The sequence below is a fragment of the Gobio gobio genome (genome assembly GCF_949357685.1).
Source record: "Gobio gobio genome assembly, chromosome: 21".
NCBI lineage: Eukaryota > Metazoa > Chordata > Actinopteri > Cypriniformes > Gobionidae > Gobio > Gobio gobio.
The window spans coordinates 37,789,803-38,078,160 of NC_137117.1; the positions used below are offsets into that span (position 1 = coordinate 37,789,803).

Here is a 288,358-nt window from a genome sequence, read left to right on the forward strand (position 1 = left end):
ATAAGCAATTCTCTCATTTAAACTTACAGGCTATTAACAATTTCTTGGCCTATGTAAATGAATCAAGTAATGAAGCCAGAGTATTCCTTTAGCAAAACAAACAGTCCTAGATGTTTACAGTGCATCTTACTGCCAAACTTGTTTTTTCCAGTCACTCCTTTTCATAGCGCCATTTTCTTTCACATATTCATTGCATTTTTCTTACACACTTCCATCTATTCATCCATCACACATGCTCACAGTCCCAATCTCCCTTAACTCTCGACATTCATTCATTCATTCATTTATCCCCATGCTTAATTTCTACTCATCCAGTTCGATCCCTGCTGCTCTACCATTCCCCATCTCCACAGGTTTAAGTGTCTAAACTAAGTGTGTTTTGTGCGAGAGCTTCTATTAGAAAGCGTGTATTGATCCGAGCAGCTGTGTTGATCAGTCAGGGCTCAGGCAGGTGTCTCCCGAGTGCAGTTTACTGAGGGATCAAATCATCTCTGTGGGGGGATTGTACCTGGAATAAACCCTTAAAGGAGAAGTGTGTAATTCAGTGGTAGTATTTTCATTTAGCGTGTTCAGGAAACTCACTGAACCGGGTTTGTTTTTTTGTTGTTGTTTTTTTTTCTTTCGCAAATTATACCTGTTAGATGCTTCACCATTAATACAAGCCATGTATTACACAAAACACACACACAACACACACACACACACACACACACACACACACACACACACACACACACACACACACACACACACACACACACACACACACACACACACACACACACACACACACACACACACACACACACACACACACACACACACAATTAATTCCCTTTCAATTCCTTTTCCCCCACCAATAATCAAATTATAGCCTATATCTAACACCCCAGCTGTAATGTTTAGGTCTGATGAAGAGGACAAAGATGAAAAAGGTTCCAAAACTGAAGTATTTAATAAATAAAACAAGCCAAGGCAATCCACAGAAGAGAGGCAACGTAGCCTAACTATCTACCAGACAATGGAATTGAAATGAGTGCATTTTGATCATTTTGATTATTTTCGTGATTAACAACCAATGCTCATTAGTCGACCATTAACCGTCAAGATTAGAATGTCAAATTAAATAAGCTTTACATGCACAAATAGCAGCATAAACAACAGAATGAGGATTCACACATCGTCACATCACGCACCTGCAGCGCTTCTGTGAATGGAGAAAAACGGAATAAAATTAACTATATAAAGGAATAAAGTAAATAGGACTACACACAATATTTGTGTAGCGTCTGGAGTCGCTCTTGACATGAGATCAAAGTGGTGGGTCGTTCGAGAAACACCAGAGATGCAGATCCTTTTGCACAGCTCTGCCTATGAATTAGTATTAGCATATAAATGAGTGTAGTGGTGCCAGTTGAGGCTGGCCAAATGGCCGCACTATCACCCTTACGACCAGCAGAGACAACGCAGGCCGTGCCGTTATCACCTTGTGAGGAACTTCAAATAGATTCCTATCACACACACACACACACACAGACAGACACACACACACACACACACACACAAGTATTCCTCTTCATATTAGCCTTTAATTTAACCATCCCAGAAATATGTGATGACCCTTGTGTTATGTGTATGTTGACCACAAAGTATATATTTATGTATTTGTGTGATGTTAATCTTAAATGCTCAAGATGGCTCTGTAAAAGAGATACACCGTCTTTCATGCATTTAAACTAGCATGTTTGGTGTCTATCCGTTCCTCTTTCTCTGCCCTAGCCAATTATGTAAAAAGTATGATTATGACATGTACCGTTAATATGCTTAGCCCTTTTGGAGCAAAACCTCACTCGTTGTGTTTGCCAGCATTAACATTCCAGTGAGTGATAAAAGTCCAAACAAAGGAACTTTCCCGCCTCCAATCCACATCTACGATTGGTCATCTCAGAGAAGGTGGGCGGAGGTTACTGGACTTTAAAGTACAGTAACTCGAGCACACCCGTGCTCAGTCATCTTGCAAGAACCCCGGACGAGACAAATTTCCTTTTCCTCCCATCTCATCAGCGCGGCTCGCGGGTTTTCGACCTGCGAGCCGGCGCGGTCCAGCCAAGCTGATGTTTCCTTTGAAGATCGACGCGCTCCGCGACGCAGTCAGCGGACGCACTTAGCTGGACGAGATTAATTTTCCCTTCCAAGACGACACCTTTAAAAGTCCCGCGGACCAACGAAGCTCTGGAAGAACCAAACGGAGAGAATGCTTCAGCGCGCAAACTCTCTGAGAAACGCCAACGCACGCATCTTGCTTTACACAACACCAAGAAACCATGCAAGTATCAATTCTACCGAAATTTAGATGCGTTTTAAAGATTGTACCCCTGTTTAAGGTGATATTTCTTGCTGGCTCCAATGGTTTTGTCTGGGAAGGTGTCGGATCGGACACGATCTTACCCTCCTTCCTTTCCTTTCCCTTCCCCTCATCCTCCTCTTTACTTTCCACTATTCTGTAAATACATGTATTCTTTATGTAGTCATATGTAATCGTAGTATTAATCTTTATTAAAACCATGATATTCACGTTTTGATTGTCATTGTTTGCTCACGGAACACGAGTCCCTTTAATGTCAGATCTAAGCTACGAGCTCTTATAAGCATCGTTGAATGCTTTAATTAATACCATAACTCGGAAAGTTTGTCCTTTGTGGCCAGAGGGATAAACTTCCCGAAAATTGGGTAGGAAGAATAGACCTGGTGAGTGGATAAGGAATCTCCGCTCGTCCTTTAAACGGAACGGAGAGGAATTTTGAATCAACTCCCTTGAGGTTATTCTGTGATTATTTAATATAGATATATCTGTAGTTAATTACAATAAATTGTTGTTAACCATATATATATATATATTATTGCATAAATACAGAGGTGAGGTATTCCCATTTTGGGTGATTTTGGAGATTGGTGATTAGATTATAACCCGTTATGATTAATCATAAATCCCTAAATATTAATACCCACAATTCCCTATTGAGCTAATTTTTAATTTAAATATATATGTAACCCTAATACGCTACATTTGACTGAAATAACATATTAACAAAAGAAAAAAAACTGTGATGATTTTGTAACACTCAAAAACGTTAGCATTGTATTTTTTCTTCATATCTTTAAAACTGATCGCACATACAGGCGCCTCACACGACATATCAGTTTTAGCGCTGTTATGACATTTCAGATATTCACCATCAAAATAAAATGCTGTCAACCAAAAAGAAAAGTTAAACAATCAGCGCCCAGCGCCCAACCAAACACATTATTGCGCATGTGAAGGATGCTGTTTTCTGTGGATATTGGAACACGAGTAGTTTAAGCCTTTACATTATGTCAACCTAACATTTCATGGCAAATATGGAAGCAAAAAAAGGGGCACTTCAGCGCTGGTAAGATGAATGTGTATTTAAACTGCCCCTTCCAAGACGACACCTTTAAAAGTCCCGCGGACCAACGAAGCTCTGGAAGAACCAAACGGAGAGAACGCTTCAGCGCGCAAACTCTCTGAGAAACGCCAACGCACGCATCTTGCTTTACACAACACCAAGAAACCATGCAAGTATCAATTCTACCGAAATTTAGATGCGTTTTAAAGATTGTACCCCTGTTTAAGGTGATATTTCTTGCTGGCTCCAATGGTTTTGTCTGGGAAGGTGTCGGATCGGACACGATCTTACGAGTAGTTTAAGCCTTTACATTATGTCAACCTAACATTTCATGGCAAATATGGAAGCAAAAAAAGGGGCACTTCAGCGCTGGTAAGATGAATGTGTATTTAAACTGTGTCAATTATGTAGTAGAAATGTGAAATAATTTTTTGAATTTGGTGCCTTCTACACTGAGAAAAGACAGAACATTTATTTTTGTCTCATGTGGATGAAAGACAACAACTCCCAGAATGCACTTGCTTCGCTGCCCTACGAGGCCACTCCCAAAGCCACGGTTACTGGTTATCACTTGCCCACCATGACACCGCCCCACCCTTCGTTTTTATCTTCATAATAATACAATCATTTTGTTCAGTTAGAGAATAGACACAACAATTAAAAACTGAACGTGTCTTTCAATAAAGTGTGAGTGAGCCGAACGAAAGTCAGACGCAGCAGGAGTCAGATTTCATTCATCACGAGAGAAGAGCTGAGCAGAGCTGAGGTAAACGCGGCACTCATTCTCGGCGCGTGTCCAGTCTGGTGCGTTATCAGTGTGGAAGCTAAACTTTCATAGGAATTCATTGAAAAGTTGAAACTTTGCTCACTTTGCTCACTTTGCTCTGCACCGCTCCGTTATGAATGCCCGATCCGAGCGGCCGTGCGCATTTACATTCTGTGAGTGAGATCCCTCCTCTGTGGGCGGGTTGATAACATGAGGAACTAGCTCCTGTAGTCTCTTAGCCTCTGGCCAAAAATCCTTTGATGACGCAAAATGACAATATTTGCGTCATCGGAGGATTTTTTCCAGAAATAAAATCCATAATTATCTTGTCTCAGGGGGTTATGAGGGGGGAAAGTACCATAATTCGAATATACTACCAGGATTCTACTGATACAAAGCTTGAAGTAACCGTTTAATTACACTTCCTCAGATCACAGATAGAATGAAGTTGACAACTTAAACGGTTTAAGTAAGAACAACTTGAGGCAACGAGTTTGCACAATTGAATGAAGTAAACTGAACAAATTTGTTTTTATGGTGTATATGTTTTGGAATTGAATTGAACTAAAACAGAAAATTGTATGAATATACCTTTTATATCCCCTTAATTTTCTAGTTTAACAAAATAAAAAATAAAACAATTGATATAAACTTAACTTACTTAGTACATTTAACTTAAATATACTATGTGTAATGAATATACATTTAATATAGACGTCTGTCTATATTAAACCAAGATGGCGGCGCGAGTAGATCGCGAGGCTCAGGTTCTCTCCAGATTCTGCAATTTTGCGGTATTTTTCTTGTTCATCTCGGGTCTGTTCGTACAGAACAGTTGTGCCTTTACAACGTACACCCGCTGTGAGCTTTTGGATATTGGTTTGCGAATTTCCGACAGTTTTATGGACAATCTTCGACTCCTTCCTGAGATCGCTAGGACGCCCGAGGCGATGCGCTCTGCCCGGCCGGGCGGAAGTGCTAGAAGGCGGCGCTGTGATCGTAAACAAAGGCGGGGTAAGCGTGGAGGACTAAGAGCTAAGCTAAGGCTAACTCCTTACCGGCTCTCTTTACCCAGCATTTTCCTTGCCAATGTACGATCGCTAGTGAACAAAATGGAGGAGATTCGACTCAGCATCATACACAGTAAGAAACTTTTGAACTGTAACGTCCTAATCTTCACGGAAACCTGGTTAAACAGCGGAATACCGGACACCGCTATTGAGCAAGCGGGACACCACACACTCCGGGCGGATAGAACACTAGATGGCTCCGGTAAAACCAGAGGCGGTGGATTGTGCATTTACATTAACAAAGCTTGGCGCACAAACTCTGCTATTGTTGGGAGTCATTGTTCAGCTAACCTTGAGTTTCTCATGGTTAAATGTAGACCGTAAATGACCGTAAATGTAGACCGAGTATGTTTGCTTCTCAAGCCACCAGTGGCGCTCACACGGACATTGACTCATACACTTCTTCTGTATTGGATCATATCAATACCACCATTGACAGTGTTACAACCCAGAAACAGATCACCACATACCCAAATCAGAAGCCTTGGATGAACAGGGAAGTTCGACTCCTGCTGAAGTCACGCAATACTGCCTTCAGATCAGGAGATGCACAAGCCTACAGTACATCCAGAGCAAACCTGAAGAGGGGCATCAAAAAGGCCAAGCACTGCTACAAGCTAAAGATAGAGGGACATTTTTCCAACTCTGACCCTCGACGCATGTGGCAGGGCATTCAGGCCATCAGTGACTACAAACCCACCCACTCCACCCCCGCAGCCACTGATGTCAACTTCCTGAATGAGCTAAATTACTTTTATGCTCGTTTTGAAAGAGACAACAGAGAAACTGCCACCAAGCTCAAACCCTCAGCTGACCACCCACCAATCACACTCTCCTCCACAGATGTCTGCAAGGCACTGAGCCGGATCAGCGCACACAAGGCTGCTGGACCAGACAACATCCCTGGTCGTGTTCTCAGGGCATGTGCGGAGCAGCTCGCTGGGGTTTTTACGGACATTTTCAACCTGTCTCTTGCCCAAGCAGCTGTACCAACATGCTTCAAACGCACTTCCATTGTGCCAGTGCCGAAACACTCTAGCCCGAGGTGCCCTAATGACTACCGCCCTGTAGCACTCACACCCATCGTTATGAAGTGCTTTGAGCGGCTGGTCCTAGAACACCTAAAAGACTCTCTACCATCCACATTGGACTCACACCAGTTTGCCTACCGCAGCAATAGGAGCACAGAGGATGCAGTTTCCATGGCACTGCACTCTGTGCTCACTCACCTGGACAATAAAAACACTTATGCACGCATGCTGTTTGTTGACTTCAGCTCAGCATTCAACACTGTCATCCCAACCAAGTTAATAGCCAAACTTGGAGACCTGGGCATCAACACTTCAATGTGTAACTGGATTTTGGACTTCCTAACTGACAGACCCCAGAATGTTCGATCAGGATCCACCTGCTCCACATCCATCACACTCAACACTGGCGTACCACAGGGCTGTGTGCTAAGCCCGTTTCTCTACTCCCTCTTCACCGCCGACTGCAAGCCTGTGTATGGATCTAATTCCATCGTCAAGTTTGCGGACGACACTACGGTGATTGGGCTCATCAGCAACAACGATGAGACTGCCTACAGGGAGGAGATCCAGCACCTGGCCACATGGTGCACTGATAATAACCTGCTCCTCAACACCACCAAAACGAAGGAGCTCATCGTGGACTTCAGGAAGGAGTCAAGAGGCACACACGACACCATCCACATCAATGGAATGGCTGTTGAGCGTGTCTCCAGTTTCAAGTTCCTGGGGATCCACATCTCGGCGGACATGTTGTGGACGACCAACACCTCCAGCCTGGTCAAGAAGGCTCACCAGCACCTCTTCTTCCTGAGGACACTGAGGAAGAATCAGCTCTCCTCGGCTATCCTGGTGAACTTCTACCGCTGCGCAATAGAAAGCATCCTGACCAACTGTGTGGCAGTGTGGTATGGGAGCTGCTCTGTTGCGGAGCGCAAGGCACTGCAGCGGGTGGTGAAAACTGCCCAGCGCATCACAGGGACTCCACTGCCTGCCATCGAGCACATCCAGAGGAAACGCTGCCTGCATCGAGCTCGCAGCATCCTCAAGGACTCCTCTCACCCAGCCCACAGACTGTTTTCTCTCCTGCCCTCCGGCAGGTGTTTCAGGATCCACCGGACCAGAACCAGCAGACTAAAGAACAGTTTTTTCCCCAGAGCTGTCTCTTTACTGAACTCAAACCCCCGTTGATCCACTTCCCTCATAGACTGCTAACTCTCCTACCTCACATCTGCCTTCACTTTGTTATTTGCACTACCGACTCTTTATTACAGTAACAACTGTTTACTTATGCATTCTGCACTACCATATCTTAACTGGATTATGCTCATTTACACTGCCGACTGTATTTATAGTACCAATGTTTACATTCGCATTTTGCACCGTACTTCTAACTGTAATATGCAACCACTTTCCACTGCACTTTTACACTTTTTTTCGGATAGCTCTGTCCATAATTTATTGCACTACCTTAATCCACTGCTATATTCCTCATCTTGCCTAACATATTATTGTATACCTCTAACTGTAAAAATTCTGTTTAAAGTACTAGCCATCTGTATATTATATTCATAGTACATATTCACCTGTAAATTCTGTTTATAGTAATTGCCATCTGTATATTAATTCACTGTACATACTCACCTGTAAATTCAGTTCTGTTTATAGTAATAACCATCTCTCTATTTATACATATTTATATATATTCAGTATATTTCCATGTCCTGCACTTTTGTCCTGCAGCAACCATTGTATATCCTGCACTTGCTGCTATTGCACTTCTGGTTAGACCTAAACTGCATTTCGTTGCCTTGTACTTGTACTTGTGTAATGACAATAAAGTTGAATCTAATCTAATCTAATCTAATCTAATAACTACAAAGTAATTGATATTACAAATGATTTTAAGTTCACATTACTTAATTTTTTTAGGGCAACAAGTTTCCTCAATTTTTTTAAGTAAATCCTTAAAACTTATCCGGGTTAACAGTGTAGCTATTATGGACCTCACGTATACTTAGCATTTAACACACACCGGTAAGTAGCCAATGGCTAGTGATATATATTGTTTAGTTGCCCAGAGTGACGATTTAGTCGCATATGCGAGTGATTTACTCGCTTATGCGACTAAATCGCCACTCTGGCCGACTAAATAATATATATCACTAGCCGATTCATGCATGTTGTGTAGTAAATATGAGAGAGATGCAAACACAGGATTACTCCAGCAACAAAACCATAGAGATGCCTCTGAGGAATACAAGACGTTGTGGAAAGTTGTGGAAAAACACAGCCTCCCTTGTGATCCTAACATTAAGTGTGGATGAAGTTTATTTTTAATGAAGTTTCAGATCAGTTCAGTAAGACAATGTTTGTTTGTTCGCTTCATTGTACTATGGAACAAGTGAGTAACAATGTTTTACCACTATTGCTTTGTCTGTTACATATCGTTTGATATGTAGCTACTCACTTCACGTTTACTTTACTGAAAATGATGAACGATGAATATAAGATCGATGATCATGCATTCATAATTTGTTAACACGAAGCGCCACAAGTTATCCTGTCAGCTAACTTTGTTAACTCCAAGTACTTCAACTTTATTTGCCACAACCAAGACTTAGCACAACCAAGCAAATTTAATGCGCAAAAATGTTTCATAGCTGGACATTTTTTTTGGCTATGCAATGAGATAAACACCTTTCTGTAGCGTTTTCGTTTCAACACTAATATAATGCAATAAAATACAACAGTTTATCTCAAATACATGATGAATAAATATAAATATAAATAAAGATGATTAATTACCACACTGTTGCAGATTGGAGCATCCTTGGTATTTGAGGTGTAGGTTTGTCTTCTGATTCGGGATCAGACTATGACTCAAACATGTATGGCGAACATCAGATTGCATTTTAAAAACAATTCCACATGTGTAATGGCGGGAAGTTGAAAAAATATTTTAATATGCAAAACTGTTATCCAATCATAGCAGTGGGGGTTTACTTCCAAGTCTTGAATACGGCACACCCATCAAAACAGTGTTTGAAAGAGAGGCTCAAAATATTAACAGCATATTATGTTTTTGTCAATTTGTGCTTTTTCCAGTGTGCTTTTTGTTTATCTATGCATTTTTTTTTGCATATTAAAATAAAACCTGTAGCTGTTTTGCCAAATAGTTTTATCAGATCAATACCAAGTTTAAGTGTTTTGTTTTTCCCTCATATTTGAAATATTTAAAAAATATTTGACTTGTATTTTGATGGCTTAATCGAACATCGAAATATCCCCTCCGGACATCACTTCTGGCCACTACTGTATTTCAGAGAACACCATGGTTCTACCACAATGGTACATGTCCAAAAACCAATATATTACCATAGTACCACATCCAGTTAACAACAAAAACACTCATTTACATTTCTGCCAACTGTGGCCAAATCTGCACTGAAATATGTCTGCGCACTATAAACACCAGGATACAATATTTGCAGCCACCCACAGTCTAAGAGGGAGGTTAGGCGGAGTTAAAAGCAAAGCTGCCCTGTGGTATTGTGGCACGAAACCTCGACCGATTTCACGCAGAGCTTAACCGCTTTGACCATGTAATAGAGTGGAGAAAAGAACAAAATAATCCTTCTCCCCCTCTCCCCTCGCTGTCCCTCTTGACCAAGAAACACTGTTCCCCTCAGAGCAATCACAGGATCTGAGCGAGCACGCGTGATACAAGGCCAAGACCATGTCTTTATAGTAGCATATTGCACCTCGAGAACAGCAATTTCCAAAAGTGAGCTGAAGTCACAGAGATGGATTGTGCATTTTAGTTACTCGGACAATAGGATTTGATTTGCAGCTATATTTGCAAACAGCATGTCAACCCTTATGTTTTTGTACTTCATAAACTACAAATATTGCTCAGTATTCATTTATTATTTGTAGAGGCAATTTTTCATACTTAAAGATGTACACAGAGTAGGCATACTATTATGACCACTTTCCTAATATTGTGTTGGACTCCACTAGACCCTTGAAGGTGTGCTGTGGTATCTGACACCAGGATGTTAGCAGCAGATCCTTTAAGTCCTGTAAGTTGTGAGGTGGGACCTCCGGGGATCGGACATACGCAACAAACTGAGATGCTCTATGTATTTTGGCACCTTTCTATCAGAACCAGCATTAACTTCCTGAGCAATTTGAGCTCCAGTAGCTCGTCTGGTTGATCGGACCACACGGGCCAGTCTTCGCTCCCCACGTGCATCAATGAGCCTTGGCCGCCCATGACCCTGTCGCCGGTTCTCCACTGGTCCTTCCTTGGAGCACTTTTGATAGAGACTGACCACTGCAGACCGGGAACACCCCACAAGAGCTGCAGTTTTGGAGATGCTCTGACCCAGTCGTCTAGCGTCACAATTTGGCCCTTGTCAAACTCGCTCAAAACATTTTCACTTGCTGCCTAATATATCCCACCCACTAACAGGTGCCGTGATGAAGAGATGATCAGTGCTATTCACTTCACCTGTCATATGTGCCTGATCGGTGTATTTTTCTGAAGTTTTGATATAATACACTATACATAATACAAAAAATGTAAGCCTTTATTACGCTTTAATAATAAAATTCCATCAAATTGAATGAAATAATCCTTACACATTATAATTGAATAATCCTTAATTGTACTATTAGCTGAAATGCGTAAAGCTTAAAATAAGGCTTAATTTTCTTTTGAGTGTATGAAAAAAGCAGCTGATAAACCAGCTAAACACCAGATTAATCCAGCCACCCTATATCTTAAACAAGCCTATGGTGATTATTCTCCAAACCTGACCAAACTAGATAAGCTGGTCTGTTTAATGCCTTTAGGATCATTCCTACAGGACTGAGCAGGTTTGTTGAGAAAAAATGAAATACAATTATTATTTAGTCTTATCAGAGGGAGAAAATGAGAAAAACACTGGTCAAGTTCAGGCTAGAATAATAATTCTAACCAAATATTTCACTTTCACAGTCTAGGGCATTTGTCCGCCCTGTTTTCTGACATTTTTACAATGCAATGTGTAACAGGGTGGACGTTTCAAGAAAACAAAACCCATTAATAGCATACACACATAACAGCATGGTATAAGAAGATGAACATTTAGGAAGCATTTTAATACCTGTTTAAAAAGAAAAAAGTTTTCATGTCCACTGCCCAGTATACATTGTGGTATAGTTTATGCAATTAGGTAAGTCTTTTCAAGTGAAAGAGAAAAGTTTATGACTTGCTCTTGGGGTTGCTTTCCCTCCAAGGACATGATGTAATTTTGAGCAAATCCTGTGATTTAGGTCATGAGCTTTTAAAGGGGATGCAGAACCAAAGTAGCAGGGTGGACTGGAGTTTGAGAAACAACACATTTTGATAAATAACTAATTTAATGATATGTATTACCAGGTTGCTCTGATAGTGGCCTTCAGCTCTTCTGCATTGTTGGGTCTGGCATATCGCATCTTCCTCTTCACAATACCCCATAGATTTTCTATGGGGTTAAGGTCAGGAGAGTTTGCTGGCCAATAAAGAACAGGGATACCATGGTCCTTAAACCAGGTACTGGTTGCTTTGGCACTGTGTGCAGGTGCCAAGTCCAGTTGGGAAATGAAATCTGCATCTCCATAAAGTTGGTCAGCAGCAGGAAGCATGAAGTGCTCTAAAACTTCCTGGTATACGGCTGCGTTGACCTTGGACCTCAGAAAACACAGTGGACCAACACCAGCAGATGACATGGCACCCCAAACCATCACTGACTGTGGAAACTTTACACCGGACCTCAAGCAACGTGGATTGTGTGCCTCTCCTCTCTTCCTCCAGACTCTGGGACCCTGATTTCCAAAGGAAATGCAAAACTTACTTTTATCAGAGAACATAACTTAAGACCACTTTTTTTCCTTTTTGTCTTTAGGACAGGCGAGATGCTTCTGACGCTGTTTGTTGTTCAAGAGTGGCTTGGCACAAGGAATGCGACAGCTGAAACCCATGTCTTGCATACGTCTGTGCGTAGTGGTTCTTAAAGCACTGACTCCAGCTGCAGTCCACTCTTTGTGAATCTCCCTCACATTTTTGAATGGGTTTTGTTTCACAATCCTCTCCAGGGTGCGGTTATCCCTATTGCTTGTAGACTTTTTTCTACCACATCTTTTCCTTCCCTTCGCCTCTCTATTAATGTGCTTGGACACAGAGCTCTGTGAACAGCCAGCCTTTTTTGCAATGATGTTTTGTGTCTTGCCCTCCTTGTGCAAGGTGTCAATTGTCGTCTTTTGGACAACTGTCAAGTCAGCAGTCTTCCCCATGATTGTGTAGCCTACAGAACTAGACTGAGAGACCATTTAAAGGCCTTTGCAGGTGTTTTGAGTTAATGAGCTGATTAGAGTGTGGCACCAGGTGTCTTCAATATTGAACCTTTTCACAATATTCTAATTTTCTGTCTGTTATAATCATCAAAATTAAAAGAAATACAAGTTTGAAATATATCAGTCTGTGTGTAATGAATGAATATAATATACAAGTTTCACTTTTTGAATGGAATTTGTGAAATAAATCAACTTTTTGATGATATTCTAATTATATGACCAGCACCTGTATATACTAATACTCAAAATTGCTCATTTAGAAATGTATATGTAACCTTTAAAACATGATTGGGGACAAGGGAATTTCTCTGTCAAGTATTTCAAAAAGGTTATTTTTTATTATTCCTAGGTGCTAATATTGGGTTAATGGGGTGCATCTATGCATTGAAAGCCATTTGGCATGAACCTTGATTATCATTTTTATGTAAAAACTGCATAAAATCCACCAAACTGTAGGAATGAACCTTTTGAGTGTTTCAAGGCACCAGCTGACAGACTGGGATACCACATAAACCACGCCAGACTGGAAGACCTTTGGCTGACTAAAGCATTTTTATTTCCTTTCACTTTGGCTATATTTGTATATTTCTGCAATTGTAGTCACATTAAATAGCTTCCTTCATTAAATGGGAAAATGTTGCAATATTAATGCAATTCAGTTTATTTAAACCAGCCTGCTGTTAGAAACCTGCTGTGTAACATATCCATATCCCCAGGTGTGTTTGCATCTGACATGTTCATTAACTACACGCAAATACATACACACACTACTCCCTAGTTGTAGCCTTATTAGGATCAGCAATGAAGGGTAAAATTAGGTGAAGGAGGGGTGTGGGTTATATTGTCTATCTCTGTACCACAGGAGCTCAGCAGTCTGGCAGAGTTGATCTCTGCCTGATAAAGTAGCAAACCTCAAATTAAATCTGGGAAACCTTTGGAATCACATCAAACCAAGTCAATGAACTTCAGTTTATCATTGACTCAGTACTGTTTGTTCTAGGTAAGAAGCACTTACATGTCTAGAGTTTTGTGGTGATTGTTATTTTTTTCCATTCATAAACCGCCATACTGCCTAAGCTGGACGATTATTGTTATTAGTTTAGAGTGCCCTCTGCTGGCAACCTCGAATTGTTTGTTCAAAAAGCAAAACGGGTCATTTTAGACAGACAGGGGGCGCTAAAGTATTGTTTTTAATTGCAATTTGATTTCAGTTTTCTCACACACCGTCACAAGAATGGTCCACCACAAAGTCAGTGATGTTATAACCTTTAGAGCTCATCTGAGTACCGTTATCAAGCAGACAAATAAATAACACAACCCCACTAAACGTATGCTCTTTTCCAGTACACTGCAGTGTTTTAAAGTAGAACATGAGCTAATTAAACTACATGTTGCAAGCCACCTCCCAATGTATGAACCCATCATGCACTAGCGACTATTAATCATACACAAACAACGTGCAACAATTTTTTAAGGAAAAGACATTCCAGAGAGGTCAAAAACATTTCCAGAGCTAGATGAAAATTCTCAATAAGATTAGTATTTAAACCCAGGCTAATTTATTGCTACACAGGAGACCGGCAAAGCTTGTTTGACATAAACCGGGAGGAATGAGGGAGGCTCCCCTGGAATGGTGACCACAGAAAATGAAGCCTGCTTTCCACACATCAGTCCAGATAGAGAGAGAGAGAAACAGGCAGCTGAGGAAATGGGGTTTACTTTCTGCACAGCTGGGCGAGAAAGAGAGAGAGATGGGGAGGGCAGTGGTGGTTTTGTAGGGTTTAGGAAGAACTTGGGAGAGATTTTGGAAAGAGAGACTGCGGTAAGAGTGCTGACGCACAAGTGGAACATGAGTGAACGACGCAGTCAAAAACTCACTGTAGTGCACACGCACATTTGACATTGTGTCTAACAACACAGACAATGCCCAATTTTTAAAAATAGCATTGATCCTGAAGCTATAGAGTGGAGTTGAGGCCTGGGCTCGGTGCAGGTCAGATAAGTTCTTGTACACACACCTCATAACCACTTGTGTATGGAACTCATTTTGTTGCACAGGGACGCCTCACTGCTTTCACATGCATTCAAATTCCCCACTGTAGTTATGATAGCCTACATTATGTCGCCCAACACTTTGATAAACAACCCCCTAAGTGTAATTCTGGCTCCACTAAACCTCACATTTGGCACCATGCAATTCAGGGAGGTAATGTTCTCCTGGCATCCACCAAACTCGAGCGTTTGCAAACTGGCAAATGGCGTTGCATGTTTCATCACTCTTTCCAGTGGCGGCTGCTGATGGTGTCCTTTATTGCTTATGCTACTATGTGAGACTTGAGATTTTACTTTCCTCTAACTTTACCATGTAGGATGCAGTGGTGTAGAAGCAGGCATGGTAACCGTAGGGTTGTTGGTTCAGGTCCTGAAAGACGTAAGCCTTAAAGGATTAGTTCACTTTCAAATAAACTTTTGCTTATAATTTACTCACCCCCTTGTCATCCAAGATATCCATGTCTTTCTGTCTTCAGTCGAAAAGAAATTAAGATTTTTGATGAAAAGATTTCATGATATTTCTCCATATAATGGAAGTCAATAGACTCCATATGGTTCAAGGTCCAAATGAGAGGTTCAGTACAGCTTCAAAAGGGCTTTAAACCACATCAAACGGTACCAGACGATCAATAAGGGTCTAGCGAAACGATCGGTCATTTTTTTTTAAATAAATAAAGTTTAAGTTTTATAAGCACAAATGCTCGCCTTGCTCTGTTCAGAGATGCGCGGCTCGTGAAGTCACGTAATACACAATTACGTTGAAAAGGTCACGCTAGACGCAGGCAGAAGTACCGAGTCAGTGTTTACAAATGAGCGGAAGGAGGACCGTATCCACATATTCAAACGTCTTTGCGCCTGCGTCTAGCGTGAACTTTTCAGCGTAATTGCGTTTTACGTGACGTCACGAGCGCGCATCAATGAACAGATCAAGGCGAGCATTTGTGCTTACAAAACTTAAACTTTATTTATATTTTTAAAAATGACCGATCGTTTCGCTAGATAAGACCCTTATTGATCGTCTGGTACCGTTTGATGTGATTTAAAGCCCTTTTGAAGCTGTACTGAACCTCTCATTTGGACCTTGAACCGTATGGGGTCTATTGACTTCCATTTTATGGAGAAATATCATGAAATCTTTTCATCAAAAATCTTCATTTCTTTTCGACTTTAGACAGAAAGACATGGATATCTTGGATGACAAGGGGGTGAGTAAATTATAAGCAAAAGTTTATTTGAAATTGAACTAATCCTTTAAGCAGTCACCATTGTGCCAATCCTTTTACCACAGGTTACTCCAGTAGGATTGTCGCTGTGAAATAAGACACTTTGGATAAAACAACTGCTAAAATGAAGTCTTAAAGGGTTAGCTCACCCAAAAATGTAAATTAGCCCATAATTTACTCACCCTCAACTCATCCTAGATGTATATGACATTCTTCTTTCAGACGAACACAATCAGATGTCCTGGCTCTTCAAAGCTTTATAATGGCAGTGAATATGAAAGCGATGCATTTGTGTATGAAAAATATCTATATTTAAAAACTTTATTAAGTAAAATGTCTAACTTTCAGCGAACCGTCTTCTATATTCAACTTTCCGGAAATAGTGTAGCACCCGGCCTCTCGCAGCACGTTTGAGGTTCCTCAAGAACCAATGAGGTTCATTCACGTGTTACGCAGCACGTTTAAGCTTCAGCAAGAACCAATGAGGTTAATTCTCGTGTTATGCAGCACGTTTCAGCTTCAGCAAGAACCAATGAGGTTCATTCACGTGTTACGCAGCACGTTTGAGCTTCAGCAAGAACCAATGAGGTTCATTCACGTGTTACGCAGCACGTTTGAGCTTCCTCAAGAACCAATGAGGTTAATTCTCGTGTTATGCAACGTTTGAGGTTCCTCAAGAACCAATGAGGTTAATTCCCGTGTTATGCAACACGTTTGAGGTTCCTCAAGAACCAATGAGGTTCATTCACGTGTTACGCAGCACGTTTGAGCTTCCTCAAGAACCAATGAGGTTCATTCACATGTTACGCAGCACGTTTGAGCTTCAGCAAGAACCAATGAGGTTCATTCACATGTTACGCAGCACGTTTGAGCTTCCTCAAGAACCAATGAGGTTCATTCACATGTTACGCAGCACGTTTGAGGTTCCTCAAGAACCAATGAGGTTCATTCTCGTGTTACGCAGCACGTTTGAGCTTCAGCAAGAATCAATGAGGTTTATTCTTTTGTTATGCAGCATGTTTGAGCTTCAGCAAGAACCAATGAGGTTAATTATCATGTTACGCAGCCTCAAGAACCAATGAGGTTAATTATCATGTTACGCAGCACATTTGAGCTTCCTCAAGAACCAATGAGGTTCATTCTTGTGTTACGCAGCACGTTTGAGCTTCAGCAAGAACCAATGAGGTTCATTCTTGTGTTACGCAGCACGTTTGAGCTTCAGCAAGAACCAATGAGGTTCATTCTCGTGTTACGCAGCACGTTTGAGTTTCAGCAAGAACCAATGAGGTTCATTCTCATGTTACGCAGCACGTTTGAGTTTCAGCAAGAACCAATGAGGTTCATTCTCATGTTACGCAGCACGTTTGAGTTTCAGCAAGAACCAATGAGGTTCATTCTCATGTTACGCAGCACGTTTGAGCTTCAGCAAGAACCAATGCGGATCATTCTCGTGTTACGCAGCACGTTTGAGCTTCAGCAAGAACCAATGAGGTTCATTCTTGTGTTACGCACCGGGTTTGAGCTTCAGCAAGAACCAATGAGGTTAAGTATCATGTTACGCAGCACATTTGAGCTTCAGCGAGAACCATTGAGGTTCATTCTCGTGTTATGCAACACGTTTGAGGTTCCTCAAGAACCAATGAGGTTAATTCTCGTGTTATGCAACACGTTTCAGGTTCCTCAAGAACCAATGAGGTTCATTCACGTGTTACGCAGCACGTTTGAGCTTCCTCAAGAACCAATGAGGTTCATTCACATGTTACGCAGCACGTTTGAGGTTCCTCAAGAACCAATGAGGTTCATTCGCATGTTACGCAGCACATTTGAGCTTCCTCAAGAACCAATGAGGTTAATTCTCGTGTTATGCAACACGTTTGAGGTTCCTCAAGAACCAATGAGGTTAATTCTCGTGTTATGCAACACGTTTGAGGTTCCTCAAGAACCAATGAGGTTCATTCACGTGTTACGCAGCACGTTTGAGCTTCCTCAAGAACCAATGAGGTTCATTCACATGTTACGCAGCACGTTTGAGGTTCCTCAAGAACCAATGAGGTTTATTCTTTTGTTATGCAGCATGTTTGAGCTTCAGCAAGAACCAATGAGGTTAATTATCATGTTACGCAGCCTCAAAAACCAATGAGGTTAATTATAATGTTACGCAGCACATTTGAGCTTCCTCAAGAACCAATGAGGTTCATTCTTGTGTTACGCAGCATGTTTGAGCTTCAGCAAGAACCAATGAGGTTCATTCTCGTGTTACGCAGCACATTTGAGTTTCAGCAAGAACCAATGAGGTTCATTCTCATGTTACGCAGCACGTTTGAGCTTCAGCAAGAACCAATGAGGTTCATTCTTTTGTTATGCAGCATGTTTGAGCTTCAGCAAGAACCAATGAGGTTCATTCTCATGTTACGCAGCACGTTTGAGCTTCTTCAAGAACCAATGCGGATCATTCTCGTGTTACGCAGAACGTTTGAGCTTCAGCAAGAACCAATGAGGTTCATTCTTGTGTTACGCACCAGGTTTGAGCTTCAGCAAGAACCAATGAGGTTAAGTATCATGTTACGCAGCACATTTGAGCTTCAGCGAGAACCATTGAGGTTCATTCTTGTGTTACGCAGCAGGTTTGAGCTTCCTCAAGAACCTATGAGGTTAATTATCATGTTACGCAGCACATTTGAGCTTCCTCAAGAACCAATGAGGTTCATTCTTTTGTTATGCAGCATGTTTGAGCTTCAGCAAGAACCAATGAGGTTAATTCTTTTGTTATGCAGCATGTTTGAGCTTCAGCAAGAACCAATGAGGTTCATTCTCATGTTACGCAGCACGTTTGAGCTTCAGCAAGAACCAATGAGGTTCATTCTTGTGTTACGCAGCATGTTTGAGCTTCAGCAAGAACCAATGAGGTTAATTATCATGTAACGCAGCACATTTGAGCTTCCTCAAGAACCAATGAGGTTCATCCTTTTGTTTTGCAGCACAATGTCGTAACTTTTCCAGGGTAAGGCTTGTTAAAACATAAACAAAAATTCCACTTCACAATACTTTTTTTAAGTCTTGAGAGCTGAAAGCTCAACCAGGGAAGAAATTTGAGAACTTATTGAAAATGTTGCATCCCATGGCTGACACTTTGAAACCCCTTGATGAACTATTGCTTTTGTGTTTGAATTTTCACCTAAGAGCAATGGATGTGGCTAGAATAACTCGATGCACTAAAAGTAGAGGTGACCGTATATTTTAGCCTTGTAGTTGCTATTTCAGACAGATATTGTGACTATAAGATAAATTTTCACTCTAAAAATGACCCACACCTACTTGACTCGTAGCCTGTGACATCATAACAGCCACCGGCCAAACCGTAAGTGAAATATCTGTGGTGTCTAAGACTCGATTATTGCGGTAAGAATCTTTTGGTTCTTCAGACTTTTATTGCACAATAATTCTGCCACCACAGACATGCATTTCATTTTATTAGCGCAATAAATACGCTCTGTGGAACCCGCCTTTGTAAGAAAGACAGAACAAGCAAGACAATGAGAAAAGACTCTTTTATACTGTTTCCAACCATAGGAACTAGAGAGGAGTTGCTTGTGTAGATAAGACACAAGAGAAGATGTTGTTGTTGCAATGAGTCAAACGCTCTCCTCTGCATGTTCAAGGGAGTGTCCGTCGTAAGAGTCAGATCAAATTAATTCTTCAATATTGTTCTTTGCTGAAGTATTGTTTGAAATGTCCCAAGCTGAGTGCTAAAGCGCTGTACCCCTAATATGGTAGTGATTAATCTGACCAGTTTGTGTTGATTTCATGCTGTTACGGCACTCTATCAAACATCAGTAAGATTACAAACTCCATATGCACAGCAAAAGCAAGACTTAGCAAAGCTTTTAGCCCATGCTAATATTGCCCCGCATATCACTGATGGACATTTGTAAGGATGGGTGCTGTCTTACAAACGAAAAGGAAGTTGTGTGGGACAGATGCAGGGCTGCAGTAAGCAATTATTGCATCCAGCACAAAATCCTGATTTTGATCCCCTTGGCACAATTGCTTTCTGGGCCCTCTCCTTTCACAATCCAGTTTGAGCACCCCTTAAGCCTGGGGCAAGGACAAAAGGTCTTGTTATCCCCCCTCATTGGTGGCCCTGGATAGACTATCAATATCTACATTCCCTTAAATATGTTATATTACTGTGTACCTTGATTATGATTATAACATTACTATGATAGATACATTACTACCAAAATTGTTGGCTCACTTGCTTCAGACACACAAAACAGTGGCATTCATGAGAGAAATACAGTTTGACTCCAGTTTGCGTCAATAGAATAGAATCTCTATTTGTTTTCATAGATTAATAGATTTTGTAGATTGCAATCCTACCATTGGACTGATAGCAATTTCTATGCCCTCCACTGTCTTCAACAGTCCAGAAATTTAAAAAAATCAAGACCATACTGTTCTTGTAAAACAATTTAAATGTGTCACGTTAAATTAGTCGACTCTATAAATGCTTCAAAGCACTCTGTTATACCATTGAAGTTTCCACACAACAAACTGATCATTTGTTTTTATGCTCTTGGTGTTTCACACCCCCACTTGTAATACATCTAAAATTGGCCGCAAACCCCAAAGCTTTTTGACACTGAGACTAATGTCTTGTCCAATAACAGGAACGAGAGAGCAATGTTGGGTTAAGCCCTGCGACCTGTGAAGACTGAGAGCGAAAGAACTCACACACATGCACACAAACACACACAAAGACGGAGGCAGACGGCCAGCTTCCAGTCTCATTGTTTCAGGAACGGAAAGTAAGTCAGTGAGAGCTTCCCCTGCTTTCCTCAGCCAGTCCGACGTGAGGATGGAAGTGATAAAATGGTGGTGACGAAAATAGTACACAAATTCTTGTACACTTAGAGTATGTGTACAGCCGAAGTTTTTCAAAGTATAGTTATTAGTTGTTGTTGTTCTGTCTCCTCTATTTCTATGTCGACTGTGAAAAAATGGCCCGGGACATTGTCACCACCTTGAGGACAAACTAAAAAAATTCAAAGTGCATACGTGAGTTAAGTGTATAGAGTAAAAGTCGAAAAATCTGCTGCACATTTACATGACACGCGCAATATGCTGATGACGATATGTATGTCTTGCCGACTATTCGCATACCCTAGTGTACCTGTAAAATTAAGGCAACATTCAAACATATCTTAACTTTAATAAAGGCTTTTAATTTATTCCTTCTCCTCTTTTACGTTTGACTGAGTGCCTGGGACTTTTGCCATTGGATTTTTCCCTACCCCAAGAGCACCTATTGCGGACTGTTTAACTCTACCTGAGCGCCGGGTTGAACCCTTTGCAATTCAAACATATCTCTTGATTTGCATTATATGATTTTTTTTTGTCCGTTGCAGTGGATTCTGGGATTGTCTTGTCTACAAAAGAAAATATATGATGCTAATTTGGCCCAAACGAGGCATCGTCATTATAATGCCTTCCTTATGAAGCCTTTAACATCAACAGCATGACTGTGATGTCTTAAAATGTAGCCTATGCACACTTGGGCCCTGTCCCAAATGGCACCCTAAACACTTGCGGTCTTCCTACGAGTCCGCACATTCGTGACGTAACGACGCTTTGACTGTCGGGAAGAAGTGTGCTGTGGAGCTCACTTCAGTGTAAGCTCATTGAGGGCGCATATTGACCTCAAAGGGGGTGCTCGCGAGCACCCATCTGAGACCTAATATGACAAATGGGACACCCTACGGTCTCATGGACTTAACGGACATGCGGACATGGCAGCCATTGTAAGTCCACAAGACCGAAAGTGCATGTGAAGGGTGCCATTTGGGACAGAGTATGTATTATTGTGCATGCATGCTATTCATGCATTTTACCTTGGATGTATATGCTGCAAAAAGTGTCCTAGCAACTCCACATAGTTTCTCCAGATGTACTGTACATGGATCGGTAACTGTGTGTATATGTGCATGGATTGTGTGTACTCTGTGTGTATGTGTTGTACTGTAAGTGCACTCTGGGGCCACTCTATAGCTGGTATTTATAACCGTGCTGTCAGGCCCTGGCTGCAGTTGGACCGTGGGAATGTGGCAAAGTCTTTCTGTGGTATTTTTAATGTTTGTTATTAAATATTCCCACACGGGACCATGACCAAACCATCGCCCCCCTCCCTCTCTTTCTCCTTCACCCTGCCTCCCTCTGTCTCTCTCTCCTCCTTCTCACTGCATTCTTCTTTCCCGAGGAGGAAAGCCGAGCGGGATCCGATAACAGCCAGGCTCTGGTTTCTGTGGAGATCCGGGAAGAGCGGCGAACAACTGTTACTGCAGCTGGATTTCGGCGGCGTAAGCCACGGTCAACAGGAAGATGTGTGTGCGTGGGGTTGTGAGCGTGGGTGTATGTTGTATTTGCAAGTGTGTGTGTGGTCCTTGGGATTGTTTGGGTGCACACACAAACACAATGGAAGTTGCCCCTTTGAGTAAGTAAATCATTGTACACACAGGTCTCTCAAAGTGTACAAAAGAGGAAGTCTAATTCACAGCACACATACACAAGGGTTCTCACACAACCACAGGCACTTCGGGTGAAATGTAGCCAGAGATGTAGAGGAACAGGTGATCTGTATGTGTGTGTGAATGGGCGGAGAACGGCCAGACAAGATTTTACGGGTGTCAGCCTAGGGCGGCACATCGCAGTGAAAGTATTTCCTCTCCACGGCTGTGTTTGTTTGTGTGGATCTCTGCCGCAGCCCGTTGGATAAAGCGTTCAGAGAAAGGAGAGGGTTATCTTGCGCACACACACAGTTCACAGAGAGGCCGTCATGGAAACGCCCTGGTCACAAGTCTCCAGTTTCGTAGTCTGATTCATCTCTCCCAATAAATTTGTCTTACAGTCTGAATCTATGTGGGAGGAATCATTTCGCCATTTTAGGGTCATGATACACACAGCATTTCCAATTTCATGTTTGCGAAACAAAACTTCCCAATACTCAACTTGTAGTGGCCCATAATATTCCATATCTCTGAGTAAACTTGTCTCCTCTTGAGGGAGTTTCTTAGTGTTTATTGTCTTGTGCCATGAGCAATTCGTTTCTTCATCTGGCTTTGAAATGAAAGGTGACTGGTCAGAACCCATGTAGAGACTAGTTGGATTTTCAAAGCCTAAGACATCAGGCTGCTGTACCTTCTGCCGCATCTTCCTGAAACAGCCCTGTCTGCACAGTCTTACTGCACTACTTTCTGTTTGTAATCTAAAAGTCTGACTCCAAATCTACTATATAAGTTTTAGCTCACCTGCAAAGTGGAGGTGTCTAGAAACTAGGGGTGAAACGGTAAATGTATTCATCCCCAATTGTCAAGGTACGGACGTCACTGTTCGGTGCATACAGTCAGATGATGAATACAGTCAGTCACAGGCAATCCACACTCCAATCCAGAAGCTCACTGCCACAACAGGAAAAAGGGTAGAAGAGAGACAATCTATGCACCAACCCAAACCAAGAGCTCAGATGGCATGCAATAACTTGCTAGTAGCTTATACGCTTAAATGTTTTGGTACATTTTTGTGGTGTGTCCACAAAGCTTCATGGAAAGGAAACCGGGATGGCAGAAAGAGGCATACTGAATTTTTATTCTGTGTACTCTTATGGTGTGTGCACACCAAAAGCGAATTTAAATGATGTTTTATTAGCAAAGTTCGGGAGGAGCACGTTCAGATAATTGACATGACTGGAGAGAACTCAGCCATTCAACAATAAGAGGTATATATATTAGGGGTGTCGAAATTAATCGTTTCTTCGATGCATCGCCATTACAAACCATTACCGATTATAATGTACTGGTTATTTTCTGACATCATCTGCCACGTACATGCTTTGTCGTGGTAGCACACAATGGCAGAGGGAGGCGAGATGCGAGTGAGAGTAATTAAAATGCTCCAACTACTTTAAAAGCAGACATTTGGGCACGACCTGGAGAACAGATGCGCTGTGTGTAAATCAAAGCTATCTGATTTATCTAAACGATTTTCTTTACACTTGAGCACATAAATGTATCTCCGCAAAATGGATATAAATCCGATCTCCAATTCTCGCACTATATGCAGATTTAATGGAGTTCACTTCGCCGAAAACAACAGATAGGCTATGAGCTGCACTTTATGGATCATCAGCTAATTTCAAAATCAAAGACCGCAATAGGAGAGCGCGCAGCAACAGCACTGGTAAGATCATTCATCATGTTGAGCACCTACAACTTTATTTTCGGTAGTTTGTGCGCTGGCTTGATGAAGAGATACTCAACTGCTCGTCTGCGGCAATGCGTGCTTCAGAAGCCATATTGCCCATAACATGCTCACACGTTAATTTTTTTAGCATTGTTGCGAGGAGTAAAATTTACATATGTGGTTTCAACAACCAGATGCATTTAGACTTTAGTTTTGACTGTAATGAGCCCAGACCACCTCCTGAAGTGGCTTTTAGTATTTTGTGTATTTGTTCTAAATGCTCCAGTTGTCTTCTGTGCCCAGACTTGAGTTTTGTTTGATACATTCAAGCAGTGGCGGCTGGTCAATAGAGGGCACTGGGGCGCCGCCCCCATCAAAATTCCAGAAATATACATGGATACAAAAATGATATAAAAGTGAAATAAAATAAAATAGTTTACTCATACGGCATGCCGGCTGTTAGTAAGAGCCTCAGCATTTAATAAAAACTGGCTTTGATCGGTTAACTATTTTATATGTTCTTCAATATGTTTCATGCGGTTTCATGGGCGAGGGACGCCGGACAAATGGATGTCTATCTGAGTTCAAAAATATACGGGCAGCATGTGACCTGAAGCTGGTCTCTAATTGGTTTCTTAAAGATCCTCCTCCGGACGCAGGCCGCTGCGTCCCTGGCGAATCAGAATTGGATGCGTGTTATTTTATCCAATCTGATTGGTTCTCGTCACCTGTCATTCAACTTTCTGCTCTTGGCCACTAAAGGGAAAGTTCGCGGGCGACACAGTCACTCCGACTCCGCCAAAACCTTGTTCGGATGATCACTTTCGTAGAGATGGCAGCAGTTAAACCAAATTCTTTCACAAGGCGTTCGCTGGAAGAAAAAGTAGGATAAAGGATCCCGGACCAACGCGATTTACAAATCCAGCAGCAGGCCAGTGACAGAGGATGAAGCTACACTCTGAGCTTCACGCGCTTGTTATGAGAAACGTAGGTGGCTGACTGGATGTGTTGTTAGCAATGCCCTTTATTGCTTTCCCTGTCTTTTATTTCAAAGTGTCGGTACTGAAGTTTTGTGGACAACAACGGGGGTAAGAGACCTCAAATATCTAACTGAACAATGCAAACGTCATGACACTACTGAGATGACTGACTTTAATCAGAGAGTCATTGAGAAATTTGCTGGCCAGAAAGAAAGGAGAGCAAAATTTATGGTCAAGTAGTCAACATGCTAGTCTGTTGTTGCTGTTTTCTTTTGTTTTTCCTTTCCTCATTCAATTATATGTGGGAAATGAATGTGTAAAAAGATAAAAGTGAAGACACTGTTTTCTCTTTAATGCTTGAATTTAGTCAACATGCATCTTGATACTGGTTGAGGACGGTAAAAAATGGCAGAAAGAAATGTGCTTGTTGATGTGCTTGAAGACACACACCATTACATGATGTTTCATTAACATCAAGTTCGAGAGGAGCACGTTCAAATGATCTATCCAATCATTATGTCATTCCAACCAGCTGTCAGCAATCAGTAATCAATATGTCTACCCAATCAGCACAAGTAGAGGACTATATATATATACCCTGTCAACCAGGGCCGTGCAGAGAGTTCTTCAGGGGCAGGGGCTCAAATGTAAAAAAGGGGCAATATTTAAATATATATATTATATATATATATATATATATATATATATATATATATATATATATATATATATATATATATATATATATATATATATATATATATATATATATATATATATATATCCTTATGCTCATCAAGCCTGCATTTATTTAATCAAAAATACAGAAAAAAACAGTAGCCTAATATTGTGAAATTTTATTACATTATGTTCTTTTTAACTTTTTATTAATCAAAGAATCTTGAAAATAGTATCACAGTTTCAATCATTGACATTAAATCCTCATATTAGAATGATTTCTGAATGATCATGTGACACTGAAGAGTGGAGTAATGATGCTGAAAATACAGCTGTGATCACAGGAATAAATTATATTTTAAATTATTTTAAAATAGAAAAACATTATTTTAATAATATTTCACAATATTGCTGTTTTTTATCAAATAAATGCAGGCTTGATGAACATAAGAGACTTTCATAATGCTGCATAATATTCAAAAATGGTAATATAATAAAGTCCTTTCACGTATCTTCACATAATAGGCCTGTATGCCGGTGGCACTTGGTTTTTGTTAACTTTGATAGTTTCATGAAATGGTAAACGGTGTATCAATATACATAAATACAAGTGAATTTAACACTTACCATTAATGCGACGTTTGCTGCTGCTGCTGCTGTGGTTTTGTGCAGTGATTTGTTTGTTGTCTGTTAAAATCCATTTTGTCAGTGATGCAATTTATAAAATGAGACAAACCGCAGGAAATCGTTCCACAAACGTTAGTTCTTCTGTCCATGTAATTTTCAACCGATTTATGAATAAGAACAGAAAATTACCGCTCCACTTCACATCGCCCAATGGAATTTGAACTTGCTTTGCCAGATCACGATTGGTTGGTGTATATACATGACAAACGGGCATTGGTGAATTGTGTAATACTTTAAAACATATAATATATAGATTTGTAATTAAATCAACACATTAGCTCTGATTATGGATGAAAAAAAGTATTGGTTTACTTTTTTTCCGTAAGGCCACACACTCTCTGAAAGGACCATATTTGGCTAGAGAGCCGCTTCCGAACAGAGGAAAATCAGCTGTCAATCAAAACGCACGCGATCCATAGCAACGCGTTATGGCAACGCCTCAACAGAAATTGTCCGACTTTTGAGCCGTTCGTTACTATTGTATACATTGTCATGTTATAATAATCACATTTATTTAGTTTTGTTGACCACGATATTATCATTGATATTTGTCTGAGAGGGGCACTTTTGATTCATTTTGAAAAAGGGCAGGGGCTCGAGCACCCAAAGCCCCCCCCTCTGCACGTGCCTGCTGTCAACTCACCAATGTTCCTTGACAGGTTTTCAGCATCCCTCCACCACCCCGTCTTCCTCACACTCACCAGGTTAATTTCGTAACCAGAGATACGGGGGGAGTTTTCTGGGTTCGGGCCAAATACCGAGCTCAGAGCTCTCTCCTCGGACAGCATGCCAAATATGCATACCATTTATTCTATCTGACTTATTTGTAAGTGTGAACTCGTGAAACTCCTACTATAAACAGTGATGGTAGGTCAGCACTTGGGCACTGAGTTGATCGGTTGGGTTCAGATGTAAGGTTAGTGTGTGTGTGTAGTGTCGTGTAACCAGACCTTTGGCTACATGTCACAAAATATGGTCCACAATATTTTGTAAGAGCCTCAAACAAACGATTTGATGTCACTAACCATACAAACTTCAAAAGTGCTCTTTGTATAACTCTAGTACCTTGTAAGCATGATTTGTTTCCTTGTGAAAAAAAAAAACAGGAAGTTGCTTAAAGCCAGCCAATCAGATTAGAGATTGCCGGATTGAGAAAGTTATTTCAAGTTTGGTGGGCTGTCTGAGGCTGAGACTGGCTGAGCTCTTGACCGAAAGCCATATCTGCAAAATCCAAATCTTCCTATTCTCGCGCCATGTCACTATTGTGATATCCCGCCAAAAGCTAACAAGGTTCAACTGAAAATATCAGGTCCAAAATGCACTGATAACATTAGGGCCTAAAATGCTAACCATACATTGGCATATAGTTGGAACTAAATCTAATATAGTTGGAACTTTACTTCATTGGGTTGTTGAGTGTTCCATCCTTTTCTCTTCCCGTTCCCTAAGTCTTGCTTTTTTAGCATGCATGCAAGAGTACAATTGCAGAGAAAGGCAAGAGGAGAAAAAAGAAACAGAAAAAAAATGCTTTCCGCACAACGAGCCAGATATATCCTTGTGGTTTTCCATGTGTTTATTTTGATTTTCTGGTGGGACGACATATCTAAGGGAAACCATAACGACTCAGTGGTGCTTTCCCACCGGGGAGCGTCATTCTGATAAAAATAGTGAGCTCTTTTTTGGAAGGCTTCATGTAGCTTCGAGTGTGCATCCCCAGGGCTTTGCGTGGATTAGCATTGCTTTTGCATATGTAGGGCCTCTTTTCCATCCGGACGGAGCTGCTACGGATGTATGTTGACGCTGTAACTTCATCTCGGCTTGATCTCTGAAACAATAGAAGGGCCACTGCTGTGATTGGCAAAGGCTTCTTGTTTTGATCCACAAAAACATAATTGTCACGTTGGCAAAGGATGCATTCTTTTTGCAGATTAATTTGCCCTCTGCAATGCTGTATTTGTTTACTGAACTCCCTCCTATTGTAATTCAGTTCTTTTTTTCTCATGCTCGGTCATTCCTTTCGTTGTTAGAACACTCACGAACAGGGACTGAAGGAAGTTTGTGGGTGGGTAGGAATTGTGGAGCTGGAAAAAGCTCCTCAGTTTGACTTCTGGATTTAACCTTGCTCGGTTTGAAGGTCTGGCGCTGAGCGTTACATGCTACGCTCAGCTGAATGCTTCTCATACTCTGGTCAACATGTTCTTAAGTTGCTCCTAAGTAATTTAAACTCCATAAACTCTGTGACATCAAGGCTGTTGTTAGTAACGTAGTTGATGAATGACTCACTAGGGGAAATTCACCATTATTTTTAAAAAAAGAACGTTTAAATATGGAACACTGAACATAACTTGGGTTTTCAGATTAATCTTTTTTTTTTGTGGTATTTGTCAAGGAGGCCTGTAATACCTGGAGAAAGCTATCCATTAGCATTGCTTCGGTTGGCACTAAATGCTCGAGGTAAGGTACTTTGAAATATATCTTCTTTGCTCATGGGACCACAAAACTTTTGGAGACAATCATTTGAACTGCCAGGTGACATTTCCACCCGAAAATATGGTTATGACAACACTGATTAGCTGATGGTAACAATGTGCACAGTCCCAAACCTGTCCTGTCCTGTCCTGTCCTGACCCTCACAAAAAATAAGTATACCTCAAGTATATGTTTAAGTATACTCTTTGTAGTAAGTACTAATATCAATGTACTGGAAGTATACTTGTACTAGTAAGTGTACTGTTTCAATACTACAAATTGGCCCACTTTTAATGTATAAAAGTATTCTAAACTTTGAGTCCACAACTAGTTTACAACTAAGTTTTTGTTTGTGCTATACTACAAGAACTATACTACAAGTGCACTTATAGGTATACTGATAGTTTACAAGTCAAAAACTTGTAGCACATTTTTTAGCTTATGAAAATACACTTTGAAGTATACTCTCAGTAAACTACTAGTTGAGTAGTTTTATACTGCAAGTGTACTTGTTTGTTTTCTTTAAGTGAACACAACATCATACTTATAGTTTACTAGTATTTGTATATTATTTCTGCACTTTAAGTATACTACTATGTTTTCATACTTGAAATATGCAGTACCTTTAACTGTACTTGAATCAATTCCAATTTAATAACATTTCATTCTATCTTCATGCACCCTTTTTTATCAACACTTAAATGTGGGTAAGTTTCAGAAAAAAGCAACATTTTAAACCAAAAGCTGAGAAAAATCGCATTTTTGTCAAAGACTATGCCGGAGGGGATTCAGAACAATGAGCAAAACACAGATGGAGTAAATTAACAACCCCTAAGCTTCACAGTCGTTTCCTCTTCATGGGTTTGATATTTCATTCAGTAACATTAGGCAGTTTTGAATGAACTTATATGTACTTACACTTGTTTCTTCTGCTTTTTCGCCTGTGTTTTGATCTGGAGAGTCTGTACTAGAAGATATGTCATAGCGCCCCCTACCGTATAACAGTGAACACATGGATAGCTGGAATATTCTGTCTGTGAAAGAGTGAAGTAGATTTGAAGTAAATTACTATGTACACTGCCAGTGTACTAGCCTACACAAAAATTCAGATACTCAGAATTGGGAACATATCTATTCTTTATCAATATTTTCACACAATGTAAGTTTATAAAACTATGTGAAAAATCAAAATATTAAACACACCTACAAGCCAAGTACACTCAGAATACTTGAGAACTCCAAAAGATTGAGAACAGGTATAGTCCAAACATACTTAGACCTTTCTGTCAGTAAGTCCAATTTTAAATCTATTTATGAGAAGTACAAAAAAGATAGACTGATAGTAGAGGTTTACTAATAGCACACATGAATAAATGTATTTTTCGTAAGGGGAGCTTTAACATCAAAGGCAAATATCTTGATATAAGATACTGCAAGTTTTGGGACGCCTGCCTTTACATGCATATGAACTTTAATGACATCCCATTCTTAATCCGTAGGGTTTAATATGGAGTTGGCCCACCCTTTGCAGCTCTAACAGCTTCAACTCTTCTGGGAAGGCTTTCCACAAGGTTTAGGAGTGTGTTTATGGGAATTTTTTAACATTCTTCTAGAAGAGCATTTGTGAGGTCAGGCACTGATGTTGGACGAGAAGGCCTGGCTCTCAGTCTCCACTCTAATTTTGCACACTGTGACCCTCAGCATGTGCTGACCCCGCTCTGTGATTTTACGTGGTCTAGCACTTCATGGCTGAGTTGCTGTTGTTCCCAATTGCTTCCACTTTGTTATAATACCACTAACAGTTGAGTGTGGAATATTTAGTAGTGAGGAAATTTCACGAATGGATTTATTGCACAGGTGGCAACCAATCACGGACCCACACTTGAGTTCACTGAGCTCCAGAGCGACCCATTCTTTCAAAAATGTTTGTAGAAGCGTCTGCATATCTAGTGCTTGATTTATACACCTGTGGCCATGGAAGTGATTAGAACCCGAATTCAATTATTTGGAGGGGCGTCCCAATACTTTTGGCAATAGAGTGTACTATTCACATACTTCCTAGTCAAGATTGACTTTTAAAAAATAATTTTAACATTTATTTTCATTTTTATTTTTTAAATGGCCTTAGCCTATAAGCCCCTACCCTATTCAAGGCCTTTAGTAATTTGGCATAATGATGTTGGTAGTATAGATAATAGAGATCTGAACATCACTCATGTTAAATCATTGTTTGGGCAATGAACGATGTGTTCTTTTTCCTTTCATCAGCTAGCAGATTTCCCCAGGTTGTTTTTTGATTGTTGTTAGCATAAAAAAATCAGTGAGTAGCTGTTAAGCTCGACATAAAAAAAACCCAGCCAGTCAGGGTTCATTAAACATTTTGAGTACTTTGCTTGGAAGAACAACAAACACACGGCAGTAGACAAAACAACATTTGTCCATGTTAATTGTTCCAGTAGTCCCGGGAAGGCTAATATTCAGTTCAGCTAACGCATTCCAAATCCCAAGCCACATCCTCCCACTCTGATAGTGATGGGATGATTTAAAGGGAAGCTGTCTGCTCTGATTTAGCTTTATACACAAAACAACGTAATTGCATCCGTGTGGTTAAGTGGCTATATATACGCAAATGCTTTGTCTATTTACAGCATTAAATCACAGACATATAATGGAAAATATATTTATCTTGCTTTTGTAAAATAAAACTGCTGAAATAATTTAAACACGCAAAGATGATTTATTGAAACTAAGCCATAAAAAGGGTTTTTCAGAACCATAAGCACATCCCTGCCGATTTACATACAGTATCATGTGCAGGTTTGCTAATCTTAATAGAGGTCAAGCTATTTCATTATAAAAGCTGGAATACACTACACAACTTTTAATATCTGAACAGATTTACATATTTATATCACAAAATGATTGAGGATCACAGACTTTCTAGTTGCTCCAAACACGTCAAATTCACACAGAAACATGAGCCTCATTTTAATTCATACACCAACGTATTCACATGATAAAAATATCTTTAGTACATGATATTTTGTGTTGTGCAGTGACATGTTGTAATGTTCATTATTCTTTGAGTCTGTGTTGACCTGCTCATTTCTGGACCTGATCAAGCCCGGGTTTCCTGTCCCTACTTAATGAACTGTGTGTGTGTGTGTGTGTGTGTGTGTGTGTGTGTGTGTGTGTGTGTGTGTGTGTGTGTGTGTGTGTGTGTGTGTGTGTGTGTGTGTGTGTGTGTGTGTTTCTATCCTGGTGGGGACCTCAACCTGAGTGAAACTCATGTCACCGTGGGGGACCTAAATTGAGGTCCCCATGAGGAAACAAGCTTATAAATCACACAGAATGTTTTTTGTTTTTTATGTAAAAATGCAGAAAGTTGTGTGTGATGGATAGGTTTAGGGGTACATAGGTAAATATGAATAATTGAGGCTGTAAATGTAACAAACATTTTCTTTATTTATTTTTTACAAATAAATCTTTGTTACTTTACTTGGATAATTTGAGTAGCTCCCTTAATTTGGATTTGTAGCAAAAACATATTTTGTATAATAATATATCGCACTTCCTGAGTAATCTAGACAAGGCATTGTAGACATGTGCATTTCCAACATACTATTTAAGTTACATTTACTTAAAAAAGTTACTGCTGGATTTGGCTGATGTAATGCATCCTTTTCACACGATTGCAACATATTTTCCACATTGCAACAAGATAAATCAAGTAGAAGGATTATTATTGTTTAAATGTTCTATTAAGTTGGGATTTAGAAACGTTTTTTTCATGTTGTAGGTTACCGTCATGGTGACGAGTTTAGCCTGACGTTAGGCTGATGACAGGTAAGCGCAGTGCATTGTATGAATTGAATTTGCTCAATGAGCAACTGTTTATAGCAGTATTGTGGTTCGTCTCTATACGGCACACTGCTTATCACATATAATGAAATAGAAAGTTTTTCACTTGAGTGATTTTTACGTCTAGTTTTATCGCTTACTCTGTTGAATTATGTTTCTGCTACACAAAGTATAAGAGTTGTGTTTACAAGGAAAATTGAGTTGAAATTACTTAAGGGTGCATGTTCCCATATATAGAATATATATTTATATATATATATTTACATATATTTTATATAAACTTTTTAATTGATAGATTTCTTTGTCTTGTTTTATATTGTATACTTTGTATATTTGTTCCTTTTTAGATGTCTATGTTGCTTTTGATCTCCACGTTTTGTATTGTTGTTCCTTTTACGTCGCCTTCCTACATTTTGTTCACTTATCTTTCACCCCATTCATTTTAATGTATGTTTATAATGCTCTTTGTTCTTTTTACTTAGTAATATTGTTTACTTGGAATATTTACATGTTTTATATACACTTTTTTTTGTACATTTATTGTTCTCATTTTATATTCAATTCAATTCAATTCAAATTTATTTGTATAGCGCTTTTCACAATACACATTGTTTCAAAGCAGCTTCACAGAAAGTGCTTTTCATAAATGTACATTGAAAAATGTTAGAAAGAGAATGTTAAAGAAAAATGTTAGGATAAGTTAATCAATCATGTATTATTTTAGGCCATAACAACGCTGGCGTTGAGTCGTCTCTTCACAGGCGTCGAGTCGTCTCAACACAGGGGCATCTGAAGTCTCCATGAGAGGCTGGATACAAACTGGAGCTGACGAACTAGTTACCTCGGGACTAGTGTCCCGAGATAACAACAGAAAAGCAGATGGGAAATAATTAGCATAGCTGCTGTTCAGAATATTAATGCTGTTGGTGCGATTTAACTGTAGTATAAAACGTATTTATAATGTGAATGCTTGGCTAAAGAGATGCGTCTTTAATCTAGTTTTAAACTGGGACAGCGAGTCTGAACCTCGAACAATATCAGGAAGACTATTCCAGAGTTTAGGAGCTAAATGTGAAAAAGCCCTCCATCCTTTAGTGGACTTAGATATCCTAGGAATGACCAGAAGCCTCGAGTTTAGTGATCTTAAAGAGCGCGATGGATTGTAGGGCGATTAAAAGATCCGTTAAATACACTGGAGCTAAACCATTTAGGGCTTTATAGGTCAGTAGCAATACTTTGTAATTGATTCGGAACTTAATAGGTAACCATTGTAGAGATGATAAAATTGGTGTTATATGATCATATTTTCTTGACCTAGTAAGAACTCTAGCAGCTGCGTTTTGGACTAACTGTAGCTTGTTTATTGATGATGCAGGACAACCAGCTAATAAAGCATTACAGTAATCTAGTCTCGAGGTCATGAATGCATGAACTAACTTTTCTGCATGAGAGATAGATAGCATGTTACGTAGCTTAGCAATGTTTCTAAGGTGGAAAAATGCCGTTCTTGTAACATATGAAATATGATTTTCGAAAGACAAGTTGCGGTCTAATATAACACCCAGGTCTTTTACTGTAGTGGATAAAGCGACAGGACATCCTTCCAAGTTAAAGTTGTATTGTGAGAGGTTTTGTGAGCAGTTTTTTGGACCAATAAGTAATACCTCCGTTTTATCTGAATTCAATAGCAGAAAATTACACGTCATCCAGTGTTTAATATCATCAACACACGCTGTCAGTTTAGATAATTTAGCGTTTTCATCTGTTCGTGATGAAATATATAATTGAGTGTCATCAGCATAACAGTGGAAATTAATTCCATGTTTTCTTATAATATTACCAAGTGGCAGCATATATATAGAGAATAGCAGAGGGCCTAGCACGGATCCTTGCGGCACCCCATAGTCTACTGATGTTATCTTTGATTTTTCCCCATTTAGACAGACAAAATGGTAGCGGTCTGATAAATACGATCTAAACCAGTTTAATGCCTGTCTCTGAACACCAGTGTAATTTTGAAGTCGATCTAATAGTATTTTATGATCTATAGTATCGAACGCAGCACTAAGATCGAGTAGAACTAGTATTGAGATACAGCCTTGGTCAGAAGCTAGAAGTAAATCATTTGTGATTTTAACGAGCGCGGTTTCTGTGCTGTGATGCGGCCTGAATCCTGATTGAAATTTTTCATAGATATCATTTTCTTGCAAGAAAGAGCACAATTGAGCGGACACAACTTTTTCTAGTATTTTAGACATGAATGGAAGATTTGAAATTGGTCTGTAATTTGCTAGGTTATTATGATCTAATTGTGGCTTCTTAATGAGAGGTTTTATGACTGCCAACTTGAATATTCTTGGAACATGACCTAAAGATAAAGACGAGTTAATAATATTGAGAAGAGGCTCTTCCACTACAGGTAACAACTCTTTCAGTAGTTTAGTGGGTATTGGATCTAATAAACATGTTGTTGGTTTAGATGCAATGATAAGTTTATTTAGCTCTTCCTGTCCTATAGTTGTAAAGCGGTGTAGTAGTTCTTGAGGGGCGATAATTGCGGTTGGATCATAAGACATCATTAATGATTGTACATTTACAATTTAGTTTCTGATGCTTTCTATTTTGTCAGCGAAGAAGTTCATAAAATCATTACAACTAAACTGTAACGGAATATTTGTTCAGGCGATGCTTGTTTATTTGTTAGTCTAGCCACATTGTTAAATAAAAACCTTGGATTATTTTGGTTATTTTCTATTAGTTTGCGGAGATGCTCAGCCCTGGCTGCTTTTAGGGCCTTTTTATAACGTGACATACTATCTTTCCATGCGATTCTAAAGACCTCTAAATTAGTTTGTTTCCATTTACGCTCTAAGTTACGAGTTTCTCTCTTGATAACATGTGTAGCACTGTTGTACCATGGTGCTTTAGTTTTCTCTTTAACCTTTTTTAATCTAATTGGTGCTACAATTTCTAATGTACTAGAGAAAATGGTGCTCATACTGCTAGTCATTTCCTCTAGTTCATCTTTTTGTTTGGGTTCACTTACCAGCTGAGACAGATCAGGTAAGCTATTTGAGAATCTATCTATAGTGGTTGGAAGGATTGTTCTGCCTGGACGATAACGTGGCGCAACATGACAGATTTCAGCAGTACGCAGTATGCAAGTTACCATGTAATGGTCAGTGACATCATCACTTTGCGGTATAATATCTATATCGGTTGGGTTGGTTCCATGTGATATAATTAAATCTAGTGTGTGATTAAGACGATGAGTGGGACCAGTGACGTTTTGCTTGACCCCATAGGAATTTAATAGATCTGTAAACGCAGCCCCTAACGCATCATTTGTGTTATCTACGTGTATGTTAAAATCTCCAACAATTAACGCTTTATCGACGTTGACCAATAGATCTGAGAGAAAGTCTGCAAACTCTTTTAGGAAATCAGCATAGGGCCCTGGAGGTCTATATACAGTAGCCAGGGCTAGAGATAATACGGATTTCTTTCTTACATCTAAGAGCGTAACATTTAGCACTAGTACTTCAAACGAATTAAACCTGTGACCTGTTTTCTGGGTAACATTAAGAATATCTCTATAGATTGTTGCATCACCGCCGCCACGACCACTCAGACGGGGCTCATGCTTATAACAGTATCCTGGCGGAGTAGACTCATTAAGACCGAAATAATCATTAGCCAGGTTTCAGTAAGGCAAAGTACATCGAAACTATTATCTGTGACCATTTCATTTACAATAACCGCCTTAGGTGTGAGCGATCTAATGTTTAGAAGACGTAGTTTTAGAAATTGTTTTTGTTCACTAATATTGCGATTTTCTGGTTTAATCACAATTAGATTTTTCCTAGATCCTACAGTAGATTTAATGTTTGACCTCACTAAACGAGGAATAGACACAGTTTCTATATAATGTTCTACATTGGTACTTATGTCAATTAAGTTAGGACAGCAAATACTGTGATTTGGACTTTGACTTACTAGTCATATGATGGCGGTGTGCAGCGCTCTCGAGATGTTGTCCGACAGAAGAGCCGCTCCGATTCTGCTGGGGTGAAGGCCATCAGGACGGAAGAGCCTAGGTCGCTCCCAAAACAGATTCCAATTATTTACAAAGAGCAGCTTCTGTTCATTACACCATGACATTAACCATTCATTTAGAGCAAATAATCTACTGAACTTTTCATGTCCTAGTCGGTACGTGGGAAGCGGTCCAGACACGATGATCGTTGCTTGAATATTGTTTACTTTGTATATTTATTCCATATTTTAGATGTTCCTTTTTATGTACACTGTGTATTTTTATTCCTTTACATATCCTTTAAATGCATTTTGTTCACTTTTTTTTTCTTTCGTGTCTTTACCAATTCATTTTTATATATATATATATATATATATATATAAAATCTGCATAGCTGGCCTATATGTCACTAGGCTACAAAACCTAGCCCACCATTAGCCTTACAGGTAACCAATAAAGTCACTTTACTGGGTTTTCAGTGTGTCCTGACCTCCAATAGCAGTCTGGGTTTTGGGAGTGGTTTTAAAAGAACAACCAATCCAGTTTGAGACGAAGGACCAATAGGGGATGGAAGGCAAAGCTGCTCAGATGTGAAAATGTCTCCTGAAAAAAATCTTTGATGGGATTACTTGCTATGGCGACAAATGGCTGTAGCATGGAAGTATACATACATCCGATTTGGAATCATTTCGGATGTATACGGACATATACGGACCCATGGAATTTGACCCATCCGGCCAGTATACTCATGGATTCTTCCGAATTTCAGCAGTGTATAGAGGAGTATACTGGTCCGGATACACCTCTTTTCATGCAGTGAGACATGTAAAGTCTATTTGGTCAAACACAAATTAGATGAGTTCAAAATACTTAGAAGTCTGATGCAAATAGCTGCCTCCATTTTTCTGAGTAAAACCAAGGCGATATTTTTTACAGTGTAGGGTTAGTGTAAGGGGAGAGAATTTACAGTTTGTACAGTATAAAAACCATTACATCGATAGAGAGTCCCCACAAAGATAGTGAACCAGACTGTGTGTGTGTGTGTGTGTGTGTGTGTGTGTGTGTGTCAGGGACATTTCCAAAAAATGGATGAAAAAAATGATGCATATTACAGAAATAAAAGAATGCAAATATTACAAAATGTGACATTAAAATTTGTATTAATCACTACATTTTTTAAGTAACACTGTCCAACAGCGGCACCTGCAGGTAAAGTTACACCGGGACCCTTGTCTCTCTTGCCTCCCCTGAGCCCATTGACTTTTAACAGACCCCTTAAAGCAGGGGTGGGGAACGTTGATCGTGGAGGGCCACTCTCTTGCAGAGTTTAGCTCCAACCCTAATCAAACACACCTGAAGCTAATCAAGGTCTTCAGGATTACTAAAGTTACAGGCAGGTGAGAGTTTTTTTCAGGGTTGGAGCTAAACTCTGCAAAACACCCCTGCCCTAAAGTGTGCACTAAGTTTAGTTGGGGGTAATGGAGAATGAATGGGGGAATGTCATATGAGAGAGGCAATTCCTCCAATGTGATATGGGTTGCGGTTGACTTGGCTATGATTGTTAGTGAGACAAATCTTGCCTCAGCCACTTAGATATCAGCGCTATGTAACGTCAAAATCAAACTTAAAATGGCCTGAAAACATAATGTCTGTGGGGTTTTTTTGTCTGTGACCAGTGTTTACCCCCAGCATGATGACTGATGATCTGAAAATAATAAACTAGTTGACTATTAAAAAAGAACAGCTGAACATAAGTTCACAAATAAAACATATTGTGTAAATTATTACTGCCTTGAGTTAACAACATCAAGTGTAACGGGGCATGAATTTACATTTGATTTATATATATTTTTTTTAAACTGTGAGGACATTGTCACCTCATCACACCACTGCACGCCACTGCTACACATATACATATTTATATTTCCCTCTCTCTCAGGGTGGGACAGCAGCTACACACAGATTGAAGCTGTGACTAATAAGAAACACCAAATGGAGGAGGAGGCACAAACAATGGCTCGTCTGTGCCTGGTCAAATATGGGGTTTGCCCCTGATGATTGCTAGCAGGAGGAAATCATTTCCCCTATTGGCACTGCTGAGAGACGTCCATCTCATGAGTGCTGTGTGTGTGTGTGTGTGTGTTATCAAATAATCTCATACTGATTTTGACCTTTAAATGCATGTCCAGGGGCTTTTCTTCAGCTGGTGGACCAGAACTCCCTCCACTTGAAGGTGCATTTCATGGAATTTAAAAGATATACATAAAGTACTGTGACAGTACTATATTGATATCATGGTACTTTGATGTATACCATGGTACTGAATGACTAACATATTTATAAACAATGGTATTTATATCATAGTAACCAGACTAATGGACCAAAGCTCGCCCAGAACACCCTACAATTGGAGATTTGCATGGACAAATAGGCCTACCACAATCTAGTTCTAACTTTAAACTCACAGGATTTTGCAATAGCGTTTGCTTTAAAGCAAATAATAAGTGTTGATCATGATTTTGAACCCCACTAGACACATTCTTATCCTGACGAAACCTAGTTTCTTGGGCCTGGTTTAATTAGGACATTTATGTAAACGTGCCTAAAAAAAAAAAAAACATTACTGGTGTGCATTTTGAGACATAACAATGGCACTGACTGACATATTTTAAGGACACGTTGCTTTCAGTTAAAACAGCTCAAACATGCATTTTAGTCTGGGACTAGTTTAAGCCTTGTCTGTGAAACCAGAATGGGTCAGATAAAAACTTGGCATTTATACAAGCAAAAAAGACTAAGAACAAAAGCTTGGTCAGAAAAAAATCTTCGTTTTTTTAAGAGCCCATGCAATGAATGTCAATGGGGTCCAGTGGAGTTGTTTGGACCCAACGTTCTTCAAAATATCTTCATGTTCCACAGAAGAAAGAAAGTTTGGAACAACATGATTAAATGATGACAGAACTTCACATTTTTTGGCGAAGTGTCCCTTTAAGGGTGTGCTGGATGTGTGTACTTTTGTTTTATTGCATGTTTGGCTCATGGTCTAAAGCTGTTGGAATAGGCCAACGGCTACACAAAGTTTTGTTTTTGTTCCACTTCGCTTTCTCTTTTCCCCTGCTGCTCTTTCTCTCTTTCTCTTTTCTTAGTGCTGTATTTATTTTTGCCTGCCTACGAGAGTTAAAAATGGTGTTTCAGCAACATAAATGGTTTCCTGTTTTGATGACTGTCCCCCTTTGCCAGTTCACACACACACACACACACACACACACACACACACACACACACACACACACACACACACACACACACACACACACACACACACACACACACACACACACACACACACACACACACACACACACACACACGCACCGCAGATACACACTGTCAAGATTCAAGAAGTTTTACGGGCGTAATAAAAAAGCTTTATGTCGTCAAAGTTAAGTATCATATTATATATTGCACATACACGTGATTTAACAAAAGAACATTTTTTTTCTAGGCTTTGTATTTGATTGCTGATTTTCTGAACAAAATACTCTTGCTCATGTGATATCACTTAAATAAATATAATTAAAAGCAAATTGCTTGTATTGTATGCCAATCTAAGCCCATGCAAGTCTAAAACAGTTTACTTCCTCTAGGAATTTATGCATTTAACTTAAAATTTTTTGTGTAATTTATTTTACGCACTGTTTTTGAGCTAATCTGAAGGTTTGGAGGTCTATTGACTCTGCAGAAAGTTGGTGACTTCTGTGCACTGTGACCCTCAGCATGTGCTGACCCCACTCTGTGATTTTACGTGTCCTATCACTTCATGGCTGAGTTGCTGTTGTTCCCAATTGCTTCCACTTTGTCATAACACCACTAACAGTTGACCGTGGAATATTTAGTAGTGAGGAAATTTCACGAATAGAATGAACCAATCACGGCACCACGCTTGAGTTCACTGAGCTCCTGAGAGAGACCCATTCTTTCACAAATGTTTGTAGAAGCGTCTGCATGTCTAGTGCTTGATTTATACACCTGTGGCCATGGAAGTGATTGGAACACCTGAATTCAATGATTTGGAGGGGCGTCCCAATACTTTTGGAAATATAGTATAGTTGTGGTGTGGACTCTGCTACATTTAGGATGATTTTTAGAATATGTCTTTATCATTAAAGTTATTGTCCTCTGTGAACAGGCCTTTAATCTGGTGTCTGTTTTATATTGTATAACTATTTGCTATTTACTTTTATTTGGGAAGTGTACAGGTCCTGTACGCTGTAAAAAACTGATTTATTTTAGAAATTATAAATAAAACTTCACCAAAAAAAATAAGATTATTGAAGTATTCATTTTACAAGAAACTTCTATTTCAGTTTTTCTACTTCGAAGTTTTCATTTCATTCAGTGTGTTACTTGCCTTTTTTATAATTGTTTGTGAAATTTATTAGCAATTTCTCAGTGAAAATGGTTTCTGCACCATTTTTTACGGTGGTCACACTCTTTCAACCATTTTGATTCTCCTTTCACCTTTGCTAGTTCATTTTAAATAAGCATGTATTGTACAAATATTTCGTATTTTCAAGGCTATAAAACTTTACACGTAATAATAACTAAATCACAGAATTAGACAAAGGTTTTAGATCATTTATAACTTAATACATAATATAATAATACAGCAATAAATACTAAATAATAATAATTTCAAAAATCAATTAAATAAAATATTTAATTGTTAAATGTCAACCCATGTTTGGGTCAAATATGGATAAACCCAACCATTGGTTTAAATAGTTTAGACCTGGGTTAATTTAAACCAATAGTTGGTTGAAACAACCCAGCATTTTTAGAGTGAATATTTATCAATTTCATTTTTTTTTTTGTAAAAGTAAAAAGTTTCTCTATGCTTTTCACACAAATGCTTTTTTCCCCCCCTAAAGCCTGTCTCAGTTTCTGGTTGGTGACCCTGTGCCACTGCTTGCCTTTTACTTTTATTTTACTTATCGCTTACTTTTTATGTTTTTTTCCCCCATCTCTCCCTCATGCCAAAATGCATTTGTACTCATATTGTGTGTCTGTATGGGAAATCATTTATAGCCCGAGCCATTTTGCAGTACTTAACTCAACAAACCCCCACAGCACTCATCAAAGACAGATACGAATCAATTGAAAATACATTTCCTGTGTGGATGCCGTGCTCTTGAATGCATATCACAGGTTACCATGTGCATTTCACAGAAAAAAGATAGAAAGTAAAAGCTGTGTAGGAGTTTGCGATGAACTTTCCCACAGACGGTGAAAGAGAAAGAGACAGAGAGAGTAGCAGAGGGAGGGGTGTTGTAATATTTGTTGTGAGGTGGTCTCAAAGACAGCTGTGGTTTCCGGCTGAGCGCAGGTGTGTGACAGCATCTACCTACACCCCACCCTGCCTCTGTCTCTCCTCTCATCTGCACTCGTTCACTGCACCACAAGATAGACAGATTACCTTCACCACACTGCACGCTATAGGGAGCGCGCGTGTGTGTGTGTCCTGCTCTTTTGTGTATGTGGATGGTGTGCAGGAATGTTTTTTAGCGGGTGGTTCACACTTTCAAGTTAGTAAACTTCTTTTATCATTTGTAACACAACAGAGATCTTGGATGTCTGTTACGCAACTTTGTTAATGTTACATATGTTTCTCTCTCTCTCTCTCTCTCTCTCTCTCTCTCTCTCTCTCTCTCTCTCTCTGTGTGTGTGTGTGTGTGTGTGTGTGTGTGTGTGTGTGTGTGTGTGTGTGTGTGTGTGTGAGAGAGAGCGGTTTGTACAGGTGTGCTGTATTGCTCTCTGCTGTTTGCAGGCAACATGAAAGTGTTTATAATCACTTTGACAAACAGCCAAAAAAGAGTCTTTGTGCAATTCACACTTTATTTACACACAAACAGCTTTCAGAAAATACTGGGAAACCCGTATTGATAATTTCTCATTGAAAGCTAAATTAAAGCATATTTCAGTGGGATGTTGGAGAAAATGGGTTGCACTTTACTTTATTTTACTGTTTTGTAATTACACAAATAAGTACTGTGGAATATGAATTAATATGATTTGGCTTAGGGTTAGTTGCTTGTAATTATGCATAATTTGTTACTATAAAAGTAATTTGCACTGTAAAATAAAGTGTTACCAGTAATCGTTTAAAATAAGCTATTGAAATATGCACTTACATAAAAAAAATTGTACAATACACTTATTTTTGTATTGCAAAATACATATCAAATTCCATATCTAATTCAACACTTCTGTCGCGCTGCACTCCACTTTATTCCTATGGGTGACGTCAAGCGACTTTAACGCGCCCGCAAAGCATTCTGGGAAGGCGGCGCTGCATTTTAACAAATGCTGCGTGTCAAAAAAGCTGGCCGAAGCTCAACTTTATGCAAATTAATCAGTTGAACGCGACACGACTATCCAATAGAAGTAGAGCACATGGAGACAGAGGGAAGTCTATCGTTGGTCCTTTGTTTTTCATTCCCCGCTGGTTCAAACGCACGCCCATAGCGGTAAACTTGAGGAACGCCCATCAACATACACATGAGGGGAAGCGTCACAACACCACGCTTCAGTCGTGCTGCAAAAGTGGATCTGTTTCGTCAGTCCACACCAGACGCGACGCAACGCGACTACGAGATGTGACAAATCAATCAAAAACCACAGCCAATCAGAACAACGTGTGGGCGGGGCTCTAGCAGCAAGTGCACGGCACCAGAGATTATTCTTGACAGCACTCGCAAGGAAATGGATAAGTAGCCTACATAATCAAATTCACAAATATTACACAATTTAAACATTACTAAAATACATACTTAGTTACTAAAACAATCTTTGTCATAGAATACACTTGTTTGTTCACAGTTCTTGTTTCCATTAGTTTAATTTCAAGATCTGAGGTGAATTATCCATTGTTGCTTTTAGGACGACTACATTACAAGGCTGGGAACACGAAATGATATTCAAAGTCACATTACACGCTTTTAACATTAAATAAAGCACATAAACACTACCTGAGATTATCATTGTTTTTTTTTTTTTTGTTGTTGTTCCAGCCGCGACGTCGCAGAAATAGAAAACGGTTCTAAAATAGAATCATCCCGTGTCGCCGTCGCGGCTGGTTAGGACAAAAACTCGAAATAACATGGAAAAGATACCTTTTATCGTGTGTCGCGGGGTCGTGTCTCGTGTAGTTAGGACAGCGGCAAAGACTGTCTTTATGAGTAAGTCATTAAAGAGCAAAGACTTTTATATTGAAAGGACTGAAACTTGTTTTGTTTACACAGTAACAAGACGCAACTGACAAATGAGTGCTGTCAGTGTCGAGACACGGAAAAAAACCTTTACTGTTAAAAGGACAGGATGTCGCAATGGACATTTAAACAGATTTTTTGTTATGAACATAGGTCTGACCTGAAGGAATATGCTAAATCTGAATGCAGGTAATGCATTTGCTCACTCAATCTCTGTCACAAGCTTCAATGAACAATATCAATGAGAACAAACATATGTTTATGTTGCTAAGAGTGGTTATTAAGTGAATAAAACACAGCTATTGACCAATCAGAATCAAGAACTGGAACTGACTATTTTATAAAATGATATACACCGATGAGGCACAACATTATGAATTAACTTCTTGAGCAATTTGAGCTCCAGTATCTCGTCTGTTTGATCGGACCACACGGGCCAGCATTCGCTCCCCACGTGCATCAATGAGCCTTGGCCGCCCATGACCCTGTGGCCGGTTCTCCACTGTTCCTTCCTTGGAGCACTTTTGATAGACACTGGCCACTGCAGACCGGGAACAGCCCACAAGAGCTGCAGTTTTGGAGATGCTCTGACCCAGTCGTCTAGCCATCACAATTTGTCCCCCCCAAACTCACTCAAATCCTTACGCTTGCCCATTTTTCCTGCTTCTAACACATCAGCTTTGAGGACAAAATGTTCACTTGCTGCCTAATGCTGCATCAAATGATTAATATAACTGTTAGTATAGTAGTTAAAGACACTTAATATAAAGTGGGAGGCATATTTCAGTTACATGCAAACATGTCAACTAACTCTCATTAGATTAGAAAACTGTTAGTGTTAGAAGACTGTTAGTGTTCTGGTTAATAGAATAAGTTGACATGGAGTTGACAAAGTTACTTATAGTCAGTAGAATGTCTAAAGTGGACCGAATATAAAATAAAGTGTCAACCATATTTCTTTTAAAATTATGTTTAAAATAAATGAGCTTGCATTATACAAGTTTTGCAGCATCTATAAAAGCTAAATCATTATGGACAAACGATTATTTGCTCTTAACATTTCAACATGATCTCATTAGTGTTAGTGTACAGTCAGTATCTATAGGCCTACATAAAGTGTCATTCTAACACATACATTTTTTTTATATGTTAATTTTTTTAATCACAAAATGTAACAGCATATAAAATGTGAACTCTTGTATGTGTAGTTTGTACGAAGAACTTTAGTGGCAATACAAATTTGTACAAGTCCTTTGAGGTTCATAGAGACTTCATTGACTTCATAACTTAATTTTTATAGGTAAGGACAATGAGATGAAATATGTTTAATGCAATCACATGGGTCCTATTATGCTTTTTAGGCTGTGTTCACACTTAGACCACACTTAGGCATGTTTGGTTGGATTAAAACAAACACTGGTGCGATTGCTCTGTTAGTGCGGTTCATTTGAATAAGTGTGAATGCCTTCTGAACCCTGGTGCGCACCAAACAAGAGGACTGAGACCGCTGAAAAGACGGGTCTCGCTCCACTTCCAATCCAACTCTGCTGCGGTTCGACTGAAATATGAACGCAACACGGACCAATAACAGGAAGTTGAGACCCTAAAAAGGACAGAATCCTCACGCATATCAGTAGTCGCGATGTTGCCCATCACAGTTCGGGACATGCGTCAGAACCGCGTCTCCTCGCAGCAGATCTTGGTGTGTGTGTGTGACGGAGGGATTCCTGTCGCTGTTGTGACTCCTTAACACATTTTATAAGCTCTTCACGAGTTCTCAGCTGGTCAAAATACCATCATATGCAGGCTATGCACACACAACAAGCACAACAAGTTTTGGATGTTTGGTAAGTTCCGTCTCAAAATAGGCAATACGTCATAAAAGCCAACCAATCAGGTTGTGAAAGTATCCTTATGCCTTTAGGTTCATTATCTTTTGGTTCGGTGATAAAAGTGCTTAACGCTTAATCTTAACGCTAATCAGACCAGGACTAAAAATGTCTTTTTTTTGGTCCGAACCAAACTGTGTGAGTGCAACTTTTTCGAAGTGTGTAAAAGCAAAGTTACAAAGCACAAAGTCACTCCAAAGGCAGTCATTCTCAGTTACGCTGAGATGTCATGTTACACTGTTTTGATGCTAGTCTTGAGTTATCTTCTGGAAATGAACACGTCACAATATTCCTCATTTGAATAATTCCCACACAAGGCATACACAGAATAAAGGGGCGGGGACTGGTTGAGTTAGTTAGTAGTGTGTTGAAACTCTCTAGGTGCGTTCCATTCGACAGGGTCCCTATACAGTGTTCACTGCTCCCTACTCCCTGAGCATACATACATTGTATAGTTAATACAAAGATCTTTAGAGGCATACAAATCCTTTAAAAATATTGACTTGATTTTTTTTTGTTGAGAATAATGAAATATGCTTAACACAATCACATTTAAAACAGTTAATATTTTCCTCATTTAAATTAATATGGTAATTTAAATAAATTAACAAATTATAATTTCTGAAGATTGCTCGGCCCAAAGTTAATGGGCAGCATCGTTGAGGTTTGATGCTAATTCAATTCAGCAATACAACGATTTAAGATGATTGTACTTTAATGAGTCTCATCTGTATTTTATCTATGAAGATATTTGCCATTAAAAAGGCCTTTCTCTGAAGTTTCTCCATTATTTTCTGATAAATGAGACTCTATGGGATAGTGAACTCGTCACAACTACAGATTTATTTTTCTACCCAGTTGTTCTAAAGCAGTTCTAAAGACTGTACATATACGTCTATAAATGTTTACATTTAGATGGTGTCAATACCTTCATAAATGTTTAATTGTCTATGTATGCAACAATAATGAGATGGCCGCACAGTGTGCTAAATGTTTTACTAGTCCTTTTGGTTCAGGACAGGTGTGAGGCTTCGAGTTAATTTTAGTCTGGGCTCTTCTGTCTTCATTTATGAGGACAGAGGGCAGTTGTCAAAGTGCATATGTGCTTCTCTCTCGTGTGTTTGGGACTAAAAATAGAGAGGGATAAAAAAAGTAGAAAAAACAAGGGCCTCAGAAAGGAAAGGGACAAATGTTGTAAGAGGGAGAAAGAAATGATGCTTGTGTTTTGAGGAGGGAATGTATTACTGGACACAGCTGTTGCATGTCCTACAGTTTTGACACGGGAAGGGAAAGAGGAGAGGTTGTTATTGTGTCGTGACTCTGATTCTGCAGCTGTAGCACAAACACACTCTATACAGCTTCAAGCTATAGCTGAGCTTTAGCGTGTGCCGTGAAGTATAGCTCAATAAATATACATTAAGGTCCAACGGTCTGAGAGCCCAAGTGAAAATGCTTTAATGCCATTTATTACCAACAAGTGGTACTATCAACATATTGCCTAACTGAAATATCTGTACAAATTGACTTTGTGAACTAGAAATAATGCAGAATCTGAAATATTTCTTAATTTTACATCATATGTTTTTTGTATGTTTTTTTTTTTGGACCAATGGTGAGTTGCATGAACATTGCCGCTAATTTAAAGAAAACAAGTTTTTAATGTTGTTTATACAGGGTGTCTATGTGGTGTTTTTAATATGCTTTATGACAAACCATGTGCAAATTCAAAAAGTCAATACCATTGCTGAGTATTTTTTCTTAAAAACTGCAGTGAACCAAGGAAAGTTTCAAAAACGCGATTTGAAATCGCTGGTGTTTCTGACGTCACAAACTACCTTGTAACCAATTACGTAAATATGTGGGCGGGCTTTAGGTTATTCCGGTATATTTTTCTGTTGATATGAAAAATCCGGGACATTTAGCAATATAGCAGGTGAATTATGGATATGATGTACACTGATCAGGTAAAACTACTGACAGGTGAAGTGAATAACACTGATTATCTCTTCATCACGGCACCTGTTAGTGGGTGGGATATATTAGGCAGCAAGTGAACATTTTGTCCTCAAAGTTGATGTGTTAGAAGCAGGAAAAATGGGCAAGCGTAAGGATTTGAGTGAGTTTGACAAGGACCAAATTGTGATGGCTAGACAACTGGGTCAGAGCATCTCCAAAACTGCAGCTCTTGTGGGGTGTTCCCGGTCTGCAGTGGTCAGTGTCTCTCAAAAGTCCTCCAAGGAAGGAACAGTGGTGAACCGGCGACAGGGTCATGGGCGGCCAAGGCTCATTGACGCACTTGGGGAGTGAAGGCAGTAAGTGGAGTTTCTCCTGCTTGACCAGCGCTGACTCTAGCGGTTCAAATGGTTTGTTGACCAGCCCCTCAAGGACCACGGCTAAATCCCATAAGGGAACTTTGATTCTGACAGGAGGCTTCAGTCGCCTAGCTCCACTAATGAAGCAGGCGATCAAAGGGTGTTTCCCCACTGAAACCCCGTCAATCGGAGCATGGCAAGCTGAAATGCTGGTCACAAAAACTCTGAGAGTAGCAGGACAAGTGCCTGCTGACAGCTTTTCTTGCAAAAACTCCAGCACTGAAACAATCTGGCAGTGGACTGGGTCTGCATGATGCGTAGCACCACCTTTCAAAGATGCGCCACTTAAGGGCGTACATTCTTCTGGTGGAAGAAGCCCTAGCACTCAGAATGGTCTCAATTACATCCGCTGGAAGTCCAGCATCTCTTAGCTGGTCACCTTCAGGGGCCAAAAATTAAGGTTCCATAGCTCAGGCATGACCCTTGCTGGCGGACCTTGGCCAGGACCCCCGGGAGCAGAGGGATCAGAGGAAATGCATATAGCTGCTTCCTGGGCCATGTATGGGACATGGCATCCCGACCCAGGGGGGCAGGAGGGGTCAGTGAGAAGTAAAGGGGACATTGCGCTGTTTCTTTCGAAGCGAAGAGGTTTACCTCAGCTACGTAAAATCTTTCCCAGTTCTTATTGACCACATCGGGATGGACTTTCCAATCCCCATGAGTGAACTCCTGTCTGGACAATTGATCTGCTCAATTCTTTAAACAGGTCAGCCTGGTATGCCTGTAACACCGCCATGGTGTGCAGGGCAGCACCAGCCTGACCCTCTGCCTGAAGAGCCTTTCTGACCAGAGATGATGTTAATCTGCACGGTCTGGAGGTGAAGTACAGGCTTCTTTAGTGATGATGTGCTACCGGGAGAGAGAAAGCCCACAAGCGTCTCTTCTACCAGGGGCATCATCGTGTACCCCTGAGCCTTCGCACCAACAATAGTCGAATATGTCGACGTAGTAGGTACAAAAACACGAGAGGAATAGGGCTTATTCCATTATTTAGTTAGTTCATCATGGAGTTCTTGAAAGAAAGGGAGTGACCATCTTTCTGAAGTTTACCTTTGGCCACCCAACAAAAACTTTGTTTGCAATTTTGACTGTCTGGGAGTCTCTTGTTCCTGTGGCCAGTCTAACTGCAGACTGTCCACAGTGCGAGTGATAACCCAGAGAAGCTCATCGTACGATCTGCTATCACGTGATGAGCGCTCAGAGGCAGCGCACTCCACATCCATATCCCAGAGAGAGCTCGCGTCCTCAGCCCGATCTGAAGAAGCCCCGGGGCGCGAGGACCACATGATCTGGTGAGAGAGTGAGAGAAAGGGGGAATCCCGTCTCTGGCTCATCACTCAGATTCATGAGAGCCCAATGAGTGTAACGCAGAGAATATGCAGGGACACTCTTTCATGTATGGAAGTGTTTGATGGCTCACAGTGCTCATACTCGGCGTCCTCGAGGGCTGATACAGCGTGTGCTTCTCCCAGACAATCAAGACAAAATGCGGATCGTCATCCAGGCCGGTGCAAGGCGACACTCATCTCTTAGACTCTCCCGACATAATATTCTCTTATTTTTCTCTTTTTCTTACCTCCTTTCTGATCATTAGAGAGGAAGAGGAAGAGAGTGAGAAAAATGCTTATTTCCTGCCTGACAAAACTAACTCCTGACAACGGGATAGCTTGAAAGAGGACACAAGCTTGCCTCACACGGACACAATGTGGTTCTGAAGATAAAGGAACCTGATGAGCGCAACTGTCACATGCCTATGACGTGTACGTGCCTATTACGTCATCATCAGAGATTATTTAAGCCAAATTATTTGGCATGTCTGCCACATGTGTTCACAACTGTTCATAATATGCACTTTGCGCAGCATTGAGTTTAGTTTTGAAAGGGAACACATGGCACCAGGTGCACTATGGGAAGAAGGCAAGCCGGCGGAGGCAGTGATGCTTTGGGCAATGTTCTGCTGGGAAACCTTGGGTCCTGCCATCCATGTGGATGTTACTTTGACACGTACCACCTACCTAAGCATTGCTGAGACCATGTACACCCTTTCATGGAAACGGTATTCCCTGGTGGCTGTGGCTCTTTCAGCAGATAATGTGCCCTTCCACAAAGCACAAATGGTTCAGGAATGGTTTGAGGAGCACAACAACGAGTTTGAGGTGTTGACTTGGCCTCCAAATTCCCTAGATCTCCATCCAATCGAGCATCTTACAGGACTTAAAGGATCTGCTGATAACATCTTGGTGCCAAATACCACAGCACAGCTTCAGGGGTCTAGTGGAGTCCATGCCTCGACGGGTCAGGGCTGTTTTGGCAGCAAAAGGGGAACCAACACAATATTAGTCATAATGTTATGCCTGATTGGACTATATTACGTTGTTATGATGAACTTTATGTCTTTCTCCACTGATGTTTTATGATGTTCAAAGTGTTTCTAAGGATGCTGATTTTCAGAAGGCAGACAAGATGGCGAACGGGAACATGGTTTGTGTAACATTAGCAACACATTATTAGCTGTTTGATACCATAGTCAAGCCAAAGGCTAATCATAATAATTACCGGTATGTGTCCGAAGTTGTAGAGAGAGCGATACATAAAACGCAGTCTTGAAGACAAGTGTTAATTAACATGTGTTAATTACTATACTTAACGCGAACTATGAAAAACACTTCTAACGCATTTATTAACCTTATTAAAATACAGGCTTGTATTGTATAGGACATGAATGAAAATCCAAAAAAAACACAGACAGATAGTAGTTGGCGGACAGTCAGTGTGAACAAGAATGTTTGTATTCATTATGAGTAATTATGAGGGAGAATCTCTCTCAAAGCACACATCTCATCTTATTAACACTACACACCCTCACAGATGAAGAGAGAAGGAGAAAGAAAAGCAAACAAATGAGTGAGAGTGAGTGAAAGGAGGCATGGAGGAGAAAGAGAGAGAGAGAAACTTTGGCAAAGCAGGATTTGAGAGGAATTTAAGAACATGAGTGAGAGAAACAGCTGCAGAAGTCTGACAGGAAGAGAGTGTGTGTGTGTGTGTGTGTGTGTGTGTGTGTGTGTGTGTGTGTGTGTGTGTGTGTGTGTGTGTGTGTGTGTGTGTGTGTGTGTGTGTGTGTGTGTGTGTGTGTGTGTGTGTGTGTGTGTGTACATGTTTTTCTAGCCTGGTGGGGACTTCAACCTGACTGTAGACAGACTCATGGGGACTCGTGTCACCGTGGGGACCTAAATTGAGGTCCCCACGGGCACAAAAGCTTATAAATCATTCAGAATGAGTTTTTATGAAAATGTAAAAATGCAGAATGTCTCCTGTGAGGGTTAGGTTTAGGTTTAGGGGCAGTGTAAGGGGATAGAAAATACGGTTTGTACGGTATAAAAACCATTACGCCTATGGCGAGTCCCCAAAAGGATAGCGCACCAGACGTGTGTGTGTGTGTGTGTGTGTGTGTGTGTGTGTGTGTGTGTGTGTGTGTGTGTGTGTGTGTGTGCGTGCGTGCGTGCGTGTGTGTGTGTGTGTGTGTGTGTGTGTGTGTGTGTGTGTGTGTGTGTGTGTGTGTGTGTGTGTGGCCATGTTTTCGTGAAATATCAGGACACAAATGTGTATAATGACATGGGTATGACATAGGTATTACAAAAAGAGGGTGAAATATGAGGACGTTCCCCATGTCCTCACTTTTCAAAATGCCTATAAATCACACAGAATGAGGTTTTTTTCACAGAAAGTGAACTGCACAGTCTCCTGTGAGGGTTAGGTTTAGGGACAGGGGCAGTGTAAGGGAATAGAAAATACGGTTTGTACGGTATAAAAACCATTACGCCTATGGAATGTCCTCACATTTCACAAAAACAAACATGTGTGTGTGTGTGTGTGTGTGTGTGTGTGTGTGTGTGTGTGTGTGTGTGTGTGTGTGTGTGTGTGTGTGTGTGTGTGTGTGTGTGTGTGTGTGTGTGTGTGTGTGTGTGTGTGTGTGTGTGTGTGTGTGTGTGTGTGTGTGTGTGTGTCTGTTTGTGTGTGTGTGTCTTTTGCTGGTCCCACTGAGACATGGTCGTATAGACACCAGCCTACCTTCTGATAAAGACATGGTAGCATTTTCCATAGTCGCATGCTCCAGATAATCTAAAGAAATATGGTCATAGCGTGGCCTTAACTACTATGTACTAACATTAATTACCTGGAACATTTCCATATTTACTGCTCAGTTTGAGACATGTTTAGGTTTAGGATTAAAGGTAGGCTTACAGGGGTTAGAGTTTGGTTTAGGGTTGGATAGTACAAGTGTTAATTAAATGCATGTTCTTTAAATACAATTACAACTATACAATGCACCAAGATATGTACATAATGAGAATATTGTAACAAATGGTTACTGTGCTTAAGGCCTAGAAATGAAAACTCTACAAATGGGTGAAACTTTTGAGTTTTTGATACATTTAAGAAATAATATTTTACTTAAAGTAGGACATTTTGTTCCCCCATTGTGTCATTATTTTAATGATAATTAAGTAGTTTATTTTTTACTTCAAAATATTAAATTAATGCATACTGATGTTTTACTTTTGAGGCTTTTTCCTCATTATTTTCAATGTTTTTTGAACCAAAAAGATGCTCATTAATAAATGTTCATGCTGCATTTGGATTCTCACTCTGCTTCATCCCTGCTCAGTGCTCACACGTAACAACGATAATCCAGCAGTATCCACAGAAGGCAGGCAGAACCAACGACAGGAACACACATGCAAGAACAATGACCAACACCCAACAACTGAAGCACAGAGGTTTAAATACACAGGGGAGAACAAGCTTAACAAATTTACATGACACACCTGGGGAGACTAATCAAAATGAAAAACTGCAAATAACTACAACATGGCACAAGACAGGAAATAACAAAAGTCCTCACAAGACAGGGAAACACAGGCTGGGATCATGACAGTAATACTGTAACTTCAGACTGTTTTGCAGACTATGTCTAATATTTGAATAAATTAATTGATTTAAATACAAATTAAAGGCAGTAGGTATAACCATGATGTATAAGTACTAAATTTATTTTGCAGACACTTTACAATAAGGTTTCATTAGTTAACTAAATCAGCTAATAGTGAATTGCACTTCTACAGCATTTATTTATATTTTTTCATGTTAATTTCAACATTTACTAATACTTTATTAACCCTTAAACGCATACCTCAGGTCTTTAGTGACCCAGGACGTTGTTCACTACCCTCCTCATTTATTTTTTAAAGTTAGACATCAACCTTCTTAATATTCCTCAATCAATTCATTATAAAAAATATAACAAGAAAAAAATTATACAATTTTAAAAGAATGCCTGTTTTCTCATTCATTTTCTGTAAAAATAGAATAGGGTCTCTAATGACCCGAGGTGTGTAACAGTGTAAGTATATTTTTCCTGCACACCAATAATTGAATCTCTGATGACTGAATAAGTGCAGTTCACCTTTATTCCTCAAGGTGGCAATGTCTGACACACACAATGATGAAGTGACGTTTCACTCATAGTTACCGCAGGCAGAAAACAAAAGATTAGAAGAATCATCAGCAAAACTTGAAATGGCTCAGAGATTTACTGCAGAGCAAGAACTGAACGCAGTCAAATAGATGAAGATGCTGTCAGAGATCTAAATATTAATGTTGAAATGATAGTTTTGAGAATATGTTTGAGATGGTGAATATGAGGCAGATGCTGAATGTACTGGGAAATGAGCTCTGAAGAGGACAGTGATGATGGTATAAAACATCTGCTCAAACTGAACCCTTACAATCTCCAAGAGATAACAAAATATGCTTTGTTTTATCCTTCTGTAATTGTTACTCTAATATCAGGAGAGTTTTATATTATCAAGACAGGTAGAGATCCATCCGTGTTAGATATAGGTATTTAAGAATGATTGGCGAAACATTCATGCATTTAAGGGTTAAAATCAAACGTTGTATTTGTTAACATTAGTTAATGCACTGTAAACTAACATGAACAAACAGTGAACAGCTGTATTTTTATGAAGTAACGTTAACAAAGATAAACAAATACAGTAAGAAATGTATTGCTCATGGTTAGTTCATGTTAGTTAATACATTAAATATGATAACAAATGAGACCTTATTTTAAAGTGTTACCATTTTTTAAGCACAGTGGATATTTCCTTTGCTCTGTTGCTCTCTGTCACACCTATCTGAAGCTCATTCGTGCAGCTCATTATGCAGGCTATTATGTTCTTTTGTCCTCTCAGGTGATATCCATCATTATTCATTAGATATCATGCCTCCTCGCATATGGGCTTTGTGAAGAAAAACTTTCTTACAAATTTTAAATCAGTGTATTGTCTTATTTGAATGAGTAGGCTCAATGATTCTCACATCCGTTTAAAGTATTGTGGACACATATCTATTGTGTGTTTTGAGGCCTTAATTTTAAAACAAATGTTTTTGTTTTTTCAAAAACCGTGCATAAACATTTTTCTCTCAAAAATACAAGCATGTACATACATGTTGCTCATATATTAAGGTAGCCCAGTTTGTGCTGAATATAGTGTAATTACACATTTGCCATTCATATGTTTATAAGCAACTGAAAAAAACACAAATTTCAGAGCATGTCAAAACTTCTAAAGGGCTCCAAAAGAGCTCAGACTCCTAGGGGTTACAACAGCTGACTTTTGTGATATTAAAAATGAAACAAATAGAAATCATATCAGAACTTTGGCAAAAAAATACACTGAAAACCAAAATGACACATTTCAGACACACAAAAAAAAAATAACATAAAAACTTAAAATAACCTAGCTACATAAGTGTGCACACCCTTCTGTAAATACATGTTTATATCCACTGTATATGTGTCAAAATAGTAAATTTTTTAAAATAATGCATAAGCAAGTCGGATTACGGTAATGAGAATGTTTCAATGATTTTCTGGTGTTCAATTTATTACAGGATTATAAGGCATACAAGAATGCCAATTAAACAAGACATATTACACAGGCATATACATGTGTGTGTGTGTGTGTGTGGGCATGTTTTCGTGAAATATCAGGACACAAATGTGTATAATGACATGGGTATGACATAGGTATTACAAAAAGAGGGTGAAATATGAGGACGTTCCCCATTTCCTCACTTTTCAAAATGCTTATAAATCACACAGAACAAGTTTTTTTTCACAGAAAGTGAACTGCACAGTCTCCTGTGAGGGTTAGGTTTAGGGGCAGGGGCAGTGTAAGGGGATAGAAAATACAGTTTGTACGGTATAAAAACCATTAAGCCTATGGAATGTCCTCACATTTCACAAAAACAAACGTGTGTGTGTGTGTGTGTGTGTGTGTGTGTGTGTGTGTGTGTGTGTGTGTGTGTGTGTGTGTGTGTGTGTGTGTGAGAGAGAGTGTGTGAGAGGGTTAGCATGTGGTGTAGTTTAGTAGTACTCAGAGGAGAATAAAGCAACATGACCTCTGTACTGCTCTGCTCCTGCTGAGGTCAAAGTCAGTACTCGACTTCTGAGTCCAGCCTATAGGGAACTATTCATCAGAGAGAGAGAGAGAGAGAGACTGTGTGGCTATTTATGGTTGAAAGTTTCCAAAACAGAACAAACTCTTCTGGATCTGGAATAGCGCCATACTAGAAGTGTGAAATGCTGTGTCAAGTGTTTTTCAAAGAAGTAGTTCGGTTTGGACATTATTTACTCACCTTCATGTAGTTGCAAACCCATATGACTTTCTTTCTTCTGTGAAACTCAAACAGAGAGTGAGTGAATGAGAAAAGCTTCGTTTTGGTGTGAACTATTCCTTTAATCAAACGAGTGCTATAGCATTCAGCCTCAGACTGGATTGAAAACGCATTGAGCTGAAAGAGTCAACATCTCGCTCAACATGAGGTCTTCAGTCGGCCCTCCAGAGCTTAAATAACAGCTACAAAATGGCTCTTGAAGACAAAGAAAACATCATCAGAGGGCACCATTTCCGTTCAGTCATCCATATTAAGCGAGGAAATATTTAGAGAACTCGCAGCCCTGATACACATCCTGAAGCAATAAGTACCTGGAGAGTAATGAGGAAATGAAGGTATGTGAGGTTTCCAGCTGAAACTTGTGACTCAGATCCGTGTCTGAAGCCAAGCGTGTGAATTGGAAACACTCTCACCAGTTCCGCTGTTAGTTAGACACTAATTACAAATGAGTGAGTATATTTATTCACCAATGATTCCCCATAGTCAAATGAGATGGACGATCTTGGGTCTTGGCGCAGTAGTGAGTGCGAAGTGGAGCCGCGATATCAAGGTCCCGTCCACACTCCCGCCTAATCCAACCCGGTCTCACTCCCAACTCGTCACATATTGACGCTAGGAATAGAATAGAATGAATAGAAATTATATTCTGTATGACAAAATATTTTGCAAACATGTGAAAATTAAAGGACGCTGTTCAGTGCAGCTGTGTGAACACAAATAAACCACAGCAGATGTGACTGACAGTAAGTCAAGTAAGTTACTGATTGATCATTTTGCACTCTTGATATAAATTAAGAAATTACTGCCATAGATCCGAGTTTTATTATAAACAGTGGTCGAAGCTGGAGTCTTAAATAATGAAGCTGGAGTCTTTAATCTCTCTAATGATACACAGTTTACCCAGATCAAGTAAGAGAGTGAGTTTTTTTATTGAATACAGAAGACAGTCCGCTGGAGGTTAGAATTTTTACTTTATAAAGTTTTAAATATGGATATTTTCCTTACACAAACGCACCACTTCGCTTCAGAAGGCCTTTATTAACCACCCAGAGCCATGTGGAGCAGCCATGACGGATACACTCTACAAAATTCTGGGTTAAAAACAACCCAAGTTGGGTTGAAAATGGACTAACCCAGCAATTGCGTTGTTTTAACCAACGATTGGGTTGTGTTAAGCAAACATTTAACCCAACCGCTGGGTTAAAACCACCCATTCGCTGTGTTAAAACAACCCAATTGCTGGGTTAGCCCGTTTTCAATCCAACTTGGGTTGTTTTTAACCCAGCATTTTTTTAGAGTGTATAGATGCACTTTTATGGACTTTCACTGCCATTATAAAGCTTGGAAGAGCCAGGACATTTATTTAGATTGTGTTTGTCTGAAAGAAGAATGTCATAAACACCTAGGATGACTTGAAAGGGGGTATATCCTGGGGTAATTTTCATTTTTGGGTGAACTATCCCTTTAAAGGGGTCATGAACTGCATTGTTTCCTGGGGTGCACTTATAATGTTAGTATTATTTTTACATAAAAAATGTCATAATTTAGAAATTCAAGGCATTTTTGCTACCCTGATTTTATCCTCTGATTTGAACGCTCTGTTTGAAGGGACGTGTCTCCTGTGAGACTTCAGTGTAAACGCCCAATAATTCAAAATGTTATTTAGCATTTTTTATCCAAGTCCAAATCTATCTTTCATCACATTGGAAATGGAAGGTCAAGTGAGTGCATTGCTTTGTGGGATAGAGTATCCCCTGTTACAGTGAGCTAATTTTGCCAATGTTATACTTCTATGTATTCAGAACATTTGCATACAATGCACAGTGTACACACACAACATGCAGCAGAAATAGAACTAGTATCATAGTATGCTATTCTGAAAATAGCCACGTAATTTAAGGTCCAATTCTCACTATTAACTAACTATTAACAATGACCATTGCCTCAATAAACTCCTAATTACTGTTTATTAATAGTTGTTAAGTTGAGGTAGGGATGTAGAATATGGTCATGCAGAATAAGGCATTAATATGTGCTTTATAAGTACTAACAAACAAGCCAATATCCTGTATAATGCATGCTCATAAGCAACTAGTTAAAAGCGAGAAATAAACCCTAATTAGTTTTTTAGTAAACTAAATTTAATTAACTGTCTGTATTCGATTGATTTGTCCAATTTGTTTGCAAAGCCTGCGCTGAAATTGCGACTGATTTACCAAAGAATCAAAAGTGAAATGTCCTGAATACAAATAAATAAGCACATTAATTTGGATACTTTGGAAGGTAATGCTATTTTTAGTCCAGTGATCATGTTTCGCTCTTCTCTCCTCGTCATCTCACTAACACACCAGTGGGCGGGGCCAAAGTTGCAATGATGAAGTTGGCGTTGATTTTCTTCTGCCGAGGTGGTCTTTCACCTATCCTAGATAGGCACATTTGTGTCAGCTGAAATTTGTACGTTTCAGTGGACACAACTTAACTTTTTTAGAAGTAAAACTCAAAAAAGCCCTTGCAGAATAGAAAGGAAATCAAAGTTGAGCATTGTGTCGATGCCCTGATTAGCAACTGGCCTACTCCTACTACATATTCTAAAAATACACAAAATAAAAATGCTAAATACACCTGAGAACTGAGCTGCGGGAAAGCCACTGAAGGGACGGGATGGACGCTGCACGATGGGAGGCAGTACTTTTGTCACATGACCCATTTTGCCATTGATAAGTGACATCTGTGCTTCCGCACCAGCTGGTATCAATCCAGGGAAACCTGCAGGATAAAACAGTGTTAGTCCTGTAAGTGCATATCACAGATTCAGATAGGACATTTCTCTGGCGCTCGCTGTGAGAAAGCAGATCAGAACTTAACAAAAGGTGTGCTGCTATCTAAAATAGGTCACAACAAAAAGCGTTTCCGAGCTTTTCCGTGAAGTTCATGACGTAATGGTGACCTACAAAAAAATACAGACTTGTTTAACTTGGGGCCCTCAATGAGCTGCATGTTCCCTTCAGACGCCCACTGCTTGCAAACTCACACTGTCAAAGATTTCTGCTTCTTTTCTCCAGTTTATTTATTTTTGCTCCGTGGCCCTGCCAAAACTGGGTGGGGAAATGGCTTCTCCATATATTCCCAATCTGCAATACGGTTAGATGATGATATAAGAATATGTGACCAATCACAGCCCCTCTTTTCCTTTCTTTAAAATGAGTTAGCTGGACAAAGGTGCGGTTGAAGACAACCCAGCTTTGTGTGTAATTATTCTGGTTATTTGCTGATAGTTTTAGGGTCAAAGGAATATGATTCAGACTAGTGGAGTTCTATTAGTCAACTCAAGTCATTTGTATCCAAATTGTTTTGAAGCAGTTTACAAAAAAAAGGGCCCCAGAAGTCTCCACATCCTCATGGTTACCCAAACTGTGCTGCACAATGGAGGGAATTCATGAAGAATGAACTGCCCACACTTATAGTGTTGTTTATTTGGCGCAAATGTGCCCATAAAGTCAATGCACAGTGCAGTTACTCAGTTAGGTTGTGGATAGTCTCATGTAGCCAGACCTTTAGACTGACGGCAGAAGTCCCAAGAGGCCGTCTGACTGACATGTGAAGCAGCCAATCTTGTTTAGGGGCGTGAAAATGTAACGTCCCTACAATAACAGATCGGTGTGTGTAAAACTCTTGGCCGTATTTTAAAGAGTCTATGCCGTGAACTTGACACACTTCACATGCTTTTAAAAATCTAGTGTTTAGTTGATCCTGGTAAGCGCTCATTGTCACAGTTGTAAACACGCCGGCATTATTCTTCCATGAGGGGGATTTGGCATCACGGCTTGTTTGTTTCCAGGTGGAAAACGACTTCGAAAATCCTGAAGTGTTTCCAGAAAAGTGTGCCATATGCATCAGACTAGGTTTTGGATAATACTAATTACAATGAATTTAACCCTTAAATGCATGAATGTTTCTCCAATCATTATTAAATTTTCGGGTCTTTAGTGACCCGGATCTGTATCAAACATTATGTAACGATAATACAAAACTCTCCTGATATTAGAGTAACAATTACAGAAGAGTAAAATAAAGCATATTTTGTTATCTTTTGTAGCTTGTAAGGGTTCAGTTTGAGAAGATGCTTTATACCATCATCACTGTCCTTGTCAGAGCTCATTTCAGTTCATTCAGCATCTGCCTCATATTCACCATCTCAAACATATTCTCAAAACTATCATTTTCAACTTCAATGTTTAGATCTCTGACAGCTTCTTCAGCAGATCCACCGTCAGTGACAGTGACAGAGACATTTCAAGTTTTGCTGATGATTCTTCTATTCTTTTGTTTTCTGCCTGCGGTAACTATGAGTGAAACGTCACTTCATCATTGTGTATGATGACATTTCCACCTCGAGGAATAAAGGTCAACTGCACTTATTCAGTCATTAAAGATTCAATTATTGGTGTGCAGAAAAAATATACTTACACTGTTACACACCTCGGGTCTTTAGAGACCCTATACACTTTTTACAAAAAATAAATAGGAAAACAGGCACTCTGTTATAATTGCGTAAAGTGTTTCTTAACAAAGTGACATCGCCACCTACTGGCCTGCCATTAATACAGGATTTTAGTCGTTTTCACAAATCCGTTTGAACAGGGATTGTTTTGACAATGTTTGTATGCGAAAAACTTCAGTTTTTAGTTCAACGTTGTCTTGTAAACATACTCTTACTAAACACAAATGATTTAGCTAATCAGAATATGGCATCCTAAATCCTTTGGTCGAGGATGTTTTCCTTGATGGTCAGTAGTCCTGGTGGGAATAGTTGAAATGGAGCCCAGTTGAGCATCTGCACCAGAATCTCTGTCCTCCCCTGAGAGACGGCTGGCCGAGGAGCTTGAGCATCTGCTTGTCTCTCTCATTGTGCCTGTGTGTGTGTGTTTAGTTGAAGGATTGCGTTACAGTTGTGCCAGATCTGCCATTCAACAGAACTGAGTCAGTTGCTTGTCAGAACTGCCCCAAAAACGGGACCACACAGATAGAGAGGCAGCCTGGGTCTCCATTTTTCATCCCTTCTTCGTCTTTTTTGCTCCTTAGTTTGTGCTTCTTAGCATCCCCTACCTTTTTAACCATTTTCACCACAAATACTACAGACATTTGTTACTGTTATAAAAATGCGTGCATGTCTGTGGAAAACTTTGTTTGACGAATAACCTTCCTGTATTTTTGCCAGACACTGTGATTACCATGGTAAATGTTTATAAGGGGCATAGCCTTGCGCTCTGATGTTGTGTATGAATTGCATTGTTTTTCTTCTATTCCTGACTGTCTGTTCATCTCTGTCCTCTCATTGTTGAATATGCTTGGATGAATTGTCGGAAAGGGAAGCATCTGATTATATACAAACAAAACAAAATGGGTATAAAATGGTTGGTCGTAGGATGCACATCGACCCAGAAAAAGCCCTGGTATTGTTTGCACGCTGGTGTACTATTTTAACCTCTTGGCCAAGTGTCTAAAAAGTTAAAGGGATAGTTCACCCAAAAATGACAATTCAGTCATTATTTTTTTACTCTCTTATAATGTAAATTTTTTCCTTGGAGCACAATTGTTTTCTATTTTCTAAATATTTTCTATACAATGACAGTTTAGTGAACTTTGTTCCATAAAGACAAAATCTGCACAATAAACATATACTCCATATGAATCGTGAAATCTTTCTATAGTCGCAAAATGTTTCACAAAAAAATTAACAGTATTAAGGTTCAGCATGAGGGCGAGTAAATGTTATTAAATTGGTCATTGTGGTTTTGGTTTGGTGAATAATTCAAATTAGGTTGAGTCAACTCTGCTTGCGGAACACGGCCCAGATTTGAATCATTTGGGAGAGTTAGAAACAATTAGCACAAATGCAGAACTGAAGTCTTTGTGGTTACACTTTATTTCGATGGTCAACTTTAGACATTCTACTAACTAAGTAACTTTGCAACTACATGTCAACTAACTGTAAAGTGTAGGCTGTGTTATGTTTTTGGTTAGTTTTCACTCTGTTCTCCTTAGTTCCCTAGTTAGTCTCCTTGGCTGTTAAGTAGTTCTATCACAGGTGTTTTGTTTCACGATAATTACTCCATGTATTTAAGCCCTGAGTTTTTCTTAGTTCTTAGTCCGTTATCGTTTGTGTTGGAAGTGGTTGTACTTGATTTCCTCAATCTCCTAAATGCTTACTTTGGATTTATTAAAGGGGTGATGAATTGAGAAATCAACTTTCCCTTGAGCCTTTGATACATAAAAGTTCATTGTGATATAAGAATATTCTGCAAGTTTCAGAGCTGAAAACTTCTTTGTTAGTCAAAGAAAAGCTTTTATAGACACCAGGCCCAGAAAACGAGAGATCTCAGAATATGTCGACCACTGACGTCATAGAATGCAGAAGCGCCGCTTAGCTAAACGGGTCGCTACTGAGCAATAAACATGCCGGTTCCAGCAAACATGCGTAAGACATTGCACGTTTGTTCACTTTATTTCTCCGTTGAATCAATTGTAAACAAGATTAAGGTCGAGACTGGATTTGCAGACATATTGAGATTAAAACACAATGCTATGCCTCCTACATTGGATCTGACAGGAATGGTGCAACACACTTATGTGAGTAAAAATGTTTTTATATGTGTTAGTATTGCATTGTTACAGATTGTTTGCTATCTATTGATTACATACCTTAGCACACGGTCACAGGCTGGAGATTTGTGTGTTATTGCTTCATTCGTGATCATACTCGGACTTGTAACGTTAGCCAGGGCTCGGACTTGACTTTTTTAAAAGTGCAACGTACCGGGGCTATGTGTTTTTCAGACAGGCTACCAAAACGTATCACCGGCCTGCCGACGGGCTATCTTAAATAGTGAAATAACATTCCTTTCTTGCGCGTGCAAACGTGTGTGTAAGGTTTGCGTTATACTCACTGATCGGGCGAGCCAAGTAATAAAAAAATAACATTCCAATCATGGTGGATGAAAGATTAATCCTTGTGTTTGTTTGATAAAGATATTTTGTGGGTCCTCTGAGCGTTTCTCCAGACGCTTTCAAAACAATTCCCACATGGACTGACAGGGGGGGCTGAAGCTCATTAAATATGCAAATCTTATCCAATCCTAGCCGTGGGCGTTTATTTCCAATTCTTCAGTGCGTCACACCCATCAAAACTGACCGTTTCTTCAGAGAGCCTCAAAACCAAGGCAGAAAGTAGCCTACTAATTATTCATTATGATGTTTTTGAATGTAAAAACGTCATAAGTTGACCTCAGACAACAGTATATATAAAAAAGCCAGTTCATGACCCCTTTAAAGATTGTGTTTTGTTCCTACTCCTTCGTTGTGCATTGAATACAGCCATTGCACCATGACACTATGGGTGCTTTCACACCTGAGGGTTTGTTTTGGAACCTGGTGCGTTTTCTCCCTTGGCCCGGTTCTGTAGTATATGTGAACACGGGATTCGCACTCGGATCCGCACCAAAACAATCGCTCTGAGTCCGCCTGAGGTCTCGGCCCGATTACGAACAAACTCTGGGTCGGTTCGCCTGAGGTGTGAAAGGGCCGACGAACCAAATGGTATTCTAATTCATAATGGGAAATGTGCTATATAAAAAGCAGTATTGTCTGATTCTGTGAGTGAGCACATTACTTATCACAGTTGAAAACCAAAAAAGCACCTCTTCATCTTAAAATGTTGTTTAATCGCGCTTCTCTGTGCGAGAATGCTGTCCCGATGAAGCCGATTCCTGCTCTAGCTGCATTATAACATTCATAAAGTGTTTGCGTGTGTCAAAATATAGTCATATACAGCAATCATCTTGATGGATGATGCAGAGGACACTCAATGACCAATAAGAGGACAGTTGTACTCGCATGTGACTTGCGTGTGCACATTTTGGTATGCATTGAAAGGTAAACCTTGTGAAAGCGAACCACACCAAGAAGAAACTGCAACATTGTAATAAATTAAGTACCTGTTTGGGAGCAAAACAAATAATCTATATGTGTGAAAACAGTTGGCTTGGTTCATTTGGTCCGAACCAAAAAAAAAAAAACCTACTTAGTCCTGGTCCACTTAGCGTTCATATTGGCATTTTTAACACCAAACCTAAAGATACTGAACCTAAAGGCATAGGGATATGTTCATAACCTGATTTGCCGGCTTTTATTATGTATATTTTGTGACATAACTACCGAACATCCAAAACAATGCTGTGGGGAACAGGTATTCTTGAGAGATCTGTCCTTTTTAGGGTCGCATCTTGTGACATCATGTCCTGTTTTTGGTTCGTATACATGTTTTTGGTCCATTTTGTGTTCATATTTCAGTCGAACCGCAGCACAGTTGGTTTGGAAGCAGAGCGAAACCCATCTTTTTAGCGGTTTCCGTCTGCTTGTTTGTTGCGCACCAGGGTTCAGATGGCAGCGTTCACACTTATTCACAACTTATTCAATCGCACCAGAGTTTGTTTTAATTGAACCAAACATGCCAAGTGTGAACACAGCCTAACTCACATTAGAGTGTTAGTAAATTGTTGTAGACTGTTAGTGTTCAGCTTAGTAGAGTAAGTTGAGATGGTGTTGCAAAGTTACTTATAGTCAGTAGAATGTCTAAAGAGGACCATTAAAGTAAAGCGTTACATAGTTTTTTTGTTGTTGACTGAATTTGAAACATTGGAAGTTATTTGAATTGCAGCCTTTAGTGGTACATGTGCTTCAGACACATTGAGCTACTCATGGTGATAATGCAGGAGATTCATGTTCAAATCCACCCATGACACCCAATATTATTCTTAATCCTTTCTTTTCCCTATTTAGCCATTGATTTCTCCACTTTCACTACCAATAAATAGCAAAAACCTCTAAAATGTGAGAGCAGGGGAAGGTTTTGCCTGCACTGTGTTTTGCTTCAGATCATCAGATGCATTTAGAGGAAAACCAAATTGCAAATATAATTAAATATGGCATAAAAATGTGTTATGTAAAAGCATTGTAATGAGGAAAGGATTGTTAGATTTGTACAAGTGATTTCAGACTTTGATACGGATGTTTTCACTGATCTAACTGCATTACATTGTAATCAATGCAGTGTGTGTGTGAGATATCAGTGAATATCATAACAGCAAGACTACCTAATACACTTAGGGGAAGCATCTAAAGAATTTCCCCCTCAAAACCTGTGTGTGTGTATCTGTATGTCTTCTTTTCGTGGCTTCATGTGAGTGTATGTGTGTATCCTATCCTCTGGAGAACACTCATCTATGTGTTTAGTCATTTTAATGATAACCACATTCTCTCTGCTTGCCATGCTGTTCATAATGACGCATGCTGTTGTTTTCAATGACCAAAATTGAACTCATATGCTTTCTGAGGCCCCCCTTGCATTTATACAATATTTAACAGCTGTGTGTTCAGATAAATACTCTTTTAAAACTCCTCATGGACTCGTGTGTTGACATGACTATTAATCGTGTTATTACTATGTAATAAATGCATTTATAACTGCACATGGAACAATTATGTCTATATAACAATAAATATAGAATAACTGCAGTTAAATGTGCCACAATATAAGACCCCTATTTCCCCAAAGATCATAGCTATCTCTGTGACTGTCTATGACTAATGATTGTGTCTGATATAGCAAACATGTTAATTAAAAGCAGGAGCATTTGAATGGTTAAAAGCTACAGAAATATCTATATAAAAACAAGAATTTTTGGTATTTAAAATTAAATCTAATTTGTGACGCAGAAGTTATTGGCCGCACTGTAGAATATGGCAAGTCTGTGTGAACATAGGTTAAAGGGATAGTTCACCTAAAGATGAAAATTAGAAAATCTTCTTTCAGACAAACACAACCAGAGTTATATTCAAAAATGTCCTGGCTAATCCAAGCTTTATAATGGCAGTGAATGCACTGTAGAAAAAAAACGATTATTGTGATTTTAATGGTAACAGATGCTACGGTGAAAAACAGTTCATTGTTTAACAGAAATTTTCCGTATATACAGTGAATAACTGTAATAGAGCTAACCTTACATTTAACGTAATTTTACAGTAAAATACCATTCAATTTACAGTTTTTGGAAGTGAAGACGAACAAGTCATTGTGTTATTTATAGTGAAAAAACGTAAATTGACATTCCCAGAATTGGGACACTTCACATTTGATGTATTTACGTTGAAATTGTATGTTTCTTCTTCGTTTTTCTTTGTTTTTATAGTTTGATTCATCATGTGACTCTCATCACCGCTGTGATTGGTGGTTGTCAGTATATATAAAAGGTACATAACAGATATTAGTATTTCAATAGATTGGTAATTTAACATTATTTCAGTTAATGTTATGTTTTTTAACCTAAAATGTTGCTACTGTATTTTTTACAGTAAAGTTCTGGCAACCACAGCTGCTGTTTTTTACCGTAAATTTTGTTGTTCAATCTTAATTTTGTACCGTAGCAATTGGGTTGTTTTAAGCAAACATTTAACCCAACCGCTGGGTAAAAACAACCCAATTGATAGTTAGTCAATTTTCAACCCAACTTGGGTTATTTTTAACCCAGCATTTTTTTAGTGTAATGGATGGATGATTTTTGGGCTTCACATTTTGGGCTCCCAGGAAGAGCCAGGACATTTCTCTGATTGAAATGTATTTGTATACTGATTGTATTCGTCTGAAAGGAGAATGTCACATACACCTATAGGATGGCTTGAGGGTGAGAGAATCATGGGGTGATTTTCATTTTTGGGTGAACTATCCCTTTAACTGGGTTAAATAAGTAAAGCAAGATTATGGTTATACTTCATGTTATTAGCCTAATCACTAAGATGAAACTTAAGGGATCACCTGGCATGCATTAGTAAAAATATGGCAGAACTTCAAAAAACGTCTCCAGATTAACTTTACATTTTAGTATAATACATTTTCCAATCATGTACTTTTTCTTTTCCTTCTCTGTGAAAGCATCAGTCAAGTCCCAATGTCGTCCCCCAGAAATTGAATTACGAGTGGTGAAATCCGTCCCGATGTGTGTGCAATCAGACCTCTTAATAATAAAGTCTTTTGTAGTGTAATGCTCTGACCCAAAGACCTCATTACAGGGAAGTCCGGTTTTGTTGTTATTGTGTGTGTGTACAGAAACACACACTGATACATATTGAACAGACATGCATATTCTTTGTGGGTAAAATATTTGTCGTACCGTGAACTAAATCTAACCAACATGAAATGTACTTAATTTGAGCTGTACAAGAACTTGTTTGCTGGACTAAATGCCTATTTACACCACGGTCATGTAACGGTGAGCGTGTAGTAAATCTAACAAGAATGATGTGCGAGGCAGAATAAACGGAGAAACAGAGAGGAAGAACACTACACAAACTCATTAAACGTTAACGCGGAACACAGAACTGAGGAAACTGAAGGCTTAAATACACAAAGGGAATGATCAACACAATTAGAAACAGGTGTGTAACTAATCAGAAACTAATGATGAACCAGAAGAGCGGTAAAACAGTGATGAAAAAAACATGACTAGAAATAAAACAGAACAAGACAATTAATCTATAGGGGTGTTTACACTGTAAACCATCAGGCACAAAATAATTAATTGGTTTGAGTAGAGCCAACTCAAATTAAACAAATGAGTTCAAACAAATGAACTTTTATGAGTACTTTCTTTTTCTTTTGAGTTCTCAAAACTGACACATTTTAAGTTCATTGTTTTGAGTTTTATGAACTTGTTTCTTTTAATGTAGACAAACTTAAATTGAACTGAACTGAACTGAACTGGGCTGGGCTGGGATTTCTATTTATCAGCATGCCTTGCCACAACACTGAAAAAGTAAATGCCAAAATAAGTATTATATGTTTTTGGTGCAAGATTAACGTTACGTGGGAGATTTAATAGTGTTTAATGCTTTGTTATGCTAGTTTAGAAGAGTTTCTGTTATGTTGGTTTCTGTAGGGTTTCCATCATGTGACGAGTGGATCATGAGCTAAGTTTGAGAACAGATTTATGTTAAATGTTTTATATTGCTGTCCTCATTCAGCAAGTGCTATGCTACGCTAATGCTATCAAAGCATTGGGTGACCAATTAGCAAGGTGGCATTTACACGTCTCCGGCGTGTTGACTCCGATTGTTCGAATATTACAATTAAATAATACTTAAATCGATATGTCATCCTCAATAAACCGTCTCCAGCGTGTTGCCTCCGATCATTCGAATATTGCACTTTAATAATTATTTAATCAACATCATCCTCAATAAACCCGTCTCCAGCATGTTGCCCTCGGTCCCTCGAATATTCTGATCTATTATGACCTCTGAGCTGTAAAGCTGCCAGAATAATAATAATAATACGCTGTTTGTTAATTGGTCAGAGGAGAACTGGCACCCCGACTGAGCCTGGTTTCTTTTTCTCCATTAGGTCATCTAATGGGGTTTTTGGTTTCCTTGCCACTGTTGCCTCTGGCTTGGCGTGCTCAGTTGGGGACACTCAATTTTTCAACTAAACATCGAAATAAATCTAAATAATAAACTAAATTAACCATTTAAACTAAATTACTGATCTAATTATTGATCTAAAGCCCACACTGTCACTGTATGATAATTGAAATGAACTGATGACATCAGCGTTTTTTCCAGAATGGCTATACAGCTGAATAAAATTATGCTGCATTATTTTCCTGTGTAACACTGTAAAGCTGCTTTGAAACAATCTACATTGTTAAAAGCGCTATATAAATAAAGTTGACTTGACTTATTGAATTAGCCAGTTAAAGCTAGTCAAGTTACCACTCCTACAAATATTTAAGTTGATCATTTTAGTGTAAATGTATGAATAGCTTACTCAAATATTTGAAGTTAAGAGCAGCTCAAATGTATGAGTACAAAATAAAAATCTGTAAGTTTTGCCTACTTAAAGCTACACTGTGTAACTTTTTTTAGTTTATTCTTAGCTAAAAACACTTAGGTCTTTCAAAAATATATGTGCTCATTAATGTATATTTACTTCTTGCAAGTAATAAAGTATTCTCGTAAGTTTATAATATGCCATTGAAAATGCATACAGGTGAGGGGTTCAAATGCGGGTCACCATGTTGCCCCTCCATCTTGAAAGTACATTAGCCAAAGAGGGACATACCCGTAAATTCAAGCTTTGCCTTTCGCGTTTTAACACTCGATGGCACTGTACAAAATTCCCTGCCTCGCGCATTTGCGCGTCAACTTGTTCAGACTTGTCTGGTGCATGTGCAGAGAGTTTTCATCTCAGCAGCGTCCAGTAACAGACAGAGTTTTCCTGGCTTGTTTATTCCTCAAAAGTCTGTTTTTCCTTGTGTGGTATTTCTGTGCGTTAATAACTCCGTAAGTAATAATAGTTATTGTCATAGTAGATGTGTTTCAGAGTGTGTCATCGCGTAATTCAGTTGATGTCACCTCAGAAGTATTTTTGTGTCAACATACAATAGCGTAATGCTCACCTATTTGAATAATCATTCAGTTATTTTGTTGTCAACAATGTTTATTCGTTTATAGAAAATATTTGCTTGTAATGTATGTTGATGGAAATATGTATCAGGTCTGATCGGCATATTAACAATTGTTATACAGAGCGCACGGCAGTGCTAAAGCTGCGCACACACTTTTGAAATCCGACACCGCTTGTTAGCAGCGGCAGCGGCACCTCCGCTCCTTTTAAAGGTCCCATGGCATGGCATTTTTCTATTATTTTATAATGTTTCCTGAGGTGTACTTATATTGTTAGTATGATTTTTACATCATAAAATGTCATAATTTAGAAATAAAAGGCATTTTTTCTATACTGCTGTTTGCCCTGTGGCTGAATGCCCTGCTTCAAGAGGCGTGTCTGCTGTGAGACTTCAGTAAAAACGCCCACTGTTGTGATTGGCTGACATCTTTGCATTTGAAATGAGCGGAGGGGGCGTGGTTTAACGAGGTCTACGACGCACGAGCTGCTGCCAGAGAGACGGATGGACCTGAGTTCACTTCTCATCAGTTCTCTCAGCATGTCTCAGTTCAGGGTGAACTGTTGTAGTTACTAGAATATACTTCAGGTTATTAGTTTATTTCTAGTCGGAGGGGCTGTCACTCATGTCAGAAAGTTAGTAACTTTAGTAAATTATGGATCAGCGCTGACTCGAGACGCGAACCGCTTAGAACGATTCAGTCCGATTTGGTGAACTTGTTCGGTTCACTAAAAAGAACCGATTCAAAAGAATGATTCGTTCGCGAACCGGACATCACGGAGACGGAGCGATTGCTAACAAAGTTATTTATAGTAACTACTGAGTTATGAGAGCGCTGTCTGTCAGCGCGAGTTAATTGTGTTTGTATCTGAGAGTTCTGAATAAACACGAGTCCCAGTCACGCCGAGTCCGTCTTCATCATTATTCTACCAACTTTGTAACACATGCAATGTACCATTACAGCGAGATGAACGAGTTAGTAAGTTTGATTAAAGCATTATTTTTAGATATGTTCCAATCATATGAAAAGCGTCAGTGACGCGCATTGAGTAACTTACACAGCGCAAACAAAGACACAACAGCAGTAATTGAATGTAATCCAGTTTATTGTGGGGAAAACTGGCTAGCCTAGCCGGATACCCTCACGCTTACCCCCCTTCTGCTTAATCTCACGCTGCGTTTGGTGCCTCCGCTGTGGGCCAGATGCAGTACTGGGGGTCGGGGATGTTGAAGGCCGAGCTTCGGCGTGCGTGAGGTTTATCTCTAAAGATGTGGCTCTGCCGATGTTAAGCAGAAACTCCCGACTGTATGCACATTTAAGAACCGATAGACGCGACGAGGACGTACAAAAACATTGACTCACAAGATAGAAAACACGAAAACACCGTTCTGTCGGGAGAGAGAGAAGCCGCATTGTGTGCACGAATAATAAATAATTAGCTACACATCAGAAATCACTGATCACAGATCAGAAGGAACTGAAAAAAGACTTCTGTTTTCATTTGTACATCCAAACACTGAGAAACTGCCAGCGTTCACTCGTTCACAACCCATGATCTCTCAAGCGTTTGCATGGGCGTGCCAGATTCTCTGGGCGGAGGAAAGGGAGGTAACCGTTCCTGCTTGGACGTCAAACCAGGAGACTTCAGGATTGGCTCCTCTGGCCTGTCATTTCTCAAAGATAGAGAAAGACAGCCAGAACTCGGTTTTACACCGATCAACATTTCTATCCACTTGGGGACAATATTCAGGCTAGGGGAACTCATATTAATGTTGAAATACCTCATAAAATGAAAATTTCATGCCATGGGACCTTTAATGCAGCTGCATTTAGCGCCTATATATGGTACAATAAGCTCTGGTTTACGGTTACATTATACAAATGTAACTTATAAGTATAGTTATACAGTTCTTAACTGTGTATCTTCTGTTATGTCATTATCATATATATTTACCATCCTTATTTGTTCTCTCACAGAAACCACATTTATATACATATCCACTCAAACCTGTTTATGCCTTGCAATTGGATGACTGAATAAACATTACTATCATCAAAGTTCACTCTGGATTAGCTGCAGTTCTTTCTAGCCGAATAATTAGGCCAGTTGAGTTCCAACCATCCCACTGCGCACAGAATATCCCACAGGCACCATGTTGAATGTGGACAAGATCGAACTGGAAGCCATGTTAATCTTGGACTAAATCGGCCACAGTAGGAGTTAAAACTAAATCGGAATTGAGAGGAACAGAAACTAAGGCTGCGTTCACACTGCAGGCTGAAACGACCCAATTCAGATTTTTTTGCCCTTATGCGACCTGTATCTGATCTTTTCATGACAGTCTGAACGACACAGATCCGATCTTTTCAAATGCGACCCAGGCCACTTGGGTATGTGGTCCAAATCCGATACATATCCGATCTTTTGAAATGCGTCTTCAGTCTGAACTGCCAGGTCACATGTATCCGACCCGCACGTTGTTGATACGCGACAAACGTCATCATTGTACGTTGAAGTAGGCGGGAATGAGAAGATAAACAACTATGGCGGACGATGCTGAGACCAGTCAGTGGAAGGGAAGCGAGATTTCGGAGTAAATTCATATTTGGGTTAGCTACCTCTGCTCCACAAAACGCCATGGCCAAAAACCTTGCTCTCCTCCTCTTTTTTAATTTTCTTCTTAACATGAGAAGGTTGTAATGGTGCTGGCTCCGTTGCGAAAATAACTTTAATAAAGCTAAACGAACTCCAATGCTGACACCCATATTTGGCTACTTCTGTAAACAACAAGTGACGTCGTTGACCGTTGAGTACTCTTCTGCGCATGCGGGTCACTTCTGGGTCATTTCACGTTCACACAGGAGATCACAAAAGGTCGCATTTAATTGGAAATGTGAACGGCCTTGCAAAAAAATCGCATTTTTTCAAAAAATCGGAATTGAGCATTAATTGAACGCAGCCTAAAATTCACTGGATGGTCATATACCTTTTCACCGCTAGATGGGGGAAAATATCACACAGTGTAGCTTTAAACTTTACATTTCTTAACTTAAAAAAATTGATGTAACCGATTGTGCTATCAAATGATCCCTGTTCACACGGATCCGTGAAAACAACTAAAAACGCTGTATTATTCATGCCAGGCCAGTAGATGGCGATGTCACTTTGTAAAGAAACACTACGCACCTATAGACTGAACACGTGATATACATGTGCATGACGTCAGTGTTTTCACAGATTCACATTTTTGTTGTTTACATGGAGGCAATAACAGAATAATTTTCAAAAAAATATTCTTGTAAATTAACGGCCAAAGCGCGTAAAAAAATTATTTGTTTGAATGCATTTACATGCACGTTCTTAACCCGATTATGCTTAATAAGCCGACAATGCAGGTGGTCATGTAGACGCATTAATCCGCTTTCCTTTATTGGAGTAAGGTTATAAACATCTTAAGCATAAACTGTTCGTCACAACTAGATTTTTGCCCCATACGCCGTTTTCACCCAGCATGTAAACGCATTAAGATGATTTCTGTCAGCTTATTAAATTTCGCATGTGTGATGCGTGACAGCCCTTAAGCCACGTTTCCACCGCAGGAACTTTCCCTAGGAACTAGGGACTTTGGGGTGGTACTCTGTGTGTTTCGACCGCAGTAACCAGGGTCTAAATGAAGTTCCGGGTAAATATTTCCCCCTCCAAACGGCCCTGCTCGCGAGGTAGTACTTTTGCAAAGTTCGGGAACTTTCGGGGGTGGGACTTGGGCGCTGAACATGCTGATTGGCTGAGCTAATGCGGCATTTTTAAAAATCTTGCGAGGTTCATTCTGCGTGCAGTAAATATCAGTCTTGCTCTTTCTGTCCGATGGCGTGCGTTCGTCTCAGCAATCTCAAGGTCAATGTCCGTAATAGCTGATAATAACATATGTTGTCTTATTTTAAATCAAGCTTTACGAGCTTTCAGAATACGCTTTAGTATCAGTGCTCATCTCTTTTACGCCGCTTTTTAATTACCTCTTTAGTAAACCAATACATAATCAGCAAAAGCAGGGCTGCTTGCATCTCCTCCATACTTGTTATTATTGTTGCAGACAGTGTCACGCAAAATTGATTCCTGTCCGTTGGTGACTGAGAGGAGCAGCCGCGCGCAGTCCCACGTCTCTGGACTAATTTGCCTAATCTTCATGGTACTTTAGACCGCAGTGGAAACGCAGACAGTAGCAGGTCTGGGGGAAAAAAAGTTCCTGTAAAAAAAGTTCCTGGTACAAATTGTTCCGGGTAATTTTGGTGGAAACGGGGCTTTACTGTGAATTTAAGCGCATCCAGGCAGAGCGAGTGTTTTGCAGTAAGGGAGGAGGAAATATATCTCAAAATCAGACTCAACCCAAAAAATGATAAACGTGCTATCATCTCGTGCAGGAGTACAGTCTAGAGAAGTGCAGCATCTGTACCTGAGAGGATAATATATGAGCCGTAAGCTTCTCACTGGCATGATGCAATACTCTTCAGATTGTAATGCTTTATTTAACATCACAACTGTCATAACAAATGAAATACTCTGAGTCAGATAAGGAAATTATTGAGTTTTGACATCTCTACAGGGAAATAACCTGGTTATGGGAGTCTATTTACAGGAGTGTTGTGTTTCGAAAACTGTATTTAATACAAAATATATTAATTACGTTTCTGTCCAATCGACCCTTTTCAGCTCAACCAAAATTTTGTTAAAACAATTTCTTAATGATGCAAGTTTGTGTCATATGCGTGATTTTTTAAATTGTATTTATTTATTTATTTATTTATTTATTTGTTTGTTTATTTATTTATTTATTTATTTATTTATTTATTTATTTTTCATTTAATTTCATGTAATTTCATTTCAATTCATTATATTATTTTATTTTATGTAATTTAATTATTTTATTTCATGTCATTTCATTATTTTGTTTTGTTTTATTTCATTTCATGACATTTCATTATTTATTTAATTTAATTTCATGTTATTTCATTTCAATTAATTATGTTATTTCATTGTTTTATTTTATTTCATGTAATTTCATTGTTTTGTTTTATTTTATTTCATGACATTTCATTATTTATTGTATTGTATTGTATTTTGTTTTATTTCATGTCATTTAATTTGTTTCGTTTAGTTTCGTTTCGTTTCGTTTCGTTTCGTGTCGTGTCGTGTCGTGTCGTGTCGTGTCGTGTCGTGTCATGTCATGTCATGTCATGTCATGTCATGTCATTCCATTTCATTTCATTTCATTTCATTTCATTTCATTTCATTTCATTTCATTTCATTATTTTATTTTATTTTATTTTATTTTATTTTATTTTATTTTATTTTATTAATGATTATTTTTTTGATTTATTTCATTTAATTATTTATTTTATTTGAATTATATTATTTTGCACTTATGAATGAATTTGTGTGTGAGAGGCAGTGTATTTTAAGTCTTCTGAAGTACAATAGTGCTGAATTTAAGTCAGTATTCAGGAAATTTCCCCCTCCACAGCAGCTCTCCAGCAAAAACTGCTTACGACGCAAGTAAGAGCCCATGCTTTGCCATTAAAGAAGTCACATATGTCACAATATGAATATGAATTCAGAGTTTCAGCTGTAAATGATGTTCTTCTTTGGAAGATTATTTTATGATTCCTTTTTGATTTCATTTTAGTCCTTTTGGGGGTTTGACTTATTCCCACAAAATAAATAACAGTACACCATTTGGAAGAACATAATGGGGACAGAATTTTTATTTTATTTGAAATGTTATACTTTAATACTTTAGGTTTCAACGTCTAGATCTTCCAAGTGCAAAAACAACATTCGTTCTGTTGTTATTTCATCCCTTATTGTTGTTATTAGTACTTTCGAATAATCGGGCTGTTTCTTTTTAGCGTCTGATGTTCATTTTCCTGCTATTGTCTGGCATAGATGGCCCCGGCCTCCTTAGAGCGCGTCCCTCCCACCTCCCCTAACCCCCCAGCCCTCCCTTCAGCACCAAACACACACACTCTCTCTTTCCTCTCCTTTTCTTCCACCGCTTGCAGCTTCAGACATTTGGGGAATCCTGAAACGAGTTGTTCAAAGAGGCATTGCCAACTTAGTAAAAGTACAGTCTTAATGAACAGAGGAAACAGAAAGAGGCAGTTTCACTAAGAGCGCTGATATTCCTGCCCTCCCATGTTCACTCCTTCATGTCTTTTGTTGTGGACACTGGCTGCACTGGTTGGACACCGTGAGACACCTTCAGTGGCTTTTTGATTATGGACATAGAGACACTGTAGAGCCCTACACACTGCATGTACACTCGACTTGCTGGTAAGTGTCTGGTTTAAGATCTCTCTCTCTCTCTCTCTGTCTCTTCAGCTATCGCTTCATTTGACAGGAAGCCTCATCAAGAGCTCGCCTCAGGTCTCTAGAACTTTTCCCCCAAGTTCCGGCAAGTTTTGTGACATCTCAGTCCCGTGCAAGCCTTTTCTGTCAGGGTTTCTCAGGCTGTCTTTCTTCCCCCGCTCCCTGGAATCATTTGGAGTGCCTCGACTCGGATTACTGGCTTCCTCCTGTTGTTTGCGGGTGCAGGTTTTCTCCTCCGAGCTCTGGCTCCGCGCTCCCACGCTCTAGCGCAGAGGGGAAGGAAAGCGCTGATAAGAGTTTCGGGGAGAGTGGCTTTTGTTAGCTGCCTCGATGTGTGTGTGTGTGTGTGCGTGCGTCTTGTAAGGAGGGGAACTTTTAGTGGTGTGCGAGCCGTTTTCTTCACTTGTTTTGTTGTTTTTGGAGGTAACTTCTCTTTTTATGGGTGGAGGGGTGCGAAAATTGGAAACAGACCCACCCAGAGCCTAAATGAGTCAGACGGCATATGTGCATCTGTGTCAGTCTAGGACAAATACAAATCCCACGACTTAGAAAACGGAAACCGAGAGATGTTAGACTAGGGAATTCTCTGGAGATTTTAAATGGCTCGGATATGATGGCATGATGTTTGTAATATTGTGGGTTCGGGAAGAGGAAAGAGGGAAAAAAGTGATGGGAAAGGATGGTGCGTGGGTGGGTGGGAGGAATAAGATTAGATGTCTGCTGCCTTCTACACTCTAAGGTTCTTCTGGTTCCTTAGTTTCTTCTGTAGGATCTTCGGATGAAAGTATTGGTTTTTGGTTTCTTTGGAGTCATAGTCGAACTTTTAAAATGTCTTCAATGCCATCAGGCTGTTTAACCAGGTTTTACCTACTAAACTGGAATGACATGATGTGAAGACCAAGCATTGGACCGATACTCAGAATTTGTCCTCTGCATTCAATCAATTCAAGTTAGTGCACACACATTAAGCGAAGTTCCTACACGTAATTTAGGGAGGAGCAAGCCCATCTAATCTTCCAATTTAAGCCAGCAGCCAGAGTATATAAACAGCTGCTTACCTCTCCTCAGTCTCCGCTGTTCCAGCATCATACCACCTCCCCAAACTCCACCTTCATCTTAGGTACCTTGCCCTACATAATCATATCCCATATTTAGTCACTGTAGGGGTATATGAGAGCTTGAGTTTAAGCTGCTACATCAAGCCCCTCATCAGTGGACGGCAAGCCAAATAAGTTTAACCTAATTAATTATATTATTATATGGGCAAATTAACTCGTTAAAGGGTTAGTTCACCCAAAAATGTAAATTCTGTCATTAATTACTCACCCCCACATTGTTCCAAACCCGTAAGACCTTTGTTCATCTTTGAAGCATGAATTAAGATATTTAAGAGCTTTTTGACCCCCCCTTAGACTGCAATAATATTACCACTTTCAAGGCCCAGAAAGGTAGTAAAGAGATCATTAAAATAGTCCATGTGTAACCGGTCCTACTCGACCCGCTCCGAGCGGGATTCAAACGGTTGTCTCCGGCATGGGAGGCAGGAGCTCTAACAAGTAGGCTAAAGACCACAGCCGCAAGCGTCAGTCTCTAGAGCGTCTCTTGAGATCTGGGGAGTGCGGTTTACTCGCACAGCAAATACTAGCTGGCCTCCGTTACACTCACCCCCCTAACCCTCACTCCCATCCGGGTCACGGCACCAATTTAACAGGTGTTACTCGAGGCGCTCCGAGCAGGAATCGAACCGTGGTCTCCGGCGTGGGAGCTCTGACAAGGAGGCTAAAGTCAAGCGTCAGTCGCAAGAGCGCCTCTTGAGATCAGAGGAGTGCGGTTTACTCGCACAGCAACTACTAGCTGGCCTCCATTACATTCACCCCCCTAACCCTCACTCCCATCCGGGTCACGGCACCAATGTAACCGGTCTTACTCGAGCCGCTCCGAGCAGGAATCGAACCGTGGTCTCCGGCGTGGGAGCTCTAACAAGGAGGCTAAAGACAAGCGTCAGTCGCTAGAATGCCTCTTGAGATCTGGGGAGTGAGGTTTACTCGCACAGCAACTACTAGCTGGCCTCCGTTACACTCATCCCCCTAACCCTCACTCCCATCCGGGACATGGCACCAATGTAACCGGTCTTACTCGAGCCGCTCCGAGCAGGAATCGAACCGTGGTCTCCGGCGTGGGAGCTCTAACAAGGAGGCTAAAGACAAGCGTCAGTCGCTAGAATGCCTCTTGAGATCTGGGGAGTGAGGTTTACTCGCACAGCAACTACTAGCTGGCCTCCGTTACACTCATCCCCCTAACCCTCACTCCCATCCGGGACATGGCACCAATGTAATCAGTCTTACTCGAGCTGCTCTGAGCAGGAATCGAACCATGGTCTCCGGCGTGGGAGCTCTAACAAGGAGGCTAAAGACAAGCGTCAGTCGCTAGAGCTCTTGAGATCAGGGGAGTGCGGTTTACACACACAGCTCTTACTAGCTGGCCTCCGTTACGCATGTGACTACAGTGGTTCAACCTTAATGTTATGAAGCAACAAGACTAGTTTTTGTGTGCAAAAAACAAAACAAAATAAACAACTTTATTCAGCAATTTTTTCTGGCGCTGTTCACATGAGCTCCACGACGCATGCGTGTGATGCTAACACAGGAGCCGGCCAATAGTGAGCCGGTGTTCCGGGGTAGAACCCGGAAGTGCTGCAGTGAGTCTGTGTTTACAATGTGAACAGCGTCTGAGACTGGCACGGAAGAGAAGGAATTGTTGAATAAAGTTGTGATTTTTGTTTGTTTTTGCACACAAAAAGTATTTCTGTTGCTTCATAAAATGAAGGCTGAACCACTGTAGTCACATGGACGGTTTTAACGATCTCTTTCCTACCTTTCTGGGCCTTGAAACTGTTCAGTCAATTTCTGTCTATGGAGGAGTCAGAGAGCTCTCGGATTTCATCAAAAATTTGTGTTCCGAATACACGAACAAAGGTCTTACATGTTTGGAACGACATGGGAGTGAGTAATTAATGACCGAAATTTTATTTTTGGGTGAACTAACCCTGTGAACACACACACAGCAAACCATGGATACTCACACCGGGAGCAGTGGGCAGACATTTTTGCTGTGGCGTCTGGGGAGCGATTGGGGGTTTGGTGCCTTGCTCAAGGGCACCTCAGCCATTTCCTGCCGGTATTGAGAATCGAACCCGCAACATTCAGGTTACCAGTCTGACTCTCTAGGCCACGACTGAGTGATTGAAAAGTCAAAATTTGCCATGCTAGTTTTTCCTTGTCATGGACTTCGTAACAAGAAGTATCTTCAGTGAAACTAAAAGATGGCTTCATTGAGAGTCGTCTCGAGGATTTGATAGTTTTGTGGACATGGCAAGGCTAATGTTGGAGACTTGAGAGGAAATGCCCTCTTCTCACATCCATGAGGAAGTGGCCTTGTGGCCAGCCTTGTGATGCATTAATCCCACAGACTGATGTCGATGTCGGTTTCCCCAAAATCTCATGGCTGCTCACTTTAGTCTGTGTGATATGCCCATTTTAACTTTGAAATTGGGAAGTAAACATGTAATATGTTGAGGTCTTTAGTTTTTAACTTTTAAAGAGAGAAGCTTTGGTTATGCATGCTGCCCATTTTCTGCTGAAGTAGTCAATGAATTGCATGTCATAAGCCGGACGCGTCCATGAAGCCCAAGTACTTTACACTATTGCGAGATACCTGGCAGCTTTTGAACTAATATAAAACTCAAGTCAGATTTGCTCTTTGTCCGGTCTGTTTTTTTAGAGCATTCAAGCATCTCTGGAGAGGCGTGAGACTCACAGTTCTGAGGGGTATTCATTTACACAGGGATTTAAAACCTTCTTCCTCTCATTATCCGCTCTCTGCTGCACCCCTGTCTCTCAGGAGCGCCTGTGCTGTTAGTGATAAGACTGAGTAGCGGTAGCCTTTCCTGTCCTGAGCAGGAAGAGTCACTCTCTGTTCAGCCACTGACTTGTTCTGTATCCATCCTATGATCCACTGGGAATATCACTGTACTGTTGAGGGCTGCCCTCGGATCATACAGCTGTTGGCAACTATATTCTGAACTGCCAGTCCATCTGGGCCGCCACATGCTGCAAACTGATATCACCCTTGTTATTGAGCCATCAAAGATACATTCAGCTTACACGGGTAGCTTTTGGAAACTGTAAAGTGGCTGCAAACTATTTATTTTGGAATTCCTTCCATAAAATGTCCCCACTTCCTGACAGATAATGCATGGAATAACCGCATTCTGTAAACCAAACAGCAAAAAAAGAATCTGACACACATGTTAGCCAATCAGAAAACTTGAGTTTGGGGTGGGACAACCTGTTTGTGCAAAACATAATAAACAATGATGTTTTTAAGGTATTCTGGGTGGCTTTTAAGTTGTTGCTATGTGGTTGCTAAGGTGTTCAGGATGGTTTCTAGTGTGTAGCTAAGTGGTTGTCAGGGTGTTATGAGGTTGCAAGGCATTCTGGGTTGTCTGTTGCTTAGGGGTTATCAGGACATTACTATGTGGTTGTCAGGGTGTTAAGATGAGGTTGCTAGGCGTTATGGGTTGTTATGGCATTTCTGAGTGATGCTAGGGTATTGCTAAATAATTACTAGGCTTTTCAAGCTGCCTGCTAGGTGCTCTGTTTGGATACTAAGGTGTTGCTAAGTGGTTCCTAGGGTATTCTGGGTGGTTACTATGTTATTACCAAATGGTTGATAGGGTGTTCAGGGTGGTTGCTAAGGCATTGCTAAGCAGTTGCTAGGGTATTCTAAGTGGTTGTTAGGATGTCAATAAGTAGTTGCTAGGGTGTTAAGTCATTGCTAGGGGTTCTGGGTGGTTGCTAGGGTGTTGCTAAGCAGTTGGTAACTGGTTGTTTGGCTGTTTTAGACATTTGTTAAAGCGTTCTTGCTAGGATGTTCTGGGTGGTTGAACAGTGTTTATGGGTGGTTGTTAGGGCATTAATAACTGGTTGCTAGGGTGTTATGGGTGTGTGCCATGTGTTCTGGGTGGATGCTACAGTGTTGTTAAGTGGTTGCTAGTGTGTTAAGTGGTTGCTAAGTTATTGCTAACTGGCTGCTAGGCAGTTCTAGATGCTTGCTATGTGTTCTGGGTGGATGCTTGGGCATTGGCAATTGGTTGATAGGGTGTTTTGAGGGGATTCTAGGGTTGTTTGCTAAGTGGTTGCTAGGGTATCTAGATGGGTTTTGCTATGTTTTTTTTCTAGTGTGTTCTTAAGTGGTTATTAGGGTGTTCAAGGTGTTTTCTAGGGTGTTGTTAAGTGGTTATTAAATGGTTATTGGTGGTTTCTAGGGTGTTGCCAAGTGGTTGCTAGGCGGTCTAGGTGGGTTTTGCTAAGTTGTTTCTTGTGTGTTCTTAAGTGGTCACTAGGGTGTTCATGGTGTTTTCTAGGGTGTTGTTAAGTGGTTATTAAATGGTTCTTGGTGGTTTCTAGGGTGTTGCCAAGTGGTTGCTAGGCGGTCTAGGTGGGTTTTGCTAAGTTGTTTCTCGTGTGTTCTTAAGTAGTTACTAGGGTGTTCAAGGTGTTTTCTAGGGTGTTGTTAAGTGGTTATTAAATGGTTATTGGTGGTTTCTAGGGTGTTGCCAAGTGGTTGCTAGGGGGTCTAGGTGGGTTTGCTAAGTTGTTTCTGGTGTGTTCTTAAGTGGTCACTAGGGTGTTCATGGTGTTTTATAGGGTGTTGTTAAGTGGTTATTAAATGGTTATTGGTGGTTTCTAGGGTGTTGCCAAGTGGATGCTAGGGGGTCTAGGTGGGTTTGCTAAGTTGTTTCTAGTGTGTTCTTAAATGGTCACTAGGGTGTTCATTGTGTTTTCTAGGGTGTTGTTAAATGGTTGTTAGGGTGTTCTTGGTGTTTTCTAGGGTATTGCTAAGTGGTTGCTGGGGTGGTGGTTGCTAGGGTGGTCTGGGTAGTCGCTTAGTGGCCCAAATCAAGGGTGTTGTCTAGGCCTAAGTCTAGGGTGTTGCTAAGTGGTTGCTAGGGGGTTTAAGTGGTTGTTGCTAAGTTGTTTCTAGCGTATTCTTAAATGGATACTAGGGCATTGCTTTTCTAGTGGTTGCTAGGGTGGTCTGGGTAGTTGCTTAATGGCCCATGTCAAAAAGGCAATAAAAAAGAAATCTGACTGCTTAAAAACTCCTAAGAGCAAAGGGTCTAGAGATGCTTGCCTTGCAAGAGCACTAATTAATCTGGTCAACCCTGGAAATGGGTGACAGGAAATCTGATCTCCAAGCAGCACTCAGCAACATGTTCTCCCAGAGGCCTGCGGTCAAGAGGGGTGAGGGGGTCGCCCGACTGCACATCCCTTCAGACAAAGATTGATCTTTAAACCTCTCCATTCCCAGACACGCCACATGTCCACACCATCAGAGTTAACAGCCCAGAAGATCCTGTCCGCATGACTTTAAAAACAAATATTTGAAGTGTCTTGAAGTGGAGGGATACTATTTTCTTGCAACGTCGGGTAGGGTTTTATTTCATGAAGCCATTTATATGGAATGTAAAGGCATCAGTAGGTGGCACAGAAACGTTTCTACCCTTTTTTTCATCAGCTGTAATCACTTACACAAGCTGCTTGAGACGTGGAACAATATCTTCCATGCATGGCATGATAGTGCAGCTCCATACTGAGCAGGATATGAGAAAACTATTTTTGTCCTCAACAATTTTGGGATTATACACACGAGTACTTTGTTTATAGAGTCGTAGCGAAGGTTCCTCTCAGATGTGGTCATGTGTTTGATGCCCTCCTCTGGTGACTTCAGTGTACTGAATAAATAGGAAATGTCTGTAATAAGTGGATGGAAAAGCCTCTTGCCTGTGTTATGCTTTCAAACCACAAAATGAGACACTCAGTTTACATGAAGTACTCGATGTGGTGGTTTGCCTTCGATCAGTTTCCTGTTGAGCCTTAGGTGTTTGTTTCCATCTTTATCTTTCAGGATATATTGTCACCACAGAAAGTACATGCTGAGTAATTATGTGTGTTATGAATGTCGTTATACGCAGTGACACAGTGACCTTTTGTGATGCAGTTTTATTCTTTATATCATGTGCACATGGTGGACATTGTATATCGATTTATTTATTTCTACAGATTTCCCAAGATATCAAAACAAAGGTCAATATGAATATGATTTCTTGTAAGATTCTTCCAACACCAAATAAAAAAACTGTACTTACTTAGAGTTTTATAGGCTACTTGACATATTCAGGATATTTTGGAGGAGAATCGATGTGTTACCTAGATCCCAGAAGCAATTCAATTTCTCATAAGTCCAGTAAACATCAGTTGTCAACATCATCTCGCTCTCGATCTCTCAATTAGAGGAGGTTATTGTGTTTTGCGCTTCCTTATCAGTCACTAAACAAATGTCTATTAAAGTTGGGGAAAACCTGCTAATGGCAAACATTTCCTGGAAAAACACACATAGGAATGGCCAGTTATTAATAAAGTATTTCCAGTGAAGTCCTCACTGTAGCTGAACATGCTGTGAAATCATAACAAATCGGGCTTTTGTTGCATAAACACTCTTGTAACTTTCAAGCTGTAAGCTTGTCAGTTTTCCATGTGTAAAAATACATCAGAATTATCATTTAAAATGACCTTTTGTTGAACAGAACTGTGAGAATTTGTGCATTAGGGTCACTGGCTGCAAACATAAAGGAAGTGAACGAAGTGAATGATTTAGGTTTGGTATTAAAACTGAAACGGACCTCTACTTGCCTCACACCATGCATCTCTTTTTTTTAGTTCACACTCCACAGGTAGTATTTTTTTTCCTGACCTGTCCATGCTTTTAGCTGTTATTCTTCTTCATTCATCTCTGTATTGGAGGGCTGTCTTTCTGCATTTCCTGGATGTGAGTCAGTTACTCACACACACTTCGAGGGACTTCGTCCCCGCGCTGCTGTGTATCATCACTGTCTCGCACAAGAGAGCTACTGAAACTGACGTGTAAAGCCATCGAGAATTCCATTGTGTCACTATCTGGATCCTGTTTTCCACGTTGGTCGATTTGCACATCTCGTCTTCATCCTCATGCGCAAAGACATCATAAAAGTATTTTTAAGTTGGACAAACATTAAGTCCCTGAAAGTCCCTGACACACTTTTACAAACATTTTTCCACATGCCTGGTTTTAAATGGCTGTAGCCACATATGGGTCGATGACATGACGTGCATGTTTTTGAGTCCAAGTGCATTTTTTTCCTTTTAAAATAATTTGATAAATTCATGACATACAGTATATCACTTTATTCTATGAAACCTATTTAGTTTGAATGCATTTGTAGTACATTTAAGTACATATTATTTTAGGTTTTGTTTTCTTAACTGAAACTGGGCTGGGATTTTTGTATTTCCCAGCATGCTTTGCCCATGGCACTCGAAAGGGAGAGTAAATGCTAAAATTAGGTGTTCTATATTGTGCAAGATTAAGGGAAAGGGAGACTTAGTAGTGATTCATGTTTTGTTATGCTAATTTTGAAGAGTTTCTGTTAAAGGATTAGTTCACTTTCCTGATATTTTACTCACCCCCATCTCATCCAAGATGTTCATGTCTTTCTTTCTTCGGTTTAAAAGAAATTACGTTTTTTGAGGAAACATTTCAGGATTTTTCTCCACATAATGGACTTCAATGGCAACCAACGGGTTGAAGGTCCAAATCAATGCAGTTTTAAAGGAAGGGCTTCAAAGGCTCTGCACGATCCCAGTTGAGGAATACAGTCTTATCTAGACCAACCATTGGTCATTTTCTTTAAAAAAAATAAACATTTATATACCTTTTAACCTCAAATGCGCGACTTTGATATTCTGCTTTTGCATGGCGTATGTACGGTGGCCCAGTAGTGCACAACACAACGAAATTTAAAAAGCATACATAAGTTCACAACACAACAAAATAAATCCACAACACAACAAAAAAGCCACAACACAACGAAATAAAGCCACAACACAACAAAATAAAGCCACAACACAACGAAATAAAGCCACAACACAAAGGAATCAAGCCACAACAGAACAGAAACAAGCCACAACACAACTAAAACAAGCCACAACAATGAAATGTGGCTTTTTCATTGTGTTGTGGCTTTTTCATTGTGTTGTGGCTTGATTCCTTTGTGTTGTGGCTTTTTCGTTGTGTTGTGGCTTGATTTCGTTGTGTTGTGGCTTGTTTCTGTTTTGTTGTGGCTTGATTCCTTTGTGTTGTGGCTTTTTCGCTGTGTTGTGCCTTGTTTTAGTTGTGTTGTGGCTTGATTCCTTTGTGTTGTGGCTTTTTCGTTGTGTTGTGGCTTGTTTTGGTTGTGTTGTGGCTTGATTCTGTTTTGTTGTGGCTTGATTCCTTTGTGTTGTGGCTTTTTCGTTGTGTTGTGGCTTGTTTTGGTTGTGTTGTGGCTTAATTTTGTTGTGTTGTGGCTTGTTTCCTTTGTGTCGTGGCTTTTTCATTGTGCTGTGGCTTGATTTGGTTGTGTTGTGGCTTAATTTCATTGTGTTGTGGCTTGTTTTAGTTGTGTTGTGGCTTGTTTCCATTGTGTTGTGGCTTTTTCATTGTGTTGTGGCTTAATTGCGTTGTGTTGTGGCTTTTCTATTTATATTGCGTTGTGTTGTGCACTACTGGGCCACCGTACGCATGACATCATCACGTCAGAAAGGTCGCGTCTGTGACGTACTGGAAGTACCGAGTGTTAAAAAGAACGTGCAAAGACTAAATCAAACGCCCTTTACAAAAATAAAGGTACAATGTCGGAAGATTTTAAAGTTAGAGGAGAACATGCGATGGAGTTTTTCGGCACTGGGTCGGTACTTCCACCTACGTCACGGCCGTGACCTTTCCGACATGATGACGTCATACGTCGTGAACAAGCACAACACAGAAGTTGCGCATTTGATACTTAAATTTTGAGTTTCTTACCTTAAAAAAAATTAGCATTCAACTTTTTGGAGTTCTCACAACTTATTAGGATTCACAGTGAAGCAAGAACTCAAAATAATAAAGTTAAATAACTAAATCCTTTATGTTAATTGCTATCTAAATGTGTGCGTTAGCTGACTCAGTACTTCAATTAACATGCATGAGTACTACAAATTCAAAACTCGATAGTTCTGCTTACTTAAAATTGGGATCATCATAACTAAAAAAAAAATGATTTAACATATTACCTCAAATTTTTTGAGTTAGCCCAACTTATTCAGGTCTTTTAGTGCGGTACTGCCTTAAATAGCACTTCGTCCTCAATAGCATGAGGTTTTGGCCAAATGACAGGAAACTGAGCGTCCACACAGAAGGCACAGACCTATTATATAGCCAAATATAGCCTATTTATACAAAAGCTAAGTATATCACTGATATACTTATGATAAATGATACTAAAATAAGAAGCTCTGGTACCTGGCTCAAACCATAATGTAAGGGGTGACCTTTCACTGATCTATTGTTTGGCTTGACTAATGATTTCAAGCTCTGTCTTTCAGTGCATCGGCTACCGGGTGTTTTTCCTGGGTGTGACAGATTTCAGTAGTGAAATGCAGCAGGGACGACTTCACAGCATAACCACTGAAAGGAACCGCTGAGCGTTAGCGAGAGAGGACGAAAAAGAGCGAAGACGAGTAGAGACACAGCCCGGGTTTATTTTTAGCACTCCTTTCCACCTCTTCCACCCACCTTTTCAGGATTGTTGTTGTTGAAAAAGGTGGGCCCTCTGTCGAATGTTGTCAGTGGCGGTACAGCGCGTCCACCCCAAAGCTCGCTGGGAATTACCCAGTGGCGGTTTGAGCTCTTTCGCCGTCCATATCGCGGTGCTAACTGAAATCTCACTACAGTTTCCACTCAGGAAAGTCTGTGCCTCATAAAGCCATGTGAATGCGTTTATGGTGGCAATTCTTTCCGTCATACTTGCTTTAATTTGGCCAGTTTTATTAGGGCAAAAAGTGAATTATACCTGTGTCGTCGTTCATATTCCAATGATTTATTGACTCATTTTGCTGCAAATCCAGTCACTTCTTGAGAGAATCTCTGTCATTTCCCTGAAATTAGTCTCTTTGTGGAGTTCCTTATTCTAACCTAAAGGTTCCCATATTTATATCAGTCTCAAAGCTTTCTGTAAATCTGTCTAGTGATGATTTTAGGGAATTAAAGAAGCTGTAACTCTCAAAGAAAGATGTAATACTTCGTTACTTCCTCAAAGCACATCTGGCAGTTAAAGAAATGTCCCGGGTTCAATACAAGTCAAGTGCAACAAGTGGTATTAATCTCTCTAAAGTTTAAAGTGTGTGTTTTTTAACATTCATTTTGGTTCATTGGTCCAATATCCCATAGACCTTTATTTTAATTGCAGTACTTTAAAAACGCTTTTGTTTTAATTTACGAACTGAGGGAAAAGGTGGTGCAATCGTTCCCTTAAAGAGCTATTTCACCCTGATTTAACCCATAAAAGTGGGTTCAGTGATGTTAAATCTTTTTATAATATAATACATAATATTAAAAATATAATATTCTTGGTAATAAAAGCAGTTCATTTAGAACAATTATTGGGTTAGCATTTTACGGAGCCCCTAGAAGGATAACAACAATAATCAAAGCAGCATATTAGAATGATTTCCTCATTTCTGGTTCTCAAACTTTTGACCGCCTTACACATGTGGGCCTATGTGAGGTGGGACTGTTGGAGTGTGTTTTCTTGAAAAGCCCCTCGCCCGTCCCCATGTCTTGTTCCATGCTGTAATTGAGTTGAGCTGGTGTGCTGGGGGTCTCTGATGTAGGTGATCGTCACATATGAAGCGGTAACTGAACTCTCAGCACTGCACCGGTGCGCTTTGAGCTGCCCACACTTACCCACATAGCCAAAAACACTGGAAAGAGAGCGTGGAAACACTTCATCTGTCGCTCTTCTCACCTCATCTTCCTGCTGTATTTTTATGCATAATTGTTTACGTTAAAAGAGAGCGAGAGAGTGAGAGAGACTGTTGGCCATCATTTCCCGCAGCAGAAAGCCAGTGCGGTGACCTGTGCGTCGCTGATAATGAGTCCATGTGTGTGTTTAAGTGTACACTGTACTCATTAGCTTCAGTGTTTGAGTTAAAGGATCATAATGTGATAACAGCTTGTTTGACGATCATTAGAAGAAGAAGAAAAAGCAGCCACAGTGTCCTCTGACCTTCAAACTGTTTTAGCTCTTTAATGAGAATGATTAACCCAGCAACACTGTTCATTCATTTAACAGCGTATTGAGAAAATCAACGCATCTCACCAATGTGAACTGCATGAGGGGGGGAGGGGTTACTTTATCAGTAATAAAAATGGATGGATGGATGGATGGATGGAGGGATGTATGGATGGATAGATCAATAGATATAGGATGGATGGATAGATAGATCCATAGATATAGGATGGATGGATGGATGGATGATGGATGGATGGATCGATAGATATAGGATGGATAGATAGATAGATAGATCGATAGATATAGGAAGGATGGATGGATGGATAGATAGATTGATCGATAGATATTGGATGGATGGATGGATGGATGGATGGATGGATGGATGGATGGATGGATGGATGGATGGATGGATGGATGGATAGATAGATCGATAGATATTGGATGGATGGATGGATAGATAGATAGATAGATAGATAGATAGATAGATAGATAGATAGATAGATAGATAGATAGATAGATAGATAGATAGATAGATAGATAGATGATGGATGGATGGATGGATGGATGGATGGATGGATGGATGGATGGATGGATGGATGGATGGATGGATGGATGGATGGATGGATGGATGGATGGATGGATGGATGGATGGATAGATAGATAGATAGATAGATAGATAGATAGATAGATAGATAGATAGATAGATAGATAGATAGATAGATAGATAGATAGATAGATAGATAGATAGATAGATAGATAGATAGATAGAGGATGGATGGATGGATGGATGGATGGATGGAATAAAAAAATATATATATCTGAGCTCAAACTTTCTCTTTTTTCAACTTGACTAGTTATGAGAAGAAAAAAAAAACAGACACAATTCAAAACAGGCTGTGAAAGGGTGTGAAATTAAAACCCTGCTAATTATTTAAAGACAGAAGACAGAGCCAAACACATTCATCATGACGCTCTGAAAGGGACATTTTACCAAAAAAAAATTCGTTCTCTTCTTTTTCTTCATTGAACACGAAAGGAGACATCTAGAGTGATGTTCACGTTGCTCTTTTCTACATATGAACGCTAAAGGTGTTCAAGCTCCAGAAAGGACAAAAGCCACTCAAGTAGAATGGCATTCAGAAGTCACTCAAACAGAGTCAGAATGCAATGGTTAAATCTCCTTCACGTTTCCCCTGTGGTCACTATGAAGTGCCATTGTAAGGAAAAGAGCAGCATGAAGATTTGTCTAAACATCTCCTTTTGTGTGCGAAAGTAGAAAGTAAATCATACAGCTTTGACATAAGAGTGAGTAAACGATGGTAGGAGTTTCATTTCATCCCTTTAAGAGTCTCATTTTGATTCTATGGACAGAAGCAGGAAGATTTGCACACGACAGCGGTAAATGGCGTCACGTGGCGCCTCATGGTAAGCGGTATTCATGTGAGTCAGCGCTGCCGTCGTTATGAATGAAAAGATTCCCCAACTCTATGTTTAACCTTTACCACTTCTGCCATGGCTTTTGCAGGGCTTGCAACCAAAACAACGGCTTCTGGTTTCAATGCAACGGAAGAAAACCCAATAAGTGCCGAACTGAGTCCCAAATCCTGCAATTCAAAGAGCTTGAATCCCTTCCAAGATTCTTGGAATACTGCACCTCCCACGAGGTTTTTGTACATTTTTAAACTCCTGACATGGGATTATTAATTAGCGGCTGGAGGCCAGTCTCAGCCTGAAGCCAAAGTAAACTGTCAAACACAATGTGCTGCAGTTTGTGTTCACTTTAGTCATGTATGAGTCACGTTCTCTGAAGTGTAACGCCGCTCCACACCCCACCCTGAAATACTCCTCCCTAATAATCCCCATTCCCATCACACACACTCTCCTTTTCTCTCCACGCCCTCTCTTTTCTCTTTTCCTTCAGTTCCATCTGTTTTTTCTCTGTGTTTTCAATGCCTCTCCCACTTGTAGCCCCGTTGCCCTCTCTCTCTCTCTCTGTCTCTCAGGACTCTCTCTCCTTATCCAGCATTCTTCAAATTCCATCAGGCTTCTTAAGGGACAGACCCTTCTGGTAAACCGTGACACCCCACACCTCTCCACTCTCTTTCTTTCTTTCTCTCTGACCCAATGGAGCAGATCAGACTCATATTCTGACTAGAATCTGAGTAGGACGACGTCAGGCTAGAATTAGGTATCATTCAAAAGCTTACAAACACCACTTTAATTCCTTTTAGCGGCTCCTCGCTCTAGTGGTAGCTGTCATGTTTCATATATAGTCTGTAAAAAAAAGATGGACGACCAAGCAGCAACCTCTCGCAGTTTCTCTTGAAGCCAATACGGAAGTGCCTTAAACTGCAATTCATCGACTGGCCGCTAGGGACAGGCTCCAGAAGGAGCAGAATCTCATTGAGCCCCATGTTAAAATGCCCAACTTTACAGCAGATTAAAACATGTTTACAGCCTGGGACAAATTGTGGTTTTGGTCTATACGGCTAGTTTTGCCCTTCATGACAACTGTGAGGGGGGTGAATTTTTTTATAACTCATTCGTTTACATTATATAAAGCCTTAAAGGTCCCATGGCATGGCATTTTTCTATTATTTTATAATGTTTCCTGAGGTGTACTTATATTGTTAGTATGACTTTTACATCTTAAAATGTCATAATTTAGAAATAAAAGGCATTTTTTCTATACTGCTGTTTGCCCTGTGGCTGAATGCCCTGCTTCAAGAGGCGTGTCTGCTGTGAGACTTCAGTAAAAACGCCCACTGTTGTGATTGGCTGACATCTTTGCATTTTAAATGAGCGGAGGGGGCGTGGTTTAACGAGGTCTACGAGGCACGAGCTGCTGCCAGAGAGACGGATGGACCTGAGTTCACTTCACATCAGTTCTCAGCATGTCTGAACTGTTGTAGTTACAGCATATACTTCAGGGTTTCAGTCTATTTCTAGTCGGAGGGGCTGTCACTCATGTCAGAAAGTTAGTAACTTTAGTAAATTATGGATCAGCACTGACTCGAGACGCGAACCGTTTAGAACGATTCAGTCCGATTTGGTGAACTGATTCGGTTCACTAAAAAGAACTGGTTCAAAAGAAAGAACCGGATATCACTAATGTACCAGAGACTGAGCTCAGCGATTGCTAACAAAGTTATTTATAGTAACTACTGAGTTATGAGAGCGCTGTCAGTCAGCGCGAGTTTATTGTGTTTGTATCTGAGAGTTCTGAATAAACACGAGTCCCAGTCACACCGAGGCCGTCTTCATCATTATTACCAACTTTGTAACACATGCAAAGTACCATTACAGCTGTCGAGATGAATGAGTTACGAGTAAGTGTTGATAATAGCATTATTTTTAAAATAAAATAAAAGCGTCAGTGACGCGCGTTGAGTACACAGCGCAAACAAAGACACAACAGCAGTAATCGAATGTAATCCAGTTTAGTGTGGGGCTAGACTGGCTAGCCCGCATATGCTCACGCTTACCCCCCTTCTGCTTAATCTCACGCCGCGTTTGGTGCCTCCGCTGTGGGCCAGATGCAGTACTGGGGGTCGGGGATGTTGAAGGCCACCGGCCAGTGCAGCCCGAGCTTCGGCGTGTGTGAGGTTTATCTCTAAAGATGTTACTCTGCCGATGTTGAGCAGAAACTCATGACTGTATGCACATTTTAGAACCGATAGACGCGACGAGGACGTACAAAAACACTGACTCACAAGATAGAAAACACGAAAACACCGTTCTGTCGGGAGAGAGAGAAGCCGCATTGTGTGCACGAATAATAAATAATTAGCTACACATCAGAAATCACTGATCACAGATCAGAAGGAACTGAAAAAAGACTTCTGTTTTCATTTGTACATCCAAACACTGAGAAACTGCCAGCGTTCACTCGTTCACAACCCATGATCTCTCGAGCGTTTGCATGGGCGTGCCAGATTCTCTGGGCGGAGGAAAGGGAGGTAACCGTTCCTGCTTGGACGTCAAACCAGGAGACTTCAGGATTGGCTCGTCTGGCCTGTCATTTTCTCAAAGGCAGAGAAAGAAAGCCAGAACTCGGTTTTACACCGATAAACATTTCTATCCACTTGGGGACAATATTCAGGCTAGGGGAACTCATATTAATGTTGAAAAACCTCATAAAATGAAAATGTCATGCCATGGGACCTTTAAAGTTCTGCATAATAAAGGGTGTGGCCACTTTGAGTGAAGGGTGGATAACCGTTTGTCTGCTGTCTGTTAGTCAACACGTCACTTCAGCTCCGGCCACATCCCGCCTCTTTGCCCATGTTCTGTTATCCGGGAGTGACTCGCGATGGCTGCCAAGATGGCAACGGCCAGCTCGACCCTACTTTGCGCTTCAGAACTGCTCTTCAGAATCCTATGTGTGACGTCACGGACACTACGTCCATATTTTTTTACAGCCTATGTGGACGACGCACATTCACTCTCTTCCATTGTTGTAAGTGAAGCTGCCAGTGTCCAAATATGGCGCTGACATCTTGGGTCTCGAGTCTGCTCAGTAGTGAACGCGAAATGGAGCCGCGATATTAAGGTCCCGCCCAATCAATCACTTTTTGTGAAATTGCATATTGTCGGAAAGGTCTGAGACTCAAGGTTCCATATTTGGTGGCTGTTTTGCGACAAAAGTGATATTGTGAGAGAAATTGTGCCACACAAACAATGTAATGTGTGCGTCACCCGGTGTCTATTTTTCATTTAGCGCATAACTGAAATCTCTAGGAACCTCAGTTTTTGTGATATCAACTTTAAATTTGGAACACAACTTGGTTAGACGGCTTTGATTTTATAGCAACTTTTATGCTGCGTTCACACCAAACGCGAATAGAGCGTCTGGCGTGAGTGATTTCAATGTTAAGTCAATCGAAAGGCGGATTGACACGCGTCTGGAGGTCCAGCGGTGCTATAGACGTTTTTCGCAGTTTGCGCGAATGACGCGAATTGAGTGTCTTGCGCGATACGCACGTTACACGCAAAAGGTGCTTTTGTGCATTCACGCGTTTGAAGCGAATTCGCGTCTGACGCCCAAAATTGAACAATTTGAACTATGGAGTGAATTTATGCCGGGTTAACCAATCAGGAGCCTGCTCGCTGCGGTCACGTGGTGAAGTGACGTGATGAGAAACCCTGCAAAATTTAAAAATACTACTATTGTGTCACAAAATGAGGTTTTAAGACATTTTCAGGTGAGAACGTAATTGTTTAATGCTCAAATCTGTGGTTTATTTATAAAGAGAGCGCATATTTAAAAAAAAATAGTCTTGAATTTTTGGAGTTGTGAGATCCAGGCGATCACCGGGCGCTCAGCACTCATTAACCCCAGCGAGAGCAGCCTTTCCTCGGCCAGTCCTTCTGATGTTTGGCGCTGGCTCTGACATCCTGTAGTGGTTCCTCTTGTGTAGATCTAACGGCCGATCTTTGGTGTCATGAATCTATCATTTGTTGTCTGCCAAATCGTTTTGACTGAGGGCAAAGAGAAGTTTCATAACTTTATATTTTTAAGGATATTTAAATATACATGCAGTGAAGATAATGTAAGAGTTGCCTGGACCACATTTGTGTGGCTATTAATGTTTAATATATATTTTTAATGAAAATGAAAAGAGGCAGAGTGGTGTTTTATGACATATTTCTCCTGGAGCGCCTTGAATGCCTCAATTGCTTCCACTTTGTTATAATACCACTAACAATTGACCGTGGAATATTTAGTAATGAGGAAATTTCACGACTGGTCTTATGGCACAGGTGGCAGCCGATCACTGTACCACGCTTGAGTTCACTGAGCTCCTGAGAGAGACCTATTCTCTCACAAATGTTTGTAGAAGCGTCTGCATGCCTAGTGCTTGATTTATACACCTGTGGCCATGGAAGTGATTGGAACACCTGAATTCAATGATTTGGAGGGGCGTCCCAATACTTTTGGCAGATCAAGCCGATCACTTTATTTCGCTTTCATGTAAAAACTATGTTTGGATATTCATCAGTCTGAATGATTTAATTCTGTTTGAAACAAACTGTGTCCATGTAAACATAGCTACTTTACACATATCATGATTGCATATTTGCATTCCTGCAGCTCAAATAGTAATGCAATAAAGCATGGGTCGGGTTCGATCCCCATGGAACGCATGACCTGATAAAATGTGTACCTTGAAGTCCGTGTGAATTTGAAGTCATTTTGGATGTAATTCATAAATGTAAATATTCATTCATATCGGCATTTGGCTGATGTTATACTTATGAAGTAAAGGGTAAAGGGAGGTTGAGAGTTGAACAGAGCCGTCGTAACTGCTGACATTTCCACACAACAGACTCCGGGCCTGTGCATGACTCTCTTTTACTGTCTATCCAAATGCCACAGAGAATCCGATTAAAGCTTATCAATGGCTGCTATTATAACGCCACCCATCCCAATCAAACCTGCCACATTAGCAGAGGAACACTACCATGCTTTCATTGAGTGTGTGTGTGTGTGTGTGTGTGTGTGTGTGTGTGTGTGTGTGTGTGTGTGTGTGTGTGTGTGTGTGTGTGTGTGTGTGTGTGTGTGCGTGTGCGTGTGCGTGTGCGTGTGCGTGTGCGTGTGCGTGTGCGTGCGTGTGTGTGTGTGTGTGTGTGTGTGTGGTTATTTTAGAGGAAGGTAGTGTAGCTGAAATTGAAAGAGCACATTGAGGCCAGAGATGTAATCAAATCTGGTTGATTCATATGACTAGCTTGCTGGCATTCCCAGCCATCAGTTTCCCAATACTGTGTTGTCCTGTGAGAAAGAGAAAGAAAGAGAGAATACTATTTCTGAAGCAAGAGGAACAAACCTTGTTCTCTTGGATCTCCCTAATTTGATAATTATGACAGTGTGGAACTGGGTTTTAAAAACTGTGAATTTTACCTTACTGTATAAAATATTTTTCATTTGAGAATGTCTTACTGAGACATTGAGGAAATGTGAGTGCTGCTTGTCTAAAGCCCCGTTTCCACCGAAATTACCCGGAACAATTTGTCCCAGGCACTCTTTTCCCAGGAACTCTTTTTTCCCTCAGACCTGCTGCTGTCTGTGTTTCCATAGTGGTCTTAAGTATCGTGAAGATTAGTCTGGTGACGTAGGACTGCACGCGACTTTCCAGAGCCCACTGGATTTTGTCCTTCGCAAATAAACGTAATAAAGCCTGAACCTCGCCGTCTGTCCATCTGCTGTATTTTTTAAACTCCATTGTTGATTTGAATAGCAAACAACTCATGCGCGCACCGCAACAGACTTTTAGGTTGAAATAAAATGCTGCGTGAACTCAACCAATCAGCATGTTCAAGTCCCACCCCCGAAAATTCCTGAACTTTGAAAAAGTACTACCTCGCGAGCAAGGCCGTTTTGAGGGGGAAATATTTACCTGGAACTTCATTTAGACCCCGGTTCCTGCGGTCGAAACACACTGAGTACCACCCCGAAGTCCCTAGTTCCTGGGGAAAGTGGTGGAAATGCGGCTTATGTCAAACTATCAGGATCTTCCATGTGATTTTTAGCACATTGCTATATGGTTTCTAGTTGCCAGGGAGTTGCTATGCAGTCATTACGGCATTCCAAATCATTGTTAACACATTGCTTTACAATTCCTTGAGTGTTCTGGGTGGTTGCCAGGGCATTGCTATATACAGTAATTAAAGGATTCCAAATCATTAACAGATTGCTATACGGTTCCTAAAGTGTTCTGGGTGGTTGCCAGGGCGTTGCTATATACAGTAATTAAAGGATTCCAAATCATTAACAGATTGCAATACGGTTCCTAAAGTGTTCTGGGTGGTTGCCAGGGCGTTGCTATATACAGTAATTAAAGGATTCCAAATCATTAACAGATTGCAATACGGTTCCTAAAGTGTTCTGGGTGGTTGCCAGGGCATTGCTATATACTGTAAAGGATTCCAAATCATTAACAGATTGCAATACGATCCCTTGAGTGTTCTGGGTGGTTGCCAGGGCGTTGCTATATACAGTCAATAAAGCATTATAAATCATTGTTAACACATTGATATAGGGTAAACTCAACCAGAGGTCCCCAGCTAAAAAATGTTTTTTGTTTAGATTTTTTGTTCTGGTAAAAGAAATACATAAATAAAGAAGAAAGCCAAAATATTCCACTGTTTTGTAGAGGAGGGTCCAAATGACAATTTTCAACTGAGATTTGGAGTCAGATTACAGGGGGTAAAAATGACTTTAGAGAGATTACAGCATTATTTTTTTATTTTTACTCAGAGATTGGTTGGTCTATTAGTAAAATCAGTTTTTAGCAACTTTAGCAAAAATGGGAAAGAGCACTTCCTGCGTTTTTTTGCCCCAAGTTTATATTCATGTAACTCAAATAGTATTAATTATCTTAATATGCTCTTAGATTCTGGTTCTTATCAGAGTTTTCGTTTTGTATCTTTATTTTAAAGGCCCCATATGGTTCAATCCCAGAGATATGGAAATCTCAATGTGGCTCAATTAGTAAAATGGTCAATTGTACACATTTTTAGTGGTCAAAAACCAAATGTGGGTCACTTTGCCTGTAACTGATACTTTTTATATATACCTGTCTGAGTGCAGTAAATATTCTTTCTCCAAAGTTTGCATGTCTGTCACTCAAAAACTATTAAAGAAATCTTAATTTCCTTCTAGATTCTATTTTTTAATAAACTTTTCTTTTGAACTCTTAATTTTCATGGCCTTATGTGTTCAATCACATGGGGATCCCAATGTGACTGCATGTTCAAATTGTTGAATTTTACTGTTTTTCAGTGGTCAATAACCAAATATGTGTGACTTTTCAAACAGCTGATACTTATTGTGTTTAAAGAGGAATGTCTGAAGAAACAAATAATAATGAAACTAGAAATGTATCTTGTTCCCTTCAAATATCAACAACAATTGCATACAACGCGTGCCAAAACAAATTCTAACGTTTACATGACTATAACTCACAAAGTGTGAAAGATATCTTAATATAATTTTAGATTATACAATACTTTTCTTTTGGAATCTTAATTTTAAGGCACTGGATGGTTCAATCCCAGAGATAATGGGATGTCAATGTGATACTGTATATTTGAACTCTTGCTAGCTTCAGAAGCTTCACAAACAAAATCCCTTCTTCCAAATATTCGTGAAACTGATTTGGAAATAGATTCTTATAAATACACTTTTGAGAGCAAGTTAATGTGCCTCGACCATTTCAGTAGATTTTGTGTGTGCCATTGTTTTGATGGAAACAAGATACGTTTCTATTTTTCAGTAGGATTTGTTCTTCAGACATTCCTCTTTAAACACAATAAGTGTCAGCTGTGTGCAAAGTGAACCACATTTGGTTTTTGACCATTGCAAATGGGTAAAATTCAACAAATTGAACATAGAGCCGTATTGAGCTCCTCATATCGCTGGGATTGAACCCAATGGGCCTTGAAAATGAAGACTTCAAAAGAAAAGTTTGCTAAGAACCAGTGATATCCATAACCAGTGAACCATAATGATATCTAAAATCATATTGAGATATATCTGTAATACTTTTTGAGTGACAGGCACGCAAACTTTGGAAAAACTATATTTATGGCACTCAGACAGGTATATTCTATATGATTGTGTTGATAGGAAAAAACAAGATACATATCTAGTTTTAACATTATTTGTTCTGTAGATATTCCTATTTTCAATACAACATATCAGCTGTATGACAATTGACCCACATTTGGTAAAAATGTGTACAATTGACAAATTCACTCATGGAGCCGCATTGAGATCTCCATATCTCTGGGATTGAACCATATGGGGCATTTAAAACGAAGATACCAAAAGAAACGTCTGATAAGAGCCAGAATCTAAGAGGATATTAAGATATCGCTAATATGGTCCTCCTTTTAAGTCTGTGGGGATTTTTTGTTGCCCGTTCAGTCACACCTGAGCAATAGTATAGTAGTGCTTGACTTAGCAAACACCACGAATAATCACAGTCAAAGATGATCGAACATTTCACTGATCAATGTTGGATGAAAAACATCTCTAAGAAGAGTCTGAATGAATCTGTGTTACTGTGGTTTTCTCACCTGATGGGATGGCCATGAAAATCAGTGAAACCCAGCCAGCGCAGCAGAGAGGAACTGCTCTAAATCAAATTGCCTCAATCTGTCCCTTTTTTTTCTCTTCACTAAAATGTTTTTCTCCCAAAATGTAAACCACGAGCACGGCATCCCGTGTGAATTTGGACTGACATATTTATGGTTGGATGTTTTTTTTCCATTATTTCGCTAAAGGGACACACCATGTTTATGATTAACAACTGTGTTGGCCTGTTGGAGAGGATCTCATTAGTGTGAAACCAGTTTAAGTTTGTGTTTGTCAGCAAGAGGATTGAGAAAAGTGAATAATGGCTAACAGCCTCTGTCTTTTTTTGAACAGGGTTAAAATCAGAGCATTAGCAATGTTCAGAAGTTTGGGGTCAGTAAAATTTTTGAATGATACGAACTGTTTTCAATAATAATCAGAAATGCATTTTGGGCATCAAATCATCATATCAGAATGATTTCTGAAGGATCATGTGACACTGAAGACTGGATCAGAGTCTTTCAGATTTGATCAAATTTTGACATATATTCCAATAGAAAACAGCTATTTTAAATTGTAATAATATTTCACATTATCAGTGTTTTTACTGTATTTTTGATCAAATAAATGCAGCCTTGGTGAGCAGGAGAGAACACTTCCTAAGCTCAAACCTTTGGTAATGTATATGTGTCCATCATTTACTCCCCCTCCAAACATGAGTTGATAGTCAGAATTCACTCATTTTGATTTCTTGTCTTTGCATAAAAAGAGGAGCGCTAGTGCACACCTGTGTCTGTATTGTGGAAATGTGTGACTGAGGTTGAGCACTTCCTGTCACAACTTGAACACATTCTCTCTTTGTCTTTTGCAAACTGGTATTTAACGAAAGAACCCATTATAGCCTACATGTGAAAACAAAAGTGTGATTAAATCATTTATAGTACATGATGCAAAGATAAATGTTAATTGGACGTTTAACCTTCTTTTAAGGACTTTTTATATTTTAATACAACAATTATTTATAACAAATTGTATTATCAGAATAATGGTTTGAGTGTAATGTACACTAATTAAAGGTTCCAAGGGGGTTTTGCTGCAATGCCATTAAAGAACCATTTTTGGTTCCCCAAAGAACCTTTTAGTGAGCCTTTTTTCTTAAAAATGTAAAAACCATTTCCACTATGATATAACCTTTCATGAAACCATCAATGCCAATAAAGAACCTTTATTTTTAAAGGTCCCATGGCATGGCATTTTTCTATTATTTTATAGTGTTTCCTGAGGTGTACTTATATTGTTAGTATGATTTTTACATCATAAAATGTCATAATTTAGAAATAAAAGGCATTTTTTCTATACTGCTGTTTGCCCTGTGGCTGAAAGCCCTGCTTCAAGAGGCGTGTCTGCTGTGAGACTTCAGTAAAAAAGCCCACTGTTGTGATTGGCTGACATCTTTGCATTTTAAATGAGCGGAGGGGGCGTGGTTTAACGAGGTACGAGCTGCTGCCAGAGAGACGGATGGACCTGAGTTCACTTCTCATCAGTTCTCTCAGCATGTCTCAGTTCAGGGTGAACTGTTGTAGTTACAGCATATACTTCAGGTTATTAGTCTATTTCTAGTCGGAGGGGCTGTCACTCATGTCAGAAAGTTAGTAACTTTAGTAAATTATGGATCAGCGCTGACTCGAGACGCGAACCGTTTAGAACGATTCAGTCCGATTTGGTGAACTGGTTCGGTTCACTAAAAAGAACCGATTCAAAAGAATGATTAGTTCGCGAACCGGACATCACGGAGACGGAGCGATTGCTAACAAAGTTATTTATAGTAACTACTGAGTTATGAGAGCGCTGTCTGTCAGCGCGAGTTTATTGTGTTTGTATCTGAGAGTTCTGAATAAACACGAGTCCCAGTCACACCGAGTCCGTCTTCATCATTATTCTACCAACTTTGTAACACATGCAATGTACCATTACAGCTGTCGAGATGAACGAGTTAGTAAGTGTTGAGTATAGCATTATTTCTAGATATGTTCCAATCATATGATAAGCGTCAGTGACGCGCATTGAGTAACTTACACAGCGCAAACAAAGACACAACAGCAGTAATTGAATGTAATCCAGTTTATTGTGGGGAAAGCTGGCTAGCCTAGCCCAGATATGCTCACGCTTACCCTCCTTCTGCTTAATCTCACGCTGCGTTTGGTGCCTCCGCTGTGGGCCAGATGCAGTACTGGGGGTCGGGGATGTTGAAGGCCGAGCTTCGGCGTGTGTGAGGTTTATCTCTAAAGACGTGACTCTGCTGGTGTTGAGCAGAAAAGACTGTATGCACATTTAAGAACAGATAGACGCGACGAGGACGTACAAAAACACTGACTCACAAGATAGAAAACACGAAAACACCGTTCTGTCGGGAGAGAGAGAAGCCGCAGTGTGTGCACGAATAATAAATAATTAGCTACACATAAGAAATTAATGATCACAGATCAGAAGGAACTGAAGAAAGACTTCTGTTTTCATTTGTACATCCAAACACCGAGAAACTGCCAGCGTTCACTCGTTCACAAGTAATGATCTCTCGAGTGTTTGCATGGGCGTGCCAGATTCTCTGGGCGGAGGAAAGGGAGGTAACCGTTCCTGCTTGGACGTCAAACCAGGAGACTTCAGGATTGGCTCGTCTGGCCTGTCATTTTCTCAAAGGCAGAGAAAGACAGCCAGAACTCGGTTTTACACCGATCAACATTTCTATCCACTTGGGGACAATATTCAGGCTAGGGGAACTCATATTAATGTTGAAATACCTCATAAAATGAAAATTTCATGCCATGGGACCTTTAAGAGTATTTCCCCATTTCTGCTTTCAGATAAATCCATTCAATAGACTACAATTGTAAGAGGAGTATTTTTGTTTCATTGTGTTCTGAATTAGATCTGTTCTGTTCCTGTTTGCCTGTGTTTCCATAGATTCTGATTAATTACGCACCTGTTTCTGTTCCAGTTAATGAGGCCACTCTGTATATTTAAGCCCTCAGTTCCCTTCTTTGTTCAGTCTTTTGTTGATACACTATATTGCCAAAAGTATTGGGACGCCGCTCCAAATCATTGAATTCAGGTGTTCCAATCACTTCCATGGCCACAGGTGTATAAATCAAGCACTAGGCATGCAGACGCTTCTACAAACATCTGTGAAAGAATGGGTCGCTCTCAGGAGCTCAGTGAACTCAAGCGTGGTGCCGTGATAGGTTGCCACCTGTGCAATAAGTCCATTCGTGAAATTTCCTCACTACTAAATATTACACGCTCAGGCAATTGGGAACAACAGCAACTCAGCCATGAAGTGATAGGACACGTAAAATCACAGAGCGGGGTCAGCACATGCTGAGGGTCACAGTGCGCAGAAGTCACCAACTTTCTGCAGAGTCAATAGCTACAGACCTCCAAACTTCATGTGGCCTTCAGATGAGCTCAAGAACAGTGTGTAGAGCTTTATGGAGAGGGTTTCTATAGCTGAGCAGTTCATCCAAGCCTTACATCACCAAGTGCAATGCAAAGCTTGGGATGCAGTGGGGTAAAGCGCGCCGCCACAGGACTCTAGAGCAGAGGAGACGTGTTCTCTGGAGTGACCGATCACGCTTCTCTGTCTGGCAATCCGATGGACGAGTTACCAGAAGAACGGTACTTGCCTGACTGCATTGTGCCGAGTGTAAAGTTTGGTGGAGGGGGGATTATGACGTGGGTTGTTTTTCAGGGGTTAGGCTTGGCCCCCAACCTGATCTCACAGAATTCCGTGAAATGAACACGGGTCCCTTAACTCAAAATCCGTGGCAGTTTCACGGAATCGCCGAAAATTCCGTGATGGGTCCACGGAAGTGATGCCTATATAAGTCAATGACAGTATACAGACGCGTTGGGCATGGTTATCATCATGAAACTATGATTTTTGCCATAATGACATGGAGTGTGATTCTCGATTTAATCAGCCAGCATAATTTTATTTATTTAATATTTTTTTTTACAGTATTTAGACACGTTTCGAACTCGTAACCCAATCCCTTCCCTAAACCTAACCATATGTGTATTATAAAAAAACAGGATATAACAGGCAGATACGTCTGCAGGCACAATTTATTCCAAAAGTACAAATATTCCAAGTGTTCCGAGGCCAAACGATTAATTTGTGTGAAGAAAATCCCCAAAAGCGATCAGCAGCGTCGAGTCCATCCGCCAAAGATCAAAAATACATTTCAAATTTGCCGCCGGGAGAAACGTTACGTCAGCTTTGACAGCATTGGCTGTCGTATGTCTCGTGACCAATAGCGTCATTACGTTGGCTTCGATTGTAAAATGCCATTGGCTCTCGTGTGTCTCGTGACAGAATGCGTCACGCTGAAGACGCGTGTGTATTATTTGAATCAGATATGAATGAGTGTGTTCACGGAGCGGCGGGATCATCATTTTAGCGATTTAAACATTAAGATCAACTCTGTTCTTTACATGAAGACATCGTGTGACTTCAAAAGACTTGGAATGCAACATGAGTTAATACTTTTATACTGTTTTTGGTCAGTTTTTGCAATAAATACCTGTGACTGTACTTGTATTTGCCTGTTATGTGTTTTTATATTGTTGAGAGTGGGTAGGTTTAGGGTAGGAGTGGAGTTAGTTGCTCCAAAATATGAAAGTAGCCTATAAATATTCATAAAATCATGTCTGCTTTTTACTGTCATTGACTTGCATTGGAATCACTTCCGTGGACCCATCACGGAATTTGCGGCGATTCCGTGAAACTGTCACGGATTTTGAGTTAAGGGACCCGTGTTCATTTCACGGAATTCTGTGAGATCAGGTTGTTGGCCCCTTAGTTCCAGTGAAAGGAACTCTTAATGCGTCCGCATACCAAGACATTTTGGACAATTTCATGCTCCCAACTTAGTGGGATCAGTTTGGGGATGCCCCTTCCTGTCCCAACATGACTGTACCAGTGCACAGAGCAAGGTCCATAAAGACATGGATGAGCGAGTTCGGTGTGGAGGAACTTGACTGTCCTGCACAGAGTCCTGAGCTCAACCCGATTGAACACCTTTGGGAGGAATTAGAGCGGAGACTGAGAGCCAGGCCTTCTCATCCAACATCAGTGCCTGACCTCACAAATGAGCTTCTAGAAGAATGGTCAAATATTCCCATAAACACACTCCTAAACCTTGTGGAAAGCCTTCCCAGAAGAGTTGAAGCTGTTAGAGCTGCAAAGGGTGGGCCAACTCCATATTAAACCCTACGGATTAAGAATGGGATGTCATTAAAGTTCATGTATGAACTTTGTTCATGTGCATGTACATGTAAAGGCAGGCGTCTCAAAACTTTTGGCAATATGTATCGCCTTCGTCATCATGTGCTTTACTACAGCCACGTTACAATGATACACTCTTAAAAATAAAGGTTCCAAAACTGTAGTAATGCCATAGAAGAAACATTTTTGCTTCCCAAAATGATGTTTAATTAACAAAGTTCGGGAGGAGCATGTTCAAATGATCTACCCAATCAGCAAAAGAGGAGGCCTATAAATATGTAGCCGCCTCACCTATGTTTCTCGAGTGTTTCTCACACTTGCCTGGTTACTGTCCTAACCAGAGACACAGGGTTCGGGCCACATTCCGAGCTCGGAGCCCAGCACGACAAATACACATACTCTAATCATCTGTAAGTGTGAACCCGTGAAAGAACCTTTCAGGAAACAGTTCTTAAAAGAACCATTTTGTCTTATTCCCGGTACTCATTGTACGTTTTTGGGCTGTCCCAGACAAAAGATGACCAATCGGGGTGATTTCTGTGGTCGTGGCTCCTAAACGATGGTCCTACGTGGTCCAAAGAGGTTCAAAGACGGCTGAAGATAGCCTGCGAGAATTTTAGCAGGATCATCTCACAGTGTGTTTGCTGCTACGACCTGCGTCTACTGACTAGCTAATAAAAATGCAACATGAAATGGTGTGTTGATCAACGCAACATGACGCTAAAACTTCAAATGACTTAGGCCTACCTCAAGCTCCATTTGCAAAATTGGCCTCTTTTCCCTAGCCATGACTGTGTCCATATATCGTTTCCTCTTTTTTTGAGCACACATAAAAACCACATTTGCCAAAGTGCGATTCATCTTTTTGCATTTGTTCACCACTTGCACATGCTGAGGATGTTTTATTCTTCTATAATAACTTTTGAATGACTACGATTCAATAGGTGTCATCATCGTACTGTCTACACACGTCGTACCCAAGTTTATTAGATGTTGTGCGATTTGTAATGATCTTATAGGATCAGGCATTAGTGTGAAGAACATAAAAAATGTAAGAACCCTTTTCCCACTATAAAGAACCTTTTGTGGGATGTAAAAGGTTCTTCATGGAATCATCAATGCCAATAAAGAAACTATTTGGAAGAGGGTTAATGCTGAAAGTCAATTGCTTGTGTCATTGTGTGTGTGTGTGTCCTGGTAAACCCTACATTATGGGGACAAATGTCCCCACAAGGATAGCAATATCCAAAATCCCTGTCCTTGTTTGCTCCACGTGAGGAAAACAGCTTATAAATCATACTAAGTGATGTTTTTGTGAAAATTTAAAAATGCTGAAAGTTTTGTGTGATGGGTAGGTTTAGTGTAAGGGGAGAGAAAATACAGTTCGTACAAGTATAAATTATCATAATGTCTATGGACGATCCACGTAAAACATTGAAACCCAACGTTGTGTGTGTTTCGTCTGTTCCCCTGCTTTGCTGCTTCAGTGTCAGATCGTGGTCTTGTTATTTTCAGCTTCTGCCGGATATGATTCAGACTGAAGGACTGTGTAATTATAACACACACACACACACACAGATGAGGGTTTCTGGTAAGACTGTTGGGATCCCCCGGTTGGAGGAGCATTATGTGCAGCACAACACTGCTTTAGTTTCATTATATGTGTGCAGTGTGTATGTGTGTGTGCACACGGGGGTCTGTTTGTTTCCTCTGCCCTAGAAATTATTTTAGTACGTATTTAAATAGCATTGAGATTATTTTCACTGGAACCCCCTTTACACGTACAGCACAGGAGTGCCATATTATTAAACCTGCACAGTCTGTGTTTGTAGCTAACAAACTGAACTTTCTTAAAAGTTTAAATGTTAGCAGCATGGTCGTAATAAAAGCCTCAAAAAAGTCTGTATGTATGTATAATGGCCAAAAATGCTGTCTAGGCAGACACACGTAGGCTTTGAGAAACATGCATCCAGTGTGAGCCGGTGACGAGAACTGAGCGCGGCCTCACAGAGGAAATCAGAAACCCACTGGAGACCGTCACTGTGTGTCCTGGTTTCTGAGAAACGGGTCAGGTAGTGGTTTCAAAGCGCGTGTGCGACGCGTGAATGCTGACCGGTTCTGTTTTACTGCAAAAGAAAGAAAGACATGCATTGAAAGTATACACATATGCAGAGACTCCACGGATGTCCTGTCATATATGTACTGTGTGTATGTTATCTCTGGAGGAGATCGCAAAAGGTTTCCTTGCTATTGAGCGCGTTTGATGAACAGAGATACTATGTTAAACTTCATACGATTTTAATGAAAAATGTGAAACATCTAAAAAATGCAATAAATGTATTCACTCAATTATTTACAAATCGCATGAATGAATTGCACTGGATATCCATATAAAACGGATGACAATTATATACATATAAACATGTGTTGAGTTTTTCAAAAACTAAACAACTGATATACAGTTCAAAATTATCTCAAAATTATTATTGACTCTTGTTTATAGTATGGAGATGTTTATAATTTATAGAACTAGGCCTATAGTATTTACTCTCTCTCTCTCTCTCTCTCTCTCTCTCTCTATATATATATATATATATATATATATATATATATATATATATATATATATATATATATATACACACACACACTCACCTAAAGGATTATTAGGAACACCACACTAATACTGTGTTTGACCCCCTTTCGCCTTCAGAACTGCCTTAATTCTACGTGGCATTGATTCATCAAGGTGCTGAAAGCATTCTTTAGAAATGTTGGCCCATATTGATAGGATAGCATCTTGCAGTTGATGGAGATTTGTGGGATGCACATCCAGGGCACGAAGCTCCCGTTCCACCACATCCCAAAGATGCTCTATTGGGTCTTCAACTGTCCAATTTTGGTGAGTTTGTGCAAATTGTAGCCTCTTTTTCCTATTTGTAGTGGAGATGAGTGGTACCCGGTGGGGTCTTCTGCTGTTGTAGCCCATCCGCCTCAAGGTTGTGCGTGTTGTGGCTTCACAAATGCTTTGCTGCATACCTTGGTTGTAATGAGTGGTTATTTCAGTCAAAGTTGCTCTTCTATCAGCTTGAATCAATCGGCCCATTCTCCTCTGACCTCTAGCATCAACAAGGCATTTTCGGCCACAGGACTGCCGCATACTGGATGTTTTTCCCTTTTCACACCATTCTTTGTAAACCCTAGAAATGGTTTTGCGTGAAAATCCCAGTAACTGAGCAGATTGTGAAATACTCAGACCGGCCCGTCTGGCACCAACAACCATGCCACGCTCAAAATTGCTTAAATCACCTTTCTTTCCCATTCTGACATTCAGTGTGGAGTTCAGGAGATTGTCTTGACCAGGACCACACCCCTAAATGCATTGAAGCAACTGCCATGTGATTGGTTGATTAGATAATTAGATTACTGAGAAATTGAACAGGTGTTCCTTAGGGTGAGTGTGTATATATAGTGCTGGGGAAAATTATTAGTGATTAATCGCATCAAAAATAAAAGTTTGTGTTTACATAATATATGTAAGCATTTACATTTATATGTATACACAGTATAAATACACACACATGCATGTATATATTTAGGAAAAATATGTTATATATTTATTTAAAAAATTATATTTATATATAAGATAAATTATATATACAGTATATACATGCAAATATTTCCTAAATATAAACATGCATGTGTGTGTATTTATATATACATATAAATGTAAATTCTTACATATATTATGTAAACACAAACTTTTATTTTGTATTATTTTGAATAACTTTTCCCCAGCATACACATATGTATATATATATATATATATATATATATATATATATATATATATATATATATATGTTATGTTTGTGAACATATAGTAAAATGTAATTTATTCCTGTGATCAAAGCTGAATTTTCACCATCATTACTCCAGTCTTCAGTGTCACATGATCCTTCAGAAATCATTCAGATATGATGATTAGCTCAGTTATCAAGTATGGTTCTTATTGGGTTTGTTTTTGACCGGTGAATTATTAAACCTTTACTTGCATTTTTTACATTTGAATCTCTTTTGTTGTTGTTCATTTACATCTACACACCAGCACCTGCTGCTGAAATCTGCCGTGGTTTAAATGGCGAGTAGTCCCAGAAGTTTGAGGAGCACTAGAGTGCAGTGTGGATGTGGCTGCAGCCTCTCAGCCAATGAAATAATAGAGAAGGAAACAATGCGAGAATGCAGGCGTGAGACGTCACACGCTATTTTTGGAGAACTCCGCCCACATTTCTATTTTCGTCCGCCTCAGGGGCGGGGCTTAGCGAGATACTTGTAATAACTCACTTTCTCCCTCTCGTACCACTGCCGAACATCGCGCTGCTCTTTTAATGGATGTCAGATCTACTAACTAAGGATTAAGACGAGCTTCAACAGGGGAAGAATTTGGACATTAAAACGAGGCGTGAAGACTTCTGCAAAAAAAAGAAGAAGGAGTTTCAAACAAGGGAATAACGACCTGTTGCATGATTTTATCTTTCACATAAGGTACAGGCTGTCTTTCATATTATAAACGGCGTCCTGTTTTGCTTTATAAGGAAGTCAGTTTGCTTGGCATTTCCAGTATGCCTTATGAAAGCTTTGCATGACTTATTGTGATCTGTCAATGTGCGTTTTTGTTATTCATGAATTATTTTGATATTTTGTTGTTGTCAAGCATGGCTTTCCCTCCCCGTCTTTAGATATACATATAATAATAATAATTACTGTAGGGCTATATACATTATGTGCATTACTGCATATAAGGAATAAGTTTATAAACAAAGTGGAAATGAAACCCAAACAGACTCGCAAAGAAGCAATTGTCTCTCTGAAAATAGCTCGTGAGAAACTAGTTCTCGAGTGTTGAAATGCACCTTTAATGCACATAAAAACGTTCGGCTTGCGTGCAATTTCTCTCAAAACTGCCATGTTTAACTAACCAATAGTGTGGCCTCGGCAGTGATGGTCAAAACTGTAGGTAAGCACTGTTAGAGACAGCTTACACTACTGTGTGTGAGACTTATAATTATTTTTTTATTAATAGTTTTTTTATTCAGGTTCTTAATTCGGTCAGTGGTGGCTATAACTAAATCACTACAGTTTTGTTTTGCAGTAACTATGGCATTTCTGTATTGTATTGCATTTTGACTGAAACCATGCTTACCATGGTAAAGGTTTCGAGCGGCGAAAGCGAAAGATCTCACAAACATCTCCACTTCTTCTCATTCCGCAGATGGAAGTTGTGCAGCGGGACTGACCGTCGAGTCTGACCAAAGGGACACTCACTACTGGGGAGGGGCAGGTATGTTCCCTTCATTTCAGAGGAGACCTTCTTGAGAAGACTGTGGCATGTTTGCCTCTACACGAGCGAATAAATGAGCCATACTAACAGAATCTATTTCCTTCATGGACATTCATTTTACATAGGTAATGCATACAGTCCCCATGAAATCAAGTTGACGTTTTTTGGCTGTTTAGTATGAATATGTTAGCCTATAAGCTAGTGTGCTCCAAAACAATGACAACATTTGCATTTAGACATCACTCAGCACTTCACCTTCTCATCAGATTTTTTTGTCAAATCAAATGCTCTCTAGAATGCCCTCAAAAAGTCGATGAAGCTGTGGCTAAAATGGGTCACTTGTTCACACATTTATTATTTTCTACATGGTGAATGACACATAGTGCACTATATAGGGGATATGGAACGATTCACACAATGTATCCTTTCCATTGGGGCGAATTAAGTCTGGTTTCATGTTAGTGTCACACGAACCGCCACAGAGACACAGATCGAGTCGGCGCAGACCACCAAACGTATCGGACCCATTTGAATTCTGCACAGAATTACATTTTAAAGCGATATGGAGGAGAAACGGTTAGAGATTATGAGGAAACTGCGGCTTTACCGAGCTTAACGGCTCTGGACGATCTGTGAAATAAACGAAAGGCTATTGGTTGGCTGCTCGATATGTCCCGCCCTGTCTTCCTGTTTCAGTGGAAATTGACCATTCGCAAAGACTCGCTCTCCTTAGTTACTGTTGCTACGTCCGACAAGCCATGGCGCTCTCACACCACACAGTGAAAAATACAAAAATACACTGACAAGCAAGACAGAGCTGGTTAATTTAGTATGAAACAAAGTCTCAGCTTTCAATTTTGTCATTTTGTCCGAATAAATTCCAACAGTAAATACCGTTTTGTGGCTCTTTAATGTGACGTGACCGTTTACTGTAGCGCCTCAGTTCAAGCGGCACGTGAACCGATCATCTCTTCCCACGAAATAAACATGAATGAACATCAGAAGGTATGTCGTCTCAACGGCTGAAAGACGTCAATACTCACCATTTTCTCAAGTTCAAGTCCACTGACGTTAATCTACTAACTCTCTTGGCTGGTTTGTTTGTTGGACAAAATGGCGGGTTTGGCGTTATGATTGGTCAGATCGCCTGTCAATCAAATTCCCGGCAAAGGGTGAATTTCAAGGTACTTTGGTGGGCCTTTAAGCAATACTCATAACGTTTGATTGTCATTTCATTAATAACACAATGGCAAAGCAAGTGGCACCTGCAAGGAAATGCTGCAGGTTTTCTCCGAACAAACCTTTTTTTTGTGTGTGTAATTCGAACAAGGTGATTTCTGGTGTTTGTATGACGTCAATTCTCAAGTTCACACAGATGTAGGCTACTAGCAGAGTAACCGCAGGTGTAGAGAATCACATAAACTAATATGTTTCACAGTTGACATCCACAAAGTGTGAATATTGCTTTTTGGGACCATTTTTATCTTTTCGGAGCCACTGCAGTCTACACTACACTACAAACGTTCGGCGTGAATGTATTAAACTGGTCAAAAGTGACTAATAGATTCATATTTCAGTCCTTTTGAACTTTGAATTTATCAAAGAATCCTGAAAAAATGCAGCACAGCTGTTAGTGTTTGTGATAATAATAATAAGTAATGTTTCTTGGGCACCAAATCATCATATTAGAATGATTTCTGAAGGATCATGTGAATAATTATGCTGAAAATGTAACTTTGATCACAGGAATAAATGACATTTTACAGCTATGTCACAATATTGCCATTTATACTGTATTTTTGATCAAATAAATGCAGCCTTGGTGAGCATAAGAGAAAACAATACAAACTTACTGACCCCAAACCTTTGAATGGTAGTGTATACATGATCATAGTCAGCCCGTTATTTTAACCCTTATATCATTGGGGTTTATGGGACGGTTAAGTAAATCTCAACAGAACACGAGAATTAATTATTAATTAATGCAAATGACTGAGACATTTAACCCGACACACTGATATTTCCAACTGATAAATAATTCAAAATATTGATTACATTCACTGAACAGATTTACCATTATGTCATATTGTCTCAAGCCACTGGCACAATTTGGGCTGAAATCACTATCTTCCATCTATTACTAGTCGTGACTCAGCGGATGGTAGTGTAAACAGACATAATTGCTGTATGTACTTGACGTTGCTTGGTATTAGATATTGCTTGAAGCAGCAGAGTCCTGTAGCTTGCGCTCGGCTCGAGTTGCGTGCGCCACAGCGGGCCGAGCGTTTGCGGGAAAAACAACACGGTGAGGTCATGGCCGGCGGCGCGGGGATAAAGTTTCAGCCGTTCCTGTGAGAGGGATCCGACACCGCTCCCGCTCTTTTGTTCAGCTGTAACCGGGCCCCACGGACCGCTCGTGAAGCCCGCTCAACGCTCTGTTGTAGAAGTGCCGGGCTTTTGTCTTTCTCTCCATTTATGTTGTCCGTGAGACCCGATACAGTTTCGTCATAGTTTATACTGCAGATGATATTGGGCAATGCGATGGAACTGGTGGGCTTCATCGTACTGCGTTTAGTAACGAAACCACAATTTGTTGTAACTACCTCAGAGTGAATTCCTCTAGAGCGTTTTGAAGACATCAGTGGTTTTGACATGTACATACAACTCTCCCTGAAGCTTTAGTGCATCTTAATGCCTTAGAAAGGCTCTCGCATACCAGTGTCATGTGTTGGTTATTTACGTTTATTGAACTGACCCAAAGTTCACTGTAAAATGTATATGATCGGTAAGTTATAACAACACATGTTCTTACGTTGCTTTAACTCATCAAAATAAGTTAAGTAATTTCCAACTTTATGTTGGACAAGATTTAACTCAAAGTCAGTTTAAAAGGGATAGTTCACCCAAAAATGAAAATTACCCCATGATTTACTCACCCTCAAGCATTCCTAGGTGTATATGACTTTATGAGTTATATTATTAAATATCCTGGCTCTTCCAAGCTTTATAATGGCAGTGAATGGGAGCACAAAATTTGAAGCTCAAAAAAGTGCATCCATCCATTATAAAAGTGCTCCTTCTGAAGTGAAGCAATTGAGTTTTGTAATAAAAATATCCATATTGAGCACGCTATACAGTAAAGTTTCATTTTTTGGGGCGAACTATCACTTTAATGCAATTTAAGTTGAAATGACTTGAACATTCAAGTTTGTACTTTTTTTTTTTCACAGTGTTGTATCTGTTTAATATGACTAAATCAACCTGACTATGTTAGGTCATACCAACATAAATCATTGTCAGGTATAGTTTTCACTTTTGTTTTCTTTTTTTGCCAGTTCATTGAAATTGATTTACCTGTGGGGCAACATAAATGGACAGGGTTATGTGTTATCTGACAGGAATGATGGGAAGATGTTCATTGTGAGGTATTTTTTTGCATCCCTCCCCCATGAGGGGCAGAGGGACAGGAGAGTCGAGCTGACAATAGCGAGATTGTTTTTCAGGGAGCTGCAGTAAAGATCACATTTCCTGTTACTGGCTGAAAGCGGGGTCAGCTGACACCAGCCTCCTTCACCGCTGCGGCTGTCATCACTGCTCAGACGAGGAAAGAAAAAAAAAGACACTAACAGCTTCAAGGCACAAGTTAACTCTTAACATGTACAGATATCACTCTCACAGAGCCCGTCTGTGTATAGTGGCACTGACGTTGAAGGGATGCGATGCATCGATGAGCAAGGTTCCGCTTGCTTTCGTAATTCGTACCTGTAAATCTGAGCCCTGTGTGATTCATCCAGGATGTCACCGTGCTGGTATATGAAACATCTTTGATTTGGAGTGTGATTTTTCAGTTCTTCTAAAGTGAGGTAACTCTTACCGTGACTGACGATATACTCACCAACATCAAAGATTTGAATGATGCTATACTTTTGCCCAATTGCTGGTGTTAGTTTCTGCTTAACTCTATTTGTAGATAAATAGAGGTCTTACAATCTAGTAGACTAGTCAGTTAGTCAAAGCGTTGAGCCTGTGTTGATTAGTCATGGATCACATGATTGCATTGTGCTTGTTCTATATGACAACTAGGGGTGGGAATCACAGGGTACCTCACGATACGATACATGGCTCACGATAATATCACGATACAGCAATTATTGCTAGACAATCCTATAATGATACATCACGATATCTGTCCAGTGTTCATTTCGTTGACGAATCATTTTCGTCATAATTTTTGTCAACAACCTTTTTTCACTGACGAAAACGAGACGATAGCTAAATAAAAACTAGTGTTGGCTGACAAAAACTATGACGAAAATCATCTGTCATTTTCGTCAACAAATAAAAACGAGACGAAAATGTTAGGGAGGGTCGATTAGGGAAGAGATCCAGTCAGAACTGATGTCCTGTGTAACAGATGCGCACATTTGATTTGAACATGTGCTGATCTAACCGCTGGAGAACACGGCGCTGTTGCGCTTCTACAGGCTCACACATCCCCAATCCAGCGCTCCAGAGCGGCTCACAATCAATCAATACAGCGCACATTTATGCTAGCCAATTTTTAATGAACTAATGCTGATGAATAATGACAATGTTTACTTTACGATGTTTATATATTAATATGTTTAGACGGTTGTAACAACGTGTATTTTATCTCCTGAACTTGAATGAGCTCCTGCAACTGCAATAGTAAAGCACAGACATTTCAAAATAAGAGTCCCGGTGTATTTTGAGCTTGTTTGTAATTAAAGGTCACGCTTTATATATTCGTTTTTGGTTACACAATAAACTATTTAATTTAATTCCCATTTAATTCATAGTCAGGAGGAAAGACCAGTATTTTACACATAATCAATAAAGTATCAAAGTATCAGGGTTATAATAGTTAACTAAAACCATTTTAAAAAATCGTCATTACTTGAAATTAAATAAATGTTAACTGAAATGTAAAAAAATAAATACACTTATTTGAAGCTTTAGCTTAACCTGATATGGCCTACTAACTAAAACAGAAATACAAAGTTTTTTTAATGTCAAAAGTCGGTTATGTAATGCTTAAATGCTTAATGTATTACAATTTAACTAAATATCATAAGATTTTGGGAGACTAAATCTAAGATTAGTCTCCCATAGATAACTATGAAAACAAGCCTGTGAAAAGGTTCATTTGTAATCCGTACCTGTAAATCTGAGCTTGTAAAACTTTGGACTTAAACATGGCTGGGGCATCTATTATTTTACTCACACTGCTGTACGCCATCCCGTTAAAAATCTCTTCTTCTTAGGCTAGTTAGCTTATGTTCACGATTCATGTGTAGAGTGCCACCTCGAGGAGCCATGAAGTAGCGACGCTGGGGGCAGGGAAATCTATTTAGAGCGCCTTATTTTAATAATTCAAATATTGATATTTGGCGCCAGTGTATCGCACAACGATATATTGCCCTATCAATATTTTGTCCCACCCCTAATGACAACAGCGTGGAGGGTGGAGCTAGACTCACTGCAGAACGTTGATTGGATGACTGAGAATCGTCACTTGCACGTTCTGTGTTTTTCCTTGCAGCCTTGGCTCAAACAAAGCGTGTCTTCTTCTTGTGACAAACAGCCACATGCTGAGAAGCAAGAACAAGATCTGCTGTATGTCGTCCATTGTTGTTTACTGTGTCGCTTTGTTCTTCACGCGAGAATTACGTTGATCGATACACCGCGCCTATTATAAGCCTACTTTGGCGGTGGGAACGTAAGCCGGATCCGGGTTTACGGTCCCGAATCGTACTTTACTGTATTGAACCAGCCATAATTGATTCGTTTTATGCTTTGAGCCAGCATTGACTAGTCGGGAACAATGTGACGTAATTGAGTTTGTTCTATATTGGGAGGAAAATGAAATTTCCTGGTTGGTTTGCACTTGCTAGTTCACTACCGAATTATTTCTACCACTATTTGCGTACCTGTATTGACTAGTCATGCACCAAATGATGTTTCAGGCCTGTGTTGACTAGCTGTAGAACACTTGACTCAAGCTGCATTTGTTCTATATGGCAGTAGCTGGAAGAAATTTCAGTTTTTGGTTAGTAAACTGTTGCACTAGTTAACTAATTGATTATTTCTACCACCATTTGACGCTTTAGACCTGTATTGACTAGTCATGCACCACATGAGGTTTCGGGCCTGTGTTGTAGTGTACCACCTAATCCGAGACCAAGACCAATGTGTGTTGAGACCAAGACAAGGCTTGCACAGCCTGAGAAATGACTTATTTTTAATCAATAAATATAATTAGAACAAGACACTGTACTGTATAGAGCTGTTACCAAGCAAATTAAATCATTAACAATTAATCTGTGCACTGCAGAGGAGGTACAGAAGATGCATCTGAATTGGTAAATTTCAAATGCATAATTAATGTTGAGGAACGTTTAAAACTCTCTTGCGATATGCCTAATGATACCACATTATAATATACAAACCCAGATCTCATACAAGCACATTTTTGCAACAATATCTTGAGTTTTGTGAGCATTTGTGTTCATTTTTGACACAATCCCTCATTCATTTCTGAATTAATTCTAGAAGTAAGTTATTGATTGCATCTGAAGCAGTACATCCAATCACATTAATGATGTTAAAGATGCACTATGTACATTTTTTTGTAGTAAAATATCCAAAAACCTCTAGGCCAGTGTTATATATTTTGTTCAGTTGAGTACTTACAATATCCCAAATGTTTCCAACTATTTGTAAATCGTGAGAAATTGCTCTTTTACCCAAGGAACCGGGACGTGTGAGGGAGTCGCCTGTCGATTACATCATATCAGCGTTCCCCTCGGTTTCCGGTTTTATTTTGCGCTTTACTCTCACTGCAGTGTGAACAAGTGTCATAGCAGCCGCTGAGCAAACACACAGAGTAACGTCATAACATAATTTTCAACACACTCAGATGTGTCTAATATGATAAACAGAGCTGCATTACCTCATACTCATGACCGGAACACCGGAAGTGCCGCCTAAGATAATAAAAGTCCCGCCGGCGACTGTGTCATAATGAAAGTCCCGCCACTCTTCTCATTAACAATCGCTCCTGCGGCCTTGCTCAGCTACACAACACTCTGTCCTGCTCTGCGTCAGACTACAGTAACGTTAATAATCGCATCCATGAACATGATTTCTGCTCGAGTCCTATCCCGATTCTTTTCCACCGGCTGTGAGGTGAAAACCACATGTCCCAAGATTCTGCGCTCAAACGTGGCATCATCAAACTACGCCTTTGTTTTGAACAGGTGACCTCTAGCGGACGGAAAAGTTACATAGTGCACCTTTCATAAATAAATCAGGCAATGCAATGTAATATTCCAGCATTTGTGTCCAGCATTGTCTTGACCGCTCTTGAAACAAAATCCAGAGTACTCCAAGTCTGAGACAGAGTACAAATGTGGTTGAAACCAAGACAAGACTATCAAAAAAATGGTCTAAGACTGGTCTCAAGAGCAAAACCGGTCTCAAGTACTATAACACTACTGTGTGACTCAAGTTGCATTTGTTCTATATGGCGGCAGCTGGAAGAAATTTTAGTTTTTGGTTAGTAAACTTTTGCACTGACTAATTGTTAACTAATTGACTATTGTCCTGTATTGACGTCTGTGCTTGTTCTACATGGCGACACCTGAAAGAAAATAAATTTCTGTAAATACACGTCTGTAAATGGTTGCACTGACTAGATAACTAATCGATTGGTTTTGCAACTATTAGATGTTTTAGGCCTGTGTGGACTAGCAGTGGATCACTTGACTCAAGTTGCATTTGTTCTAGATGACAGCAACTGGAAGAAATGTCAGTTTTTTTGGTTAGCAAAATAGTTGCACTAGTTAACTAATCAGTTGTACCACTATTTGAGGTTTGAGCTTGTGTTAACTTGCTGTGACTTCCATTGCACTATATGGCGACAGCAGGAGGAAAAAAAATTAAATGTATTGCTTAGTAAAGGGTTGCTTCTCCAACTAGTCAATTAGATGTACCACCACTGAGTGCTTTGTCGACCAGTTGAAGACAACAAGCGAATCTGAAAATAAAAGTGAAACTGAGACACAGAATGGGACACGTTCTCCAGCTGACCGTCAGACCACTTATGCTGCACGCCGTGTCATTTACATTTGGTATCTAATTGATAACTTTTCTGGACCACTTAGTAAGAACATGTCGTCATACAATCCCTATTATATACAATATAAACCGTGTTGGCTGAAGCCAGCGCTCTGGAGTGGCTGGGAATGAACTAATCCTGTTTTCCCAGAGCAGCCCACACCGGCCTGCTGTTTTTAGAAGCAAGTTCAACCGAGGTCTGCGAGGATCAGAACGTTATGTTTGACCCCCTGAATGTTTGGAGACAAGGAAGTGTTCGGACACAAAGGTGCTCATTTGTTAGAGCGCACAGCACAAAAAGAGCTCAGTGAGCCAGTGCGAGTCGGTTGGTGTGTGTGTGTGTGTGTGTGTATTTGAGGTTACAGGGAATGTTAATGTCCTCCTTCATTGTCGGAGGCTCAGACAGAAGTTCGTGAGGCTGCATATGTATGAGATGTGTTCCTGGCGAATGCTTTCCCAGAATGGTTGTTAAATAAAAAGAATCCATGGAAAGGGAACGGACCGCTGAGGAAGGGAGTGAAGGGCTAAGAGGAAAGAGGGAAATCTGCGTGGAGAGGTGTCATTATGTGCATTTTTGGGTCCACTTGAGAGTTGTTGGAGTTCAAACACCGAATTACACTGTTGAGTGGCGCCATTTTGAGTGTGCAGTAAATTGCGGGGAGACGTAACCTCCTCCGTGCCTGTCTCTCTCAAAAATGATTTGCACTGCGACCATACCAAGAGCAGAAGTACATTCCAATTATGTTGTAATGCACTGAACTCACTTGCGTGGGTCAGGAAAATGCTACAGACGAGAACGATTGGCCAACACATTGCAAGCGCCACTGTGGCAGTAACAATCCTCCATACTCGGGGCAATACAGTTACCTTTAGCTGTCTGCAATTTAAGAGTAGTTCACTTTAAAATTAAAATGACCCTTTTAATTTACTCACCCTCAAGCCATCCTTGGTGTATATGACCTTCTTCTTTCAGACAAACACAATTGGAGTTATATTTAAAAATGTCCTGGCTAATCCAAGCTTTATAATGGCAGTGAATGGCAGCCCAAAATTTGAAGCCCAAAAAAAGTGCATCCAACCATTATAAAAGTGCTCCACACGGCTCCAGGGGGATTAATAAAGGCCGTCTGAAGCGAATCGATGGGTTTTTATAAGAAAAATATCCATATTTAATCTTTATAAAGGGAACACATTTCACAATTTCACATTTCTTGCATCCAAAAATGGGTCCAAACACAATAGTAAACTATTTTTATTTTTGGATAATGTGCTACCCTTTATTATAGTAATATCAGGGAAACTATATTAAGGCTTAAATATGATTATTTTAACTTTAAGCAACAATAGAAAATGCAACACTTGCTTGTGCTGCACTATGAATTGAGTTTGGACCCATTTTTGGATGCAAGAAATGTGAAATCGGGCATAACTATATTGTTATGGTAAGCAGCTATAAACACTAAGTTTGCATAGCCAGAAGCGTTTATATTCACACACTTCTCTAGGCTATAGTACACTCTTGTTTCAACCCATGTTTGGGTCAGATATGGACAAACTCAACCGATTAAAAAATGTAAACCAACGGTTGGGTTTGTCCATATTTGATCCAAACATGCACTCTTAAAAATAAAGGTTCCAAATGCGTGTTGTAGGTCAACAGTTCTCAAAAGAACCTTTTTTTCTTAGTGTGAAGAACATTCAAAAAATCCAAAGAACCATTTTCCACTATAAAGAACCTTTTGCCCAATGGAAAGGTTCCATGAATGTGAAAGATTCTTCATGGAAGCCTTTATTTTTAAGAGTGTGGGTAGAAACAACCCAGCATTTTTTAGAGTGTATTCTCTTCATTTCTGGGACATACCTTTTTTTAACCAGCTCACACACACACACACACACACACACACACACACACACACACACACACACACACACACACACACACACAGACGTGACCTCACCCCGAGGCAACGCTCCTTTACTCCTGCCCTTTCTCCTCTATCATGCTATCTTTTCAACATCAGACACATTCCTCTCATTGCCCTGGTAAGGCAGTTACTCTTTCTGCAGATAAAATGCAGTAGCTAGCTGTAATTCACACACACACGCACGCACACACACACACACACACTCCTGATGATGTGTAGTCGCATCAGCTGACCGGCATGACTCTGCTTATAGCTTTTTAGTCATGTTGTAACACTCTTTGGGTTAGAAGCCACAGAGAGTAACAAGAAGTCAGCAGTCTTTAGAGAGAACTGAAAATAATCAATATGTTTATGATTTTTTGAATTATTTTGCACTTTGAATGAGAGTTGTGTGACTGTGTGCAAGCTTTCATGGGCTAATATATATATTTCCTGCCCACAGCTGGGTTATTTTAGCATTATCTATATACACATATTTATCATTATTATGTATTAGCTTTTTATTTTCAATTAAAATTTTAGTAATTTTGTTTTGTGCTTTTGCCATTTTTTTTATTTATTTTTGTTTCAATTTTAGTTCCAGCAATTTTAGTAGTTCAACTTAAACTTAAAAATGAGTTTTCATCCAATTTTATTTCAGATTTATTTCAATGAACTAAAACGGTTTTTAATAGATTTAGTTTTAGTTAAAGAATAATCTGGATGATAATACGAACAGATTTGTAATAGAATAACCTCTACTTAATATAAAATGTTTCTCATAGACAGCAATGAGATCAAAAGTCACCTGTTTCCCAGATGTTTCTGAGAAAAATATCTCACACGGATCTCTGGCCAAATCATGTGATGTAACCAAACCATATACATTTTATAGCTCTGTATGTCAACACTGATCTCATTTTTGTCTATTTTAGGAATGTAATAAAATAGCATCAAAACATTTGATACTCAAAGATTGTTCCTCCAGTCGAAACCTTCTACCACAAACCCTTCCACGTTCACTAATAACAGACGGCCTTTAATATTGAAGTTATATACTGTTTTGTTGTTTCACATTTGTTTTGAGTTGAGTTAATCTGAGTTAAATTAGGTTTGGACTGGCCGCCGTCCCAGAATAAGGCACTGGCATTGTCTGGGATTGAGTGGAAACCTGCTCCGCTACTGAAAGGGAATCACAAACTGAGCAGGAGCTTTAATAACCCATCCACTCTTCCTCCCGCGGAAGCACACGCTCCCCTCATCTTCTTATTGACAGGAATACACATGCCTTGTGTATCTGCAGATGCTCAAGTATTTGCGACCAGCTATAAATATAAGAATAGCACACACACACACGTGTACACAAAGGCGCGCACTGGCTGGAGGAGCGTCCTGAGCAGCTGCCGCGGAAGCAACGGGTCTGAATAGCTCAGACAGCTGTGGACTCTGCAGGAACGCTCAGGACGAAAACACACCGCTTAAATCTCTATATTATATCGCTGATACTTAAACAATCCATTATGCCTCTTGAGCTATGAAAGGGCAAAATAGTTCCCTCTGATGTCAAATATATTCAGCTGACCATTTAATACAGTGACTTACAGAGTCTAAATAGAGGAAGAGATCTCGTTGCTTTGTTCCAAAATGTGAGCTGTGTCTGTTTATAGGCAGTATTTTAAGACTTCATAAATACCCCTGTGAAAAAGAAGTACACTTTTAAAAAGAGTACTTGTTATGGAAATAATATACTTTAAAAGAGTATACTTCCGTTTGAACTGAATGTATTGTTTTTGGACGCTTAATTGCATATTATTTGCAGTTAAATGAAAGAGTATTTTAGGCAAAATGTATATTAAATGCAAGTTTTTTTACTTACTTATGCAATGTCATAATTCTATTGTCTTTAAAATATGGATAAAGTTTAATTTCTATTGAAACTTGTGTCAGCTATTTAAATACATTTGCAATGATGAAGTTGCAATTTAGTTCAGATAATGTATATTTACTTACTTTAAGTATTATATTGAATAACACACTACAGTTAAAAATACAATTCATTACTTCACATGTGCTTTAGTGTGTTAGTTAACACATTATAATTGAACATAAAGGTTTAAAAATGTACTTTAACATAAAACCTTTCACTTGACGTTGTTACAAAGTGCGCTTTTTAGAAGTGTACTTAAATGTGTTACGAAACATAGTCATGAAAGTGTATAGTCTTTAAGTGTACATGAAAAAATGCATAGGGTACAACAGGGATAGAGGCACCCCTTTAGAAAAAATATGATTTTCATGTCTCCCGTAGTGTATGATTGCAGAAAAAATAGATATGTTTGTATTGAACATTGATGGAGCAATAGATTTAGTGTGAAAATAAATCATAAAAGTGGTTTGTTTGTTTAAAAATCGTATAAATGTATGAGGTGCCCCCCCCCACACATTATTAATACAAATACTTTAGCTAAAATATGTTTTTAATAATGTCTATACGTGTTCAAATACTTGTTCAAAAATATTTTCTGTTTAATTTGATAAATAAAACTGTATTTTGTTCAATAAATACTACTCACTATCATTAAAATATATTTTAAATATACAGAAACAAAATTATTGAAAAAGATCCCATAATAATTAAATATAGATTTAGCAGTAACAATGAATTGATATTTTATTAAACGATATGATTATTATATATGGTTTCATTATAAATATGGGGATTATCTCTAAGGTGGACACCCAAATTAATTTACCATGTGAATCTAACAATGTCATGTCAACAAATGGAAAGTCAGCCAGATATTTATTATCATTTGTATTATTGTGCCTTTTGCCCCAACAGCAGGGGCACCTTTTAACCCAAATACCATACTTTTACATATTCTTCAGTTATTGAAAAACGGTTGCTTTAATTACGTTGAACTCATTAGGAAGACATTTCTCTCAAAATATATTCAATAATTTAGCGATTCTCACTTGCTACTTAAATCTACAACATTTAAAAAAACATTAAAAATGAGATCAAATTAGCGCAGAATCAACTTTGCGCTGCTGCCCGCGATCACGTCAAGGATCAGACAAATTTCCACGTGCATCATCAAGTTTTCGTGCCATCTAGTGGTTTAGAAAAAAATAAAATCACCTTTTACGCCGCGGTGCCTTTAACCCCGTTGTACCCTACATTTTTAAGATTCACAAGAGCACAATCAATACAGTTAAGCACACTTCGTCTTCACAAGGGTATTTTTCATTCAATACTAGAATATGGATAATTAATGAATGTAATGAAAAATACACTAAAAATCCTGGGCTGTTTCATCCCATGTTTGGGTTTAAACTATTTAAACTAACGGTTGGGGTTGTCCATATTTGACCCTAACATGGGTTGAAACAACCCAGCACTTTTTAGAGGGTAGACCGTTTACCCGAATATTTATGTGTGGTTTGTGTTGTGTTTTATTACTTATTGCGATCTCGAGTCGTTATTTTAGTATCTTGCTAATGTTAAACTCTATTGGAATCGATAGTGAGGGCTATTTGTGTAGTTGCTGATTTCATAAGAGAGCCTATGTGTGTGAAAAAATAAAGATAGACATATAGGCCTAAATATATATATATAGAGAGAGAGAGAGTGTGAGTGAGAATAGACAGTAAAGGATTGAATCATGTCACATAAGGTTTCTCTGAGCAGGAGGAATGGGAAATATCAGGACAGGAGTGATAGATAGCTAGATAAAGAAAGGAAAGGCAGATGGTGAGATTAGAAGCGAGCGAAGAGTGTATGTGAATGCGGTCAAATGTTTCTAAAATTGGAGATCCTGTCTTGCACAAGGTCGATTTAGCAACAGTGAAATAGAGAGCGAGAACGGGAGGCCTATTTAAATGTGTCAACTTATCTCACAGCCGCTTTGAAAACTTTATTTACTTTGCCTCAAATTTAGTGCAAGGAATGAAGATTAGGCTTCTGGTGAATGAAGAGAATGCTAAACCTGATGTATACACGTATACATTATCACAGTTGAGAAGGCAAACGTTTAAGACCATGATAATGTTTGACATTTTATGGAAAATGCAGAACAGAAGCATTTTGACTAGTGGTCTCATACTTTTGGACCCCTGCATGTTATCAGATGTTTGGAAGCTTGGCAGTACGGAAAAACTGGAAAAAAAGACCTTCATGGGTTTCATGCTTAACTAGTTTTTCCATCTCTACTCCCTGATTAGGGTCCAAACCCTCAGGGCTAATCAGGCGCTAGGCTAAGTTAGCCATTACGCGACTGAACTTTTCTCACAATGGGGCTTTTGCGACATATCAGAGGCCTTGTTTTCTGAATGGCCACTTGAGACAGACAGATATAGCCTTCTATTGGTCTTGTTTTGCTTAGTTGAAAAGCCTAAAGAGCCCAGTTATATGCTTAGCATCTTTGCTTGATGTGAAGCATTGCATTTTCGGTAATAGCTAGCTTGCTGTTTTGTTTTACAATGCTTGCCTATTCTCTGAACAAACAGTCCCACTTGGAGGAAATGCGTTTGAAATGCGTTTTGTGTGTCAACAACAGAGTAAGCTGTTATTTTGAAGGTTGAACAAAACCTATGCTAGCACGTAGCAATGCTAACATGTAGCTTTGTGAGCATTTCGGCCTTGAAACATGAACTGTTTTCTTCTACCTCAATAGAAACTGGCAGGAACAAAAATAGCCGCATACAAGAAGTCACGAACAGGAAACGAAGACAGCAAACAGGAAGAGTCTCGCTCACTTTTTTTTGTCTCTCTTCTTTTGTACGTTTTGCACTCGTAACCAACACCTCACTCGCTCTCATTGTTGCACTTTTACAGGGCTTCCATGTACACAGAAAGGTCTCTATGGTAACTAGGCAGCTCTAACTCTCTTTTTTTGTGTTTATGGGATGGCCCCGAGCACCCTTGGATTCAAAACCAACACAGTGTTAAATGTGTGAGAAGAAAAGAGCCAGAATGAAAGAGCAAGACACATACGGGGGTAATATGTGAAAGAGGATGTTGTTGCTGACCAAACGTGACCACTGGGAGCAACAGTACTGACTAATTATAGTTCAGAGAAAGAGAGAAAAAAAGAGAGAGAAGTGTTGCTTAAGAGTGCAAAAACGGACTTCATCCTCTGGCTATTTATATAAAACTGCAGATTGTTTTTGAGGTAGCTATGGCTGGAGCTGTAATCACCAGTGTTTCCTCAGTCGAACAGGAAACTAAACAATCCAGGCCCTATCGCCAGTGTGCCCAGGGGAGTCAGTGTGTGTGTGTGTGTGTGTGTGTGTGTGTGTGTGTGTGTGTGTGTGTGTGGCTAATTAAAATGGCTGAGGTCTCCTCTGTTGTTGATTAAACCTCCCCTTGTTCTGTGTGTTGGCCTCTGGGGCCTCCAACACTCATTTGCAGCACTTGCAGTGTGGGTTGATATTAGACGGACAGACAGAAAACTCAAAAAAGAGAGATGTGGTCTGCAGATGCACTACCAGACTCCTGGATGCACTCTTGAATGCAAAAATAAAGGTTCTTTATTGGCACCGATGGCTCCATGAAGAACCTTTAACGTCAATGGAACCTTTGGTTCTTTATAGTGGGAAAAGGTCATTTAGGGTGGGTCACACTTGTAGTTCGGTTCTCTTGGTTCATTTTGTCCAGACCACAAAACAAAAATGATACAGTTAGTCCTGGTCAGCTTAGCATTCACACTGTCATTTTTAAGACAGAACCTAAAAATACAAATCAAACAACAACAACAACAAAAAATGCTTTTGTGACAAACCAGAGCAGATTAGACCAATCACTACAGACTGAGCCATCTGACCAATCAGAGCAGCGTAAAACAATCACAACAGACTGGGCCATCTGGCCAATCAGAGCAGTTTCAGCTCTCGAAAAGGAGGGGTTTAAAGAGACCGAATCCTTTATTGAACCATTTCAAGGTGTGTTCAGACTTGTAGTCCGGTTCTCTAAATTCTTTTCACCAAAAATGAAAATGATACATTTAGTCCTGGTTCACTTAGCATTCACACTGTCATTTTTAACAGCTGAACCTAAAGATACAACCCATCCCCCCATCCCCCCGCTTTTATGACGTATATTTTGCGCCGGAACTTGTCGAACATCCAAATCAATGCTGTGTTCTGGGCTAAATGTGCTCGTTGTATGTGCGTAGCTACATATGATGGTTTTTTTAACAAGCTGAGAACTCATGAAGAGCTTATAAAATGTGCGTCAGGAATCCCTCCGTCACACACACACCAAGATCTGCTGCGTGGAGACGCGGTTCTGATGTATGTCCCGAACTGTGATGGGCAACATTGCGATTACGACAAGAAAAAACAGGTATTGTTGTGCATTCTGTCCTTTTTAAAGGGATAGTTCACCAAAAAATTAAAACTAGCCCATGATTTACTCACCCTCAAGTCATCCTAGGTGTATAAGACATTCTTCTTTCAGACGAATAAAATCTATAGAGTTATATTACAAAAGTCCAGGCTAATCCAAGTGTTATAATGGCGGTAATAGTTGTAATATATATATTAATAATAATATATAACTGCTCCACGCGACTCTGGGGTGTTAATAAAGGCCTTCTGAAGCGAATCAATGCGTTTGTGTAAGAAAAATATCCATATTTAAAACTTTATCATGTAAACTTTCGGCCGACGCCTTCCCTGTTCAATTTATGGAAAAAGTGTTGAAAGTTCCCCTGCCGATGGAAAGACAAACGCGACCAGGTCCGCTCGTCATGACGTCACGTACGCATCTTGAGTTTCACTTTCAACATTCAACACTTTTCCACAGAAGGCGGTCGGCCGAAAGTTTACTTGGTAAAGATTTAAATATGGATATTTTTCTTACACAAACGCATCGATTCGCTTCAGAAGGCCTTTATTAACACCCCAGAGCCGCGTGGAGCACGTTATTTGATGGACAGATACACTTTTTTTTATGGAAAAAAGAGCAACTATGAATCAAATTCTAATGCTTGGATTAGCCTGGACTTTTGTAATATAACTCAGATTGTATTCGTCTGAAAGAAGAATGTCATACACACCTAGGATGACTTGAGGGTGAGTAAATTATGGGCTAATTTTCCTTTTTGGGTGAACTATCCCTTTAAGGTCGCATCTTGTGACATCACGTCCTGTTTTTGGTTCGTTTAGATGTCTTTGGTACGTGTTGCATTCATATTTCAGTCGAGCCGCACCACAGTTCGCTTGGAAGCGGAGCGAGACCCATCTTTTCAGGGGTCTTGTTTGGTGCGCACCAGTGTTCACACTTATTCAAATGAACCGCACTAACAGAGCAATCGTTCGTTTTAATCGAACTAAACCTGATAAGTGTAAACACAGCCTATAATGTTCCTCATGCTGAGAAAGACTCTTCTCTAAAAGGTTCTCTGGGAAACCAGAATGTTTCTACTATGAGTAAGAAAAACAAATGCATTTCTAAGAATGTGTGTTCTGCATTCCATCCATTTCTTCTTCTTGCACCTTCCTATCAATCATCCCTGTTCAACACATGTTTAGATAGAAAAACAATGGAAAATACAGCTAGTGTGTTTGCCTTTCCTTGATTATAACGCTGGCATTTTAGTTTTGACACATCTTGTCAGCGTTTTTTAAATTGCTTCTAAAGACCCGTCTGATAGGACTTCAAGCATGAGTGATTCAGCAAACATTAATGACTGGCATTGGTCAATTGTTGATTGTTAATTGTTATCGTTATGGCTGAGCGAAACAGCAGAGAAGAAGATCTCTGTGCCGAAGTGTTGTGAAGCTTGTGTTGCTGTTGAATGTTTAAGTGGGGGTGCTCAGGGGTCATCGGACAGAGAACACGAGCAGTTTTGGAAACTTGGGTCGGGACAGTGTGGGAATATTATACTCAGGATGCATTATACATCAGCTTATGTTCCACACTAACACACCTGGCACACACACGCACACACAGACTTCATACTAAGATATTTACTATAGCCTACCCATAAATCTAACCTCAAGCAAACCTGTTGACATTGAAGCTAAATCTAATAAAGCATTTCAAATACTATATGTTGATTTTTGTCTCAAACACTCATACACATTCAATTCATACACATGTAGTGTGATTTCACACGGATATAAAAACAAACTCTGTGCCAACTCTTGCACATTCAGTGTCAACTACATATAACATGTTTATTTTACACCTTAAGGGTATTTCAGAAAACAAGTTTATGAACATACCAAAGTATTTGCATAGTCCTGAACCCTCACCTCAAACACGCAGAGTATGCACATATGTGTGCGTGCCCTTCTGAGCTGAGTCAGAACCATTGTGCCAACACGACTATCGGGTTACTTTGAGTGTCTCGTCCTGTGTTTCTCTGTAAGTCTTAATTGTTCTCTATTTCCAGTCAGTAGTTCTGTGGTTACACCAGCAGTGAATGAATCTTACGTCTGCAACATACTCGATTGCAAATACATGAACGCAAAGGTCGGTTGTTGTACCGAAATGTAGAAAGTTAACCCTTAAACGCGTACCTCGGGTCTTTAGTGACCCGGGAGGTCGTTAACTACCCTCCTCCTCATTCATTTTTTAAAGTTAGACATCAACCTTCATAGTATTCCTCAATCAATTCATTATAAACAATATATTTAAATCATATAAAATATAATACAATTATAAAAGAATGCCTGTTTTTGATTTTCTGTAAAGATTGTATAGGGTCTTTAACGACCCGGGGTGTGTAACAGTGTAAGAATATTTTTCCTGCACACTAACCATTGAATCTTTGATGAATGAATTAGTGCAGTTCACCTTTATTCCTCAAGGTGGCAATGTCTGACACACACAATGATGGAGTGACATTTCACTCATAGTTACCGCAGGCAGAAAACAAAAGAATAGGAAGAATCATCAGCAAAACTTGAAATGGCTCAGAGATTTACTGCAGAGTACTACACAATATTCGTGTCTGTTACGATAGCCACTGCGTCATATTAGGCGATTTTGAATCGTAAATTCTTGACGTGTTGGGGACCAGAAACTTGCTTCCCATCTGATCATCGCTTGCAGTTTTTACCGGTGTGCGTGATCTCATCAAGAAGGCGGAACTAGTGACTGACTTCCGGAAACAAGAGCGTAAACAAACACTGGTTGTACTAGCCTAATGCTAATCCCAGTACTCACGGGTTGCTGAAGCACTTCCGCTATCGCTTTTTCACTCTGTCACGTCCGTCCCTCTAGGAAACATCATAAAGCCAGTATTGTTGACATACTGTATCTCCACAAACCTTTCCTCTATTGCATAATTCCACCTAGCAGCACCAATACCACCATCTCTCTTTCGTTTCACTATGTTTGAACGCTGTGTACGGAAGAGCTTCTGTGCTCCTAATGGTCAACATAACTCACCCACTGATAATTTATTGTAAGGTGAGGTCATGTGAGAGTCTGAATTCCCAACACACATTTCCATAACAGTCCAAACATTTTAAATGCATCTTACTATGTATAACATCGATCCTGCCTTAAAGGAACACAGCGACTTTTTGGGACTTTATCTTATTCACCGTATCCCCCAGAGTTAGATAAGTCCCTACATATCATTCTCATCTCCGTGCCATAAGTCTGACGCACCCACCACTAGCCTAGCTTAGCACAAAGACTGGAGATAAATGGCTCCAGCTAGCCTACTGCTCAATAAGTGACAAAATAACGCCAACATTTACATGTTGTGATGTGTATAGTTACTCTCATTCCTGCGTAATAATCAAGGAACTTTGCTGCCGTGCCATGGGTGCAGCGGCGCAACGGTATTACGTAGCGCCTGAAAATAGGCTAACTTCCATCAACATAACCAACGTTGCTTGCAGAGGGAGCGCTAGGGACTATTTTCAGGAGCTGCAAAATATCATTGCGCCGCTGTACTCATGGGACGGCTCAAAGTTCCTTGATTATTACGCAGGAATGAGAGTATAGTTCCTAGCCATATCGGTCTAGAAAATCGCAACTTTTCATTTTCCTTAGTATACACAATGTAACTACACACATCACAACATGTAAATAGGAAAATGTTGGTGTTATTTAGTCACTTATTGAGCAGTAGGCTAGCTGGAGCCATTTACCTCCAGTCTTTGTGCTAAGCTATGCTAGCGGTGGGTGCGTCAGACAGAGTTATGGCACGCACGGAGATGAGAATGGTATGTATGGACTTATCTAACTCTGGGGGATACGGAAACCTTTAAGCAAACCAGTTTCATGGATTGCATCCAGTTGCCAAACGTGTGCGTGTAAATTGAAGGATATCAAATGGACTTATTTGTGTCTGTAGAAATCTAAACTGGCATCTCGATTTAGTTTGTAGTTCAACACAACAAATAAGCCACCATTAGATCCATAGACCCACTCTGCCAACTATTATATGAACTTCATTGCGCATAAACTAACACACACCCTCATTTGACGCGAGGCATGCGTTCGCCCTCTCGGACGGGAGCTTTCTGAGGTTCTTGCTCCGTTGGCGGCTGACCGGGGGCCTCTTGAGTTACTTTCTCAGGAGTGTCAGGTTTTCAAATCAGCTCCCCACTCCCATACCCCCCAGCTCTCTCTGAACCTCCAAACACACACGCACACACACCGAGACAGCTTTCATCTCCGGGATCTGAGGAGATATGGATGGCATAACAGAGGTCAGAGCTTTGACGTGAGAATAGACACTTTTCTCAGGCAGTTTATTCAAGAAATATTCTGTGTGAAATACTCAAGTTGTCATCTGTGACCCGCGGGCAGCTACCTCAGACAATAAAATCTTTTGTAACAACAAACGCGTGTACCACACTTACATTATCTGAGCATCATATTTTACAATAATACATTTGCGTTTGTTCTTTCTAATGTAGCAACTTGGTTTTACGCTCTTTGATTTTTTCATGTGATTCATGTGCACGTAACTCCAAATTACAATATTATAACACACATTTTATTGAAATATGTGTGTAAAACGAGCCTCATATCTCTGATTTCAAAAATTATTGTAAAAAATTTATTTAAAAATTATTGTTTCATTGTAATTGAAATCTAAAGCTAAGACTATTAAAATAGTTTTCATTAATTGAAATGAAATGAAATAAAACATTACATGAAAAACATAAACTTAAAAAAATAAATGAAAATTATAATGTTGCCTTTGCAACTAATTGAATAAGTCCTAAAATTACAAAAATATAACTGAAATAAAAAATAAATTAAAGATGAATAGAGATGTAAAAAAAATCATCAAAATGACAAACAAAATGACTAAAAATGACTTAAAAAATTACAAATACAAAAATAAGCGCTAATTAATTTTTATTTATATATACTATAATATTATATAAATAATATCCCCATTTGACAGACAGTTTAATACAAAACAAATGATTTCCTTCTTGATGAATTGCAGTAAATATAAAGTGCATTGCAATGCATTATATCTTTTCATAAATAATTGTAACCAACGTAAAAATGCTGCATAATATTTGCAGATTTCTTGTTACATCTGAAAATTGTTTGTTTGATGAACAATGAATAAATGATGCCTTGTTCTAAAAATACAGTTATTTTAGAGTATTACTAATAATGTCACTAATAATATTACTATTGCTCATACAACGTGACTGATTCCTTTCAAATTATCATATTTACAATTTTCACCATATACAGAGACCAGAATATGATAGAAACCTGCTTTTATTTCAAGAAATTGAATAATTTTCTAGCAATTACTCATCATTAGTTTATGGTCCAATTCTCACAATTAAGTTGCTTATTAGCATGCATATTACTATATGCAGTATAATTGGCTGTTTATTAGTACTTTCATGCCCATATATTTCTTGTTACATCTGAAAATTGTTTGTTTGTTGAACAATGAATTCAGAGACCATATTGCATTATAAGGTGCATTACAAAGTATAATTAATGTATCAAAACACTTTTATGATGCATAGTGTATAAGGGCTTTAAGTGAAGTGTTACCAATATATTTTCTCGCATATGAAGTATGTAAGATATTTTATTTTCATGAGACCGGTTAAACAGCTGTGGTTGTTGGTTGCTGCACATTTTAAAACCAAATGAAGTTAAGTCATTACTACCACGTCATTTTATTGACTGGCTGCTGGTTAACCGGCATTTTCGTATAGCTAAATAAGCAATCGAGCAATTAAAGTTGAACTGATAAACTCACTTTAAATCAGATTTAAATGCCATGTTGGCTGTAAGTCAGATTAGTGAAGAGGGAACACTTACAGTTTAATCTCCACTGATAGTGAACACACAACCTGAAAGCTTTGTAGATATCTCTAGAGGACATTACTTAGCTGTGTGTGTGTGTAGTCACTCAACACACTCCTAAGGCTGATGATAGACTACATAGCAGTCAGAGCTGGTTGTCAATCTCTTTGGAGTGCACGCACTCGCACAGATGCTCTGACAGGTCTTATCTACAGGTTTTTGTAAGGTTTTAGACGCACCAGAACCCTTTCACACACAAAACTGATGCCACTGATGGGCTTCAAACGATGACCACTTTCACTTCTGTGAACCAAGTCAACTACCATATCAAATCAGACCCTTCAAGAATCCAACTTTGTTTCAAGAGAAAACCCCTCGCTTCTTGAACTCTTCCCTGCCCTGAGGAAGTCAGTGGCACATTTCACCCCTCCTCTACTGTCAGATGAGCATAACAAACAAAAGTGGGCATTGAAATGATCAGAGCTAAAAAAGAAGCATCTCTCCCTCCCACTCCAGAATAGCTGCGCTGCTACATGCCAATTACAGCCTAACGTCAACATCTCACAACGGGGTGGGGTTGGGGGGTTGGGGGGTGGGATCTGACCCCGTACAAGCAGATGTCACTCGTTCCGCACTTCCTGTTTTGCTGGCTGGTGTTATTTTCAGATCAGCACACACACTCACAAATACACAAACCGGCTCTTTTTCTAGGCTCCCAGATTTACAGCGACAGCTTGCCTCCTATTGTTCTCCATTTCCCATTCTGCTGTGACTCAGGCGACATCGCTGGCCAACAGCAGTGTGTGTGTGTGTGTGTGTGTGTGTGTGTGTGTTGTGTAGCTCACACTTAGAACAGCCCGTACAGCTGGTGTTCTTGGACCGGACTCGTTCATGAAGGTCAAGTGGTGTAGGCTCAGCAGCACTGACTGACAAGCTAACATTATCCACCTTCACCAAAATCAGGCTAAAGGGCCGTTCACACCAAAGACGAGGACTATAATGACTAAAGCCACGTTTCCACCGCAGGAACTTTCCGCAGGATCTAGGGACTTTGAGGTGGTACCCCCACCAAGGTGCACCAGTGCTGGTGCTGGTTCGGAGCCAGAGCCTAGTTTCAAATCAGCTCTTTGTCTTTCCACACCCAAAGCACCAGCTCCGAACCAGGAAAAGTGGTTCTTAAGTAGCACCAAAACATTGCTGGTATAGAAGTAAGAACCGCTTGCATCAGGCGCTGGGGCCGGGGTTACCCTGACCAACAAGACCAACACAAACTTGTGACCGCCATTTTTGAAATAGCAGCTAATGGAACTAATAGCGTCTCGATTGTAATCTCCGTCTATACAGATTACGGTGAGCTGCACGAATGTGTTGGATTCGCTGTGTTTTGATGCTGATGTAGGATCACGTGCATCAATAGTAACGCAACATTCGCCATTGTTGATGGAAGGCTTGTTCGAGATGCATAGCGAGATAGCGCTGTGCAAACCGATCGCCGTATGACAACGAGTACAGCGAGAGCACACGACTCCTTATGCTTTTGAATCGCTCTTGCTGTGTTTTGATATCATACGCAATTCGGTCTGCGCAGCGCCGATGCATCTCGAACAAGCCTGGTGTTTGTGTTTCCCGCTGCCTCGCTAGCGTTGCTGTGAAAGATGAGACGTTTACAGTGACGTAAGACTGGCTCTGTGGCGGCTCTCTAGCCTGTGGAAAGGCAAACCGGTTCTTAGAAGGCTCGTCAGTCGAACTAACTCCGAACCGGCACAAGCACTGGCTCTGAACTAGCTGGTGGAAAAGGGGTATCAAGTATGTTTCGACCGCAGGGATCAGTGTCTAAATGAAGTTCCGGGTAAAAATTTCCCCCTCAAAATGTCCCTGCTCACGAGGTAGTACTTTTTCAAAGGGGGTGGGACTTGGGTGCTGAACATGCCGATTGGTTGAGTACACGCAGCGTTTTATATCAACCACCATTTTTTAAAGTCTGTTGCGGTGCGTGCAGTAAGAGTTGTTTGCTATTTGAATCAACAATGGAGTTTAAAAAATACGACCGATGGACCGACGATGAGATTCAGGCTTTATTAAAGATGCTGTATGTACTAGAGATGCACCGATTGATCGGCCAGGGTCGGCCCTGAATGGTGATCAGTCTCACGTGTCTCCGATTTTGAGCCGATCCGTCTACATGCGGCTGCTAGCATGAGCCCGGCCGCGACGTTGACGTCACAGCCGCATGCAAACACATCGTTGCCATGGAAGTTTTTTACTCTGAGCGAAGAAGACACTAATTATGCCATTTGTAAAACTTATACAGCGGGGGAACCACCAGGAAAGCACACAACAAGACAAACCTAATTAGACACGTAAAACTCCATCACCCCGTGGAACTGCCCAGTTTGAAGAAGGTAGTAAAGGTAAAACGGCTTAACCAGCAGTCATATCACCCTGTAGGCCAAGACTGGTTTCCCACTGAAGCTAAGCAGGGTTGAGCCTGGTCAGTACCTGGATGGGAGACCAAACTGGGAAAAACTAGGCAGCTGCTGGTCGAGGTGTTAGTGAGGCCAGCAGGGGGCGCTCACCCTGTGGTCTGTGTGGGTCCTAACACCCCAGTATAGTGATCGGGACACTATACTGTAAAAAGCACTGTCCTTCGGATGAGACGTTAAACCGAGGTCCTGACTCTCTGTGGTAATTAAAAATCCCAGGATGTCCTTCGATAAAGAGTAGGGGTGTAACCCCGGCATCCTGGCTAAATTTGCCCATTGGCCCCTGTCCATCATGGCCTCCTAATCATCCCCATTTATATACGATTGGTATCATCCCTCTGTCTCCTCTCCACCAATCAGCTGGTGTGTGGTGGGCGTACTGGCGCAATATGGCTGCCGTCTCATCATCCAGGTTGTGCTGCACATTGGTGGTGGTTGAGGAGATTCCTCCTTCTATGTAAAGCGCTTTGAGTGCCTAGAAAAGCGCTATATAAATGTAACCAATTAAAGCTAGCCAGAGCTCAGAGCCAGCCACAGGTCAGCAGCCTCTCCTATCTTTCCTTGGTATAAGCAGCGAAAAGACCAAAGCAATTACGAAGAAAACTATGGAATTCATGGTGCTGGATGACCGCCCGAACGCATAAACTGTCACTTCATGAGAATTTACCGTTTCATTTGAGAAAACTGTGAACACAGACACTCAAAGCTCTTCACAGCAACCCGTCAAAATAAAAGTTTGGTTTAAAAAAAAAAATGAAATTGACAGAAATATACAGAGTACCGTAAAAGTTTTATGGTATTGGTACTGACTACTGGAATTTTGGTACCGTGACATCCCTAGCTGGCAACATTTATTACCCAAATACTGAACTATTATTTGGAGGAGTATTGTACACTTCAGGTTTGTTCATTCATAGGATTTTTTGACTTTTGTAAGACAAGTAAAAAAGAGAAAAATGTAAATTTATAATGTTTCGTTTCATAAAGCAACTGATTTTCAGTTATTTGTTATTTCTACTTCTTTCCAGGCACAGAACACTTATTTTTGAGAGTTGTTCAAGTGAGAGAAGATCCTGTTGTAATGTTTAATAATTTATTTTGTAATAAAAATAACATTTTGCTTTGAAGAAAAAGTGGATTTTGGTTTGTATATGCTGTCAATTATAGTTCTTGGAAAGAAAATCGGAATCGGCAAAAATCGATATCGGCCGATCTCACTAACAAAAAATCGGAAATCGGAATCGGCCAAGAAAATTGCAATCGGTGCATCTCTAGTATGTACGTTTTTCACTTTACTAAAGCATGAAAATACCATAATGTGTTTGCAGATATTTAGGAAACATGCTAAGTTCACATACTCGTTTCTCTGAAAAACAAAGCAACAGTCAGTTATTCTACTTTGAGATGTGTGTTCCGTGTCGGAATGTGTGTTTTTGTTTTGGTCTGTGCGATAACGCACGTTGCCAGTTCACCCAATAGTATTTCGACATCACAGGTTGCCAGTTGGCGGAGAACACAGCGTATTGCTGCCATGGAAGCCAGCAAGCAAACTGGGTCAGAGATTGCAGATTCTACCCGACCTAAAAAGCCTCGGAATCCATCAAAAAATCTATATGAACAGAAGCATATGATATCTATATGAAATCAACTCATCAACTTACAGTGTGTGTCTCCTTGCCTTACATTGTCAATTGGGCTCGTTCCTGTTGCATGTCCTCAAATTGGCAACCCGTATGAGCGTCAAGTCTGAGGAGGAGGGGGCGGGGCAAACAATATTTTGAATTTGGACTGCAGTACCCATTTTAACCACTAGCTGTCATTCCTTCATACAGCACACTTGTTTCCTCCAATACTGCAGTTATTTTTCTCTGTTTGCATTCACTGATTTCCCAAAAACATCTTGAATTTTGAATTGTCAATACAACTGAAAACTGTGAGAGAACATCACATAAGCTGACCTTATAAACTGATGTTGATTTTCCTATAATGTTTTAGTTTGAACTCACCATTATGGTGATCAGTGTTCCCTTTGGTCGGGCACTATATTATTGTAATTCTCTTCCTATTGATGCAGCGATACACAGTTATTTGATTTCAAAGGAAGATAAGCAGATGACCAGAAGCCTTTGATTTATGAGTTCTCTATTGAGCAAGTCACACTTGATGGCACCTGTGAGTGTTATTTTTGATCCATAGAGGTTCTGAAGTTAGTCAGCATCTGACTATAACAACACACACCCACTCACACACACACACACATGGCTTGGCACACGGCAAGAGTGTGTTGAAAGAGGCCTTTTAAACTGGTTGTGCTGGTCAAACAGGTCGGGGTGTGAGAGGGCTGGAAGTAGTAGTGTGTTACACACTGGCACTTGTGTTTTTTTTCTGTCAGACTGATGGTAATCATGGAAATAAATGTCTCACGGACATTGCTGTGACAATACATTAAGCATTTATTACTGGTCCTGCATCGAACATTATGCCTTTTTTTTGGAGGAGGAGTAGAGACAGGTCAAAATCCAGTAAACTTGCTCTGAAAAGGAACATGAGCCAGACTTGGTGGGCTCTTTTGACTTGAGCCAGTAAATAACCACCTAGTAACCACTCATAGCAACTGCCTGGCATAGTTATGCAATAAAAGACACTTAAAACACCTTAGCAACTGCTTGACAACACCCTGGCATCATAGTGGCATGTTTTGCACAGGCAAACACCATTTTTAAGTTCAACACAGAACTTTAAGCAAGGCATTTTATGAACTAGTTCTTTAGGAAACTTGTTTAAACAACTCAAACAATACATTGAACCGAAGAACTTCTAATGTAACACCCAGAACGTCTTTACTTGTCAAAGTTCTCAATTCAAGAAGCCTGTACAGGAACAATGGTTCTTGACAAGCAAAGGGATCATCTGATCTAATGATGCCGAAAAAACTTTTAGGAGTGGCAAAAGCTAGTTCACACTCTATGTTCTGCATACATTACATGAACTAGTGAGATATTACACACCAAAAGCCTAAAATTATCTCTGACGTGCCAGCATTTCTTCCTCACTGCATAATGAATAGGCAGCTACAGGAAGTTATCAACTGCAGTCAGACTGTCAACAATCACTCAAGGAAAAACGCACCTGGATTAAATGGTGCCTTGTTCTAAAAATACAGTTATTTTAGAGTATTACAATTTCTAATGTCACTATTAATATTACTGTTGCACATACAACGTGACTGATTCCTTTCAAACTATCAGATTTACAATTTTCACCGTATACAGAGACCAGAATATGATAGAAACCCGCTTTTATTTCAAGAAATGTAATACTTTTCTTGTCATTACCCGTCAAAAAGTAGGTAACACTTTAGTTTATGGTCCAATTCTCGCAATTAAGTTGCTTATTAGCATGCATATTATACTATATGCAGTATAATTGGCTGTTTATTAGTACTTGCATGACCATATTCTACATCCCATAATCCTACCAAATACCTAAACTTAACAACTACCTTACTAACTATTAAGAAGCAGTTATTAGGAGTTTATTGTGGCAAAAGTCATAGTTAATAGTTAGTTAATGGTGAGAATTGGACCCTAATCTAAAGTGTGACCAAAAAACTACTATATTCATAGCTCTGGCATCAGATGGACATACCATGGTGTTCTAATATTCCAAGATATTTCAAAGAATACTATGGTATTACCATGGTACACTGTTCAGAAGTTTTAGATCCTTAAGATTTCTAATGTTTTTGAAAGAAGTCTCTTCTGTTCTCCAATCCTGTGTTTATTTGATCAAAAATACACATTTAAATCTTTTATATATATATATTTTTTAAATATTTTTTATATTTATATATATATATATATATATATATATATATATATATATATATATATATATATATATATATATATATATATATATATATATATATATATATATATATATATATATATATATATATATATATATATATATATATACATACTTTTATATATATACTTTTATATATTGTAAAATGTAATTTATTTCTGTGATCAAATCTGAATTTTCAGTATCAATACTCCAGTCTTCAGTGTCACATGATCCTTCAGAAATCATTCTGATATGATGATTTGATGATCAAGAAACCTTACTTATTAATATTATCAATGTTGAAAACAGTTCATATTTTTGTGGACACTGTTTTTCTCAGGATGGTTTGATGAATAGAAATTCAAAAGAACAGCATTCATTTGAAATAAAATATCTTTGATCATTATAAATTGATCAATTTAATGCATCCTTGCTGAATAAACATATTCATTTACCTAAAAAAACGGACCCCAAACTCAAGTATTTGTTGCAAATGTAACTTTTCTAAAGTAATTTCTGGCATTTGACAGCCAGTTTCGTTTGCAGTCGGCCTCACGCTTATGTTCACCAACTCAGAGTTTCCTTAGAAGCAGATTCATACTTGCACATATTTTCCTGCAGACACACAGCCGCACAGCTTTGAAGGAAGATGTCCCTCACACACACATTTTTGTGTGCATTCCACTGCACATCTGCTTGTCTGTCATTGTTATTAGTGTATTTGTTGGCTTGTTTCTGTTTAGTTGGTTCAGACTCTATTGTTTGGTTTGCTGAGGAGTACCAAAATACATTACATACACTACTTGCCTCAATACACAAACACACATTTGTTCCTGTATTATTTATGTTACATACTGTACATAGTTCAGTCATGAAACTCTTCCGAGCAGGTTCTCTTAAAGCCGACTGAATCTGTTTGTTCCTTCTACATTTATTTCCATCCTGAACTGGTTCAACACTTTTCCTAGCCCTCCACCTTCCCCAGCACCACCTGCCTAGATCTACTAGGGGATTCTCCCTGCTTTCCTTGCAGAATCTCGTATGCTATTCCCTGTATTTATGTGCATGTTTTGACAGTATTCACTCATGCGTAGCAGATCTAGTCCTCCAAGACAACGCCTATGTACATTCCATTCTTATCAGTAAATGCTGTTTAATTCACTTCCGAGAGTTGTCATAATTGAAATGTATTTATTGCACTATAAACAGGTTGTTATTGAAAGATTACTATATTCATATACTATAGTATTATTTACATGGTGCTTCAAAGAGTACCACGATTGTAGTATAGCACATTTTTTTTAGTAAGAATATCCTTAGCACTCTAAAGGTCGGAAAACACCATATTGCTCAGTTCCGTCTCATTTTCCTCTGGGACTTTGAGTTCCTTTCCTGGATCTGTCAGCGTTTGGCCGACAGGTCATTTCTCAGAATGCCATGCAATGCTGAAAGCTGGAATAATCCATGCAGGGCGGAATATAGTAAATGTTCTGTTATCAGGAAGGGAATGCTGAGGGGGAAAAAAAATGTGGGAGTCGTGTTATTTCCTGGAATACAGTTAGAGCTCTGCGGATCTTGTACACGTCTGGGTGGGAATACCCTGGATGTTGAGAGCTCAGGGAAGCAAGAACCCAAAACATGTTTGGCATCCAGGGCTGCGGTGCCAAGATGTTCCTCTTCTCCATTTCAAGATCCTAAAAAGGGGTTGAGGAGATCCTGGACTGTGTCAGAACATGTCAGGACATCCCTCGTCATGTAAACAACTCCAGCGGGTCACTTCTGGCCGTTCTCACGGCACTCTTGTTTTCTTGTCTTAACTAGTGGTAAGGTTTTTTAGAAAAAAACATGCATAATAATTACGGAAATTAAAGTTAGGTTTATTTTACACCAATTTACAAAAATATATATATTATTATAAATTATAATAACAATTTATAAATAAATATATTTAAAATAAAATGTATTTGAATTTTTTTCGCAACTAAATCAACTTAAATATGAATAAAAAGTAAATATAAACACTGTAAGTACTGTGTGTCTGAAATAGACAAGGGCTGAATCCGAAATCACCCCTTTAATCACCCCTTTAATCACCCCGAAATCACCCCTTTGGGGCGGCAGTGGCTCAGTGGTTCATGTAGGTTGTCTACAAACCGGAAGGTTGGTGGTTCGATCCCCGGTTCCACCTGACCAAGTGCCGAGGTGTCCATGAGCAAGACACCTAACCCCAGCTGCTCCCGACGAGCTGGATGGCGCCTTGCATGGCTGACACCGCCGTCGGTGTGTGAATGAGTGTACGAATGGGTGAATGTGAGGCAAAATGTAAAGCGCTTTGGATGGCCGTAGGTCTGTTAAAAGCGCTATATAAATGCAGTCCGTTTACCGTTTACCCTCATTCTCACTATTCCCTACTTTAGTCCACTAATATAGTTCACTTGAAGGAGTGAATGAAAACGAGTGTGTGAAGTCGGACAGCTGTTGTGTGTACATCAGCTGTACACTCGTTATTATGGTGCAATGTGGGATTGAATGAGTGCACTCAATAACGCCCACTATGGTTTCGGACACCACTACAAATGGCTGTGCCCTCAAATAATGCCCTATTTGAGGGTATAGGGGGCGATTTCGGATTCAGCCATGGTAACTAATTTTACACACATCAGACAATCACACAGTGAATATGACATAGCGAACAACTTGATATAGAGGATCATAGTTTGAAATTAACCACTTCAAACTATGCTGTCAAAATAAAAGTCCTGCTTCCATCAAGTCAGCCAAACAGAAAAACTCATCGGGCCAATGCAATAATTAAAAAATGATACATCAGCCTTGGTGATTTATTTTGGTCAGCCACTAGTCTTAACCCCTAGGAGTCTGAGCTGTTTTGGGGCCCTTTAGAAGTTTTGATATGCTCTTACATTTGTGCTTTTTTCAGTTGCTTATAAACACATTAATGGCAAAAGTGTAATTACACTGTATTCAGCACAAACTGGGCTACCATAATATGAGAGCAACATGTATGTATATGCTTGTATTTTTGAGAGAAACATATTACAAACAAAAGAAAGTGCTTTAAAATTAAGGCCTCAAAACACACAATAGATATGTGTCCACAAGACTTTTGGATAATGGGTGTTGTTGCCAAGAGTTTTTGCTTCAAACTGATGTGAGAATCATTGAGCCTTTAATATTCACAGATGCTAACAGAATAAACTGACCTTACAATCAGCGGCGGAATCCTTTGCTCTTAGAAATGAACAGCTTTTCATGAGCAGAATAAATCCAGGTTTATTCCTCAACGTCTCAAAATGATGTAGCTGAATTAACATTACAGCGCTTCACTAGATGTGTTTGTATGAGTTGATGTGTGGGCGTCGACTCTGGATCATCAGTATTTGAATCTCAATAGAACTCGCGATCCGTGGGCGTGGTCGCATTAGCGGATAATGAAGTGGCTCGCGGGTGACTGACATCTATCGCTTTAAAAACAGATTACATAAACATAGAATATTTGTTTTCAATTTGGTTTACATTGTTTAAAACCTGACATTTCAGCGTTTCTTTTGACATATGTCTCATGTTTGTGAGACAAGTATTCACTAAGCTAGAGGTCCTTTTCTGAAGACTATCTGAATGAATGTCTTTGACAGAGAGGCTGCAGATCGCGCATCATGTTTGATTTCTTTATTTTGCAAAAAGCAAAAAAAATTGTTTTTATTGTGACTGTACACAAGAAAAATGAAACTTAACCGATTATAATGATGTATAACACTTGCCTGAATGATAAAAAACGACTCTCTTTGAGTCTCTTTGGTACTGATAAGAAAAAAAGAGAGCCGATCGCGCCGGCGCGACCGCCGACTCGAGGGGGTTAAAGGGGTCCTATTATGCTTTTCCACTTTTTCAACTTTAGTTAGTGTCTAATGTTGCAATTTGAGCATTACAAAGATCTGCTCACTCCAAAGGGAGATATGTTATTTAACAGAATCCCCTTTTCAAAGACTACAATGAATGGCTCATTTGGACTAGAACGCGTTATTTCCGGATCTTATGAAGTCATAATGTTCCTCATTTAAATAACCCCGTCCACGGAATACGCAAAAAAGGTGCTCGGCCTGGTTGAGCTGCATTAGAGAAGACGGTGTTGTCGCCGTGTCAAAGAGATGTTTCTAAACCTCATTTGTTTGACCTTCCTAAGGTGTCAAACTTAGAGTGGTTAAAAGTATTTTTTAACACCGTTCCCGAACATTATAACCCAAACATGTATCTGTGTGCTGCACATTTTATGGAGAACAGCTTGTTTTCTGTAGCTATTGTAAACTCTCGCTTTTGTAAGATGGTTCATCGCTCTTAAGGAAAATGTACCTTTTTTTTGTGATCGATTACTGTTTATATTAAACTTTGTTTTCCATGGTGGATAGCATTGTATCTAGAATGTATAAGGAAATTACAAAAAAACATACCGCTCTGAAATGTCCTGTGAAATCTGTGCTCGTAAAGTCTGTGTTTGAAATCCGTGTTGCACGATCCTCTTGTTTGTTAACATCGTCAGGGTCTGAGTCGGGCTCGAATTGGTTTGAAATAACCTTAATATTTACACAAGAAGAACTCGCAGTTATGGAGGGGTGGGACATTTCCCGAACACACTGGGCCAGCTAACCAATCACAGCACATTTCGTATTTCGGAAGAAGGGGCTTCAATGAAATTGGCGTGTTCAAGCCAGACTGTGGAGAGCGGTGCTGTAATGTAAAATATGTGAACAAATAATGCATGAAAACATATTCTAGTATACCCCAAAAACAAAATCAAGACTCCGTAAAAGGCCATAATAGGACCTTCACCTGCCACCTCATGTCATCTCTTTTAATCACATTTCTTATTCTGTTTCTCAGTTTGTTCCTCTTGCATAACGCACCAGCTCAAAAGGTACACATTGTTCCTCACCGGTTGAAGTCATCCGTGAGTCATTTTCCACGCTGCTCATTGGTCTGCTGTAGAAAGCGGTTTTGTTCAGTGATTTATAAGAATAAAGGTGACAAAGCAGTCACAATTCACAGGAACACAATAGTAAGTGTGCTTTGGGCCGTCAAAAGGGCATGAGTCACAATTTCTGAGGCACTAGATCGTCTTGCAAGTGTGGGAGACACGGCTATTTTTGGGAGTCGTTGTTGGAAATAAGTGGGGAAGAGTTGAGAAATACTCTATGGTTGACATGCTTGGGTAACTCTTCAGATCAGAAATCTGTCAAGCGCATTCATAAACGTGCTCTGGTTTTAGCTGGGCAACGCGCCAGAGCTACATGACTGACATCAGTGCTGTGGTAGCCCAGATATGCACCAACCTACATGCACACGGACGGTTTTTGTGAGTGTGTTTGTTATTTTCCTGTCTGCTCTGTGTGAGAGCGCTTGATGGAAGGGTGAGGCAGTGCGTCCCATTGACTCACTCGTACCATGCAAATATTCTTAAAGCAGCATGCAAAAGTTATGGAAATCACGCCGACTTTTATATCACTGCAGAATGTGCCATAAGTCAAATTTTGGGACATGCACTTGCACCGACACACACATCTTTACCTCTTTCTGTTCTCTTTTTCTGCATTTTCACCTGCTTCCCTCTCCTACCAATGGAAATGTCCTGTCATTGTTTTAAAGAGCATGAATTACTAAATTAAAATTATGGAGGGTGACCGGGTGACCTAGCTGTTATGTGAGGACCTCAATAACTGTATTAATATTTTGAATTCTATGAAGTCTGTTAAGAAAATGTGACAAATTACAGAGGCCTGTTTTAGAACCATTACGATGTTTGCATTGTGTGACATTTACACCATTGTATTATGGATATATTTTTGTGTTAATTTTTTTTTGTTTTAACACAAAAATATAACAATTATTTAATGAGAATTATAGTGAATTGGAAGATGCATATACAAAAAGCAATATATATATATATACAAATAATATATAAATAAAATATATAATACTAAAAAGCTAAATTATGGATTTTTTTTGTTAAAATGTGCTTAATTGTCCTGTAAATATTGTCACAATGCAAATAATAATAATCATCCTAAAATATACTTAATTTTCATGAGAAATATACACTACTGTTCAAAAGTCAGTACGTTTTTGATCAGTAAAGACATTTATAATGTTTCTAAAAATTTCTATTTTATTTAAGCTTTCTATTCATCAAATAATCTTGAAAAAAAAAAGTCAGTTTTCACAAAAATATAAAGCGTCACAACTGTTTTGAACATTGATAATATTCATAAAGGTTTCTTGAGCAACAAATCCTCATATTATAATGATTTCTGAAGGATCGTGTGACAATTCATGATGAGAATTCAGCTTTGATCACAGGAATAAATTGTTTTATAATATATTCACATAGAAAACATTGTAATATTTATCCTATGTTTCTCCTATGTATCTAGGTCTTACATAGTGAGTTGTAGTCCTGTAAAAATATATAATAATAAATGTGTGTGTGTTTCTGTCCATCCAGAAGAGTCACTGTCGTCTCCCACGGGCCCCGCCCCCATGGACCTGCGTGTAGGCGAGCGTCTGGTGCGTCCGGGTTCGGACACGGCCTTCCTGTCCCCTCTGCACCCCCCTCTGCTGATCGGCCCCTTCAATCCGCAGCACTGTTCCCCGTACAGCCAGCCGCAGATGCAGCATATACAGGTACATGTGCCACACACACTGATCTCAGCGCAGTCAGAGACACAGAGATACACATTTAAATAGCTCCTTAATGTGATTTAGCCTAAATCGACACATTCCTGTCACATTCAACATCCTTGTTGCTGCTGGAACATAAACACCTTAGCTTGATTATACATCACTCATTACAAACCACTCAAAAGGATATATACACCGATCAGGCATAACATTATAACAGGTGAAGTGAATAGCACTGATGATCTCTTCATCACGGCACCTGTTAGTGGGTGGGATATATTAGGCAGCAAGTGAACATTTTGTTCTCAAAGTTGATGTGTTAGAAGCAGGAAAAATGGGCAAGCGTAAGGATTTGAGTGAGTCTGACAAGGGCCAAATTGTGATGGCTAGACGACTGGGTCAGAGCATCTCCAAAACTGCAGCTCTTGTGGGCTGTTCCCGGTCTGCAGTGGTCAGTGTCTATCAAAAGTGCTCCAAAGAAGGACCAGTGGAGAACCGGTGACAGGGTCATGAGCGGCCAACAGTGGCACGTGGGCATCAGAACTGGACCATGGAGCAATGGAAGAAGGTGGCCTTTTTTTTTTTTTACATCACGTGGATGGCCGGGTGCATGAGTGTGGCTTACCTGGGGAACACATGGCACCAGGTGCACTATGGGAAGAAGGCAAGCCGGCGGAGGCAGTGATGCTTTGGGCAATGTTCTGCTGGGAAACCTTGGGTCCTGCCATCCATGTGGATGTTACTTTGAAACGTACCACCGACCTAAGCATTGCTGAGACCATGTGCAGCCTTTGATGGAAACGGTATTCCCTGGTGGCTGTGGCTCTTTTAGCAGATAATGCGCCGCCACAAAGCAGAAATGGTTCAGGAATGGTTTGAGGAGCACAACAACGAGTTTGAGGTGTTGACTTGGCCTCCAAATTCCCCAATTCTCAATCCAATCGAGCATCTGTGGGATGTGCTGAACAAACCAGTCCGAGCCATGGAGGCTCCACCTTGCAACTTACAGGACTTAAAGGATCTGCTGCTAACATCTTGGTGCCAGATACCACAGCACACCTTCAGGGGTCTAGTGGATATATATAGTATACACACACACATATGATTTTGTTATTGGGCTCTACTACAACAGGTGTCCATGCTTGAATGTTTAAAAAACATATTTTTTTCCCATATTCTCCATTGTTGCAGCTCTTCTCTTCCCAGTCTGTCAGTAACGCTCTGTTTAGTTCCTGTCTCTATGAAGCCCCTCCTTCTGAAAAGCACAATGTGCTCTGATTGGTCTGCTGAATCTGTGTGTTGTGATTGGTCAGTTGCTTCGAGCGTGTTTGGGAAATGTCCCACCCCTTACAATAACCTTGAGTTTCAACACACTAACTAACTCAACCAGGCCCCGCCCCTTTATTTTGTGTATGCCGTGGACGGGAATTATTTAAATGAGGAATATTGTGACGTGTTCGTTCCCGGAAGAAAACTCAAGACCACAATGGAGGCGTTTCAGGGAGTTCAGAAACTGATGTAGAGAATAACTCCCGCTGTAGTGACTTTGAGCTTTGTAACTTTGTTTCATGCTTAAACAGCAACATTACACATGGGAAAAGCACCATAGGTTCTCTTTAAAACAGAATGTGATGCTTTCTAAATTATGTAATGTTGTAAAAAAAAAATTCACAAAACAGAAAACATGAAAACATAATTTAGTAAGTCCCAATATACATGTACTAGCTAGTTAACATTGTTACAGTATGAATAATAATGATCTTCTACTCTTTTTTTCTAGCAGTATAACATGGAGCAGCATCTTCGAGACCAAGAACAAGCGAAACAACAGCTACAGCAACTCAAACACAAGGACAAGAGTCAACAGAGTGAGTGACCCACACAGCAACTCTTGAATCCCTGCCGCTCACAGACTTCATTCACAATTCACAAGTATAGGGCACTGCTTTATGAAGCCGTCTAATGGAAAGTGACTAGAGGATGTGGAGGGACAACAAGCAGCTTTGAGATGTACCATTTTGATTTGAGAAATGTGTCAAAGTGACTGACAAATGCTGAGTTATGTTGTGCCAATGCCCTCTTTAATAGTGCCTCAACTAAAACAGGGCCACGGCTGCTTCAGGAAATAGCTCTGAGAGTAAAAACAAAACTTTGTGGTTGAAAACACATGGGAGGAGTCTTGGGGACCCTGTTGTTCTATAAAGGTGAATTACCGTCACACTGCTGCTGGTGGCCTGCCAGTTACAGCAGTTACAGATCGTGCCATGCCATACAGTACCAGACCAGACATTACTAGACCAGACCATACAGTACAGTGAAGATTTTTGTTAGACGGATGAATGTTAATATACTATAATACTTAACTGAATAGTAACCATATTTACATGTACTTACATGTAGGGCTGTACGATTAATCGAAAAATAAACGAAACCGGCATTCAGAACCTCTAACCCACATATTTTTCCCATGTCGGTTATTTCGGTTTTCACGTGACTCCGCCCCGTCAGTCACATCAAGTGCAGTTTTCAGGCACACACACACACACACACACACACACAGATGCAAGAGCAGTTATCTGTGTTTATAGATGCCCAGAATCACTATAGTAACTGCATGTTTTACACAGTTTATACAGGTCAGTTAATTGCTATTCTTATAGCCTACGCGCAAGCCCCGAAGCCAGATCGCTTTCACTTTTGTGCTCATAAAGTTTGTCAAGTACATGCGTTTAAAGGCTTGCCAGTTTCAACATTTAAAGCGATTGTGCACTATTCAAAAACAACAATACGGACAATGTATCCATACAGGGCTCAGCTTTTTTCTGTGACACAGAGCCGAGCCGTGTCGCGTCTCTGACAACGCACGCGCGCCCTGAAGGCAGACCTCTATCACCTGCGTCCTCACAAAGCTTGTCATTTGTATGTGGTTTAAGTCAGTTTTCGACCATCAGATGTGTATTATGTTGAACTAATGCCTGATATATTGTGACAAACGAACACTCAGACAGAAGCTCGCACATCACGTGAAGATCGCGCACAGAGAGCAGCGCAGATACGCAGTGTCAACGCTGTCCTGTGACTAAAGTAAAGTCACTAAAGTAGCTTAGAAACTCAACCGTTATAGGCATAGATTTTAATACCTTTGAAGTAAGTACAAACCACAGCTTCATAATGAATAGAGACAGTAAGAGTAATTCACACACACAATCACTCTCTCATTAATGCATTTAAATAAATGTAATGTAGGCCTATAGTGCTAATTTATCTGTATCTGATGTACAACAAGCAGAAATCTGCCCCATAGACAATAACTGCTGAAAGAGAACCGTTTCCTTCAAGTATTTTAAAATCACAAAGAAATGCACTTTTTCATTAGAAAAAAAAATCCACCTTTAATAGTAGAAAATATTTACAGTACAAACCTTATCAGGAACTTACTCAAAAACCTTATGAGGGCAAAAAAATAAATAAATAAATAAAATAAAAAAAAGCTAAATAATCGTTCATTAATCGTAATCAAGGTAAAATGTTCAATTAATCAAGGTTTTTATTTTTGGTCAAATCGTTACAGCCCTATTTACATGTTACTTGGACAAGCACATGGATGGATAGACACAAGGATAGATGGATGGATGGAGTGTGAACACGTTTATCAGGGGTTTTGCACTTTTGCCCTCTCTGTCTGTGTGTGTGTGTGTAGAATTGCTCCATTGTGATCACAACAGTCTCCAGTTACTCCAGAGCTGTGTCATGCTGCAGCGCTCGGTCACGCTGGCAAAACATTAATACCACTTTTGTTGTTGTTTACTTTTCATTGAACGAGGCATTCATTCTTCTTTTGAATCACTTTACACTGTTAGAGTTCAACAACATCTGGAGTGTGAATCCTTCTACCACCAGGTTTGCTGATAAACTGACTGTGCATTAACAATCATTTGTTGTAACACCCAATGCTGTTCTTGTAAAGTCTAATCAAATGTATTCTTACAATCAATTACTCTCTCAAAACCCGTTTGTGTGTATCCTGCAGTCAGTCTCACTCAGAGGTGTGTAGACGTTACTCAGGTGTCTCTCACTGCAGCTGGAGTCTTTTATCACAGTTGATGATACGATTGTTGTGAGAGAGTAGGTGCAGAGACGTGAAATTAATCACGCAGTGCAAACAGTAACCGTGTCAATATTGACCATATTGGTTAGAGCCACTATAACATCGCCGCCACATAATGGCCGCCCTGGAAGGACAGGGAGGCACTGAGTCAACATGCAGTTTCCTTCCCCCGACCTCAGAGCAACCTCGGCCGCACAGCTGAACCGCGCGGGCTCACTGGCCCTGGATAGAGACAGCGCTGGCATTTTTCTCTGGGAGAAAACGGTCATTTTAAAGCTTTTTTGGTTTAGTGATTAGTTTTGCATTATTTTGTAAAATTCCCCTAGCCCAACTAAAATACATTAAATAAAATATAAAATGTATATTCATTTAAAAATGTTTTTTAAAATAAAGTTAATTAATAAAAACTAATTATTTAAAACGGTATTCCCGGGACATTTTCTTTTTAGAAATGTGGTTGGAATGATTTCATTGGCTGGTTGTATTGATTAAGGGCCACATTCTCTGAAAATATTAAATACTAGTAATATTAGTTTTCCCTTTTTTGGAATTTATATATATCTATTTAAATTTAAATTTAAATTTTTAATATTTAGTTACATAAAATGACCTAGTCTAGGGCAAACTAAACTAAACAACTAAAATATAAACTAAATAAATCAAGATTTATGTCTACACTCTCTAAAGGTATTAAAATCAAATTATATTCTCATAATTTTTGAAATAAAGTAAATAAACACTTAACTTTTTTGCAATAGAAAATTATTAATGAAAATATAATAAAATTAGTGCTGGGGAAAAATTAATTGTGATTAATCGCATCCAAAATAAAATTTTGTGTTTTCATAATATATGTGTGTGTGTGCTGTGTATAATTATTATGTATATATAAATACACACACATGCATGTATATATGTTAGAAATATTTGCATGCATATACTGTATATATAATTTATCTTGTGTATATATATATTTTTTTATAAAAATAGAACATAGTTTTCTTAAATATATACATGCATGTGTGTGTATTTATATATACATAATAATTATACACAGCACACACGCATATATTATGAAAACACAAACTTTTATTTTGGATGCGATTTAATCACGATTATTTTTTTCCCAGCACTGAATAAAATACAATTGATATTAATAAAAAAAATATTAAAATAAAGTTAATTAATACATTACAAAAGAAATTGTATACCTGAGACACTTTCTTTTTAAAAATGTGGGTTGGCATGATTTCATATTACCTTACTTTATTTACATAAAATGTAAACTAAACTAAAATAAAAACTAACTAAATAAATAATTTAAAAAGTAATGCAATAGAATAACATAAAGAAATATACACAAAAAATAATAATTATATTAAAACCGTATACCCAAGACTCATAAAAATACTTAAAAAAATATATTTTTAAAATGTTTTTTTTTTTTTACATTGCCGCTTTTTTAAAAATGTGGTTTGGTATGATTTCATTGATTGGTTGTGTTGATTGAGGGCTACACTCTCTAAAAGTATTAAAACAATTATATTTCACTAATAATATTTTAAAAAGTAAATAAACACTTTGCATTGTGGCTTTGTTTAAACCAATCAAGTGAAGTATTGTCATTTCATTGGCTGGTTGTATTGATTGACAGGTGCTGTGGCCAGTGCGTTGGTGAAGCAGAAACTGGCGCAAGTGATTCTGAAGAAACAGAAGCAGGCGGTCCTGGAGAGGACGAACTCCAACCCTCTGAGCGCCCCGTCGGTGGCCTACCGGTTAGAAGCAACTCTCATTCCCACCCACAGCTGCTGAAGTGCGCACGTGCACAGATGCATGTGCTTATTATCGGCTTTTACGATAAAGATCTTTTGTGTTCTCACAGGGAGTTGGTACCAGATCCCAGCGCTCCCCTACAGCCGCTCACAAAAACATCTCTCAGAGAAGGACCCGACGAACCGACGAACCTGAGACGAGCAAGTACGTCACCGTCCAACATGCATATAAACAACATCACATGAGAGTTCATTCATCAAAGCATGACATCACCATCTACATACAGATCACACACACACACACACACACACACACACACACCTGTGATCAGGAGGCAGGGCTTGTCTTTTAGCAGGTGTGCTGTGTGGAAGCATTCCTTGATCAAACACACTCCCAGCGCCTCGCTCTGCCTCCAGGCATCACGCTGTTAACAAGGCCTTGCATAACCTTCTCATTTACCTCTGAAAGCCGAGAACACTCCCCTGGCAGCCCTGCGGACAAAACTCAATGGCTTATTGTGTCATAATAACTATGACTGGACGTCCAGTAAAGCACAAAGTATAACTTCATTTGTTATGCGTACTCTAGCGTATGCTCCATTTGATAGCGTGCGCGAACGCAGACGGTCTCCTCATGTGCTCTAGAAAGTCATCTGTGTTCAGTGTCTGCGCTATTTCTCTCCAGAAGTTATTACCGCTAAAAATGTCTCTTTATTATTTTAAACTAAGTTGGGTCTTGGCATGTGACCAAAAGCTTGAATCTCATTGGTTGGCCAGTTTTCTTCACAATGTGATGGAACAGTGTAAAAAAACCTAACAAAAATGTTTTATTGCACCAAATTTTTGCACTGAATATTCGTCCTGTTGTGAACCACAAAAAAGCTTTTTGGTTGCTTCTTGGGACAAAAACATCTTAGCAACTGCATAACAATACGCTATAAACCAGTCAGAGCATGTTAATAACCGCATAGCAACACCTGGCAACCAACCACGTCATCCAAGCATTGTGGCGATGAGTTTTAAAATTGTTACTCTGTTATTCAATTTTCAGCGTAGAACATTTTGCTGATGTAGTCCTTGAGAGAGTTTCCAAATACTTGACCTGTCCACTTCATATCAGTTCAGTGCCGTCTGTCAGGATCACTTTGTGCTCGAACGAGGGAACATTTAACACGATAACCGCAAGATGCTGCGCAGAGCAATGTCATTAACTGGTAAAGTTGAGTAAGTTCAGCTGTGGAGCTACGGTTTTCAACATGTCCTCTGCCAGAACTCAAGGCTGATGGTGTAATAGTGTTTTTACAATGACAGACACAATTAGCAGGAAGTAGAGAGGCGATTTCGGAACCTTCTTCTTTTCTGAACCAGCAACAAAAGCATAGAGCTGTAACTGTGTGATCAAAGGAAGTTGATGCTACATTTGCACATAAATAGTTACAGGTCAATGGGGATGTGCAAAACTACCGCTAAATCGAATATCGACTAATTGGTGGGTCATTTGAATGAGTAGTTGACTAGTTGGTCTTAAAGGGATATTCCAACATTTTATCATCAATTACTCACACTCATATCATTCCAAACCAAGACTTAATCCATAGGATTTAATATGGAGTTGGCCCACCCTTTGCAGCTCTAACAGCTTCAACTCTTCTAGGAAGGCTTTCCACAAGGTTTAGGAGTGTGTTTATGGGAATTTTTTAACATTCTTCTAGAAGTGCATTTGTGAAGTCAGGCACTGATGTTGGACGAGAAGGCCTGGCTCGAGTCTCCGCTCTAATTCATCCCAAAGGTGTTCAATCAGGTTGAGGTCAGGACTCTGTGCAGGACAGTCAAGTTCCTCCACACCTGCAATGGTGTACTGGTGCAGTCATGTTGGAACAGGAAGGGGTCATCCCCAAACTGATCCCACAAAGTTGGGAGCATGAAATTGTCCAAAATGTCTTGGTATGCTGAAGCATTAAGAGTTCCTTTCACTGGAACTAAGGGGCCAAGCCTAACCCCTGAAAAACAACCCACACCATAATCCCCCCACCACCAAACTTTACACTTGGCACAATGCAGTCCGGCAAGTCCCGATCTCTTGGCAACCTCCAAACCCAGACTCTTTTTTTGCCAGAAAAAAGGATTGCCAGACAGAGAAGCGTGATCGGTCACTCCAGAGAACACGTCTCCACTGCTCTAGAGTCCAGTGGTGGCGTGCTTTACCCCACCGAATCCGCCATGGTGCGAGGGAATGGGAGATGAGACTCTGATTGATTTATTGCACATTACGCCCCAAAACACACCCATGACTCATTAAGAGACTAGGGACAACCCTTTTGGATCATGTGCCTGGTGCGCCGACCGTCTTTTCTGTTGTTAAACTAGCAAAAACGGATTCGGACACGCCCTTGGTAACTTATAACGTGTTATGTATTAAATTGAAAGACTAACACCTGTGTAGGTGTTCAACTAATCTTTTTTAGATTTGAAAAAGCACATCTTAACCCATTTTGCACTTGACATTGAATCTGCTTGATCACATGCAGAACTGTAATGCATGCATTGATGTTTAACATGCGCTTCAGACCGCTCAGATCGTTAAAATAGGGCCCTATATCTCAGGTGTTGACATGCAGTTATTATAACCCGTAGGCTGTCTGTGAACGCATTGCTGCTTGTTTGTTGTGGTTACATAGATGTATTTGATGGTATATGCTCATGTATTTGCTGGGTTATTACTTGCCATCACAAATTGGTACTTTTAAACAGCGCAGTGATGACACAACACATTGACCCTCAAAGTAGAAAAAAAAAATCATGTTTTTTGAACAAACAAACTACGATTGACCCTGCAGAGTACAGTAAATGAGCTAGTTGACAGTTTACTATACGACCCAAATCAGATTGAAAGCTTTTCAGAAAGTTTGTCTTCCTTTTTGGTAACGCTATTGATTGTTTTTTTGTTTTTTGTTCTTGTTCGCAGGGTCAGAGCCCAATCTGAAGGTGAAGCATAAGTTAAAGAAGCACCTGAACACCCGTAAGAGCCCGCTGACCCGCAAAGAGAGTGCGCCGCCCACCGTCAAGCACCGCGTTCCTGACGCGCTGGGTAACCAAGCCACCATGTTCTCATGGACACCTGCTGTCCGCTGTATAGTTATAATCATTTGCCATGCATATCGAATCAATCTACAATTCTTTTTACAATCACCAGGACACATTTCTCAATACTCCAAACTCTTCACACAGTTCTTCTTTCCAAATTACAGCTCGGCACAGCAGTTCATTTCACATTAAAAATGCACTAAAACTACCAAAACACTCAAATCAACTCATTGATTCTTCCATAAAGATTTTTACCCAACCAACACTTTGTCACTATGCAGCATTATACAGCGTTTTCTTTTTCTACTGTTTAGAATTCACTGCAGGGTATGTTATGTGTAACTTCTAACATGTGTTATATGTTAAATTGAAAGACTAACACCTGTGGAGGTGTTCAACTAATCTTTTTTAGATTTGAAAAAGCACATCTTTTTCGAGCACAAACAACACAAGCAACATTTTGCACTTGACATTGAATCTGCTTGATCACACATAGAACTGTAATGCATGCATTGATGTGCCGCCCATGTTTAACATGCATTAAGTGACAGCGTGTGTGTGTGTGTGTGTGTGTGTGTTCCTCTCAGATTCGTCCCCCAGCAGCAGTAGCACTCCAGTATCCGGCTGCAGCTCTCCAAACGACAGCCTTCCCAATGAGAATGGAGCGCTGCCTGCTGCCCTGTCCCATGAGGTAACACTCCCCAAATCCACTCCTCAGCCAAGTTTCTAAGGTGTATCTTGGCTTCCTTATAATGGGACGTTCTGGAAATGCAATTATAAATCCAGGCAATTATGGAAAATGACTCATTATGTAATAATGTCGTCAGTTTAAATGAAGTTAGCTTCTCCCTTTTTTCAAAAATGCAAACTGTTGAGTAGAGGACAAACTCCCAGCCGAACGCACAACGAGGCATGATGGGACAGTTCTTTAATATTGCTCTGGTGGGAGTTGTTTGTGCTCGACAGGGCTTGTTTCAGGAGGTTTGTGCTTCGCGCCGCCCTTTGGCATAATGACATGTTTTAAACAAAGACACTGGAGAAGGACAGCTGCAGGCAGCTGCCAGGACACCCAATCTCCCGTTTCCATCCAAAGCCTCCTCGTCGCTTTATTACTCGACGCTCCTCCATTTTTGTGCTTGCATAAATGCAGGAGTCTCTCTAATGGGCCGCACACAGGAACCTCGTCCGCTCGCACGCAAGAGCTGATCACGCTGGTTTTTCGGTTAAGGGAAAATATTTGCCCAATGGAAATTATTGTTGGGCATTTTTTACCTTTTATGACGTCAAGAAAATATCGTTAATACTACAATTGAATCTATTCATTGAAAAACATTCTCAAGTTTAATATTTATGCCTGAAAAATAAAAAATATATATATTATAAAAGATATGCACGAATAATGCTTTGCTACAACAAATGTAAAAATATATAATAAAATAAATATAAAAATATATATATTATAAAACATATCTACAAATAATGCTTTGCTACAACAAATGTAAAAATATATAATAAAATAAATATAAAAATAAATATATTATAAAACATATCTACAAATAATGCTTTGCTACAATAAATGTAAAAATATATAATAAAATAAATATAAAAATATATATATTATAAAACATGATATCTACAAATAATGTTTTGCTACAACAAATGTAAAAATATATAATAAAATAAATATAAAAATATGTATATATTATAAAACATGATATCTACAAATAATGCTTTGCTACAACAAATGTAAAAATATATAATAAAATAAATATATAAAAATATATATTATAAAACCGTATAAGTATAATGCTTTGCTACAATAAATGTACAAAAATATATAATAAAATAATATATATATAAATATATATTACAAAACATTAAATGCACAAATAATGCTTTGCTACAATAAATGTAAAATATATAATAAAATAAATATATAAACATATATATTCTAAAACATGATATGCACGAATAATGCTTTGCTACAATAAAAAAATAAACAATATAATAAATATATAAAAATATCCATTATATGCGCACATAATGTATTGCTACAATAAATGTAAAAAATTCAATAAAATATATATTCAAAAATATATATTTTAAAACATTATACAGTATGTACAAATAATGCATTGCTAGAATACATTTAAAAATATACAATATAATAAATATATAAAAATATCCTTTATGAAACATTATATGCACGAATAATGCGTTGCTAGAATAAATAAAAAATATACAATATAATAAATATATAAAAATATCCTTTATAAAACATTATATGCACGAATAATGCGTTGCTAAAATAAATAAAAAAATATACAATATAATAAATATATTAAAATATATTTTATAAAACATTATATGCACGAATAATGCGTTGCTAAAATAAATAAAAAATATACAATATAATAAATATATAAAAAATCCTTTATAAAACATTATTTGCATGAATAATGCATTGCTAGAATAAATAAAAAATATACAATATAATAAATATATAAAAATATCCTTTATAAAACATTATATGCATGAATAATGCGTTGCTAGAATAAATAAAATATAATAATATACAATATAATAAATATATAAAAATATCCATTATAAAACATATGCACAAATAATGCTTTGCTTGAATAAAGTAAAAATGTATATATAATAAAACAAATATATAAAAATGTAGACTATAAATGTATAATAATAAATAAATAAATACACAAATATAATTATACAAATCTCTACTGTCTACTTTCCAAATAGATTTGAATGTAATCACTGAACCAAGTGTTTGAGTTTGCATTAAGTGTGTTCAGAGCTGAGTTTTATTGTTTTATTTTTTCGTTATAAAAACCAGCATATTTGCTACAGGTCAACTCTGTGTCTACAGAAGTCCAGCACTAGCTCTAAAAGAGAAAATATCACATGTTAGATAACATATATGAAACATGAAACATCTGGGTTATATTTTGGTGTCATTTTCCGCCCTGATATCTGTTTAATGTCTGTGCCTGTGGTGTGTGTGTGTGTGTGTGTGTTTCAGGCTCAGAGGCTGCTGTTGCAGGACGGGTCTCTGGCTCACTTCACAGTGCAGAATCCATCCAGTCTGCCCACCATCACACTCGGCCTCCCCGCAAACACCAAGGTATCGAATTAGAATACAGTCTCTTAAATAGTCAGAAAAAGACACGTCACTCAGTGTTCATCGTCAGCAAAATTTGACCATCATTCACACTTCAGGCGTGATCACTTGCGGTAAGTGATGTACAATGTACACGATCTGGCGTAGTTTACGCAAGCGGCGGAAGTGATCTCTCACACGTATCTCTACGCCAGATCGTGTACATTGACCTCCCTCACCAGAAGTGATCACGCGCTGAAGGCTGTTGGACATGGTATAAAACGGTTAGAATATGGATAATTTCTGTCCTAGATGGTTATTAGTCGATCTAATATCCCAGCCTTGTTGAATATGAAACGATATTTTAATGGCTTGAAAATTGCAATGTGATGACAAAACTGCACTGCTCCAATTATAACCAACAAAGCTGTCAACACTGCAAGCTGCACAACATCTGTACAGAGGTGTAGGCTAGCCGTCATGCGAACTGTGCCAGGGGAAACGTTAAAAAACACCACTTTGAATTTTAAAATCACCCACAAATGAGTGAAAGCCTCAGGCAACTAACACGAGAGCGAGTGAAATGAAAGTTACAAATGTGTTGCTTTCCATGTAAAAGTAATGAATTGACATCAAGTGGTGACACAACAATTGTTTACCCAACAATTCTCCACATGAAACACTGTGGTTGTCCTCAGCTCATACTTAATGTATTCTGGTCATTACTTTAATATTTCCCCCCATTTTAGACCCATTTAGAACCACTGTAATGTATTTTTAAGCTGTTTCTCATTCATGCAAGTGTCATCATCTATTTTGAGGCTTCAGTTGAACTCTAAAGCTGGTAGCATGTTGTAAGCGTTGGTTTGTTGCGGTTGTGTCTCTGTAGGCGGAGAGCGAGTTGGGCTCACTGAAGCTGGGCCGGCTGGTGCCGGGCGGCTCTTCGCTGCTGGTTCCTCTGGGTGTGGAAGAGCAGACAGGACAGCTCATGCAGCCCGTCCTCATCCTGGAGCCCTCTGGACTCGTTCACGCCCCTTTGTTGGCCGGTAAGAGATCTGCAGTGTCAGTCAGTCGGAGAGGCCGTGTGAGGAAACGACCACTCGAATACTATTTGCTTGATGCGTTCGCCATCTAGTGGTCACTCCCTGACATGACAGGGAAGAGCTGTTGGGAATGATAAGCCAGTAACTAAATATTTTCAGAATATTTTGTCATTTAAAAAATATATAAGATTGGATTTCTATATTTATAATTATCATTTATATTGATAATGACACTTTGTTATTCTTTTGTTTGTTATTTTTGGTGCATTAGCAACCAAATAAAAAGTTGTATTTGTAGTTTATGATATTACAAAAGATTTCTATTTCAAATAAACGCTGTTCTTTTGATCCATTTATGTAAGAATCCTGAAAAAAATTAACGTTTTCCATTAAACTATTGAGCTGTTTTCAACATTATGATGCTCAATAAATGTTTCTTGATCATCAAATCATCATCTCAGAATGATTTCTGAAGGATCATGTGACTGTAATGATGGAGTAATGATGCTGAAATGATCATCATTTTACTAAATATTCACATAGAAAACAGCTATTTTAAATTAGAATAATATTTCACAATATTACTGTTTTTACTGTATCAATGCAGCTTTAGTGAGCACTTCTAGTGGAATGGCTGTGTATATTATAGTCATATTTATTACTATATTAATCATATTTTAATAATCTTAATTGTTATTTCTTACTAAATGAAAACCTTAATATTAAGTCAAGTCAAGTCAACTTTATTTATATAGCGCTTTTAACAATGTAGATTGTTTCAAAGCAGCTTTACAATGTTAAACAGGAAAATAATGCAGCATAATTTTATTCAGCTGTATAGCCATTCTGGAGGAAACGCTGATGTCATCAGTTCATTTCAAATATCATAGAGTGACAGTGTGGGCTTTAGATCAATAATTAGATCAGTAATTTAGTTTATATGGTTAATTTAGTTTATTAATTTATTTCGATGTTTAGTTGAAAAATTGAGTGAATTAAAAAAGCTTAAATACAAAATTTAACATCTGTTACTTTCTGTGTTTATAATTCATGTACCGTCTTCACTGAGTTCATGATGATATGGCAAAATCACTTTAAATGTTTATGTTCTACTTTGTGTGATCTGGCATGATATTTTGATATAGCTTGAATATAATGCTTTCATCTACTGAAAGTATAATGGGATTTGTCCCTGCTGCTTGTGATCAGTTCCAGGTCTGGGTCCGGTTCCCATGCAGTTCAGTGCGTCTGGTCCTCATAAGCCGCTGAGCCGCACCCGCTCGGAGCCGCTGCCCCAGAGTCCCCGCGCCCTCCACCCTCACCTGCTCCAGCAGCAGCAGCACAGCGCACAGCTGCTGGAGAGACTCAAACAGCAGACGCACCTGGGCAAGGTACAGGCCGCGCCGCTCTTCTGACCCACAGATCGGACTCCAATCTGTTGTAGTTTTTCTTTCTACGGTTACACTTTATTTAGTTGGTTATTTACTTATATTCTACTGACTATAAGTAACTTTTCAACTATAAGTCAACTAACTCTCATTAGAGTATTAGTAGACTGTTGGGTTATGGGTTCAGGTTAGTAGAATAAGTTACTTCTAGTCAGTTGAATGACTACAGTGGACCATCACAGTAAGTTAGCAGATATTAATCAGACAGTCTACTAATACTCTATTGACTGCTAGTTGACATGTAGTTGCAAAGTTACTTATATTTAGTAGACCATCTAAATAAAGTGTTACCTTTTCTACAAACCTCATCCAAAACAAATGCATCATATGTGACCTGTGCTGGCGAAATGAGTGGGAATGCGCACGGGATCATTTCGAGCTACAGGCAAAACAAGCGTAAAATGTACATTTTGAGGTTTTCACAAAAATCATTAAGCCCTCGTCTAGCGATCCCAATGCTCCTAATAGCAATTAAACTTCTAAAAGTATCTTTATCTGTACGTTTCCCTTGTCCAGGAAAACGATCTTATTAGCACTGACTGACAGATCCGCCGTGTGCGTACAAAGACTCTCAGACAGCGTGTGGTCCCGATATACACACATACACAGAATTGCAGTACTTCACAATATATAACAGATATATATTTGTCCTATTGATATTTGGTGTTGACTTGGTGTGTGTCAAATTTGTTGTTGGGTTTTTAGGGTATATAACTCTATCAACTGCAAACAGGTGTAGCTCAGTCAATTTTTTTTGTCCAATTGAAACAAATCATTCATCATTTTGACAGTTTTAAAAACAGGTTTTAATAACCTTGAAAAGATTTTAATAAAATAACAATGTCATTTTTGAAAATGTTCTCATTGCGACTCATTTTGCCAGCACGGGTCACATATTTTGCTTGAAATACAGTTAAAATCTGATTTTGGAAATGCGTCTGAACCATACACTCTAAAAAATGCTGGGTTAAAAATAACCAAAGTTGGGTTGAAAATGGACTAACCCAGCAATTGGGTTGTTTTAACCCAGCGGTTGAGTTAAATGTTTGCTTAAAACAATCCAATTGCTGGGTTAGTCCATTTTCAACCCAACTTGGGTTATTTTTAACCCAGCATTTTTTAGAGAGTAGACTGTAAAAAAAAGATGGATGATGCACCTTCCCTCTCTTCCATTGAAGTAAGTGAAGTCGCCAGTGTCCCAATATGGCGCTGACATCTTGGGTCTGGGGTCTGCGCAGTAGTGAGCGCAAAGTGTAGCTGCGATATCAAGGTCCCGTCCACACTCCCGCCTAATCAATCACTTAAATAAACAGCTGTGGAAATGTAGAAATTAAAGTTAAAGCTCCAATATCCTACCGAATATCCAACTCTCAGCGTCTATATCAGTGTCACTGTTTCTGAACTCCCTGAAACGCCTCCATTGTAGTCGTGAGTTTTCTTCTAGGAACGAACACGTCACAATATTCCTCTTTTAAATAATTCCCGCCCATGGCATACCTAGTTGAGTTAGTTAGTAGTGTGTTGAAACTCACAGTTATGATAAGGGGCGTGAAATTTCCCAAAAACACCCGACCAATCAGAGCACACTGTGCTTTTCAGAAGGAGGGGCTTGTACTAAACAGAGCGTTACTGACAGACTGGGTAGAGAGGAGCTGCAACAATGTAAAGGTGTTTTTTGAACATTCAAGCATGAAAACCTATTCTAGTAGAGCCCAGAAACAAAATCAAGAGCCTAGTAGGTCCTCTTTAACAAAAATGTGTTCAATGTTACCAAAATAAGTGTTTATACAGCATTTTAGTACAGCATAATACAACATGCAATAATATATGATATCAAAGGGAAAGAAATTGATGAGGATGTCTGTGTCCAACAGCTCATGTCGAAGTCCAGCGAGAAGCGTCGTCTCCAGCAGATCCCCTCAGAGGACATGGACTCAGAGGAGGTGGGGCCGTCAGCCGGCGACGCCCATCAGGGCCAGGTCAGGGCGGAGTCACAGAGAGAGCTGGAGAATCAGGAGGAGCAGATCAACCTGCAGCACACCCTCATTCTCAACCAGGTCAGACAAAAACATGAAGGAGAAGATTAAGAATAAGCTGTTTTGTAGTAGCAATAGGTCTGACAAAATATTATTTGCAAAATCATTTATGTTATAGGTGAGGGGGAAGCCAAAAATGTAAATATTCCAATGATTGTTTGTGGGTGAATGTCACAAAAAGAAATCTGAGTAAAAAAGTTTAGTCACATGATCCTTCAGAAATAATTGTAATATTATGATTTGATGATCAAGAATAGGGCTGTGCGATATTGAAGAAAAATGCAATATGCGATATCCTTTTTAAATAATGCGGTATTCGATATGCGATACGATATTGCTTTAAGTGTGTAAAATCTATTTCTTTCCCCAACTGATATCTTTCACGTAAAGCATAACCGACTGTGTTTACATGAATACTCATCAAGACATAACTGTGTGTGTATTTGACAGTTCGCGTGTGTAACAAGACACGAAAAAAAGAGCGGCTTGTGCGCACGTTTCCGTGTGTGTGTCAGACAGCGCGAGACTGCAAGGCGTTGTTTTTCGCAAGTTATTGTGTTTAATAACTCTTTTTAACGTCAAGCAAGTCACATAAGTAACAGTCGTGTGCTCAGTCTATTCTCTGCTATATGCGTCAACCTAAAACGTACACTTTTCACAATGTTGAAGTAGCCTATTAAAATCATTCAGATATTGCGTGCCCTTGCGATATGCATATTGCAATATTTACATTTGCGATATTTTGATAATTTCGATATATTGCGCAGCCCTAATCAAGAAACATTTCTGATTATTATCAACAATGTTAAAACAGCTGCTTCATATTTTTGTGGAATACATTTTTTCAGGATTCTCTGATGAATAGAAAAGGTTCAAAACAACAGCATTTATTTGAAATAGATTTTTTTTTGTAATTTTATAAATGTCTTTACTTTACATTTTTTTGCATCCTTGCAGAATAACAATATTAATTTCTTTAAAAAAAAAAAATCTTGACTGACTCCAATAATACTTAACAATACTGTAGATAATCTCAAAATTGAAAAAAGTTGTTTTCCTGTATAAAGAAAAGCCATTATTATTTGTACCATTAAGATTTTCTTAACACTGACATTGTTTTTTATGATTTTTATGTCTTTATTTTTGAGTTTGTTTGAAATTCTCATTATTTTCCTTAAAAAAAGCTGTACAACAAGGTATTTTTTATTTTAAGTTATAGCTACTTCTTTGTATATTTTTTTATTGTATTTTTAATTGACACATCTATCATGAGGCATAAATACCATTAATATATCATATTTTTTCATATTATTGTGTTTATATTCTATTTTATTACAGTCATTTATCTCAGATGCTGTTAGAGAAGCACTTCCCAGTAATGCGTGTAAGAATGTTTTCATAAAACATCCCGAAATACTTTCTTTGCAGTCACGTCTGTGGGAAACGCAAAAACAACTTCAGCATCTCCGCAGACAGACGGCTCACATGGAGACACTGACGGTACCCATGATGCTCGGCGGCATGCACCGGCCGCTCTCTCGTACGCAGTCGTCTCCCGCCTCCACCTCGCTGACGCTGCCGGACAAAGCCTTGCCTCTGACCACGGCGACAGAGCCGCCCCAGAGCCAACCTCGCTTCACCACGGGTACAGAGTCCCCACCAACTCCCCATCACTCTTCACTAAATGATACGGTCTCACTCACTCAAACATCAAACATCAATGCAATGTGTGTGTGTGTGTGTGTGTAGGTCTGGTGTATGACTCCCAAATGCTGAAGCACCAGTGCACATGTGGAGACAACAGCAGCCACCCGGAGCATGCTGGGAGAATCCAGAGCATCTGGTCACGCCTGCAGGAGAGGGGCCTCCGGGGCCAGTGTGAGGTATTTACAGCCTGCACTTCCTCTCCTTTCCTGAAGGGGGCGCTGAATAATCTGTCCCATCATCCACATTAAAGGGACGGTTCCTCCCAAAAAATAAAGTAACAAACCTGCATGATGTTCTTTTCTTCTGTGGAACGCAAAAAGACAACTTTTTAGACGTCTTCAATATTCTGTAAAGCTGCTAAAAGCACCACAAAGTAGCCTATATGATGCATTCACTACATCCTAGTCACCTGAAGCTACATGATAGATTCATGTGAGGAACGGACTGAAATTGAAGTTGCTATTTGAAAATTAGTTTGCAAATTGATTCGTTCACAAATCGGATTGATCCAGTGTCATGAGAAACCAGGTCCCCCCTTTGAAATCAGCTCTCCTAAGCCATCCGATTGGCTCAGTCTCGATATAACACCTTATATAATGCCTATGGTATATGTGGTATAACCGTTATAATGACCATTAATGTCTGTTACATTACCCGATTAGCCTGAGAGCCTTACCCTACATGTATTCACAACAAATCCAGATATTTCATTCATCAAAAGAATGGGTTATTCATTTTATTATTATCCTTTATTAGCAGTCTATCAAGTGAAAGATTTCTGTTATTATTCACCATTTTTAAAGCAATTATATTCATGTTTAACGTTAATGTGATTTGTGTGTGCTTAGTACACTTAAGAAATGATAGTCGATGGAGACCTGATTTCACATGACACTGGTTCTCAAACTCACGGAATCAATTTCTTCTTTTTTTCTAACTTAAGAAAAAAGTTATTTTGTATTTCTTAAAGTCCCCAGGAAATCAAAATTTCAGAAACGTTTTTTGGGTTTTAGTATGAATATGTTAGCCTATAAGCTAGTGTGCTCCAAAACAATGACAACATTCACATTTGGAAGATATAAACATTCTCTCACTTCCACCAATAAGGATCATTGATTTTGATGACATCACTCAGCACTTCAGCTTCTCATCAGATTTTCTGTCCAATCAAATGCTCTCTAGAATGCCCTGAAAAAGTCGATGAAGCTGCGCCTAAAATGGGTCACTTGTTCACACATTTAGTATTTTCTACATGGTGAATGACACATAGTGTTCTATATAGGGGATTTGGAACGATTCAAGTGTAAATATGCTTTCCATTGGGGCGAATGAAGTCTGGTTTCATGTTAGTGTCACGCGAACCGCCACAGCTCCGGTCCAGAGACACGATAGCACAGAGCGGATCATGTGATTGAGTCGGAGCAGACCACCAAACATATCGGACCCATTTGAATTCTGCAACAGAATGACATTTTTTTTGCTTTAGTAACAATTTCATAGTAAATCTAAAGGGGAACTTTAGACTGTGGCTGTCATAAGCGGTCAAATGCGGCTTTACCGAGCACAACGGCTCTAATCAAGCTGTGATATAAACTAAACGCTATTGGCTGTTTTAAAAAAGGGGAGGACCTGCTCGATATGTCCCGCCCTATCTTCCTGCTTCAGTGGAAATTACATCAACACGTCGAATAATGCTGCGCGTTTCAAGGCACTTCAGTGGGACTTTAAGAATGTTCTTTTTTTCTTTTTTTTTCCTAAAGACAAAATGCAAGGGCCTGGTTTCACAGACAGGGCTTAGTTCAATTAGGACATTTGAGTATCTTTTATAAACGTGCCTTAGAAAAAAAAACATTACTGATGTGCATCTTGCGACAAAACAATAGCACTGATAAATTTTAAGATATATCAGTTAAAACAGTTCAAATATGTACTTTAGCCTTGTCTGTGAAACTGGATAAATAAATGGATAAGTATTTGAATTTCTGAAAATTATGTTCTCAGAAATCATTGTAACCCTCCAACTTGTCTTAAATCCCCAAAGCAAAGTTGTTTCATTAGTTTGTTGGGCTCTTTCAAATATTTAAATATATTTAATTTACACAGTGCATTAAAAAAACGCAGCATCTGAGACCGCCGGCATGAAAATACTTGCAAAACGTGTTTTTGAGTTGATCGGCGAGTCTTTGGAAAGAACCTGCATGCACTCAGATCAAATCAAAGCCTGTCATTTTCTTCTTAAGAAGATACTAAGATGATCTTAAGAAAATATGTAAGGACTTAAGATTGAAAAAAAGACATAAATTGCATTCTTACAAACGTAGAATCAACTCAAGAAGATTTTTTCTTGAATCCGCGTCACAACAGCTCAAAATGTTCACTAAATAATGACTTAAAATCTCTTCAGACGAAACTTTTGAACGACTTCAGAAGATATAGACGACACTTTTTTTGTTGGGCTTCAGTTCTCATTCACTTTCATTATGCTGATGATAAGAGTCTGCGAAAAAGGAGGGAAATTCGCCAAGGTGTCCAGAAACCAGCATGCTTTTAATTACTCCAGTGTCACTGTTGCCGCCACCATGAGAAGTCTCTCTCATCATCTTTGATGTTTCTGCTTCCTCTGCAGAGTATTCGAGGAAGGAAGGCCACCCTAGAAGAGTTACAGTCCGTCCACACGGAGCGCCACGTCCTGCTGTACGGCACCAATCCACTCAACCGCCTCAAACTGGACAATCGCAAACTTGCCGGTAACACATCATCTCTCACACACACACACACACATGATTCAGATCTGATAGACATGAGTCAGCTGCAGCCCGGCCAGCACAACACCTCATTTTTCAATGCAAAGACACACAGGCACGCCAACACACGAATATGAGCGACTTTCAAAATGACTAAAGGGTTGGAAATGTCAAACGCCGATCGCGAGAATGACAGTTAATCTGCCTGACGTCACTCTGTGTCCAACAGGCATACTGTCACAGCGGATGTTCGTCATGCTGCCCTGTGGGGGAGTCGGGGTAAGTGAAAACACACACACTAACACACACACACACACTTTAACTTGGCCATAACCCTTCAGGAAACACGTTAGATCAGAAATTGAGTACGAGATGCATGATATGCTGGTGGCCGGTAAATTATTTGTTGATAACTGGGGAAATTTCATTATTATTATTAATAAAGAAAGTGCAATTCTTGCAGAGAATCTTACAGTATATATCGTTTGGCATGTACAGTAAGACGGTGTTTGTGTGCATGGAAGCATGACCCGGAAAAACATGATGTTTTTAGCCAAGTTAGCATATCATGTTGCTCTGTGAGGGTTATTTCAAGATCCTGGCGTCATTTTACACTGTTTTGGCTCGTTTTAATCGGAATCGTCTGCTGTAAGTGATAATAGACCGTTTTCCGGTAACTGTTTATTTCGATGGTCCACTTTTCTAACAGACTACTAATACTCTAATGAGAGTTAGTTGACATGTTGTTGAAAAGTTACGTATAGTCAGTAGAATGACTAAAGTGGACCATAAAAATAAAATGTAACCCATTTTCCCTTCTCTGTTAATGTTTATTGAAGTAAAAATGTGACATAAAGCAACCTCTGCTATATGCTTTCTCACATACAAACGCTCACTATGGTTTGTGATTGAAAAAATGTGCTTTTATTGTAATATTCAAGACTTATAAATCATCTATTTGATCTGTATTATGTTGGTAGTAGTTTATATTACATTATTATTATCAGCCTAGATCATAAATTCAACAATTAACCATTTTTTCCCCGATCCTCACAGACAATTTTTTATAATAGATCAAAAAATATACATTTAGCAATATACCTTTGCTTATTATGCCTCCCCTTTATACATATTTATCTAATGAGCATTTGTTTTCTCACTGGATTTGATTCATACAAGATAAACATAAGACAAAATGTACATATATAATTACAAAGGTACTCATTTCATATATTAATACAATAGTTTAAATATTCCATACGCAATTTATTCAAAGTAATAGTCAACCCGTTTTACGCTCTCTTCTGTAACGTTGGATTTATATTGGTTTTACATGTATGACCTCACTCCTCCACACAGTACGTAATGTATGGAACTATGAGTGAACAATACAATATACATTGTGAGTTTTCGTTTAAATTCAATTTAATATTGTTGTGGATTTAGATTTAGAATTGAAAGTGTTATAATGCAAAAAACGTTTCAGTTTGCCAGTTCTGTTTTATATTCTATTTCTCTGAAAATAAAAATTCTGGGTAACGCTTTATTTTACAGTGTCCTTGTTACACGTTACATGTACTTTCCATAGTAAATTATGCATAATTACATTTTTGTGAGTTTTTGCGAAAAATGTTCCGTCAATGTTTCCTTTGGGCGTCTTTTCAATTCGCAAGTGCAACCAAATTCTGTCATCGTTTACTCACCCTCATGTCGTTCCAAACCCATAAGACTTTGTTCTTTTTTTGGGATATTTTTATAGATATTTTGATTGTCATCTTATAATTTTTGTCCATCTATTGAAAGTCCACACAACCAAAACGAATCAAAAAGTACCAAAAGTGATCCTTGTGACTCAAGGCTTTTATTTACATATAAACCTTGATTAAACGCATACGTATACATTAAGCAAATATGTTAAACAGAAGCTCAACTGTATTTGCCTAATGCACAGAGCAAGCACGTTTGATCAATGTTTAAATGTGAATATAAGCCTGAAATATATCTGTTCATCTTATAAATGGATCGTGTCTTTTCAGAAGACTTGGATTCAACCCCTCGAATCATATGGATTACGTTTACCATCTCTTTATGAACATTTTGGAGCATCGACTTTTTGGTGGAATGGACTTTGTAAATGGAGGGACAGAAATCTCTCAGGTTTCGTTAAAAATATCTTCGCTTGTGTTTCGAAGATGAACAAGTCTTATGGGTTTGAGTGAATGATGACAGCTTTTTTATTTTTTAGTGAAATAACCATTTAAGTGAATATGAGTTCATCGTTAAAAGATTGCAAGCGTCAGCGGAGCGTGAATGAATGAATAAATGAAGGGGTCGGCCGTCACGCTTCCGATGTGAACGCTCTCATTCATTGATATGGGTATTGACAAAACACGTGCTGCTCACGCTCCACTGACGCTTGCGATGGTTTAAACCAGACTTTAGGGACTTTGGTTAACCTTTGAAAGTATGAAAACATCTCTGAAACATCTGCGCAGATGTAAATCCATGTAAATCTTTTCAACCACACATTATCTTTATTTATGTGTTACAAACATTTTTAATAACAGGGGATAAAAGTTTACTGGGATAAGGGTTTATAGTTTAGATATGTCTACGGTAGTGAGCAAAATAAGAGTAAATCATCTTGAAAATATTTTGACACTTGTATGTATTGTATTGCTTATTTCGCCAGGAGGTGGCGACAAGTCAGTGTTTGTCATTGAATCATTCATATAAAGATTTATTCACAAACGCTGATTCATCCAACAACGAAACAAGTCTTTATGAATGAGGGCCTTATCATACATCCGACGACAGGCGCGGCACGAGTGTTTTGTGCTAGTTTCAGTCCAGCGCCACGTTGTTTAAATAGCAAATGTACTCGCGCCCATCTGTTCGCCCATGGACGTGCTGGACCGAAAACCAGGGCCCTCATTTATCAACGGTACGTGCGCACAGATTTGTGCGTAATGAGTGCGCTTCACGCAAAGTGTGGGATCTACCAACTTGTACTTATACGTAGAAATATGTGTAAATATAAGCACACCTCTGAGCAGGCTGAGAATCTAGTGGTAGAATAGCGACGCTACACATTAAAAGCATTTACACAGTAAATGTCACAGGCTGCATTAAGCAATCCACATATGTCCTGTGTTTCCTTTAAATAATAAAACACTCAATTGATCATTTTTGTAGTTTTAAACAGGATGCGTAATTGGTGTCAAACCCTATAAAAGACAGCTGTGACAAATGTTGGATGCAATTATTTCCTTGGGCCCAACCTACATCCAGTTCCCTTACCGAAATCCTCAACAAGACGAAATAAAATGGGGCTTTCATGCTATCGCCAGATTCCCAAACATAATTGGAGCCATAGACTGCACCCACATCGCCATAAAAGCACCGTCAACCAACGTATTTAATGATGTAAATAGAAAAGGGTTTCATTCTGTTAACGTGCAAATCATTTGTGATGCAAATTTGTTGTTGTTAAACGTCATTGCGCGACTCATTCTGCGTTTGTGAAGTTCCTCTTTGCCATTATTGCGGTGAGGAAAAAACACAATCACGTGATTTTTGAAGGGAAGTGTTGTCGCCATATATGGTTCATTGGAGGCGTTTCCGAATGCTAATGACCGTGAACGAGCATGGTACTTACGCACATGCGGGATTTATCAACAATGATTCCTTACTCATGTGCGTAAAAACTGTGCACATTTGATAAATACAGATTTTCTTGTACTTGCGCACATTCTAAATTTAATTCGTAGGACAAAATATAGAATCTTTTATACGCATTGTTGATAAATGTGTGTTCATGTGCATTGTAAGCGCGTTGCTATTTTGAGGAACTGAAAAGACACCTGACTTTACAACTTTGCACGTTGTGCACCCACCTATAGGCGAACCTTACTAACACACCCTTTAAATAACACAAAACATACTGCGCTATTGACTCTAGACCAGGTTTTTGTCGGTCAATGGCGCAATATGTTTTGTGTTATTTAAAGGGTGTGTTAGTAATGTGCGCCTATAGGCGGGTGGACAACGCGAGTACACTCTGATTATTACACACACAGGGACGCGCAGCACACAAACATTTTTAAACATTACAAATAAAAGGATTCCTCTCTGAAGAAGTGTTCAGTCTTTCCCCTCGCAAATTCCTCCATGTAAAGAGCGAATCCGCCATGGTATGAGCACAACTGGCTTTTAAAGGGAATGGGAGATGAGACTCTGATTGGTTTATTGCACCTTACACCCAGAACACACCCATGACTCATTAAGAGACTAGGGACAAACCTTTTGGACCATGCGCCTGTAGCGCCGACCGTTTTTTCTGTTGTTAAACTAGCAAAAGTGGATTCGGACACGCCCTTAGTGCACCTGCGCCATGCGCTCAGATCGTTAAAATAGGGCCCATTGACTCCATTCAAAATTTTTTAAATAGACTAAAGCAATTAACATTTTGTCAGAACCTCTAGTCTGCGTGTTATTTAGTTTAGTTGTCCCATGTTTTTCTTTTTTTCAGAATCGTGGGAGAATCGAAATCTCCATTTTACACACAAAAAACGTGATTCTCAATTTATCCAGACGCACGATTCTGGATAAGTTGAGAATCACGTTTTTTTGTGTGTAAAATTCTTCCACGATGAGGCAAAACAAGCTCATCTTGATGTGTGTTGTCTTGATTGATGGGGTCACTGTCCTGCAGAGTTTAGCTCCAGCTTACCTCAACACATCGGCCTGGAAGTTTCTAGTATGTCTAATTATGTCTAATAATGTTTAATTGTGGTTGAAGCTGAACTCTGCAGCACAGTTGCCCTCCAGGAGCAGGATTAGACACCCCTCCGTAGAGTGTGCCATTTGAAATATTAGGTATAAATGCAGTGCTCATGACGAATGCCACATTTGCGGCCACTACATTCCCTCAATGCAGACTTTAGCCGAGCCCACAGTGACACCTGCTCCACAGAGAAACACTGGCCGGCGGTCTATACGGCATGTGTGGACTTTGCATACGAGGTCCTGCCAGTGCCTTTAACCACATATCTTTAGTCAGAGAGCACTGATCCCAGCACAGTCTACACGGGCAGCACCCCTGCTGAAAATTTGGAGAAAATGTTGAAAACTTCACTCTGACGATCATCAAGCTCAGAGCAGGTCCATGTGGAATGATTGGAACAATATGTGCCATGAAGGATAAAAGAAATTCCAGCCCTCTCATTGTTCACAGTGCCAAACCACAAGCAATGCAAGTTCTGCAAAAAAAAAGGATGAGGGAAAATGAAAGAGAATAGAGAGAAGGAAGATGTGGGGAACAGGGCAACAAACAAAAGGGAGAATGTATAACCTCATTTTTTCTCTTCATGGCCACCCCATACTCTCCTGCCCCTCATGAATGTGGTTTTATAGATTAATGATGGGCTCTAACTAGTGCTGTTTACTAAAGCAACCATCACTATTACTACCACTCATACTTAGAGTGAGGCGTTTGTTTGTTGGTATCAAATTCAGCCTGCACCGTTTATGTGATGTACATGAACCATACATCAAATCGATCAGAATTTATGATTTTCACTTGGACAATAAAATCCTATAGACTTACATCGAAGGAGGGACCTGATGCAAAATTTCACATGCTGCATTTACTACACAGATTTCATTTAAATCAATTTAATTCCTAATAATTAATCGCACAAATGGCTTCAAATCAGCAGTTCAGATGGCGCCGTCTCATTGGTTTGTGTGGATATTGGTGTGTGAAAACGTGTGGAGCACGTGGTTTCCCATTTAGCTCATAAACAGGCTGTAAGACTATGAGGAATGGTTATGATTAGTGGTCAACCGATTATCGGCAAAACCAATTCTATTTATTTGTGTTCATCAGCAACTTATTTACTTGTGAAAAATAATCTACACTCTTAAAAAAAAAAAGAGTACAAAATTGTACCTTTTAAGGTACAAGTGGCCATCACTGGGGTGGGACCCTTAAGGGTACATTATTGTACCTCTAAGTCGGGGTAGGCAAGTTTGGTCCTAAAGAGCTGCTGTCCTGCAGAGTTTAGCTCCAACCCTACTAAGCCACCACAGTATAAAACTCATGGCTCCCAGCATGCATTGCAGCATTAAGTATGTCACCATTGTTGAGATTCATATGCTGATTCTTGATATCTGTGTGTGTCTAAACCTCTGATAGAATGTACTTAAAAATTCTAAATTCAGAATGCCTGATCTGTGGCAAGAAAGTATTGTTGGTGAATAATATAATGTATTAACATTTTTAGTCAGTGATGAGTTTAGTCAAACATTTTCTTCTTGACAATTTTTTCTTGACAATTTGAACAGATTATGTGTTTTGTTAACACTGTAACAAAAACCACAAACTTGCATAAAATGTCAAGAGTCAAACTGCCCAACTAAAGGAAACACTGACCAGCATTGACCAGCATTTTCAATAAAACATCAACATCTAAACCTCTGTTAATTCTCAATAAGAGCTTCTATAGATGTCTTTCGGGGTTGGAGCCAAACTCTGCAGCACAGTGACTCACTAGGACCAAACTTGCCTACCCCTGCTCTAAGTGGAGGAAAACAATGGTATAATTGTACCCTAGGGAATTGTGTACCTTTTAAAGGTACATTTATACGTTTTGTTCCCCAAGAAACAAAATTGTACCTCCACTGTACCTTTTTTCTGAGAGTGTAAGTATAAATGTGTATTTTTTACTGATTTAAAGTCAATTGATGGTCTATGTAAGCTTGTTTCTGCCACAGAATAAAAAAAAAAGGTAATTGCGGCTTTTTTTATCAAACAATTCTTACTTTTTTTCTCGTATATTGCAAGTTTACATCTTGTAATTATGACTTTATTTCTCAGAATTTCGAGATATAAAGTCAGAATTGTGAGATATAAAGTCAGAATTGTGATATAAAGTCAGAATTGTGAGATATAAAGTCAGAATTGTGAAATATAAAGTCAGAATTGTGAAATATAAAGTCAGAATTGTGAAATGTAATGTCAGAATTGTGAAATATAAAGTGTGAATTGTGATATATAAAGTAAAGTCAGAATTGTGAAATATAAAGTCAGAATTGTGAAATATGTCAGAATTGTGAAATATAAAGTCAGAATTGTGAAATATAATGTCAGAATTGTGAAATATAATGTCAGAATTGTGAAATATAAAGTGTGAATTGTGAGATATAAAGTAAAGTCAGAATTGTGATATAAAGTCAGAATTGTGAAATATAAAGTGTGAATTGTGTGATATAAAGTCAGAATTGTGATATAAAGTCAGAATTGTGAAATATAAAGTCAGATTTGTGATATAAAGTTAGAATTGTGAGATATAAAGTCAGAATTGTAAGATGTAAAGTAAAGTCAGAATTGTGAGATATAAAGTCAGAATTATGAGATATAAAGTGTGAATTGTGAGATATTAAGTCAGAATTGTGAGATATAAAGTGTGAATTGTGTGATATAAAGTCAGAATTGTAAGATATAAAGTCAGAATTCTGCGATATAAAGTCTGAATTGTGATATAAAGTCAGAATTACGTGATATCAAGTCACAATTGTGTTATAAAGTCAGAATTGCATTACAGAAGCTCGCAATTTCTTGTGAGTTATAAAGTCAGTTTTAGTCAGTTCAAGTCAGAACTGTGATATAAACTCGCAATTCTGAGAAAAAAACTTTTTTACCCTCAGATTCTGACTTTATAACTCACAATTGCGAGAAAAAAAATATATTTGTTAGATTTTTTTTTTATTGCTTCTGTTCCGCTTCGACATCGGGCAGTTCTTTGCCTCCACGTTGTGCATTAAAATCGTTTAATGCACAGCTAGCCGTGGATTATCCCTTAATTATTCCTAATAGTCAGTTGATTCATTTTCAAATGTATTTCTAATTATTTTAGTAAATATTAAGTAAAATAAAACGTGTGTCCTCACGTTTTCCACAGATAAGAATCAGAATGACTATGGTTGCTCAAAATTTCAAATTTTAGCCATGTTTTACTCTCCAATATGACAATTTGTGTAATCTGCAAGCCGGTGCAGTGATGAGAGGCCGTGTTTATGGCAATATGGAGACCACACACAAAGAATATTTAAACATGCCATTAGTATGACACATAACAGGAAATCTATTTATAGTGTCGGTCATTCTAGCCTCTTTCTTTGAGTGTATTCTTGAAATGTAGTTTATGTTCTGTAATTTGTAACACGCACTTCGCCTTGTGGATGCTTACAACAAAAATAAGCATCTAAATACTTTAGCAAGCATGAGTGATCTTTATACAAATATGGTTGGATAAACATATTTCGTCATAAATCTCCAGCATTAACATCTGTATGAAAGCATACAGCTGGTTATTCATTCATCTGTTATTTGAATAGGATTACGGTCAGTTTATTGATTGGTTTAAATTGTGGGTCAAGGAGAATTACACACAAGATATGAGTCTGCGGTTGCTGTTGATGAGCACATCTCTGTTTCGTCGGTTTGCCGTGAGTGCCCGTCGCACAGCGGTGTAACGCTGCCATCATGCAGCCGTGCCCTTCGCTTGAACCGCTGTTTGCGGCTTTGCAGATTTATGAACGTTGATCACGGCTGTCATAATGATAAATGTGCTAGTGTACGCCAAGACAATTCAGCTACATCATTTTATTCTGGCAGAATGGGTGACTGACATAGATTATTTGTCATGCACGCGGCGCTGAGGGATTACGTGAGCCAGGGCTTGGGCGGAGGCGCAAACTGTGAAACCGTCTCGAAATCAAGTGTTAACTTACATGCACATAAATCACTGAGCCAAGCAGTTTTGTTTATGGACAGATTGGCTACTCCTAAGTGGAGTAAATAAATGAATCAACAGGTTATCGGCCTTCACCAGAGCTCTTTGCTTGTATTTGGACAGGTGGACAACGACACCATCTGGAACGAGATGCACACCTCCACAGCGTCTCGCATGGCGGCCGGGAGCGTGACAGAGCTGGCCTTCAGAGTGGCTAAAGGAGAGCTCAAGGTCTGTTCAGAACATTATACAAACAAACTGTTGATTTTACACGTCTGTTTAGTAGGTCAGCCACATGTATATATGTGTCGAGACTTTTTTTAAGGTGTGTAACAACTGGTTAAGTATCTGGCTTAGAAACAGCCCATTCTGATGTTACTAGTTTGACAACCAGGGCTTGACATTAAAGGGATAGTTGAGTTCACCCAAAAATGTACATTTTAGTTACTCACCCTCAAGTTGTTCCAAACCTGTATGAGTTTCTTTCTTCTGCTGAACACAAAAGAAGATATTTTAAAGAACGTAGGTGATCAAAGAGTTGACGGTAGCCAGTGACTTCCATAGTAGGAAAAAAAAATACTATAGAAGTCAATGACTACCGTCAAACTCTTTGATTGGGTGAACTCCTACTAGCCACTTTGGTGGGTTGAATTTTATATATAATATATACATTTTTCAAATGACCGTTCGCAAAGACCCGCCCCCTTTAGTTACTGTTGCTATGTCCGACAAGCCATGGCGCTCTTACACCACACACATGTTCTCACGTAGAGAAAATACATTGCGGAGCAAAGAGGACACTGACAACACGCCGACAGACAGGACAGAGCAAGTTACTTTTGATATGAAACAAAGTTTCAACTTTGAAATTGTCATTTTTTTAAAGAAATTTAAACAATAAATACCATTTTGTGGCTCTTTAATGTGTCGTGATCGCTGTAGCGCCTCAGTTAAAGCTGCTCGTGAACCGATCACCTCTTCCTTCTAGTTCATTGAAAAGCATGAAATAAACATGAATGAACACTAAAATAAATGTTGTTTCAACCGCGGAAAGACTTCAGTAAACACCGTTTTTTTCCAAGTTCAAGTCCACCGACATTAATCTACTAACTCTCCTGACTGCTTTGTCGGACAAACTGGCAGATTCGGCGATGTGATTGGTCAGATCGCCTGTCAATCAAACTTGCGGCAAAGGGTGAATTGTAGTCTTTAAAAAGACACCTGAAATAATAAACTAAGTGCAATGTAGTGTTGTCAAAAATATCGATTTTTTGATACATATCGATACTGAAATATCTGAAACACTTCCAATACTCATTTTCCCCAGAATACACGATAGCTGCTCTTTCTCGCTCTCTCATCTCTCCGTTAGCGAGTGACACACAAACCCGCCTCCTCTCACTCACTCCTTTCATTTGCTCCGTATGAATATTGTTGTTGTTACAGGGCTTGAATTTTGGCGTGGGATTGCGCATATTGTGCATAATTTTACTCAATCCCACACATTTTGTGCTCACCAAAAGTGCAGATACATAAAGCTGCCTCTCAGTACTAAATTGAGCTCTTTTTCGCTGCTTATTGCGCTTAAACAGTCAAATACACACAAAATAATGTCAAAATGCCGGTCTTGACGTGTATTCATTAGTAAAAGTAAACAGTTGAGAAAGAAAATGCATGTGTAACAGTGTAATGGATCCGTGCGTCAGGTCTTAGTGACAGCAGCCTAATAAACCTGCTGCCAAATTATGAGATAATATTAAAAATATCTATATGTGCGTTTTCCCCTTATGGTATCGATGTCAAAAAAGTGGCCAGTGAAAATGTTGAGTGGCTAGTGACTTTGGAAAACCACTAGCCACAGTGACTGGTGAGCACAAAAAGTTAATGTCAAGCCCTGTTGACAATACAACCTGAAACAAACCTGGAATTACTATAAAAAGCGAAGCTACTTATGATTTACAGTACTTCAACTAGACCCTTTTTATAACAGTCACTAAGCTAATAACCGTTTTCTATTTGAATATATTGTAAAATGTGATCAAAGCTGAATTTCCAGCATCATTACTCCAGTCTTCAGTGTCACATGATCCTTCAGAAATCACTCTAATATGATGATTTGATGCTCAAGAAACATTTTGGATTATTATCAATGTTGAAAACAGTTGAGCTGCTTCATATGTTTGTGGAAACCATGTTTTCCCCCCAGGATTCTTTGATGAATAGAGAGTTCAAAAGAACAGCCTTTATTTCAAATATAAATCTGTAACATAAATGTCTTTATTGTCACTTTTGATCAATTTAATGCACCATTGATGAATAAAAGCATTATTTCAATTAAAAAAAAGTCTTACTGAGCCCAAACTTTTGAACATTAGTGTATAAAACTAACTCTATTAAAGCTCTTTATCTGCATTGATGTGTAATTATCAGATCCTACCATTTAAATCTTAAAGTAAAGACATTATCTGGCAAGAAACATCTAAATTAGAATGAAAGCATTACATTTTACAAGTAATAAAACAAGAATGAGGTTTCAATGATGTGACAAACCACAGTAGCCTAAATATTTTGATGTAAGGCTCAAAATGAATCGCTGAATCATGACCGGTGCAACTGATTCACTAAAATGATTCAGACTTTTGGATCAAATGAGAGAGAAGAGAGAGCGTTTCTTTACTGCCCCAGCTGAATGAGAAACACAGTGTGATTAAATACAGTTTTTTTTCATTCATGCTACACTGCAACTTGCTAGAAAAAGTAGCTTGTTGCTATTTTGATTCACTACTTTGCGTAAAAATGATCCACTCATGCTACTGAAAAATGTAGTTAGTTGCATAGTTAGCTACACATCAACACTGGCTGTTCGCTTATAAAAATGTAAAATTATGCGTGTTCACGTTGCATCAGAAGTACCATAATTACAAGTTGACAAGCCTGAGATTATGCTCTGAGATAATTACTTCCTTAAAGCTCCACAGTGAAATACTTTACATTAATTAACCCCTCGCAAAGCGCTGAAGAACAAAGAAATCACACCGAGCAACACTGGCTATGATAAACAGAAATGTACCTTTGCTGCTGGCATTTTGTAAAAGATTACGTCTATTTGCTGTAATTCCGACATGACGTGAATGCATCTTCAGTCAACGCTCTTGGATCATGTGTCAACCAATCAGAATCAAGTCCTCGTTTCCTTTCAGATAGCCTTTGCAATTACCGTTGCTTCAAATAAAAATGAACCAAGTAGCAAACCGAACTGATTAAGACGTGGAAAACTGTAACGACCATGAGGGAGCGGTTCAATCGCTCGAGTCCCCTGCTGGTAATTAAACTTAATGAAGGTTATAGGGGATGTTTCAGGGAAATGGCTTTATTGCTGCAACTCAAAGTTGTGGAAGGTTTGTGAAAACATCGTTTCTGTGCGAGAGGCGACTGGTAAATGTGCAGTTAATGACATGTTGGTTTCAATGTTTCAGAACGGCTTTGCTGTGGTTAGGCCACCAGGACATCACGCAGACCCGTCAAACCCCATGTAAGTCTGGCTCTTACATACAGAAACTTCTCTGTACATTGCTTGAGTTTGTTTAAAGTCGGCATGAAGCAGAAGTTGCGAAACCGCTTCTCCAACAAGAACAAATGTAGGGCGGGGCTTGGTTTTGTCCATGGGGGATTGATTGGATGGTTGTGGTTTGCTATTGGTGGATCTCATGTGAGTGACAGCAGGTTGCCCCGCCCACGTCATCGGAGAAGAGAAGAGAAGAGAGGTCGTTTCAAGAGGGAAGGGAAGTTATTCTGATTAAAGATTACAAGTGCACATGAATTGAAAAAAATAATAATGATTTGCACAAATACAATAAATACCGCAATGTCTATTTGCATCAAGTGCAAATAGCGCGCCTTGTTGCCAAGCGCTAGTCACACTAGCAGGGCCACACAACAATTAAAATATAAGCGTGTATTTCAACGTCTTCAGTTGCGTATTCAATAGAGTGTAAGGCCCTGTCAAGACGAACGCGGGTATTTTCAAAACTGCACCGTTTTCTTTGCGGTTTGGCCGTTCGTCCACACGCAAACGCAGTATCCGGACACTGAAACCGAGCTTTTTTGAAAACTCCTGCCAGGGTGAACATTTTTAGAAACTCCGGTTGCAGTGTTGTCGTGTGGACAGGGGAGATTTTGGCTTGTTGCGTCAGAACCAGAACCGGCAATAAGAATTTTCCAGGCTTCTGATTGGCCAACATGGCTTTACGGTTAGGGTTATATTGCCACCTGTTGGTTTGGCATACTCTTGACAGCGCTTCATGGCCTGTTTTGCGTTTTCATCTGGATGCGTTTTTTTTTTTTTTTTCACGGAGGAGGGAAAACCTGTGTTCGTGTGGACTAGGCCTAAGGCTCATGGAACTTGGCTTTGACGCGATTGACAAGGGTTCGAATCCGCCTTTTGCCAAGCTCGCTCTTCTCTCTTTTCCCGTCACATATCACATCGGAAAGGCATTTACTTTCAATAAAAATGCAGAAAATGTTCTATAAAGTGCCTAACGAAATATTTAATACTAATAAAAGTATTTATTGGGTAGGGTTAGGGGTAGGTGTCCATTTAATAATTTGAATAAATATAATCATTTACATTCTGTTATTATTGCATCCTGTTTATGTGTAACAATACTGAGGTGCAAATAGTATGTATCTGTCAAAATAAAGAAAAGATGGCATCTAATTACTATTTACACATATACGAACTGCTACTTTTACATGGTGTAAATAGAATATATCACTTTTTGCTCTTGTTGTATATAGCCGCTGCCAATAAATACTGCTATATTCCATAAAAAATAAGAATTGCCAATTTTGATTTAATGGTGATTTAAAGACTTATATGTCTTATAGTGTAATTTGTCCTTGTCTGCTTTCCACTGTCTTACTCTAAAAGTTCTTCAAATAATAGAAGTGCTTAAAATGATAATAATAAATATGTGGATGCTTGGTAATGTACTGTATGTCGTGCATGTGAGTTTGGGTTTATTTATTGCGGTCGCGAGTGAAATTCTTCTTCCTGTACATGTGCGTTGATGGCATATTTGGAGTGTTGTGTTTGTCTGTCGTGGGTGTTGCACATGTGCACTCTGTCACCTCGCGTTCGGCGTGTGTGTTGCAGCGTCAGCACGCCTGTCTGTGTGTGTGGATATTTATGGCTTGATAATGAAGGTTTGGAGGGAGCGGGAGGAAAGACGCTGATTTATTTCAGCAGTTATTACCCTGCTGAGTTTGCTCTTTCCAAATTTCTCAGCGTTTCACCTCGCTCCCTTACTTCCCAGCGCATATCTAATCCTCTGCTTGAAGTTTCCACGTTTATTATTTGTGAATATTTAAATGCTTTTAGATTACCTCAAGACGTTATTATCTTTCAATCATTTTTCTCTAACAACAGAACTGCGGCAGATCCACTGAGTTCAGTTGCGTGAGAAAAAGTTGTTTGCGTACTGCTACACAGTTGTGTTGCTGCTTTGGCATTTAATGTGGGAGACCTCACTTATCTCTTTCTCTCTCTTAGGGGTTTTTGTTTCTTCAACTCTGTGGCGATCGCTGCTAAGCAGCTCCAGCAGAAACTCAGTGCCAGTAAAATCCTCATCGTTGACTGGGTGAGAGCTCTTGATTCAGCGAATGCAAATTCTGTCCAAAACCAATAAACCAATCATTATTTTCATGCTATGTCAAATATCTGATATGATGGCTGATTAAATATATACTAATATATCTATACTATCCCTTCTGTAAAAATTAAAACCAGCCATATGTAATGTACTGGATGAAACATAAAGAACAATTTATTTAAGTTAAATATCCACATTACATACAGTAAACAATAGCTGATAAAAAAAAAAAAGGCTAATATTGTCTTATTACGATACATCACCAATATACACCAAAAAAGTCACTGTTTGGCTTTAAATAGGCAAATGCTTAAGAGTCTATGATTGGATCATTATTGCAGTGATTATGATGTTTCTATCATGTGATATGTTTGGCAACAGTTCTTCTAACCCTAATTGATGGAGTGTGTAGCTTTTGTCAAGATTCATCGGCTCAAACTGTGAAAGAATGAAGAATCATTTCCACACATGAATCAGCTCCTCTGAGTCCAGACCTTACATTCATTGAGAGTCTTTGGGATGTGCTGGAGGAGACTTTACAGAGTGCTGGACTCTTGCATTGGCAATACAAGATCTTGACCAAACATTGATGCTCTTCTTGATGGAACTAACACCCAAAAAAAATTTCCATCAAGAAATAAATGTAGTTAAATGCTTTTGGCCCGGCAGTGTAATAAACTATATATAGTTGGCTATCAACGCAAGTTGATTACTGCAGTAATTCTATAATTATTCTGGGATATTTGAATGAAACTTAATTAAAAATATTGTTGTCGAATGAACTGATTTGCACCTGATCCAAACTTTTAAATAATATAGTTGACTAATATTGGCTAACAGACCAAATGGATTGAGTTTATCAATCATTCAATCAAATTACATCCAGATTTTGGTCTTTTTTGGGCCAAAAACAAAAGTAATTTTCGCAAAAGTTCCTAGCTATTGGCGGAAGTACCCAGATTTTGGCGTGCTCGCACCACAGGAACTAGGAAAAATTTTAGTTCTAGGAACTCCTTTTGGGGGAACTAAACTAGCTCCTACTTCAGAGTCAGGTCTAACCCAGCACAATAGGAACTACCAGTGATGTAAGTGTACTCTGATTGGCCGAACGCACGTGAAACAGCAGTACCCGCCATTTAAAAAAAACACGTCTACACACACAGATTATAGTCTATATATTTACTCCAGAAACAAACTCTACGAATGTGGAAAACAGTGATAGAAGGACCTCTCAACCAAACTACAAATAAAATAAAATACCAACCAATAAAATGTTAAAGTTAAGCATCTTGATGCTAGCTTTTTTACTCGCTGTAGTGTTACTTTGTGCGCTGAATGTAAATGATTATGTAACCTGATTATTTTTCGCCATCAATCATTTAGGACGTTCACCATGGCAATGGCACCCAGGAAATCTTCTACAATGACCCCAGCGTCCTCTATATCTCCCTCCATCGCTACGATAATGGAAACTTCTTCCCCGGAAGCGGTGGACCGGCAGAGGTCAGTGTGCATCAAGATCATTGATTACCATAACAGCAAATACAAAACCCCCGATATTCTTATTTATTAATCACTAAAGGTTCACAGAACCCTCACTGACTCGAGGATTTCAACGCGTCACAGTTGTGTTCCAAACCAGAACTACTTGTATCATTGCCTTTAGCACTAAAGGATCACAGTGATTGGTGTTTAACAGCAGTGCCCTGTCTGATTGGTCCCAGGTGGGTTCTGGTGCCGGTGAGGGTTTCAACGTTAATGTGGCATGGACCGGTGGACTGGATCCTCCCATGGGCGACGCAGAGTACCTGGCTGCCTTCAGGTGATACTTTCGTTATTTTATATTCTCAACTAACTCAGGGGAACACTTCAACTGGGACAGTATTCCTTGGAAATATGTTCATATATAAACCATGACATATTCGAATATATGGATCAGTTTTCACATAAATAAATTAATTTGGACATTGGAAGACACCATGATTATATAAAGTGATATATTTGTTGACTTGGATTAGGGGAAGGAGCAGTAGTATCATACATTGAAAATGCGGCAATCAAAAAAAAAATGTTGGAGTCCAAAACAGTGCTGTTTAATTTGCATATTTCTAACAATTTAGCATTGTTCCCTTATGTTTTTTGGTGTGCTAATATTAAGTAACAGTAGCTGCGTTTACATGGACACTAATAATCCGATTGTACTCAGACTACTAGCACAGTTGGAATAAAAAAGTCACATGTAACAATAAGAACGAATTGGCCAAATCCGATTGAAATTTAATTTGGATTGTAAGGGGTGGTTTAAACCTTTTCTAATCGGCTCGAGAGAACATGTAAACACTTGATCGGATTGAAAACCGAAACTGGAAAGTACTGCGCGTGTACAATGACGTAGAAATGGCGCAGTGACGTATGACATACGGAACGAGCTGCTGTTGATGTTGAATGAAGTGTCATAAATGACTGTTGTGTCATTTCTAAAATTGTCCTTCCACTCGTCGTCTGTGAAGTGGAGCAGGACAACGTCCCACTAGTCCTTGTTTTAGACATTCATCCACAGACGCCTTGTTTTGCGCACAGGAATGGGCGTTTTTACTGCTTGATTAATATAAGCAGCACAGAACAAGGTTTCATGTGCTCATTGTCTCCTAATCAAGATACATATAGATAGATACATATTGTCTGCTCTTTAAAGGCACAATATGTAAGATTTTTGGATTTGGATAAAATATCCAAAAACCACTAGAACAATGTTATATATTTTGTTGACTTGTGTACTTACATTATCCCAAATGTTTAAATCCAGAGAAAGAAGCAATTTTTTTATCCAGTGTTACCTGTGTTACCCTCGATTTCCAGTTTTATTTTGTAGAAACCATGGAAACACCAAAGACACTTTAATATATGATGTGTTTTATTAGACAGGTGAGCAACTGTTTGGATTCATTCATCGACAGAAAACGAATCATTGCTCAACACAGTTAGTCTTATTGATCAAATCTCGTTCTCTTGATTTACCGCGAGTACCATGTTTTACCGTGCCTAATAGCCATCTAGCTCACTGCAGTGTGAACAAGAGTCTCATAGTAGCATTATAACATAACTTTCAACGCCCTCAAGTAATGTATCTAAGATGATAGAACAGTCCAGGCGTCATCAAGCTACGCCTTTTGTTTTGAAAAAGCAACCTCTAGTGGCGAAAACTTACATATTGTGTGTTTAAAACAAAGAAAAGAAGCAATTTAGGAGAATAGTATGCACAAACAGTGGGGAATCTGTATATTCGTGCAGTCAATCAATTCTGATTTGAAGCTTGTGGCATATCAACCCGATCACTTTATTTAGTGTTCATGTAAACATTACGTTCGGATTCATCGTTCGGAATGAATTAATTCCGATTGAAACAAAAGGTGTCCATGTAAATGTAGTGAATGACTGAAAACACTTGCTGCGTCCGAATTGAATACTTCCCTACTATATAGTATGCGTAAAACGGTACACCAAAGGAGTAGTATGTCCGAATACATAGTATTCGAAAAACAGTAGGCGAAATATACCCGGATGACCTACTACTTCCACCAAGGTTCTGGAGTGAGCATCTGATGGACACTATTTTAAGAGGATTTAAGTCACGTGGCAATGACAACATGGCAGATGTAGTACTTCTGGATTACATTCACATTCATACTATATAGAACATACTTTTTTAATGGCAAAGTACCTCAAATGTAGTACCTACTCAGTGTGTGATTTTGGACGCACCAACCGTCCTTGGAGTAAGCAGATGTTAAGTGTTGTGTGAAGGGCACAGTGGTGTTGGGGAACCCAGAAACTTTAACCACAGCTACACCACCATCCACTTTATATGTCTTGTTAAGTCTTACATGGCCCGATCATCATGAGGTCAGAGTTCAGGATGAAGCATTTGATCTTCTGTCATGAGTTTTTTTGGCCAAGAACCAGGTCCTCTTCCTACGGGCGTCCTTCATATTGCATCGGTTTCTCTTCTTTGTTCTCGTGCACTAGCATTTGCACTGAGAACTTTGAGAATTTGAATCATGTTGTGGACACAAAACAGGACTACCCCCTTCTTGCGTCTGCCAACCTGTATCAGTCAAGGTGTTTATTGTAGTCTGAAACACTTGCAGGGCTTCAAATGATTTCCAGCTTTTTCATTGCGTTGGGATCAAACTCAGGCTTGGCCACTTCCACATGCAACTAAATTGCCGCCGGTGGGTGGTTTTATTAAATGTTTTTAGCATTTTTTTGAAGGAAGCCTGCTTCGGGTTTTTGGTTTTGGTCCAGGGAGGCATTGCTAACCACACTCTAACCAGGATCCCTGTGTGAAAGTGGGTGGGCGTCTACAAAAGACCTTTAAGATCTTCAGGACCGAACGTTTTTGCCTCTAACCAGCCTGTCTCTCCTTGACTTCCTGTGTCTTATACACTCTTTCTCGTCCTTTTATTGGTCTTTAATGAATGCTGCGCTCTCTCTCTTTCTCTTTCCCTCCACCCAAACTAAAATTGTTCCTCTCCACACAGGGGAGCGTGGGTAGTTTTATTGGTCTAGAGGGGAGGCGGAGTTGGTAACAACGGTGAGGGTAGGAGGAGGGGGGGGGGGGGGGGGGAGTAGTGGAGGATCCTGGGTAATTAAGGCAAATGGCTCCCAGATGCCGGGCTGTCAGTGACGTGAGGAGAACGACAAGCTCCAAATGGGAACCAGATGCAGCGGCGGTCGCTTTGAACTCGCCGGTGATGCGCTCAAGAGGCGAAATCGCTGGCAGGGCTGGCGTCCTCCGTGCGCAAGAAAGAGGGAGACGAGGAAAACGAGGAAGGAAGAGAGAGCGAGGCGGTTATTAACAAAACCTAATTCAAGCACTTTAGTCATTGGGATTGTCACGCTGTGCTTTGGCCAGCTTAATTTTTGTAGAATTTGTCAACTTTAACAGGAACGCCACTGGACTCTTTTCTTCTTTTCAGTCGTTTGGCCAAATAGTTTCTCTCATGTAACATATTTCTGTGAAGGCTTTGATCAGAACTGATGTAAAACTGACAAATACACCCAAAAGAATAAATAAATAAGAATAATAGTCATCTGGAACAATTATTAATAATAACTGTAAGTATGTATTGAGCATTAGTGTCTGTTGTAATATTTATATTGCCAGTGTTTCATTAAAAATATAATATTTGTCTTGCCTCGGAAGACCCATTAAAGGTATGCGTCACCCAAAAATGAAAATGCAAATGAATGTACTCGCCCCCTACTCTTTTGTGGAACAAAAAAAGGAGATGTTTTGAAGAATGTAGCTGGTTGCTCTTCCATGTAATTACAATGGCCACCGAAGCTTTCAAGCTTCAAATAAGATCCAAAAGCATCATAAATGCAGCCCATATGACTCATGCACTGTATTCCAAGTCTTCTGAAGCCAGGAATGGACTGAAATTTAATTTGTTATTCACTGACAATCTTGACTTCTGCCTTGGCTTTTGTTGCCGTGTTCATAAGAGTGAAGTGAGAATGAATCTTTTTGAGTTGGATCTTTAAATGAATCGGTAGCTCCAGGTTCACAAAAGCGGGGATTTGTTTATGATTCGGTTTTGAGTTTAGGTTATCAAGTGAAGATTGTACATTAATAATATCTTCTATTTTACTAATGAAGGATAGTCATTTGGGTAGTCAATGGAGTAAATTATGAGAGAATTGTACATTTTTGGTGAACTAACCATTTATCCTTTAAATGCATGAATGTTTCGCCAATCATTCTTACGTATTCGGGTCTTTAGTGACCCGGATCTATTTCTAACACGGATGGATCTCTACCTGTCATGATAATATAAAACTCTCCTGATATTAGAGTAACAATTACAGAAGAATAAAATAAAGCATTCTTTGTTATCTTTCAGAGCTTGTAAGGGTTTAGTTTGAGCAGATGTTTTATACCATCATCACTGTCCTCGTCAGAGCTCATTTCAGTTCATTCAGCATCTGCCTCATTCACCATCTCAAACATATTCTCAAAACTATAATTTTCAACATCAATATTTAGATCTCTGACAGCTTCTTCAGCAGATCCACCATCAGTGACAGTCACAGTAATATTTGACTGCGTTCAGTTCTTGCTCTGCAGTAAATCTCTGAGACATTTCAAGTTTTGCTGTTGATTCTTCCTATTCTTTTGTTTTCTGCCTGCGGTAACTATGAGTGAAACGTCACTTCATCATTGTGTGTGTCAGACATTGCCACCTTGTGGAATAAAGGTGAACTGCACTTATTCAGTCATCAAAGATTCAATTATTGTTGTGCAGAAAAAATATACTTACACTGTTACACACCTCGGGTCATTAGAGACCCTATACAATTTTTATAAAAATGTTGTTATTGTTTATAATGAATGAATTAAGGAATACTAAAAAAGTTGTACGTCTAACTTTAATTAGGAGGCGGGTAGTAAATGATTTTCAGGGTCACTAAAGACCCGAGGTATGTGTTTAAGGGTTAACTGAACGTTGTCTATGTTTTGTTATGATGTTTAGGACGGTGGTGATGCCCATTGCTCAGGAGTTTTCCCCAGACATGGTGTTGGTCTCTTCAGGGTTTGATGCCGCAGAAGGACATCCCTCTCCTTTAGGAGGATACAAAGTCACAGCTAAATGTAGGATATTTCTGCCCTTGATATATTGCCTTACAAATGATGAATATGAATACTTCAAATTCATTTATATAAGTCTCAGAAAAAGCTTGCGTTTGGACTGTGATGGTAATGCTATTATTGGTCTCTCTGCAGGTTTCGGGATTTTGACTCGGCAGCTGATGACGTTAGCAGGAGGACACGTGGTTCTAGCATTAGAGGGAGGTCACGACCTCACAGCCATATGTGATGCTTCTGAGGCCTGTGTCAGCGCTCTGCTGGGGCTGGAGGTTAGATTTCATGCATGATCCATCCAAATACTTTATAACACATGTATTATACCTGTTATGCCATTGCCGTTAACAAATACTGAGCAGTCGTGTTATGTAAGGGTGTTAACATGACTTTTCTGGCAAAGTCTTGTATGACGTGCTCTTTGTTTTAAAGGAAAAACAAAAACACAGTTTTTCATCTGGTTTTCTGTTAGGAGCCTCTTCCTGAGTCGACTCTGCTGCAGACGCCCAATGCCAACGGAGTGCTTTCACTGCAGAGAGTTCTGCAAATACAGAGTGAGTGTCTCTCGCTGCTCTCGTCCCAGTCTGCCTCTAATTATCCTGAAATGCACTGGCTTCCTGGTAGCACACATTTGTTTAATTCTTTGTAATTAATTATAATCATGATCATCGTTGTTTCACCACATGGTTCCAGCTCTGCCAAAATATTCCAATAAAAACAACGGTATGGGACACACTACGTGGCGTACCCTACCTCTCTCACGCTTTCTGTGGGCTATTGCGATTGATTGATTGTCAGCCTGCAGTCAACATGCAGTTGTCATTCACATTTTCAAACTGGTATGACTTTCTTTCTTCAGTTGAACACAATGGAAATCTTTTGCAGAATGTCTGAGCTGCTCTTTTGATATGCTCGGAAGTGTACCGTGATTCACACAGTCAAGCTCCAATAAGGACAAACAGAGAGTGTCCTTGTTGGCTGAGGCTATTTACACTACACTGATGTCTGGTTGGGACAGACAAAATTACGGAAGATGCTGTATTGTCAACAGTAGCAATAGTGTAGGGGTAAGGCGTGGCAGAATTTTTTTTAACGCAAATCGGCACGAGTTCGAATCCGCCTTTTGCCGAACTCGCTCTACTCCCTTTTCCCATAACATATCACATCGGAAATGCTTTTATTTTCAATAAGAATGAAGAAAATATTCGAAAAGTATAAATAACGTGTGTTTAATAACAGTATTTATTGGTTAGGGTTAGGGGTAGGAAGGGCTTTATTGTCCCAATAAGGCAGCATCCATTTAATAATTTTAATAAATAAAATAATTTACACTCTTATTGCATACCTTTTTAACATACAACAACACTGAGGTGCAAATATCATCTGCCGCTATTTATAAGTATATAGCATATAACTACTATTTCAAAGAAAATACTGCTGTTTTTACAAAGTGTAAATAAATCAAGCGTAGCGTCAGTTCTGGCAAGTCACGTTAGTCAAGCTTGCATCAGCTGACGGTCAGCTGATCACAACTACCTATAGGAATACGACGTCTATCACAGCACACATATATAAGCTCCTTCAGTACTATCAGCAGCTATTGCATTTCTCCAGATCTCATTTACCCCCCTCCATCCCCAGCTCCTCCTCCCGTCCAGTCAGCATTTGGTATTCTAATTCCCCCTGAATCAGACTAAATTCACAAATTATTTTGTACATTTAATATAGACATTAATGATATCTGCAATACATTCTGTTAGTTCTGTTCTGTTTACCCTAAGTGGGGTTATTGCTGCATGGATGCGCAGGGAGTTCTTGCCCAGAACAGAACCATACCGCCAATCCAAACTGTATGCTAATAGTCAATCAATCATCTTTGACGATAGCGGTCCTGACAGAAATTCTATTGCTGTTTAAACTAAGTGTACCGCTATGTGTACTTAGCTGCTGCTTTATTTTAAATGTAGCCTATATCAGTGTTGGGTGTAATTCATCGCCAAGTAATTGCTTTCATTTAATTACTTTATCCCAATGAAAAAGTAAAGGGATTACTCTGTAATTTATGTAAAAAATATATATTATAAATAAATATATATATAAATATTTATGTAATTGCACTTTTCAACAGACTATTCAACAATTCTATATAAAACCCTAGTGGATTAAAGGGTTAGTTCACCCAAAAATGTAAATTCTGTCATTAATTCCTCACCCTCATGTCGAACGGAACACAAATCGGATATTTTTGATGAAATCTGAGAGCTCTCTGAACCAGTGTGTCGTGGTGTTCACGTAAACTGCGTCGTCCTATAATGAGCCGGCGTTCTGACGTAGAACCCGGAAGCACTGCACTGTTTAGACTACGTCAGCAGTGTAGGAGACAGACATGGAAGAGGAAATTGTTGAATAAATTCATTTAATTACATATTTTTTGCACACAAAAAGTATTCTTGTCGCTTCATAACATTAAGATTAAACCACTGGAGTCACATGGACTATTTTAATGATGTCTTTACTGCCTTTCTGGGTGTTGCTGTCTATGTGGCGTTAGAAAGCTATCTGATTTCATCAAAAATATCATAATTTGTGTTCCGAAGATGAACGAAGGTCTTACAGGTTTGAAACGACATGAGGGGGAGTAAATAATGACATAATTTTTCATTATTGGGTGAACTATCCCTTTAAATATCAACATTTTGTATCAAATGTTACAATGTAGCTGTTTTAAATGTAACCTCCCTTTGAATACTTAAGAATAATTGAAGAATAATTTATGCAATTTTAATTTATTTATTTATTTGAAAGAATTAAAAGAGCCGTTTCATGTCTATCCTTGTTTTGTTCAACTGGTCGAGGTTGATATGGGATTTAGAAAGTAATGCAATACTTTTTTGAGAGTAAAGTACAGTAATCTTATTACACTGTTGAAGAGGTCATTAGTAGCTAGTAATTAATTACTTTTTTAGAGTAACTTACCTATATGTGTATATTCTGAGGTCATACAATATCTTTGTTTGAGGAACCGACCAAAAAATCTGCCATAGACCTCTAATGTCACGGAAGCTCAACCATACTTGATGCGCATGAACAAACCTGCAAGTCAAGCAAGCTTGTTTTAGCTTCTGTTTACTATATTTGATGTGCTCTATGTATGTATATGTGAATAAAAGCCTAAATTAAATCTGTCCATCAAAGTTTTGGTTGTATGAACTTTCAGTGGAGGGTCAGAAATCTTTAAGACAAAAAATGAGCGTACGTGAATGATGACAGCATTTTAATGTTTGGGTGGACTAACCCTTTAAATTCCAGTCTTTTCTTCACATAAAGAACATGTCGTGTGTACTATTTTGCAGGTACTTTTTTTTGGTTTCATTTTATGGAAATGAGCAGCTTTGACATTCCACAAAATATCTTTTTTTGTGATTCACTTTTAAAAGAAACGCATACAGCTTTGGAATCACATGTGGAAGAGTAAATAGTATTTCTGAGTGAACTATTCCTTTAATTGTTTGATGCCAGTAGTGCTGTCTGTTAACAGTGAAGTCTCTTGCTCTGTCTCAGGTCAGTATTGGTCATCACTCAAGCCGTTGGCAAGCACAGTGGGCATGTCATTTCTGGGTGCCCAGAGGAAAGACTGTGAGGAAACAGACACAGTGAATGCGATGGCGTCCCTCTCTGTGGGGGTCTTGACCAGCAAAAGGTGCGTTCTGATGAAGACATTTTTCGATAAACGTGATTAACACAATTTGTCTCTATAGTGCTCAATCCTCCTCTGTACACAATTTGTTTGGTAAATTACAGTGTGACCAGGGTTATTATCATTATCTAGAACTATTAAAACATTTTAATTTAAATAATTCTATTGAAATAAAGCTGAGTGATAGTACTAATAAGTGCTGGGCAATCGATTAATCGCATCCAAAATAAAGGTTTGTGTTTACATAATATATGTGTGTGTGCGCTATTATGTATATATAAATACACACTCCTTCATGTATATATTAAAGAAATATTTGCTTGTATATTCTGTATATATATTTATATAATTTATCTTATATATATATATATATAAATATTAGCGCTGGGAAAAATGTAATGTGATTAATCGCATCCAAAATAAAAGTTTGCATGTACTGTGTGTGTGTACTGTGTGTATAATTATTATGTATATATAAATACACACACATTCATGTATATATAAAGAAAAATATGTTCTATTTTTATAAAATATATATTTATATACCAGATAAATTATATATACAGTTTGCAAATATTTCTTAAATATATACATGAAGGAGTGTGTATTTATATATACATAATAGTGTACACACACATATATTATGTAAACACAAACTTTTATTTTGGATGCGATTAATTGTGATTAATCGATTGTCCAGCACTAGTAATAATAAAAAAAATAACCTAATAAAATGGCATCTTATTCAAAATATTATTAAAAACTATAATAGTATATAAATACTACTGAAATACATGGGGTGTGACAACCACATTCTACAATCGAATGTACTCGTGTAAAGCCAAATTGTCTTACAAGATTTTGTTTTTGCAGGCAAATCCAAACTAATTCATACTAATGTTTCAAGGGTGCCCAGTTCCCTTTTTATCTCTTGTGGGCTTCACTGCTGTAGAAAATTATGTTTTCGATTCATTCTTAGGCATAAAAAACCATATGGTAATTGTTTGATGCTAAACATAGACCTGATGTTTTACAGCCTTGCGGATGAACCCATGGAGCACGATGAAGACTCCCTTTAAACCAGGTCTTTACTCGTCTGAAAAACTGTCCAGTACCAAATGGCGCTCCACATCATGTGAACGAGCCGTGCCTCAGACCAGCAGTGCCTCAGGGGGCGTGGCTTCCTCATCAAGGCCCCTCCCCCAAGACACCACCTCAACACTGACCACCAGCGCAGCGCGGCGCGGCTAAGCTAACAACCCGCAGCTACAGTTCGGCTGCGGCTCTGGGATCCACATTATCGTCTCCATTCAAGAACCACACAAACAATCACACTAGAACGCTCAAGGCTGCATTCGTGCGTCGGTGTGTTTTTTTGAACATTCACTAAAAGGACACGCTGGCAAATATTCACCTCTGGTGCCTCAAAAGAGACTTTTTACTTTAGCTGGAGATCCGGAACCAGATTTGTGGGAACGATTGAGGATTATTTAACCTTTTTTAAAGGCAGCCCACTTTACTACCCCTGACAAGAGAACTATTGAAGTGTTGAGAGAAAATGAGGGGTTTCCTTGCACCTGGCAACCACAAAGTGGCTCCACTCTATGATGTCATTACCTTTAACCAATTTAACCACTAAAGAAGAAGAAGAAGACGACGAAATAACGATCTCGACAACTGTGGGTTTTATAAATCTTCGTTTTTTTTTTTGCACTGTGCATTCCATAATGTGAACCGTGAAATTTTCCAAACCTCTGGGAAAAGAAAGATCTAATTCTGTCTCTAGTTTTACGCTTAACATTCTTTCTTTTCTCTTTTTTTTTTGAAAGTGAAGCAAAAAAACAGTTGCATTCTTGTCAAGTTCAGTTGCATTCTACCTGCATTCCCAGCATGAAGGCTGTAAACTTGAAAACTTCAAGATACTTCTTTGTACTGATTCTGTGTATCTGATTTAATGTTACGCCTCATGTTTTTAAAGGCCAGAGGGACAAACCACCTATTAGCAAGTTTATTGCACACACCCATCCAAAACACACACACGTATGTGTCCATATTTCTGTGCACGCAAGCACACGTCGCACCCATATGACCACTGTACATTTAAATAATATCATGGACACAGGAAGTGCTTACACTTTCCCTAGACTAACTATAACGCAAAGTAGATCAGTCTCTCTTTAGACCAAACTAATATGATTTTTATATGTGTGTGTGTGTGTATCTATCAGTCATATATTTTGTCTGTTCTGTATTTACAACCAAACCTCAATTGACAAGCAAAAAACGCAAAACGACATTTGAATGGGCTCTCGAAGCCACTTTAATAATCAATTTTCTGTATTTCTCATTGATCGTAGTTGTTTTGGACAAGGGAAATAACCAGCCTTTTAACCTGTGGACGAGCTGTTTCTAAAGTCGGTGCGCATTTAATGATTTTCTTTCATTGCTGTGCACTATTTTACGAGGGATGCATTGTTTTTGGATGGCGTTCTGTTTTCCACAGCCTGCACATAGATGTCTAATTCACACCAGTTGTGTGGATGAACTTTATAGTGATATTAAATATGTCTCTCAGCCGCTGGGATTCACATTCAATGAACCGAAGTTAACGTCCCACAAACGGACAGACCTCTTCAAGTGCTGTGCCACTCATCAGCACACTCTGCTTCAAAAAACATCTCACTTATTTAGCCTTTCTAAACGAATGTTGTCGGATACATTCTAGTTGCGTAATCCTGACGGGTCAGACCGCCGAGAATAATGTGCTGGAGGTTATCATCCACATGCTGTATCAATATCTCACAGTTAAAGGGATAGTTCACCCAAAAATGAAAATTAGCCCATGATTTACTCACCCTCAAGCCATCCTAGGTGTATATGACATTATTCTTTCAGACGAAATGTCCTGGCTAATCCAAGCTTTATAATGGCAGTGAATGGGAACCCAAAATTTGAAACCCAAAAAAGTGCATGCATCCATTATAAAAGTGCTCCACATGGCTCCAAGGGGTTAATAAAGGCCTTCTGAAGCGAATCAATAGGTTTTTGTAAGACAAATATCCATATTTAACCATATTATAAAGCGTAGAAGAGCCAGGGCGTTATTTAATATAACTCGTCTGATAGAAGAAAGTCATATACACCTAGGATGACTTGAGAGTGAGTAAATCATGGGATAATTTTTATTTTTGTGTGAACTATCCCTTCAAAGTGTGCTGTCTAGATTGTCGGTTGTTGGGACGTTACATTTGACTAGTAGCACAGTTCATGGTGCTTGTTTGACTTTCGTGTTGTGCTTTTTGGATTGATGAACGCCCCTACGGCTCAATTTCAAGTGTCGAATAGTACCGTTATTCAGCATGACTTAGATGACAATGACCAAATCTCATCTTTTTGAGTCTGCACAATCCTTTACCTCTGTATTTACGACCAAATACAGCGTTAGCATGCGTTCACTACAAGAAGCAATCGTGACCTTACAAATTGCTGTTATTTCGAACGAGGCATTCCTATACAGATACCTGCCCGACCAACGAGTCTTTTCTTCCTCCCTCTTTTGCCTTGTACCAAACCACTGTGGATAGTTATGCGTTCGTATGATTCCATGTATATAGTACCATCCTCCCATTCATCGATGTATTGTGTTCATTTGGCTGAGGTTCTCATGAAGACCCTGGGTAGCCTTTGCCCATCAGACCCCCATGAAGACTGTTGTAGAGCAGATGCAGACGTTCACCCATTAATGAAGTCGTAGCTAATCTCTCTGAACTAGCGGCGATCTTGCTGCATATTTATAGTACTTCAAACAGTGCACTTGCATACCAAAACACACCAGTTCACCTTCAGAAAATCCTAAATTCGACAGCACTTAGTGACAGTGTCGACAGTGACTACAAACAGATCTTGACATTCCGTTGCAGTTTGGACACTGATATGCGTCTTATATACAGCTATATTTTAGGGGTGTATTTTTACAATAGCTTTGTGCATTTGTACTGTTTCGATATACCTCTCAAAGCGCTTGTATTCTCTTGTCTCTCCGAACCCTTTATGAAGTAAAAATGGAGAGCGTGTGCTGTTGTCTTCACTCCTGTAAAAGCAAACCAGCGCCGTCTTAATTCTTCTATCATTCATTCCCCCTTCGCCTTGTTGTATGGACAATGTAAATAGTTACCTACGACCAAAAGACTTCACCTATGTGCCTTGAAGTACTTCGTCTGTCGACCCCACTAACTGGATCTGTTTAACAAAGATTAACAGAAATGATGTTTTCGAATCTTCCTGTGCTTAACGATTCCCTTGTTTATTTCTGATTTCTTTTATTTCTTCTGTGTATAGAAAAGAATGTCTATTTTGTACTGTTTCTATCTTCCTAATTAAAATGGAAAGCATTTTTTCGTTTGCCTGAATTTCGTTCGCCTTTGTCATTTTTGTTTGTAAATGCTGGTGCTAAAATGTCTGAACGTCAAACACCAGTGAACTGAATCTAATGTGTCACATGTGCACATCCATATGTTTTCTATTATTTGTCAAAAATTCACTCATCTACAGCTTGATCTCTTTATTATTTCAACATAGCATTGCCATTGCAAAAATAAGTGCTATGGTAACTACAATGCCCGCATTCTCCACCAAAATAAAGCTGTTGTTAAAAAAATCAATTCTCACTATGAACTAGTTGCTTATTACCATGCATATTACTAGGATATTGGCTTATTAAGCACATATTAATGCCTTATTCTGCATCCCTTAAAGGTATAGTTCACATAAAATGAAAATTACCCCATGTCATCAAGCCATCCTAGGTGGATATGACATTCTTCTTTCAGACGAATACGTAAAAAAAATGTCCTGGCTCTTTCTAAGCTTTATAATGGCAGTGAATGGGAGCCCAAAATTTGAAGCCCAAAAAAGTGCATCCATCCATCGTAAAAGTGCTCCACACGGCTCCGGGGTTTAATAAAGGCCTTCTGAAGTGAACCGATGGGTTTGCGTGAGAAAAATATCCATATTTAACATGTTATATCCATATATTACGTGTTATATATGGATATAAGGCGGACCGCCTTCTGTATTCAACTTAGAGGAAAAAGCGTAACTGGCGCGACGATAACGTCAGACGTAGCGTAAACGTTTTGAACTGCGAGAGGCTTTACACTTTCTTCTAAAGTTGAATACAGAAGGCGGTCTTTATAAAGAGATATTTACTTTATTTAAATATGTATATGTTTCTTACACAAACCCATCGATTCGCTTCAGAAAGCCTTTACTAACCCCCCGGAGCCGTGTGGAGCACTTTTATAATGTATTGATGCACTTTTTTGGGCTTCAAATTTTGGGCTCCCATTCACTGCCATTATAAAGCTTGGATTAGCCAGGACATGTTTAATATAACTGGCCCCACTTTATATTAGGTTGCCTTAACTACAATGTACTTACATCAAAAAATAAGTACAATGTACTTACTGTGTTCAAATTGTATTGCAAAACACTTTTGCTGATATTGAGGTGGGATACGGGTAGAGTTAGGGACAGGTGTGGTGGTATGGGTTAGTTTAAGGGTAGGGTTAGGTGTAAGTGTCAACTGTGTAATTACAAATGTAACTACAGAAATGAATTAAAGATGTAATTACATGCAGGTATTTTTTAAAATGTAAGTACAATGTAAAAAAATGTATGTAAACAATAAGTGCATTGTATCAAATGATTAATTAAATTGTTAGTACATAGTAGGTAAGGCCACCTAATATAAAGTGGGTCCATATAACTCTGATTGTGCTCGCCTGAAAGAAGAATGTCATATACCTAGGATGGTTTCAGGGTGAGTAAATTGATTGAACTATCCCTTTAATCCTACCTAATACCTAAACTTAACAACTACCCCAGACAGCAGCCTAGTGTCGGCCGGGCCAAATCAGGATACATGTGGATCTGGGCCGACACTAGGCTGCTGTCTGGGACCTTACTAACTGTTAATAAGCAGTAATTAGGAGTTTATTGAGGCAAAAGTCATAGTTAATAGTTAGAATTGGACCCTAATCTAAAGTGTGACCCCAAAAACTTACACTGAAAGCATCTTATACTATTTAAAGGAGATGCCATGCAGTCTTTTAACATTAACTATGGTGGTGCCATGATGAATTTTGATAAAAGAATGAACCAGTACAATTGTTTATTGCACATGCACACAACCAAAGAAATGTGAAGCCACTGGATCGTCCATAGATCCGCAGTAGTTCATCTGGTCACTGGTTTCTTCTATCGTAACAAGTTTCGGCTTCTGCTTTAGTTTGCGCCACTATGGCAGTGTGTTTTGCACTTAGCTTCAAACATACATCTTGTAATTGCCTTACCTAATTACACATACTAAACAGCAGAACATGGCACTTTTGTGGTGAGGCGGTCTGTCTTATTTCTTGCCAACCAGACATATATTTATTGAAGCCTCAAACTAAAAAGGACAATGCCAAGTTTATGTGCAGACCACGTTTAGCCAGCATTTTATTCTAATTAAGTCATTAGCAGTGTCTGTCTGACTGGATCCTAAAGAAACCGAACTAGCAGAACAGCAACACCTTGATCTGTCGCTTAAAGTTTCTGTCGTTATTTGATTGAATTATTCTTCAAAATAGCTTTTGTTGTGCTGAGAGGGATTAACACACGTAACTGTCAGATAACTCTCGTACTTTTATGCATTTGCTATTCACCAAGTCGTCATATTGTAGAATTAATCTTACAGCTTTATTTTTTGAATATGCGTAACAACCTTTATACATTTAGACCTGGTATATACCATGACAAAATTGTTACACCGTCACAAAGCAATAATGTTGGCTAATATACAGCATAAATGACAAGCGCAACAACTCTGGAACGATGGGATCTGTATATCAGAGAATATATTGAGTCTATGTAGCAGGCTAAGGCTAGCTATACATGTAGAGTCCTTATGACAGTCAATGTCTGCCTCTGTGTGTCCATACAGTCAAAGTCAACGAACGCCGATCTCAAATCAGCACTCTGCCACTGAATCAGAGTCGTGTGGAATTGTCTGAGCGATCTTTAGTTTAGATTCGTTTTTGGTCACCAGACCACCGCTGGTGTCCGTTCCTTTTGAGGGTCTTTTTTTTTTTTTGCATGTCGTTGTATAGCTCCATTGGAAGAAGGGAAAGATTGTTGGCTTGATGTTGCAGCATGATGTTCTCTGGGATAGTGGGATACTGTTGAGACAGACAGAAGGGGAGAAGATGTTAGAAATTTGCTTTTATAGTCAAAATCATTACGTAATGCATTTAAAAATGTATAATGAATATAGTCATTTGAATGCATGTATGGTGCTATATACGCCATTTAAAATAATTTGACATTTTGCTTATTTTATATTTTGATCATTATTATGCATGCAGCTGCAACGTTTAGGAGATGTTTTTGTTTGGATCGGTGCAACTTCACAAACAGCTTTATTTAAATTGCCCAATCGGTTTTGCTGGAATCTGCATGTCATCACAGCCTAAAGCGAAGGACTCATTCCCATGAGCACCGGCAAACATGTTGACTCATCTCGTATAAATGAAGGACATTGCTAAAGTAATACAGCGTGTGGTGAATATGACAAGTCCAAGTAAACCACAACCCAAAATAAGTCCTGACAAAGAGACGTAGTTACTTTGTTTCCATTAACAGCACAGATATTGTTCCACAGATCAAGATCGGATGACTTAAAAAAAACAAAAACAATGCAAGATTAAATTAAATATTCATAAAAGAAGATGCATTTTTATTGAATAAGATTGTGATAATGGCCTGGCCTGAATTAGAAAACGGAATCTCAAGTATCTTTTTGTTATTTTGGTTTGTTTTTTAGAAATTCCATTGTGGCTAAAGTCTTTGTAAAAGGGCATGGCATGCTGACCATTATTAATCTTAAAATGGACACACTTTTAACATAATAATATTAATAATAATAATTTATTAGAAGAGAAAGGGTCCATGTATTGATTAATGCACCTTTTATAGTTACAGTTGGAGACGTAAAGTTTATTTACATCTATTTTATTTTTAAAGTATAACATTTTTGGTCATTTAAATGCATTATAATGTATACAATGTTTAAAAAGAAATTGCCTTAAATTTTTAAGTACAATCAATTTGGATATTTAAGTCATTTCAACTTAAATGACATTAAAGATGAATCTTGTATAACTTGTTGAAAGTTGCATAACTTATTTCGATGAGTTAAAGCATGTTCTCATAACTTATTTCTCATATTTTTATTTACAATGCAGAAAACACTGCACCTTTCTGTTGGGTTAATCTCTATACATCCCATGCCTGTTTTTTTGTTAAGTATTTAAGTTCATTTGAATACAGCTACAAATAACGGTGAGTTGTTTCAGCTCCGTTTCACAGATTTCTGCATATTTCCCCCCAAATTCAGTGCAGAAAATGTGAAAAATGTGTGTAGATTTAGTCAGGACCTGGGCACAGCTAAGCGTTGGCACGTTGCTGCAGAATATCTTTGTTTCAGATGGGGTTTACAGAGGGATTTTACCATCCTGAAATTACACACAGCCATGCAGATAAAATATTTCCAAACTCTGTGTGCAGTGCCCAAAAATCTATAGTATCGTATGGCTCAAATGGGTACAAAGTCACTAAAATCTTCCTCGTCATATACATTAACATCAAACTGATGTATATCGGCGAACTGAATTAGTGTGCGTATTTGTGTGTGTTGTATGGGATGTATCTCTCATACACACACACACTGATAGACACACACCTCTGTAACACCCCACAACTGTTTCCAATCATTAGGTTCCTGCATGTCTAGGCCCGGTCGCCTCTGATTGCACGACACTGGATACGAGATCCCGTGAAGGGCTGAGGGAGGGCGATTTACACCCGTGGGCTAAAGGAGAGTCCTCTCCACCTTTCCCTGCTTCCTGTTCACTCACTTTTCTTTTCCTTTAATGATTTTTCTTTGTTCCCCGTTATCTTTAACAGCAACACATGGCCCCTGGTTCTCAGTCTCGAGAGCCCAGAGGAAAATATTGCGAATAAGTGCACTTTTATATTAATTACATGATAATTACATTGTTATTACTATGTACTAACATATTAGTTACACATGAATTTAGTTATAAATCCAAAAATGTATCTGATTGACCAGAACAGAATTATGAAGAATTAAAAAAAAAAATCTGTTGTGGTTAAAAAAAGATACTTGCAGTATATTTAAATGTACTGGTGGTTAAGACAATACATATAACACCACAAGCGCCAGTAGGCCTGTGTATGACCAGCGAAATATCAGGAGATGAATGTTGTAGCACTTAGATACACCTGATTCATCAGTGTTTAGAATAAACATGCAATAATTTTGTCTCTAATAATAAGAATAATATCTGTTTTTCTGACAAGACGTGTTGTGGTCAAACAATAAGTGTACATTTTAGAATCTTGGAATTCTAAAATTCCAAGAAAAGTTTCATATTCGTGCATAAAGTTTCATATTCATGCTGTATTCTCAAAACGGCTAATATCTCACATATTCTTGAGACAATGTGTGTATGTTTTATTTAATTTTAGACATGGGTTTTGAATGATTAATTTGTCGTTCGTTCTTTTATATTTAAACAAATCGACAAATGTTCAGAGTCTTATTAAAGTCTATTCGTCCAAATCTGAAATTGTAAACACTTAGCCCATTTTAAATGAGTACAACATTTAGTACAGATTATTGGTGCAAAGAATTATTATAATGGAGAAAAAAGCATTAATACCCAACATATTGTAAAACACGATTATCTTAAGAGTAATCTGTGTCTTGTCTATGTTGTTGTTTTTCTGTGGTTATGATTCATAAACCTTTTCCAGGTAAAAAATATAAAAATGTATAAAAATAAAATAAACACACAATCAATTTGCTTGGAATGTTCGCAGATCTTTAACCAGATTTGCAGTCTATTATACGGTCAAGATAAAATGAGATATACATTTATAAATGTGAAGTCTATTGAATTTGCGGTGTACATATGATTCTGAAACTGGTTAACTGTATATTAGATCAATAGCATCAGTTCAGCGGGTGAGAGCTACTCCAGCTGGTTACAGGTCCAGCCACAAAAATGGGCTCTGTTTTGTTCAGTTTCAGTGCTGGCCAAGCCACAATAAAGGCCGTGAGGCAGTTAGAACAAACCCCCTAAGAAAACCTTTCATGATAATGCCCTTAAAATGATAACTTATAGGTTCTTATATTAATATTAAAGTAATATCTTAGGAGGCTTGGGAGCAGAGCTTCCCGATCAGCGCCATTTGATGCTGGGTAAAGTACAGGGACTGTCTGTATCTATTTGTACTGAGATTATGCACGCTATAGTCTTTGCAGAATGAATTCAATGACCGTTTAACTGTTTTGGGTGCATATATGATTATACATGATTCCACATAAACCATAAATTCGCCAAACGCTTGTTATGTATGCAGTAAAATAAACCCAACAGGTCCGTGATCAATGAGCAAGCCATTTTCTTGTTTGCGAGAGAGCGTAAACTTGTAGACCATCAACTCGGACATAAATCAGAACCATGTGCTCATATCAGCTATCATATTTCATTAATAACACTTAATTTTACAGACTTGAGGTCTGACATACCTGTATTGGGTCGCTCTGAGAAAACATGAAAGATCTGTGGTGGAAGGTCAGAGGTCAGCTTTAGGCGGGGTCAGGTCATGGCAGCAGGAGTCAAATGGCCGTTGATGGTGAAGTTGAAGCCGTAGCTAGTTGATAGACAGCAATGGGTTTAATAATCAGAGTCACTTTCTCTCGGGCAGAATGCAGGTTCAGAGTTCAGCGGCTGGTTGGAACTGGAGTTTCGTAGGGCTGTAGGGTCGGTAGACAGGATTAGGAACAGATGAACGTCTAGTGAGTGGCGGACATGGACCAAGCACCCTCCATCCTCCAAACGGAGAAGGCGTAGCTCAGCCTCTCGTGGGCCAGGTAGTTACAGCTGGCCAGCTTGGCGTCCATCTCATCGCTCTGGAGAACCTGATAGAGAAAGTCGATGTATCTCGAAGCCAGTTTGAGGATCTGAATCTTGCTCAGTTTGTCCGAAGGCAGTGTGGGGATGATCTTCCGCAGCGAGGCAAAAGCGTCGTTTAGGGACTGCGTGCGCTGCCGTTCCCGGACGTTTGCGATCACCCGTTGCGTGTGCAGGTCCTCGAATGGTTGCCCGGGCACAGGTGACAACGCGCTCACGGTGGGCACTAGGGAGGCTGAAGAGTTTGACGAGGAGGAGGGGGAATTCCTCTTGGGCCGCTTAGGGCCAGAGGGAGCGAGCGTAGACGGGCCCTCCAGTGGCGTTTTGTCGTCCGGTGGTAGGGGGCCACCAGGCTCTTTCTTGGGACCCGTCAGCCGCTTCCGAGGACCAGTCGGTGGTGCAACAACGACGGGGCACTTGTTGGGGCGACGCTCTTGCTCCTCTTCACTGGGTAGGACCCCACCCTCGGGAAAGTCGCCACAAGACTGTTCCTCTCGCATGACGGTCCGTCGTCCTTCACTTGTCAATCCCGTGCTTCTGTCCTATATCGTTTCACTTGTGGCCTGTTTTTTTTTTTTTTCCTTTTGACGGAGAGCAATTTGAAGGGAAAGCAAAATGAATCAAAGCAAAAAGCGTGTAAGAAGGTCCCGGATTATATGGCCATTCATCTGGGCACGTAAAAATCTGTCTCCGCAGTGTGTCATGTAGCTGTAGGTCAGTTCTTGAAACCTCAAATCACTATCTGGTTGTCAGGTCTTTTATAAAGGCCAGTGGCTAAGTCTTCGAAAAGCCCTACCTACTTTGATCAGCGATTGGCTGAGAGGTGGATTGGTTGAGGGGTGGAGCCGCTCAAAGGAAACAGGAAGGCGATGTACGCCGTGATTGGAGGACAGAGCCTTAAGGAGGGGGCTCGATCTAAGGTAGTGGCAAAGACTCTGCTGTAGAGTTGTCTTGAAATTGTCTGAAGCATATTGGTTCCAGATTTCTCCCAAAACAAGCCTCTAGTCCATACACACCCCCTCCACCACTGCACCAACACCCCACACCTCCTCTTTTTCCCCAGCACAGCCTAAAGACAGACAATAGGAAGGAGCTGAGAAGCAGGCTTGCTGTTTCACATGCTGTTTCATGCTGTCTCTCTGTTGACTTTATGGCATGGCGAGGTTTTCAAGGGTAAACTGAACTTTATTTTGGACATGCTGAGTGTCTATGCATGCCATATTTGTCTATGCTAACAAGAACGTTTCTCTATATAATGTTTTGCATTGTAACATTTTAAAAGGTGGTCAGACCATGATTAAAAAAACTACTTTTAACCACTCAATGCTGTATGTTATCTGTGTATATCAGACAACAAAGTGAATTCGGTCATGAATTAAACTGTTAAACATCAACACGAACCCTAACGCTAAAAATAATTAATTGTTTTGAGTAGGACAAACTTAAATTAAACAAGTTAGTACAGTCAAATTAACTTTTATGAGTATTTAGCACTTTCTTTTTCTTTCGAGTTCACAGAAACGATATCTTTTAAGTAAACTGAACTGTTTCATTGTTTTGAGTTTTATGAAATTATATCTTTTAATTTAGACAAACTTAAATTTGAACTGAAATTGGGCTGGGATTTCTTTTTCCCAGCATGCTTTGCCCATGGCACTCGAAATGGAAAGCAAATGCTAAAATTAAGTGTTATATAATGTTTTTTTTGTGTGTGTGCAAGATTAATGTTAAGTGGGAGATTTAGTAGTGTTTAATGTTTTGCTACGCTAATGTAGAAGAGTTTCTGTTAGTGTGGGTTTTGGGAGAGTTGCAATCTTGGTGTTAAATGCCTTATATTGCTGGACTCATTCAGCAAGTCCTATGCCAAACATGTTAGCAAAGTTAGCATTTTATGAATGAGCTTGTTATTGCTAGCCAAGTTTATAGTTGTAAAAATTTTCACATTGAGCTTACATGAACATTTTAAGTTAAATGTATGAATTAGTGTACTCAAACATTTCAATAATTTCGTTTAAGTTTTGCTTACTTAAACTTTGAATTTCTTAACTTTACATTTTTAGGCAACTGATTGCCTCAATTCGGGTTTCCAGTGAATATTTTGACCTTTACAAGAACAATGTGTCCATTTAAATGAAACCAAACCTGCCTCGATTGTGTCCCATCATTGTGATTGTTAATTTTATTTCAAAATCTTATAACTAGTGTCCTGCTGAACTTCAAATTGGTTTCAGAACCAAAGAATATGCTGTATGAAAAGTATGAAATTCAAAAACACCATGAATTGATTTCTGAACAGAGTTGGCTATGGGGCAGCTTTAAAACTGAGCTCTAATCAACAGTCAAGAGTACAAACAATGGGCCTCATATTTGAGTCTCTCTTATGTCTTGACATCTTCTTGCAGATTAAGAAAACTGACAGATCTAATATCTAGCTGTGGGGTGCAGCAATGATTTCAAGAGACAGAGAGGGACAGAATGTTCAGCGCAAGACCAAGACATTTCTGATCGCTGACTAAGTGACCAAGTAATGCAACTGTATCATATTTGTATTGTCTTGCTATTTTTATTTCTGTGGCAATGAAAAGCAGAAGAGGAGAAAATCATGCATGGTTTTCAGGAGTGATCAGAGGCCAAGCTTTGGCCAAACTGTGAGTGTGTTAGATCAATGTTGCTGGTCCTTTTAGTTCTCCAGCTCCCATATATAACACACCTGATTCAACATTATCAGCTCATTAGCAGAGGCCCCATGAAACGAAATGAGTGCCAGAGAAGGGGAAAGTACAACATGTGCCATGTTGTTCACAGTTATAAGCAGCATACAATACCTCAAACCTTTGCTCAATGAAAACAAAACATTTCCAATGAAAAAATTAATGGGACAAATTTTAGGTACAAACTCCTTGACCCGTCAGTAAGTCTAGGTGGAACAGGAAATAGACATGATAATGTCATAAAGAAGTAAATATCCACAGCACTATTTAGTCTTCACTGATCAGCTTTGATGATCCTACAGTCTATTTAAACTTAAAAAAGCACAAAAAAACTCCAGGATTGTTGTGTTTTGTTTGAACAGTATTCATTCAATTAATTGTACTTTAGCCAGTTCAGCTTTGTGTGAAATGAATACAGTTATTTGTTTATTTTTCAATTTCATTTTATAGTACAGTAGAAGAGGATATAAAGGAAAAAGGAGTAAGTGTTGTTTACTGACATATGGGCACCATGGCTCAACGCATTAGAGCATGTGTTTTAACCGCTAATATCAGTCATAAAAGATACACATATTTACAGATGATTATTTACTATCATAAAACGTGCATGTACAGTGACCCATTCCACGCTGCTCCATTTTGTCACAAAGAGTTGGAGCCACTTTCACTGGCATTTTAGCTTGTTTAGATTTGCACCATGGTGGTCCCTGTCAAAATCAGCCTCCGGAGCAAATCCGATCACATGTCCCTCCCACACCGCGCACCTGCGTCTGATCAAGACATTTATACACCACAACGTCACCGAAACTCTTTGACAGGAAATAAACAGCTTAGGGGTACCGGAGTTATGGAGAAACTATACGACGGCTGATATAAACAATGGTGCGCTGGAAGAGTTTTGGACAGGAGTGGATTAGAATTGGGTCAGCGATAGTAACACAGGATCCCCTGGTGAAAGTGGTACTGCATGGGTCCACAAGCCTCTTGAGTCTGCCGAGATCTCTTCACCAGGGCAGACAGAGGAGCATTAGCGTGCACATGCAGAAAATTACCAGAAAAATAAAGTGTTCGCAACGTTACACACAGACACAAATTATTTCTTCAGTTTAAAATGCATATGTGACACTCATTTTTCTTTAGATTTATCTTTTGTGCATTAAAGTGCATTGAAATTTAATTCAAACATACAGTCGCTTGAACATCTCTTGCATGAGGAGCATGGTTTAATTCCTTTGGGAGGGGGGCATGAAGAAGAAATGCAGAGAGAAATATAGAAAGAAAGAAGACGTGTAACAGTGCACACGCTATAACCCAACACACACGAGACGTGTACCAGTGCACACGCTATAACCCAACACAAGAGATGTGTAACAGTGCACATGCTCTTACCCAACACACATGAGACGTGTACCAGTGCACACGCTATAACCCGACACACATGAGACGTGTACCAGTGCACATGCTATAACCCAACACACATGAGACGTGTACCAGTGCACACGCTATAACCCAACACACATGAGACGTGTACCAGTGCACACGCTATAACCCAAAACACATGAGATGTGTAATAGTGCACACGCTATAACCCAACACACATGAGACGTGTACCAGTGCACATGCTATAACCCAACACACATGAGACGTGTACCAGTGCATATGCTATAACCGAACACACGAGACATGTACCAATGCAAACGCTATAACCGAACACACATGAGACCTGTACCAGTGCACATGCTATAACCCAACACACATGAGACATGTACCAGTGCACATGCCATAACCCAACACACATGAGACGTGTACCAGTGCACATGCCATAACCCAACACACATGAGACGTGTACCAGTGCACATGCCATAACCCAACACACATGAGACGTGTACCAGTGCACACGCTATAACCCAACACACATGAGACGTGTAACAGTGCACACACTATAACCCAGCACACACGAGACGTGTACCAGTACACACGCTATAACCCAACACACGAGACGTGTAACAGTGCACATGCTATAACCCAACACACAAGAGTCGTGTACCAGTGCACATGCTATAACCCAACACACATGAGACGTGTACCAGTGCACACGCTATAACCCAACACACAAGATACGTGTACCAGTGCACATGCTATAACCCAACACACATGAGACTTGTACCAGTGCACACGCTATAACCCAACACGAGACATGTACCAGTGCATATGCTATAACCCAACACACATGAGACGTGTACCAGTGCACATGCTATAACCCAACACACATGAGACGTGTACCAGTGCACACGTTATAACCCAACACACAAGACGTGTAACAGTGCACATGCTATAACCCAACACACACGAGACGTGTACCAGTGCACATGCTATAACCCAACACACATGAGACGTGTAACAGTGCACACGCTATAACCAAACACACATGAGACATGTACCAGTGCACACGCTATAACTCAACACACATGAGACGTGTAACAGTGCACACGCTATAACCCAACACACACGAGACGTGTACCAGTGCACACACTATAACCCAACACACGAGATGTGTAACAGTGCACATGCTATTACCCAACACACATGAGACGTGTACCAGTGCACATGCTATAACCCAACACACATGAGACGTGTACCAGTGCACATGCTATAACCCAACACACAAGAGACGTGTACCAGTGCACACGCTATAACCCAACACACATGAGACGTGTACCAGTGCACAAGCTATAACCCAACACACATGAGACGTGTAACAGTGCACACGCTATAACCCAACACACAATAGACGTGTACCAGTGCACACGCTATAACCCAACACACGGGACGTGTAACAGTGCACATGCTATAACCCAACACACATGAGACGTGTACCAGTGCACATGCTATAACCGAACACACGAGACATGTACCAGTGCACACGCTATAACCGAACACACATGAGACGTGTAACAGTGCTCATGCTATAATCGAACACACGAGACGTGTACCAGTGCACACGCTATAACCCAACACACACGAGACATGTACCAGTGCACACGCTATAACCCAACACACGAGATGTGTACCAGTGCACACACTATAACCGAACACACATGAGACGTTTACCAGTGCTCATGCTATAATCTAACACACGAGACGTGTACCAGTGCACACGCTATAACCCAACACACGAGACGTTTAACAGTGCACACGCTATAACCCAACACACATGAGACTTGTACCAGTGCACACACTATAACCCAACACACACGAGACATGTACCAGTGCACACGCTATAACCCAACACACGAGACGTGTACCAGTGCACACGCTATAACCGAACACACATGAGACGTTTACCAGTGCTCATGCTATAATCTAACACACGAGACGTGTACCAGTGCACACGCTATAACCCAACACACGAGACGTTTAACAGTGCACACGCTATAACCCAACACACATGAGACTTGTACCAGTGCACACGCTATAACCGAACACACGAGACGTGTACCAGTGCACACGCTATAACCGAACACACATGAGACGTTTACCAGTGCTCATGCTATAATCTAACACACGAGACGTGTACCAGTGCACATGCTATAACCCAACACACATGAGACGTGTACCAGTGCACACGCTATAACCCAACACACATGAGACGTGTACCAGTGCACATGCTATAACCCAACACAGATGAGACGCGTACCAGTGCACACGCTATAACCCAACACACATGAGACGCGTACCAGTGCACACACTATAACCCAACAAACAAGACGTGTACCAGTGCACATGCTATTACCACACATGAGACGTGTACCAGTGCACATGCTATAACCCAACACACATGAGACGTGTACCAGTGCGCACGCTATAACCCTACACACATGAGACCTGTACCAGTGCACATGCTATAACCCAACACACATGAGACGTGTACCAGTGCACATGCTATAATTCAACACACATGAGACTTGTACTAGTGCACATGCCATAACCCAACACACATGAGACGTGTACCAGTGCACACGCTATAACCCAACACACATGAGACCTGTACCAGTGCAAATGCTATAACCTAACACACATGAGACGTGTACCAGTGCACATGCTATAACCCAACACACATGAGACGTGTACCAGTGCACACGCTATAACCCAACACACATGAGACGTGTAACAGTGCACACGCTATAACCCAACACACATGAGACCTGTACCAGTTCACACGCTATAACCCAACACACATGAGACGTGTACCAGTGCACATGCTATAACCCAACACACATGAGACGTGTACCAGTGCACATGCTATAACCCAACACACATGAGACGTGTACCAGTGCACACGCTATAACCCAACACACATGACATGTGTACCAGTGCACATGCCATAACCCAACACACATGACATGTGTACCAGTGCACATGCCATAACCCAACACACATGAGACGTGTAACAGTGCACATGCTATAACCCAACACACATGAGACGTGTACCAGTACACATCCTATAACCCAATACATGATGCTGTGAACAGAGGAACATGAAAGAGAGCGCAAGAGAATAAGAAAGTGGAGGATATGCTGGAGATGATCTGTGGCAGGTTTGGTTTTCTTAGACCTCTCACCTTGCGTGCTACCACGTCGTTGCCTCAGTAACGTGGAGGAATTTCTGCCGGGGAAAAAAAAACAAAAGGCCCGCTCTCAAAAAAAGAAGAAAAAAAAGCAAAGAGGGAAAAAGCAAAGCACTGGTCAAACAGAACCATATGGGAGAGTGTGGGGCTGGCTTTGATCTTGGCCCACCGCCTGATTGATGCTGCGCATTTCATTTCCTCGTCAAGGCCGTGACATAATGTTTCACTAACACTCGAGAGCCCTCACTCGCCTCATCCCCGTCCCCTCATGTCTCAAATTCACCCTGCTGCCACCTCACAGACGAACTTTCGGGGACAAAAACGTGCGTGCCTCGCTAAACAACACGTCCGTCAACATAGCAAAACATTCTGGGCTTTGAAACGACCATCAAACGATCTCTAACGCGACGGAAATCTCTGGCCTTAATATCCTCACCAGGGCAGACAGAGCGTTAGCATGCGCACGCAGAAATACACAAACCAGGATGAGTCTGAAGGTGGACATCTGCGAGACGCGCTTGATACGGCTGCGATGACCTCACTGCTGCTAGCGTGTGGAAAAAGCTGTGTCAGAGATGAAAGAGCGTTGCAATCTGTGTTTGTGAGTTTGTTGCTACTACTATGACAATGCAGACATAACAAATGCCTTAGTTAAAATCACCGCTGGTATTAGAACATAATGGGATCAGATGAAACTTAAGAGATACAAAGTTTTAAAAAAATACCATTGTAGTGCCTTTGGCTGCACCTGCCTTTTTCTTTTTTAGCATTGATCTCATAGCTGTGAGTTATTTTGCAAATCCAAACTAGAAATGTTTTTGAAGATAGTTTGGAATGTGTCCAAGATATCTTAATATGCCTTCATGCATTAAGGGCCAGATTTACTAACAGCTTGCACCAGCAAAAACCCTCTTTTGGTGTTAAAAAATTACTGTCAGGATAGACTGAAGACACACAGTGATAAATTAGCACTGAAAAGGCATGGACAGGGTTATTTTTGCGGCTGACCTTATTGAGTTTCCCTTTCAAACGCAAAATTTATTGGAGGAGAATATTTAAATGAATCACACAAGGTGGTTTACTAAGGTTTGCGCTCGTCAATTTACTAGTGTTTGCGCCATTATTTACCGCCCAAAAAAAGCACGTCTTAAACCAGACGCTAACGGATAGATTGCACTAGTCATTATGGAAATGCTCCAGCTGTGTCTGTGTTCATTAATTTGCGTGTCGTCAGCAGATCACACGCAGAACTGTTCACTCCCATCGGCGCTTTTATGGAATTGCGCTCTCACGCTAATTTGCCCTGTTTAGTAAATCTGGCCCTAAAGGGTAAATTCACCCAAAAATTATCCCATAATTTAGGAGGAACATTTTCATAGTTCCTAGAACTATTGACAGAAGTACCCTGATTTTGGTGTGTTTGAACTCCTTTTAGAGAAACTAATTTGTACTTCAGAGTCGGGTCTAACCCAGCACAATAGGAACTATGTGTGACGTAAGTGAACGCTGATTGGCCGAACACACGCGAAACACCAGCACCCACCATTTAAAAACTAAAAAAAAACGTCTACACACAAATTATAGTCTATATATTTACTCCAGAAACTAACTCTACGAATATGGAACACAGTGATAGATGGACCTCTCAACCTTTACACTAAAGAGAAAATCCAACACAACTTTGAGGGCACCAAGAGAAACATGATTATGTATTTCAGCTCGACTAGCGACATTGGGCATCAACCACATGGCGAACGCTAATACTTGTTCATATGCTGTCTACTTTCTTTGTATAACAGTTCCATCTAATAACGTATTCGACAGGACTGATAAACAGATCGACTAATGAAGACGGAGAATGGGAGAGTGTGTGCTCAGGCTCTGGTGTTCTCAGCGCTGTCAAAATAAAAGTCACAACAACAAGCGCGGCTTTCGTCACTTCAGAGCTCCTACTGGCGGTGCGAATACAACCAGGAAAATGATCCTAGGGGAATTTTTAGTCCCCGGGGAACCACCCTGGTGTCTAGTTCCAATAACTTAGATCCTAGAAGCCCCTAATGACTTTCTATTATTTATTTTTTTATATCGTGGCTCTTCCAAGCTTTATAATGGGAGTGAATGGTACCTTAGATTTTTAAGCCCAAAACATTGCATCCATCCATCATAAAGAGTAATCCCTATGGCTCCAGGGGGTTAATAAAGGCCTTCTGAAGCATTTTTGTAAGAAAAATATCCATATTCATAACTTTATAAACTATAATGGCTTCCGGTAATGGCCGTACACATGTCTAGTTCAGGTATAAGAGTGACTTCTGACCGACACATGACGTATGATGTAGGAGTAGCGTAAGCTTAGGTAAGAAGACGCCTCTCATGGTTCAATCAAATAGATCTCAAGCTCCTCCGACAATTCTCGTTTTATACTTTTTTTGTGAACAGTGCTTTGTTTTGCTCCATCCTCTGTGCTTCCGTGTTCGTCAATATGTCATGCGTCGTCATTATAAAGCTTGGATTAGCCAGGACATTTTTTAATATAACTCCGATTGTGTTTGGCTAAAAAGAAGAAAGTCATATACACCTTGGATGTTTTGAGGGTGAGCAAATGAAGGGGATAATTTGAATTTTTGGATGAACTATCCCTTTAACCGTGTGGACCACCATTCATCAGAAAGGCATTAAACACATCTGATTTCTGTTTTCGTAAGCGGCGAATGGGAAGATGAATGGGCCCTTTATGTTTTCAATTGAAGTTACAAATGCAGGTTTTTCTTACGCAATCCATTCTCACTTCTATGATGAAGGCGGCCTGTGACACTCTATTGTTCTTCTTCTTCTGACTGACCTTCGCTCACCTCTCTCTCCAGAGCTCTGGGTCACCTCCACACATCTGGGAGCCATTTCCTCCCCGAAGGACTCACTTCCTGTGGGCAGCCGCAGAGGAGGAGGGGAGCTTCTGCCTAACATGGAGGTGTTTCTGCAAGAGGTCGCGCTGGGATCAGCGAAAAGGTGAGATCGAGCCAGTTCCAGGTCATGAGAAATCTACGTCTGACCTCTACGGCAAGACAAGAAGGAGGTGTTATTTTTAAAGCAATAGTCCAAAAATGAAAATCCTGTCATTATTTACCCACTTTCACGTCCAACATGACATAAAATAACATTGCTGGTATTTTGTCAGTGGAAAGTTTGCAGAATCATCACACAGATCTTTTTGTCATGTCTTTAGGAGACTCATATGGACATATAAACTGAGTTTATTGACAGTTTTTATGGTGAACTATTCCTTTAATAGAACACTATGCATGAACAATCCTCAGAGTAAAGCCTTTTCATTGTTTTGTAACTCAAAAGCAAGTTTGCACAAGTGTCCACTATCGGACTGCCCCAATCATTCATTCATATATCCATAAATAATGCTCTTATAAATAAATACTTTCATGAGATGCAATATCCTAACCCTGATTCTGAGCTCATACATTCTAATAACATCTTAATTATTAGCGTTCAAAACATTAAAATGCCAAAGGCATCATAAACTTGATCTTCATTAGCTGACCGAACATCAAACTAAAGCAAAGTCACACGGCACAGACAAACTTTTAAAGATCTAAACAGAACTGTAAATTCTGATGGATATTGCATAAATAGCTTTGGGCTTTTGTTCCGCACACGTGGAATTTCCTTAAATTCGTTTTGAAGCTGCGTCTCCAAAGGACCTTTTAATGTCTGCATGGGCATCTGGTTTCTGCCCGATTCAAGATGGGTTCTCTTCATTCAAGTCTGATGTAAATGCTATTGAACAAAAATAACTGCCAGGCCGGAGGATTCTTCCAATAACCCCATCACACCATATGTCCGATGCTCTTGATCCACATCCCTAATGCATCCCTAGAATCTTCCAGCAATGAGGATGATGAGCATTACTGTGCCATTAGCGGCCCATATCAGCTAGCACATGGACAACTTGTATTTGTGGTAGATGAAAAGAGGATGTATTCACACCAACACTATTAATAGACCAATATGAACTATTTATTGTAAAACGAAAAACTAAATGACTGTTCTCATGTACTAATGGCATAATATTATATTATTTGCATATGCATTTTCCAAATCACTTTTGTCTTACCATATGCAACAGAACCAGTACTAGTATTTAATATCAACCTAACTCTATCAGATCCGATTTGTTGGTTAGTTGGACTGTCGTGCTCGTGCTATCGAGTTGTTCATGAGAACTGTGTTTGTGTTTTTGGGATGTAAGGGATGACTTTTTCACTGAACATTCGACCTGGATTACCATAGTAACACACATTGCTTTCACTTATTGATGGTATCATACCCTCGGCTGGCTGGCACAGCAGAATCTGCCATAGTCGTTGCCTGGGTTACATATGTGTGGGGCGGAGCTACCAAAATAGGGGCGTGTTTGTTTTGGTGATTTGAAATCAACATCGGTTACCAGAAAGAGCTTACCCCACCTTTAAGACGAGTCATTTCACACAGCGGCCATCTTTAAAACGCCTCTCGGGCATGCAAGTGCAGTCTCTTTGAATGGGGAAACATCAAATTCTCCAAAATTGTTTGCCAAGCTTATAATTAATCAATGAAATCTGACAACAACTGTCTCATAAATTCGGTTTCTAAACACTCGAATCATGAGCCTGGGCGAAGATAATGTGCACACTCTAAAAAATGCTGGGTTAAAAACAACCCAAGTTGGGTTGAAAAGGGACAAACCCACCAATTGGTTTGTTTTAACCCAGCGATTGGGTTGTTTTAAAACTGCGTTGTTTTAAGGGTTGTTTTAAGCAAACCAACCGCTGGGTTAAAACAACCCAATTGCTGGGTTTGTCCCTTTTCAACCCTTTTTAACCCAGCATTTTTTAGAGTGCATGCGTCTCAGAACACTTCCTGTTTCTATAGCAACCGGAGCTTCTAACGGCAGCTGCAGTGACGCGATGACTTTACTAATCAACGATTGGCTCTTTCATTTAGAAGGCGGGACTTATTCGCCATATTGGGTGTTGCACTTTCTCCCATTCATAAGTAATCGGAGTGCACCGTCTTCCCATATATAAAGTCTTTGATTAAATTCACCCTCCTATATCCTATATGACTTTCTTTCTTCTGTGGAACATAAAACATATTTTGAAGAAAAATGTTTTTGTTCATACAATGGTCACCAAAACGGGTTGGATACCAACATTCTTCAAAATATCTTCTTTTGAGTTCCACAGAAGAAAGAAAGTCATTTTGGGTTTGGAACCACATGAGGGTGAATAAACGATGACAGAATATTCATTTTTTGGGGTGAACTATCCCTTCAAGCACACTTTGCAAAGCTCTAATGATCGAGTCTGACATATAAGACGCCATCAAAAAGGGTAAACTACAAAGAATGAGCACAGCATTGTTTCCCTGAATGTTCTGCTGTCTAGTGCACCTTTGTTTCAGAATTTTTTTATTACAGCCTAATTAAATTTAAGAGGCAGCACTGTGTGGTAGCTTGTGGGGAAAGGCCCTGCTCTGTCGGGCTCATGTTTGTTCCTGTGGGAGGAGGGGAGCCATAAGTTGATTTAATAGCGTTTCCACTTCAAAGTGGACGTTATTGCTGGGTTAGGGTCCCCTATTACCTGCAGAGCCCACGGATGCTTTAACAAGCACTGAGGAAAGGAAAGGCCTCTTTGAATGCTGAACCCATGTTTAAACTGGGGCTAAATCAGAATTACAATTCCATTCTTCTTATAACTGTGGTTTATACACAAAAAAAAAAAAAAAAAAAACACATGCACATTTGCTTTTTTATATCATAGTGACGTGTTGCCGATTACTATAGACTAACCCTAATCCAGTCACTATCCCTTCACTTTTGGCAAATGTGAAACAAGACAATGCCATATTTAGTCCTCATTTTGTCCACAAAACAAACACCTACAACTGTAGGTTTTACCTAGTGGGGAACATTTGGACACACTTAATGAGTCCATATTGAAAAAGTAGGATTTTGTTGACTTTTAAACCTGAAAATAAACCAAACATGAAGAAATATTTGTGAATTTCTTTGAACAGACGAGCAGATGTTCTTGCTTCCGCTAAAACACAAGATGCCCTTTGGATCATTATCAGGTCACACTGGTTTCTTCATGTCTCAAATTCTTGTTGGTTTTTCAAATCAGCCTTTCACCCTAATTGTTTTGATGACAATATACTTTTAAATTGTTGGTAACACTTTACAATAAGGTCTCACATGAACTAACATGAACTAACAATGAGCAATACATTTGTTACACTGTAAACCCTAATGCTCAAAATAATTAATTAGTGTGAGTAGAGCCAACTCAAATTAAACAAATGAGTTCAATCAAATGAACTTTTATGAGTATTTAGAACTTTCTTTTAAGTTCACAAAACTGACACATTTTAAGTAATCTGAATTGTTTCATTTTTTAGAGTTTTTTCTTTTAATTTAGACAAACTTAAATTTAACTAAAACTGGGCTGGGATTTCTATTTCCCAGCATGCTTTGCCATGACAAGGGACATACAATGCCAAAATTAAGTGTTATATTAAGTTTTTTGTGTGCAAGATTGACGTTAAGTGGGAGATTTAGTATCTCTTAGTATCTATTTAGTGTTTAATGTTTATTTGCTAGTTTAGAAGAGTTTCTGTTATGTTGGTTTCTGTAGGGTTTCCATCATGTGACGAGTGGAGCATGAGCTTAGTTTGAGAACAGATTTATGTTAAATGTTTTATATTGCTGTCTTCATTCAGCAAGTGCTATGCTATGCTAATGCTACCAACGCATTGTGTGACCAATTAGCAAGGTAGTATCTATTGAATTAGCTAGTTAAAGCTAGTCAAGTTTCCACTACTACAAATGTGTGATTAAATGATATTTTTAAGTTAAATGAATGAGTTTACTCAAATATTTCAAGTTCAGGGGAATTAAAATGTATGATTACAAAATAAAAAGCTGCAAGTTCTGCTTACTTAAATTTTAAATCTCTTAATTTAAATCATTTGAGGCAACTGATTGGGATTTACAGTGTACAGAATTTATCATTATATTATATTATTATTGTTCATTGATTGTTCATGTTAGTTCACAGTGCATTAACTATAATGTTAACAAATACAAAACTTGATTTTAAAAATGTATTAGTAAATGTTGAAACTAACATGAACTAAGATTAATAAATACTTTTGAAGTATTGTCCATTCTTATGTATCTAACTAAAGTAGTTAACTAATGAAACCTTATTGTAAAGTTTATTTTATTAATACATTAGAAATTATTGCAAAATAGAGGCACTTTCACTAGTGATCTCAGACTTTTGGACCCCTCCAGTTCTAATAATACAGAAACCGACTGATTAAAGAATTATTATTCTTTCATATGACCACGCAGTGTGTGTTGTGATGCATCAGATATGTATTAGACCACAAGATGGCAGACGTGTACCTATGACACTGAGCGCGGCGTTCTGCCTTCACTCCCAGCTGCTCCTTAACGCCCAACTCTCTGAAGAAACTGAACTGAGAATACACAGCGATTTCAGGCTGCAGATTGCAATGTCTTCAACTGAACCTGACATCCAGGGATCATCATGCAGTTTACATTGATTGGAAAATGCCGATTTTCATTGTATCCCACAGGACAAAAGGTCGCTTAAGTTTTGAAAGATATGTTTCCATTCAAACCGAGGGGGCGTGATGCTTTTAACTTAATGTAATTTGCATGGGCAAATCTGCATTGTTATCCTTGCTATGATCGTTCTGCTTTTGTACATATCTTCCCTTCAGCAATTTCACATTCTTTTGAATCTCACAAGATGACAACAGTGAGAGGATTTTGCTATTTGATCACAACACCTGGACGTCTCCCACAAATCAAATGACAGCTAGACGTCCGGTGGATTTGATATATCCTACAGATGGGAGTGAGCTTCAGTTGTCTGACTCATCTTGAGGTTTGCTGTAGACATGTAATGCACTTACATTCGACACTTGCCAACTTTAGTTGTTTCTCGTGCTCTGACAGGACTGATTGGGATCGTTTAAAAAGCCCATATGTCATGAACACAAGTATTTATTTATCTTCACAATACAATCTGTGATGAATACAAGATATACATTTGGCTGAAAGTGAAGCATTATGCTCCTCTGAATCTAATTTCTTTACCTAATCTATTTCAGCACAATCAAAAGCATTTGAAGTCGATTCCCTCTCATAGGGGCCATAGTGTGACTGTCAAAGTACCAAACTTTTCTGGTTTGCGCAACAGGATGAAGCACTCTCAAGGTTTTCAGATGTGGCACAAAAGGAGCCTCACACGGAGGAATCAGTGTTTACCATAAACATGAAGCATGGCACATGTTCTTTGTAAAACGTTGCTTTCTTTTTTATTTTGTTCCTCTGGTTTCCTCGTTTCCAATCTACATGCACGGATACTTGCACAGCTTCATTTATCCATTTTAATTTTTCCATTAGAGGTTGTTGTTTCACCCATAAACATCTTGCCAGTTGCTATAAAGCATGTTGCTGGTAGAAACGATTGCATTTCCCGGCAATGTCGCCTGTACCAGGAATGTTGCAGTGCAGGCTCAGAACAGGCTATACCAGTAACCGCTCTGATTTCCCTCAGTTCTCGAAGTGAACACACAGAAGTGCTTTCGCTAAGAACCTGTAGACATGTCTCAAAGTAAACCTGAGGAGCGTCTTGCTTTGGAGTTGAGCTGTCCAATCTGTTTGCAGCTGTACCGGGATCCTGTAACCCTTCCTTGTGGACACAACTACTGCCTGGGTTGTATACAAAATGCTGCTCACGCAGAAGATCCCAAGTCCCAGAAACATTGTCCGGAGTGCAGGGAAGAGTACGGCAGCCCGGAGACGCTTCCGAAGAACTTCAAGCTCAGCGGTATCGTGGATGGGTTCCTGGCAGCCACAACAGGCGGTGGACTGAGAGGAGGCCCGGTGCCATGCGACCAGTGCCTGGATGATCCAGTGGCTGCGGTGAAATTCTGCACACGCTGTGAAATGTCATTGTGTCCCGGCCATCTCAAGAGACACGAGGCTCGACACCGATCGCTACACGTCTTAGTGGAGGTGCCCGCAGAACGGGATGGGAAGCGGTGCCCGGTGCACTTGAAGGTCACGGAGTACCTGTGCACGCAGGAGCGGCTGTTCCTCTGCTCCGAGTGCTTGATTGAGGGCACTCACCAGCACCACGAGGTGCAGACGTTCGAGGTGGCGAAGGGGGAGATGACAAGAATTCTTGAAGAACTGGGGAAGGCTGTGTCTGACAAGCTACAGATGACAGAAGCTCTGCTGAAAAGCACCAGCGAAGGACCTACGGACAAGGCCGAAGATAAACTGGTGGCCAGGGCAAACATACTGCTGGACAACATGACTTCACTTATAAGTACATACAAGGTAAGAATTATAAAAAGAAAGGCAAAAATCATGCCACTTTTGACAAAATGTGCATGATGTGGTCTCTTCTGGTTTTAGTAGCAATGCCAAATAAATGTCACCATGACTTATGTAGAAAGCAACAGATCTAGACCAGTGCTGATGCCATACAGTCATGTTGCGGTAAAGCACATTTCTGGAATAGTTCACCCTAAAATTTAAATTACCCCATGATTTACTCACCCTCAAGTCATCCTAGGTGTATATGACTTTCTTCTTTCAGACGAATACAATTGGAGATAAAAAAAAAATATCATTGTCCTTCCAAGCTTTATAATGGGAGTGAATGGCAGTCCTGATTTTGAAGTCCAAAAAAATGCATCCATCCACCATAAAAGGCAAGGCAAGGCAAGTTTATTTGTATAGCACATTTCATACACAGTGGCAATACAAAGTGCTTTACACAGAAATGAAATAAAAATATTCGTAAGATAATTAAAACAGTTATAATAGGAATGAAAAGAAATAAAAAATAAAGAAAATATTGAAAGATAAAAAATAAAGAGTATAATTAAAACTAAAAATAAAAACAGGGTTAAATTTAAACATATAAATTAAAATGCAAGCAGTTCGGACAAAGCACGTGCAGTGGCACAGTGCTCATTCAGTAAATGCACAGCTAAACAGATGTGTTTTGAGTCTGGATTTGAAAGTGGCTACTGTTGGAGCACATCTGATCTGTTCAGGAAGCTGGTTCCAGCTACGGCTGGCATAATAGCTAAAAGCAGACTCTCCTTGCTTTGAGTGAACCCTTGGTATTTCCAACTGTGCTCCACCCGGCTATGGGGGGTTAATAAAGACCTTCTGAAGCGAAGCCAAGCATTTGTGTGCAAAAAATATCCATATTTAAAACTTTCTAAACTAAAATAACTAGCTTCCGACAGACGGCCGTACGCAAAGATTTACGCCGAAAGAGTAACCCCTGACCTGACGCATGACGTATTGATGAACGCAGAAGATAGAGCAAGTCGATTCTAATACGTGACAAAACACCTGTCACGTATTAGAAGTCTAAAATGAGAAAAGGAGTTTGAGTTTGTTGCCCAGCCCTATTTGTTTGAACCGCGAGAGGCGTCAAAGCTTACACCACTCCTACATTGTTTCAGGAGTTACTCATTTCAACTAAAGTTGAATTGCGTAGGCTGTCCGCCGGAAGCCAGTGATTTTACTTTTTAATGTGTTAAATATGGATATTTTTCTTACACAAACCCATCGGTTCGCTTCAGAAGGCCTTTATTAAACCCCTGGAGCACTTTTATGATGGATGGATGCACTTTTTTGGATTTCAAAATCAGGACCGCCATTCACTCCCATTATAAAGCTTGGAAGAGCCAGGATATTTATTAACATAACTCTGATTGTATTCGTCTGAAAGAAGAATGTCATATACACCTACGATGGCTTGAGGGTGAGTAAATCATGGGATAATTGACATTTTTAGGTGAACTATCCCTTTAACGCTGTTTATATGTGATGTTTTAAGAGTCGTATGAGCACCATGATGGACGACACGCTTCATTCACGGGACAAAAGCTGGCAGGCCAATCTATGCGATTTGGAGGGTTGTGTACACCAGCTGCGGGAAGCCCAGCAGTGCACCAGTGAGGTTCTCGACCAATCCTCAGAGTTTCTCTTCATCCAGAACTACCTCACCGTTGAAGCAAGGGTCCGCCAGGCAGCTAACGTCACCATTCCTGGTCTGCCTCCCCAAGAGTCCTCCGATGCCAAGCAGCTCCGCACGGTCCTACGTACAGACGCCTTCCACGCCGAGATGAGTCTTCTGTTGGAGTGCCTCCATGGCATAATGAACCCTCTAGACCTGACCTTCAACCCAGCCACGGCCCATCCCAGCCTTCTGCTGTCCGCCGATCTCAAAACAGTCAAGCAGTGTGCTGGACTTAAGAGCGGTAGTGCTGGAGATCTGAGCGAGCGCTTCTCCTCGGCCAGTCAGGTCATGTGCACGCAGGGTTTCTCCACAGGAATCCACATGTGGGCGGTGGAGATCGGCCCTGGGTGCGCGTGGTCTGTGGGACTGTGCTATAAAAGCATCCCACGTAAAGGTGACCACAGCAGGATGGGGCATAACACCAGCTCTTGGAGGTTGCAGTGGAAAAGCAAGAAGCTGACAGCGTGCCATGACTCGGCTAATGTGGCTGTAGGTGACGGGCTGGTCGTGCCGCCAAAGAAGGTCGAAGCGACCCTGGATTACGAAGGAGGAACTATTGCATTCCACAGCTCAGGTCAAGGAGGCCGAAAGCAGCATCTTCATACATTCAGTGCCGCGTTCAAGGACACAGTGTACCCTGCGTTTGGGCTCCACTCGACCTCAGAAGATTCATGGATAACTCTTTTGAGTGGAGTTTGAGCACGCTTTCTTTTTCACTTTATGTAACAATCCGGCTTCATTTTCTTTGTCCTTTTATGATTCTTTATGCATTACTATGCCTAAAAGAATAGCCTTGGTATAATTTAAAATGTAAATTAAAAAAAAAAACATACAATAATCAAGCAAGACATTTTTGGGACGTGGCTTGAACATTCAAGGAGGCATGTGACCCCATCAGTTTGATTGGGCAAGATGCTTCACGAACAACAGCTAAATATACAAGAGCAAAGCAGACATAGATCGCTATCATACACCCAACACAATTTTTAAAATATTAAAAATAAAAGGATTCCTCTCTGGAGAAGCGTTCAGTCTTTCTGCTCACAAATCCCGCCATGTAAATAGCCATGGTGCGAGCGCAACTGGCTTTTAAAGGGTAATGGGAAACGAGACTCTGATTGGTTTATTGCACATTATGCCCAAAACACACCCATGACTCATTAAAAGACTAGGCACAACCCTTTTGGACCATGCGTCTGGAGCACAGACAATTTTTTCCATCGTTAAACTAGCAAAAGTGGATTCGGACACACCCTAAGTGCACCTGCGCCATGCGCTTCAGACCACGCGCTCAGATCGTTAAAATAGGGCCCATAATTACAAATTTTACATATTTTAAGCTATGTATACAAGGTTTGAACAGCAGTTATAAATACTGCTGAAAACAGAAGAAACTGAATGAGTTTTGTTTGAATATTACCCAGAAATCTAGTTTCTTTGGCCTGAAATAGGAGTCTTTAAAGAAAAGAGATTGTAAATAAAGTAACACTATAGACAAGTGTGTTTTATCTCTTTCCATCTCTGTGGATGCTCTTAAAGAAAGAAAGCAAGACTATTACCAGTGAGTTTGATAACATCTCGGCTTGTAGTTTCACTTAAACTAATGTGAATATGTAGTGACAGGAACGACACCCAGAATGCAAGCCATGCGTGTACACAAGAGGAACTATTGCATTCCGCAGCTCAGGTCAAGGAGGCCGAAAGCAGTATCTTCATACATTCAGTGCCGTGTTCAAGCACACAGTGTACCCTGCGTTTGGGCTCCACTCGACCTCAGAAGATTCATGGATAACTCTTTTGAGTGGAGTTTGAGCACGCTTTCTTTTTCACTTTATGCAACAATCCGGCTTCATTCTCTTTGTCCTTTTATGATTCTTTATGCATTATTATGCCTAAACATGTCTGAAAAGAATAGCCTTGGTATAATTTAAAATGTAAATTGAAAAAAGACAAACAATACATTTCAGATGCTCTTAAAGAAACAGAGCAAGACTATTACCAGTGAGTTTGATAACATCTCGGCTTGAAGTTTCACTTAAACTAATGGGAATATGCAGTGACAGGAACGACGCCCAGAATGCGAGCTATGCGTGTACACGAGTGCATTTACACACACGCTACAGAATAGCATTCTTCAAAATTTCCAGGTTAGATTAAGTTTTATTAAATATACTAAAATGCCTGCAGCAAAGTTCTTTATGTATGGTCTGTATGTATCATTGTTCTGTAAAACCAGAAATACTTGTTCACACCTTCCTCATTACACTACTGACACGATTTCCCATAAACATAGTCTCTCTGCATTTTTCTCGAAATAAATTTGACTGGAAATCGTAATATACAGTATGTGGAGGGTATGCCCCATCTAGACATTGGTAAAGCACTGAAGATACAGGATGCACATGTGTTATGTATGTGCTCGATATATTTAGACTCATTGCAGGATGATTGCGCCTTTACTGTTAGACATTTATGATTATTTAAAGTCATTTGTTCTGCCAAACCATTTTTTTTTCTTTTCTTTTTTGTGAAACCATTTCACTGGACCCAATCATTTACATTGTGTAATAGTTTTAGTTGAATACATTTTACATCACTTGAATGGCTTTGACTTATTAATTTAGTTTATTTTTCATTTATTTTGTTGTTGTTGTTGTTTACAGTATGGCATTATATTATTTACAACAGCACCATCTACTGGTTAGAGCAAACGGTAACACTTTAGTATGGGGAACACATATTCACTTCCCATACCCACATACAGTGGTCTCTAAAATGTAGGTGTAATTTTACAGGAAACCCTTTGAAGTTACATAAACCACTGCTGAAAGTGATCAAATGTAAATATATGTTGTCTGTGCAGTAATAACCCCCCAAAATATGATTTTTTTAGTTATAAATTCATTTTTGAAAGTGTGTAACTCAGGCCCTGTGTGCTCTAGCACCCTGCAGATAGTTTGGGCTAGTTTTCCACTAGATTCCAGAAAATACTGGAAAAAGATTTTTGTCTGGATCATGTGTGCAAGATTTATTCGAATGAATCTGAATGGAAGAATATTACCTTTGTTATGTCATTTCTGTCTGCAGAAAGTTTTGGTTGTTTCCAGCATATGTCAGCAAACACTGGAAAAAAATAATTAAAATCACAATCACAGGGATATTGCATTTATACTACTGTATATTGGTATGGGGGGGGGGGGGGGGTTCAATTGTATAAATCTTGCATACATGATGTGGGGGGGGGGGGGGTTATTACAGCTTAGACAACATATACTTGCATGTTTATCACTTTTAGCAGTGGTTTATGAAGCTTCAAAGGGTTTCCTTTAAAATTACACCAAAATTAGACCACTGTGGGTATGGGAAGCTTTTCAATTTGGGTAGGCCAAATCCAGGCGGAAATCCCAAAAATGGTCCCAGAGCTTAAGAGGTTAACATGTGCTTTATAAGTAATAAACAGCCAATATCCTAGCAATATGCTAATAAGCAACTAGTTAATAGCGAGAATTGAACCCTAAAATAAAGTGTTACTGAGCCAACTTTTTGTTCTTGACACTCTAAATAAAATAATATTTCAGTTATTCTCACGTGAACAACTTCTCCGTATGGCTAAATCTCATGTTCATAAACAGCTATGACACACGACAGATGGTAATAGCTGTTATCAGGCCTGATGTGCCATAAAGAAAATAAGTTTTATAGTTAACCATTAACATCACACGACTTTAACCCTGAAAGACCGCGGAAGAGGACAGACATCATCTCAGCGATACAAAGTTCCCCCTTTAAACGTAAGTGCATTTACAGTTTCTCATGCGTACCAAAATGTACAAGTTTGCATATGTAGTGTTTTCCGTGCCCTGATATACTGATAAATGGGACGTTAGTTCTGAGAAAAGCATTTGTTCACTAATGTCACTGATATTGTGTAATGAAATGTTAAGCCTTATTAAAGTGTGCCAGAAGTGTCCAAATATTTTCAGGCCACCATATGCCATTGTTTAAATAAAATGTTTGAAATATATTTTTACTACACTGTGTATTTTGTCGTTTTTAAACAGACGACAGACAGTAAAGAAGTGAAAATGAGTGACATAGATGACGATAGTGAAATATTCTTCACAGTTAAAGTGAGTATCAGTTAAAGCATCTCCTTGTCATGGATTTAGTCAATCATTTTGTTGCATTTGTGTACTAAATAATACTAAATAATAATAATGTTTGGTCACACTATAGAGTAGGGTCCGATTCTCACTATTAACTAACCATTAAAGTTGCACTATGTAAAAAAATTTCAGTAAAATATCCAAAAACCACTAGGCCAGTGTTATATATTTTGTTCAGTTGAGTACTTACAATATCCAAAATGTTTCCAACTATTTGTAAATCGTGAGAAATTGCTATTTTAACCAACAAACCGGGACGTGTGAGGGAGTCGCCTGTCGATGGCGTCATATCAGCGTTCCCCTCGGTTTCTGGTTTTATTTATATTCTGGAAACGCTTTACTCTCACTGCAGTGTGAACAAGTGTCCTAGCAGCCGCTGAGCAAACACACAGAGTAACGTCATAACATCATTTTCAACACACTCAGATATATCTAATATGATAAACAGAGTTGCGTTACCTCATACTCATGACCGGAAGAGCGGAAGTGGCGTCAGCAACTACGCCATAATAAAAGTCCCGCCGGAGACTGTGGCATAATAAAAGTCCTGCTGCTTGCAAGGCGCGTGTTCCCCTTTTCTTATTAATAATCGCTCGAGCGGCCTTGCTCAGCTCCACAACACTCGGTCCTGCTCTGCTTCATACTAAAGTAATGTTGATAATCGCATCCATTAACATGATTTCTGCCCGAATCCTATCCCGATTCTTTTCCACCGGCTGTGGGGTGAAGACCACATGTCCCAAGATTCTGCGCTCTTGGCGTTATCAAACTACGTCTTTGTTTTGAACAGGCGACCTCTAGTGGACGGAAAAGTTACATAGTGCACCTTTAACCTAGCCTGGATGCCAGCCGAACTTAGCCCCGCCCACAACATTTGAGCTCGGGCAGTTCGGTCTGGACTTGATCCGTAGAGGAGTAATTATGCCCGAACAGAAACTGTTCTGACCAATGAAATTGTCAGGGCGGGCTTTAGACGATGATGGACAGATGATAAACAGTAACGTGCATTCACGTCTTCAAAGAGCGCTTGGGTTGAATTTGTTCTAATCCTAAATGGAGAACTTGTTCGTATATGCATTCACCTTTTCTATTTCTCTCAGAAATGATGATCGTGTTGGTAAGTACTCTGTGTATCCTTAAATAATTTTTTTACAACACCGGCAAAGATCGTTTACACTCATCTTTTTTCTTCTAACCTTACTTATTCCAGCGTGCGTGCAGACAGGGTTGCCAAGTTTTTACAACAAAACCTGCCCAATTGCTACTCAAAACTAGCCAAAAACAAGCCCAATAGCTTTCCGGGGGGGTTCTCCAGGAAAAAAAATGGCATTTGGGGGGTAAAATATGTGTTATTTTGGCAGGGCTGCCTGCTAAAATTCGCATTCCTGGGTCTGTATATCACATAATTGGGGTCACTTCAACCCGCGGACTTGGCAACACAGAGTAGTTGAGTTCTGTTGACATTTGACAACTAACGTTATGCGTTGCTTCTTCCAGCGTGAGTGCAGTTAAGTTCTGTTGACAACTGTGCGTCGCTCCATTGCTCTGATTGGTTGTAGGTCTATCCAATTGAGGTCTTTCCTGGTTCGGTTGAAACACGCCCCATAATCACAGCCCAACGGAGCAGTATCAGACTCATATTCTGACTAGAATTGAGTATGACGACGTCAGGCTACCTTTAACCATGACTTTTGCCTCAATAAACTCCTAATTACTGCTTATTAATAGTAAATATGGTCATGCAGAATAAGGCATTAATATGTCCTTTATAAGTAATAAACAGTCATATCCTAGAAATATGCATGATGATAAGCAGCTAGTTAATAGTGAGAATTGGACCTTAAACTAAAGTATTACCTAATGTTTTAATGCAACCACTCACGTATGGGGTATGGGGATTGTGTGTAGTTTTTGGGTCGTATCCAGGTGGTCCGTCCGGGTGGGATGCAGATTCTGACAGATGCAGTAGAAGCCCTGAAGGTGATAAAACCATAAATGTCACTCTACTGTAGCCACTACTGTATTATGTGACTTGATCCTGAGCCCTATTATTATGACTTTCCTTCTCTTATAGGATCCTACCATAGAGATGGGTGAGAAAATGAAGAAAAATAAAGTGCATCTGTTTCTGACCAGAACTGCCATTGACATTCTAGAGCATAAAACCAAGGTGTGACTGAGGACTATGAACTCAAGCTCAGGTGGTGATTCACATGTGTACAACACCCTCGTTCACTGTCTCTCCCTTCTTTTCTCAGTTCATGCTGTACACCTGCGCTCTGCCCTCGGTTTCATTCTGTGCAGTCCATCCGTCTCAGCCCAAAATACTGGGCTTCGTGGCCAAACACCCAGCGGCAGACATGTACCACTGCTACATCTTCCAGAGCAAGAAGTTTGTGAGTTCTGGGAATTTTAAATGCATTGACGCATGATGCATTTGGTTCACTATTTACTAGAATAAGCAGCAAAATTGTGTAGTTTTTAAAGCCTTCTTCTTATTATGCCCCCTATGAATGGGAGTCTATGGTAGCCACTTGAATTGTTTTAAACAACATCCCAGGATAGATATTTATATGTAGGAAATAGGCACACAGCTCCATCTACTTGAGCAGGGAGAGACTGTAAATCTCTAAATCGGTCCATCAAGATTATATTTCACCAACATGTTGAGTAATAAACGTAAGTTATACATGACTTGTACAGTCATCATTAACTCACCCTCCAAACAAAAAGTTGTTCCAAACCTGTATGAGTTTCTTTGTTTTGCTGAACACAAAGGAATATAATGACAAAAATTGTATTCAGCAGAACAAAGAAATGTATACAGGTTTGGAACAACTTGAGGGTGAGTAAATGATGACAGAATGTTCATTTTTTGGGTGAACTATCCCTTTAAGCTGTTAGCTCTAATAATTGAAAGCCAGGATTTACATTCATGTTCCTACAATACTGTTCAAAAGATTGGGGTCAGAATGATTTTTTTTAAAGTGCCCCTATTATGCTATTTTAAAGTTTCCTAGTTTAGTTTTGGAGGTCTCCTAAAACAGGTTCACATGCATCAAAGGTCATGTTCTCATGATATACACGGCACATCACCACATTGTTCAACGACTCATCGGATGAATCAGTCTCTCTAAATCCCTCCTTTCTGTGAGCCACTCTGCTCTGATTGGTCAGATGGCCCAGTCTGTTGTGATTTGCCTACTCTGCTCTGATTGGTCAGATGGCCCAGTCTGTTGTGATTTGCCTACTTTGCTCTGATTGGTCAGATGGCCCAGTCTGTTGTGATTTGCCTACTCTGCTCTGATTGGTCAGATGGCCCAGTCTGTTGTGATTGGTCTACTCTGCTCTGATTGGTCAGATGGCCCAGTCTGTTGTGATTGGTCTTCTCTGCTCTGATTGGTCAGATGGCCCAGTCTGTTGTGATTGGTCTACTCTGCTCTGATTGGTCAGATGGCCCAGTCTGTTGTGATTGGTCTACTCTGCTCTGATTGGTCAGATGGCCCAGTCTGTTGTGATTGGTCTACTCTGCTCTGATTGGTCAGATGGCCCAGTCTGTTGTGATTGGTCTACTTTGCTCTGATTGGTCAGATGGCCCAGTCTGTTGTGATTGGTCTACTCTGCTCTGATTAAAAATAAGTCGTCAATGGCAGCCCTAAAATCATCATATTCAAAATTCAGCTTTGATCACAGGAATAAATAACATTTTACAATATAGAAAACAGCTATTTTACATTGTAATAATATTTCACATTATTACTGTTTTTTTTTTTTTGACGTTTTTTTTTTACAAACAAAAATGCAGCCTTGGTGAGCAGAAGAGACTTTTTTCACAAACATAAGAAAACCTGACTGACGGCAGTTTTTTTTTAATGGTCCGGCCAAAACTACTGTATCTCTGGTCTTAATAATCATCGGACCAATTTCTTCTTCCCCTTCACAATTTTATGCAATTAATTAAGATCATTTAATGCGAAGATAATGCCTATTTAATCTTAGTTTTTTTTTTTATATCAGCCTTACATTAGGTATGCTATCTATTTTTTGACTTTATAAACGCCACTACATTTTAATAAGAATTTCGTTTTTACATTTATTTTTAAATTAAATGACTCATTTATACTAATAAATGATTAAATCTTGAAAATCTGCCATTGACTAATTATAAATCTTACCAGCAATTCTTTTCAAGTTGATTTTTAGATTCTCTGTGCTGTTTTTTCCTCTTTCCCAGTCCCATCTGCTGGTGTCCATCATTGGCGACTCCTTCCGCATGTATAAGCAGAATGAAGGACTACAGGGTGATCGAGACATGGTGGTGGAGGCCCTGAGACACAAGGTATGGTGACCAGTCAACATACAGATCACTTCACAGAAAAACACAGTATACACTCTAAAAAATGCTGGGTTAAAAACAACCAAAATTGGGTTGCAATTGGACTAACCCAGCGATTGGGTTGTTTTAAGCAAACATTTAACCCAACCGCTGGGTTAAAACAACCCATTCACTGGGTTAAAACAACACATTAACTGGTTAAAACAACCCAATTGCTGGGTTAAAACAACACATTAACTGGTTAAAACAACCCAATTGCTGGGTTAGTCCATTTTCAACCCAACTTGGGTTGTTTTTAACCCAGCATTTTTTAGAGTGTAGGCCAGCAATAATTTAAACAAGGCACTAAAAAAAATCCAGACACTTTTTTGGTGAGGTGTGATACATTTAATGGCATAACCCATTATCTTGTATCTGCAAGTTTACTTATCATAAAACGTTAAAAAGTCTTCAAACTTCAGCTTACTAGTCGCACATTGGGTGCTTCTCAATCGAAAGGCTGCATCCAAAGCCTAAAATTAACACTTGCCAAGTGGCAAATGCGAGTAAAATCAGTGTTGGTGAGTGTATGAAACAGTGTCGATCACCAGTTGGCTAGTAACATTTTTATGAATTCTAATAATGCAATACTGACATGAACGTGAACAAACCTGAATGACTGGGATGAGTTCTGCATCGTCACAAAAGTTTAAGCCTTGCCAATAATAGTCAAGCGCACAAAGACACAAAAGGAAACTAAATTCATTACTATCTGGGAAGTTTTGTGTGCGCAAACATCCAAAGCGAGCGAGAACTGAGCTCTCTTTCACGTCTTCTTGCGCTTGAGCAAATTTTTTCAAACAAAACTGTCAAAATGCCCTTCTTGGCAAGTAGCCTCGTAAACGTGGTCAGTTATGTCTTAACCCTCTGGGGTTCTTCATTTATGGGTCACACTTAGGACTTTCGGGTCAAAAATGATTTTGATGAAGGGATTAAGATAAAAATTTTTTTAGTAAAATCAATGAAATATATTTTTGTTCAACAATATTGTTTCTTTTGAATGAGATCGGTGCCATCTGGTGGACACATTGAGCATTTTTATCACGCAATAGCACATTTTTACCACTATATTGGATTTACAGCTCTCTGTAGAAAGGCTTGTGAATTCTAGTGATTTTTGCTATTTGCCAATTTTTTTCAAGTTGTTGATTTTAATATATAATAACAGATTCTCAAAGACTATATTTTTGTCAATTTTTTTGTTTGTTTGGTTGGTTTAAATGGTAATTTGAAGTGCCAGTTTTACTTTATAATACAGTCAAACCTGAACATTGCATTAGAAAGAGAACAAATGGAAAGCATTTTGTTATCCATTGTTTTATTTGATTCATTGATTTTATTTAACATATTTTCACTATTCTCTTTTACAGTTTCACCAGTCTCATATTTCCCTATGTGTGTTTGTGTGTCTATTTTGCAACCGTGATGGCTTACAGTCTCATGCTTTCATTGCTCTGCACTTTATTTCTTACATTGATGAATAATTGCTTTTATTTCACACATTTCCCAAAATTAGCTTTTGGAATGACACGCGTTCATTTGTGTGTGCATGTTTTTTTGTGTATAAGTGTGTGTGTGTGTGTGTGTGTGTGTGTGTGTGTGAGCTTTTTTGTCTGTTTTGCACTCTTGATGTTTTAGAGATTCACCCCTTCACTGTTGAGTCCTTTTTTTCTGCATCCTGGCTGATTTGTAGATTGTATGCACAAAAAAACATATTTTTGCCAATTTCCCATTTATTTCCTATGGGGGTCATTTTTGACCTGAAGGTCCTGAGTGTGACAATTTTTGATGACCACTTAGACTTCTCAAATCCTTCCCCAATTTTTTGGGGGTGTTCATATACCAAGTACCAATAAAGTCACCAAGTTTCGAATCATTCCGATGAACCTACGATTTTTTTTTTTTAAATTATAAAACGCTTCGGGTCATTTTTGACACAAAGAACCCCAGAGGGTTAAGTGAACATAAATGGTTTAGAAAGAAAACGCGTGTGTATCAGACAGTATATTGAATACGTGCATTAGCCCTTAAAGTGACAGCCGCCTAATATTCCTGCTGCTGCCTGTGTTTTTCATGTTAATCGAACAACAAAATACAAAGAAAAATCCCTCACTGACTGAATAACTTTGGTAACTTTGCCACTGCATTCACACGGGGCATCTGCGTTCTTGCTTCTCAGCACTTCTCATTTACTTTGAAAGGGTGACGTCATGCACCGCCAAACTCAATTGTGGGTTCCGTTGCGTCGCGTGACTGGCGTTGCTCGCGGCAGAAGTTGAAAGGTTTTTAACTTTTCAAGTGCCAAGGCAGGCGTCAGCCAATCAGATCGCTTATGCTAATACCCTAGCGCAGACTCTAGCCAACTGCGCTCATGCAACACCAGAAAAGTAATATGATTGGCTGTTGTCACTATGACAGTCGTATCAGCACCAAGCTTCTGTCATGCATTGACGCCGTCGCCCTGTGTGAATGCAGCGTAATAAGGATTAATCTATGTTTCATGGCTGGTAAAAGATATTTATGGCTGGCATATAGTCACCGGCCATTGGTAGGTGTGGCAAAAAGTTAGTTTTAGGCCCTGGCCGCATCCTAGTAAGGCTGCATATCTTGGCTGCCACGTCATCAAGCTCCGTCCAATTACATCTCAATTTGAAGGATCTTTGGAAGGCAGCCTCCATTTTGCGTCCTTCATTCAGCTCATTTTGAAGGATGCATCAAGTGTATCCTTCGCGGCCTTCAGCAACCCACATTCCAATTGACGAAAAAAGAACTGACTGAAAATACAGAGCTTCATAATGAAATGTAAGACAAAAATATTATGATTTTGGACATAAAGACATTATGTTTTCTTTTGTTTTGCTGTAAATTAATCACATAATGCTTAACTGTGCATAATGTAAACCACTGAGAGACCATAGACGGTTGTCATAAAGGATTTTAATATAACGTATTTTTCAAATTATATTTTAATAGTATTTTCACGTCGTGAACATCTCATTTAAGGACTCTAGCTTCTGAAGAACTGAACTACGAAGGCAGCACTAGGATGCAGCTTTACGTTTGAAAAACACCCATAATTTGTCACTGAAACTTGTCAAGTTGTTTTTGATTGAACAGTATCTGTTTGAATGCTGTCTGAGATCTCCCTCTGCTGTTCAGAATAAGGTACTGGAGCGAGAAAACGCTGAGCTGAAGAGGAGACTGCAAGCCAATGGAGAAGTGGGTTATGTGTCAGACTACGAGGCTCACATACACAAGCATGTTTAACCACAAACACAGAGGCACACACGTCTCCTCGTATAACAGCCCCTATGCTGAAAAGCTTAAAGGAATAAGTCAGGCAACAATGACAATAAATTACTCACCCTCACAGCTTTCTGTGACGCACAAAGTTAAACATTAGTACTTACAGATTCCTATATACCGTAAATCCTCTAATATTGGCCTGTATTCCATTAGCGGCCGGGTCTCCAACATTGGCCGGTCTCGCTGTCACCGAAGGTAAATAAAGGCCGGTCTCTAATAGCGGCCGGGGCTATTATTAGAACCAACGTTTTTCTGGGCAGGCCTCAACATTATGCTTGCATGTGATAGTAACATGCAAGTACCACAGGGTACTGGTCATGTCAATCACCCAGACATCCCAAGTCTCCCGCATATTTATAGCAGCTCCCTGATGCCCGCAAATTAGTAAAATTCTCCCGCAATCTAGAGCGAGCGAGCAAGAGCGCGCATGCGAGACACAAACTGTGCACGCGCGCACGGCAGAGAGGGAGAGAGAGCGAGAAACCTTACGTGTGTGTGCTAGTGTGCACCTAATGAAGCGCATGTAAGACGGAGAGCGTCCTGATTGGCTTGTTTCGGTAAGTCAACCAATCAATTGTCAGTGTGGGCGGGCTTTTATCTCTTCGGGTTTTATCTCTCGCCCCCAAAAACGAAAGTATAAAGTATAAACATAATGACAATCTTGCACGCTCTACAGTTTGTAACTAACATGTTATGGTTGAGTTAAACAAGTTTCATTTCATGTGCATATTTTTCAGGTCGGCTAGTTGCCAAGGCTACATGAAAACAACAAACTCCTTAGACCTGTTTAAAGTTGCAATGAAATATAAATAAAAGCAGTTTACATAAATAGTAGTATAAGCAGCTTATGTAAATAGTAAAAGTGATCTACATAATTTTAGGAGAGATACCTCCCTGAAATGACTTTTTTCAGGTTGGGATGTCTGATCACCTCTCTTGACTCGCACGTGAGACTTCAGTCACCGGGTTCGGTTGGCTAATTACGTTTACGGCGCGAGGATGAGAACAGACGCGCAGCGGTCAGCGGAACATGAGGACGACGAAGAGGAGCTGTACAATAATTAACTTGTTGTAGAGGCTGGCGCGAGTGATGAGGAGTTTACAGGGAGAGATGAAAAGGAGGAGGAAACTGAGGAGGACGAGGATTAAACATAATTGGAGGATTTTTTTTTTTATAACTTCAAACCAAACGAGACAGGAATGGTTAAACTTTGGAGCGGTAAGGTGTCTGTTGCCTTTTGTTATGAATCAATAACCTAATTATCACCGTGTATGGTTAAGTGTTTACAATGCACTACCGGTGGCCTATGTTTGCTACGTTTTTGTTACCATATTTCTACACTGGAATTTAGCCTGAATTACCGGTATTTGTTGTTAATGTTCTGTATGCATACCATGTTATGGTAACTTTACGTTTTCAATAAATGAACCTAGTATTTTATAGGTTGAAATAGACGCAAAATCTCATTTTTAGTCATTCTACTGGTAGTTTGATTTGCTCAAATAGAAATTGAGGCCTGCCTCTAATTCTGGCCTCCTTCCAATAAAGGCCTGGACCGCGATGCGCTTGAGTAAAATAAAGGCCCGGGCCTATATTAGAGGATTTACGGTAGTGACCTTTGGTGTTCGGCTAAATTTTGGGTGAACTATTGTTTTAAGAGACCTTCTTATCTAGAAAAGAAAACTATGATTTAAGAATAGTTTGTATACACATCAATTTATAATATCCTGCATACAGTGTTGATTTCATCATGGGTAGCACTTACTGTGGTGATCTCTCAGGACACAGATATTTCTCTTACAGAGCCCTAGTGGAGTCCAGAACATTTATGACAATGAGTCGGATATTGATAAGATTTCATCTCGATCAGGGCAGTCCTCGTCACAGGGTATGTGCTGAGCATTCACAACACACACACACACACACACACACACACACATAGCTCTATATGCATTCTTGTGGAAAAAAGGCCTACTTATAAAAAAAAGTACATATTACGAAAATAATACACTTTAAAATAATATAATTAAATGTGAACTGAAAGCAATGTTTTCGGACACTTGATTGCATGTTATTTCAATTAAATTAAAAGGTATTAAAATTATATTACATGTACTTAGATGAATTTAAGAGTGCTTTTTTTGACTCACTAAAGTACTTGCATCTTTATATTGAAATAATCTACGATATAATAAATCATCTCTTAATAACATCAGACCTTCATATACCGAACGGTAACATTACCTTAACGATAAACATGCTTATGGCTGTTCACAATAGCCATAGAATATTTGGAAAGACCGATTATTTAATATGGCAGTACAAAATGAGGACATATAGTATTGGTATTGACATGTCTTGATATGCAATCTTTCAAAAATGATTGCTTTTTTTTCCAGTGAGATTCTTTACAGAAGATGATGAAAGTCCTTTGAAGAGGAATTTCTGAGTGGAAACAGATGAAGTCAGATAAATGCTCCAGGCTCCAACACCTCCAGCAGATGTTATTACACTGAGCTCCTTCAAACACTTCAACATTATGTATATGAACATCAAGACAAGATAATTATCCTATTAAAGAAAGATTATATTTAAGATGAATCTGTGAACATAGGAGAAAATAAACATTTGACATGTAATCATATTAATGTACATAATATACATACTTTGTCATGATACTATTAAAATCATCAATCCTGATGTACAGGCTACAGAGTGATACTTGTAAACGTTTACCTTAAAGGGGCTATATGTATATTTTTTGGAGAGAGGCATGCTCCATTCCAAAGGCATGATGAAAAACTAGGAACACCACACCATGGGAATATCTTGTTTTTGCTTGAACAGATTGCAGAGTTTGACCCCTTTTAACAAGAACATATAAAGAAGAGTTCATCTCATTAATGAGTGACAAAACTAAGAACACCGTAGCAGCTGAAATCCAACAGGCCAAATATTTCTCTGTCATTTTAGATTCAACACCAGATCTTTCTCATGTAGACCAATTGACATTTTTAATTTTGTCAGTGCTCAGGGCAAAGTAGTTGAGATATTCCTTGGATTTGAGCCCCTCTATAGCCACACAGGTGTGCGCCTTGCAGAATGAGTACTAAAAATGATGCAAGACAAGTGTAACCCCTCTGGTTCTACTTGCTCCACTCCGAGCGGGACTCGAACCAGCGTCTCTGGCATGGGAGGCTAACTAGTGCACCTCTTGAGATCAGGGGAGTGAGGTTTACCTGCACCTCCATTACACTCACCCCCCAAAACCGGCACCAAATTTGACTCCTCCGATCCTACTCGACCTAGCCTGGATGCCAGACGAATTTAGCCCCGCCCACAACATTTGAGTTCGGGAAATTCAGTCTGAATCAAATTGTCAGGGCGGGCTTTAGACGATGATGGACAGATGATCAACAGTAACGTAATCATCCACATCACCAAAGGCGCTTGGGTTGAATTTGTTCTAATCCTAAAAGAACTTGTTCGTATATGCATTCACCTTTACAGTTTCATTCAAAAATGATGATTGTGTTGGTGAGTACTCCGTGTGTCCTTAAATACTTTTTTACAACATCGGCAAAGATCGTTTACACTCATCATCTTCTTCTTCTTCTACTTCTTCCAGTGTGCGTGCAGTTGAGTTCTGTTGACAACTATGCGTCGCTCCGTTGCTCTGATTGGTTGTAGGTCTATCCAATTGAGGCATTTTCTTTCCTGGATCGGTTGAAACACGGCCCATAATCACAGCCCAATGGAGCAGAATAAGACTCATATTCTGACTAGAATTGAGTATGACAACGTCAGGTTATACCCGACCCGCTTCAAGCTGGACTTAAACTGCGGTTCGGCGGCAACCAATCGGAATGTAGAAGTCCTTCGCTTTCAGTGGCTAGCAGTCAGTTTGTGTGTAAATGTATGTTTTTGACCAACATCTTCCACTTCTGATGTCATTTCTAGCGAGAAATTACTAATGTAGTAATTCAATATTTGTTTAGTTCTCACCAAAGCTCGCTCTATTTTGCTGTAGATCATTAAACTGTTACCCTGTCTATAGAAGTCTGTCCGAAATCAGTTTCGTGAGTTGCCTTCATGCACAAACGCTGCCTTACAAGCCATCGTCTGATAAGGAAGCAAGGCAACAAGTCAGTCACGTGGGTTTGTTGTGTGTGATGTCACCGTAGCTAGCAACATTTTAGAGGTATCGCTACTGACTGACTCGTATAAAGATGTTATAGGGTCCATTATTTGGAAAAATTGTCATCTTTTCAGAACATATAGATCCATATGAGCTGACTGAAGTAAGTTGGAGCGTTCACCCTGCATTGCTACCTCCATCCTCATACCTCGACATGGTCAACTATCTTGTTTATGGTATAAGCACATATACTATAGCCTGACAAGCCAGACCCACATCCAGATGTTGGGTCTGGGAACACATCATTGGTAGGGCTCAATCCGAGGGGCGGGATAAACGGTTGTCTTTCAAATTCCCTCTGCATGCAATAGGATAGCGCTACAACCAATCAGAGCAGCGAAGAAGGTGAAGCGGAGCTAGTTGATAGATTAAACTTTTGCCGTATCCGGTCGGCAAAACTCCGAACACATCTTCCTTTCTTAAGAATGACTTCAGAGCCGTTCTTTGTTCTTTCCTCAAAGAAAAGCTTAACTCCAAGTCTTCCAGAGTCGCAGCCAAAGCCGATTGGAAAGACCGCCGTTCGCCAGCTTCTTTGTTTACAAGTAGCACCGCGGAACCGCCGCAACTCTGCCGTCATTATGTTAAGCCCGCCCACCGACTCTATACACGCTGTGATTGGCCTGACCAGAGTTCGGTTTTTCCAGCTCGCAAGCCAACGGAGAGTTGCTAGACTACCCTGGCTGCAAATTTTACATTTTACAAAATTTTACAAAAATTACATTTGCTGCCGCTAGGGTGCGCCAAGATTTCTAGGCTCCATATACACAAGTTAACGCGCCAAATCGTGGGCGGCGCCATTACTCTACACAAATGCATTTCATTTCCGCCGGAAGTGGTTTGCGCAGCGTCTGCCGGTGTAAACACAGCGAACACAAAATTGGAACTATTAACGGTTTGGATTCATATGAAATTTGCAGTTCACAAATGGATGGGTTCAGGAGCTGCAGATCATGAAGCCTATGTAACGTTAACCTTTTACCTTGAAGCATTCTGCATCGTTCTGTGTTCTCGGGTTGCACTACTTGCAAATAAACACTGAAAAATATCTGATTGTGTGACACTTCTTGCTTTTACACATTATACGGTTATTGCGATTGTGTGACACTTCTTGCTTTTGCACATCATACGGTTATTGCGATTGTGTGACACTTCTTGCTTTTGCACATCATACGGTTATTGCGATTGTGTGACACTTCTTGCTTTTGCACATCATACGGTTATTGCGATTGTGTGACACTTCTTGCTTTTGCACATTATACTGATTTAAGTATATTTATTGTGAAGATTGTGGGTATGGATGCAACAGACACTTATGGCTGTATTTAATGCACATTTATTTCAGCACAACGCTAGGGCTCATGTTTGTCAGAGCACAACATACAGACACAATCTTATAGAGGAATGTCATGTCTTCGTCCTTGCTTGGCAACACCATGTGAATCGTTACTTTATCTGACAAAATAGTGTACTTGTTGCGGACGGTTCCAATCACCCTTTCCACATGAATTCGGAGGTGGGCATTTTTTCTTGTGCTCCCCACATCTCTTGCATCCAGCTGACAGCGTCCTTTTGTGAAAGCAGGGATCTTTACCTCGGCACACATAAGTCCCACACTGTCCTTTATGTCAAAGCCGCGATCAGCCAACACCATATCCCCAGGTAACAGTTTGTCTTACAGCCGCGATCCAAGCGAGCCGACGACTCTTTGTTACCTCGGATACTTGGATACAAGCAGGAAAGCGGTGGAAAGTTAATCCATTTTCGACCTTTTTCCCATGCCGATTATGTGATGCAGTGTTACACCCCACAATGCAGCAACGGTTTACCATGGTTTCCAATAATAACGCCAAATTAAGACACACGACTGGGAGGGAGCACGTCTACTACCGCACACGTCGTTCCCGAGCCACTTTTCTTCATGTTGTAATTGTTTAACGTTATATCCTCTTTGTAACTGCGATATCAGTGCTTTGTCGGCAAAACGGATCCAGCTAGCGAAACAAACCCAGCCCGCCAGAACGGAAGTGGATTGCATCGATGGGAGGAGTTTACGATGTTGAGCGGAAACGGCTCAAAAACTTGTGTATACCAGTGAACAATTTAAAAACTATAAATCTCTTGAAGCCCACGGACATTTCACCAATGGCTGGGTACAGGATTTATTTATTTATTTACATTCCCAACACAGTAGTATCAGCAAAGGTGGGCTTGTCATGTTAACTGTATAATTCATTAATGATTAAGGATGGCTTGTTTAGTTTGAACATGCTGTGAGTAGAAATCATTTTTAATTATTTAATACTAAGTTGCCCCCTTTTCATGCATTTTTGTTCTTTATTGTATTAATTACACAAACCAACATCCCTAACAAAATAAAACAGAAACAATGTTCCAATAAAACAAGTCATTATCATGAACCAAACTGTGAGACATTACTGAAGTAAATCAATGTATAGTGAATCTAATAGTGTGTTTTATTATAGTACATTCGGAGATATGTTTGCAAAGGTGTTGTTTTTGCATTGCACCGCTGCACCCAGGCCATACAAAGTGGGAAAGTTTAGGTTTTGACCCTTTCTGTCATGAGACTTACTATTGCAGCCTATCACACAACAAGAACGTACCATTTTATCACTGAAAAGAAATGAATCAAAAACACAACTCTCTAACAACAGAACTGCATTGATACCTTACAAATGGCAATGGCAGCTCCACCCATAATGCATTTCAGTTCTCAGCTTCTCACGACTGTGACATCACCTGACAAAGACACATGTAGACCACTTAACTTAGCCCAGAGCCGTTGAAAAAACAGAGTTACGACACTCCCATAGACTTCCATAGGAACTGAGGAATGCGGAAGCAAAGCATGTCATGGAGCGACCAGTCCCAGCATTGAACCCCATTCATTTCAGTGCATCTCAAGCACACTCGCTGGCAAACTGATGACATTACTGCATATTTTGAGATTTTATGGCATTAGTCGACCTCTCTGGAATATTGATAGAAGTGGTATTTTATGAAGCGCGTTATAGTTAATGTTGTTATGAAATAGATCATTAGACTCTAACTGCATTTAGATAAAGTGAGCAGCACTGCAACAGCTACTATATCCAGATGCTTTCGTCATATTTCAACAGTTTTCAGACTCTCTGAGATCTTTCTATCGAAAGCGTTTCTATGAAGTAGCCCATTCAAGGAATAATTGTGGCCTGGATATAAAGAGTTGATTTAAATTGTTTTTTTAAACACAATTTAAAACTTCTTTCTTGGGTTTAAATTCTGTATAGAATCATTAATTTATATTCACCTGTTGTGTATGCTTATGTGAGTATAAAATAGCATTTGGACGTTAACAACATTGAAATAATTAAAGATATGACCGCTATAACCAATAGATGGCATTAGCCATTTTTTCGTTAAATAGGCTAATTGTATAGGGAAAATCACAAAGTCTCATGAAAAACAAAAACTTCTGACTAAACTTCATTCAGCGTTTTTAGAGACTGTATAAAACTTGTTTTAATCTATATGGATTCTCATTCCTGGTAAATTAAACATATGACTGGTCATTATTTTCAACAGAAATGGCCGTGATAGGCTACAACGCTGTAAAATCATGCACTCACATGACCCAAATAAAATAACCAGATCACTCAAAAAAAAAACATTAACATTATCTCTTCTTTATCTCTCCCCAGAATAAAATGCTACTGTAAAACCTAGCAGAAGTCGATGCGCATTTGTGTTAATACCAGAAATTGCTGCAAATATAGTGAAACTGCTGTCTGTCCTGCTCAGATTAAAAAATACTTCTGGTATAAATCACCCACCTTTAACGGTGAATAAGTATATAAATATTAATAAATAAATAAACAAATACATAAAAAAAAAAAAATCAATCAACATGTAGGCCTACTCAAATGTTTCAGACTCAGTTTCACACATCAGACTGAAGAACTCAGTTACACTAATGTAGTTTAATGAATAGCTTAATAGCTTTAGCGACGCTACTGCTCATTGTTTGTTCATAGAGTAAAGGCCTGTACACACTGGGACGAATATTGCGCGCGCTTATCGCCAGCGTTTTTCGTGCCGTTTTTCGGCGCGTCTTGAGTGTTCACACCCAAGCGATTTTCACTGGCGCTGCGCCGAGTGAACGTGCACATTCAGTCAATGCGCTCCCGGTACACAAGGTGGTGCTGCGGCACTTTACGCTTCTGACACTCGAAGAAGCGTAAAGTATTAACTTTACGCTTAATTAACTTTACGCGATAAATGTATTAACGCCTCGGGACTAAACAATGGGCGCCAATGTGAGTGTTCACACCGACACGCAAAACGCCAGGCGTATGAGCGTAATTTAAAAAAAAACGCCTCGGGTTCGTTTTTTTATTTTGACGCGGCGCGTAAAAAACTGGCCGACCAATGAGATCGGCGCTTTTGTTCACGTGCCTGGAGCTGCTGAAGTGACAGTAAAACACGACTTGGTGGCGCTCAAGCACAAAACGCTCTTGCCGAGCACACATTGATACGACGAAGAAGTAGTAAGTAGACAAAGAAGAAGATGAACTGCTACGGAGTAGCACAGCTCGGGTGTGCATTATCATTCTAATAATTGAACGGCCCGGAGTCAATTATTCCGCTTATACTACGGTTACCACACCTCAAGACATCGATCCGATTATATATTTAATGGGATTCGTCCGGTTTTCGTACTTAAATCGCTATTGTGAGTAGGACTATTTCTTCCGCGTCTCATCCAACAGCTCTTTTGCTAGTTCCGAAACGTCATTTTAAAGCTGTTAACGAAGGCTTGAGCCGTTGATAGCATTCTACTGCAGTTATTAATAAAGTTATTAGAAAGAGAATGAGAGCGACAGAGAGAGAGAGAGAGAGAGAGAGAGAGAGAAAGAAAGAGCGCTTGTGTGAACTAGGCTCCCTCTGTGCGTCTCTAAACAGCGCTGTTATTACCTCGCTAGTGAAAAAATGTCACGTGTAGCCTTTAAGTTGCTCCACTATATAGGCGAACTGATCAAATCGTCAGGGCAGCGCTGACAGCTTTTTGTGCAAACTGTAGTGCGTGTGCGAGCATGTGTGATTTCAGTAATGAGACAGAAAAGCTTGCCTTTGTTGTTTTTCATCTGGACTGTCTAATACTGCTGCCGCCTAGTTGTTGAACGTTTTATATTCACTGTAAATATAAAGATTTACTTTAGGAAAATCGTCTGTCATATTGTTGTTTTTTAGTCCTGTAATTTCCGTTATTACAGTTAACTATGCGCAGTGATATGGAACTGTAATGCAGTCAAGAGAGCTGCCTGGAACTACGTTCGCTGTGCGTCTCCCAGAAAATAACTGCACACCTCAGAACGTTCATCAGCCAATCAGATTCAAGCATTCAACGGCCCCGTAGTATATATGTAGTTTATTTAATAGTAAATAAACACGAATGAACAATGTTGAAAGAAACAGTAGCCTACAACTTACCTAAATGTATATTCCTCATACATAATATCGACCAATCAATCTAACAAAGGGGTCAATAAAACAACTGGAGAACAATTATGTCACATAACATTTAGCCTACCTCAGGAAAGCCATTTAATGATTATGATTTAATGATTTAGCCATTTAGGCTATAGCACATTAGTAAGCTATAAATGTGCTATAGTCTAGAGTATTTTGCTAAATATGTGTAGTGTACCATATTACATATTTATTATATTTTTATTTATATAATTAAATAAAGTTGTTATTATAATAAAAAAACGCATTATATGTAATTTGAGTTATTTTGAACCTTAAATAACACTGCCAGCTGATAGGGCTCTCTGTATGTTTACAGCATTAGGGGAGTTGTTTTTTCTTGAGATTAGGTACATCTTGTGTGCCTAATATTTATCCAAATTAGTCAATATTAAATCAAATCACAATAATTTTATTTAATTGAAATAAAAAAGCGTAGCTTACCAGAAATTGTACCATGTAAACACTGTAACATATTGAGAAACACATAACGCTGTTTTTGAAACATTTTGCTGCAAAGCTAAAAAAGATGGGTGATCATGGGTCATTTCATTTGTGGACTGTAATTATAAGTTTTTAATTATAATAAGAACTTGAGTATTGTCCACTGTTGTATATTTGTAGTCCACTGCATCTTGGACACAATTATGGTACTTTTTTTATATTTTCATTTTGCTTTTTATACTGTTTTGTTTAGTTTGAACACTGGGCTTATTCCTGTTGTGAATTAAAAACCTTTGTAGTGTGTAAGGGCATGATTAAACAATAAGTACTGTAGTTTAAAAGTGGTTTTGTGTTTGTTTTGTTAAAGCAATTCACATATAGGGATTTCCATGTACCGTCTACCCCTGCCACCCTGCCAAGACCTCTTGCCACCCCTTTGCTCCCCCATGTAAAATTTTCTAGATCCGCCACTGGCTCGGCAAGACCGATTTTGTGCTTGAGCGCCACCCAGTCGTGTTTTACTGTCACTTCAGCAGCTCCAGGCACGTGAACAAAAGCGCGGATCTCATTGCACGGCCAGTTTTTAACGCGCCGCGTCAAAATAAAAAAACGAACCCGAGCCGTTTTTTTTAAAAATGACGCTTTTACGCCTGGCGTTTTGCGCATCGGTGTGCACACTCACATTGGCGCCCATTGTTAAGTCACGAGGCGTTAAACGTCGGCGATAAACGCGCGCGAAAATCATCCCGGTGTGAACAAGCCTTAAGTTAGCAAAAAGTGTGTGAATGGTTTTGGCCATATACATAATATGTCTATATGGTTTTGGCAAGCACGTAAATACTAGGGGTTTAACGATTCATCTACTACATCGATGTATCGATTTATTTTCCTATGATCTAACTTCATCGATCTGTGCTCAGCAAGATGGCCTTCCGGACGACATATATCGATCTAACATCGTTTTAAAAGGTAATCAATCGATTGTATCGATCATGGGAAATAACGCATTGGATTTAAGCACGTCAGACTTTATATGGATATTTTTTCTTAGCACTTTTAATGATAAAGCCGTTAAACGTTACTCGATTAAGTCTGCCTATCTGTGACATCATCGCAACGCACGCACCAGCAGCAGCGCTAAGAAAACAAAACATAGCATGGCGGATGACAGAGAAGCCAACGTGCGAGAAATTATCAAGCCACCAGGAGAAAGAGCTAAGTTAGTAACGTTTTACCTGTACTTTCAACCCTTGCTAAATGTTACCTGTGAATTCCTGACACCAGTGTGCCTGCAGAGCGAGTTTTTGTACTGCTGGCGACATAGTGAACGCACAGAGAAGTGTTCTGCGGTCAGATCATGTTGATATTTTTGAAAAAGAAATCTGTAGAGTCATTGAAGAGTAGTTGGTTACATTTTATCTTTGTTAAATATTGTTTGTTTATTAAACTGAGAGTAGTAGCAGGTTCAGCCAGTTTATTCAACCTGAAGAAATGTTGGTTGCACTTTATTTTTGATAGTAATATTGTATTTGTATTATTTTAATGTTGTAAAACAACAGCAAAAGTAGCAGGTAAACCTACTATTAATTAAACCTGAAGAGTAGTTAGTTGCACTTTACTTTTTATACTAATATTGTAATATTTTTATGTTGGAAAACAAAAGCAGAAGTAGGTTAACCTACTGTTGAAATGTTGGTTGCACTTACTGTGCTTTTATTGAAAATGTATTGAAAATTGAAAATGAGAGCAGAAAAGGTTAACTTCCTTTTAATTCAACCTAAACTGTTGGTTGCACTTTATTCAAATAAAATTTGAATGCATTTGCCATTAATTGTTGTTTACTTGTTTGTTTATATCCATAATTAATTGATACCTGATTCCTGCATTGAATCATTGAAACTTCACCTGCATTGAGCAGTATCCAGATATTTATTTCAGTCACACAATTTTTGGCTAAAAAGTTACTGAATCGATTTCAAGTCACTGAATCGTTTCGGATCGTATCGTTCTAAATGAACCAATATCGTCCTTGAATCGTATCGACAACCTCAAATCGTGATACGAATCGAATCGTTGTTAAAACGAATCGTTACACCCCTAGTAAATACTGTCTCTCTTCTCCTTTGTGTGACAAGCGAGTGTCAGAGGCGTAAAGTGCCGCAGCACCACCTTGTGTACCGGGAGCGCATCGACTGAATGTGCACGTTCACTCGGCGCAGCGCCAGTGAAAATCGCTTGGGTGTGAACACTCAAGACGCGCCGAAAAACGGCACGAAAAACGCTGGCGATAAGCGCGCGCGATATTCGTCCCGGTGTGTACAGGTCTATAAGCTTATTTTGCGAAAATACGCCGTTGACCGAATGATTTCTTATTTGTAGTTGATCTCCACCTCGGCAGATGGCAGGAGAGTCAAAAGAGGTCTCATAACTTCAGAGAGACAGAGAGAGAGAAACACAAACACACAAACGGCGGACTGAGCGGAATCAAACCGCAGCCGCTGCAGCACAGGACGGGAAACACTGATATCTGTGCGCCTGTACATTATAAGGGTAAGCGAGTCTCGTCTAAACTTTACCTCGAAATCACAACAACGTTATCAAAATGTACATTTCAAAACGTAAACTGATTGGAACCACAGTTTCCTAATACATGCCGTTAGTTAACGTGTACAGTTATGTACACTACAGTCAGACAGACAAGTTGACTTTGTATTCATCAAATAATCCTGAAAAATGTTTTTTACACAACTGTTTTCAACATTGCTAATAATAAATGTTTCTTGAGCAGCAAATCACCATATCAGAATGATTTCTGAAGGAGCATGTGACTCTAAAGACTGGAGTAATGATACTGAAAATTCACATATTCTATTTTAAGTTGTGTGTATATATATATATACTATACTGTCAATGCAAAAATTATTCAGACACCAGATTTTTTTTTACTAGTGTCTCATTTCTGTAAGTGAGGAGAGCAAAATAAAATAAACTGTGACATATTATACCCAACATTTCTTCATACATTGACTAACAGTTACCAGTAAAACTGATAACAATTGTTTTGACCTTTTACACCCCAGACTGAGCAAAATGAACCATTGCTTGGTCATTGGTTGACCTAAATTGGTATTATCTAAATTTAACAGCTGATTGGTTGATTGTAATCCGTTACATACCTTTCTATCAAAGTTATGACATTACCAAGATGAATTTGTTCTTACACAGTTTAACTCCGAGTTCTTGTCGTGTTGTTTTACCATCAACTATAGCGAATAATGTGAGAGAATGTTGAAGGTGTCTGAATACATTTTGGTTTGACTGTACTGTGTGTATAAACATGTTTGTGTGTGTGACCGTGTGCACGCTGCACAGTTACTGATCATCTGTCTATAGTGCTTTGTATCAGGAGTTGGCTTGGACTTCTCATGGGTGCATCTGTGTGTCGGTACGGCCGCTCGCTCCTGTCTGTCCCGGGTCACGGCAAGGCCGGTCACAAGGGGGATCTGTTGGTTGGGGATGACTCTCTGGACGGTCTGGACAGACAGGAGGACATCGCCCAGTTCCCCTATGTGGAGTTCACAGGCCGAGACAGCATCACCTGCCCTACCTGCCAGGGGTCTGGCCGCATCCCATCAGGTATTGACCTCAACATACGTGTGTTAAAGGGAGAATCTCGTAAAAACATATCCAGGTCATATTTCAGCTTGAAAAACAGAAGGAAAGAGCCCTATATTAGAACCATGAAACTTATACTGAGACTTTAATTGCAGGGCAATTGAACAATGTATTCCCCCAAATTCTCATTTTACTTTTAAACTTGTATTTCCGGTTATCGACAATGATCATTCTTCATAAAAGGTACCTTACTTTGGTGACAGGATTTCCAAATACGAAAGCCTTTCTTTAATTTGCCTTTAAATTGTGAAGGACTTTTACACAACAGTATAATAAGTTGTTGATCTGGGTCATGAGGAGATGTCAGTGTGAACTTTGGTAGGATACTCATGTTATCTGACCGTCTGATTGAATTTCAGGGCAGGTGAATGAGTTGGTCGCTCTGATCCCCTACAGCGATCAAAGGTTACAGCCACGGAGAACGTAAGTTATCACACACAGCCCATTCTCCATGGAAACTGCTTTGACGTTCATATATGAAGCCATAATGTAGTGTGTATCTTAATTTTTAAAAAAGCGTTTTAAAGCATGCTTTAAAGGTATAGTTCACCCAAACATTCTTTCATCATTTACTTACCCTCATGCCATCCTGATGTGTATGACTTCCTTTCTTCAGATAAACTCAAACAATGATGTTTAGGAAAATATGGATCTTTAGTCCATGTAATGGTAATGGTTGACGCTTGAAAAACCACACACCGCGATCATGACAGCAATTCAAACGTCCACATTGCATGAATCAATGCCTTCTGCAGTGAAGCGATGGGTGTTTGTGAGAAAAAACAAATATTTTAAGCTCTTAACTATGCGCTTATGGCTGAACTTCTATCGTGTGCGATCAAGATGCTTCAAATGATTCAGAACGCAGTGGCACGTCTTGTCTTCAACGAGCCCAAAAGGGCCCATGTCACACCGCTCTTCATCTCTCTGCACTAGGGTTGGGTACCGTACCTATATAACCTGTATGTACCGGACCGAATCAGAAGGCAGATTTCGGTGCCTCATTTCGGTGCCACTTAAATTCAAACGTGCTTTGGCTGGGCTGAGCCAGAGACAGACGCCCTCACCGCTCGTCACATATCACAACTATTCAGTGTGTTCAACCACATCATGTTTATTTTATTTCATTTAAATGTATAAGTACTAGCAAAAAACACACACAGATGTCTATGGAAGCGGCAATAACAATCCTTTCAGTTATAATTTGACTGTGATTTATTCATATCAGACACACATTATATAGTTAATTATATCGTTTACTCTATTCTTCTCCCAGTTCAGCGGTCACTTACTTCATGTATTTCGTGAGACGTGGATGAATTTACATGTTGTAAATCCGACAGATCCGATTCTCTAATTTGCGGCTCAAACTAACATGACGGCGCCCATCGCACATTATAGATCAAATAACATGATCATTAAATGACAACGCATTCACTTACACATATTTAAAAAACGGAATATCAGATACTTCATGACATAGTTAACAAGTTTGTGAATATTTTAAAGAAAAAAAGAAAAAAACAAATAAAAGCGAAACAGCTGTCATACAGCACTATAGAGACGGAGCGCATTTAGGCCACGCCCACACCGGGGGGGTGGACAATCCAACGCTCTCCATTGACTTTGTATTGCGGGAAGCGGCCTCCTTGTCATTTATGACTTATAACAAAAAATAGAGCAATTTCTAAAAGCTGATATGTGACCGGGTGTACTGCAAACAAGCTAAAAAACACAGAAATACGTTTTTATAAGCTGTCGACCCAAAAAAACGAGCGTTTAAGGAGACAAAAGTGGATAAAGGCAATAAAACCTGAAGCTTAAGCAGGAAGAATGGGTCAGTTTTAGGATCGTGACACTCAGTATGCCTATGTGTGCAGTAAACTTTTTTGTCACTGTTAAGTGAAATATCCAAATGTCAGTTTTATATATTATATTTCCTGTCTCTGATTACGTTCCCCTCCAGTGGGCGTAGTTCTCAGTGTCGCGCTCTGTCTCAATTTCCTATATCCACTTTTGTGTCCTTAAACGCCTGTTTTTTGTGTCAACAGCTTATAAAAACTTCTGTGTTTTTGGTTCTGGGTTTTTTAGCTTGTTTGCTGTACACCTTGTCACATATCAGCTTTTAGACGTTCTGTTTTTTGTTATAAGTCAAAAATGACAAGGAGGCCGCCTCACGCAATACAAAGTCAATGGAGGAAGTTTGATTGTGTTATGTTATGGCTGCTGTGTGTCATGTGAGAAGCACGATGCGTCGCCGTGGAAAACAATAAGGCGATGTGTTCTAAAATATTTAGCCAGAGAATATGGTCATATTTCTGCAAAATAATGATAAACCTTGAAGCTGGTTTGTAGCATATCAATAATACAGACTACTTTGCTGTTATTAGTACTGTAACTGTGTTTAGTGTTAAATTAGGCCTATTTTAGTTGGGTTGGATGGCTTAGGTTTTACTGTTAATTTGTTAAGTAGCCTAAAATGTGTTTTGTATCTATTTATATATTTAAGTATACTTTAAACTTTTAATAAATTGTTAAATTTAAAGATAAAAAAAAAGTAAAATAAAAAGCCATTCTTTTAATGTCATCCACCGTCGTTTTATGGCTCTTTTAAAAAAATAGTTTTAATAAAAGTATCGGTTTAGACACCACTACCGTTTTAGAAGTATCGATTTGGCACCGGTATCGTAAAAAACCCAAATGAAATTGATGCATAACCTTGATGCATAGATACCCATCTATGCATCAAGTTCAAGGCATTGCCGCTTGCTTACAGATCCACCACAGTCTCAGCTCCCGCGTACTTCCACTTGCTCCTACGAGTCTACACCCCCACCAGAAGTCTTCGCTCAGCTAAGGAGCGACGGCTCGTGATACCATCACAGAGAGGCATGAAATCCCTTTCCAGAACATTTTCGTTAACGGTTCCTTGCTGGTGGAACGACCTTCCCATCTCCATCCGGAATGCAGAATCGCTGACAACATTCAAAAAGACAGCTGAAAACTCTGCGAGCACTTAACCTCATCTTAAAAAAAAAAACTACATTTTCTCTTATCCCCTCCCTATTCTAGCTTAAGCTACTCTAAGCAATGTCCAAACCTTAGTTTTTCAGGCACTTTTTGTGATTATTCGCCTCTTCACGACGGATCACTTCCTGTATTCCTCAGTTGTAAGTCACTTTGGATAAAAGCGTCTGCTAAATGAATAAATGTAAACTATTAACCACCGCTTCTTCACACAAGAATTGGCGGTTCTTTATGCTTTCGCATCACTGCGTTTATGTCAAGCTGAACTTGTAAACGCATCTAAGGCCCTGTTTACACCTGATATTAAAGGGTTAGTTCACCCAAAAATGAAAATTCTGTCATTAATTACTCACCCTCATGTCGTTGGACACCCGTAAGACCTCCGTTCATATTCGGAACACAAATGAAGATATTTTAGTTGAAAGCTGATGGCTGAGAAAGGCTTCAGATAGGCCTCCATTGGCATTCAGTACACTTATACTCCCAAGACCCATAAAAGGCACTTAAAATGTCGTTACAAAGTCCATCTCACCACAGTGACTCTACAATAATCTTACGATGCGACGACAATAGTTTTTGTGCGCAAAAAAAAATCAAAATAACACCTTTATCCAGCTTGTTATTGCCTTCCGCGTGTGCCTCCACGACGCATGCGCGAGAATATGACGTAGCGCCGGGGTTCGGGAATCCATGAAATGCCACTCTAACCCCATTTTGAGCACTACGCCGAGACCTAAAGCACGATCAATGTAGAATTCAACAGCTTAGATGCGCGCGTCTTCCTCTGATTGTAAACAAATCACTTCTGGGTCATGTGTCCGAACGCCGGATCTGCGTCATATTCTCACGCATGCGTCGTGGAGGCACACACGGAAGGCAGTAACAAGTTGGAAAAAGGTGTTATTTTGATTTTTTTTGCGCACAAAAACTATTGTCGTCGCATCGTAAGATTATTGTAGAGTCACTGTGGTGAGATGGACTTTGTAACGATGTTTTAAGTGCCTTTTATCCGTTTTGGGAGTATAAGTGTACTGAATGCCAATGGAGGCCTATCTGAAGCCTTTCTCAGCCATCAGCTTTCAACTAAAATATCTTCATTTGTGTTCCGAATATGAACGGAGGTCTTACGGGTCTCGAACGACGTGAGGGTGAGTAATTAATGACAGAATTTTCATTTTTGGGTGAACTAACCCTTTAAGATGAGTTTTGGTCGATCGCAGGTGGACAATGCTAAATACAGCTGTTAACGGGTCTAAAACGTTTTGAGCTTGTCCACTTTCGGCCACTTCCAGAGGTAGTTAAAGCACATTCAAGCGAATTGCTTTCCTAGTGTAAACGCTCATGTGGTTGAATGTGTTTGAACAGCCACAAAAGACCGTCTAATCTCCACCTGTTGACCTAATGTGTAAACATTATGGGAAGCGCGCTAGCCAAACAGGATTTAAACTTTTGTCGGCTGAGACTCCAGTTTGGTTTGAAGAGGAAAAATGTACCAAGCACAAGGGTCTCTCCATTCCTGGTTTCTAACTAAATTAAAATATTAGTATTTTTCTTACAAACACCCATCGTTTCACTTCAGAAGACATTAGCTGTTTCCATCAACACTCTGAGACACAAGTCATTTATGATGGAGGAAAAAAGAGACACAGATTTTTCCCAAATTGCTGCAACATTTTTTTACATATATATATATATATATATAACAGGAAACAGGGCTTTATTTTCAAATGTTTTATGTGATATTCCAACAAGTCGAGCCACGAACGCTGTGCTAAGTGAGCTGGTCGATAGGAATTATCGCAGCTTAGCACAGAGTTCGTGGCTCGACTTGTCGAGACTGTTTTCCAAGATGGCTCCTGTCTGTGTACGTGTAATATTCTGTCTTTATGAAGTATCTTCTTATTAAACTGTTTGTACACTTACAAAGGTTTGCATTTAGTGACCCTCATTATGCTACCGTGTTAGTGTGAGGCTATTTTGAGCCTTGTTAGTGGTATTAACTAGCGATTTAATTGTACTTACTCTGTTCCCCATTCACTCGCGTTATAAGCTAATCTGTTTTTAGAGATAAAACTCTTTACATTCGATTTTCATGAAAACGCATCCCAGAGAACGATCTACTCGGTAACCATGTGTTAATTACCCCTAGGTTCATTTTTCACCGGAGTTGTCCTTTAAGACCAGTTTCATTACAATATGCAAATTTATTTCAAAGTTATTAGCATTTTAGGAAATGTCATTATACATTTCTGCCCCCAAACTTTTTGAGTACTGTCAGGACATGGTGCCGAAGACACACACAGAGTTTGCAACGATACGCCAATGCATTCGTAAAATATAGCATCTTGCAACAAAATTTTAAATTGCCAACAAATTACATTTTTGGAGAAAAGTGTTAAGAAGTTCAGAAAATCAGAGCAACAACCTTTTTTCTTCATAAAATTCAAAAGACTGTCCTCTATCTGTGTGCCAAATGTAAAAATTTCATAACTTTTCCGCAAGTGGTTCTATGGGCCACCATAGACTTCCAGAGTGGAAGAAGAAGAATAAGAATGCCAATGACCTTTGGTGCTTGGCCCATAATGATTCACCCAGAGGGGTCGTGTGGATCACCGTCACGGTCGCTGTGTGTGGTTTTCAAGCGTCAAAACGAGAGATTATTTCCCTAAAAATCTTTGAGTTTATCTGAAGAAAGTCAGTCATCAGAGATGGCATGAGGGTAAGTAAATGATTTGTAAAGGAATTGTCATGGTTTGGTGTACAATCCCTTTAACAGACTAAAATGGATTCATGATTTTGCAATTCTTCTCTTGGCAGGAAGTCGTATGTGGTCCTGTCAGTGATTTTGTGTCTGCTGGCGTTTTTTTTGGTGGCGTTCTTCCTGTTTCCACGTCCTGTGCTGGTCGTTGACGATGGCATTCGCGCTGTGACCGTCCACTTTGACCGTAACAACAGCAAAGTGCTCATCAACATGACGGTGATTCAATGACCTTTGAGTTTTACAATGGGTTAAATGATATTGAATGTAAAAAAAAAAAAAGTGTCCCTGTTCAGAAAATGATGGCTAAAAAGTGTTCACAATGCATCTTCAAAGCATCGAATCAGAAAAATAATTTAAAGAAACTCTAAAATTTAACTCTCTGTGTGATATTTGTTTTAAACAGAGCTCCCTGAACGTCACCAACTCTAATTTCTTCACGGTGTGGATGGACAGTGTGAGCTGTCAGGTGCTCTACATGCAGACCGTCATTGGATCTCAACAGCTGGACAATGTCATCCACATTAAGCCTCTCAGCCAGAGACAGGTATGATGAGCGGCCCACCATCCTGCAGTCTGCTTCACTTTATAATGTCCACTACCGTTCAAAAGTTTGGGGTCGGTACGATTTTTCATGTTTTTAAAAGTCTCTTATGATCACCAAGGTTGCATTTATTTGATACAATAAAATTAAACTGTAATACATTTTTGAACTTTAGTGTAGATGCAGTCATTCAGTGGAAGAAATGACAGATTGTTGAGCATTGGATAGTATTTGGGCGGTTGTAGAGTATGTAACATGTTTTTATATGCAGGTCAACTTCACTATCAGCATGGAGGTTGGAGGAAGTCTCTCTTATGTTTAGTGAGTATCAAATCAGTTCTCTTAAAGGGATAGTTCACCAAAAATGAACATTCTGTCATTAATTCCTCACCCTCGTGTCGTTCCAAACCCGTAAGACTTTCGTTCATCTTTGGAACACAAATGAAGATCTTTTTAGTGACATCTGAGAGCTTTCTGTCCCTCCATTAACAGCCAGGCAACTACTACTTTGACGCTTCAAAAAGTTCATAAAGAGATTGTAAAACTAATCCATATGAATCGAGAGGTTTAGTCCACATTTTCTGTGGAGACACTGAATTCAGGCTTATAAGCACTTATAAACATTAATCTACGTACACATCAGGTTCGTTTGACGTGCAAGAACCAATGAGGTTCATTCTTGCGCATCAAGCAGGTTCAGTTGAGCTTCTTTTTATGTTCTCTGATTAATGTTTGTATGTTAATAAAAGTCTAAATTCAATCTGTTTATCATATAAAGCGATCGAGTCTCTTCAGAAAATTTGAACAAACAGCTCAATTCATATGGATTAGTTTTACGATCTCTTAATGAACTTTTTGAATTGGCCTATAGTTGTGGTGTGAGTGGGCTATTCTCTTACATTTCTAAAACATCTTTTATATATTTATCGGTACTGTCATTGATGTGAATGGGCCTTTAGGATGAACAAGTTGATCCTTTTAAATCTTTGTGTCTGCTCTTCTGTTTTTGAAATATCTGTCTCTGTTTTCTCAGTGCCTTTTGCACCATGGCAAGCATCAAGGTCCACAACATTGTTGTGTTGATGCAGTAAGTTTCTCATCACTACATTTTCACTGCTTTGTCTTTTGCTGTTGTCCTACATTGAATGTTGGAGGTTCAGTGGCTTCTTTCAATTAGGCTTTCATTTCTTTGATGTAGTTTGTCAGGTTAATTATGCAGATTAAATTACATTTTTGACTTTCATGAAACCAGGGAGGGGGCAGAGTTTTTTTTTAGGGGTGGCCATGGAGGCAGACCCCTTGGAGACAAAGAATGTCAACACTGCAAACTTTAACATTAACTAAATCTGCGAGAGGAAGGTTTTTTTGCCCTTGTGCGACACTCCCAATCACTTGGATTCCTATTAAAATGACTGGATTTAATCTGCGAAATTCTGCGTGCCTTGAGAACGGTGTTCTCAGTTACAACTTTTAAGAAATCGGGCATTTTAGTCTTGAGTATATGTAGGGTTTTCCTCTAGATTCTTCATGAAATGTTCTCTTGCACACCCCAGGACAACTGTGAAAACCTCCTACAAGGTGCGGACGGCACAGAACACTCTGGAAGCTTACCGCTACATCGACTGTGGCAACAACTCCACAAACCACCAGCCCACGGGGCTGGTGTGGTCCAAACCTCACATCCCTCCGGATGGGAAACTGCTCAGGTGAAACATCTTTACTGATACTGAACCCACTGAACAGAGCAGCTAGGATGTAATATAGTGCTTGAATTGACAGTATAAAACTCTCTGCTCAAGGTTTTGCCATTTCGAGAGCTTTTCACTTGCTATTCTATAAAAAGGTGCTATATAATTTTGCAGTGATTGTTAAAAAGGAGATTTAAAAATTGAAGGGATTGTCAATGCTGGGGTGCACTTTAAAGAACTTTTTTTTATGTAAAGATGTATACATTTATTGATTATGTCTTATGCAATGATGCCAAAGATTTCATGTGTTTGTCATTTCTCTGATCAATGGTTCTTGAAGTCATTCAGCAACTTGAATCGGTCACAAAGAATCAGACCAGTTGTCATATTTACAGCAAAATAGCATGTGGTTATGTTCTCAAAGGATTTGATTTGTGTACCTCAGAGTTTACATTCCGACTGCTGTGATACTGAAGATTAGGTGACTGTTACAAAACAATTAATTGTGTCACTTTGCTTCTGTGAAGCCATGAGAACTGAAATTTGATGTTCAATAGTAATTATGCTGGATGTTTTGCTTTTACTCATGCATTAGGGATTTCACCAAGTTTTCATTAACAAAATCTGAAAATGCTTCTAGTCATGAATCACCAGATTACTGCTAGTTTGGATGTTGTAAGAAGGGCATTTGTTTCTTTGCTGAAGTTGCACATTTTGGTAAATTATTGCTATTTTCATATCAAATCTCCTCAGCGTCTTGAGATTGTATTGTATTTTTCATTGTCTTAAATGAGATAAATAAGCTGATAATAAAAAAGGTTCAATGCAGTTTTTCTTTTGAGTATTATAGGGAGGAAATGGTATGGAAATTTATAGTGACCCAAATTATCACGGTTTTCTTCAAATGAGATGAAAGTGTTGGAAAAAAAAAAGTCTTTCTTTCTGCAGTCAAAAAGAAATTAAGGTTTTTGATGAAAACATTCCAAGATTTTTCTCCATATAATGGACTTCAATGGGCCCCAAACGGTTCAAGGTCCAAATGACAGTTTCAGTGCAGCTTCAAAGGGCTTTAAACGATACCAAACTATGAATAAGGGTCTTATCTAGCAAAATGATCTGTTTCTGCAAGAAACTGAGCAATATTTATGCCGTTATTTTACCTCTTATCAGACGAACGTGATCATCTCTGAGCTCCGCCATAACTTCCGCTAAGTTACGAGCGTGGTCATATATGTAGATGCCTCATTAGCGCTTGTACGGATCAATAGAATTAGGCATCTACGATCGATATATCTATGACCACGCTAGTATTTTAACCTCACTTAGCGGAAGTTATGGCGGAGCTCAGAGATGATCACGTACGGCACTGAAGTCATTCTTAAGAAAAGATGTGTTCAAAGTTTTGCCTACCGGATACGGCGAAAGTCTATCAACTAATGTTAGCTCGGCTTCACCTTCTTCTTCGCTCTGGTTGGTTGTGGCGCTCATGGCGCTATCCAATTGTGTGCAGAGGGAATTTGAAAGACAACCGTTTATCCCGCCCCTCGGATTGAGCCCTGCCAATGGTGAGTTTCCAGACCCAACATCTTGATGTGGGTCTGGCTTGTCAGGCTAAATGGGACATTGTTTAAATGGCTGAATTAATGTCTGTGGTGAACACAAGCTCAAGACTAAGGCAAAGGATAGGATTTCCAACCAAAATTGTTTTTATTAAATGCAAAAACAAAGTTACAAATTAAATAACTTCAAAAACTGAATGAAAATAAAAATGAAAATATGGTCTGGGCCCATAAAAAAGGGTGAACTAAAGGGAATCAAACTTAACAGTACTCAAACAAACTAAACAAAGAAAATATGGCCACCTAAATGCCACACATGGGGAAACTTATATACACAAAGGACTAGTCCATTACACACACATAGGGAACAACCAACATCAATTAAACACAGTTAGAATTAATAAAGTAATTCATTCACAAAAAATAAAGAAATTGGTCATAAACAAGTTAGTTAACAATTATACTAAACAAAAACAAACAAACAAGCAACCCTACATCCCCCCCCAGCTAATCTGCAACATGGATTCAACCACTTTCCACACGTAGGTAACTTAAACTCAAGAGAAATATGTTCACCCAGGAAGAACAGCGCCCCTCCCTTGGAGCGGCCTGTTCCGTCTCATTCGGTGGACCAACAGAGGAGGAGGAAGACAGCCTTTCTATGGCTGCATCTGGCAGCGAGTGGTCAGATTCTGTCTCAGAGCCCCCTCTTCGACGCAGACCGCCACAAGCGCCAAGACAAGCATCGACGCGGAGCTGGTTCGTTTGCTCTCCAGGGCCGTGGGAGACCTCGGGCTCGAGTGATCCCAGCCCCTGGAGCCAGCATGGAGTAGGCTGGATGAGTGGTTCTGGAAAGCCGCCGCCTTTCCTCCCCTCAGAAGCCCGCCCCCTTCTTCCACGAGGTGCACGACGAGCTGACGAAGTCGTGGAAATCGCCATACTCAGCTCGTGCCAAGTCTGCATTTTCCAGAAGGAAAAGAGCTATGAGAATCTTCCTCCCCTTGAAGAGGCCGTTGCTGCGGATCTAGCCCTTCGCGCTATTAAGTCCACCACGCAGTCCATTGGCAAGAGCATGGCCAACCTCACAGTTTTGGAAAGACACCTGTGGCTTAACCTAACGGAGATGAAGGATGTGGACAAGGCCTCCTTCCTGGATGCCCCCATCTCCACCACTGGTCTTTTCGGTCCAGCAGTAGTGGGATTTGCTGAGCGTTTCACGGAAGCGCAGAAGGCGTCGCAAGCGGTGAGGCACTTTTTGCCTAAACGCTCCAGCTCTTCCTCTGGTCGTCAAGCCAAAGCTCCGCCCCCTCAGCCTGCTATGGCGGCGCCGGCGACTTCACGGACCCGCTCTACTTCCAGGACACGGCAGTGCTCTCGGTCAGCTAACCGCGCCAGACAGCCGGAGCGACGGGGACCTCGACCCAAGGCTGTGTTGAACCCCGAGCCCCCCAAGCAGTCCTAGCCACAGCGAGAAAAAGAAGGTGGTTAGGTCCCGCCTCGGCCGGACCCCCACCTCACCCCTTTGGTCTCCCAGTTCCTTACAAACAGGTAACTGGCGACTTCAATTTCGCAGCCAATGAGCCCACTGCCAAACGCGCTCGCCTGCACACAAACGCCGTTTTCACAGCGACCCAAATAAATCTCAAAAAGAGCTTTTTCTCTGTAGTGAATGTGCCCACCCCTCAGTATGCACTCCTACACTCAAACACTCCTCACACAGCGCACGCGCTGTCATGTGCTATAAATGTAGTGGCGCCCACTATACAGTGCACGCCACCAAGAATAAGCACTATCCCCTCAGTGTTACAAGCACAAAGCACTCGGGCCACCGGGTCCCCGCCATTAGGCGACCCTCCCCCGTCTCACATCCAGCCCTTAGCTTCCTGGGCTCAAGCCTGGCAGGCCATCCCCGGTATATCAAATTGGGTGTTTAACATAATAAAATGAGGATACTCACAACAGTTCGCTTGCAGATCCCCGCGCTTTCGCGCCGGGACCTCTGTGAAAAGCAGCGTCAGTCACGTACTTCGCACCGAGGTGTCGAAACTGTTGGAGAAGGGAGCGGTGGAACCTGTTCACCCATCACTAAAGCCGCGTTTCCACCGAAATTACCCAGAACTATTTGTACCAGGAACTTTTTCTCCCCCAGACCTGCTACAATCTGCGTTTCCACCGCGGTCTAAAGTACCGGGGAGATTAGGCAAATTAGTCCGGTGACGTGGCAATGCGCGCGACTGCTCCTCCCAGTCACCGACGGACATGAATCACTTTTGCGCGATACTGTCTGCAACAATAACAAGTGGAGGAGATGCAAGCAGCGCTGCTTTTGCATACACATTGCCAACACTGCTTATTTAAACGTGCACTTTCACCTGGTTTGACCATTTTAATGCAAAATGGGATGATGGGCAATCCAAAATCTGAATGTGTTGTAATAGCTCAATTCCAAAACATAATATTTTCTATAAAAGGATAATGAGGTTTCAGTCATGACAGATGTGTGAAAAGTTAATTGAATGAAAATAATAGACTGAATTAAGCGGTTGAAAGATTAGGTACTAGACTGCAAGTATTTTATTTTTTATCACAATAACATCTCTTAACATTCACACAAAAAAAAAAAAGTCACATGACTAGTATTACAATATGCTTCATTAAATGCATAATTTTAGAGACTTCTTCCTCAAATTTGAAATGAAGCAGGACCACACTTAAGTTGTGGTTATAAGTTATTATACTACATTCACATAGTTATACATTTAAAAATATAATATTTGGGTTTTCTAGATATGTTTATGTGCATATTCAGAAAGACTTGCGAGCAGCAGCCCTTTTATTTGCTTCCTACACTATATGAATGCAATTAGAATGTGGTTATATAGTTAGAATGTGGAAATTAAAGACACAGTGACATTTTACACATTTGACTTTATTTTAGACAGATTAGTTCTTACAAAATTAAAATAAGTGTGCAAAGACAAATAAATTACTAGAACAATAAAATGAAAATATAAAATGTGAAAACAGCAATATAAAAAAAGTGTATTTTTCAGTAACCTGTCCAAGAGCTGTGCCAACACGTACAATATATAAAGTACAAATGTGGTAGTGCAAATGCTTCAAGCGGCTGGTCATTGTGGCTACTTCTTGAACGACTGGACAAACTGTCCAAGAACAGACAGAAACCCGGTCTGAAAGTCCCTCAGCTGCCGTCAGCTTTCTTCCGCTTCTGACTGGTGGAATGCCAGCTTTTGCCTCCTCATCTCTCCTCGGCCTGGCTCTCCAGTAACAGCTGAATATATTGGTCACGCTGTTCTTGTCCATGCTGCAGGACGGCCCGGTTAGCATCCTCCATGTCCCTCAGTGCATCAAGAAAGTCACAGTCCCTTTTCCTTTTCTCTAAGAAGAAAAATTGCACTGAAACACATGGAAATTAATACACAAGGCAACCATGAAACAATAGAAACCATCAATTAATTATTTAAAGTGTTTTCACTACAAATAATGAACAATTGTTTGCCCAGCTTGAACAATGCCCAGTGTGCAATTTTTATCATGGGCAATTTAAGTTTACAATTAAAAACAACAAAACTACTCAAAACCATTAAGGATTACACATCAGTTTTTAAATATATACACATTTTTGTCAGCTTTATACCTCGGCGTGTGTGTGTTTCGGCAGGAGACACGGGACGCGGGCTAACGTTACTGGTGACCGCTGGGGGAAACACGCTGGTCTCCGTTGCCTGCAATTCATCAGGGCCACTCGTTACGTCTGGAAAAGCACGTTGAAAAAAGTTACTGCAACGTGTTTAAACACTGCAACGAGTTTAATAGATGATACCAAGATGAGATATTTACCTTCAACCCACTCGGATTCCTGGATGGTTTCCAACAACGCACTAGCCGAGTCTTTCGTTACCGCTGTACCAGAAAAGGACGGTCTGTCCCAACAATACGCCGGTCGGAACCGCTCCGGTTGTTATCCGTTAATTTCTTGTAATCTTGTCTTAATTTCTTCAACTTCTCTCTGCACTGTTTTCCAGTGTGACTGGAACCGAGTCGATATCTTCAGGTAACGTTATACCTTTTCATTGCGGGTCACAGTTTCCAGTTCCCGCTGGATGTCCTCCTCCGCTTATATGCTCAATAAAGCCTGAGCCTCGTCGTCGGTCCATCGGTCGAATTTTTTGTTGAACTCCATTGTTGCAAAGAAAATATTTACTGAACGCAGAACCCACGAAACCCACCTCGCAAAAGACTTGTAAATATTGCGGTGAAAAAAAAAAATGCTGCGAGAGCTCAACCAATCAGCATGTTCAGCGCCCAAGTCCCACCCCCGAAAGTTCGCAAACTTTTCAAAAGTACCACCTCGCAAGCAGGGCCGCTTGGAGGGGGAAATATTTACCCGGAACTTCATTTAGACCCTGGTTCCTGCGGTCGAAACACACCGAGTTCCCCCCCAAAGTTCCTGGTTCCGGGGTAAAGTTCCTGCGGTGGAAACGCGGCTTAAGCGATTCAGGCTTTTACAGTCGCTACTTCCTGGTCCCAAAAAAGGACGGAGGCCTCAGGCCCATCCTAGATCTCAGACATCTGAACAAAGCTCTCATGTTTCGTTCATTCAAGATGCTGACGGTGAAACAAATCCTAGCGCACATTCGCCCGGTGGATTGGTTTTTCACGATCGATCTGAAAGATGCCTACTTTCAAATTCAAGTAGCCCCCCACCACAGGCCATTCTTGAGATTCGCCTTCGAGGGCAGGCTTATCAGTACACAGTCCTGCCATTCGGATTATCTCTGGCACCCCGCACTTTTACGAAGTGCATGGACGCGAAATTTGCCCCACTCAGACTGAGAGGGATGCGCATTCTCAAGCGCAATCTTCAGCGTTGGCTGTATTCCCGTGTTCCGGCTCATGCATGGAAATCAGGCCAACTTCGCATCAAAGTGGACCACAGCTGTGTCAAAGCTCTGGCTCCTTGGAAGGCGACCGCCTGGTACCAAAAGGGCGTGGCTATGGGTACAGTCACGAAGTTGAAAGTAGTCTCGACAGATGCCTCCACCCTGGGGTGGGGTGCCCTACACGAGGGCAAGCCAGTCTCTGGCCGGTGGGCAGAATCAGAGAGACAGCTGCACATAAACTGTCTAGAGATGAGAGTGGTTATTCTATCGCTGAGAGCTTTCCTTCCACACATAAGGGGTCACCACGTCTTGGTCCGATCGGACAACATGTCAGTGGTATCCTATATAAATCGCCAGGATGAAAAAGACGCTAGCCTGCTCTGCCCAGTCAGAGCACTGAGAGTATACCTAGAGCGCTCCGCCCCTTTCAGGCAGTCAGATCAGCTCTTTATTTGCTTCGGTGGCCGCACTGAAGGCTGTGCTGTCACGAAACAAAGACTGTCACACTGGATAGTGGACGCTATCTCATTGGCTTAAAAGTCTAAAGATCTCGTTTGCCCTATAGGCATCAAAGCCCATTCCACTAGACTAGAGGCATGGCCTCGTCATGTGGCATTTCTATGGAAGATATCTGTGCGGCGGCAGGCTGGGCCTCTCCGTCCACTTTTATTAGATTCTATAGATTGGAAGTTCCTGCTTTACAAGCGGGATTTCTCTTCATCTAGGCTCGGGCCAGTTTTTTGCCCTTCATTCATGAACAGATTGTTTTCACAAGCATGTGCTACATTATACCATAAGGCCCCACTATGTCTGGTCAGGTGTACATATGGCCCGATTTTATCCAGCCTCTTCTTCCCTTTATAGGCCCACTCTTGTCGGCCTCGCCAGGGATTTTATTACTACCCATTATCATGTGTCTCTGGTTCCTCGGACCAGATTGGGTCAGTCAGCACACACAGCGTTTTACATTGGGTTCCCATAATGCAATATGAGAGACCTCTCGAAAGGGAACGTACTCGGTTACTTTTGTAACCTCGGTTCCCTGAGAGAGGGAACGAGTATTGCGTTCCTCGCCGTGCTTGTGCTTCTCAGGGATCGCATCAGTCGATTTTTAAAAAACCTGATTTCTATGGCTAAGCAGGGTCTTTTATAGCCTCAATATGCAAATTTAGGAGACCCTTTTCGGCGGGTTTTTCTAGCGACCCCTATTGGCTCGCTCTCTCAGCCGCCTCCCATAGGTTCCTGCAGTTGCCGCACCACGGCCAATCATGTTGTATTGCTGTGCAGCGGCACTGCGTTTTACATGGACACATATATGAATAAAAGATTTGCTTCATATTCTCGAGAAAAGGAGTTTTTCCCATAACGCAATACTCGTTCCCTCTCTCAGGGAACCTAGGTTACGAAAGTAACCGAGTATGTTAATTTTCGTAATGGGTATGTTTGTGCTATACATGACGTGCAAAAAAAAAAAGTTACTAAGCAAAAGGAGTTTAAATCCCTACATTAAAATGATATTAAAGAAAAACAAACGCACACACATTCACTATGGACACAGTATTTTCTGTAATTTCTTTATTCTGTATAAATGTCTTACATTTATATTCAATTACACGCTGTTATCCCCTTACAGTTACTACTCTCATGCGTTCCTAGGGTGTTCTGATTGGTTGTTAGTGTGTTCCTGTGTGGTCACTAGGTGTTTGCTAAGGTGTTCTGGGTGTCTGCAAGGGCATTGCTAGTAGGGATGTGCCCAAAGTTCAGATAATGGCTTGAGAAAGAATAATGAATTCTACTGAGCAACAGGAAACATATCCGGCAGACACATTCATTCCTCTTGTTTGCTATTACTAGAGAACCGGTGAGCCAGGAGATCATTGCACGATATTATAGTCGCATGAACCTAAAATCATTACACTATAACTAATGTGGGAAGTGAAGGAGTTTAAAATGAGCACAGCACATTCGCAAATCAAATAGTCACGTTGTCTCTCTGCTTCTCCCAGAAATCAGGGCTTTGTCAAGAGTAATATCAATTGCATTGATTAAAGGGGTCATATAATGGCACATGCACTTTTACAAGTTTATTGTACGGAAATGTGTGTTGGCAGTGCCTGTACACAACCATCCTATAATGATAAAAATCCAGGCTCAGTCGGGGTGGCAGTTCTCCTCTGGCCAACCAACAAACAGTTTATGATGATGATTCAGTCATATTAGATCGGAATATTCAGGATATTTGTCCAGTTCCATCTGGTTGAAGATCGGAGTCCTCACACTGGAGACGGGTTTGCTGAGGATGTCGCGTCGATGAGGCCTTCACAGAAGAGAGTCTAGTGGACACTGGATCTGCTGACACTTCAGGGATGTGCTGGTCGTGTCTAGGCACAGGTCCACCCTCTTATCTGGATACTGCCCGGATCCGGCTGACTACAGTAAACCTCGGGATAAACAGACAGACTAACATTAGCGTAGACGCCATTCTTTTTATGATGCAACGAGTACAACAGGTGTTATGGGAAGTAGTGCTGTCAAAAGTACCGCTACCAATTCGGTACTGAAATTTGTCAAATGTGGCTCTTTGAGCGCTGTTGAGCTGGAATCGTAAACACCTCTGACTGGCCATTGTGCTCACGCACTCATCGGATGTGTCTGTGATTGGCTACAATGAAACGGAAGTGTTTGAAAGTGTTTTGAAAGCACAAGCAGGAGTCGACCAGCGGACCGGTAGGCTGATAGGCGCCTGTATTCAAACGCTCCCGTGTGTATCTGTGTATGCGCTCTGTGAAAGCGTCATTGATGTGAAACATTGAACATGCTTTTGAAGCGCTGGTCATTGTAGCCAATCACAGACATATTTGATGAACACGTGAGCACAATGGCCAGTCAGAAGCGTTTACGTGTAGTATGATGTCACTGATAGGCGACACAAAGACACGGTCCGTGTCCTGGTTAAACATTTGAACATTCTTAGAAACATCTGGGATAATGTAAGTACACAAGTCAACAAAATACATAACATTGTTCTAGTGGTTTTTAGATATTTTAATCCCAATATTGTAATTTTACTGTTTTTCTGTAAAATAAAATAAAATTTTAGACTACAATTATATGTACTATTGCAATAGTTGAGATATTTCTTTATTAATTTAATATTTTTAATAACAATAATTGGGTTTTATTGAGGTATGGCACCTAGGTGCGATATTATTGTAAAAATGAAATTAGAAAGTAAGGGGTTAAAACAATATGGAGTGTGTGTGTGTGTGTTTGGGCACGCGCGCGCGCGTGTGTGTGTGTGTGTGTGTGTGTGTGTGTGTGTGTGTGTGTGTGTGTGTGTTTGTTTTTGTGATGTATGAGGACACAAATATGTATAATGACACAAGTAATACACTGCTATTATGACGTAAACATGAAATATGAGGACATTTATATGGGGGGTGGGGGGTGCTCCTATATATCAGAAGTTTTCCTCAGTTTTGTGCACTAAATGTTCAGCGCTGATTCGGGGCATCTGCTGGATGAAGACACACAAAGAGCCTACGGTACACTACCCGACTCCTGAGCTACTCGTGACATTTTTCCCCGCTGAAACCATTCATGCTGTAAGATCTCCTTTATAGTTGCTCTCTTGGTTGGGTCAGGATTCAGGCACCGGCTTATCAAATCCTGGCATTCTGTACAAGTTTTCACAAGAACGCTGGTTAGTCATGTTCTGTTCTTTATGTCCACTTGACATGCTAATAACGTTGTCATGTATAAAACTAGCATGTATTGCGTGAAGGATTGTACTGATGCTTTATGTGTTTAAAATGTTATAGTCATTGTGTTATTGGTAATAACTGTTCTCTCACCTCTGGATACACTGGAGTTAAACGTCAGGGTGCCACGCTTCATTTCGTCTAAATTATTGAAGGGACGACGTTCACATATCATTTTGTACATCATAACGCCCAGAGCCCAGACTGTTGCTGGCCCTGCCTCATATCTTAAGCAGTTGTTGAAGTACTCAGGTGGGGGACATCCTCCTGTTCATAAAAAGCGAGAGATATTCAGGTTAAGGTTGTCCTTCTTCGCTACTATTAAATCCTACACACACAGGACACATCATTGGGGCGTATCGCAATGCTAACACACCTTTAAATTCACCGAGGTAAGAACTTTTGATGAGGTCATCGCAGCCAAAGTCGATCATTTTGACTTGGTTTGTCGCTGTGTTGATCAGAAAGTTACTTAACTTAATGTCCCGGTGGAAGACGCCCCTGTCAAAACAGTGCTTGGCTCCGAGCACTGCTTGGTACATCAGGTCACTTGCCATTGACTCATTCAATTGCAGTGCGTTGCTATCAACGTAGCTCAGCAAGTCCTCGCAGGGCTGCGGATGCTCCAGGATGAGGATGTACCGATCTTCCTCTTCAAACCAGTCCAGCATGTGCACAATGTAGGGGCTGACTGGAGGCTGATTCAGCAGCAGGTTTACAGCCACTTCTGCGAACAGTGGCTTGGGACACCCAGGCTGGAGAAAAGAGTAAAACAAAAGGTTAGCCGACTTCCAATATCACAATTGTATTTAATATCAAGTATTTGTATTTAAATATATGCATTATGTTTTGACAACTTACAATTGAAATATACCGGTCGTCTACGGGTCGTTTATTGATAAATTTGATGGCGACCTGAAAAAGAACAAAGGCATCATCACAAACTGTTTTGGTCAAAGCACTGATCTCTACATTTGGTGAATACAGCTAGATTGATTTTACCTGCTCGCGTCTACTAATCGCAATCCCCTCGTAGACTGTGCCGAAGCCTCCTTCTCCAATCTCCTCTCCCAATTCATAAGCCCAGGGAAATTTAACTGCAAAAATGTACCATGTTAATATATGAGATTCATAGGTTAAGAGCAAAGTAAAACAGCAGGAGAATCAGTTTCTTACTAATCAAATTTCTTTAAGTAGGGAATCAGAAAAAAAAATACTACTCAATTCATCAGGATGACACATAAGTTTTGGATTATAATATGAATACACAGATTTACTAGGGTGACTAGACACCGGTGTGAAACAATAAGTGGAGGAACAAGAAAAGGCGGACAAATAGAATAAGACTCACAGTTAGATGGACCCGGGGAAGAGGTTGTTCTAAACCATGTTTGATCGCTAATACGTCTATGCTTGGAAGCACCAGGAAATTTTCGAAATATTGGCACAGAACCAGATGGTCCTGGAAGAGGATCAGCTGGATCCTGCTGACCACATGGTCCTACGTCAGGGGTTATCATCGAAGCAGCCGGATCTCGATCATGGACGGATGAACCAGGCTGCGGATCTTCTGGAGGATCAGTTGAATCCTGCAGAGCCATTGGCTCAGGGACGGCTGGATCTTCAGTCGGATCCTGCAGAGCCATTGGCTCAGGGACGGCTGGATCTTCAGTCGGATCCTGCAGAGCCATTGGCTCAGGGACGGCTGGATCTTCAGTCGGATCCTGCAGAGCCATTGGCTCAGGGACGGCTGGATCTTCAGTCGGATCCTGCAGAGCCATTGGCTCAGGGACGGCTGGATCTTCAGTCGGATCCTGCAGAGCCATTGGCTCAGGGACGGCTGGATCTTTTCCAAAGCGCCACAATCTTTTGAAGAATTTACGGACGCCTTTCTTCTTCTTCTTCTTCATTTTTGTTTGTTTCTCTAAAACCCCAAACAGAAATAGGAGAGTTAGAAATGACCCCCAGATATTAGATGTCAAATACTCAGGCTTGACCCCAAGAATAAACATTTTCAAGTGTAAAAAACAGTACAGTACAAAATGAAAAGGACAGTAGACCCACCTTCAGCTGGATTTGCATCACAGTTCGTTGGCTCAAGGCCAGATGGACCCGGCTTGGGATCGGCTAAATCTGTGTCGGACACAGGCTGAAGAGGAGACACTTTGTGTCCCATTTTCACAGCCAGACTTTCGAAGAATGCCCAAAGGCGATTCTTCTTGCTTTTTGCTGGTAAAAAAAAAATGTAAAAAAATATTCTGGTTACTAAACTGGTTTTCTTTAAACTGAACTAATTATTTAAACATTTGACATGAAAAATTAAATGCCACAACAAAACTTAACTAATATAGAGTGGAATTAAAAATTAAATAAAAAATGCAACACTATACAATATAATAATAATAATACAGTAGTGGCCAAAAGTGATGTCCAGAGAAGAAAATGTTTATTTTTAATTATCCTACAAGTTCGATAAAACCATCAAAATATGAGGAAAATATTTTAGACTTTTTAAATATGATTTAACAACACTAAACGTGGTTAAGGCATTTATCTGGCAAAAACCTACAGGTTTTATTTAACTATGTACAAAATGAATAGCTCACAGAAAAAAAGCATAGGCCTACATTGATTACAACATAATCAGTTATTCATATTTTGTTGGTTCTCTCTTGTTTTTTTGTTGTTGTTTTTTGTGTTTTATGTGTCATAATTTCCTTGTATAACAGCCTGGCCAAAAATTATGTCCACACAATTTGGCATGTTTCATTGAGTTATCACACATAAAACAACTGACTCCAAAGCACAATCATGCAATATTCTTACAAAATCTTTAACATTATATAATACATATCGTTAGCCTCATAGCATAATTGCCTAAGTCATTTTTTGGCCCAATTGAGATATCTGCCTAACTTTACTGTCCTACCACTGCTGCATCATCCTGCCTTTCTGCCTATGTCCTTAGCCAATCACAACACTTATTAGAATCCAAAAACATTATCTGCCTAAGTCATCTCTTTGACTTAGGCAGTTTTGATACAAACAAAATGGCAGAAAACATGGGAAGACAGATGTCCAGAAGTGATGTATTAGCTCTTCTGTTTGATTCGTTTTCATCTGGTAAGAGTTCATATTTCTTAAATTTTCCAGACACTAAATGTAATTTCAGTCAATCAAAGGGATTATAAACTGTGTATTTAAACTTGACTTTTTTTGCTACAAGATATGATGAAGTAGCTAGCCAACACTAGCAAAATATAACCTCATTTCTGGTCAGAACAAATCTTTACAGTTAAGAAACATCACCATAAAAAGACATTTAGGCAATTTTAGGCAAGTGAAGTAATTTTTCAAGCATTTACTTTTTATTTTAAGGCGAGACACGGCAGGTGAAAACATCGTTTTTTCATGCAGTGGTCAATTTTGAGATTTTGGGCCAGTTTGCTCCCTTAACATGTAAGCTTTCATGTCAAAATAAAAAAAATGTCAACATTACACATTAAGGTGGTTATTTCATTATATTTTCACAGATTAGCTTATAACGCTAGTATATGGGGCACAGAATAAGTAGAATTAAATCGCTAGTTAATACCACTAACAAGGCTCAAAATAGCCTCACACTAACACGGTAGCATAATGAGGGTCCCTACATGCAAACCGAAGCATTGAGAACTTTGTAAGTGCACAAACAGTTTAATAAGAAGAGACTTTATAAAGACAGTACATTACGTGTATACAGACAGGAGCCATCTTGGAAAACAGTCTCGACAAGTCGAGCCACGAACGCTGTGCTAAGCTGAATTTAATTCCTATCGACCAGCTCTCTTAAGCTATGATTAGTACAATGCATCTTTTTGCATGGGGATAATTATTTGGAAGTCATTTATTGGGCCAATATGTAATGATCAGTTTTTCCGAAAAAAATTTTTTTACAGTGTAATAAAGGCCTAAAATGTCTTTTCCCTCAGACATAATTGTTGGAAGGCAAAAGGAACATAAAAATGACATTACAACACATTACCAGGGGAATTAATTGCTGCTGAAAAAGAAAAGGCTACCCCAAAATCCAAGATTATGTTTAACATTGAAAATGCTTTAAAGAACAATTTTAACACTAAACTGTATTAAATGCATTAGGACGAACATTATCTGAATATATATTTACAAATGAATAAATACCAAGTCAAGGGCGTTGCAAGTAAATATTAAAACTGGCAGCAAGGCATTGCAAGGCTTTTACTGGTAAAATAACATTTTCAGTCTTTTAAAAATTACATAGCATCACAAAATAACTGCAAATAACAGGTTTTTTTTTACTGTTCATATTCTGAGTAGTCATAATCTTGACTCATGTTAAAACTGTAACTCAGATTTTTTTTTCAAAGGATTAAAATAAAATGCCATAATCAACATTATGCATCCAAAATATGTTGTTTGAGCTTCTATTAAATGGTAAGTTCACCCAAAAAATAAAATTCTGTCATTAATTACTCTCCCTCATGTCATTCCAAACCTGTAAGACTACCGTTCATCTTCAGAACACAAAGATATTTTTGATGAAACCTGAGATTTTTGTCCCTCCATTGACAGCTCTGATCTGATGTCATTTTTATTATAACTTGTGACTTACAAAATGTAGTTTGATCACAATATTCTTGTTTTTAAAAGTTGTTTCTTCTCAGTTTACAAAAAAAAAAAATAATAAATTATATATATATATATATATATATATATATATATATATATATATATATATATATATATATATATATATATATATATATATATATATATATATATATATATAACATTTGAATAAAGAGTGGAGATGTGAATTTTCACATCTTTTTGGCCACAAGTATGTGTGTGTGTGTGTGTGTGTTAAAGCTGTCAAAATGGCTGAAAAGCTAAATTCGAAATGCTTTCTTAAATATTATCAAAATTTGAATTATATTCGAATTCTAAAGGCAATACTTAATTTTAGAGGGGAAAAGTACTGTTTTGTCTCCTATGCCCACAAGAGGGCGCAACAAGCAAATGCAAACCAAATCAATCATTGCGTCTTTTATTGAAATTAAATGACATTCACTTTTTAAAGTACATTAACTTTTCAAACAATTGTTATTAAATGAAATATAATTTCGTTAATGAGCATGTAAGGAAAATTAGGTAACAAAAGTGGATAAAACTGCAAGTGCATCAGTGACCTGAGAAAACACGCTTCAACAGACAACATCATGTGGACACAAAACAGCAAACGGACATTCAGAAACAATCCAACTTGACCTGCAGCGAGTGCGGAGCGTTTTTGGCTGAGGTATGATCAAGTATGTCTTTGCCAGCTGCGCAATATGTGGATGTAAAACGCTGCCAAAAATTCGATTTTTTTTGTAAATTCGACGAATATTCAAAATTCGAATTTTTATTTGACAGCCCAAGTGTGTGTCCTGCTAAACCCTACATTATGAGGACAAACACAAAGATGGCAATATCTGCAATCCTTGTCCTTGTGTGGACATTTTTTATAAATCATACTAAGTGGTGTTTTTTTAACAATGTAAAAATGCAGAAAGTTGTGTGTGAGGGTAGGTTTAGTGTGAGGGGAGAGAATATACAATTTGTACAGTATAAAAAACATTTCTATGTCTGTGGAAAGACCCCATAAAACATGAATACACAAAATGTGGGCTATTTACCTGTTGGGCTGTTCTGCATTGTTGCTACTGTAGCAGTATAGTTTCTTGCTTTGGTCCTGACGGGTCGGAAGTCTTTTCTCCAGCTGTCAAAGTGTTAACGTTATCTACTGTTATCTACTCTAGCTCCAGTGTTCGCTTTAAAACTGGCAGTCGTTGTGTGGCTCGCAGTGTTCGCTTTAAAACTGGCAGTCGTTGTGTGGCTCGCAGTGTTCGCTTTAAAACTGGCAGTCGTTGTGTGGCTCGCAGTGTTCGCTTTAAAACTGGCAGTCGTTGTGTGGCTCGCAGTGTTCGCTTTAAAACTGGCAGTCGTTGTGTGGCTCGCAGTGTTCGCTTTAAAACTGGCAGTCGTTGTGTGGCTCGCAGTGTTCGCTATAAAACTGGCAGTCGTTGTGTGGCTCGCAGTGTTCGCTTTAAAACTGGCAGTCGTTGTGTGGCTCGCAGTGTTCGCTATAAAACTGGCAGTCGTTGTGTGGCTCGCAGTGTTCGCTATAAAACTGGCAGTCGTTGTGTGGCTCGGGTTCTGAACTTCTGAACTGAACTGAAGGTTCTAAAGCTGCTCTGTGACATCACGGGCTCTGTGACGCCAAGCGCGTCTTCACACACACACTCAGCTATGTTTTGATTTGAATACACAGCCAATGCTTTGCCGAGCCAATGGAGTTTAAGTTGGACCCAGGTATCGTTCGTTCATTTGTTTTTGCTTTCACATATGAAAATGAGAAAACAACTCCTTTTTTCGTTTTTTTTATGTTTTTGCACGGAAATCTGATTGGCAGGATACGCATTCATTGTTTTTTCAAAATAAGAGTTTTCCCAACACTGTATTTGTTAGCCTGTAAAATTAATAGTCTATATGCATGCTATTTGTCACCCAATTATTTGGCTTCGCTGACTGAAAAAATCTATTGAAATAGCCTAAACATGTTCACGCATTGACAGTTGTCATCATACAAATGTAAATAATAGCTTTATTCTTTGTTTTAGATGTTTTTATTAACTTAAATTCTTATGAATAATATAATTTTTATTATAGCCTATTAATATAATATAAATGCTTTCAGTTTCCTAGAATAAGTAATATGCAACATGCCTTTAGTCAAAGTTTGGTGGTAGGCTAATATTACAACGTCATTATAATACAATATAATGCAGGATGTGCTCACTCGGTTGAGAGAAGATCAAAACTCTAATAATAAATTCAAGAGAAAACTGCATTTTTAAAATCATTGTCATAGCTATCTGTCCTCTAATAGCCAGACAGGTGTATGGCTATTCTGACCAAATAAATGTCGGTATCAATAATGTACATTTTTTGATTGACACAGGCTTTTTAAACACGGCATGTGGATTTAAACAGCAAATTATAATTGCATAAATTATGTTAAGAGATTTATGTTTAAAAAAAATATAAATTTTTATGTAGAAATATGAAATGATTGAAAAATTGAAACGTCTACTTTAACTGTGAAACTAACACCGCCAGTAGGTGGCAGCTTGTCTCTATCTTAATGAGAGCGTTAATCCTTTATTCAAACGAGTCTTTCAAAAATCCTAATTCGTTTAAACTAAACGACTGTGGGTAGCCTACTTGAATCATTTACTCTGATTCTGTCAAAAATGCAGATATATTGAGGAACAAAACTCGGACGCTCGGACGCAGCGGTTCTGCTGTTTGTTCTGTTTTCTTGGACGGAGCAAAAACAGGATGTAGCCTATCTCTTAAAGCTACACTATGTAACTTTTCCGTCCACTAGAGGTCACCTGTTCAAAACAAAGGCGTAGTTTGATGACGGCACGTTTGAGCGCAGAATCTCGGGACATGTGGTCTTCACCTCACAGCTGGTGGGAAACAGTCAGGATAGGACTCGAGCAGAAATCATGTTCATGGATGCGATTATTAACGTTACTGTAGTGAAGCAGAGCAGGACCGAGAGTTGTGGAGCTGAGCAAGGCCGCAGGAGCGATTGAAGAGCGGGACTGTTATTATGGCATAGACGCCGGCGGGACTTTTATTATGACACGGTTGCCGGCGCCACTTCCTCTTTTCCAGTCATGAGTTTGAGGTAACGCAACTCTGTTTATCGTATTAGATATATCTGAGTGTGTTGAAAAGGAAGTTATGACGTTCGCTCGGCGGCTGCTATGACACTTGTTCACACTGCAGTGAGAGTAAAGTGTTTCACTGAATAAAACCAGAAACCGAGGGTGACGCAGATATGAAGCAATCGACAGGCGACTCCCTCACACGCATAGCTCACACGTCCCGGTTCCTTGGTTAAAATAGCAATTTTCTCACGATTTACAAATAGTTGAAAACATTTGGGATATTCTAAGTTCTCAACTGAACAACATATATAACACTGGCCTAGTGGTTTCTGGATATTTTACTGCAAAAATCCTACATAGTTCACCTTTAAAGTTAGCCTACTCAGGAACTTTATTGAACTGTTGTATAATGTCACATTTGCGATTGTGCAGTTGTTCGGAAAAACAGCACTTTTGCTGGTGTGATAACTCACATAGGCTCGTGTTATAACTATAAAACGGAAACTTGTTAGGCCTAGGCTAAATGTTTTTTTTGTGTTTCCTTTTTTTTGTTGACGTATGCCTATTCCTATATGGTGATAGTGGTGGAGAGAGCGCTCAAAAACTCTTGAGAGCACATCATTTAGTGAACAAATTTATAGAAACGATCATTCTCTGTAAAGGTGAACATATGAGAATTTATCAAGATTTCTCTAAATGTGCGCTCTTTTGGACTAAAAACTTAATTGAAGAGATTTAAAGTAGCCGATCGCAATGGAGTTGATGCGGATCAATATGCGTGCTATTCTTTGAGAAATAAAGATAGACTGAGAGCGGGGCACAACCTAATGCTTTTTGACTTTCTCAGTTTGTGTAAATCCTCTTGGGGTTCAGAGTATTTATTGTCTCCCACATTAATTGCACACATGTCTGGTACAATTGTGTGGTTTTGTTTCATTAATACAGTGTATACTTTTTTCTTGATTTACTCCGAAAGAATGGAAGTGAAATGTGACAACATGTCCCATAGATGGGGTACATTGTAACATGTGGTGGGGCACAATGTAACATGACCAAATAACAGCTTAAAATGTCACCTGATATAATCAAAAAAATATACAAGACAAACTAAAATATTTTGTCAACAAAATACAATTATTAACTTTTTAAAATGAAATAATGGCATTTTTTAATCATTAAAAATATAAGCATTTTTGAGTTTGACTACAAACACATCGAACATAATAAAACATAATAATTAATAATTTCTAAACATTAACTCTCAGTCATTATCCATCCTTTTTTATGGTTTCTCAAAAGAATTCATTAAAGTATAGAATATGGCATATTTCTAATAGGGGCTCATTGTAACGCAGTGTTACAACGCAACCCATCTGCGCAACTGGGATTTAAATCGCGGCTCCTGTCTTCTGCTGTTAGATCAGCATTAAAGAACAATCTCAACTCTTAAATAACAGATATAAGAGTCAAATAATATCAGATTTGTCTTATTTTAAATAAACACAAAAAACAGAGATGAAAACTAAACTTAAAGGATCAGTTCACTTTCAAATAAACTTAAACTTAATTTATTTTTTTTAAAATGACCGATCGTTTCGCTAGATAAGACCCTTATTGATCGTCTGGTACCGTTGGATGTGGTTTAAAGCCCCTTTGAAGCTGTACTGAACCTCTCATTTGGACCTTGAACCGTTTGGAGGCTATTGACTTCCATTATATGGAGAAAGATCCTGAAATCTTTTCATCAAAAATCTTCATTTCTTTTCGACTGAAGACAGAAAGACATGGACATCTTGGATGACAAGGGGGTGAGTAAATTATAAGCAAAAGTTTATTTGAAAGTGAACTAATCCTTTAAGTAAGAAATTTACTTTTGCTATGCACTCTAAAAAAAAAAGGTTCTATATTGCACCAAAAATGGTTCTTGGCTCGTAATCATAGGGGAACCTTTTTTAGTGCTATATAGCACCAATTTTGGTGCTTCAGTGGTTCTTCAGCAGTTCTTCAGAGTTTCTTCACCGGTTCTTTGACTAAGGTGCTATACAGAGCCAAGAACCAGTTTTGGTGCCATATAGAACCTTTTTTTTTAGAGTGTGGTTAAATAAATGTTCAGTAATATCTTCCAGAGATTTTTTAATTTTGGCGCTATTTTTTCTCTAAATAATGTTGATATGGCAACTAAATACACTAAGTTTCGTCATTCTGGCATGTGTGGAAAGGGTTAAAACATGCACATTACAACTAACCCAGGTTGTGCTCCCCTAAATATCTGGTTGCGACGTTTGATTGTGGCCTCGAAGGCCCGGGTATTTTTATTCCGTGCTCCCCTCCGTCTTTCAAACTATAGCCTTTCAAACTACTCCGTGATCGCGAAAAGACGCGTGGTAGGCTATAGTGTAAGTGCTCAAGTTACTACTTTGAGCTGATTATAGCCCTCGCTCACACATGGCCAGACAGTGGAAATACGGCTAATAATTCCTGGATATCTGGCATACAAGTTTAGCCTCATTGATCTGAGCTTAAACATCTTGAATTCGATCGAGTACTAAAAAACATCATTGCTGGATTATTTTGACTATTATAAATAAGCAGATGAAACATAGTAGCATATAGCCTACTGTTTATCACAGATTACTTTGGGCCAAATTTACCAAGGACATTTGTTTAGAAACCATTTCAAAATGTAGATACATTCACATAAAGTAACACCTATTTAGGTCAAAAGTGAGATATTTGATCTGTCACTTTGGAAAAAGGGAGAGACTCGAAGAAAATGTTCGCTTAGGCGTGAAAAAAGCAGGGTAGCCTGTTTAAAACAAAAAGTAAATGATCTATGGAAAAGGAGTGCCATGTCTTTTTGGTACATCGGCATTCAGGAAAAAGTTGGACCTGTGTTGGGCTCGCGTGGAACAGGGCTCAGTGGAAATGTTTCCAACCTTGGAGAATGTTTTGGAGAATGCAGGACTGGCCGTTGCCACTGCGCATTTGAAGGGGTTGCGCGAGCAGTTTCGGGATTATTTTGGAGAGGACACCATGGCGAATCAATGGGTTATAAATCCATTCAGTTTCTCAGCAGTTTTCAGTTTTCCTACTTGACCTGAGCTCTAATATGGAGTTGCAGAAGATGCGCGAAGTGTCGCTTGCACACTTTTGGCTGTCTGTGGAGACATAGTTCCCCTCCCTCTCCATAAGGGCTGTAAAGTACTTATCCCATTCACGTCCACTTACTTGTGTGAGTGCGGGTTTTCTGCCTTGACCCTGATTAAAAGCAAGTAGCCTACCGTTACAAATTAACCATCAACCATATTATTGATTTTTATTAAAATGAGAGATCGAATTAGGACTTGTTCAAAATAAACTTTTTCAAACCCTTTGGTTGCAACTATTTATTTTTAACACAGTCTTCTTCTTCTTCTTATTATTATTGTTGTTATTATTATCAATGATATTAATATCATGTCTTATTTAAATGGGGAGGCCCTGGGGAATTGATGTTCTCTGAAGGGAGGCTCACAAGCCGTGCTTCCATTACCCTTCAAATTGCGCAAATTGAAATTGCGAATTGATAATATGCACAATGGAACACGTCAATTTCGCAAAAAAGTTTTCGCATGAGGTGGTTTTTCAGGCAATTCGAAAAAGGAATATTTAGCAAAACTGCAATGGAAACAGTTTTTGCGCATTTACAGTCTGACTTAGAAGACACTGTGTGTTTGGGGTCCATGTATGCAAATAATAATAATAATTATAGCTATCATCATTATTATAACATTTATTAGGCTACATATTTAAAAGATGCTTTTATACCAAAAAAGGAACAAATCAATTTGTCAAATGTCCTTCATAATACATGTTAGACAATAACAATACAGGGATTATTACAAATAAACACAAGATTTTGACAAATATCCAAGCGTTTGTGCAGTGTGGAGTGCGCACCGCATGGCAGGGAGGCGCGGGCGCGAACACTTGTATTTTCCTATCAACAGTGGAAACAACTTAAAATACTCCTAATGTCTGGTCATACAGAAAATACTAATACACTATTCGAAACTAATTTTATTTGTGTAAACTCACAATAACAAGAAAACGTTGTGCTTTTGTAAATTAAAATAAAAAAATCAGGCGTGGCGGTTTCATGATCTAGCTACGTGAACTGGAGTGCGAGAACTGAAACAAAATATGGCCGTAGGCTAAAGCTTCAAATGTTCACTTTAAAACGAACAAATTCGAATCGAAAGCTAACTTCTGATGTAATCCGTATGAAAGGTGCATTTCTCTCTAAAGTTTTAGCCGACACTGATTTAGAAAACAATAGTTTATTAATAAACAATTACATTAAAATGCCTTGTTATTTTTCAGACACATTTAGGCCTATTATCATTAGCCTGTTGGGCTGTGGTTCCAGAGACATAGGCTTATGGCTCTTCTCATTCAGCACTGCGGGAAAAAATATCATTTCCATGTTCTAATTTGGCCTTAGAAAACCAGTAAAATCTAAAACATTTTCCACATTAATTTGTGAATATTTTACATGTTTATTAAAGGGGCAAAAGTAATAAACAAAAAGCTGAAAATTCATCGATTTTTTTTTTTTGTTGCAGCATTTGGTGTAGCCTACAGTTCAAATTAAAATGTCGGTGTTCAACTGTACGTTTTAACAATAGGCTACAACAACCGGTCATTTTTTGTTTTGCAATTACGGGTTAAAAAAGTAGAAACGAATGGACACAAAAGTACACTGACCGTTTGGACAGAATACGAGAGAGTTCTTTATTAAATTCATAAAAGAAACAATAATTACAGGAATACTGGATTCTAAACCTCAAAGAAATGCCATCAAGACCTCGAAGCAGAAATTTGCGAGTAGGCTAGCCTATAACACCCAGAAATTCCTTAGGCGAAATGTGCCGTTCGCAGTAATAGGGTCTATAAATTATAATTTGCTGTGTAAATCCACATGCCATGTCTAAACAGCCTGTGTCAATCCAAAAATGTATTATATTGATACCGACTTTTATTTGGTCATAATAGCCATACACCTGTCTGGCTATTAGAGGACAGATAGCTATGACAATGATTTTAAAAATGCAGTTTTCTCTTGGCTTTATTATTAGAGTTTTGATCTTCTCTCAACCGAGTGAGCACATCCTGCATTATATTGTATTATAGTGACGTTGTAATATTAGCCTGCCACCAAACTTTGACTAAAGGCATGTTGCATATTACTTGTTGTAGGAAACTGAAAGCATTTATATTATATTAATAGGCTATAATAAAAATTATATTATTCATAAGACTTGAGATGCACTTTTTGCCTAAACGCTCCAGCTCTTCCTCTGGTCGTCAAGCCAAAGCTCCGCCCCCTCAGCCTGCTATGGCGGCGCCGGCGACTTCACGGACCCGCTCTACTTCCAGGACACGGCAGTGCTCTCGGTCAGCTAACCGCGCCAGACAGCCGGAGCGACGGGGACCTCGACCTAAGGCTGTGTTGAACCCCGAGCCCCCGAAGCAGTCCTAGCCACAGCGAGAAAAAGAAGGTGGTTAGGTCCCGCCTCGGCCGGACCCCCACCTCACCCCTTTGGTCTCCCAGTTCCTTACAAACAGGTAACTGGCGACTTCAATTTCGCAGCCAATGAGCCCACTGCCAAACGCGCTCGCCTGCACACAAACGCCGTTTTCACAGCGACCCAAATAAATCTCAAAAAGAGCTTTTTCTCTGTAGTGAATGTGCCCACCCCTCAGTATGCACTCCTACACTCAAACACTCCTCACACAGCGCACGCGCTGTCATGTGCTATAAATGTAGTGGCGCCCACTATACAGTGCACGCCACCAAGAATAAGCACTATCCCCTCAGTGTTACAAGCACAAAGCACTCGGGCCACCGGGTCCCCGCCATTAGGCGACCCTCCCCCGTCTCACATCCAGCCCTTAGCTTCCTGGGCTCAAGCCTGGCAGGCCATCCCCGGTATATCAAATTGGGTGTTTAACATAATAAAACGAGGATACTCACAACAGTTCGCTTGCAGACCCCCGCGCTTTCGCGCCGGGACCTCTGTGAAAAGCAGCGTCAGTCACGTACTTCGCACCGAGGTGTCGAAACTGTTGGAGAAGGGAGCGGTGGAATTTGTTCACCCATCACTAAAGCCGCGTTTCCACCGAAATTACCCGGAACTATTTGTACCAGGAACTTTTTCTCCCCCAGACCTGCTACAATCTGCGTTTCCACCGCGGTCTAAAGTACCGGGGAGATTAGGCAAATTAGTCCGGTGACGTGGCAATGCGCGCGACTGCTTCTCCCAGTCACCGACGGACATGAATCACTTTTGCGCGATACTGTCTGCAACAATAACAAGTGGAGGAGATGCAAGCAGCGCTGCTTTTGCATACACATTACCAACACTGCTTATTTAAACGTGCACTTTCACCTGGTTTGACCATTTGAATGCAAAATGGGATGATGGGCAATCCAAAATCTGAATGTGTTGTAATAGCTCAATTCCAAAACAAAATATTTTCTATAAAAGGATAATGAGGTTTCAGTCATTCATGACAGATGTGTGAATAGATAATTGAATGAAAATAATAGACTGAATTAAGCGGTTGAAAGATTAGGTACTAGACTGCAAGTATTTTATTTTTTATCACAGTAACATCTCTTAACATTCACACAAAAAAAAAAGTCACATGACTAGTTTAACAATATGCTTCATTAAATGCATAATTTTAGAGACTTCTTCCTCAAATTTGAAATGAAGCAGGACCACACTTATGGCTTCACTTAAGTTGTGGTTATAAGTTATTATACTACATTCACATAGTTATACATTTAAAAATATAATATTTGGGTTTTCTAGATATGTTTATGTGCATATTCAGAAAGACTTGCGAGCAGCAGCCCTTTTATTTGCTTCCTACACTATATGAATACAATTAGAATGTGGTTATATAGTTAGAATGTGGACATTAAAGACACAGTGACATTTTACACATTTGACTTTATTTTAGACAGATTAGTTCTTACAAAATTAAAATAAGTGTGCAAAGACAAATAAATTACTAGAACAATAAAATATAAAATGTGAAAACAGCAATATAAAAAAAGTGTATTTTTCAGTAACCTGTCCAAGAGCTGTGCCAACACGTACAATATATAAAGTACAAATGTGGTAGTGCAAATGCTTCAAGCGGCTGGTCATTGTGGCTACTTCTTGAACGACTGGACAAACTGTCCAAGAACAGACAGAAACCCGGTCTGAAAGGCCCTCTGCTGCCGTCAGCTTTCTTCCGCTTCTGACTGGTGGAATGCCAGCTCTTGCCTCCTCATCTCTCCTCGGCCTGGCTCTCCAGTAACAGCTGAATATATTGGTCACGCTGTTCTTGTCCATGCTGCAGGACGGCCCGGTTAGCATCCTCCATGTCCCTCAGTGCATCAAGAAAGTCACAGTCCCTTTTCCTTTTCTCTAAGTAGAAAAACTGCACTGAAACACATGGAAATTAACACACAAGGCAACCATGAAACAATAGAAACCATCAATTAATTATTTAAAGTGTTTTCACTACAAATAATGAACAATTGTTTGCCCAGCTTGAACAATGCCCAGTGTGCAATTTTTATCATGGGCAATTTAAGTTTACAATTAAAAACAACAAAACTACTCAAAACCATTAAGGATTACACATCAGTTTTTAAATATATACACATTTTTGTCAGCTTTATACCTCGGCGTGTGTGTGTTTCAGCAGGAGACACAGGACGAGGGCTAACGTACTGGTGACCGCGGGGGAAAACACGCTGGTCTCCGTTGCCTGCAATTCATCAGGGCCACTCGTTACACCTGGAAAAGCACGTTGAAAAAAGTTACTGCAACGTGTTTAAACACTGCAACGAGTTTAATAGATGATACCAAGATGAGATATTTACCTTCAACCCACTGGATTCCTGGATGGTTTCCAACAACGCACTAGCCGAGTCTTTCGTTACCGCTGTACCAGAAAAGGACGGTCTGTCCCAACAATACGCCGGTCGGAACCGCTCCGGTTGTTATCCGTTAATTTCTTGTAATCTTGTCTTAATTTCTTCAACTTCTCTTTGCACTGTTTTCCAGTGTGACTGGAACCGAGTCGATATCTTCAGGTAACGTTATACCTTTTCATTGCGGGTCACAGTTTCCAGTTCCCGCTGGATGTCCTCCTCCGCTTATATGCTCAATAAAGCCTGAGCCTCGTCGTCGGTCCATCGGTCGAATTTTTTGTTGAACTCCATTGTTGCAAAGAAAATATTTACTGAACGCAGAACCCACGAAACCCACCTCGCAAAAGACTTGTAAATATTGCGGTGGAAGAAAAAAAAATGCTGCGAGAGCTCAACCAATCAGCATGTTCAGCGCCCAAGTCCCGCCCCCGAAAGTTCGCGAACTTTTCAAAAGTACCACCACGCAAGCAGGGCCGTTTGGAGGGGGAAATATTTACCCGGAACTTCATTTAGACCCTGGTTCCTGCGGTCGAAACACACCGAGTTCCCCCCCAAAGTTCCTGGTTCCGGGGTAAAGTTCCTGCGGTGGAAACGCGGCTTAAGCGATTCAGGCTTTTACAGTCGCTACTTCCTGGTCCCAAAAAAGGACGGAGGCCTCAGGCCCATCCTAGATCTCAGACATCTGAACAAAGCTCTCATGTTTCGTTCATTCAAGATGCTGACGGTGAAACAAATCCTAGCGCACATTCGCCCGGCGGATTGGTTTTTCACGATCGATCTGAAAGATGCCTACTTTCAAATTCAAATAGCCCCCCACCACAGGCCATTCTTGAGATTCGCCTTCGAGGGGCAGGCTTATCAGTACACAGTCCTGCCATTCGGATTATCTCTGGCACCCCGCACTTTTACGAAGTGCATGGACGCGAAATTTGCCCCACTCAGACTGAGAGGGATGCGCATTCTCAAGCGCAATCTTCAGCGTTGGCTGTATTCCCGTGTTCCGGCTCATGCATGGAAATCAGGCCAACTTCGCATCAAAGTGGACCACAGCTGTGTCAAAGCTCTGGCTCCTTGGAAGGCGACCGCCTGGTACCAAAAGGGCGTGGCTATGGGTACAGTCACGAAGTTGAAAGTAGTCTCGACAGATGCCTCCACCCTGGGGTGGGGTGCCCTACACGAGGGCAAGCCAGTCTCTGGCCGGTGGGCAGAATCAGAGAGACAGCTGCACATAAACTGTCTAGAGATGAGAGTGGTTATTCTATCGCTGAGAGCTTTCCTTCCACACATAAGGGGTCACCACGTCTTGGTCCGATCGGACAACATGTCAGTGGTATCCTATATAAATCGCCAGGATGAAAAAGACGCTAGCCTGCTCTGCCCAGTCAGAGCACTGAGAATATACCTAGAGCGCTCCGCCCCTTTCAGGCAGTCAGATCAGCTCTTTATTTGCTTCGGTGGCCGCACTGAAGGCTGTGCTGTCACGAAACAAAGACTGTCACACTGGATAGTGGACGCTATCTCATTGGCTTAAAAGTCTAAAGATCTCGTTTGCCCTATAGGCATCAAAGCCCATTCCACTAGAGGCATGGCCTCGTCATGTGGCATTTCTATGGAAGATATCTGTGCGGCGGCAGGCTGGGCCTCTCCGTCCACTTTTATTACATTCTATAGATTGGAAGTTCCTGCTTTACAAGCGGGATTTCTCTTCATCTAGGCTCGGGCCAGTTTTTTGCCCTTCATTCATGAACAGATTGTTTTCACAAGCATGTGCTACATTATACCATAAGGCCCCACTATGTCTGGTCAGGTGTACATATGGCCCGATTTTATCCAGCCTCTTCTTCCCTTTATAGGCCCACTCTTGTCGGCCTCGCCAGGGATTTTATTACTACCCATTATCATGTGTCTCTGGTTCCTCGGACCAGATTGGGTCAGTCAGCACGCACAGCGTTTTACATTGGGTTCCCATAATGCAATATGAGAGACCTCTCGAAAGGGAACGTACTCGGTTACTTTCGTAACCTCGGTTCCCTGAGAGAGGGAACGAGTATTGCGTTCCTCGCCGTGCTTGTGCTTCTCAGGGATCGCATCAGTCGATTTTTAAAAAACCTGATTTCTATGGCTAAGCAGGGTCTTTTATAGCCTCAATATGCAAATTTAGGAGACCCTTTTCGGCGGGTTTTTCTAGCGACCCCTATTGGCTCGCTCTCTCAGCCGCCTCCCATTGGTTCCTGCAGTTGCCGCACCACGGCCAATCATGTTGTATTGCTGTGCAGCGGCACTGCGTTTTACATGGACACATATATGAATAAAAGATTTGCTTCATATTCTCGAGAAAAGGAGTTTTTCCCATAACGCAATACTCGTTCCCTCTCTCAGGGAACCTAGGTTACGAAAGTAACCGAGTATGTTAATTTTCGTAATGGGTATGTTTGTGCTATACATGACGTGCAAAAAAGAAAAGTTACTAAGCAAAAGGAGTTTAAATCCCTACATTAAAAGGATATTAAAGAAAAACAAACGCACACACATTCACTATGGACACAGTATTTTCTGTAATTTCTTGATTCTGTATAAATGTCTTACATTTATATTCAATTACACGCTGTTATCCCCTTACAGTTACTACTCTCATGCGTTCCTAGGGTGTTCTGATTGGTTGTTAGTGTGTTCCTGTGTGGTCACTAGGTGTTTGCTAAGGTGTTCTGGGTGTCTGCAAGGGCATTGCTAGTAGGGATGTGCCCAAAGTTCAGATAATGGCTTGAGACAGAATAATTAATTCTACTGAGCAACAGGAAACATATCCGGCAGACACATTCATTCCTCTTGTTTGCTATTACTAGAGAACCGGTGAGCCAGGAGATCATTGCACGATATTATAGTCGCATGAACCTAAAATCATTACACTATAACTAATGTGGGAAGTGAAGGAGTTTAAAATGAGCACAGCACATTCGCAAATCAAATAGTCACGTTGTCTCTCTGCTTCTCCCAGAAATCAGGGCTTTGTCAAGAGTAATATCAATTGCATTGATTAAAGGGGTCATATAATGGCACATGCACTTTTACAAGTTTATTGTACGGAAATGTGTGTTGGCAGTGCCTGTACACAACCATCCTATAATGATAAAAATCCAGGCTCAGTCGGGGTGGCAGTTCTCCTCTGGCCAACCAACAAACAGTTTATGATGATGATTCAGTCATATTAGATCGGAATATTCAGGATATTTGTCCAGTTCCATCTGGTTGAAGATCGGAGTCCTCACACTGGAGACAGGTTTGCTGAGGATGTCGCGTCGATGAGGCCTTCACAGAAGAGAGTCTAGTGGACACTGGATCTGCTGACACTTCAGGGATGTGCTGGTCGTGTCTAGGCACAGGTCCACCCTCTTATCTGGATACTGCCCGGATCCGGCTGACTACAGTAAACCTCGGGATAAACAGACAGACTAACATTAGCGTAGACGCCATTCTTTTTATGATGCAACGAGTACAACAGGTGTTATGGGACGTAGTGCTGTCAAAAGTACCGCTACCAATTCGTTACTGAAATTTGTCAAATGTGGCTCTTTGAGCGCTGTTGAGCTGGAATCGTAAACACCTCTGACTGGCCATTGTGCTCACGCACTCATCGGATGTGTCTGTGATTGGCTACAATGAAACGGAAGTGTTTGAAAGTGTTTTGAAAGCACAAGCAGGAGTCGACCAGCGGACCGGTAGGCTGATAGGCGCCTGCATTCAAACGCTCCCGTGTGTATCTGTGTATGCGCTCTGTGAAAGCGTCATTGATGTGAAACATTGAACATGCTTTTGAAGCGCTGGTCATTGTAGCCAATCACAGACATATTTGATGAACACGTGAGCACAATGGCCAGTCAGAAGCGTTTACGTGTAGTATGATGTCACTGATAGGCAACACAAAGACACGGTCCGTGTCCTGGTTAAACATTTAAACATTCTTAGAAACATCTGGGATAATGTAAGTACACAAGTCAACAAAATACATAACATTGTTCTAGTGGTTTTTAGATATTTTAATCCCAATATTGTAATTTTACTGTTTTTCTGTCAAATAAAATTACATTTTAGACTACAATTATATGTACTATTGCAATAGTGAGATATTTCTTTATTAATTTAATATTTTTAATAACAATAATTGGGTTTTATTGAGGTATGGCACCTAGGTGCGATATTATTGTAAAAATGAAATTAGAAAGTAAGGGGTTAAACAATATGGAGTGTGTGTGTGTTTGGGCACGCGCGCATGTGTGTGTGTGTGTGTGTGTGTCAGCCAAAATAAAAAATTATAGTAAATGACAAATTACAAAAAAAAATTATTTAACTATTTATTAAACTAATTTTCCCTCCACCACCCAATAATAATCAACATATGTTTATGAGGATAAATTTAAGGAGCTGAAGGGAACAGTCTTTGTAATCCCGTCAACAAAATACATAACATTGTTCTAGTGGTTTTTAGATATTTTAATCCAAAAATCTTACATATTGTGCCTTTAAGACAAGCATAAATGTTAATATTGTAATTGTACTGTTGTTCTGTAAAATAAAATAATAATAATAAATGGTAATAATAACAATTGTATTAATATTATAATATAATTTATTATTATAATTATATTATTTTTTTATTTTAGACTAAAATTGCATGTACTATTGCAATAGTGAGATATTTCTTTATTATTTTAATATTTTTAATAATAATAACTGGGTTTTATTGAGGTATGTATGGCACCTAGGTGCGATATTATTGTAAAAAAGCAATTAGGAAGTAAGGGGTTAAAACAATATGGAGTGTGTGTGTGTGTGTGTGTGTGTTTGTTTTTGTGATGTATGAGGACACAAATATGTATAATGACACAAGTAATACACTGCTATTATGACGTAAACATGAAATATGAGGACATTTATATGGGGGGTGGGGGGTGCTCCTATATATCAGAAGTTTTCCTCAGTTTTGTGCACTAAATGTTCAGCGCTGATTCGGGGCATCTGCTGGATGAAGACACACAAAGAGCCTACGGTACACTACCCGACTCCTGAGCTACTCGTGACATTTTTCCCCGCTGAAACCATTCATGCTGTAAGATCTCCTTTATAGTTGCTCTCTTGGTTGGGTCAGGATTCAGGCACCGGCTTATCAAATCCTGGCATTCTGTACAAGTTTTCACAAGAACGCTGGTTAGTCATGTTCTGTTCTTTATGTCCACTTGACATGCTAATAACGTTGTCATGTATAAAACTAGCATGTATTGCGTGAAGGATTGTACTGATGCTTTATGTGTTTAAAATGTTATAGTCATTGTGTTATTGGTAATAACTGTTCTCTCACCTCTGGATACACTGGAGTTAAACGTCAGGGTGCCACGCTTCATTTCGTCTAAATTATTGAAGGGACGACGTTCGCATATCATTTTGTACATCATAACGCCCAGAGCCCAGACTGTTGCTGGCCCTGCCTCATATCTTAAGCAGTTGTTGAAGTACTCAGGTGGGGGACATCCTCCTGTTCATAAAAAGCGAGAGATATTCAGGTTAAGGTTGTCCTTCTTCGCTACTATTAAATCACTACACACACAGGACACATCATTGGGGCGTATCGCAATGCTAACACACCTTGAAATTCACCGAGGTAAGAACTTTTCATGAGGTCATCGCAGCCAAAGTCGATCATTTTGACTTGGTTTGTCGCTGTGTTGATCAGAAAGTTACTTAACTTAATGTCCCGGTGGAAGACGCCCCTGTCAAAACAGTGCTTGGCTCCGAGCACTGCTTGGTACATCAGGTCACTTGCCATGGACTCATTCAATTCCAGTGCGTTGCTATCAACGTAGCTCAGCAAGTCCTCGCAGGGCTGCGGATGCTCCAGGATGAGGATGTACCGATCTTCCTCTTCAAACCAGTCCAGCATGTGCACAATGTAGGGGCTGACTGGAGGCTGATTCAGCAGCAGGTTTACAGCCACTTCTGCCAACAGTGGCTTGGGACACCCAGGCTGGAGAAAAGAGTAAAACAAAAGGTTAGCCGACTTCCAATATCACAATTGTATTTAATATCAAGTATTTGTATTTAAATATATGCATTATGTTTTGACAACTTACAATTGAAATATACCGGTCGTCTACGGGTCGTTTATTGATAAATTTGATGGCGACCTGAAAAAGAACAAAGGCATCATCACAAACTGTTTTGGTCAAAGCACTGATCTCTACATTTGGTGAATACAGCTAGATTGATTTTACCTGCTCGCGTCTACCAATCGCAATCCCCTCGTAGACTGTGCTGAAGCCTCCTTCTCCAATCTCCTCTCCCAATTCATAAGACCAGGGAAATTTAACTGCAAAAATGTACCATGTTAATATATGAGATTCATAGGTTAAGAGAAAAGTAAAACAGCAGGAGAATCAGTTTCTTACTAATCAAATTTCTTTAAGTAGGGAATCAGAAAAAAAAATACTACTCAATTCCTCAGGATGACACATAACTTTTGGATTATAATATGAATACACAGATTTACTAGGGTGACTAGACACCGGTGTGAAACAATAAGTGGAGGAACAAGAAAAGGCGGACAAATAGAATAAGACTCACAGTTAGATGGACCCGGGGAAGAGGTTGTTCTAAACCATGTTTGATCGCTAATACGTCTATGCTTGGAAGCACCTGGAAATTTTCGAAATATTGGCACAGAACCAGGTGGTCCTGGAAGAGGATCAGCTGGATCCTGCTGACCACATGGTCCTACGTCAGGGGTTATCATCGAAGCAGCCGGATCTCGATCATGGACGGATGAACCAGGCTGCGGATCTTCTGGAGGATCAGTTGAATCCTGCAGAGCCATTGGCTCAGGGACGGCTGGATCTTCAGTCGGATCCTGCAGAGCCATTGGCTCAGGGACGGCTGGATCTTCAGTCAGATCCTGCAGAGCCATTGGCTCAGGGACGGCTGGATCTTCAGTCAGATCCTGCAGAGCCATTGGCTCAGGGACGGCTGGATCTTCAGTCGGATCCTGCAGAGCCATTGGCTCAGGGACGGCTGGATCTTTTCCAAAGCGCCACAATCTTTTGAAGAATTTACGGACGCCTTTCTTCTTCTTCTTCTTCATTTTTGTTTGTTTCTCTAAAACCCCAAACAGAAATAGGAGAGTTAGAAATGACCCCCAGATATTAGATGTCAAATACTCAGGCTTGACCCCAAGAATAAACATTTTCAAGTGTAAAAAACAGTACAGTACAAAATGAAAAGGACATTAGACCCACCTTCAGCTGGATTTGCATCACAGTTCGTTGGCTCAAGGCCAGATGGACCCGGCTTGGGATCGGCTAAATCTGTGTCGGACACAGGCTGAAGAGGAGACACTTTGTGTCCCATTTTCACAGCCAGACTTTCGAAGAATGCCCAAAGGCGATTCTTCTTGCTTTTTGCTGGTAAAAAAAAAATGTAAAAAAATATTCTGGTTACTAAACTGGTTTTCTTTAAACTGAACTAATTATTTAAACATTTGACATGAAAAATTAAATGCCACAACAAAACTTAACTAGTATAGAGTGGAATTAAAAATTAAATAAAAAATGCAACACTATACAATATAATAATAATAATACAGTAGTGGCCAAAAGTGATGTCCAGAGAAGAAAATGTTTATTTTTAATTATCCTACAAGTTCAATAAAACCATCAAAATATGAGGAAAATATTTTAGACTTTTTAAATATGATTTAACAACACTAAACGTGGTTAAGGCATTTATCTGGCAAAAAGCTACAGGTTTTATTTAACTATGTGCAAAATGAATAGCTCACAGAAAAAAAGCATAGGCCTACATTGATTACAACATAATCAGTTATTCATATTTTGTTGGTTCTCTCTTGTTTTTTTGTTGTTGTTTTTTGTGTTTTATGTGTCATAATTTCCTTGTATAACAGCCTGGCCAAAAATTATGTCCACACAATTTGGCATGTTTCATTGCGTTATCACACATAAAACAACTGACTCCAAAGCACAATCATGCAATATTCTTACAAAATCTTTAACATTATATAATGCATATATAACATTTGAATAAAGAGTGGAGATGTGAATTTTCACATCTTTTTGGCCACAAGTATGTGTGTGTGTGTGTGTGTTAAAGCTGTCAAAATGGCTGAAAAGCTAAATTCGAAATGCTTTCTTAAATATTATCAAAATTTGAATTATATTCGAATTCTAAAGGCAATACTTAATTTTAGAGGGGAAAAGTACTGTTTTGTCTCCTATGCCCACAAGAGGGCGCAACAAGCAAATGCAAACCAAATCAGTCATTGCGTCTTTTATTGAAATTAAATGACATTCACTTTTTAAAGTGCATTAACTTTTCAAACAATTGTTATTAAATGAAATATAATTTCGTTAATGAGCATGTAAGGAAAATTAGGTAACAAAAGTGGATAAAACTGCAAAGCATCAGTGACCTGAGAAAACACGCTTCAACAGACAACATCATGTGGACACAAAACAGCAAACGGACATTCAGAAACAATCCAACTTGACCTGCAGCGAGTGCGGAGCGTTTTTGGCTGAGGTATGATCAAGTATGTCTTTGCCAGCTGCGCAATATGTGGATGTAAAACGCTGCCAAAAATTCGAATGCATGGTTTTTGCATTCGAATGTGCATTTTTTGTAAATTCGACGAATATTCAAAATTCGAATTTTTATTTGACAGCCCTAGTGTGTGTCCTGCTAAACCCTACATTATGAGGACAAAATGTCCCCACAAAGATGGCAATATCTGAAATCCTTGTCCTTGTGTGGACATTTTTTATAAATCATACTAAGTGGTGTTTTTTAACAATGTAAAAATGCAGAAAGTTGTGTGTGAGGGTAGGTTTAGTGTGAGGGGAGAGAATATACAATTTGTACAGTATAAAAAACATTTCTATGTCTGTGGAAAGACCCCATAAAACATGAAAACACAAAATGTGGGCTATTTACCTGTCTGGCTGTTCTGCATTGTTGCTACTGTAGCAGTAGTTTCTTGCTTTGGTCCTGACGGGTC

At 39.6% G+C, this 288,358-nt stretch overlaps 5 protein-coding genes across 11 annotated transcripts; 4 read left to right on the top strand and 1 right to left on the bottom strand.

The window, feature by feature from the left end:
- The first annotated feature begins 75,706 nt into the window (after positions 1–75,706).
- Positions 75,707–194,535, top strand: hdac7a (histone deacetylase 7a). Of its 6 annotated transcripts, none has more exons than XM_079802918.1 (26): positions 75,707–76,009; positions 108,870–108,938; positions 144,096–144,274; positions 146,052–146,139; positions 150,034–150,154; positions 150,262–150,356; positions 153,117–153,239; positions 153,823–153,926; positions 156,279–156,380; positions 157,246–157,402; positions 158,609–158,790; positions 160,722–160,904; positions 162,312–162,528; positions 162,633–162,766; positions 165,217–165,337; positions 165,564–165,613; positions 174,256–174,363; positions 177,609–177,664; positions 179,684–179,771; positions 181,167–181,286; positions 181,508–181,605; positions 186,320–186,438; positions 186,571–186,704; positions 186,902–186,983; positions 189,991–190,129; positions 191,163–194,535. In XM_079802918.1, exons 1-26 carry the CDS (start codon positions 75,991–75,993, stop codon positions 191,203–191,205), a joined length of 2,931 nt encoding a protein of 976 aa, XP_079659044.1. In that variant the 5' UTR covers positions 75,707–75,990; the 3' UTR covers positions 191,206–194,535. The 6 variants fall into 6 exon arrangements, with proteins under 6 accessions (XP_079659044.1, XP_079659046.1, XP_079659048.1 ...); XM_079802920.1 differs by having other exon boundaries at positions 75,874–76,009; positions 146,055–146,139; XM_079802922.1 differs by lacking the exon at positions 75,707–76,009 and adding an exon at positions 107,959–108,142.
- Positions 194,536–196,283: 1,748 nt separating this feature from the next.
- Positions 196,284–201,900, bottom strand: twist3. The gene is made up of 2 exons (XM_079802309.1): positions 200,784–201,900; positions 196,284–197,346 (listed from the first exon to the last, which is right to left on the bottom strand). The coding sequence occupies exon 1, from the start codon at positions 201,666–201,668 to the stop codon at positions 201,051–201,053; it is 618 nt and encodes a 205-aa protein (XP_079658435.1). The 5' UTR covers positions 201,669–201,900; the 3' UTR covers positions 196,284–197,346; positions 200,784–201,050.
- Positions 201,901–217,150: 15,250 nt separating this feature from the next.
- On the top strand, positions 217,151–222,245 carry LOC307117453 (E3 ubiquitin-protein ligase TRIM58). Its single transcript, XM_079802307.1, has 2 exons — positions 217,151–217,940; positions 219,463–222,245. Exons 1-2 carry the CDS (start codon positions 217,200–217,202, stop codon positions 220,342–220,344), a joined length of 1,623 nt encoding a protein of 540 aa, XP_079658433.1. The 5' UTR covers positions 217,151–217,199; the 3' UTR covers positions 220,345–222,245.
- Positions 222,246–223,397: 1,152 nt separating this feature from the next.
- Positions 223,398–234,192, top strand: LOC307117454 (PTB domain-containing engulfment adapter protein 1). The gene is made up of 9 exons (XM_079802308.1): positions 223,398–223,436; positions 223,707–223,775; positions 225,720–225,791; positions 225,886–225,981; positions 226,070–226,207; positions 228,046–228,150; positions 231,346–231,405; positions 233,297–233,381; positions 233,893–234,192. The coding sequence occupies exons 2-9, from the start codon at positions 223,731–223,733 to the stop codon at positions 233,940–233,942; spliced, it is 651 nt and encodes a 216-aa protein (XP_079658434.1). The 5' UTR covers positions 223,398–223,436; positions 223,707–223,730; the 3' UTR covers positions 233,943–234,192.
- Positions 234,193–243,854: 9,662 nt separating this feature from the next.
- tmem106c (transmembrane protein 106C) lies at positions 243,855–254,183 on the top strand. Of its 2 annotated transcripts, XM_079803731.1 has the most exons (8): positions 243,855–244,214; positions 245,058–245,300; positions 245,699–245,762; positions 251,184–251,343; positions 251,531–251,671; positions 251,940–251,989; positions 252,702–252,755; positions 253,222–254,183. In XM_079803731.1, the coding sequence occupies exons 2-8, from the start codon at positions 245,090–245,092 to the stop codon at positions 253,376–253,378; spliced, it is 837 nt and encodes a 278-aa protein (XP_079659857.1). In that variant the 5' UTR covers positions 243,855–244,214; positions 245,058–245,089; the 3' UTR covers positions 253,379–254,183. The 2 variants fall into 2 exon arrangements, with proteins under 2 accessions (XP_079659857.1, XP_079659858.1); XM_079803732.1 differs by having other exon boundaries at positions 244,125–245,300.
- The last annotated feature ends 34,175 nt before the right edge of the window (positions 254,184–288,358 follow it).

Excerpts from the sequence above, each read along its gene's own strand:
- twist3 (XM_079802309.1), bottom strand. The coding sequence starts at position 201,668 with ATGCGAGAGGAACAGTCTTGTGGCGACTTTCCCGAGGGTGGGGTCCTA.
- LOC307117454 (XM_079802308.1), top strand. The coding sequence starts at position 223,731 with ATGAGTGACATAGATGACGATAGTGAAATATTCTTCACAGTTAAA. Across the intron at positions 223,776-225,719 it reads AAATATTCTTCACAGTTAAA|TTTTTGGGTCGTATCCAGGT; the intron begins GTGAGTATCAGT and ends GATTGTGTGTAG. Across the intron at positions 228,151-231,345 it reads TGGAGGCCCTGAGACACAAG|AATAAGGTACTGGAGCGAGA; the intron begins GTATGGTGACCA and ends TCTGCTGTTCAG.
- LOC307117453 (XM_079802307.1), top strand. The coding sequence starts at position 217,200 with ATGTCTCAAAGTAAACCTGAGGAGCGTCTTGCTTTGGAGTTGAGCTGT. Across the intron at positions 217,941-219,462 it reads CACTTATAAGTACATACAAG|AGTCGTATGAGCACCATGAT; the intron begins GTAAGAATTATA and ends TGATGTTTTAAG.
- tmem106c (XM_079803731.1), top strand. The coding sequence starts at position 245,090 with ATGGGTGCATCTGTGTGTCGGTACGGCCGCTCGCTCCTGTCTGTCCCG. Across the intron at positions 245,763-251,183 it reads AGGTTACAGCCACGGAGAAC|GAAGTCGTATGTGGTCCTGT; the intron begins GTAAGTTATCAC and ends TTCTCTTGGCAG. Across the intron at positions 251,344-251,530 it reads AAGTGCTCATCAACATGACG|AGCTCCCTGAACGTCACCAA; the intron begins GTGATTCAATGA and ends TGTTTTAAACAG.
- hdac7a (XM_079802918.1), top strand. Across the intron at positions 144,275-146,051 it reads CGCAGATGCAGCATATACAG|CAGTATAACATGGAGCAGCA; the intron begins GTACATGTGCCA and ends CTTTTTTTCTAG. Across the intron at positions 158,791-160,721 it reads AGCAGACGCACCTGGGCAAG|CTCATGTCGAAGTCCAGCGA; the intron begins GTACAGGCCGCG and ends TGTGTCCAACAG.